Source organism: Lygodium microphyllum, chromosome 18 (assembly GCF_053477565.2).
Source record: "Lygodium microphyllum isolate KBCC chromosome 18, Lygodium_microphyllum_v1.1.10, whole genome shotgun sequence".
Classification (NCBI taxonomy): Eukaryota; Viridiplantae; Streptophyta; class Polypodiopsida; order Schizaeales; family Lygodiaceae; genus Lygodium; species Lygodium microphyllum.
Window position 1 is genome coordinate 65,702,455 of NC_141152.1, and position 288,358 is coordinate 65,990,812.

A 288,358-nucleotide genomic window follows, 5' to 3' on the forward strand; every position below is an offset into this window, starting at 1 on the left:
AAGGGCATATCGGCCTCCCATTTCTTCAGGAGAAATCTTCCCTAGCATCATGCGCTCCTTCCTAGCACCACAAACCTCCACATTGGCCATGTAGTAGGATGGCATTGTGGAAAAACGCAAATTCAGTGAAGTTTTTGACAATGACATGCTACGAGCTGAATCACGACCAGTATAGAAGGTGAAATCATGGGGGCCACCATAGGGCTTTCATAGTCCCCCCAGTGGACCATCACCCTCTAAAAGGGTTTGGAGAAATTCCTCCTTTGTTGGTTGCTATGAGCCAAACCCTAAATGTGGGTTTCTGGCAGCCATAGCCAGGAAGCTTCAAGCTCACTCATTTTCATCTTTTTTCAATCTGGGCATTATCAACAGTGATTTTAATTACTAAAAGACCCTTGTCAAGATTTTTTGCTGCCATGTGGAGCTTAAATGCAGAGTGCTTTTAATTCCATGGGCAATATTAAGCTCATAAAGATCAACCTACATTATGAGTACTAGAATGAAAGTTGGTAAGAGTGCTTCTTAGCACTACTAATGCATTCAGCTGATGCTCCTTACTGTTTGCTGTTGGTAAAGTTGCTGCTGGTGAATCAGAGAAATGAGTGTTATTGTACTCTCCTTTGACTCATCCTATAGCATAGAGTTTATTGATAAGCCGTGCTCCACCAAGAACTCCTCTAATAGGCCACATTATCGAGAGGAGCTTGAAGTCCAATCAAAGCTCACCTCATTGAAACCTAGGAAAATAGTAAAACTAAAATCAAGGGTTGTTCGAAGAATAGGACCTCCAAAATCCTAACTTGAGAGATTACATATGTATGATTTTCAACCTTTTTCATCTCTACATTTTTAAAGTTGGTTATTGTTTGTAGGGCTATCAGTTTTGCTCTTTGGTTCGTGCTTGGCCACTTGTAAAGGACTAGACACTACCATTGCTTAAGAAAATAGGTAAGACCTTCCTATAATGGCCATGGCCTATGCAGATGTAAGGCCTCAAATTCACAAGTTCAATGGAAAAGATTTCCATCCTTCGCAAGTCCTAGTAAAATATAAAATGATGGAACGAGGCTACTAGCCCTTCATAAAAAGGACTAAAGTTATTAACCCATCCAATCCCCTTGATGTAGAAGATGATGAAAGAGCTCAGGCCATCATCATACTTCATTTAGATGAATCTTTAATTCATCATATTGACCAACTCTCCACTGCCAAGGAGAAGTGGGATGAACTTGAAAGGCTCTACGACGCTACAAGGAAGAACTCCAAGATCTTTCTAAATATTGCATTTTTTAGCTTGGAGTATAAACAAGGAGATGATCTAAGTAAGTTTATTTCACATATGAAGGGCTTATGGCACAGCTGGCCTCTGTTCAAGCACCAATTCATGATGAAGATGCCATTTCCATCCTTCTGAAGTCTGTGAAGAAGGTCTTTCCAACCCTTATGACTACCCTAACTAACATCTCGAACCCAACCTTAGCAAGTACCATCTAGTCATGCCTGGATGAAGAGAAGAGGAACCATAATGAAGGGCCTTCAGCATTTACTTCCCGTGAGCAAGTGTTATTCCATATAGCTTCTACAAAGTGCTCCTTTTGTCATAAAAAAGGGCGCATTGTAAGCAATTGATATAAGAAATGTCTTGACAAAATGAAGTGTAATAAATGTAAAGAGATTGGGCATATCACTAGTAAGTGTCCTAGTGTTCCCAAAGTATCTAAGGAACTGGAGGGAAACTTTGTCTCCCAATCCACAGATGATCGACTCTTTTGAGTTTTGTAAGGGGGGGCGTCCTATCATGCTTTATCCAATGCCACCTGGCATTGAGGGGGGTTGTTGAGAAGTAAGCATTAGAACTCTCCTTATTCTAAAGAGGATAAGGGTAGCTAGGTGTAAATGAACTGGAGGATAGGGGAGCAAGGGGAAACCCTAACCCTAACTTCTCCAGAGGCTATATAAATTGCCTTAAGTACACACTCACATGTATGAGGAACTGAAAAAGACTCTGACCATAGCACCAATTCTACGAGCCCCAGATTGGACACTCACGTTTCACGTGCACATCGATGCTTCGAAATTTACCGTAGGAACTGTGAACACAACCTGGATTACCCATTGAGCTTTGCTAGCAGAAAACTCATTGAGAGTGAAATAAAATACTCAACAACTGAGAGAGCAGGCTTGGCCATGGTGTTTGCTGTAAAGAAATTTTGGCATTATCTTTTGGCTATGCCTTTTACTTTCTTTGTTGACCATCAAGACTTGTTGTATCTTGTTAACAAACCATGCGCTATAGGATGCATTGCTAGATGACTTCTTCTTCTTTTGGAGTTTGACTTGTCTGTGGTGGTGCGTAAAGGGAAGCAGCATTACATGAATGACCATCTGTCTGGTATCCCCATGGGAGAAGCTATTGGACAAGGCATTGTGGATGAACTTCCAGATGCGCATCTATTCCGCTTATCTAGTGAAAAGGATTTGTTTAGGGCTGACATGATGTTGTATTGGGTAGATGATATAGTTCAAGTGCTTGAGCACGGACTGTTGGAACGACTGATAGAAAAGGCTTGATTTAGGCAGTTCATCCTAAAGATCCAACCCTATCAGTTGATAGCAGGCCAACTTTACAAGGTGGGGCAAGACAGGTTACTATGTAGATGTGTCTGTGAGCATGAGATGCATGATGTACTGACAGAGGCACACGGAGGAATCGCAAGAGGACATTTCAGCGGAGACGTGACAACTCGCAAAGTGCTGTAGTCCCAACTATGGTGGCCTACCCTCTTCTAAGATGCGACACGATTTGTGAAACATTGTGATGAGTGCCAACGGACTAAAGTCCCTATTCGTAAGGATCACATGGAGCTAACCCCAATTATCACATGATAACCCTTCGAGAAATGGGGGATTGACTTCATCGGACCCATTAGTCTTGCGGTACAATATTCACAAGCCAAATACCTAATTGTGGCCACCAACTATATAACAAAATGGACAGAAGTACAAGCTATGAGAAAAACTGACGCTAGGACCATTGCCAAGTTTCTATGTGAGCACGTGATCTCATGGTTCATTGACTGACTCATCGAACAAGTTAGTGACCAAGGCACACATTTCATCAACGAAGTGATAGCTCACCTCTTGTCCTCCTTCTAAATCATCCTTCTTAATCATCCATTGGAAATCCTCGCCCTATTACCCTCAAGCAAACAGTCAAGCCAAATCCACAAATAAAAACTTAGTAAATGAACTAACCAAAGTCATCTCTGCTTTGCGCAATGATTGGGATAACAAATTGATGGTGGCCTTGTGGGTCTACCACACGGCTTACAAGATGGACCTCCTTTAGGCTGACCTATGGTATAGAGGCAATTCTACCCTTGGAGTTCTTTGTACCTAGCCTTAGGATAGCCCTTCAAGAGAGATGGGATGGGAAAGAGGCATGAACAGAGTGCTTAATTGAGCTCAAATGCTTATTAGAAACTTGGCTTCTAGCCACCCATGCGCTAATATACGAGAAGGCAAGACACAAATAATGGTTTGAGAAGCATGTCAAGCATCACAACTTTGAACAGGGTGACTTAGTATTGATGTACTCAGTCAAAGGACATAAGAAAAAGTTGAAGCTTCGGGGTCTAGGACCTTTTAGGGCTCAAACCAGTAGCCGAATTGGTAATCTAGAGAAGGTGAAGGCATAGGCTTCTTCAATGGTAGCTATATAAAGAAGTACTTCCCTCCCATGCACCCATTGCATGAGTCACCACTGCTAGCATCCCCTATCCAAGTACAAGTAGCCACTATCACTGAAATGGACGATGAGGATGAGGAAGCTATAAAACCAGCTTACCTAAGCATGACGGTCACTGCCAAGCACACATGCACCATCAATGCATTGATCGATGAGGGAGCTGATTTTAATGTCTTAACCCATGACCATTGGACAAATTAACAAACCACAGCTGCAGCCCACTAATGCTAAGCTCAACCCTTATATGGAGGCCGACCCTACACACTTTTGGGAAAGTGCAAGGTCACAATTTCTATCAAGTATGAAAGCATGGCGATGATTTTCTATGTGTTGCCCAACACTAAAGCTACAGGCACATAATCATTGTTAGGATGAACATTTAAGAAACGAGCTCGTTTCCATGTTGACTATCAATCACAGCGTATCCACCTAGCCGTAGGCAATGTTAGCATAGTTATAGCTTTCAATAAGGGTGGCATGACTCCTTTCGAGTCCACGAAGCCACTGGTAGAGAAACCCCCACTGTCAAGTCTAAGGAGGGGGTTCGTGACTCATCACAATCCACCAAGCCTCAATGCCAGCAAACCACAACACTAAATGCTGAGGCCCATGAACCCCAGCTCAAATGGGTGCCTAAACATCAAAGACTGCCACCTGGAACCACAAGCCCACGGTCGTGCAAGGATAATGGCCCACACTCAAAGCCTAGGAGACTAAGATGAAACGATAAAAAATGATGCACAGTCAAATGGGTCCCCAAGAACTTATTGCAAGTGCAAGGCTACTATGAGGGTAACACTTGGATTTGGCTACCTAAAGCCAACACAACCAAAGGTACTACTCAAACGCCACTCTCAAACTTGACCACATGAAACATCAAGCCAAAGACACTCGGGCCACAAGAGAAGAGGACTGCCATCTCCATAGAACCTCCAAAACCTGGATCAATAGGGCCCAAACCAATCCACTCATCTCTAGCACTGATGGTGCCTCTCAGATATCAGAAACACCTAGTGGTGTGTCAACCGTAGCTACACCCAAACCCATCGAAAGCTACATCCCCAAGAGCAAACCAAATAGCAACTAGTAGCTATTGAGCTGTCTATTACCATCAAACCTCAACCACTTTCTGGTCTTAAACCCTCTTACAAGTGGTGTTCAATTCTAACATTGGCTGCGGATCTAGCTGAAAATACAGGTGACAACTTGGTTGCTTGCCTAAGATGCTTGGACGCTACTTTCATGACACTAGCTAAAAAATATGATAGGCTAGACCTAGGTCTCTTGGAAGAGCCTATAGCAACAGAAGTGTGCACGCTCCCTTGCTCTTGGGAAGAGTCGCAATTTATATTCGTAAAGACTTCCAAAGCAGCTGAGGAGTTAATTGCAACTAAGATATCCAAAGAGCAGGCAACGACACAGTGACTCATTATGTCGTATCACAGAGCCGCAGTCATGGCCACAAACCAAGAAATCACACAGTTGCAATAGCTTGCTGATAGCAAATCCTCCTTCTTGTGACAAAGGGTACACTCTTTGATTGCAATGGGAACTAGAAGGATGCCAAATCATGATAAATGCTGAGTAGCGACGCACAATCAAGTCATCGGAATACGACCCCACCTATGTAGCTCCAACTTCCTATAGGATGTTGACTACCATTTGTAATCGATCCTTGGAAGAACACATTAAGGGACATGCCTATTTAGATCACATCCTCACTGAGGAAGAGTTGCATATCACTAACCATGTAGAATCTGGCAACTTCTTGCTTGATGTCCTCACTTATATTATGCATGTCAGTATACGCCCTTTGGACATGGACAACTACAGTACTTTAGAATATGACCCCAATTTCTATGTTTGGATCATGCGATAGTAAAACACTAAGATTATGTGCTAGAGACCCTTCAATCTCTAAACCTTTGATCCTAGGAAGGATTCTTCTAAATTCAAAAGGGGGGGAAGGTAAGGTAAATCAAACCAAACACATAAGGAGAACAATAAAGGAAAAGCATACATGGGGGACCTCCATGGTAGGATGAAGCAACTTGTGATTGAGGAATTGACAATAAAATTTGAAATTAATAGATTGCTTGGAGGAAAAAGTCTAATTATGTACTAAAAACAATTTAATTTGCCAAGCATGAAGTTTTTTCTTCCAACAAGGGATTGTTTGGAAAAGCATTAATGACAAACCATGGCTTATGACAGGAGCTGAAGATGTCACAACAAGACTGAGCCCATTGCCTCCCCTTCACGAAAGAGGAAAGAGCAAAGTATGGCCTCTCCCTTGAGAACTGGGCATACAGTCAACTCAGATTTAGGAGCATCCACAACATTGAAGGGGTAGTGACCAGTGAAGAGGCTGTCAAGAGGATCATGGACTAGTGCAACCTTGCCACTACATCTAAAAGTTCATCCTGACCACAGTAAGTGTGTGGAATTCCTGAGGACATATGACCCTGATGAGGAGAGTGGGACAATATCCTTGACAAGTAGAGAAGGAATCAAGCAAGTGTAGGTCCTGCTCAACAAGGCCTTAGTGGAAAAGGCATTGGGATTGGAACCAAAGGTGGAGAAGAGACATAAAAGAGATGTTTAGGATATGGAGGAGTCTTGACGCCGCCCTTATCCAAGAGGTGATAAAAGAGGTGCAAGACGGAGAAGAGGGATCAGATGAAATGCTTGATAGGTCACCTCCTCGTCAAGACAAAGAACAATCAAGTGAGAGGACGGTTAGTGAAGAAGAGGGAGAGCAAGAAGCTCAATCCAGCAAGAGGAAGGCAATGACACCTAAAAAGAAGATGGCATAGAAAAAATAGGAGGAAGAGAGGAAGAGAAAGGAGGAAGCAGACCTACAAAAGACCAAAATTGAGTCAAAAAGAACCATGGAAGAGAGAAGGAGAAAAATCGTCGAGCAGGAGGAGGAGTTGAGAAGAAAAGAAGAGGAGGACTTGGCACAAGCCATGCACATGTCCATTGAGCAACACTACAAGCATGAGGAACTAGCAACAATGAGCCCACCAAGGCAGGAACATAACTAGTGGCCAAGCATCAAAAGAATTACCTCCACTCGTCCCAGAAGGAAAGGGCAAGGCCACACTCCACCTAACCCCGCCTACCATCTTACCAAATACCTCGACCATTGCAGTAATGCCATGCACTCCAACCATAGTAGACACTAGTAACCTCATGGCATGGGTGGAGTTCTTGGTCGATAAGGCTCATAACCCAATGCCCACCTCCAGTGTAGGAACCCAAATGACACGAATGAAAAGACCGATAGCTGTGAACGTCGAATCTCAACAGGGGACCAAGTGACCAAGAACAGGTACCACTACCACGGAGCTGCACCCAGCCGGCTGACCAGGACACAGAGCTTTACGCTCAATTGGAAAGGGCAAAGGAGGAGAAGAGAGAAAAATGACAAAGTTTGAAACGAAAGGGAAATGTCAAATGCCTTCCAGCTAGAAAAGACCCAGCAAGTGGCCTTGCATCAAAAAGAAATCCATGCACTAAAAGCGGAGCTGAGGAGGACCAGGGAGTTGGTCGAAATGCAAAGGGAGTACAAACTCTTGGTTCTATAGTAGGTAGAGCTCAAAATGCAGATGAGAAAGCTCCAAGAGGGCATGGAAGAGTTCACCGTGCTGGAAGCAGAGAGAGTGTAGGAACAAGAGAATGGAAAAAAGAGAGGGAAGAAGCAGAGTGTGGAATGCAAAGACAAAGGGAAGAACAAGCAAGACTAGAAAATGAGATTGGGTGCTTGACTGAAGAAAAAGAGGAACTTGTACAAAAATGGAAAAGGCAGGAGATGGTGATAGTGGCCCTGTCACAAAGGCAAAGTGAGGGTTTGGAAGAGATGAAAAAGAAGGCAAGGGAATGGGAGACCAAGAGCGAGAAGAAAGTGAAGGACCTAGCGAGCCGCTTGGCCCTTGTAGAATGAAGCATAATACTAGCAGAAAGTAGGGCAGGCACTGCTCAAGCTAGTCTTGAAGCCTAACAACATGCCTTCATTGGCACGATCTTAGACATCACACTCTCTGAGGAGGAGGAGGAGGCAGTTGAGGTGCTTAAAAGAAAATTGGAGATAGCCCGCAAGGCGATTAAACAAGGGTTGTGCTCCGAGGTCCAAGACACAAGTCTCAACCCGATTGGGCAAGATTAGCAAGAGAATCTATTGAGAGCAGGCTTGATGCAATGGAACTCCAAGACAAACAACCACAGGAGGCACGAGCAGGGTCAAGCCATGAAGGAGCACAACAAGATGAGGAGTGGATTCCACCACCTTCCTCACCACAACCAGAGCCCCCTCACAAGAACAAGATACCATATCAGAAAGGAGGGTAGAAGCAAAAAAGAAGAGGGCTAGAATGTTGGATCAAGCACACAAAAGGGTGAAAGTGCAACTGCTTGCAATTCCATAGCCTCCCATCCCACCAAAAAGGAACTGCTCACCCATGAACTGGAATACAAGGCTATCAGTTTGGGAGCAGTGGGAAAATTGTCGCCAACCCTTCGATTTCACCTTTCGATACCTAATAGCCTTGAAAAAATTACTATCCACCAAAGTAGTAATGGAAGTAATCACCATGGAAAGAAGGCTTGGTGACCGATGGGTTGCTGAAAGATAGAAAAATCCAATGGCTTGGGGAACAGAATCCCCAAATTACTAGGAAAACAAGGTTGAGGAAAGGCTACAAACCCCAACCTAAGTGGAGAAGAAGAGTCTAGAATGGCAACATGGATGCATGGATGTCGTTTTGTGGTTCCCTTCCCTTTGAACGAAATGACCTGACCTATCTACCATATCCTTGGAGGATGGGACTAGATTTTGACCCTGACATCCATGGCCGATATGACTTCACGAAGATCTACAACATCAATGCCACAAAACCAGAGGAAGCACTTGCCTTCTCAGAACAAGATCTGTGGGACTCCATGGTCCATTTCTTGATGGAATTCTCCTCTTGCCCAAGCCCTGCCTTTGTAACAACATGTAATTATATTAGAATACTTAGGACTCTCCTCAAACAACCCCCCGCACCACAGTACCATCTTTCGTCGCTCTTTTTTGACATTAATACGGGAATAGATGGATGCGCCATGGCTAATGATGTGAACTACTTTACTCTTGTCATTTTGCATGGCCCTCCTTAAGGACATGAACGATAGCCATTTCACCAATTGTAGCCATCCATTTTTTTCCACCACCCCTCTCCTTGTTAGAATAGGCCAAAAAGGGTACATGCTAAGTAGGCACTTCCTTAGTAAATAATTAAAGCCCCCTACCTCCCCCATCCCATGCTCAAGAACTCGAAGAATAAATCCTCTATCTTGTACTACCCCACCAAAGTCAAGGCTCTATTTATTCAAAAAAAAAAAAGAGGGAAAAAAAAAGAGAAATGGGAAGAGATAACATGCAAGACACCGCAAGATGCACGTTGATCACAGTCACTGCACCTAGGGGTTTTCAAGTTAGGTGCATCCAGTGGCCTGAGCTGGCCGGCTTCGTGTCTAACCCCCTGGCCCTTTTGATTCCCCACGACACATGCTTAAGGCACATTAGGGGCATGACATACCTAAGAAGGTAATTTTTGTCTATGGTTAGACCTGTCACCCTGAGCTCCATGCACCGCACCTCCCTCTTCTGCACAAACTATGTCCTCAAGTGTGAAACACCATCGAGGGCTTGACCCATCTCCCAGTTCCACAAGCATGAGCACCATGCACTCCACGATAAGGCGGAAACACCCCTAATAGGTAGTGCATCTTCTTTTCTTTCTAGGTACAAATAAAGGCCCCAACCACCAGCTCCAGAGGCCCCATCATCCATGCAATGCACTCCCCATCTTATGCAACATGTCACCATGTAGGCCCAACAAAGCAAGGGTAGAGTCAATATCCCTAGTCGAAAAGTGAATGAAGAAGCTCATTTGGAATTATGCAAGAGAAGCCAATTGTGAAGGGCCAGTAGAGGGACAAATGCATAAATCCCTCCAACACACCTTCAACCAGGGCTCATTATACAAACTCAAAAATCCTTTCAAAGGCATAAATCCCTCCAGCACACCTTCAACCAGGGCTCATATACAAACTCAAAAATCCACCTAGCTACCCTAGCAACACTGTTTGACTCACCACCTAGCAATGCCATGGAACTGACACTCAACTAGGAGGGGGGTAATGTTTACTGCAAAGTAAAGGAAGCGAAAAACAAGGCATCAAGAGGAAAAGCGCAATGCAAAAAAAAGGAGAAGGCGCCCTACAAGAGAGTGGGCCCAAAAAAAATCTAAAAGCATGGGAACAACCACCAAGAGTTCAAGATGCAACCATGGAAGCTGCAAGAAGCCAAAAGCAAGAAGGGGTACCTTAAAATATAAAGGCACGGCCAAAACCTCTGTAAAAGAGCGCTAGGCTCCCTCATGTGCAATTTATAACCATGAACAGGTGGTAGGACTGAGCTAGGAAGTTAGGGCAAAGAGAAAAATGGCCTAGGCCACGGTTGGCCATGTAAAAAGAGGTTGGATGCCCATGGGATTTTAGGGCATGTATATAAAGTTCAAAAAGTGAATGAGAGCTCATTCTTTGGTGTGTGGCAAAGTGGACTCTTCTTCTTCTCTTCCCTTCTCTTGTCTTCCTTGCTTGCTTTAGTGTGTGCTTGAGAGAGGGAGTATGAGAATGAGAGGGAGTGAGTGTGTGAGGGTGAGGGATCAAGGACGTAAAGCTCTCACCATCTTCTCTCTTCTTCTTCTTCTTTTCTCTTCTCTTGTCTCGTGCGTGGCTATCGAGGATGGAGCATGGATGTGGAGGCTTGAGAATGCTTGAGCTTGCATCGAGAATTGTGGAGCTACCGTGTCCTTGAGGGAGGAGGCAACTCATTCGGGCATCAAGGTAAGCTTACTACACTCGTAGAGCGAGATAGTGTGTCAGCTATGTGAGAGGTAGCCATTAGTGCTCACTTGAAACACTTGACAAATAAGTGGTCCATGGGTCTTGGCGGTTGAGCTTGAGCTCGTCTCTACAGTGACTATTGGAGTTTTCATATTTTGATTTTCTCTCTCTTACTCTCTTGCTCCATCTGCCATAGCTCACATCTCTCTTGCTTCCACTTGCTCGTGCTTCCACTTGGGCTTCTCCCTTCATACTAGAGCATGAACCCTCAATCGAGCAAGAATATAAAATTAGAAAACTATAGCTAGAGGTAAAGGAAATAGCAAGAAGGCCCATAGTCACAAGATAGGGGCTCTAGACAAGCACCTAGTAGGAAAGCCATAATCGAAGTTCTTGTGACAAGCTCAACTAGAGAACCTAAGGTAACTCAATCAAAGACTACAATATCTTATATTCTGGCTCATTACCCAAGTGCCGAAGTGGCCGTAAGAGCTGAGGAGCAAGAGATTCCAAGATCCACAATGCATGATACTAGAATCCTAGCAGCAACAACAAGGCCACAACCAGCTACATTTAGAAAACACCATATTGGGGATATATGGGAATTTCCCATAAGTTTGGGACACATGGTCAAATATTTGGATTTGTCATAACTTGAACACTATAACTCCAAATTGAGCACTCTATAGCTCAATAGATTCCATTTTTCAAGCGCTTTCCAATGATAGGTCACATCATATGGTTTTGAGAAATTTATGGGCATGTTATCCGAAAGCCACATTTTTAGTATTCAAAAAATGGGAATTGGCAAATTCACTAATATTGTGTTAGAAGAGAAGAAGGGGAACATTTTATTATTAAAGCATCTATCAAATGAGGGAAGAGCATGGATGAAGAGAGAGAATTAGAAGGAACTAAAAAAGCATCCACGAAGGAAGAAGAGGAATGAAGATTGAAGCAACAAAGAGGAGGAGAAGCGCCTCAAGAAACAGGAAGAGGAAGACATAGCCCTAGCCATTAGAAGATCAATAGAGCAATCCTCAAGAGCAAAGCCCAAATGGCAAAATTCTTCCAAAGAAGGCACTAGTGTAGCAAGACCTATGACAAGGCCACCAATCATGGGGACAAGGCTAAGGCTTCAATAAAGATACCCCTCAAAGGAAAATCTTCAGTTTAAAGAGAGAATTGATCATGTTGAAGAAAAGTAATGACAAAGAGAAGGGATAGAAGATTTACAGGAATAGTGTAATGTAAAAAGAGAAAATCATGTGCAACTTGAAAGCTAGTACACCCAAGCTATGAAAGATAAAGCCAAGATAGAAGGGGAACTCGAAGAGATGAAGTACCTCCAAGGGAAATGAGTAAAAGAGATGGAAGAAGCAAAGCGAGCAAAAAATGAGGCCCAACAACAAACCAAAATTGTGGAGTTGGAGAATGAAATTGAAAAATCCATGCATAACTATGCCTAGCTTTAAAAGCAACTAGATTATGAATTGCAACAAAGAAACACCCTAATCAAGACCACACAAGATATCCTTGCAAAGTGGCAGAACCAAGTGTAGGATGAAATGCAAGAGGACAACAAAACAATGTTGAGAATAAAGGGCCATCGTGCACACACCCACATTGGGTGTGAATGTCCCTTACGAGACATTGTACTATATACCTATATGATGGAATAAGTGGTACCCAAAAGAAAATATTTGTGTCCATATATATATATATATATATATCTCAATCTACATCTTCATTGATATACTCTTGAAGCTTCACCAAGCATTGGTCTACATCAAACTAGTATCAAAGCCAAGCACTTTGGAGAAGAGGCTTCAAACATTTTTACTTGAGAACCAATCAATGGATAAAGCCTGTAATTTGACAACAATGGCAAGTCATCAATGCAGTATGAGTTGATTGATTCTGATCTCTACACTCAATGCCTTGCTTCACGGCAGCTTTAGGAGGCTCTTAGTGGTCGATCATAGCTCAACAAGCTATCATTTCAAGTAGTAACACCTTGTAGGCCATCAGGACAACATCACGTTATTTGCGCTTGTTTTCAAGCCTTTCTTCCTAGCTTCTCTAACATTCACAAAGGCTGTAGTTGTTCCTTGCTAGACTTGGAAACCCATTGGCATTGGTCTAGAAACTATTTGACATTGGCATCAAGACTTAGCACTGATTTTGAGTGGTCTACTCTCAATTAGTGGGCTAGAATACACAAGTGATAGTCTAAAATTTACAAGCAACCCTTGTCTTGAGTTGTTATTGCTCAATGGCTATGCCTATTGGATGTCTATACATGCTTATGTGATGCACTCACTTTGGGATATGATATGCCTTGGATCTTATGTGCTTTTGGCTTGATTTAAGCAATGATTCTGCTTACTTTAGACAATGTTTTGTCTATTGTTGTAATAACCGGGGCTGAATGCACTTGACAGAGGTTTATGCTATGCCTAATGCATTCGGGCTACCTCTCAGGTGCCAATGATTTTGTATTCATATAAACCATGAATACTAAACATGTAGAGATGACTTTGGGGATTTTTTCGGCTTGATTTGGAGCTTGGAAACATTGTCTTGGTTGTGGAAAATTGCAAGCAACAAGCACCATACATGTAAGAGATTTTGATTGGGTTGTATGCTTCTGATCAAGCTCTCTCGTACTGATTTGGTACTGATATAATAACATTTGCTAGAATAGTGATTGTACATGCTCTGTGCATCATATCTGGGCTGAAATAGATCAATGTATTCAGACTTTTTTAATGCTATACAATGTGAATAGCGGGTACCATTTGCAAACAATCTATGCCTTGCCTTGGCTATATTGGAATATGATCAATAAGTAGTACTAAACATAAGAATTTGGACACATCTTGCTGTTGGATTTTGCATCTCCCCTTGGTTAGTTGTTTGATAGTTTGGGCTTGTCTTTGGTGACATTTTCTGTCATTTTGGGTTGCAATCGTGGCTAGAAGCAGTGATAGCAACAAGCTACTGCATATTAAGAAGCTTGAGAGTGCACATAACTTTGCTATATGGTAGAAGCAATGCTACAATGCCTTGGTGTAGAAGAAATAGGTGAAGCCTATCAAGACACAAGGGGTATGGCCAATACACATTGAGAAAGAGGTTTGGGATGAGCTTGATGAGCTTGCATGCTCTACTACCGAACTGTTAGTTTTGCAGGCTCATTGTTATTCAACATAGAGAAGCTGGTGGACTCTGCCTATGCTATGTGGACTAGACTTGAGGAGTTGTATGCTCACAATAATGTTGCAAGTAAGGTTCATTGGCTGAAGAAATTGATGAACCTTCACATGAAGGAAGGTGTTGCCATGTATGTACATCTCAATGGAGTTCAACTTGATTTTCAGCCAGCTGGTTGCCTTGAAGTTTAATATTGATGATGAGTTTAAGGCCACTTTCTTGCTATTCACTTTGCCTAAAAGTTGGGATACATTCAGGACAGCTATGAGCAACTCAAATGCTATGCTTATGTACTTTGATGTGGAAAGCTCTTTGCTTATGGAAGAGCTGAATCAACAGAACATTGCATCAAACAATTCATCCAGTGCATTGCATACTAGAAGCAACTCTTAGCAAAAGGGAAAATCTGACAATAAAGGACGCAGTAAATCTCGAGGAAAAGATGTTGAGTGTCATCATTATGGCAAGAAAGGACACTTTAAGCAGAAATGCTACAAGTGGAAGAAAGAAAAAGGCAAGGATAAGAAAAGTGATAATAACAAGGATGAGAAGAAGAACATCCAGTCTGCAAAGAAGAGCAATGTTAAGATATAGGAAGTCAATGTAGTCAGCCATGAGAGTGATAGTGGTGGCAATAGTGATGTACTCTTTGTCTCTTCTTATTTTAGTGCACACTCATTGGTCGCAAATTCTGATAATGACATGTATACTTGGATCTTGGATTCAAGTGCTTCTTTTCATGTCACACCCCATAATGAGTGTTTTTGTGACTACAGTGGTGGTGGCAGACATGGTGTTGTCCACATGGGAGAAAACTATGCATGTGATATTGTAGGCATTGGCAATGTGTAGTTGAAATTTCAGCATGGTTCAATTTTTACCCTTCATCATGTAAGACATGTACCCCAGCTTAAGAAGAGCTTGATAAGCACATGGCATCCATTTCATGTATCTAGTGTGCATGCCCATGTTGTTGCCATTATCGAGCAGCCAAGTGTTTCCTTGTGGCATGGTCGATTGGGACACATGAGTAAAATTGGAATGAAAGTGCTTTCTCATTTGGGTTATTTGGCATGTTTGAGGTATGTTGATTTTGACCATTGTGATCATTGTGTCTATGGTAAACATGCTCAAACATCACATAAGAAGTCTCTTTTATTGAAATCTTTTCCTTTAGAATTCGTACATTTAGATGTTTGTCAGATGCCAGGGTTGTCTCTAGGGGGAAAGAAGTACTTTATTACTTGTGTTGATGATGCTACATGCAAAGTATGGGTGTATCCTATCCATCGTAAGGATGGGGCTTTGAATAAATTGAAGAAATTCTTGGCATTAGCTGAAAATATGACAAGGAAGACATTCAAGTATCTTCACTTTGACAATGGTGGGGAATACGTGTCTAAGATCTTTTAGGACTTTTGTGACATGTCAATGTAGGTACATTATGTACATCATGCATAACAAAATTGTTGCTAGAAGGAAACTGTAGCCTAACATCACCAATGCCAAGAATCTCAAGAGCTGTCATCACCTAAGCGCATAGAACCTGAAACAGAATGGTATGAATGAAATTACTCTCGACAAGGTGTCACATGAAAGGATGCACTTGAGTCCAAGATCCAACATTGTGCATACATAGAGTGTATCTATGTTATCTGCAAAGCACTAGATGAAGCTACTATAAGGATATAACCCCCATCGCTATCCTTGGGCTGCATTACATTGATCTCTTTAATTTTAACACTTGACTTGGCAAGTACTATGCTGTGATTGGAAGAACAAGACCAAAACTAATAAGATATATATAAATCAATATATATACAATGTCATGGGTATGTTGTCAAGAATCACGTGGTGGGGGGACTTGCTCAAGATGCTGCACCAAACATACACAGAATGCACAAGGAGAAGCTCACTCAAGAGATAAGAAGAGAGATGGAGGCCAAAAACATTTTCTTGCTGGTTTCTTCTTCTTCTTCCACACACTTTACAATGTTCACAAAGTATAGATAAGATACAACATAAAGGAAAGTGGCCTACTAAGTCAAACAATGCATAACCGACTACACTAGTCGACTGGCGCTATAACTATGCTAGCCGTAAATACGTGTAACAACCTGAATATAATAAGTAATGAGTCAGTGGCCATGTGAGAGCCATAATGTCCACCGATGTGCTAAGTGTAGATGTGTGGACCCATCTAACCAAGCGGTCCATCATTAATGTCTACATGTGTTGAGCTTGTCATCTCAACACTCCCCCTCAAGCTCAACTGCATCTCTGCAACTACAAGTAAGCTTCGAAACTTTTGAAGCTTTTTTGTACCCAATGCCTTCGTGAAGATGTCAGCTATCTGATCCTGTGTGCTAACATACACCAAGTCAATCTCACCTACTAATACCTTCTCTCTCACAAAGTTGTAGTGTACCTCAATATGTTTTGTCCTGGCATGGAACACAGGGTTCCTAGCCAACTGTATACTACTCATGTTGTCACAATAAATGACAACTGGACCTTCCACCTATATATCTAAATCACCCAATAAATTTTGTAGCCATACTATCTCACATGCTGCAACAACAACACCTCTATATTCAGCCTCTGTACTCAACAAAGCAACTGTAGATTGCTTTTTGCTACTCCAAGTAACTATTGCACTACCAAGAGAGAACATGTATCCGCTGGTAGATCTTCTATCAGACATACTACCAACCCAATCTGCATCTGTGTATCCAAACACCTATACATATGTACCTGCCTCATAGAAAAGTTCATAATGTAATGTGGACTTCACATATCTCAATATGCGTCTGACTGCATCCAAATGTGGCTTTCTAGGTACTTGCATAAACTAACTCACAAGACCAACAACATAGCTCAAGTCTGGCCTTGTAATGGTTAGGGAGATCAAACTTCCCACTATCCTCCTGAACATAGTAGGGTCTTCTATCTCATCCCCAACACCAGCACTCAACTTTACATTCTGCTCCAATGGGACTGAAAGTGGTTTACATGCTATCATACCATACTTGGACAACATATGCAAGTCATATTGTCTTTGGGATAGCCATATACCATCATCACATATGATCACCTCAATGCCAAGGAAGTACCTTAGCTCACCTAAATCCTTCATCTCAAACTTCTTCTTCAAAAAGTCCTTGACTTCAGCAATCTCACTATCACTATCACTTGTAATAATCAAGTCATCCACATAGATGACTATGATGACCAAACCGGCGTCTCCCTTTCTCACATAAAGTGAGTGATCAGAATCAGAAACATAAAAACCAATATTGACAAGATACTCTCCGATCTTGTCAGACCATGCTCTAGGTGCTTGATTGAGCCCATAGAGCGCCTTCTTCAACCTGCACACATACGTGGGATACTCTAAATCTTTATAACCTGCTGGCTGATCCATATACACTTCTTCCTACAAATCACCATGCAATAAGGCATTCTTCACATTCATTTCCTGCAACCTCCAACCTTTGGTTGCTGCCAAAGCAATCACACATTTGACAGTTGCCATCCTAGCAACTGGACTGAAGCTTTCTTCATAATCTATGCCATATGTCTGGGCATAACCTTTTGCAACCAGCTTAGCTTTGTACCTACTAACAGAACCATCTGCATTGTGCTTAATCTTATAAACCCACTTACATCTAATAGCTTTCTTACCCTTCGGCAATGATATTAGATCCCAAGTCTTATTGACCTCTAATGCAGCCATCTCCTCATCCATTACTACATCCCAATGAGTATGACCAACAACATCCTCAAAACAAGTGGGCTCAACATCCTCAACTAGTTTCACCATATAAGCATAATGGTGAGCTGCATAACCTTCAAAACCAAATCTTTTAATAGGGTATCTGACCCTGCTAGATCTGCGTACCACCAAATCACTCAATGGAGCCTTTACATTACTATGAGCTCTCTGTATACCTGGTGTCCTGATGACAGAAGGAATACCAAGCTCATCATCCAAGCTCTCTGAGCCACTGGAGTCTCCATCAATAACTGCATCAATGCCATCTGTCACTTTATTCTTCCCTTTGTCTTTACCTGTAGTGCTACTAGATGCACCTGAAGATGTAGAGCTACTCCTTAGTCTCCCAGACCAAGGACTACCAGATGATGTCTCTGGTCCACTAAGAGTCCGTGATTCTTGCTTTCCAGCCTGCACATGAGTGTCATGATCATCATCATCATCTAATGCATCACCACTAGATGCATACCAATTGCTCATTTCATCAAAGATGATATCCCTTCTCACTCTGAACTTACATGTGACATGGTTATAACAGCGATACCCTTTCTGCTCTAAAGAGTATCCAACTTCTTCTGTAGCTCGTCTGGCATATGAACGTATGCAACATAGCCAAATACCTTCAAGTGCGATACATCAGGCTTCTTTCTAGTAAAGCATTCTTCAGGAGTCATACCATGAACTACAACACTGTGGGAGTTTTGTTCATAATATAAACAGTAGTATGAATAGCTTCAGACAAAAAATGCTTAGGCATATTCTTTTCAGCAATCCAGGCACGTGCAACTTCTGCAATATGCATGTTTTTCCTTTCTACAATCCCATTTTGTTGTGGGGTATACCTGCATGTGAACTGTCTCTTTATCCCATGAGACCTCAGAAAATCACTGAACTCATTGGAGAGGTACTCTCCCCCTCCATCTGACCTCAAGCACTTTACTTTCAACCATGTTTCTCTTTCAAATGTAGCCTTGAAGGTTCTAAAGTGCTCAAATGCTTCACTCTTTTTCTTCATAAAATATACCCATAGCTTTCTAGAATAATCATCAATGAATGTGACAAAGTATGAACTGCCTCCAAGAGATACATTTTGTGTAGACCCCCAAATATCTGTATGCACAACATCAAGGATATTTCTGCTTACATCTCTGTCATGTAAAAATGGTTGTCTTGCATGCTTACCAAACTGACATGCTTCGCATACCTTATGAAATTCTGCAACTCTAAATGTAGAAAAACATGTAACCAACCCTTTGGACTGCATTAATTTCAGCCTTTATACATTTGCATGTCCAATGTATTTGTGCCAAATTTCAATATCTGCAACAACACCTTTTCCTTTAGAATACATAGTAGCATTCATAGTAGGAATTCCAGTATCCAGAGTAAACATACGTCCAACTCTACTTCCCTTTGCAACCAACCTGCACTTGTCATTGAAGTCTTCTACAAAGCAGCCCATTGCATTAAATCTGACTTGCAGCCCTTGCTCTACCATTTGACCAATTGACACCAAGTTCTTTGTAATAGATGGCACATGTAATACATCTGAAAGACTCTTTGTCTTACCATCATGTAAGGACAAGGGAACTTTTTCAATGTGTGAAATTGGGTGGCATGAATCATCACCCGTCTGCACATAACCTGTATTTTGCAAATCCTACATCTCTCCAAACCATTCTGCATGGCTGGTCATATGATTGGATGCATCTGAATCAATATACCAAACATCATCATGTGTTCCCTTTCCTGTAACAGCATTCAACATATGCTGCATAACAAACAAACGTTCATTTTTTTCTTCATTCTGTCGTGAAGACGATGCATAGTTTCCTTGCTGCAACTTACCACTGCGAATATCATCTTTCTTAGCATAACATTGGGCTGCAATATGACCTGTTTTGCCATAGTAGTGACATACAATACCAGAGTTGTTAGAACCTCTGTTTTGCCATCCACCTCTTCCTCTAAAGCTCCCCCTACCTCTAAAGTTAACACGACCTCCTGAAACCTACATATCGTTAAATTGCTGATTCAATATGTTTTGCTGGTTGTCACTACCACGTCCTGTACCACGGCCTCTTGAAGAGAACTTGCCACGTCCCCTTCCTGAACTAGAGTAGAAAGCTTTGACTTGTTCACCACTTCTTTCAGATGTCTCACTCTGCATGTTGATCTCTTCAGTGATAATAAGGGAGACCAACTCATCGAAATCTGGAAATGGCTTTCTGATATATACGAAAGTTACAAAATACTTCCAAGCCTTTTCATTGTTAAGTCCACCTAAGGTAGACGACACCAAATCATCATCATCGGTCATTGCATCAATTGCTGCCAAGGCATCTACAATGCTCCTTACCTTTAGTATATACTCATTAATAGACATCTTCTCTTTCTTCAATGTATTCAACTCTTGCTTGAGTTGAATCTTTCGTGCCTTTGTATTTACGGAAAACATACTTTCAAGTATGGTCCAAGCTGCATATGAATTCTCTGCATTTCTAATATGTCCCAGCATATTATTGTCAATTACTGCAGACAGCCAATACATGACCTTTTTGTCTTTTGCATTCAATTCCTTAAGTGCCTTTGTCTCTTCTGTAGTTGGAGGATCACTCACCTCCGGCTCCTTTTCTTCATCTGACACAAACTCGTAGAGGCCTTTTCCAATAAGGAAGTTTGTGACACGGAACGTCCATGAAGAGTAGTTGTTCTTGTCAAGCTTCTCAATGATGGGGTTTCCACTGTTCTTTGCCATTATCACAAAACTAATACCAAACAGCAAGCAAATCTTCTGCAACCCTCGACTTGTAGTGCACATCAATACACCAGACAGCCTTTTTCACTATCTGCTCAACAATACATGCAATCTGCAACCAGTTTGCAGATAAACCTTGTGTTTATTCACTGTAAACACCTTTGAACTTACAGATCTAAAATCTGTAACTTGTGCATCTGTATACGGCAGACACAACTGAAATTACAGGGTATCTCGAACTGCTGTCCGCAACCTTGCGGCTCTAAAACGGAGCCTGAAACGACCAAAATGGCCAAAATAGTAGTGAAGAGCCCTAAAGGGTAGATTTGCAGAATAGACAGCGCTCTTCGCACACACCAAATCTCACTGCAATCTGAGATTTTTTTGTTCGACCCTGCTTCCGATGCCTCCACAGGCACTATCCAAGAGAGAGTGGAAGGATGGGAGAGCTTCTTACCCGTGGCTTGCTTGCTCGAACCTTGCTTCTTCTCCTTCACTTCAGCCTTCGAAATTAGCCTTCGAAATCAGCCTCTCTCAGTGGCGCGGATTTGATACCATGTCAAGAATCGTGTGGTGGGGGGACTTACTTAAGATGCTGCGCCAAACATACACAGAATGCATAAGGAGAAGCTCACTCAAGAGACAAGAAGAGAGATGGAGGCCAAAAACATTTTCTTGCTGGTTTCTTCTTCTTCTTCCACACACTTTACAATGTTCACAAAGTATAGATAAGATACAACATACAGGAAAGTGGCCTACTAAGTCAAACAATGCATAACTGACTACACTAGTCGACTGACGCTATAACTACGCCAGCTGTAAATAGGTGTAACAACCTGAATATAATAAGTAATGAGTCAGTGGCCATGTGAGAGTCATAATGACCATCGACATGTTAAGTGTAGATGTGTGGACCCATCTAACTAGGTGGTCCATCATTAATGTCCGCATGTGTTGAGCTTGCCATCTCAACATATGTCATGAAATGTGTTACATGAGTCTGATCAAGTATGTGGGAAAGAGTGGGAGAGGGGAGCTAGTGAGATCGGATGTGCTATCCAATGTGCTCTCTACATCTCCATGGGGCCTCAGTGGCTCTGGAGTACTCGTGCCATAGCAACTTGGGTTCGCTCCTCATCTATCCTCTTGCCCTCCACCTCCTCTCAGGCAACAACATCCACATCTGTCTCACCATGAATCTCCTACATCAATAAAGTTCAAGTCTCAAGCGGTTTACCCCAGTCTTGGAGTACTGCGTGGCTTAGCATACTAACTCATGCTCCCATGTCAACAATTCCCTTTCTTGTGGTGTCTCCTAGAGCTAGGATTGGTAAGACTGCATGCATTCTGATGCCTTCCCAAAAAACATTAACGTGTGCAAGGACTTGGGCACTGAGTGTAGCGTTAGACTAGGTATTTGAGTTACCGCATCATGATTGTGTAGATCAGATGCCCCTTGCTTCATTGGTACTTCAACTCGGTGCTTCAGTTCTCGGGTAGTACCTAAGTAAATCTCCCAGGATTAGAGCCACCAGGGTGGTCACTAGCATGGTGAGGAGGTCATTAGCTACTTGTCTCTCTCCTAGCTTTCCATTTCTTGGCCAATGGCCTTGACTATTTTGCTGGCATGTAGCGTATAGGCTCTGTTTAAGTGGCACTGCTTGTGGTACTACCGCATCCCTCGACTTTGGTCATGGAGGCAAGACTGGCATACTTACGCTTGAGAGGTCATCAATCTCATCTTCCAATATGGGCTCAATATCCTTCACGTGCTCCTAGGCTTTTTTCACCCACTCCTTGACCTTTTCGATGGCCTTGAGTTGGCGCTTCGGGTTGGGGTAACCTTTGCACTCCCCTTCTCGGCCGTCTTTGGAGCTGACGTTTCTGCTTTTGCATCTGTCACCTTTTTTTTCCGGCAGGCAACATCGTGGCACTCTCGGTTTATAGTGTGACCTTTGCATTAGCCTTTTTTTTTCCTTTGCCTACATCTTTTTTTTTCGATTGAGGCTACATCTAAGTTGTTGGGTCTAGGCAATGATATGCCGGCGTGCTCTGTCTATGTGGGTCATGATATGCAACGGGATGGGTGTGTCCTCTTCGTTAAATGTCTCAACTCCAAACAGCCTCAATGGTACAAATGGCTCATTTGCCGCACTAGAGGGTGGCTTTCATCTAGGGCATTCGATAAACATGTGAGTGATTCCACACTCTAGGTATCTAAGATAGCCTTTTCCCGATTAGCCTGCTCTCATTTGGGGTAGATGAGGAGATGTGTCCTGGATGACCATAATTCCAACAAGAAACTAGTTCTTGGGTCTGCCCCCCTAAGCCTTTGCCTCTACCCCTACCTAACACCATCACTGGTATAGGTTAGTAATCCATAAGGATCACATTGCCCTCTTCATCATATGATACACAGGGGTGCACGCAAGGCTCTTCATCACTTGGCTCCTCAACATAGTTGACTGGAGTGTCACTCGATGGATGGGTTACGTAGAGTCCAGGTGGTCTAGGTATGCCTGTAGGGTTTATCTCCATCCTAGAAATGGCGGTTTGGTGTTATTAGGTGCCAGGAGAGCCAATGGGGCTCCCCTCCAAAAAAAGTTTTGCGGCCTATTTGCTAGGTAAGGCTGTCTGTATGGTTGTAAGTACGGGAGTCTCCTCAGTAGCCTACAATGCAGGGTATCATGGCCGAACCTACTGCAATTGGCTCAAAGTCGGGACCTCGGGCCTTGATACTTGGCTGGCAGGTGGTTTTCGCTACAATAAATGCATTGGACGCGAGGGCATGTTGATCGTCCTCATCATTTCTTGTAATTTAGCTAGCTCTGTCTTTAAATTTGCTAGCTCCTCTGTGCCCTTTCCTTTATCTTGAGTACTTGGGCCTGATTTTTCGCTTGGCATTGAAACTCTCTTATAGTTTCTAGCATTAGTCTCCTCTCGAGTTGAGCTCTTGGAGCTTCTCTCTTTGAGCTGGTCGTTCACTTTGATCGCCTTGTCAGAGACCCTAACTAGTGCATCTCAATGCAAGCTTGATTTTCCTACCAATGCCTTGTAGAGTTTCTCATTTCGTATCCCATTGATGAAGACTGTGGAGACCGCTCTTTCGATGGGTCACTCATCACCAGTTGGGATTCTCTTGAAGAGACTCTGCATGTGGGTGACATAGTCTCTAATGTCCTCCTTATCTTTCTGCTTGATGTTCATCAGCCGCACTAGAAGGTTATCGGAGTACCTAGGCTCAGAGAATATCTTAATGAAGAGACTCTTGAGGTTGTTGAAGTTAGTTCTCTCAATAGCATCTAGACTCGTGTACTAGGTCCAACCCTTATCTCCTAAGCATAGACCGAAAGCTTGTGAGTGATGAGTAAGATCAGTGAGGCCGTTGGCCTCACAGACTTGCTCAAATTTCTCTATGGAGCTGTATGGGTCATCGTTTTGCTGGTACTTTTCTAATTTCTTAGCCACGATAGGGATTCTTAATTGGCACTTAGCACCTTGGTTAACCCTTAATCATGTAAGCAACGAGGTTGCCATTTTAGTGGCGCTTTGCTCTGCTGACGAGTTATCTAGCAATCACTTCGTAAGAAGCTCGCTCAACGTAAGATCGCCTTCTAGCGCTCTTTCCCTCTCTACATCAAGTTGTCATGTCCTATTTCTGCTTGCTAGGACTAGCACTCACGCTGAATCTTGTGCATTTCTATGTTCTGTTGCAAGCTTCTGGCGTTGTTCCTAATTATAGGCCACTATGCCTTGCAAAGCTTCCTATGTTAGTCTCCTCTCATCTTCAAGGTCCGCTATGATATCCTTGGATGTCCTATTGTGGTGGTATGTCTAGATCTATATATAGTAATTGGTGACTAGTTGCTGGATTTTTGTCGCGAAATTGCCTAGATCAAGCTCTTCGCCACGTCCGTGGTTTGTGCTTGACTCTGCCATATTCATGGTCTCTTGCTCTACTAGGTTGTTGATGAGATTGATCATGTCAGGTAGATCCACTCCTCCAATGGTGTCGGTCCTTGCAGTGTCACTCCTGTATCGCGTCCCCGCTTGGTCCTATACTTGGGGTTCTTGATCACCCAACTACATTTTCGAGTCTTCTCCTATTGGTAGGTTCATTTTGATTGTTAGGTTTGAGTGAGTTTCTTATTATTTATAGATACTTCTAAACTTATACTCACTCGGGGTGTGTGTGTGTGCGTGCTCTCTTCTATGCACTGTGTGAAATCACGCTTTCAGCTTTTCTTAAGTGCACTTCAAGTGAGTTTCTTATTATTTATAGATAGTTCTAAACTTATACTCACTCAGGGTGTGTGTGTGTGTGTGTGTGTGTGTGTGTGTGTGTGTGCGCGTGCGTGCTCTCTTCTATGCACTGTGTGAAATCACACTTTCAGCTTTTCTTAAGTGCACTTCAAGTGATGGAAAATAATGTGGGTGCAAATATAAAGTGACGATTGCAGCTCTCACACTCTTGTTTATGTACTCAGCCTAATGGGGTTCTAGGCTCAATTCTTGGCTGCTTCCTCTGGTCTCTAGGGTTTGTGCTACGTCGTTCAGCTTGCTCAGGTCAAATGGGGTCTACTGGTTAGTCTATGGATCTAAGTGTATCAAATATACTGATATGAGTGTCAATATTGTTATTGTTCATTTTGTTGTGATTTCTAGGGCTAGATTTATCTATAAGGCTTTCAGTGAATTCTCTTGTTTCGGGTTGTACTCTATGTTGTCCTCCCAGACGCACTAGATTTGTCAGTTTTAGTGTGTTAAAATTTGGTCCGATTCTACAGAGTCTGATTTTGTAGTGTCCGATCTCATGAGTCAGATGTCTGATTTGATAGGTGTCCGATTCTGAATGGTCCGATTATAGAATGTTCGATTCTCGAAATCGGACAAGGTATGTCCCATCGGACAGGATGGGTTGGTCCGATTTATGTCCAATTGCCAAAATCAGACAAGGTGGTCTGAGAGTCCTATTTTCAAAATCGGATGAGGTCACACGTCCCTAAGTGTTGGCCGTTCGATTCTCACGATTGGACATGTGGCAGTGGTCCGATTGTTGGGGTGTCCGAGTATTCGAGTCTGATTTTATTGAGTCCAATGATTGAACATGTTAGCTTGGTTTGAGTGTTGGCCGTCCGTTTCTCAAAATTGGATGGGTGTAGGGTGTTTGAAATTGGACTGTGTTTGATTTCGTCAACATGCAAACAATGGCAAAAAAAATCGCTTCGTAGTAATGATTTTGGCCATGCCCACAAGCAAGATTCTCCAGAATCCAAGGGTAGATACATAGAAAGGTTTTACATACCTGATCCAAGCAAAAAACTCCTGTGGCCACCAATCGATTCACTGGAAGCTCCAAGTCTCTCACAAGCTCTTAATCTCTCTCTCTCTCTCTAGTGCAAAACTTGAAAATGAGGTATCCCTTTGCTTCCCATGGTCTTAAACCCTTGCTGGACTCAACCTCAATCTTTTCGATCACTCCCCGTGTGATTCTAACACCTCTAAGCACTCTTTTTTCCCATTTTTTTCCTATTTGTGCCATGTTTGGGCCTGTTTTACATCAAAAACCCTAAAGTTTTTTCCTTTGATTTCTTGGTCCTATCTTACTCTAAATGCAACAAAAATCGAAAGCAAAAAACACTGAAATGGTTTCTCCTACTTGCCTAATAATCAAAAAACCAAAAGACTTACTTGTTGCAAAGATTAAAAACCCAAAACCTTGTACCTATCTCAAGCTCCGGTTCGGGGATGAAACCCTTACTTCGTCGCTCTATTTGAGGTGCGCAAATGCTCAAGCTTGAATCCGTTGGTCCCAGCAAACAGAACCAAAATGTAGAGGCGGCAGTCAACCGCCAAGACCCATGGACCGCTTATTGTTCAAGCCTTTCAAGCAAAGATCTATGGCTATCTCTCACCTAGCCGATGCACCTTCGATCCTACCGGAGTGTAGTGAGCTTACCTTGATGCCCAAACAAATTGCCTCCTCTCTCAAGCACACCGATAGCTCCACGATTCGAGATACAAGCTCAAGCATCCTCAAGCCTCCACCTCCAAGCTCCATCTTCCATAGCCATGCACGAGACAAGAGAAAAGAAGAGAAGAGAAGAAGAGAGGAGAAGATAGAGAGCTTCGCCACCACGGTCCCTCACCCTCACACACTCACTTCCTCACACTCTCACGCCCTCCCTCATGCACATACAAGCAAGCAAGAAGAGAAGAAGATGAGTCCACTTTGCCACACACCAAAGAATGAGCTCCTCGTTCACTTTTTGACTTTATATACAAAACCCTAAATCTCTTTTGGGCAGTCATCCCCTTATCCCCTTTGTTGCATGGCCAATCATGGCCTAGGTCATTTTTCCCATTGTCCTCCTATATTCCTAGCTTCCTTTACTGTCCATCTACTTTTATAATTTGCACGGGAGAGAGTGTGGCACTCTTTTACAAGGAGTTTTAGGGACGCCTTGCATTTAAAAATGTGCTTTTGCCTTTGACTTAGCTTTTGAGGCTGTCCTTGCACTTTCGGTCGTTTCCCTTCCTGCTTCTTCCATTGTGTTTGATTTCCTTCTGGTCGCCTCTTTTGGCTCTCGACTTGCACTTTTCCACTTTTTCCACTTTTTCTTGTGCTGAGGTTGACAACCTATCATCATGATGACTAACAATCAACAATGCATCCCCAAGTGTAGAGAAATAAAGCACATCACTACCATTGCTACTTATGGTGTTGACCTCTTCAATCTTTGCCTTTTACTTCTACTCTTTTTTGCCATTTTCATCACCTTTCTGCTTTCCTTTATTCTTACTTTTCCACTTGAAATAGTCCTTCTTGATATGACCCTTTTTGTTGCAATAGTAGTATTTTGTATATTTTCTAGCGCAATAATTACTCATTGAGTTCCCCTTACCGCAAAACTTCCACCTTGTATTGGACCTTCATCTAGAGTTCTTAGAACCTATATTTTTCTTACTATTCACCTCTTCCACAAGCTACTTTTCACATTAGCACTTGTCAATCCACTAGTAGATGGTGAGTTATTGGATGGTAGTTCTAAAAGTATCCCAACTTCCAAGGAAGATGAGAAGCAAAAATATAACCTTCAAAAAGTCATAAAGTATAATCTTGTGTCCTGTCAATTAACTAAATATGGTATTAAAATCATTGAGATGATTAGACATAGAAATGCTTTCCTTTATTGTTAAGGTCAATGAGTTTCTTTAGCCAAATTATAAACTTATGATGCATCACTCTCCCTCTCATACAAGTCATGTAACTTTTTTCAAACTTCAAATGCACCATCTTTTGTATCTTTTACATTGAAATACATTAACCTAGAGAGAGCGAGCATGATTGTAGAGTGTGCAAGATGATCCATTTCATTCCATTTACTTGACTTAATCTACCTCTTTTGTAGCAATACAATGTAAATATAATATTTACAATAAAAGAAACATCCCATCCGATTTCTCAATGTTGAATAATGCATTTTCAGAAGTGGAAGAAGAAGACATGGTCATTGCAATGTATACCAAGCACCAAGAAAACAAGATATTGTCAATTGCAAGCCCAATAAGACAAATATGACTATAGCCTAAATGCCACCACAACAACTAAACAATAGCTAATACAATGCCTAAAACACTCCAAAATTGATACTAAAATGATGTTCATGAACTCCCTAATGCATATGGATTTTTTGCAATGTTTTTGGAAATTTTTTACTATGTTTCATACATAAAACAATCCTCCAAACAATTATATATAATCCTTTCTGTCTCCAATACAATCGGTTTAATCACTAGAGTGCGAGAAAAAGTAATTTTGCAAAATTACAAGTTCGAATCTTTGAACAATAAGAAAATAGTTTTAGTAACTAGTCCACAACATAACTAGTTTCAATTTTGTAGAGTGAATACCGCCTCCTAAATAAGTTGTTTGTAGGTTTCTAGTGTGAAACCAACACTCCAAAATATCTAGTTTCAACTCTTTACTAACACAAAAGGAGTTTTGATAAACTAGTACCACTTAAACCAATTCAAAATACACCATGTGAAAGGGGTTTATGAAGAAAGAGATTAAGCAAGGACTTTAAGACCTTACTAGTCTAAAGCTTATTAAGTCTCAAAGCAAGGGGATTAGTTTACCGCCTTTTTAATAGCTTGATTTGCACCAAACCTTGAGGATATCTATAGTGAAAGTGATGGTGAGTGAAAGAGGGAGAAACAATGAGATAATGATATGGAGAATGAATCACACACTTATTGAATTACACTTGCATTGCAATAGCTAAGAGCACACACATATATATGCAAGGAAAGTGTGGATATGGTAGGTTTTCTTACTTAAGTATCCTCCACATGTTCTAGATTCATTTTAACTAGTTATCCTAAATATCTAGGTATTGTCTTTCTATATATTCTCTAAGTACATGTTCATAATGAGTACATTCCATTATTCTAATATTCCCCCTCTCTAGAAAAAGATAATAATATCTTCTAACATTCTTCCTCCCTTCTCAAAAGAAAATAGGATTTTCTTTTGCCGTACAAAGACTTTATGCCAATCATCTTGGCTACAAGAGAAAATAGATTATAATGATAGATATAGCGTGAGACCTTATTCTTGTTGTTATAGAAGATATACTTTAACATTTGCTTGTGATGATTCAAGGCATGTAAGTTGATGATGAAGATCTTTGGACTTTGGTTGATGGATACCTTGATGAAGAGCTTATGACCATAGTTTGCTTCATGCTAGACTTGATAAGAGATGGGCTCATCCCGTAGATAGATGATGCATTGCAATTGTAGCTTGATAGTGCTGGAGTGAAACAACGATGAGAGAAACAAAAGAGATAGTATGTTTGTAGATAAAAATATGATCCCAATGTGAATAGATACCACAATAAGAGAGAGATTGATAATATGCTTGTCACTTGATCTTTCAGAAGGTTACTAAAGAGTACAAAATGAGAGAAACAAATGAGATAGTATGTTTGTAGATGGAAATATGATCCTAATGTGACTAGATACCATAATAAGAGAGAGAATGATAATATGCTTGTGACGTGATCTTTCAGAAGGTTACTAAAGAGTACAAAATTGTAAAATAGTAAGTGATTGATAAGGAACTTCAAGCATGTTAACTTTGAGAGGAGTCGAAGAGTTGGACATAACATCTTCACTAATAATATACTTAGTGCCAGTGTGCTCTTCTATCCATACAAAATAGTTTGTGCAAATGTGTTCATGTGTTGTTTTGTACTTTGTCCATTATTTCCCCTCCTTTGGAAGGTCAAGATAGTCAACCCCTTTGAGAGATATAATTTGTAGATAATGATTTGGATAAGGTAGGAGGTAGATTGTTTCATATTGAGATAGAGAAAAAAATATGAAGAGAGAATACTTGTGATTGTTGGTGAGGTTGTTGCCATGTAAGATAGAATGATGATTGAGATTTGGATACACAATTAGAACAATATGATTGTAGGAAGAAGGTAATTGTGTGGGTGGTTGGATAGGGTAGAAAAAAATGATGATTTGATAAATTGGAGGTTACAAGAGATAAATAGATGTAATGTGAATTAAATAAGATAGTAAGATAAGGTAATGTGTAAGGATTTAGGATTGCAGATTGAGAAGAAGTGATGTGATAATGAGAAACTCAAGGAGATAGGATTTTGATGTGAACTTGCAAACATAGTGAGAATCTCCAATGTGTAGGATGAAGCCAAGAGTATGTGTAATTGCATTTCGTTAAAAAGATTGCGATACACAATTAAAGTGGAGTGTGACCATAAGAAAATGAGGATATTGAGTACAAAGAGAGAGTGGAATCTAAGAGCCAAGATATGATCTTGAGATTAAAGTGGAGCTTAGATAATGAGTAGATGTGGAGTGACAAATATAAGGACATAGGATAGTACTTAGAGATGTAAGAGAAGTGGAAGTGATGTACTTGATGAGGGAGTGATCTTGAAGGTTGGTAGAAATATCGAATAAGAGTTGATGAGGAACTGGAGGAGTATCCACATTGTCAATTGAGAGAGTGACAAGGTTTTGCCATATTTTTTCCACTAAAATACCGTCCAAATGTGTGGAAGAACACAATCCAATAGAGAGGCCACAGACAATGTCTTCTTGGGTCTTAAGATGTAGAGTACGAATGGCATCCCCTTCTTCAATGGTTATTCCAATTATAGAGCCTTCTATTTTAGGGTTCAAGAGGACAAACTGACAAGGGTGACAACCATTGTAATATTGAAAGTGATTGAGAGAGCAAGAACATGCTTGGATGGATGAGTTGTGAGTATGAGAGCACAAAATGGAAGAGTCATGAGAGAGAGGTTGGTATGAGGGGTCTTCATTTGGTAGAGGATTGGGGTTGTCCATCAAAAAGTTTCTATGTAGTCCATTAGTTGATAGGAGAGAGTGAATAGTGGGCTTAATGAGGATACAATAATTAAATATATGTGTTGGATGATGTGATAGGAAAGTGTATGAGGTGAGGATAAGGCTTGTGGGATAGATTTAGAGATAATGTTAAAAAAAGGAGGTGGGGATAAATGAGGTTAATGTGGAGCCCTAGAGGTAGGTGAGGAATGATAAAATATGTGTGGCTAGGATAGAATTCTTTGAAGATAGGATAGGAGTTAGATGGCCCTTATATATATATATATATATTAGGGGGGCTTGAAAGAAATTAAGGTTTCAAGCCTTAATAGGAATATAAGCTAAAAGCTTATAAATTCGAAAAATAGCTCCAACCTGTCTATGGCGCTGCCCGTGATGCGCGCGTTGAATGATCGTGAGTATCCAACTGTGCTGGGTAGATGAGTTGGCAATAATGATGCCAGATGTGCACAAGTTGCTACTATCTTTCACGTTGTGGATGGCATGGACTGCTGTTAAGTTAAGCTAGTTCTCTGCTATGCCTACCACAGTGGATGATAAGCTAGAGCTGAGAGAGTACTGGTAGCCTTTTGCATTGCGTACTTCTAAGTACTGCATTAATTTTGCTGGTAATATAATGCTGCTATTACAGTCGCTCTAGATGTTGAGTGCCGACATAGTGCTACTGATGAGTAGATTAGTGCGACGATGGGCAAAAGGTGATAGGTTGATCAATAGGACGTCACTTCGTCAAGCAGAGCTGGACATGGAAGCATTAAATGATGAGGACTAAGTACTGAGTTCGTTGCCTGCGATTATGCCAATGATGGCACAATGTACTGACGGTATCTATCACTGTTTTGATAGGCGGGAATGAGTTGGATGATGAGGTGGACTGACGCTGCGTGGAGTGGAGTGGTTGACTGCCGATTGCCATCAGATGATGATGATGCATTAAACAGTGATGCCTACTCGATTTTACTAGTCACACTAGCAGATCGTTGAGTTGGACGGTTTTTGCATCAAGCAGTGGGATTTGAGCAGTTTGACTTGCCGTCAAATGCTGAGTTGCATAATCGTTGTTGATGCCGTTGTGGTTTCCTGGAGTAGAAAGCGCATACCGCCCTTCGATGCACGGTGGTTGAAATATATCAATGGTCTTAAAGATCATATTGGAATGGCGTTGATCTGTTGCACGTGCTAATTTACTGATGATGTCACTTGAATGGCTACACATAGAGTCCTTTTGATTGATCATGAGAATAGCAATCTAGGTGAAATAAAGTGTAAATTGCCAGCAACTGTTGCTAAGCTAGCAAGAAAGTACCAAGAATCATAGATCTTTGAGCAAGAAGGCAAAGCACTTCGGGCAATTGTTCCCTATTGTCACAATCATAGACTTTGTTGCACAATGAAACACCACTTTAAGAGCTCTCTTCCATACCCCCAAAGCTCTAGGGAGATCCCAAATACAATGTCTCTACGTCTCCTCTAGCTCCCCACATCTAACACAAGGGATAAAGTCTCTATTAAAACCAAGGTAAGTACAAACTTCTATGCTCTTGTGTGCTAATAGCCATATAAAGAGTGAAATCTTTTTGGGTTTAAGGTTATCCTCCAATCTCCTCCAAAAGTCAACAAGAAAAGGTGGCGAGATGCCCTATGCAATATAATATTAAGTCACCACTAATATCACTCTAATCTTATTCATCTAGATTCTCCTCCTAGTGGTGCACCTAAAGAAGGGGGCATCCCCAATTATCTCTACAAATGGATCTCTCCATATCCACTCCTATAGTCCACTATAGTCTTTGAAGAGGCATTCTCGTTTATGCCACATGCCTCCAACCATCCATTATGCATGTCTCAAGGTCTAGGTCTAACTAAATACCAAGTCATGTCACAATGGCCCACAACCCTGATCCTCTCATTAAGAGCATCTTGTGGAGTCAATTGATCCAAATCCTCTCTCCAACGTTTACCATCCTCATGTATTAATAATGTAAGCACTCTTTCTTAGTAGTCATCACTAAGACAAGAATGTCTCCTCTTGCTAGGGCACGGGGACAAGTTAATCTTTCTCTCATGTTAGGGGCTCCTAAGGAAGGGTTTCAATCACTTTGTCAGTTCTAAGTAAGGGAATCAACTCTCAAATTATTGGAATGTTATGTTGCAAGTAGGTGAGACACCTAGAGTGCCAATTTTAAATGTATAAATGTTCAAATGTGGTCTTATATTGACCATCACCTTAGTTGTAAAGGCAAAAGCAAGCATCTATAACATAGAAATCATGTTTGTCAAATGAATTTTAATTGCATATTATATATAGGTGATGGATAGCACAAGGTAGGTATGCACGTAGCCAAGCTCTTATTTCCATGATGGATTTTAGTTGTCCAACTTCAAATGATTGGTGAATAGTCACTAAGATGTTAATCATTAATATTGTCATGTATTATTTGAGATAGAGGCAAGGGCCAATAGTAGTTGCAATATCAATTATGATGGTGCTATATAACATTGTCATCCATTGTTGTAATAGCAGTAGATGACTATAGTATACTAAGGCAATTGTAGTACACAAACATTAAACTATAATTAAGAACTCTAGGGACTATGCCCTCAATTATGTTGAGGAATGTGAAACATGTGTTCCAAGATGAATTAATGTAGTCTCCTTTGCTCTCCACTTTGTCCATGACACAAATGTCAATTATGCAATTAAAGTTTGATATGTAAAGGTCAAGTATCAAATGATTGTGGCCCCCTTTTAATTGCAACCCCAATTACAAATATGCTAGATCCATGCAACATGGTTGTGAGTGTTGTAAAGGCTACAAGTTAACCATGACTTCTATTAACTATATATGGATTTGTGATTACAACACCAATGTGCATAAAAGGGCCATGTTTAACATGAGGAGAAAGAGCAAGATACCTTACCCAAAAGACCTAGTAAGAATACATGATCCTTCTCTTCAAAATTCAACCAATTAGAGTGAATTGTGATCAAAATTAAAACACATTCGCTTTTCAAAATGAAAAACATGGTGGGTTACATATTTGCATGAGATTGTGTAATACTTTTGGGCGTTGTGCCCCAGCAACATAATGTTTTCATTCTATAACCTTGATCGCTAGGACAAGTGGAAACTCTTCAAATTTGAGTAGTACAATAGTGCAAAATTATTTTAACATAGTAGCTTTTTTTAACCTTAGTATAAACAAGATAGACAATTTATGCTTTGTACCACATTGTCGATCACTATTAAGATTAATGATATGATATATTTTCTAGAGCACAATGCATGCACATGGTTGAAACAAATGAATCAACTCGGTTATTTGGCCATGCATTGTGATTGGATATGTTAAAAGGGTGCAAGAGCTTACTATCTAAAATCAGTTTCATAAACGTATATGAATCCTACTACTATATTATTTTAATTGCAAGTTCAGAAAGCCCTGAACCTCCAGAGGGTCGAACCTACAACCTTTTCCAAACCTCCCTTTTTTAATTAAAAACCCCTCCCCTCTTCTTTTTCTCATGTGTAATCTCTCATTTTTTATTCCCCTCCTCTTTTTAATTAAATGCCCCTCCTTCCCTCTCTCATTGTTAGGCTCTCTCTCTCTTATAAATTAAAACCCCCTCCCCTCTCACTTAGTTTATCTCATGTGTAGGCCTAAGTTCTCTCTCTCTCTCTCTCTCTCTCTCTCTCTCTCTCTCTCGATTAAACTTTTCTTTTAATTAAATATATTTTAACATAGTTTTTCACACACTTTGAGAGAGAAAAAGACGAAGAGGAAAAGAAAAAGAGAATAGTCTTTTTTATATTAAATATTTTTAATTTAATTTTTGACTTAGAGAGTAAGATAGAGAGAAGATATATAATTGAAAAAAGAGAAAATAAGGGAAGAGAAAGGAAAAGAGAAAAATAGAGAAAATAGAAAAATAGAAAGGAGGGGAGAGAATATAGAGAAAAAAGCAAGAGAAAAACTTGAAAGAGAAAGAGAAGAAAAGAAAAATGAGAGAGAGAGAGAGAGAGAGCAAAACAAAAAGAAGGAAAAAGAGGAGAAACAGAGAAGTAGGAAAAAAGAAAAAAATGAGAGAAAAAAAGGAAAAGAAAAAAAAGAGAGAGAATTTAAACACATAGAATTATTGAGAGAGGAAATATAAAATTTAAAAGAAAGAAGAAAAAAAACATTAAAGAGAAAAAAAGAGAAAAATAAAAAAAGAAAGGGAGAGAAGAAAAAGAGAGGGAAAAGAGAAAAAACAAAGAGAGAAAGAGAATAAAAATAATAAAGACAAAAATAGAAAGAGATGGAAAAAAAGAGGAAAAAGAAAAGTCCTTTAAAATTACATATTTTTTGAGAGAGGAAAAGGGAGAGAGGAGAGGGAGAGGAAGCCAGAGAGTATAAAATTTAAAAAAGGAAGAGAAGAAAAAAATGAAAATTAGGAGAAAAGAAATGTGAAGAAAAGGGGGCAAAAAGAGAGAATAAAAAGAGAGGAGACGAGACAGAATATGAATACAAAGAGAATTATATATAGAAAAAAGATAAAATTTACATACTTTAAGAGAGATTTTGGGGGGGGGAGAGAGAGAGAGAGGGAGAGAGAGAACTAGGAGAGGAGAAAAAATAAACTAAAATAGAAAGCACAGAGAAAATTAGACATAGGGAATGGAGAGAGAGGGTGAAAAAAAAAGTTAGAGACAAAAAAGAAAAAGAAAAGAGATAAAGATGAGAAATGAATTGTTGAACGAAGTCGCACGGCAACTCTGCTTTTCGCTTCGGGGTAGCAAAGCTGCTGCAAAGAACGCTAGTTATTTTGCTATTGAACTTGGATAGATTTGTTCGAGCACGGTTGAAGATAGAGAGGGCATAGGAATTTGAGCATGTAACTTTCCAAAGGGGGTATTGTGTGCTACTAAAGAACGAAAGGAAAGAATAAAGAACCGTAGGATGAAAATATATCATGTGCAATTGATGGATTCTGTCACCTCATTCAAAACTTCGACGTCATCTGATAACAAACTGTAGGGAGGGAGAGATACATTGGAGCACGCTTTTTCGTGATTCCCAAATGACATTCGTATCGTGTGTCATGCGTGGGCCCTTTTAGAAACCTCTAATTCTTTGGATACATATTATATATTATTTCAGAGGTAGAATTGATCATCCTACGAGACCCAAGTCTCGTACGTAGATGGGTCTTTCCAAGGTTCTGGATCTCACCTTTGGAATTGCTCCGTGCTAGATGTCGGATGCCCTGGCATGCTATCACGATTCACGAGAGCCTTGCAGGCGGACAAGCTGTGCGTAGAGACCATTGGGACGCTGCATGAGGAGGTGATGGGGACCAATCTCACAAATACAGCCTTGGTCCAGCACTGCAATCAAGTGGGCAGAATGAAAAGTGGAGAAACGGTGGGCTACCGTGATAACAGTGGCACGTGTGTGAGCGACCATTTTCTCAAGGGCCTCCTGAACCAGAGCCTCAGACCGAGTATCAAGTGCACTGGTGGCTTCATCCAGTAGCAGTATCTTGGGCTTTCTCAGAACAGCTCTGGCTATGGCAATTCTTTGCTTCTGCCCTCCAGACAGCTGTATTCCCCTGTTTCCCACATGAGTTCCGTAGCCTTCAGGCAGGGAGCTTATGAAACCATCAGCATTTGAAACCCGGGCAGCTTCCCTCACCTCTGCCTCTGTTGCCTCCTGTCCACCATATCTTATGTTCTCTTCAATGGTTCCTGTAAACAGGACAGGTTCCTGTTGCACTAATGCCATCTGCTCCCTCAGCCATTGCAGGTCAATTTCATGAATGTCCTTCTGATCTAGTCGGATGTGACCGGCCTGTGGCTCGTAAAATCTCTGTAGCAGTGCAATCACAGAACTCTTTCCTGAGCCACTTCGTCCCACCAATGCTACTGTCTTACCAGCAGGAACATTCAGGCTGAAGTCACTCAGCACCTGAAAGGCAGGCCTTGATGGATAGGCAAAGCATACCTTCACGAATTCAACATTGCCCTTCACTGAATCAGGGTAACCCTCCTTTTCCTCTTTACTTTCTGCTGCCTGCTCCCCTATGATGGAAAGAGCGGTATTGAAGGCTGCTTTAGCATTATTAAGGATGGGAGCAACAGAAATCGCCTCACCGAAGTTATCCGATGTGTGGTTGAGAACATTGAAAGCTTGCAGACAGCGTAAAAAGCTTGCAATTCCAGCTGCCACAAACAGCCCACTGGTATACATGATAAAACAAACTGAAAAATGAAGGGTAATCTGCCCGATCGCTATTGTCAGACCAATAAGAACACTTTTCCTGCAGTTGATCACAAAGGATTCATTCAGGCTGTCTAAGAATCTTCTGAGAATTTGCTCTTCTGCTGCAAATGATGCAACCGTCCTCATGTTATTGATAGCCTCTGCAGCAATATTGTTTGCATTGGCACTGGCTGCTTTCATCTCCGCTGAGTGTGCAGCTTTGGCATCTTTGCTCTGCACATTGAAGTAGAACATATTGGCATGATAATTCTACCACAGACTGGAATACCTGCTCATTTAAACAAAGGTAATTGTAGTACTAGTGACACGTTAATAGACTTCCCCTTGCTACACGCTTTTATATATGGAAGTCCCTCAGAGGGCTGCATTCTACTTTCTACTTTGCCTCGGAATTCTTTGTTCCAATGAGTCTTATTAATAGAATTCTCTCTTCTTTTTTGGTTGGGGTATTCGAATCAGCAGTGAATGTGAAAAAAATTCTTACCCTCTGAAATGTTCCAAATGTAAGGAGTGGTAAGACAGCCAGCATCACAAGTGCCATTGGCCACGTAGCTACAAATGCTAGTATCAGGCACACACATAGTGTAGCCATCAATTTTATAATAGTAGAGGCACACTCTGTCACAGCTGCTTTGATTGGAACCACACAACTTGAAAAGCAACTGATTACAGCCACGCTACTGTTTTTTTCTTGGTCAAACCAATTAATATCTTTGTGTATAAGAGCTGCAAAGGAGAAACGTTCTTCACACACACACACACACACACACACACTCTCTCTCTCTCTCTCTCTCTCTCTCTCTCTCTCTCTCTGTGCATGTGTCTGTTTTGTGTAGCTACCAATAACGGGGAACAAGGAATGGGGAACAACATAGGAACAGAAAAGGTCCTATTACAGGAGCAAGACTTTGAAAAATATTTAGAATTAGGAAATTTTAATAATTCTATGTTCACGTGTTTAAAGTTGTTCTCAAAGCATCACTTTAAATGTCATATTGCGCTAGTAAAAACAAAATGAATAGTGCATCACATATTAAGATCAGTTGATGCTACAAAAAGAGTACATAATACTACACAAAGAGCAGAATAAGTAAGGCTTAAGCCATACATGTAGGCAAAGCCTAAAGTAAACATGAAAATGGCGCCAAGGCCAATACAAGTGTCAATACTAAGACTCAAGGCTTGAGAGTCGCGTGTGTGTGTGTGTAAGAGAGAGAGAGAGAGAGAGAGAGAGATTCTCTTGTGGATACTATTAGTCAGGGTGCTATAGCCCGCATAGCACATAATGGAGGGATCACGGATGAAATTGCCTTGTCCCCATCTCTTCGACAAGGCTGTCCTCTCAGCACTTTGCTGTTCGCTTTAGTCACTCACCCAATGCTTTCACTGTTGGACAAGTTGGCCGATCAAGGGGAGATTGTTGGTTTGACTCTTCCTAGTGGGGCCCAAATTTTGGGGCAATCTTTGATAGATGTTCATGTTTCTTAAGGCTGATCGCTTGAATGTTAATCGAGCAATGATTGCATGGAATATTTTTGCTATCGCATCAAGACTTCATATTAACACTTAGAAATCTACACTGCTTTCTTGCACGGAGAATGATTTGCAGGCCTTGGGTTGGCATGGAATTGTGATTTCTAAGGGGAACATAACTAGACATTTGGGCTATCCTATTGGTGTGGATGTAGCTTTCCATACATTGCTGGATTGAATGTCGTCCCGTATTCATAATCGGTTCATGTACTGGAAGTCTCAAAGCTGGCCTCTTCATGTGCGACTTAAGATTGCTCAATGCATCATGATTAGCATGATTTCGTTTTTCTTGCCTCTTCTTCCTTGGACCAAGAAGTCTCTCTTGGAATTAGTTCAACCTATCCGATTCATGTTGTGGAAAAAGAAAGGGAATCGCTTGGGCCAGGTGTGGATTTCGTGGCAGTATATTACTACTCCTAAACGAATGGGGGGAGCAACTTTGCTGGATGCTAACTTGCATATGGCAGCCTTAAGGCTAGCACTTTTACAGGCATTATATATAGAGAATCATCCTTGGTCGGATATTGTAAAATTTTTCATAGAAAAGACTGGAATCTCTTATGGCAACACGGTTATTCATGCTTCTTGGTGGCATGTGCTCAATTCCACAAGACTTGTAAAGGTCTCTTAATCTTTTCTCCTTTCTCATTTGATTGCCTGTTGGTAAGCGATGTTATATTTTGCACTTTGGCGCCCTCCTGACTCTCGTAAGGAGGAGAATTCGTTGAGAGATGAAGTGCTGACTACTTCCAGGTTGTTGGATTGGCCTCATAAAGATTTGTAGAGAGATAAGTTTAATCGGATGGCTCCTTTGGGGTTGCAGACAGTTCTTGATGGTGTCATTCCTGTACAACCCCTTCTTTATTCTTTTCGGCATATCTGTTAGCACTTCTGCATACCTCGAGGTTATCATGACATTTGGTCGTCTATACAGGACAAGCTTTTGAGGTTCTTCCCTTTGCCAGTATTGCAATCGTGTTCTCTCTGGTGTGATTGGAAGTTCGTGATTCCTGATGATTTTGAGAAAAGGTCAGCCAACCAGATTTATCATCAAATGGTGGAGACCAAGAGATGGGTCACGGAAAAGGCTAATAAAGTATGGCATATTAAGGATAGCAAAAAGAAGTGGCAAGAAAGATTCATCCAGCTCTGGAAGTCTAAGGTTCCGTATCAGGGTAAAGTGTTCATGTGGAGGCTACTTATTGGGGGTCTTCCAACTGGTGATGTGTTGCGTGCTCATAAGATTTTTGCTAGTCATTGTGTGTTCTATACTGCATGCGATGAAACAATGCTTCATCTCTTTGTCTCTTGCCCTATTTCTAGACAAATTTGAAGTTTTGTTTCCCGTGTGTGGTCTACGGCAACTTAGCACTGGATATCAGTTTGTTCGTGGATTATGGGAAAGATGATTTCCTCGTCTTCTTTGCATTCGAATTACTCCTACCTTTTCCATTTCCTTAGATGGACAGCCCTATGGCATATTTGGCGCATCCAGAATGCCTTCGTTTTTTATTTGGTATCGGGTATCCATGGTTATGTGGCCTGTGTCCATGGTTTAGTGTTATGGCAGATCTTCTCTATGGTCTCAGCTGATTTGGTTCTTCCTGACATTGCTGGTGCCTGGCTAGATATTGTTCGATCTACTCTAGCTGTTCATTCTGAGTGACATTTCTGTGTTATGTGATAGCCAGAGTATTGTGTATCTGGCTAAGAATGCCATGTATCATTCACGCACAAAGCATATAGATGTGCGATATCACTTTATCAGATAGATTTTGGAAGATGGTCTAATCACATTGATTAAGATCAAAACACAGAACAACCTTGCAAATGTTCTCACTAAAAGTCTAAGCAAGGCTCAGCATAAGCATTGCATACGACTAGTAGGAGTTGGTTAGAGTTGTGGTAGACTTTTAGTTGTATCTGTGTTTTTTCTTTGCTGACTTGATGGTCTGATGTAAAAAAATGTGAGACTTGTATCCTTTCTATTTGGTTGGCCTGAAGGACGGATGTAAATATTCCAATATTAATATACACTTATTCACGAAAAAAGAAGAAGATTAGAGTTTCACGCACCTTGATGATTTGCTGCAGTTTTCAGCAAATGCAATGTACCATAAGATGATATGGGATAGAAGATAGGTGAACAGGATAATAAGGTGTGGTCATGTAGGGACGATCATACAAAATGGTGAAGCAATTCACATGCAAGGTATAAGACTTGATTACTTGGAAACAAAAACGAGAAACCTACTTTGACACTGGTTCATTAAGTAGTCCACTACGGATTTTCTTTTGACCAACTTTTAATTAAAATTCCAAAAAAATGATAAAAAAAGCAGCAATAAGAAGACAATTGTTACAGTTATAGAAGTCAAAGATATCATATTAGGGCAAGGTTTTTACCTAGAGAGTTCTTGAGGCCTCCTATTAGTGATATGGTATGGTTATGCAACATTGCTAGTGCCCATTGTGTAGTTTGCACTACATATGTGGAAACTCCATCTCATCTTTCATTTCCTGTCTGATTGCTAGACAAATTTGGGATTTTATTTCTAGGGTTTGAACTTCATTGACACCCCTACAAATTACTAATTGTGCATGGGTCTTGGGAAGACTGCCTCAAATTGATATGTCGCAACCTCAACTTCTCATATGTTTCATTGCTTGCGTTGGATTGATGTGCATGGTTTAAGGTCAACATGTAAGGCAGAGGAAGTATGTGTGAAGTATCCTTTGTGTTTGTGTGGTGATGCAACATTGCTAGTGGCCATTGTGTATTTTGCACGTGTGGACATTGCATCTCATCTTTTGTTTCCTGACCAATTGCTAGACAGATTTGGGATTTTATTTCTAGGGTTTGGACTTTAGTAACATACCTAGAATTACTAATCATGCATGGTCTTGGGAAGATTACCCCAGATTGACATGTTGCAGCTGCAACTTCCTATGTGTTTTATTTCTTGCATTGGATTGATTTGCATGGCTTAAGGTTAAGATGTGAGGTAAGGAAGCATGTGTGAAGTGTCCTTTTTAACTCGCTTTACTAATATAAGGAGGTGCTCTTGGAGACAAGAGACATGCTCCCTGGTCCAATCTGGCTCGTCACATTTTGGTGGAGAAGCGGGTAGTTACACCTTTCTTTCTTGCTTTCTCTTCCTGTTCATTCTTGCTAGCCATGGAGTTTTTGCTTAACACAGGGTAGAAGGTGCATGCACTCTCTATCATCTCTCTTCCACTCTTCACCAGGAAGCACTCTCAGTCTAGCAGCTCTGAGAATACAGCAGTTGCATTGAGAACCAAGAGTGTATTAGCTAACCTACCCTATACTCCCCCCTTCCTCTGTGTTATGCCCTCACTGTAGCCTGCTTGTATCTATTGTTGTGGCAAGTAGATTCTATAATATCTAGGGGGGTTGTCATTTGTGATGTGGCTGCTCCATGGTTAGAGATTATTCACACAACTTGGATCACTACTCGTGAGTGCTGGTGCAAGATATTGTTAGTAGTTACTAGTCAAGGGCCTCAACAAGTTTCTCTTTCCTAGTTTCACCCTAATGACTTTTTTAATTTTGTTTTTCCCAATGGTAAATATGGCTTTCGCAGGCTAGCTAGACAACCCCTTGTACATCTAATAATTCTTTAATTTCAGCAACCTCTACAAAAAAATAAAAAGAGAACTCAACCACTTTGTATGTAATGGCTGCTAAGAAGGTATTTTTCTTACTGATTGTTAGTTCCTCTCCATGTCTTCTCATTATTAGGTTGGAAAATATACAAGGGAACTCTTTTTAGTAGTCTGAAGTTGTGTTTTCATTCTTTTCTTCTGTAAGCAGTACAACTTGTAGTTTTGGGGGATCACAACTCCTGCCGGTCACGTCGCGCCTGCTACCGCGCCCCCGGCTACTCCCTCGTGTCCACTCTGCCTGATCCTTCGCACATGCCCTGCCTGTTCCCCCGGGGCTTGTGGCCCATCACCCCTGCCTGTGGCCCACCAGTGATGCGCCTGCCCTGCCCGCCCCCGCCAGGCAACCTTGCCATAGAAGGTGGACATAGAAGGCATCCTTGCCATAATCCATGAACGAGCTGATACCCACTGCTGAGTCGCCAAAGACCACACACGGGAGACAAAACTCCAAATCTATCAAGCAACAAGGCAAGAGACAAAGAGATGAAGCAATGTCTCAATGCATGTAGTGCAAAATACATAGCGACCACGGGAGATCTTGCAACAAGCACACAACACATCCCTAGTTGGAAGACCCCCAATAAGCAACCTCCACATGAACACTTTACCCTAATAAGGAACCTTAGACTTCTAGAGTTGGAGGAATCTTTCCTACCACTTCTTTTTGCTATCCCGAATATGCCATAATTTATTGGCCTTTCCGGTGACCCATCTCTTGTGGCCTTGACCATCTAATGATAGATCTGATTAGCTGATCTTTTCTCAAAATCATCACGAAGCACAAATATCCAATCCCACCAAGGAGCCGATGGCTATAAAGTAGGCGATGGAGAGAACCTCAGAAGCTTCTCTTGTAAGGATGACCAAATGTCATGTTAGTCCCGAAGCACCTGAAAGTGCTGACGAATGCGCCAAATAGAATAAAGACAGAGCTACCCAAGAATGACACCATCATGGACTGTCTGCAACCCCAAGTGAGCCATCCGATTAAACTTATCTCACTACAAGTCTTTATCAGGCCAATCCAACAACCTGGAGGTAGCCAACACTCCTCTTTGCAGCAAGTTTAAGAATGATGTTGTTTATGATGTAGAGCTATTGATTCCATGGTTGAGGTCATCTCTTCAGCCTATTCTACAGGTTTTGCCCTCTTCAGCTGCCCCTATTAATCCTTTTTCTAACTCAAGTAGGACAAACCTTTTCTGAAAGGCCACCTCCATTGGTATGAGTCGATTTTTTGAGATTTTGGCTTCCTTTATCTTTTTGTGCCTACACCTAGTCCTCATACTCCTCTTTGTGATAGTTCATTGGCTTCAATTTCATATGATGCATCTTTTGAGGGATGATTTTGTTTATGATATAGAGATATTGGTTCCTTGGTCAAGGCCAGTTGTATTAGTCACACGTTAGCAAATGATTTCATTTCATCATATGACATTATCAAGGAGCTTCTTCTGCACCTTCATGAGGATCTTATTCAGAATCTTCAAAGGATTCAGCCATTAGAGGTTCTTTGCTTTCAAAGGGGCCAACTACATGTTCAAATGATATCTTCCCTTCATAGGATTCTTTTCAGGACCTTGTTGACTTTCTTTACTTTGTGAAGGACATTTTAGAGGAGAACATTTCAGACCATCACAATCCAAGAGGGGGCCCTTCCACATCTCATCCAGGTTCAGAGCCACCTACTTTTGGGTCCTTGAGCAGGTCAGCCTAGCTCAACATGGAATTCACTTTTGTGGATAACATTTTCCTGCTATTTTTGTAGGTTCCCAATTTTGTGGCATTGTTGACTTTCCAGCCATTTTGGACAATCCTTCCTAATCCATCTTGTCCATGGCTTTATGAAATGTTCAAGCCATCAAGATCAGCATCAAAATCCTTCAGGCATACAAACACACACAAGACCATCTTACTGATATCTGCTCTGAAAGGTCAAGTGGTATTGCCCCAGCTCAGCCCTGGTCATTTTCAGTGGATGTTTTCACCAAAACATTACCTCTTAGCAGCCTTGGATCCCTTTTGTAGCACATGGGAGTTGGACCTGCATGATTGTATCATTCCTTGATTAGAGGGCTCCATGTTTTTCCCCTCATTTGATCGTGCATACATCAATTTCTATCCCCTCATCTCATTCGGATTCTTCTTTGCTGAGAGGGGGTGTTGAGAGTCAATGTCCAACTCCATATTGTGGGCACATGTGCCAACATTGGAGTTTTCCACATGTCATAGGTCAAACCATTTTATGGTCCTCTCATAGGTCATCCATCTTTTATCTCAGATCCAAGGCCTTCAACCCTCCTAGCAGTGCCTATTTATAGTTGATCTCATTTGTATATATTTCAGTTTCTCGCCATCACACTGGGCCCTGCGCCCCAGGCCCACCACACTCCGCGACGCCACTCTGACCCCCCAGGCACTCCCTGACCTTCACCCTGTGGATCCAGTTCCCCCCGCCCCCCCCCCCCCCCCCCCCCCCCCGGTTGCTCCCTCCACTTGCAGCAACACTCCCTCCTCCGGCAATACAGCAGTGTGTTTGGTAGGTTCTCAGAAGGGACGCGCAATGGAAACCTCTGGTTAGACGCTGGTGCATTCTACGAGTGCCCCACAGTCAAATACCTTGCGTATAGTCCTCTCTGAGGAACACCTCTTAAGAGTCCGTGCCACAAAGCTGGAGCTAAAAGAAACAACAATCTTCGATCAGGTCGTAAGACACTCCCTATCCAAGGCTCAGCTTCGGGATTGGATTCACTCCACACTGCGCATCAGCACAATGCAGATTGTGGAGGTGATCCTCATGGGGCAAGGGATCTTCATGGTACGACTCACCTCGGCAGACGCAGCCCATGAGTTAGTGGCCAATTCCCCCTATGCCTCCATGAAGGGGGTCATATACATGGTCCCTTGGTACAGTGGCTTCACGGTGGAGGCATTCGCGCTCCACAACAGTTTTCTTAGACATCCAATCACCCTACTTTTCCTTGGATTGGCGATAGAGTATCTCCGGCTTGTGGAAGACTTTGGACGGCTCTTCAACACTATCCTTCCCGCCTCTTTTGCGGACGCAATGATAGCCCCACGAGTCCCAAAGGTATGGGTGGCAGTGAAAGAGTCTAAAACATACCACAATTTCTAGAGATTGAGACAGGCGTACACTCCTTTAGGCAGTAGGTTATCGTGACTGGGCAGCCCAGGCAATGCTTGCGTTGCCATGACTTTGGGTATATGGCAGCAAAGTGCACACGCTTCGAAGCCAAGGAAGCTTCGCCGACAAGCCCACAGGTGGACGCGGACGGCTTTGCACGAGTCCAAAGATGACAAAGTGGGAGACGGCAGGGAGGCCACAACCAACCCCTCAGACACACCCATGGCAGTAGGGAGCAGGAGAAAAATGCCCTGGTGGTACCACCAAGTGCATCCATCACCCTCATGGTCCGCCAGAGGGCTACCATGGGGGAATGAAGTTCACCATCCAGACCGGTAGCAAAGCGTATCCGCATGCCTCATGGCTCCTCTTCTTTGTCAGCAGCTTCCACACCGAATAGATGTTTGTTTAGTCAGTCACAGGTCTCCCAATGAGTTTACATCTTGCATCCTGGAATGTGAATAGCCTCCACTACAGTGGAGCACGTGGTTTCAAGAAGTTCATTGTTCGGAAGGAGTTGTAGCCTACCCTTGCCGGAGAGATCGACATCTTACTTCTATAGGAGCATAAGCTCACTCCCTGCCTAGGCCCAATTGGTAGGAAAGGTACTCCCGGGTAGTTGTTGTTTGATGAGCTGGCATCGTGGTATGATAGTCCTATTGCAGTGGCTCCTGATGGGTCGGTGCCCACGGCAGGAGTGGAGGCATATGCACCTCTATTGGCCCGAGCCTCACCGCCTGTATACAAGACCACAGGACGATCGTGGCAAGGAGGGTTCTATGGATCAGACTGGATATTGGGGACTCGTCCCTTGGAGTCCTCAATATCTATGCCTGTGCCGAGGTTACAACACGCAGCATGTTCCGGGTGGAGATCACAACAAGACTCCCAAAGGTGGACTCCTCGATTTGCTGGAGGAGACTTCAACAACCTAGAGGCCTTAAGAGGACTAGCAAGGTAGAGACAGAAACTACCAGGGCATGGGTAGGGAGGAGCAGGAAGCATGGGAGGTCTTCCTACTAGCAATAGGAGCACGCAATGCTTGGAGAGACCTAGCTTTTCACAACAGGAAGAGGTCGCTCGACTTCTCTTGGGGATACAAGCGGCTAGGCAAACTACTGCTGGAGCGGCTGGACAGGTTCTATGTGGGAGAGTAGAGATGCTCTCGCAGAGGCCAGGTAGGGCACTTGGCGGGCACCACCTTGTCTGGCGGTTCTCCTGACACTTGATCCCCCAACATCTGTCCTAGACACACGATCCTGTCAGATCCCTAACTCGATCTATAAGAGGGAGGAGGTGAAGAGACAGATTGAGCAAATTTGGACTAGGGAGTGAGGCAGGAGGGACCGGATCACAAAGGAGGTTGCAGAGGTCCTAGCCGAGTGGAGCAGTATCTATGAGGAGGCAGCCTTACAGGCCAGGTAGCAGAGTTGGGAGGACGAGAGAGGACTCCCGCGGGACCTACCAGCCATGCAGAGACTACTACAGGGGGCACTAGGGGATTCCATCTTCCACGCACAGGAGGTGCACACACGAGCAACCATCGCCGGCCTAGAGGACAGGTACTTGAAGTTCTCATTCTGTACCTCAACAGCCTTCTGGGCACGGAAGGGAGACATGATGTGCAGGGAGTTTTTCCAAGTGCACCAGCCCTGCACCTTAGGAGAGCAGATACGCAGTCTTTGGGATCAATATGGAAGGACTTGTTCTAGCCCAAACGAGGTAATGGAGATTTCCACTAACTACTACAGACACCTTTTCCAATAGGAGACAGCCTCAGCTAGAGGACAGCTATATAGACAGTAGGTCTAGAATCACATCTTGTCCCTTGTCATAGAGAAAATGGGACGCTCCTTCCTAGCCCCCTTCACAGAGAAGGAACTAGATGAGGCTTTTCATACACAGGATGGGCAGAAATGCCTAAGAGAGGATGGCCTCTCTAAGACCTTCTTCACTACCTATTGGGAGGTGGTGAAGGACCCCTTACTGCTGGCCTTCCAGGATATTTTCACTTCTGGACAGACGCCAAGGAGTCTTTCAACAAGTCTTATCAATCTCCTCCCAAAAGAGGGAGACTGGTTGGAGCTATCCTAGTGGAGACCGATAACCTTGTTGTCAGTGGCCTATAAGAGGCACTAGCAAAGATGATTGGTAGGAGATTCCGCCTTGTTCTTCCAAGCATCATTCATGACACACAAACAGGATTTGTCGAGGATAGGAGCATCCTAGACAATGTCTTCACCTTCTTTGAGACAAAGTGGGCCCAGTGCAGTGGTCAAGGATTGGTTGTACTACTCCTAGGTTTTGAGAAAGCCTATGACAAGGTGGATTGGGACTTCTTAGAGGGCACTATGGTGAGGTTGGGCTTCCCCAAGGCATGTGAGATGGAAGGATCGAGGTGCAGCTGAGATTTAGTAGACAGTGTGAGAGTGAGAGATAGAGTGAAGCACGACACCCAAGAGAATAGACTGAAAGAGTGTAACCAGAAAGTACAAAGTACAACCCTTAAACCTTAGGGTTGTAGGGGGTGTTCACACCCGACACACACTAAGTGCCCATAAGTGTGTAACATAAGCACATAAGCACATATGACAATAAGACTATAAGTCTGGGGGAAAAAACCTCTCCTACAGAGAGTAAAAAGTGCCCCAGTGTCCTACTGATCACCGACACTCCCATATGAGCATAGACGTAAGTGAGGCATGAGTCAAATACCCAACAAACCCCCCTGGAGTGAAGAGTGATCAAGAGTACAAGGATCATCCGCCACCAAAGGATATCAAATTTAAAGCATCGCGAAATGCTTCAAATTTGTCAGGAGGAAGAGCTTTGGTGAAGATGTCTGCCACATTACTGGTGGTAGGACAATAGACAAGGCTGATATCACCTGCATGTAGCCTCTCTCTGACAAAGTGATAATGGATCTCAATGTGTTTCGTGTGGGCATGAAACACTGGGTTCCGTGCCACTGCAATGGCACTCTGACTGTCAGTGAACAAAGGAGTAGGCTCCGTAACAGATACATCCAAATCAACTAGCAAGCGTCTAAGCCATACGCATTCAACTGTGGTAGTGAAAGCTGCCTTGTATTCAGGTTCACATGACGATGTGGCAACAGTGGATTGTTTCTTGCTAAGCCAAGAAATGCAAGAAGAGCCAAGAAAGAAACAATTGCCACTAGTGGAGTGACGTGTATCATAATCACCAGCCCAATCAGAATCACTGTAAGCATGTAACTGCAGTGGTCCCCCCTTGGCATAAAGCAACCCAAGAGATCGAGTACCTTGCAAGTAACGAAAAACATGCTTGATAGCTTGCCAATGTGACATACGTGGCTGATGCATATACTTGCTCAAAGCTGAAACTGCAAACTGTATGTTCGGCCTAGTGTTGCATAGATAGATAAGACATCCAACTACAGGAGCATATGTATGTATATCAAACAAATCACTGTCATCATGTAATGACAGTTTCAGTCCAGGTTCCATGGGAGTACAAACTGGCTTGCAATCCTATAAGCCAAACTTCTCAAGAAGCTGCCCAATATACCTTGACTGTGATAGCCCGATACCTCGAGCATCATGTATGAACTGGATGCCCAAGTAGTAATGCAAAACTCCCAAATCAGACATGTCAAAAGTTTGCTGCAAATTTTGTTTGAATGCTGAAATCTGATCAGCATGTGTTCCAGTGAGCAAAAGGTCATCAACATAAAGATATATAATCAGCATAGATCCCCCTTCTTTACATACGTAAAGGGTAGACTCAGATGAGCTGTTTAGAAACCCCTGACCAAGCAAGAAAGCATCTATTTATGCATACCAAGCTCTAGGAGCTTGTTTCAAACCATATAGTGCCTTTTTGAGCTTGCATACCAAATGTTCTGAGCCTTCAACTGCAAAACCAATGGGTTGCTGTACATAAACTTCCTCCTGAAGTTCCCCATGTAAAAATGCAGTCTTGATATCTAGCTGATGCACTGTCCAACCATAATGTGCTGCCAAAGCAATCATAGACCTGATGGTCGTCATACGGGAAGTAGGAGCAAATGTCTCCTCATAATCAATGCCCTTTTTCTGTGCATAGCCTTTAGCTACAAGCCGTGCCTTGTATTTATCAATGGATCCATTTGCTTTCCTTTTCAGTTTGTAGACCCATTTCGTTCCAATGGCTTTCTTCCCAAATGGCAAGGACACCAGATCCCAAGTTTGATTCTTAGTAATAGAATCTAATTCAGCTTGCATTGCTGCCATCCAATGCACACTGTGTTGTGCATCCTCATAACATTTAGGCTCTTCATTATCAAAAGTACTTGTTGCCATAACAAACTCCATGGTATGTGCTGAATCATGCAAACAAGTTTGCCTTCTAGTATGACCAGCCATGGGTGCATCCAAAGGACTATCTTGCATAGTCTGCGAATACCATCTAGGTAACTGTCTAGCATCCTGACTGTGTGCAAGCTCTTGCTGAATTTCAGTTTCAGCATGATGCTGAATATTCCGATCAGCCAATGGCTGAATTTCTGCACTTTCCATAGGAGTAGATGGCTGAACATTAGGTTCATTTTCTGAAGCTCCATCTGAATCACCAAAAGTAATGGGCAGCAGCCCTTCAAAAGCATCACGGGCAGCCTGATATGTGTCCAAACCAGCTAAGGATAATTCTGATTTTTCATAAAAAACAACATCCCTGCTGACAAAAACCTTCTTTGTAACGGGATCATAGAGTCTATAGCCTTTGCTCTCATTGCTATATCCCATAAAAATGCACTTAACAGCCTTGTTGTCCAACTTTTTTCTAAGTACCTGTGGAATATGGGCATAGGCAAGACACCCAAAGGTACGAAAGTGACCAACAGAAGGTTTACGGTTGTTCCAAGCCTCAAAAGGTGTGATGGTTTTCAAGGCTTTGGTAGGGCATCTGTTAAAAATATGGCAAGCACATATGATTGCTTCCATCCAAAAACTATGAGGCAAGCTCTTTGCCTTCAGCATACATCTGGCCATCTCCATGAGTGATCGATTCTTCCTCTCTGCTACCCCATTCTGCTGTGGAGTATAGGCAGTAGTATACTGATGGACTATGCCTTTCTGCTGCAAAAAGGAATTCAGCATAGAGGACATGTATTCCCCCCCTCGGTCCGAATGGAGAGTCTTAAACTTGCATCCAGATTGATTTTCAACGAGTGCACTGAAAGCCAAAAATGCATCATACACTTCTGACTTCTTTTTCAAACAGTAGACCTAGCAAAAACATGTAAAGTCATCAATGAATGTCACAAAATAATAACAACCGCCCAATGACATTGTTTGCATAGGCCCACAAACATCTGAATGCACCAACTGCAATCTGGTTGTTGCTCTGAAAGCAACATCACGAGGAAATGAGAAACGATGCATTTTTCCCAAAATGCATCCCTCGCATAAGTGCTCAAGAGGTCTCTCCAAGAGAGGTAAGCCATTCAGCATCTGAGTACACTGCAAAAGCATCAAGCTGCCAAAGTTTACATGCCCCAAACGAGCATGCCATAACTCCGCCTGTATCATAGCAGGAGTAAGAGTGGATGTCAAGTATGCCGCCTGATCTACTGAAAGAGCATCCAACTCATATAAACCATGACACAAAGATCCTGTCAAGACCAAAGTCATGCGTTCTTTATCTCTAACTATGCAACGGTCATCATCAAATATGACCTGCAAACCACAACGTGCCAAAGAAGAAATAGAAAGCAAATTCTTCTTGATTCCAGGCACAAACAAAGCATCCAGCAGGCGGAGAATAGAGTCATCAATGGCTGTGAGCTGAATCTCCCCAATACCACGAACAGGGTATGATGTATTATTGGCACACAGTACCGATTTCCCAACGGGAGGTGCACTAACTGAAGCAAACAAATCTCTGTGAGATGTAATATGTCTAGAAGCACCATTGTCAAAGAACCAAGTGTCAGCATCCTCTGTAGAGCTAAGTGCTCTATCGGCCTAAGAGATGTCATAACTGCAAGTGTAAAAACAATAGTCCTTGTCCACAACAAAGGACGCGGACTCACTAGCAGTGGAAGGAGTAGTAGAAACAGACATTCCTGACTCCTTCTTCTTCTCTTTGGCAATGCGCTTCCTGCACTCAGTGATATAGTGGCCGGGCTTCTTACAATAATGACATTTTCCTTTTTTAGCTTGCGTCCCCCCTTGTGTTTAATTCTGCGATGTGCCCGAAGTGCCAGAACTCTGTGGAGCATTTTTCACCTTGCTGTTTTTGCCTTTCTGTCTTGCCACAAAAGCTTGCTCAGAGACTATAGCATCCACACCACTATTTTTCTGTGTTTGCTCTTCCTCTAGAAGCAAACTAACCAGCTGAATAAAAGTGAGTGGGTGCTCGACAATCCTCATGGTGAGGTTCAATGCAGCATGACAAGACAAGTACGAAGGAGGTAAGGAATTCAAGGTAGTGGATATCAACTGTGCATTCAAAAAATACTCATCTACATTCATGAGCTGTTCCCTCAAGTCCTGAATTTTATTTAAGTGATCCTGCATAGAATCACCCTCATTCATCTTCAAAGTCTCCAACTCTTTCTTCAAGAAAGAGATCCGAGTCTCATTCTTTCCTGCAAACATATGCTCCAAAGTCAACCATGCATCTCGTGAAGAAGATGCTGAACAAATGTGAGGGATGATGGACCGCTGAACTGCCAGAGCAATCAGCGACAAGGCCTGTGCATCACGTGTATCCCAAGCTCTTTGAGCTGCAGTTCTTGGAGGAAGTGGCTGAGGTGGAGCGGGCTGAGGTCCCCGTTGTCCATATGCGCCATGGGGAGGAGGAGTAACGGGAGCTACAACTCCCGGTCGAGTTTCCTCTCCACTGACATAATCCCATAAATTCTTGGCCACTAATACATTCTTCATCATGAATGACCATAGCGAGTAATTGTTTCCATCCAATCTGTCTTCCTTGGATACATATGTAAAGACATCACCTCCCTGATTTGCCATGATGACAAATTTCCAAAGACAAATGAGCAATGTCAAAGCAGTAAGGACTGGAAACCTGCAAATTTCCAGAAATTGCAGCAAACACACTTCTGCAATTAATGTGCAAGGGCGTACTCTGTCAAAAACTGTCTTTTAATGCATGCTTCCCAAGGTGTAAACAATGCTCAACAACACTGTTATATAAAAATCCCCAATATTTTTGCCAAAATTTCTGTCAAAACAGTCTTTCTGTGACTGTAACAGCAGTTCATATGCAACTGTCCTCAAAATACACAAAAGCCCCAAAATTTCTGATGAACCAGTCCAAAAATTTGCATCAAATTTATTGCACACCTGTATCCTGTGCTGTGCCTACCGCGTATGAACTTCCTCTTCCAGAACTTTGTTTTGGACTAAAAATAACAAATTTTGTTAAAAAATACCTGACGTGGACTGCAGGCTGGCGGGGCAGTGTGGCAGGTCGCTGTCAGAGCGGGCGAACGGGACGCAGGTTGCTGACGTGGACTACAGGCTGACGATCGAATGTCAGGTCACTGGTCGTTGGTCAGATTGTGGCGACTAGCACGAGACTGACGACGAGTAGGCCTGCTGGCGACTGACGAGCGCCCTGTGCACGGTGAGCAGACGCAGGGCTGAGGACACACTTGGCTGAGATGGCGGCTCCTATAGGTGCAATGGAAGCACGCAGGTACAGGGGGAAACTGACGGGGGCTGTAGACAGTGGAAGCTTCAGTCTGCAGAGTGCAGATTGCTCTGATACCAAATGTGAGATGGAAGGATCGAGGTGCAGCTGAGATTCAATAGACAGTGTGAGAGTGAGAGAGACAGAGTGAAGCACGACACCCAAGAGAATAGACTGAAAGAGTGTAACCAGAAAGTACAAAGTACAACCCTTAAACCTTAGGGTTGTAGGGGGTGTTCACACCCGACACACACTAAGTGCCCATAAGTGTGTAACATAAGCACATAAGCACATACGACAATAAGACTATAAGTCTAGGGGAAAAAACCTCTCCTACCGAGAGTAAAAAGTGCCCCAGTGTCCTACTGATCACCGACACTCCCATATGAGCGTAGACGTAAGTGAGACGTGAGTCAAATACCCAACAAAGGCATGGATACGTGGGGTCTCCGCACTTTACAGATCAACCACCACCAGGGTTCTCATAGGTGGTAGGCGAGGGGAGGAGTTTCGACTAGAGAGATCAGTCCAACGGGGCTGCCCCCTAGCCCCGTACCTGTTCTTACTCTTTGCAGAGGTGATGTCTCACTTCCTCAAGTCACGTGTGAGTGGGTTATACAACCTCCAACTTCCAGTGAGAGAGGAGACAAAGCTGCTAGACTCAGAGTATGCAGATGATACAACACTTTACATAAAGGACAATGAGTTCATGCTGGAGAGAGTGAGACTGGCTCTTGAGGTGTTTTGTACTGCAACGGGAGCGAAAATCAACTGGCGAGAGTCGGTTGGTTTCCTTACAAACCCGGACTCTAGCACTAGCTCATCTGAGTCACTAACTTATCTAGCGTTGTCTCCTCAAGTATCTTGGTCCATGACCTAAATCTGTGTGTGGGTCTCTTTTGCTTCCTTTGGGATTTGGATGGGACTTGGTTTGTGGTCACGGGAGGTGGCTTTGCAGGTGGTTTTGGTAACCAAATCCAACAATTTACCATAAAAAACCCTTGAGCACGGAGCAACGCTTTGAGCACCCATCGCAGCCTTGTGCTAGCTCTCCATCAATGCTCCTAATTACTTGCCCTAAATCTCTATCCCCTTCTAGATGCAGTTCTATTCCCAACAACTAGAGAAGCTATGGTCTTTCCTTTGGTTCTAGGAGAGTTCCTATTGAGCGGTTCTCTCTTGCTCTCATGTGCCTTGTGTAGTTCATTAAGAACTCTTTGGTTGTACTCTCTAGGCATCTGATCTCGCTTTGAGATAAGCTTCTTGCCCTTCTCTAGAGAAAAGACAAGGTCCCCTTTGTTGAAAGTAGTAACTATCTTTGCATCTCGTAAGCTTAGGTGTATACAATGTGCTTCATAGTCCAGAATGTAGATGGTTGCACGCTTGAAAGGTCTTCCAAGCAAGACACTTGGGATTTAGATGGGTGTGCAGAGAGCAAACCGTCCAATACCTAGGGTTCCAAGTGGGACTCAACATCACTTCCGCCCAGCAATTTCTTTCAATCCTTGACTCTATTCCGAGGAAGCCAACCTACTAGAGTATCACTCGCCTTTCCCTAGCAGGCCGAGCCCTGGTGGTTAACCAGGTCCTCCTAGCGACGGCTTGGTACATCGCCTCGTGTTGGTGCTTCTCCTCGTCCTGCGTAGTTTAGCTTCGCCACCTAGTACGGAACTTCCTCTAGGACGGGTCAGATTGTTCCAGAATTCCCAGGCCAAGGTGACGTGGGCAACCATCATCCGGCATCGGTCAAAGGGAGGGCTTGGGATCATAGACCCAGAGTATCAAAGTATGGCTCTCTTGGGCAAGCTAGTAGTTCGCGGTCTCACACCAGGAGGGCAGACCTGGAAGGTCCTATCGTAGGAGGGTCTCCAAGAGTGTAGAACGAGACTTGACAATGATTGGAGGCCATCCCTGAGATGGATCTTCACGACAGCCCAAATCACCCCCCTTCCCCAAATCCCCCTTCCTACGCAATCTACTTCGTGTGTGGCAGGGTCTCCGCAAGGCCCTAATTCAAAGGTCCCCCAGGCTGCCAAAAGGAGATAGACCGCCAGCTGGTGATCTAAAACCCCTAGGTTAGAGATCGGGATGGAATACAAATTGGCAAGCGCCCCCACATCTAATGGGCTGGTTGGGAGGTCGTCCCGGCTCGCACCATCAGGACATGGTGGAAGGTGTACAGGATGGTGAACGAGGAGGTGCTACAGCAAGCGTCAGGTTGCTAGAGAGGAGTTGAGTTGAGGAGAAGGGAGATAGACACAGCAATACCTTGGAAGTGGCTTGCCCCCCCTGAGACGAGAGCCGATAGTGCCCGAGGAGGTATGGGCCGCTAGGTTTTCACCAGTAGGTATCCCCCTACAAGTGGTAGGTAGAGTGGGAGGTGCCCCACATGGGACCTTCTTCACCGTGCAGGAGGGGGGGTGTCTAGCCTCTGGGACAAAGGGTAGCAAGATGAGGGGATAGTTGTCCTTTCAAGGAGGAGGATTCGGGTGATTGGCCTTCAAGGAAAGACATGGCAACTGGACCCTTTGTCTTCTAGGAGGAGCTCAAGGAGTGGCGCCTCTGGATTTGGGAGGGCAAGCCACTTGATGAGCTGGAGTGGGATCCGGGAGAGTGGCTATGGCCAACCAATGCAGTCGCCAAGAAGCCACCGAGGTTTCTAGAGTACACAGCCAAGATTAGCAGACACGTACTAATACAAGAGGACATGGATTGAGCGCCGTTGCGCAGCAGGCACTGGGTGGAGCACAGCATCACGGACGCTTTCCGACAGACCTTCTAGTGCCGCCTATGGGATAGCTGGAGGCCAAAGAGGGTATTGTATTTCTCATGGTGGGTGGCACATGGAGGCCTGGCAGTGGGGAGTGTGGTTAGCCGAGATACAGAAGGGAGGTTGTAAACGCTGCACACAACCTCTGGAGTCTCCAAAGCACTACCTTTGGTCGTGTGAGGCGACGCAGCTTGTGTGGAGAGGAGCATGCCGCATCCTCTGCCGTATAGCACCCAACCTTGGCTATATCTCATGGGGAGCTTTCTGCTGGCAAGCAATCAACCAAGGCCGTCACCTTCTGTATGAGGCTGGAATCCAAGACACGATATTCATTATTGAGGCAAGGTTGTGCACAGTGGTCGATTTGGAGACTCTACCCATCTGCCAGGTATTAGAGCCCATAGCAGACCGCTCTAAGGTATGGGAGATTATAGGGAGTCACACTGGATGGCATATTTGGAAGACGCGGTGTCAGGAGGTTTTTGGCAAGGAGAGACTTTCAGTACAGGCAGCTTTGGCAGAGCTTTGGACCTCCATCATCCACTCCCTCCACAGCCGATGGGACCAGGTGCAGGGCGAGTCTTGAGCTCGGCAAGAGCTCTATTTTCATTTCATGCGCACTTGGGGCAGCCAAGACCTATTTTTCATAATGCAAGCAAGCAACCCTAGATGGCAATATACCCTCCCCCCCTAGACCGCCTTGAGAGGCTTGTATACTTGATATATCTGTGACTCTGCATCAGCTCCAGCTAGTCTGTTGAGCATGATCACTTCCTCATATTTTGGAATTTTTTCTGAGGTAATATAATTAGCCACACTTTATTTGCAAAAAAAAATATTTCAGTTTAGTCTTCAGTATTTTGCACTTGGGATTCATTCTTGCCATTCTCTTGCATTCATTATCCTTTCACGATTCACCCTTTTTTGCTCCTCTATTTCCATTATGTATGTCCTACATATATATGGCATGACATCTTGCAGTCCAAATGAACCAAGAAATAACACAAGCAATCTTCTCCCCTCTTGGACAACGTCCGTTAGTCTACTCTATCTGTAAAAATCTAGGGTGTGAATCACCCTATTTGCTGACCAAAGATGAGAAAGGACTGGCAGCTGGCTACCTTGAAAGTGCTCAGCCTCTGTTCGTGACACAACCTACTATCCCAAGTCACTATCATTGTTTTAATTGTACCATGGAAGACCAAGTTGAGAGCTCCCCTCCATACCTCTTGGGACCCAGGGCAACCACACAAGCAGTGTATCTGGCAAAAGCTATATTGAATCAGGCATAACCAACACGTGCCAACTTCCAAGCTCCTATGTGCTACTAGCCATAGGAAGAGTGAAATATTTTAGATCTGAAGATATCATCCAATCTCATCCAGAAGTGAGCCAAAAAGAGGGGAGAAACGCCCTGCCTTCACTTGTGCTGGGTAGTAGCTGGAACTGCTCTGATTCTATGAATTTGAATCCTCCTCCGATGCTGGGTAGTATATCCAAAAAGGAGTGTCATAAGGTCTGTCCATTAAAAAACAGCAACATGAGATAAAGAAAACCCTATGAGCACAAAGATATGCTGAGCTTGTACCATGTGTCAGTCTCAGCCTCTCCGGGATTTTGTTTGTGCAGAATTTCGTATCGCTTGACATGACAATTTATCATTACTGACTTCTGATATTGACAACTGAAAGACCCAATCTTTTCTAAAGCCTTTATTTCCTGAAATTAAGTGCACATGATTGCATGCTATATGTTTGCATTTGGATGTGTGTGAGCATGTTTAAAACATCAACTGGCTTTAGAATGAGAAGCCTACAGTCAGTTCTTTCTTTTTCTCCTGTGAAAAACATTCTTCAATGAATTAGTGAAAAGCTGAGTAAAACAATAAAGGGTGCAGAAGCGTTTAGTCCAACTTGCATAAGAAACCTGATTTGAAAGCAGAACCATACCTTTGAACATGTTGTCAAGCATTTCTCGTGACAATAATTCCCCAATCTTTGCAAAATAAAGGTGCTGTATCAAATTTGACAAGAAGGATATGATAGCAAGTGAAACCATCAACAGCAAAACACGATTTACCCTTCTGTTTCTTTGAGACTGGTTTGGTTCAATATAAGCAATGCACACATCATATAAGAAGAAAACAAAAAGCGGCATTGCTGCTCCACTTAGGACTGAAAAAAATGTTGCCAATGCCACTTGTCTCTTCTTTGACAAGCACAATTGTTTTAAAGGTTGGAGAATCATGGAAATTTTCAAAGGTTTTTCCAACTCAATATTCTCCTCCTTGCCAATTTCATATTTAGACACACCAGCAAGTTCCGTATCTGTACCAACAAAAGGAGATAATGGAGCACCGAGAGCTATGGGAGAGAATGATGTGAAGGAGCTGCGTGCACTATGGCATCCTTCATACTCAGAAGATTTTCTGGATGCACTATGGTACCCATCATAATCACTAGATTTTCTGGATACAACATTATATCCATCATAGTCAGAAGATCTTCTGGGTGCTGGTGATTCCCAATGTCTAGATGGCCTCCGCTCATGCTGGCTTGACACATTTGAAGTTCTACAGAAAAGCGACCAAAATGAGAAGCAATGAATGGATCTGACTAAAATAATCTGTGCTGTTACATTTTGGAAAGTTCAGTTTTGCAGTTCCGTCCATACCTTTGATCTCTTTCCATGCTTTGTGATTGTACAAGTGACACATATGTGCCATGTGGCCACGATTTCATCAGTGAGTCATGAGTGCCTGTTTCAACCACCTGGCCCTTTTGAAGGACCACGATTGTATTTGCACTACAAATAGTTGATAACCTATGAGCAACTATAACTGTAGTACGACTTAGCATAAATCCATCAATGGCCTCCTGCACAAGCCTCTCAGATTCATTGTCAAGAGCACTTGTTGCTTCATCAAGAAGTAAAATGGCAGGATTCTTTAGAATAGCTCGAGCTATAGCCAGACGCTGTTTCTGTCCTCCTGATAGCTGCACCCCTCTTTCCCCAACCTGCCAGTTATTCATTTCTTGCACTTGAGCATATCCTCTGATATTGACAAGCTAAAAGTCTACATTTTAAGACTCAGCTTTGCTAGACACCATGCAAAGATGCTATAACTCAAGTCCCTAGGTCAATGTTTCAGACAAATCACTGCTATAGTCTTTTTTATGGACTTAAAATTTTCTTGACTTAAATCCTTTACCTACTTTATGTCCTGTAGGAAAATCTTTCTGTCATAATGAGCTTATAAGTTGGTCACGTTGTAAATCCTTTTTGACAAAACCTGAAGCCACTTATCTATATTCTCTGCACATTGATGGACAGGACTTGTTTGATCCTTGTCTGCTATGCCTTTCATGAATAATTTATGTAGTATTGTTGCTTGCTTTTTCCTTTCCCGGTACTGATAAACTAAGATGTGATGATATTGGGCATTTAATGTGCATTCCCAGGCACAAGCTTTAGTAGATCAAGTGATGATGCTAACATATTTTGGTGATAATAAGTGATGACATGTGATTGGTGAAAAAGCAAGATTTAGTAGATTAAGTGATGATGTTAACATACTTTGGTGTTAATAAGTGATGGCATAGGATTTGGTGACAAAGCAACCATTTTAATCAAAATAGCACGAGGTAGAGGTGTGGATTTTGTGTTGTCAGTGAAACAAACGAGGACACTCAAAGATTTGTAGGCTCGAGGAGACAAAGGTTAGCCATGAAGTGGTTGCTTTTTGTGAAAGGAGGTAGAGAGAATTGTGCATGAGGTTTGCATGGCTGCAAATCAAGTGTAGAATTAGTTTTGCATAAAGAGAGGCCTTCAAGTGAATTTGGACAGAAATATTTTTGCATTTTTCATCAAGGAGAGTTTGATGCAAGAAAAGGTTCATAGAAGCCTTGCTTTTTCTAACTGAAGGGCAGGTCCATCTCTTTGGATGCTGTCATTTTGATTCTATGCAATGTATGGATGCTTGCTGTTATATTTATAAGGTAAATTAAGGGAAACATGCACGAGGCATAACCGTCCGGGGTCTTGGGCGCCCGAACGGGGTTTAGGGAAGCCTAGCATTAAAGAGAGTCCAAGAATAGTAGGACTCACCAAGGTTTGACGGCTGGCACTCGGATCACGATGAGTCTGGCCAGCAATGAACTAGGCAAGGCTGGGAGGTGAAACGGATCTCGTGCTCATTTGGTATCGGACTGCTTTCCTTTGGTCTTCATTGTCTTCTTCAGATCCGCCTTACATATGTTCGTCATATGTTCGTCTTCTTCAGAGCCGCCTGACATTTTTTGGTATCGGACTGCTTTCCTCTGGTCTTCATTGTCTTCTTCAGAGCCGCTTGACATATGTTCGTCATATGTTCGTCTTCTTCAGAGCCGCCTGACATTGGTATCAGAGCCACACGGTTCGACGGACATGACACGTCATCTGTCGGTCGATTAAGGTCATCGCCCGTCATCCGTCAATCGTCGAAGATTTTTACACGAAGTTGTAACTCGTGGTTGTGCCACGTCACGTAAGTGTGACACGTAGCAGGCAGAGGAAAGGCGTAAGACGAAGCATGAGACGACGGTCGACTGCTGTAGCCGTGATGAAAAGCGTCAGAGGCGTGAGGCGAAATGTGAAACGACTGTTGTAGTCGTGACGAAAAGCGCCAGACAGTATTCAGGTCATACACGTCACAGCTGTCTTCAAGGAGCAGTTTGGTAGTAGCATCGTCTCCTTCCGATTGAAGCCAGCATTTAAATCGCCACCAGCTGACTGAAATCAGTCAGATTCGTCATACATATAAAAGACATATTCGTGGTTCACGTGATAGTCCCGTTCTCTGCCGAAGAACTTCATTTCCAGCATGACTAGTCTAGTCCGGGAAGACAAAAATTGTTCCTTACTCTTCAGACTTATTAATAAAACCAGCAACAGTAGCCCTGCCATTAAAACCAGGGAAGTACTTTACTTTGTATGCAAATTTCTTATCTTTGCTTTCCAATTCCAGTGTATTAATGGCAGAAAAAGGGAAAGAGGGAGTAATGGAAGGTTCTAGTTCTGGGGACCACCCTATGGTAGATCCCCATGAATCGGAGACGCAAAAAGAACAATGGGAAGAATTCTTTGCTACACGAGAACAATTTGATGATCTTACTGCTCGTGTGCAGGCTCAAGGGGTTCAAATGGAATTTTCAACTCAAGCACTCACTGAAATAAAATCTCAATTAACTTTATTGTTAGAAAGGGATAAAAATAAGATAGAAACCTCGGATGTCCCATCTTCATCGAAAGATTTAGATGTGACTATGCGAGATCCTAAGAAACCCCACTACAAGTTGAGGGATAATCCAGTTCTAAAAGATATGAAACCCCCTCAGTTTCATGGGGAGGAAAAATATAGAAATAAAGATACAATCTTTAATTTCCTCCAAAAATGGGAAGATTTACATAAACTTAAAAATACTCCACCACATCTCTAAGCACTAGAGGCTAGTTTAACTTTGGGGCCCAAAGCATATAAATGGTGGCGAACTTTAAAGGAGGCAAATAAAATACCTGAAACTTGGGCTCAATTTGAATCCGTCTTTTTGAAAGAATTCCTTCCTGAAAATGAAATGGAAAGAAATTGGGAAGATTGGGATTATGTCAGACAAAAGGGAAGACCCCTGCTGACATATCTGGAGGAATATCGTGAGATAATCCTCAAATTGGAAGGAATAGATGAATTTCAAAAGAGAAGAGGATTCATTAGGGGACTAGATAAAGCCTGTAAAAAGGAAGTGAAAAGGAGTTCACCTAAGACGCTGGAAGAGGCAATTAAATTTGCATTAATTAATGAAGATAGTATGCGTCCAGGTACACTCACTAGTCTCACTGATACGGAGCCCAAGTCTAAGGAATTGGAAACCTCAAAATTTGTGGGCAAATTTAAAAGGAAAATGCCATTTTTAAAGGGTAAAAAACAACCTTTTGAAAAGAAACAATATGTAAGGCCAAAGTTAAGTCCAGAAGACTTTGATAAGGCCAAAAAAGAGAAGCTGTGTTTTAACTGCCTATCCCCTAACCATGCTGCTTGGAATTGCCCTCAAAGGAAAAAGGGGGAAGACAAAGGAAAGGATAAGGACAAGGGCAAGGAAAAAGAAAAACAAATCCATGTAGTGCAGACCTTAGAATTAACGGGGCATGAAAAGTATAAATCTTTAAAGGTCTTGCACATGGATGTACAACACAAGTGTTGTATGTCAACTTCTATGTGGCAGCCTACCTTTGCCCACATGATTTAGTTAGAGTGCATGGATTGATAGCTGGAAAGAGGGTTAAGAGTCATGATTGATGACTCTGCTACACATAATTTTATAAATTATACACTTGTCAAAAAATTGCAACTTCCCCAACAAAAGAGTGGGCATCAATATGTTGTTCGTATGATGCAAGGTCAAGATAATAAAATATGGGATACAATGGTATCCCATTTGGAAATTGAGATTCAAGGATATAAAGATAAACTTGATTTCCAAATTATGAACATGGAAAGAGCTGATATTGCTCTAGGGAGGGAGTGGCTATGGGGATTGGAACCATCCTTAAAACGAAGTTACCATCATAATACACTGGAATTTGAAAGGGATGGTAAGACTTTTGTTATTCAAGGTGAACATGAAGTATCTGATCATCCTTTGCTGTGTTCTATTGAGGTTCAGAAGCTGATAAAGAAGGAAGTTTGTGAGGTATATATGTTATGGTCTCTTCCTGTACAAAACACTTTTACTTTCTGTAGTATAAAGCAACAATTTTCTTATGTTTGTGAGTTGAATGTAAATAATGAATTAAGTAGTTTGTTAGATGAATTTAAAGATGTGTTTCCTTCTGATTTACCAAGCGGCCTTCCACCAAATAGGGGTGATATAAATCACCCAATTGACACAAATAAGGATACTCACCCTATTTCTAAACCACCTTATAAGTTAAGTGAAACGCAGCACCAAGAAGTTGAAAGACAAATTAAGGATTACCTTGATAAAGGGTTTATTCAACCCAGTAATTCACCTTAGGCTTCGCCAATTTTATTAGTAAAGAAAAAAGATGGTTCTATGCGACTTTGTGTTGACTGTAGAGCACTTAATAAAATAACGGTGAAGAATAAATTTCCTATGCCCAGAATGGAAGATCTTTTTGATCAATTACAAGGGGCAAACTTCTTCACAAAGATAGATTTAAGATCAAGCTATCGCCAAGTAAGACTTAAAGCACAAGATGTTCCTAAGACAGCATTTCGTACTAGATACGGGCATTATGATTTTTTGGTGATGCCTTTTGGCCTCACTAATGCACCAGCTACCTTTATGAAGTTGATGAATAGTGTTTTACGGCCCTATGTAGGACATTTTGTAGTAGTCTTCTTGAATGATATCTTGATCTTTAGTAAATCAAGAGAAGAACATTTGGAGCACTTACAATTAGTATTCCAACTATTAAGAACACATTCCCTTTATGCAAAGAAAACTAAATGTGAATTCTTTGCACAAGAGGTCAAATATTTGGGGCATATTATCTCGAGAGAAGGAATCAAAATGGATCCAGAAAAAGTTAGGGAAATTATTGAATGACCATCTCCAAGGAACCTGGAAGAGCTGCAGATCTTCCTAGGTTTATCTGGATTTTATCGTAGATTCATTCGAGATTATGCCAAAATAGTTGTTCCAATGACAGACCAACTTAAAGGGAAAGGAAAGAGCTTTAATTGGGGAACAGACCAAAATGAAAGTTTTCAAAAACTTAAAGTAGCTATTGCTACAGCTCCAGTATTATTAGTAGTGGATCCCAATAAACCATTTGTAGTTGAAATTGATGCCAGTGATAAGGCGATAGGCGCGGTCTTATTACAAGAAGGTCGACCAGTTGCTTTTGAAAGCAAGAAATTAGACCGTGCAAAACAGAATTATTTTGTTTATGAGAGGGAGCTATATGCAATAGTACATGCAATGAAGAAATGGAGGCACTATCTGTACGGTGTCAAACTTTTGATTTTATCGGATCATGAAAGTATTAAGTGGCTTAATGATCAACCGGATTTACACGGGCGTAAAGCTAGATGGGCCAAACTCCTCCAAGAGTTCGACTATGAGATAAGATATAGAAAAGGAAAGTATAATATAGTAGCTGATGCACTCAGCAGAATGCCCATCATAAATGAATTAAGTTTTACTCAGTTCACTTCCAACTTGCTTGAATCTTTAAAAGGAAAATGCCAGGTTGATCCGGCATATTCCAATATATGGGGAGCAATAAAGAATGGGAATCCAAATGAAAGTGCTTCTACTGAAGAAGGAATATCTGAGGATGTTCAACAAGGAAATGGAGCATCAGGGGTTGCTCAAACCGGATTCAAGTGGAAGAATTTTACCATTGATAATGGTTATTTACTCTACAAGGGTAGGGTATGTGTCCCGAAAGATACAGAAATAAGGCGCCAGATACTCTTTGAGTGCCATGATACCCCTAGCGCGGGACATCCAGGAGTTAATAAGACTTATAGTCTTATTAAAAGACAGTTCTATTGGCCTGGAATGAATAAGGACGTCCTTGACTATATGGTCAAACGTAATAAATGCCAAGTTAATAAAGCTGAAAGATTGAAAATGGGAGGACTTCTCCATCCACTAGAGATTCCTTCGGGAAAATGGGAGAGTATCTCCATGGATTTTATTGTTGCTTTACCCAGAACACAGAGGGGACACGACTTTGTGTGGGTGATTGTGGATAGGTTAACCAAAATGGCTAGGTTCATTCCAACTTCAACTGATGTTAAAACACCAGAATTGGCTAGATTGTTCGTAGAGAACATATACCGATTGTATGGCCTTCCGGCAAATATAATTTCTGATCGGGATAGAAAATTTGATAGTCAATTTTGGCGTGCAGTATTTAGGAAGTTGGATACTAAACTTAGCATGAGTACGGCGGATCACCCGTAAATTGATGGGCAAACTGAAAGGGTTAACCAAATCCTTGAAGATATGCTTAGGGCATATGTAAGTAAAAGGCAAACTAATTGGGAAGAGTATCTACCGATAGCAGAGTTTGCATATAATAGTGCCAAGCACTCTTTCACTGGATATAGTCCATTTATGTTAATGTATGGGTTTCAGCCCAGAGCTCCTTATGCAGTTGCATAAGGAAAAGGTTCAGGCAGCTAAAGATTTTTTGGAGGATATGAATAGTATGTTAAAATTTGCTCAAGAAAATATTAAAAAAGCTCAAAATCGAGCCAGAGCATATGCAGATCCTCACCAAAGAGACATCTCCTTTAAAGTAGGAGAATTGGTTTATCTTAAGGTGCCTAAACAAACTAAAACTATGAAAAAGGGACAATGTCCAAAGCTTTCACCGAGGTATTGTGGTCCTTTCATAATACTTAAAAAGGTGGGAGAACTGGCTTACAAGCTCCAACTACCTGCTGGTAGTAAAATACATCCAGTTTTTCATGTAAGTAAGCTAAGGAAGAAGTTGGGTGATTTGGATAATCTAATCTTAAATGATAACATTGAGGAGCTATTAAATGACCAATCTAATCCACATGAACCAGAAAGAATATTAAATGTTCGTAATAGACGAACAAGGAATAAAGAATGTTTGGTTAAGTGGAAAGATTGTTCAGTAGAAAGCTCAACATGGGAACGAGTAAGTACTTTAAAGAAAAGGTTTCCCAATTTACAGTTAGACCTTCCAAGTATCGTTTTCGAGGACGAAACCGATTCTTAAGGGGAAGGAAATGTTATATTTATAAGGTAAATTAAGGGAAACATGCACGAGGCATGACCGTCCGGGGTCTTGGGCGCCCGAACGGGGTTTAGGGGAGCCTAGCATTAAAGAGAGTCCAAGAATAGTAGGACTCACCAAGGTTTGACGGCTGGCAATCGGATCACGATGAGTCTGGCCAGCAATGAACTAGGCAAGGCTGGGAGGTGAAACGGATCTTGTGCTCATTTGGTATCGGACTGCTTTCCTCTGGTCTTCATCATCTTCTTCAGAGCCGCCTCGTCATATGTTCATCTTCTTCAGAGCCGCCTGACAAGAGCCACCTTACACTTGCTGTTGAATTATTTTGAGGATTGAGTCTTATTGGAATTGAAGAAAGGAACGAGGATGATATCCTACTCAGTAACATAGCTGGGTACATGGGAAAGAAGAAGAAGAAGGGAAAGCATGTATAGAATGAGGAGGAAGCAAGTACATCATCTGGACAAAAAGAAGATGATGGCACATAAAGTTTCAAACTAGCAGATCTAATAGGTGAAGGATTGGGAAGTAACAATTTGGAGAAGGATCTATGATGGGAGTAGGCATCTGCATAATGGAATAGAGGATGAACATGAAGAGGGGAGGAAGAACAAACATTATGCACCCCACTCAGACTTGTTTTGTGCTTCTTCTCCATTCTGAGAAGGTTTATGACCAAGTAGATTGGCAGTTCTTGGTGAGCACTGTGCAGAAAGATGGGATTTTCAAAGCAGAGGGTGAAATGAGTCACAATCATATTCTTCAGCCCATAGCCAAGTCCTTGTCAATGGGGATAGAGGGAAGAGATTAAGCATTCAGAGATCAGTGAGATAGGGATGTCAAATAGCTGCCTTTCTGGTTTTTTTTGTAGCAGAATCCACGAGTTCCTTTTTAGCAGACAGATCTACTAGTATTAGAGGCATCAAGCTTGCCATCCCTGAGTTTGAGGAGCTCCTTGATGTGGAGTCCAGAAGGAACACAATAAGATCCTGGTTTTTGAAACAAGCAAGAGTGGTAGACTCCCAAAAGATAAAGATGTTGTCCAAGATGATGCGCTTTTGAACAAAACCTGTCTGGGTAGAGTGGCATCAATGGAGCTAGTCTGAGACTGATCCCCGTCACAAGGATCTTGTAGGCAGTTTCAAGAAAAGTGATCAGTCTCCACTATGTGATCTCCACTCTATCTCCACTAAACACCAGCATGTATCTTTGTGACTCCCACCACTGCTGCCCAATAAGTGTAGCTCTATACTGGCAATAACTTTCCACAACATGAACATATCTTCTTTGCTAAGAGGTGGTGCTCCTGGAATATGAGAAAATCTACCGATCCTCCCATTAATTCTCTGTGCAAGTCCTGTCTCACAAGGCTCCAGCTCTACCTGAAATGTGAACCTCCAAAGTCTCGTATATTCCATGAGAGGATCCTCATGAGGGGCATCTAAGTCGCTCCACAAGTCTCCTCTCTGCTAACTCTACTTTCTCGTGTAAGGGGGGGGAAGCCCTGAGAATATGCATCCTGGTTGTCCTACTGCTCACTCTCCTGAATCCCCTCCAACTCCCCCACATCCTATGTGTCAGGGACCTCTAATGGGATCAAATCTAGGGACTTTGCATGGTGACCAGAGAGTGTTGGAGATGGGGGCACATCTGGGGCCTATGGCATCTCCTGGGGGGACTGCTGGTGTCACTACCTCTAAATCAATGTGCTGTATCACCACAATTTGAGGAGCTACTGTTATCTAGACTCTGGAATCTCTAGCTCGTGGGTGTTTGCGCCTCTCCACTCCTGTCCACATCCCACACCTATGTGCTCTTGTTGCTACTAGCACTATCCCCTTTGTCTAGAATTATGTCCTCTCTAGCCCATATATCCAATATCACGCCCGAAGGCTATCCCAGCAATCTACAGGATTGCTGCTCCAAGTTCCGCCCATTGACGAGTACACGGGCGTGGAGATTCCATCTCGAGTCACGTCGGTCTCTTGTGCGGGACTCGGAGGCATGGGATTTATAGCCAGAGCCTCCCCTGGCACCCAAGCATCCTCCCGCTCCAAGTAGCATCCACGGAGAGACCTCTTGCGGCAGGTTAGGTCCATGTACCCGGCGTGGCTAACAACCCCCTTGGATGGGGCCAGGCAGATAGTCGGAGGTAACTGTTTTTGCCTCTTCCTCCAGGCCTTTAACCTGAAGCATTAAGTGTTTTCCTTGAATTAGTTCCTTGATCAAAGACGATCAAATAATGTACCTAAGTGTACAATCACAAGCATTTCGGAGGCCGTTTGCATGACCAACTGCTAAGGTGTGACTCTTTTTTTTCTAGATGCTCCCAGCATCCAATCCTGGGTCTTTTTCTCGGATGCTCCCAGCATCCGATCCTGGATCGTTTGCGACTTGGCGAGATCCCAATAATCTCAACAAGATTACGCAAGCAAATATTCTTGGTAAATTAACTTATTTTGACTTGTCCTTTTCCCTCGGGTTTTACCTTATTGTATCCTAACCTAACCCAAGCATTAACTGGACAATCAAGGCAACGGACATGTCTTCATTCGCAACCCAACCAAAGGTCTTTTATTCTTCCAGTTCTAACCAAGTTCAGTTAATACAATTGGCAACACAGGATTCTTTATTTAGGCCTTTAAGATACAATCTAGATGCATGCGTTCCTTCCATTTCTCTTAGTGCGGTTTTATGCGGAATTTTCCAATCAATCTTATCTATCGTGCACATGGTGCGCTTAGTATAGTTGTACATCCAAAATGACATTTATTTCTCTTCATTCCTGGCAACGAGTACTTATTTCTAATGCACCGGATCACATGTGACTTGCGCATATGAAAGTCTAGGTTTTTGTCCAATGGTGCAAGTGTATCTCATGAACAGAAACTAACATTTCATGTATTCCTTTTAATCATTATTGCGAAACATGAATTCTAAATGACTATTCATGCAGTGAATTGGTTAAAAAGCTATCAATTTATGTGAAGTAAGGCGATAACCTTATCATTTTATGTGTGTAAAAGCTATCATGCATATAAACTTATGCGAATTCCATACTCTACCATTTCATGCATGCAACCTAGCGCTTAGAGTAAACAAAAAACCCTAAGACTCGTTCTTGTGCCATGCACGTAGCTAACCCCTTCATTCCATCCATGAGAAATAATACATAATTAATTTTAAAGCTTGGAACTTGGGTTTGATTCGTGTTTGTTGCATTGGTTGCTTCGCTTGCCTCTCCAGCATTACCGGTAGCTTTGGCACCTACGCTTTCCGCGACTTTCTTCTTGGGAGCCATTCGCCTCGCGGAGATTGGACAGTCACGGTTTTCTGGACGACAGGTTCGGGTAGGAAAGATCGTTGGATGGGGTCCTTCGCCGAGGGGGTGGTTTGAGTGTGGCTCCTTGAAGTTACTCACCAACTCTCACTCCCTCTCTTTCTCTCTCTCTCTCTCTCTCTCTCCTCTTCTTCTTTTTCTCTTCTTCTCTCTCTCTCTCCTCTTCGTCTTCTTCTTTCTCTCTTCTTCTCCTTCTTCCCTTCTTCTCTCTCTCCTTCTCTCTCTCCTTCTCTTCTTCTCCTCTCCTTCTTTTTTTCTCTTCCTCTCCTCTTTCCCTTCTCTCTCTCCTTCCCTTTTTCTCTTCCTATTCTCTTCCCTATCTACTTATTTTTCTCCTCTTCTCCTTTTTCTCTTTCTCTTCTCTTCCTCTTCTTTTTGTTTTCTCTTATTCTCCTACTCTCTCTCTCTCTCTCCTTCTCTTATTCTTCTTTTCTCTTATTCTCCTACTCTCTCTCTCTCTCTCCCCTTCTCTTCTTCTCCTTCTCCCTCTCCCACTTCTTTTCTCCTTCTTCTCCTTCCCTCTCTTTCTCTTCTTCTTCTCTTTTTCTCTCCTTTTACCTCTTCTTCTTCTTCTTCTTCTATTTCTCTCCTTCTCGTTCTCGTTCTCCTCTCCTCTCTTCTACTCCTCTTTTTTTCTCCTTCTTCTATTTCTCTCTCTCCTTCTCTTCCCTCCTTCTCCTTCTCTCCCTCTTCTTCTCTTTTCTCTCCCACTCCTCTCCTCCTTCTCTCCCTTTTCTTCTCTTCTCTCCCTCTTCTTCCCTTCTCTCTCCTAGTCCTTCTTCTCACTCTCCCTCACAAGGGCCCGCGGCGACTAGTGATCAGGAGGGGAGGTGGCTACGGTCGAAAGCCCCCGGGGGGGGGGGGGGGGGGGTTCTTCAGATGACGGCCCAGGGGCCCGTGCAGTAGCTGCCTCAGAGGTGGCGACGTAGCGAAGGGGGGGGGGGAGGCGCAGTCTCCCTGTGTAGCCGAGGGAGGGGAGGGGCCTCCCCTTATATAGGAGGGGGAGGAGGTGGGTGGTATGGCCACCCCTCCCACCTTGGGGGGCTGCATACCCCCCATCACCACCACTCCCTCTCTCTCGCTCCTCGACGTGCTGTCGGTGGGGAGAGAGAGGGGGGTTAAAAAATTTTGAACTGTTGATAATTTAAAAAAAGAAAATTAAAAAGGGGGGGGTGTTCCTATGGGGGAGAAAACACGTGACTATTACGACTCCGGCTGACCAATTCAGTGGAGTTACGTCTCTCGCTGCTACACCATCTACTCCATCTACCCTAACGACTACGAGTTATGTGGAACTAGACAGCCTCAGCAGTCTATCTTCTTCACTACTCTTGAAGGATTGGCTAATTGGTTTGATAGTGACTCACCTATTGCACTTTTTATGCATCCATTCCTAGGACATCCACTACACCTTTTAGGACCCTTCCACACCTCATTGTACGCGATGGTGGCCACATACTTAGCCTTTCCCCTTTTAGACTTCCGATACTTAAATACTCATTGCATTGCACTTAGCTTTGCTTTCTTTTATTTATTTTTTAGTTTTGTTTTTTGGAGCATCTCACTACTCACATCTGTGCTTGTGGATTTTGTTCTCTTTTGCAAGGTTTTGTATTTCGATGTAGGGCTTACATGCAAGCTTGCACCAATCCTTTCTGAGTTGGAGATAGGAGATGCGTGCCGTTCCTTTCATGGTTCCATCTACTTCAAGTTTTGCTCTTCTAGCAGCATGGAGGCTTTCCCTCTTGATGGATCATGCAACATCTCTCTTGATGCTATCATGGCGGTGACTTCAATTCTTGCTCTTGTAGGAGGGATAATTCATCATTTTCATCCACATGGTTCTTGGCATCATATAACGACTGACATTTTCAAGCTTCTCTTTTTTCTTTGGTATCGACATCCAAGTTGTGAGGGGGTTTCCACCTTTTTGGGTATTGTATAGGTTTCGGCACTTGTCTTCAACATTGGTCTTTGCTCCCTTGTTGTACCTTTTCCTATGCATTGCATGATTTCATCATCTTTGTATTAGCGCTTGGGCAAGTTAATAGCTTTCCCACGAGTGACACTATCTAAGTGGCACTTGCTGTATGAGCATTCTTCAGCATGTAGCATACTATACATCCCATTGTGCAAAGCATTACTACACAAATTCTAATTTGCTTCCATTGATTGTTTATACCATCATTCTTTTTCACACAATTTTTATTCACATTTTCCTTGTCATCGACATTCTCGAGTGGTTGGGTAAGCTTGTACTATTTTGTGATGTGTAAGGTATACCATCCCTACTTCCGTCTTCTAGGTCACTGTTACTCAATCAACCATCACCCCTAAAATTAACTTTCCATTTTAAAAAAAAACAAAAAAACAAAAAAAGTTCAATGTGGTTCCATCCGCCTTTGTAGGGCTTGGTAGGCCAGTGGGCAGTTGACGAGTATTCTTTGTTTGATGCCGTGTCCTCTTTGGGATGACTACTTGGACTCCCTTGGTAAGATAACCATCACCTCTATAGTCTTGGTGGGCCACTAGCCAGATGATGTGCATCCTTTGTTCGATGCCCTGGCTGCTTTGGGGTGGGGCACCTTGGGGTAAACTTTGCAAGCCTTCCCTTTTAGGCTTAGTTTTGGGCGTGAGAGGGGATGTTGATCTAAAACACGCTTTATAGCCGATAAGCATTATTAAAACAGCCCCAAAACATGCTTAATTAATAAAAAACACAAATTTGGTACATGGTTTGAGAGAGTTTCTGTGGTCCCTCAAAACACTAAATTTTTTTGAACCCTTCAACATCTATAGATAGATGGGCTGCCTATCATTCAGCCTTATCCTTTTGTGCAGATTTCTCACTCTATCATGCAGATTTCAGCCATCAGCCACCTACCGTTTGGTGTCATTAACTATAGCGCATCACTAGCTCTAGGTGGCTTGTTTTCAGCCATTGCCTTGTTGTTTGGAGGTCTCTATCTACTGTGTCATCATAGCACCTGATCAGCCTGCATTTTTAGTATCTGGTGCTAGAGGCAATAGGCTGTTGCCATCTCTCCCACCGATGATTGTTGCAGTACCTACGTTTTTGCTATCCAGTAGGCCATCTACATTAGCAAACAGCTCTCCTGTTGTCGCATCAGTTCCTTGACACTCTAGTGATCAGCATTTGGTGTTTCCCACACTCCGACACTCTAATTGGTGATCACAACACTTGGGATCCGTCTCTGATGGATGTCACTCTCCGACACTGCATTGCTCTACCCTTGGGCATTCTGCACACTCTTACATTCATTTACATCATTCATTGACTTTGGAGTTTCTTCTCTTTGTGTTTAAGTTTTGAGTTTTTGCGTTTTGTATTTCATGTTTAGGGTTTGAGTTTTGCTTGTCTTTGTTGGAGTCTTTGTGATTTAGTCTTAGTCATCCATGTTGTGTTTCCTTAGTGCAAACCCTAGCATATCTTCACAAGAGCCCTCGAAGCATCCTCTCTGGCATGCAGATTTGTTGGAAATGTCCCCACCACACACCCCACCCACAGCAAAACCCCCCTTCCCGGTTTGCCTTTCCCATTCACTTCCTAAAGGACTCCATCCAAGCAGCTCTCCCTGGCAGGCCAGCCAGAATCACACGGGTGTTACTCTTGGGAGAGGAATGCTTTAGGCTTCAGCTCATAGGCTTGAGCTCACTCGCCCAAGTAGGTGGAGGCAATGCTTGCCACCAATCTGCTCAATGTCAGGTCTTGAGTGGTCTATTTTGGCAAATGGATCAAGGGCTGGGACTACCCATCACACTTGACGATGGCACTGCCATCATTATTTATTTTGTTGGCTTCGATGTGTTCTTCGCCCCATACCTGCTGGAGATTGGTAGTGCCTTCAGCCATGTCATATAGAGAGATAGGACGTTTATCATCATAGTCTTGGAGAACCCACATCAATACCCATCTATTAGAGTCATTCTGTTCATAGAGTCCTTACACGCCCTCCCCCAAAACATTAGGATCCCTCTGTCCACAAGGGCCTTTTCATCTAGCCGGCGGGCTCCTAAGTAGATGTAGAATCCAGGTTAATTCTGTTTAGGGGAAAGGAATGGGACTATGCCATATGGCAGAGAGGTTGAGCTTCGCACCCCTCTCGTTTCCCATTCTCCATGAACCAAGTGCAGCATAAATCCGCTTCAACTTTGTTGTTTCTACGTAAAGTGGTACATCTGGAGCTCGATGCTAGCTTCTCCCTAGAGACTTTGCTAATAGGAAACGAACCCTGACCTCAAGTCGATCCCAAGTGGGAACAGCCAGACCTTCCACTCGGGGCAGACTTGGGAAGACCTAGATCACAAACCCTTACTTATGGATGTTGGGTTGCAGAGTCACGAAGCATGGAGTAAGTTCTTGGTGTTCCAAGTCACGTTTATGACTGCAATGCGTGCTTCGGATTATCGTCAGAGTCTAGGCATGATGAATATTGTGGACCGCATCTATAATCCTTCACCCCTGTATGCGGAACGAAGATGGACGAGAGAATCAGGAATATACTACATAGCAGCCCACCGACTCGCATATCTTCAGACCAACTTGAAGAGAATCAAGTGGATGGAGGATTTAAAGATCGTGAAGCTGTTTATCTTTGTCGAAGCTCACGCAAACCCAACCTTGCATGTTGGCAGTCGGCAAGTCAAGCAGAACAAGTATGTTTATAAAGAAGTGGCTCGGGTGATCTGTGCAAACAGGATCAAAGTGTTAGGGCGCTATGAGAAGAATGGGTATCAAAGGAAGTAATACCCCAAGCTTCCTATAACTTATCGTTTCCTGAAAATCCACGACCCCACTCCTTATTATTACTCAGTCCCTATAGCCAATTGTAACACAATCCTATTTTTCCCAAACTGATGTATCGATCAGCTTGTCCTACGTTTCCAAAATAAAATGTACACAAAGGGTTATGCCCTCATGAATAAATAAGACTTTTTACTATTGTCTATCCTGATTGTAAATGTTGGCAAAGGTGTTAAGTGATTAAGTCACTTGGCTAAAAGCTGTGCAAGTCATAATAATGTGATATGGGGAACGATTGATAAGTTGTTAACATAAAGAATCTTATTGTCGGAGAGTTATCTTTGAGGCTATTGGGACTCAATTCTGTTTCAGTACGGCTTACCATCCCCAAACTGATGGTCAAACGGAACGAGTCAATCAAGTCATTGAAGATATGCTTAGGGCATACTGCTGTCGCGAACCCAAAAGGTGAATTGAATATTTGCCGCTAGTTGAGTTTGCCTACAATGCTTCTTACCAACAAAGTATTCAGATGATCCCTTTTCAAGTATTGTATGGGCACGATTGTCGTATCCCTTTGAGCTTCTCGGATCCAACTTTGAGGGTAGAAGCTTCAAGGCAGATGCTGGAAGACATGGATGATCAAATCAAGTCAATAAGGCAGGACATCCAAGCTGCCAAGGATAGACAGAAGGCTTACGCTGACTTGAGACGGCAAGACAGATCCTTCATTGAAGGTGATATGGTCTTCATCCACGTACGCCCTAAAAAGAGCTCACTATCCTTGGGAGAGTACAAGAAGCTAAGTCCGAGGTATTATGGATCTTATAAAATCACTAAGTACCTAGGACCTAATGCTTACAGACTACAACTGCCAGCAACCCTAAAGATTCATAATGTATTCCATGTTAGCCTATTGAAAAAGTATCTACCTAATCCGAATCATGTACTTGATGACCAGCAAATTGTAATGCCTAGCCAAGGAGTCCTTGAACTATGACCTGATAGAGTCCTACATGTCAGGAAGAGACATTTAAGGTCAAGGACCTTAAGAGAATACGTGATCCAGTGGAAAGATTATCCCAAAGAGGATACCACTTGGATGGATGAAGATACTCTCAACCAACAATACCCCTAGGTCCTCTCGAGATGAGGACATCTCGATTCCTCAAGGGGGAGAGGATGTAATAATCCCGTGTTTTTTCTCCCATAGGAACACCCCCTCCCCTTTTTAATTTCAAAAATATATATATATCAACAGTTCAAATTTTTTTAACCCCCCTCTCTCTCCCTGCTGACAGCACGTCGAGAAGAGAGAGAGAGGGAGTGGTGGTGATGGGGGGCATGCAGCCCCCCCAAGTGGGAGAGGCGGCCATGCCACCCACCTCCTCCCCCTCCTATATAAGGGGAGGCCCCTCTCCTTCCTCGGCTACACAAGGAGACTACGCCCCTCCCCTTCTCTACGTCGCCACATCTGCGGGAGCTACTGCCGGACCTCTGGGCCGTCGTCTGAAGAATACCCCCCCTCCGTTCACAGTAACAGCCCCCCCCCCCCCCCCCCCCCCCCCCCCCCCCCCCCGGGGCTTTCAACTGTAGCCACCCCCCTCCTGATCACCAATCGCCGCGGGCCCCCGTGAGGGAGAGTGAGAAGAAGGACTGGGAGAGAAAAGGGAAGAAGAGGGAGAGAAGAGAAGAAGAGGAAGAGAAGGAGAAGGAGAGAAGAAGGAGTGGGAGAGAGAAGAGAAGAAGAGGGAGAGGAGGAGGAGGGAAGAGAAGGAGAGAGAGAAGTAGAAAAAGGAGAAAAAAAGAGTAGAAGAGAGGAGAGGAGAAGAAGAAGAAGAAGGAGAGAAAAAGAGAAGAAGAAGAGAAAGAGAGGAAAGGAGAAGAAGGAGAAAAGAAGTGGGAGACGGAAAAGAAAAAGAAGAGAAGGAGAGAGAGAGAGAGTAGGAGAATAAGAGAAAAGAAAAATAAGAGGAGAGAGAGAGAGAGAGAGTAGGAGAATAAGAGAAAAGAAAAAGAAGAGGAAGAGAAGAGGAATAGAAGAAGGAGAAGAGGAGAAAAATAGGTAGACGGGGAAGAGAAGAGGGAGAGAAAAAGGGAAGGAGAGAGAGAACGGAAAGAGGAGAGGGAGAGAAGAAGAGAAGGAGAGAGAGAAGAAGGAAAGAAGGAGAAGAAGAGAGGAAGAAGGAGAAGAGGAAGAGCAGAGAGAGAGAGAGAAGTAGAGAAAAAGAGAAAGAACACAGAGAGAGAGAGAGAGAGAGAGAGAAAGAAGGAGAGGGAGTGAGAGTTGGTGAGTAACTTCAAGGAGGCACACTCAAACCACCCCCTCGGCGAAGGACCCCGTCCAGCGATCTTTCCTCCTCGAACCTGTCATCCTGAAAACCATTAAGGTCTGAACTGTCCAATCTCCGCGAGGCGAATGGCTCCCAAGAATAAATTCACGGACAGCGTAGGTGCCAAAGCTACTGGTAATGCTGGAGAGGCGAGCGGAGCGACCAACGCAACAAACACGAATCAAACCCAGGTTCTAAGCTTTAAAATTAATTATGTATTATTTCTCGTGGATGGAATGAAGGGGTTAGCTACGTGCATGGCATAAGAACGAGTCTTAGGATTTTTTGTTTACTCTAAGCACTAGGTTACATGCGTGAAATGGTAGAGTATGGAATTCACATAAGTTTATATGCATGATAGCTTTTACACACATAAAATGATAAGGTTATCACCTTACTTCACATAAATTGATAGCTTTTTAACCAATTCAATGCATGAATAGTCATTTAGAATTCATGTTTCGTAATCATGATTAAAAGGAACACATGAAATATTAGTTTCTGTTCATGAGATACACTTGCACCGTTGGACAAAAACCTAAACTTTCATATACGCAAGTCACATGTGATCCGGTACATTAGGAATAAGTACTCGTTGCCAGGAATGAAGAGAGATAAAGGTCATTTTGGATGTACAACTATACTAAATGCACCATGTGCACGATGAATAAGGTTGATTGGAAAATTCTGCATAGAACCGCACTAAGAGAAATGGAAGGAACGCATGCATCTAGATTGTATCTTAAAGGCCTAAATGAAGAGTCCTATGTTGCAAAGTGTATTAACCGAACTTGGTTAGAACTCGAAGAATAAAAGACCTTTGGTTGGGTTGTGAATGAAGACATGTCCGTTGCCTTGATTGTCCAGTTAATGCTTGGGTTAGGTTAGGATACCATAAGGTAAAACCCAAGGGAAAAGGGCAAGTCAAAATAAGTTAATTTACCAAGAACATTTCCTTGCGTAATCTTGTTGAGATTATTGGGATCTCGCCAAGTTGCGAACGATCCAGGATCGGATGCTGGGAGCATCCGGGAAAAAGACCCAAGATCGAATGTTGGGAGTATCCGGAAAAAAAAGAGTCGCACCTTAGCAGTTGGTTGTGCAAACGGCCTCCAAAATGCTTGTGATTGTACACTTAGGTACATTATTTGATCCTCTTTGCTCAAGGAACTAATTCAAGGAAAACACTTAATGCTTCAAGTTAAGGGCCTGGAGGGAGAGGCAGGAACAGTTACCTCCGATTGTCTGCCTGGCTCCATCCAAGGGGATTGTTAGCCGCACCGGGTACATGGATCTAACCCGCCCCGAGAAGTCTCTCCGTGGGTGCTGCTTGAAGCGGGAGGACGCTTGAGTGCCAGGGGAGGCTCTGGCTGTAAATCCCTTGCCTCCAGGTCCCGCACAAGAGGCCGACATGACTCGAGATGGGATCTCGAGGCCCGTCTACTAGTCAACGGGCGGAACTTGGAGCAACAATCCTGTAGATTGTTGGGATAGCCTGCGGGCGTGATATTGGATGTACTCCGGATTTTGATAAATAAAGAGCAGATATTGGAGAAAAAGGAACTTGCTTGACATTGTTTTTGTATCAGTGTCTAAGTTGCGTGAAGGATCCCGTCATTAATTTGATTAATTAAGGAAGCTGCTTTTGCATGTCAAAATGTAATGTGATAGGTAATTAGATAACTAAAGCAAACTAAGAAAAGTGCGGTGGACGTGACTTAGGTCCGTCCTACGGAAGGGTGATCCCGTTAGCTGGGAATTTTTCTCAAATGATGAGATAATAAGACTATGAAGACTTAATGTTAGTAGATGTAGAATCCTGGTTAATTCTGTTTAGGGGAAAGGAATGGGACTATGCCATATGGCAGAGAGGTTGAGCTTCGCATTGTTGGGTATTTGACTCACGCCTCACTTATGCCTACGCTCATATGGGAGTGTCGGTGATCAGTAGGACACTGGGGCACTTTTTACTCTCGGTAGGAGAGGTTTTTTCCCCAGACTTATAGTCTTATTGTCGTATGTGCTTTATGTGCTTATGTTACACACTTATGGGCACTTACCGTGTGTCAGGTATAAACACTCCCTACAACCCTAAGGTTTAAGGGTTGTACTTTGTACTTTCATGTTACACTCTTTCAGTCTATTCTCTTGGGTATTGTGCTTCACTCTATCTCTCTCACTCTCACACTATCTACTACACTCTCAGCTGCACCTCGATCCTCTCACCTCACATTTGGTATCAGAGCTTAGGTTCTGTTTAGCTGAGGCCCTATTCAGCTTAGCTCCATTCAGCACTCAGGAATCTCTGCTCAGGTCCAGCCTCAACCTTCAGAAGGAGACACCCTGCTCCTCTGCTTTGCACAGCAGCGCCTCATCCTCAGCAGCTCGACCTACTCTGTTGGAGTAACCATATCTCATCAACCAGACCATATCTCTTCGAGCTTTCTTCTCGAGAGTTGTTCTTTAGGTCAAGGCATAACTTCTTGGCACAAAAATCAAGGAGATTGATGCACACTATGCCCAGAATTTGCATTTTTCCAAATCTGGGTGCAGTTTTGACAACGACCACTTTGAAGGCTTAGATCTCTCAACTCGAGTAAAACGAGTACAAATCCTCTTAGGGGGAGTTAGACCCATCAGTGAGGGTCCTCCATCTCAAAGGGTTTGAGCAGACTTGACCTGTGGAGATCGTGGGAGCTCATTTACCAGTCGTTGGTCCTTGTTTTGACAGGATAGCCATAGCCACTTACCTTCAAGCTCATTTTTCCTTCACTTTCTCTCTCATGCCACTTAAACCAAGATCATCAAGTCAAACTCAGGCAACAAACATCAAATTTCAAACTAGTATCTTTTGATACTTCATTGCCATTGCTTGTGTCTTTTGATACATACAAAGATCAACTCATTGCCGGTTATTCTCAGTCATTTGAAGCTGATTTCCATCATGGAAATGACCAAAATCAAGTCTTTTATGAAGATGATTCTTATGAAGAGTAACATTACTCTTGTTGTTGAATTCAACTACATGGAAGACTTGTCTATTCCGCTTGCAGGGGTGGATGGATTTATTTGTTTTGAAGAGTAATCGATGAATTTATTTGAAGATTTTGAAGAACCTCTCTGAAAAACGAGGACTTATAAAAGAGACTTCTTGAGTGGTCCTTTGCCTACTGCGAGAGGTCCCTCACGATCAGAGGGTACAGCAGGGGGTTCTTCACCGCCAGGAACATGCCTGTGTTGCCAGTTCGTTGCGAGACAACCTGTAGAGCCCGTTTGTTCCAAGAGCTTCGTCTTCGCACAAGATGACAAGTGATGGGAAGCTCTTGATCTCAGCTCTGCTCTAATACCACTAGTGCGTAGACTGGATGTTGGACGCGTGCATAGTGAATGACGAAAGGTCCTCGAGAACAAAGAACTCTACAAACCTTCATAATTTCAAGTACAAAGAAAAAGTAAATTTGCCCGACATGAGACAAAAGAGACAAATTAGGTGCAATCTTCCCCCATGCCTTCCGTGAGCGCTTCACAAGGCATGTATTTATAGATTTATTTATCTTCAAGATAAAAAATAGCCCACTTTACAAATAGCATGCTTTTGCTTTTGCGTTTGCGTTTGCATTTTCCCAAATATAAAGTAAGACGTTTGGACGTCCAAAAGTCGAGCTATGTCCAAATACAAATATCAAATAATGAAATATTTAACCGAGCGCCTATGAGCATACAAGATAATAAATGTTTTGTCAAGCACTTTAATAAATAAGCACACTTAAATAAATATTGGTGCCACGTCTCTAGTGATAAGGCGCACATCCATAAAAAATAGTAATTTTTCTAGGCATTTGGATTCACGTCATCGCCCAGTACTACCCAACGTAAACATTGCCTGCTCTATACATCAACTAAAGCATTCACAATTGTTAGAAAATAATTAAATTAAAACTAACAAAAGTGAATACCTAGCAATCTTCAGCTACAAAATAGTTAAATAGGCTGGAACTTTGTCCTAACCTTAGTTTAATTTGAGTGCATACTCTAAACTCGTGAATGTCCATTAATTTAATATGTGTTTTACAGAATCACCCGCTGTGGAATCACTCACGTGCACATTAAATTAATCTGACGCACGAAAAGGACAACCGTCCCCGTCAACTTCTCACACAAGAAATCTTGTGTACGAGCCCCAACAAATAAATAGTTTTACGGAATCCACCGTGAAATATGCCTCTTGGCATCATATATCATGATCTTTCCTTGGTGACTTCTCAAAGAGATTGGAGAAAGGTTTTAGACCAAGAATGATCTCACTCTTTCTTTGGTTACCTCTACAAAGGAATCCAGCAGTTGGTACATGGTTGGCTATGCCAAAGACCTTGTTCCTTGTGTTAAATGAAAGAAGCCAAAGGAGGCACAAAGATAGCGCATTTGGAGTTTCCCTAGGGCTCAGGAGACTTAGAGGAGAGCCATTAGGATGGTGTTTCATGGCACACCAAAATCTATAATTTGCACTTAGGGAACAGGTTGTTGGGTCACAGAGACAGAGGCCCAACTTGTGGATGTGCAGATGTACAAGGGTATCCTATTTACCTTGTCTTGGGGCAGCTTGTGAGCAAGATCGCCATGCAAGATTCTCATAGATAATGTGAACCCAAGGACATTGCAAATGGGATCTTAGCGCTACCATTATTGCTTGGTACTGTTGGTGGGAGTAAAGACACCTCTGCCTAGCCGCCTGTGTATTACTATACTGACAGTCACCGCCACTGCATACTGCAGGTGGCGAGTACCCGTCACCATCACTTTATTCTTTATTCTTTTAGTGAAAGTTTGAATAAAGGAAGGCCCAGTCACACATTGTGACTGTTGGAGTTCCCATTTCTAGTCTCTCTCTTTCTTGCTCTTACTCTCCCGCCATAGCTCTCGAGTCTAACCTTCGATCCGTCGCTCCCTTTCAACTGGTATCAGAGCTTTTCTTTCCGACTCTTGAGCTTGGTTTGTGGCATTCTCAGCATCCCATCGACTCCCTACTTGCATTGGGTTTCCTTCTTGGCAGCCATATCCGACTCCTTCGAGCTCCCGTCACTCCCCGACTTCCCAAGCACCTTCCCGGCATTGTTGGGCACCTTCAGGGCATTACATCAGAGGTATTTGCTCATTTTCTTCAGGGTTTACTTCAATTCTCAAGTCTCACAGGCTGTAAACAAGTTGTGGGCAGCCATAGCTCATACCTCTTGGAGCTTCCTTCACCTGGATCTTACTTCCAGTCTATCAAGGCTTGCTGAGGCTTAGTGTAGGCCTTCTTTGGTCCTCATTTGTCCCCCCTTTGGGCCCCATTGTTGACACGTGGGACAGCAGACCCCCCCAGCTAGCTCACGTTTTTTTTGCGCCTATTTCAAAATCTGACCCAAAAATCACTCTTTTTATCATATCTCAGGCATTTGAAACCCGATACAAGCAAGGTAAGAGTCTAAGTTGGGATTTTAGCACGCTTCGGACACGATGGTGATGTCGGATTTGCCAAATTCTGATGACAGAATCTTCTGCAACAGATTTCAGGTCTGAGACAGCATTTATTTGTATGCCTATGCTTGTTTGGGCATGACTACCTAGCCGGTTTGATGCCTATTGCATCTCGATTGATTGGGGGATTGAAGCTACATGTAATGCTATGATTTTGGCCTGATTTTAGAACTGGAAATACACAATTTATAACAGTAAATGCACGCTGAATACTCTTGGACTGAAGCTATCTTTCATGCTTTGACATATGCCTATTGGTTCTGGATGTATGTCTTGGGTTATGCTATGATGTATTGATCATCAAGGGACGACTTTGAGCTTTTCATTGAATCCGGATGCTTTTGTAAGATTGAGCTTATTTTAGCATACGTTGAGCTTGAGTGCTCATTGAAGCTCCACCTTGGATGCATTTTGGATTATCTGGAGTAGTCTTGGATGTTACTTGGCTTGTCAGAGTTTGGATTGGGATGTATTTGATGTCTTACATGCTTACGGATGCTACATACGGATGCTCTACCGCCTACATGTTCGGGATGTACTATTGATGTATTGTCTTGGACTTATATCATTGGCACTATGTCTTGCCTTGGCTTGAGCTCTTGAGCTCGTACATACAACTTTTGTGCCAGTGGGAGCATTCTTGAATGCTTATCAGACATTGAGCAAGCGGTACTTTTATGCATTGAGCCATTACATGCCATTGAGCGGTTACAGACACTTGAGACTTTGGGACTTCTTACCTTTTGGGATGATACATCATATGTCTTGGTTCACTGTATGCTTATGAGCTAAGTCTCAGTTTTGGATCCGTATCTTTGTGAATTGGCACCTACTTGTGTCAAGTTTTGGTAGTGGCAAGAACACTTTGCCTTGTTGCCTGGGGGGTATGCCTACTCACTAGCAGATGTTTGTATGACATACTTGGGTGTTGGATTCATGCTTATCGACCGTCATATGCTTATGCTATGCCCGCATGATGCTGCCTTTGGTCTTGGTAGTATCTGATTGCCTTGGGATCCGATTTTGGCACTGTTAGCTCTCTTTTATTGAAATCTGAACATACGGATGCTCTACCGCCTACATGTTCGGGATGTACTATTGATGTATTGTCTTGGACTTATATCATTGGCACTATGTCTTGCCTTGGCTTGAGCTCTTGAGCTCGTACATACAACTTTTGTGCCAGTGGGAGCATTCTTGAATGCTTATCAGACATTGAGCAAGCGGTACTTTTATGCATTGAGCCATTACATGCCATTGAGCGGTTACAGACACTTGAGACTTTGGGACTTCTTACCTTTTGGGATGATACATCATATGTCTTGGTTCACTGTATGCTTATGAGCTAAGTCTCAGTTTTGGATCCGTATCTTTGTGAATTGGCACCTACTTGTGTCAAGTTTTGGTAGTGGCAAGAACACTTTGCCTTGTTGCCTGGGGGGTATGCCTACTCACTAGCAGATGTTTGTATGACATACTTGGGTGTTGGATTCATGCTTATCGACCGTCATATGCTTATGCTATGCCCGCATGATGCTGCCTTTGGTCTTGGTAGTATCTGATTGCCTTGGGATCCGATTTTGGCACTGTTAGCTCTCTTTTATTGAAATCTGAAATTTATTACAGCAAGCATATATGTATGGACTGACATGGATTTTTCATGCTGAAACACTCTGAAATGATGTACTTTCACTAGAACTTGGTAGGCAGCAGCTTTGGTTCCACTTTCCTCGCCATTTTCCCTCGATTTTGGTGATTTTTTTTGTTATTTTTTGCAATAAACAGCAAGCAGTTTTGAACTGTCTACAGTCTTCTAGCCTACATTATGGCGAGTTCGTCCACTGATCATGCTATTTTCAATATCACTAAGCTTGACGGTACGAATTACTTTTACTGGAAGAGCCAGATTTGGCAGGTGTTGGTGAGAAAACGCAGATCAAACCTTTGAGGTTAAGCGGGCATCTGCCTGCAACTATGCCAGATGAGGAATGGCTTGAGCTTGATGAGTTATGCAAGTCCACTATTGTATTGTCTCTCACAAAACAGGTTCACTACAATGTATTTGAGAAAGAACAGAGTGCATGGCAATTGTGGAATAAAATCAAGAATCTCTATGACAAGAAAAGTCCAGCGAGTCAAATGTATTGGCTGAAGTAGCTTATGGATCTACACATGAAGGAGAATGTGACTATGTCTGCTCACTTGAGCCAGTTCCATGCTATACTCAAGAACTTGACTTCGCAGGACATCACTTTTGCAGAGGATGTCACTCCTCTTTTCTTGCTTGGTACTCTTAATGAGTCATGGGATGTATTCCGCACTGCATTATGTGCCTCTACTGCTACCTTGAAATTATATGATGTTGAGAGTGCTCTTCTGCAGGAAGAGGTTAACCGTAAGAATTTGGATGCCTCTCGTGTGTCTCATGCTATGACAGTTAGAGGCAGGAATGATGGATATGGAAAGCATGGCAGTGGTAGTTGCCGTGGACGAGATTCTCAGAAATCTGGGTCCAAGTCTCGTGGGAAGTCACATAGCAAATCCCGTGGCAGGAATGCAAATGTTACTTGTCACCATTGTGGGAAAAAGGGCCATGTTAGGCCACAATGCCATGAATTGTGCAATGAAATGCGCAAAGATAAGGGAAAAGACAAAGTACAGGATAAGTCTTCTGATTGCAATATAGTACCCGTAAAGTCCAGTGGTAAAATTGAAGAGATCAATGTTATGTAGCCTGAGAATGTTGATGATGATGATTATATCCTAGCAGCTTCTTCTAGTGCTTTGCAGATGACAGAGATACACTCTATGTATGCACAGTGTTGGCTCTTGGACTCAGGTACATCCTTTCATGTGACACCTTGCTGAGAGTGGTTTCATTCATACCGTACTATTTCGGGTTCTGTGCGCTTGGGTGATGACAACTCTCTTGATATTGTGGGCATTGGTGATGTTAGGCTGCAGTTTCCTTCTGGCAGCAGTTTTATTATGCAGGATGTACGTCATGTACCTGCTTTGACACGTAGTCCCATGTCAGCTGGACAGCTTGATGACCCAGGATATCATGTATGTTTTGGAGACTCTACATGGAAGATCACTCGTGGCAGACTTGTGATTACGAGAGGTGCCAAGGCTGGCAGTCTCTATCCCTTGATTGTATCAGCTTCTTTCCTTGATTATGTTTTGTCTGTGGGTTCTATCCCACATGTATCAATTTGGCATGCCCGTTTGGGCCATATGTCTTTGAAGGAAATGAAAATGCTTTCTGGTTTGCAATACTTACCGCCCTTTGATTATGCATGTTTTGATTCATGTGAGTATTGTCTTTATGGCAGACAGACTAGGTCTACGCATAAGAAGTCTGATAGGCCACGCATGAGTGAGCCCTTGGCATTGGTACATTCGGATGTCTGTGGACCCATGCCTTGTCAGTCTATGGGTGGTGCAAAGTATTTTTTTACATTCATAGATGATTTTTCACGGAAAGTTTGGGCTTATCCCATTAAGCTGAAATCCGATGTCTTGGCTGTATTTCAGAGATGGCTTGCATTGGTTGAGAACCGGTCTGGGTATAGGCTAAAATGCCTCAGGATAGATAATGGGGGTGAGTATGTCTCACGTGCTTTTGAGCAGTTATGTGATGAGAGGGGTATTAAGCTTCAGTTGACCGCTCCCTACACCCCCCCCAGAATGGTTTGACTGAGCAGATGAATAGAACCATCCAGGAGCATGTACACAGTATGCTTAGTCATGCAGGCCTACCACAAAGCTTTTGGACTGAGACAGTTAGTACAGCTATGCATGTTATAAACAGATCACCTTCTAGTGGCTTGGATTTCCAGGTTGCAGACGAGGTATGGACTGGAAAACCCCCCTCTTATGCACATCTCCGTGTCTTTGAATGTGAGGCATTTTGCCATGTGCCCAGGGACAAGAGAAGTAAGCTGGATCCCAAGAGTGTCAAATGCATTTTCCTTAGTTATGGGGATGCAGGCGAGATGGGTTACCGTCTCTGGGATCCGCAGGCGCGGAAAGTCATCCGTAGTCATGATGTAGTCTTCCATGAATACAAGATGCATAGGCAGCCTGAGAGAGTTGTTGAGATCCGCAGGGTCATATTTCAGGAGGAGCCGAGAGCTCCCGCACAGCCAGTTGGACAACCTACAGCTGCAGTAGATGCTCATGGTTAGGGCGTTGGACAGGCAGCTGGATAGGCAGCAAAGCCTACCGTAAGACGGTCTACTAGAGACAAACGTCCACCAGATAGATTTCAGCCCTCAATGCATTATGTCTTGGTTACAGATGCAGGAGAGCCTTTCACTTATGATGAGGCTATGCGCAAGGGTGACAGTCACTCCTAGGAGAGGGCTATGCAATCTGAGATAGACTTCCTACATAAGAATGACACTTGGGATTTGGTTTCCTTGCCTACGGGCAAGAAGGCTTTACCATGCAAGTGGGTGTACAAGCTAAAAAATACCCCTAGACACCCCAAGCCGGCATACAAGGCTAGATTGATAGCAAAGGGTTTTAAGGAAGAGCATGGTGTGGACTTTGACGAGGTTTTTTCTCCTGTGGTTAAGATAACCACCCTGCGCGTAGTCTTGGCTTTGGTTGCTCAGCTTGACTTGGATTTATACCAGATGGATGTTAAGACAGCTTTCTTACATGGGGACTTGCATGATGAGATTTATATGGAGCAACCTAAGGGCTTTGCAGAACCTGGCAGGGAGCACCTAGTGTGCAAATTGAAGAAAAGTCTTTATGGCTTGAAACAGGCACCTAGGGAGTAGTATCATAAGTTTTATGCCTTTATGCAGTCACAGGGCTACAGCCGGAGTACTATGGATCCATGTCTTTACACGAAGAAAGCTCGTGATGGTTCTTTATTGATTTTGGTACTCTATGTGGATGATATGTTGATAGCAGGGAAAGCTCATGATGAGCTAGATGCTCTTAAGGCTCAGCTCAAGAAGAGCTTTGAGATGAAAGATCTAGCACAGGCCGCTCACATACTTGGTATGCGCATTAGACGCGACAGGCATCAGAGACTCCTCTACTTGTCACAGAGGGAGTACATTCATAAAGTCCTTGAGCACTTCCGCATGCAGGACGTAAAGCCTATTGGCTGTCCATTGCCTTCTTATGTGAAGGCATCACAGGATAATTGTCCGCAGACAAAAGAGCAAAAGGCCGAGATGGCCGAGATTCCCTGTGCATCTGCAGTGGGCAGTCTTATGTATGCCATGATAGCCACTCGTCCAGATATTGCCTTTGCAGTTGGTGTTGTGGCACGCTATATGGCTACACCTAGCAAGAAGCATTGGGATGCCGTGAAGGGTATCATGAGGTACCTGAAGGGCACTGTAGATATGTGCATATGCTATGGCAGCCAGGATACAGGAGTCGTGGGGTACACTGACTCTGATTATGCAAGACATGCAGATAGTAGGAAGTCCACTTTCGGCTATCTATTCACCTATGCTGGAGGTGTTGTTTCTTGAATGTCCAGGGTGCAAAAATGCACGGCCCTTTCTACTACAAAGACCGAGTATGTTGCAGCCATTGAGGCTTGCAAGGAGGCCATTTGGTTGGGTCGTTTAGTTGTTGACCTTGATATTGATGCTATCCCTACACTGCATTCGGATTCTATGAGTGCTATTCAGTTAGCCAAGAATCCGGTCTTCCATGCGAAGACGAAACACATTGAGGTGAGGTATCACTTCATACGTGGGGTCGTTGAGGACAAGTCTGTTGATCTTGTCAAGATCTTGACTGACCAGAATCCTGCAGATCTGCTCACGAAAAGCCTCTCTACAGAGCGCTTTGCCTTCCTCAGGAGGTTGATGAGCGTGGGATGAGATGACGTCTTTCCTCATCCTGTTGTACATGTGTACGTTGTACTGTCTTTTTTCTTTTTCTTTTCACTCCTCACTAGGGTAGATTCGCCTTTAAGTGGGAGGTTGTTGGGGGTAAAGGCGCCCCTGCCTAGCCGCCCGTGTATTACTACACTGTCAATCACTGCCACTGCACACTGCAAGTGGCGGGTGCCCGTCACCATCACTTTATTCTTTATTCTTTTAGTGAAAGTTTGAATAAAGGAAGGCCCGGTCACACATTGTGACTATTGGAGTTCCCATTTCTAGTCTCTCCCTTTCTTGCTCTTGCTCTCCCGCCATAGCTCTCGAGTCGAACCTTCGATCCGTCGCTCCCTTTCAGGTACATATGGACCACCAGGTGCAGCCATGCTATAGATTCATTAGGCATATCTACTACAAAGACTCTCTATGATTTGTATACAGATTGTCCACACACTGTTTGGGAGATGAGAGAGGATACACGGAAGTTTGGAGACTTGAGGAGGAGGAGAAAGGCTTTTCTCAAGACCTGGGTTTCTGGCACTTTCTTCCATTGTCAGTCCCATATAGTCTAGCATTACGGTCCTCCCAACTGGTTATCCATGGAGGCCTTGTAATACACTTCCCCCTTGTATACAGATTGTCCACACACTGTTTGGGAGAGGAGAGAGGATACATGGAAGTTTCAAGACTTGAGGAGGAGGAGAAAGGCTTTTCTCAAGACCTGGGTTTCTGGCACTTTTTTCCATTGTCAGTCCCATATAGTCTAGCATTATGGTCCTCCCAACTGGTTATCCATGGAGGCCTTGGAATACACTTCCCCCTTGTTGTATTTTTTCTGGTATTAGAGGGCTGCTTTGTGCTTTCTATTTTGCCTTGTGATGTTTTGTCTTGAGGCCATTTCTTAATAGAATTTTCCTCTTCATCAAGATCATGATTGCTGGCATTGGTGAGAAGGTGAAACGAAGCTAGGCTTGTCAAATGGTATACTACATAGATATTACATTTCAGTACATGTAATTTTTTTTGCCCCTTTTCTTGGTGGGGGTTGGTTGGTGTTAGCTGATAAGAATTCAAGAGGATGGCCAGAAAATAGAATTTTCTGCCACTTCTCAACACTCTACTTAACAAGAAATTGCAGGGAAAAAGTTTGAAGCACTAAAAGGTAAAACATGAAAGGCATATTGCACAACCACAGTTGATGTGTGATGACTATTCCAAGTGTGAAAAGTAAGAAGGGAAGTTGTAGAAAGCTTATATGACTTGTCTTATTTAGAAGACTGGCTGTATGAGTTTTAATTACAACAAAGAGTGCTTCAATAATCTTAATGTACAATGCACATAAGAATCACAGTATGTCACAGAAGTTGAATATCAATTGCATGGTTCAGCACTTGAAAGGAAAAGGGAAAAAATATCTAGTGAGCAATTGTTTTTGTTTGAAGACATTTACTTGAGTTTGATACCCTTCAGGAAGTCCAAGGATGAATGCATGAGCATTTGCGGCCTTTGCTGCAGCTTCAATCTCTTCGATTGTTGCAGTTTCTCTCCCAAACTTAAGGTTTTCTATGATGCTTGTTGCAAATAAAGCAGGTTCTTGTCCAACGAGACCAACTTGAGTCCTGAGCCATTTTAAGTTCAAATCTCTCAAATTGAACCCATCAAGCATTATTTCACCTGCAAAAGAACACACGTTATGGTGTTATCTGTGAAAATATTATGTAGGCATAGGTTCCATCATAGGCAATATTTGTTCCCTACATTTTAACAACTTAAAAGGGCATGGTTTTCTTCCATTATTAAATAATGAGTGATTTACCTGATTTTATGGTGAACATTGGACACTTTTGGTGTGGAATTTTTCTTGCTCTGAGTTAATGTAAGAATCAGCCATGCATCTTACTTTACATGGACATCAGACACTTTCTGTTTCCTTTTCAAAATAGGGTGTGCTGATTATATTACTCAAAATCAAGGAAGGATGTATATGGGCACAACAACATGGCTGGTGCATAGATAGTCTACACCACATATACAAAAAACCTCTCTTCAAGGTGGGTATGAAGAGAATAGGAAAAAGGGCCATGGTCAGTGGGTGTAGCCCCCTTTGAGGTTAGCCTCCTGTAATGTGAAGAAGACATCATGTGATCTTAGGTGTGAAGAAACATTTGTCAAGTGCTTGAGGATGCTAAAAGTTACCTTTAGTTGCTCCCGGCGCCCACGAGATTAGTGAATGATGGCGGATCAGCATAGAGCCTTCCGTATATGCCATCCTGCAAGGCTAATAATGAGCTCCAAGACCTATGATTGCAACGCCAAGGGATCTAACACTTGCCAGCCAGGAAAGGCCTTCAGATCTACCACTACACAGGCACCAATCTCAATTGTGAAGATCATGCCTTGCATTCAACCTCATAGAGCAAGTTCTAACCCTAGCCAATTGACTCAGAGCAAAAGGCTCCCAAGGTGATACACCAAGGCTTGGCCCCAATAGTGTAGAATCTTACAAGTCCCTCTCCATACCAGTATGGCCCATCACATGACCAAAGACAACGCTTCAAATTCTACAGGCATTGTCACAGATGACGCTGATAGACCCCATCTTATTGCATGTGTCAGCAAGCTACCAATTGTAAGACCTCCATGCACAACCAACCACAAGGAGGCCCAGTCAAAAATCCCATAGGCGCTTTTAGAAAGAGTATTCGTGACGCCCAAAAATGCCTTGTTGCATCCAATGCCAGCTATAGCAGTCATCAATCTTATATGAAAATGTGTCTGCCAACCTGCGGTCTGTAGGAGAAGAAAATCACATAGTTTTTGAAAGTGATAAAGCTGTTCTGGCACCACTCTCATGGTGAGGGGGTCTTAATCCAGATCATCCAAGGCACTATCCTCCCCCGGCTATGGCCAGATTTCCAAGCCATCCACTAAATATGATTGTGCTCACTGAGTTGCAACTTACAATCCATCCATGTCCTTCACCTAGTTCTTCCAATCCCCCCCAACAATTTAAGGTTCTCTACTCCAAACTAGGTGTAGGCACTCGTGCCAGACGCACAGAAGGCTGCAAAGGAAGGAGAAACATGAAAGAGTAGTATGGACTGTAGTGAATATCATTGCAAAGAATGCCTCCAATCTCCATCTAGTGTGGCCAACATTCGTCAAAGACCTCTTGGAGGAGAGACTCCCAGGTCTATCTGCCCTGAGTGAGGCCCTAACCCCCAACTTGCCTAGGAAGGCCTCACTTTGAAAATCCAGATTGAGGATCCCCAAGCCTCCTCTTCCAAATCCTTTATATCAAATTCAGTTTTCAGCATGGCCATAACATTCTGTATCCCAGCATCATCATCTTCTATAATGATCAGATCATGGACATAGATGACTAATGTCATCAGACCCATACAATGCATAACAGGCTCTTGGAGGGGCTTGCTTCAACCCATACAATGCTTTATTCAGCTTGCACACATAATTCAAATACTAAGGGTGCATGTATTCTTTTGGTTGATCCATAAACACCTCTACCGTTCATTCTCCATTCAAAAGATTTTCTCTATGACAAATGAATGTACATGCTGCTGAGAAGCTCCAGCAAGAAACAATATACAGGTTGTCACTAACAAGACCTAGTTGACCACCAAAGTTCTACCAGCTAGGAAAGGAGGACAGTACTCCACTACATCAGCTTCCATCAGATGGAGCCAATCATTCATACAAATTGTTGGGCAGTCATTATAACAAGCCCACCCTTGGTTTACATTGTCTGTCTATGGCTGACAATGCCTTCATGTTTCTCAACGCAGAGAAGACAAATGTGGATAGAGCTATCTATCTTTGGGGGGTGATTGTGTCATGTCTCTCAAGGCAAAGGAGTCAAATGTGGATAAAGAAATAGCAATGTGAGGATCCTTTGGGTTGCCTCAGGTCTCTATGTGAATACCCAAAGCATCCCTTGTACAAGCAACTTGCTCTATATGGCTACTTGTAAGAAACAAATCATCAACATACAAGATGATGAACACAACAAGGCCATTTCCCAACCGAAAAAAAAAGGTTGGAGTAATGATATGATATCTTGAAACCATATATGCGGTCAATCACTGATGCCAAGCCCGGGGTGCCTGCTTGAGGCCATAGAGAGCCATATGCAAGTGATAGACATGATCTTCTTTGTTGGATACACTGAAACCTAAAGGCTGATCAACATAAGTCTCCTGCTCTAAGGCACCATTCTTTTCCCTAGAAAATGCAATTCTATAAATAACACCCCCAAAGAGGTAAAAATACAAAGTATGAAAAACACCTGTCTTTCCAAACCCATTCCCTTGGATCCCACTGTAACCTCTATAGGGTTCTCCTCTGGTAGACCAAGTGTCTCCATCCTCAATGCAAACAACTAGGTTAGGCCTAATGTACTATCTCCTATCACAATGCACCACTACTCTGATCCTCAACTGAGAGCAGCTAAACTTCACCTAATCCAAGTCCTCTCTTTTAAGTTGGCCATTCTCAATTTTAAAAGTGAATACCCTCTTTTTCTGGTCACAATCACAACATGTTCAATGTCACCTTTTGAGAAGAGACCTATCCATATATAAGAGGTGTATGTAGCTGTCCACTTGGGAGGAACTCCCTCTATCATTGTCTCCACATAGCTTTGGCACCCCTAAGGCCCTGCAATCTGTCTTGAAGTCTCATTGGTAAATCTTGAAAAGCAAAGCACTCCTCCCACTGTTGAGACAACCTACACAGTGAATCTTCCCCAAGCAAGATGGGGAAGATTCACTGTTAAAAAGAAAACCACTCCTCCCACTGTTGAGACAACCTACACAGTGAAATCTTCCCCAAGCAAGATGGGGCCTCTGTCCAAGGGTGTGGCTGGACTCTTATCTCAAGTGATGGTTGAAGTGAACAGGTGGTCTCATGTTCTCTTCAAATGAACTCCTTGGATCTTTGGCCCTGAATATCCTAGAAGATCCATAGGATGCTAGGCTGTTATGGTCCTCCATGTGCAGGTGTAATGGATTGTCATATCCATGGAAGTAGCTTCTCTCAAGGTCCCTTGCCTAAAAGAACCCTAATAATGAGTATAATCATCAGGGCTCTACTCTCGCAGTCTAGGTCAATGATTCCCAAATCACCTCTGGATCTAGGCTATTTGATAACATCCCAAGCTACCTTTGCCTTGGCCAAGCTCCTCTCTCATCCTAACCAAATAAAGTCCTTGGTGAGACACTTCACCCAACCAATGCATGACTCAGAGAATGTCCAACAAGAGGTGATATGCTGCAAGGCCACTAGGTGAAGCTGATTAGTGACCGCCACTCTGCTTGCTAAAGAAAGTCTATCAAGGGACAATGGCAGGAGTGGAGAGGCCAACAGCCATAGAGACACGCGGAGGGACTGTGGAGAGAGGCCACAGACGTTAGTCTGTCAGCCAATGCGGCACCACCTCAGCCTCTTATGGCTTCCATAAACACTTCCTTGGTTATCCAAGAGCCAAAGATTTCACAGCCCCTAATTGCAATAGCCCCATAAATAGAGGTGACAGTCCACAAATGTAGTGACACCAATGTTCCCCCAGGAGATGTAACAAGTCACTAACGCACCATTGTCTCCTCAACTCTTTGCTTACTAGGCAAAGATCCCAAAGTTGATCCCGTCACAGGTCCCCAACACCCACTAGGTGGGAGAAGCTTAGGAGATCCACAAGAGTGAGTGGGAGATAGAAGACTCAAATGCATATTCTAACAATGTCCCCCCATTATAGATTACAATAGAGCTAGTTGAGAGGATACTTGAGTGAGTGCCTGCTAAGAGGCAGCACAAACAAGTGTGTGTTGAGCTAGCATAAGCATCACATGTTGAATTAGCCACTTAAACAGCCCCAAAATGCTTGATTAATGAAAACCCTAAAATGGTGTGCAGTTCGAGAGTGTTTTAAAATGGTGCACGGTACGAGGTCCCAAAACTTTCTATAAATACGTAGGCTTCCCTTCATTCAGCCCAATCTCGTTCTTACAGGTGTTTCAGGCCCTCTAGCTTCATTGCCCACACCCTGTTCACAGAGGACATCTCAACTGAAGATGCCCGTTGCTGTCTACATCCATTTGGCACCTATTTCCAACCTCCATCGCGCAATCTACATCAATTTCTAATGTGTTTGCTGATCAGCCACATCATCTACAACTGGTGAACTACTAAACTGCTACATTTGTGATCTCCGACTGCTGCCATGTCGTAATCATACCTGCTGTACAGACTACCACATCATACCTGCATCTTTGCTGCGGTCGGCTTGCCACATCATCATCAGCTTGCTGTGTTTGCAGTTTTCTCCCTCCTCTGCTTGTCCAACACTAATCGCTCGCACCATGCATTGCTGTGTTCGCTGTTGTCTGACAGCAAGAGGCTGCCTTGCTACATTTCGGGATCCATCAAGAGTATGACACACTCTCCCACTCAGCACCTCTGCCTCGATCCTCAAGACACGAGAGTTTGGGGTATAATTTTCATTCCTACACGGTTTGTTTGTTGCATGAGCATTGTATATTTGGCACTCAATCATTGATTCAAATTTCCACTAACTTCACTGTCTCTGAGTTACCCTAACCTTAACTATGTTCTTTTGAGTTCATGCTTTGTGGTACACTTTCATTTATGTTTCTACATTAGGATAGTTCTTCACATGGTATTAGAGCAAGGTTCTCTTGCATGAAACCTCCGCCTTCGATTTGAATGCCCTTCACAAGAAGCACGAACAAAAGAATGCAAGATGATTTCGAACACATCTTCACCACGTCATCGTGATGCTCCCGAGCCTAGCACATCAAGACACATGACAGAGTAAGATTCACAGGTTTCTTCTCCATCCCACATGGCCGGAGAATCTTTGAACTACCATGGATTCCACTAACCATACAAGATCTCATGAGCCGAATACAATCTCATCCTCATGTATCAAGCTCAACAACAAATTGAAAGTAAATTTGAGACCTTCCCTTTAGATTTGATGCACTGGTCTAATGATTTTGCACAAAGTACAAAATGATCAATTTGATTCTAGTGATTCATCTTTTTCATCATTTGCATTTAATGGGCAAAAGGAACCTAACATCTACACAAATGACAAATCCATTTAATCTCCCATCCATCCCACACGCTAGTTCCGCTGCACCCTTCTTTCAACCTCCATTAAGTGCACCTTTCATGCCTTCACACATCATGCCACGGGGGTCCTTTACCTTTAGACACACCTTTTAGAACCATGTACTTTCCTCATCCAAGTGGTGTCTCCGTGATGGGGGTTCATCCTCCCATCCCCACACTTTCGAGCTTTTCATAGCTTGGGAATGTCACTCAGCCACCACCAAGTGTGGACCAGTTGGTACCACAATTTGCCTCCATGGCATTACCTCGTGGGCCTTTTGGTCATTTTGTTCTGTCCCAACCAGCCACTAGATAGGGCTCACATATCATGATGCTTCCACCTCCACCAACACTTTATGGAATTTCATGGTCTAGTGCCTCCACATCAATCTGTACCCATTGGACATTATCAACCTATTTCTGCCCACTTGCCTTCCCCTCCTACTTAACCCCCTCCAGACCTCGTTATTCCACCTATCAGACACCTCATGGTTTTTCCTCTTCATCAGCCAAGCATACCTTTAATGATAAGACTCATTTTAATAGGTCGAACTTCACTACTTAGTCAAATCTGATGAGACATGTCCTTGACTCCCAAAACTTGTGGGATCGTTTGCAAGGGTTGGAACCCCAACCCAATCCCGCATTTATTCCCTACAAGTTTGTCTGCTCATAAAAGGCTAGAAATGCCTCTGTAATTGTCGAGCTGATGCAATGTCTATTACTTGAATTTCATTCATAACTTCAGCATTTTGATTTAGCATCCGAGCGTTGGGCACACTTTGAGTGACCGCTATGCAGCTTAAGATAGGATCTGTCACATCAATTTGGATCATGAGCTCCAAAACTTTAAAATCACTAATCGGGATGACTTGAAAGTCAAGTTGACTGAGTATCGGTGCCTTCTTGTGGAGTTCTCTACCACCAAGGCTCCCAAGTCCTCGGAAGATTAGGTCGCATTGTTTCTAAATAAGCTACCGAGGAAATACTTCCATTTTCTGCAACAAGTGATCTCACAGCCCACTATGCCCACTTTGTATGAGTTCAAGTGTCAACTTCTATGTTACGTTCAGCTATTTGATTAGTTTCACAATTTGACCTCTTCAAAAGGGTCTGACTACTAGTCTCCTGTCCATTACTTAATTGAATACCACCTCTACTTTTTGCTCCAAAACTTATCACGCAAAAAAATGAAAAATAAACACACATACACATACACACAAAGTTCACTATGGTTCCATCCACCTTTGTAGGACTTTGTAGGCCATTGGACAACCAACGTGAACCCTTTGTATGATGCCTTGGCCTCTCTAAGGTGACCACTTTGACTTCCTTGGTAAGATATTTGTCACCTCTATAGTCTTGGTAGGCCACCCAGTAGCCACCATGCACTCTTTGTCAGATGCCTTGGCTGCTTTGGGGTGGGAGGCCTTGGGGTAAAAATCCATAGAAATAGAAACTCTCAAAACCTTGGATTTGACCTTCCTTTCTAGCTCAGTTTTTTGGCTTGAGGGGGGTGTTGAGCTAGCATAAGCATTACATGCTGAATTAGCCACTTAAACAGTCCCAAAAATGCTTAATTAATGAAAACCCTAAAATGGTGCATGGTTCGAGAGAGTTTTAAAACAATGCATGGTACGAGATCCGGAAACTTTCTATAAATAGGTAGGCTGCCCTCCATTGAACCCAATCTTGTTTTTGCACGTTTCACGCTCTATAGCTTTCATTGCCCACACCCCATTCGTGGAGATCTCAGCCGAAGCTGCCCGTTGCTGTCTACATCCATTTGGCACCTATTTCCAGCCTGCACCATGCAGTCTACATCGATTTCTGCCACATTTGCTAACCAGCCACATCATCTACGGCTAGTGAACTGCTGAACTGCTATGTTTGTGATCTGCGAAAGCCATATGGATTGCCACATCATCATACATGTGTTTTTACTATTGTCATCCTGCCATCTCATCATACCTACATTTTTACTACAGTCAGCCTACCACACCTCAATAGCTTGCTGTGTTTGCAATTTTCTCTCTCCTCTGCTTGCCCAATAGTAATCTAGGACCACATACTGCTACGTTTGCTGCTTTTCAACATTTGGAGGCTGCCTTGCTGCATTTCAAGATTTGTCAAGAGTATGACAGACTCTCCCACTCAGCAGCTCTGCCTCAGTCCTTAGGACATGAGAGTTTGGGGTACAGTTTTCATTCTTCCACAGTTTGTTTGTTGCATGAGCATTGTATATTCAGCATTCAATCATTGATTCAGATTTCCATTATCTTCATTGTATTTGAGTTACCCTAACCTTAATTGTGTTCTTTTGAGTTTATGCTTTGTCATATGCTTTCATTTATGTTTCTGCATTAGGGTATTTCTTCACAGTTTGGACTATAGAGCCACACCAATCTAAAAGGCGCTCTCATGGAATGTACAAGGCAGGATTTGCATAGAGCATTAGTGGGATCATTGATTGATTTTTTCATGTTGCAAGAGAACCACCTCTCAGCAAAGAGGATATCTCAATGATGTACAAAGTTATTGCCACAATAGAATCACACTTATTGGGAAACAATTGTGGGAGTCACAAAGATATGGGCTAGAGTATGCATATATGTTAGGGAGTAGTGGACCCAGTCGGTGTAGGGATGGGGAAACGTAATTCTCAAGAGAGCCATGTTGGTCTTTATAAGAGTGAAGGATGCACTTATTGGTTCGTTGATCACGTATGCCCCCAATGGCCAACAAGACAAGAGATAGTTTGGACTATCCTTGGTGAGTATCTTACCTTAGGTCAATTGGTGTGGATAGTTGGGGGTAACTTTAATATGATGGAGGCTTTAAAGAATAGTAGAGGAAGATGCACAAAAACTATTAGAGGAGGAGAGCAAGCTACCAAGGAGGAGCTCTTATCTCAGATCAATGGTTAGAATCCATGGTTCATAGCAAAGTTTGGTAGATCCGTAGGCTCTCTCTAGTTCTCTAGAAGAGATAGGGTAGTAGGAGGTACTTTCTCTAGGATTGAAAATTTCTATGTGGATGACTACGCTTGCAACAAGGGTGGCCTAATAGGCATCTATGAGAGCGTACAACGGAAGAGAAACATGAACACAGAGAGAAACAAAGAAAGAAAGAAATATATATTAACATCTTCCGAGGCCCTAATTGGCCTACGAGACAAAATCGTGTGCAATGTCGATCATCACTAGGCATCAAAATGTGATGTGCTAGAACTGATATACTATAAAAGAAGCCAAGATGGTGTACAAGACCAAATAGTGCTCGTATAGGGGTACAATGGGAGGATGAGATAGTACATGTCTAGCTATGTAGGAGTACAATGGGACACACACACACACACACACACACACACACACACACACACACAGAGAGCAAAATATGAATGAAGAAAATTGCATCGACCAAAGAAGAATGCTGATGCAAAGGGTATGGATTTATCAGTCCTTGCATGCAACCCACAGCATCAATGAGGGCATCAAATCAAGCTGATGACGATGGTAGCATCAAGCATGGAGAGTCGGAGTGTTGGAGTGTGCACCGGCATATGAAGGAATGAAGACTCGAGAGAGCGTATATCTGCTAAGTGGGAAGGTTTGCTATAAATAGCCAAGAATGCCAAAAACTCGCCAACCTGCACCTGTAGGTGCCATAAATGCTTGCCAACCTTTTAATGCTGGTTGTACTCTAGAGAATGCCAAAAAAATAGCAAGTGGCCACAGAAAAATCCTTGATGGCAAGAACAATGGCCGGCAAATAGAGACAGACTGGAAAAAGAAAAAACTGACCTAGAAATACACACAGGAAGCCAACAACTGAAGGAAATGCGCCTAAAACTGCTAAAGCTCCTATGTCTCCATCAAACTCTGACAGGAGCTCACAACTAGAAGATGACAGATTGACATGACTATCATAGGCAAGCTAACACCCCCTCTCTGATCCTAGGAGTGTCTAAAGACCCAACAACCTCATGTGATGAAGCATAGAATCCTAGGGTAAAGGTTTCCTGAAGAGATTCACTGCATTGTTCGCCATGGGATAGTAGGTCACCGCTAACTCAAAATCCACGATCCGCTCTCACGCATAGTGATACTAAACCTCAATGTGTTTTGTGCAAGCATGAGACATAGGGTCTTTGCCAAAGCTAGAGCACTCTAGTTGTCCACACACAACCCCATAAGTCCAGGCTAGGCAAAGCCAATCTCTACCAACATGCAGCAAAGCCAAACTACCTCCTTAGCTATAGAATAGAATGCATGATACTCTACCTATGTAGAAGAAAGGGCCACAATAGATTGCTTCTTACTGCTCCATGAGATAGCTCCCGATCCAAGGGAGAAGGCATAACCTGTAGTGGACCATCTTGAATTCACATCACCTACCCAGTCAGAGTCACTCCAACCAAAGAGAGTAAACCCCCCTCTATACATAATCCCATAGGATCAAGCCCCATGTAAATAACAATGAACGCACAAGGCCACTCTCCAATGCTCTTGAGTGGGAATCTTCATGAAAGAACACAACAAAGCCACAACAAAAGAAATATCTAGCTGAGTGTGAATAACCCATATGGGAGAGCTAAGAAGACACCTATAATGGGTGGCATTTGTAAGGAGATCTACTACCGAAAGCTTTTGGACTCTTGGTCCATGGGGCATGAAATAGGCTGACAATCAGCCATATCAAACTCTAAAAGAAGCTCAGGTTGGAAAATAAAAATACCATGCGCCATCTGATATATCTCCAATCCAAGGAAGAAGTATAGGATCCCAACATCTATCATGTCAAACTCTTGTCAGTCCAATCAACCACCTGAGTATAGCTCCCTATGATGATAAGATTATCCACATACAATATGATCAAAACACACCTATCACCTTCAACCTGGTCGCATAGGTTGGGGTGATGAGCTAATCGATGGAAGCCATTTTGTGGAAAGAATCATTCAATTTGTTGGTACCAAGCTCTAGGAGCTTGCCTTAGGCCATAGAGGGCCTTTCACAATCTGTAGACATGGTCCTTCTTTCCCTCCACAAGAAAAGTTGGAGACTGGGAAACATAAATCTCCTCCTCAAGGACACCATTCAAGAAGACAAACTTTACGTCCATCTGATAAACAAGCTAGCAGTGGTAAGCTGCAAGAGCCAAGATAGCTCGAATAGTAAACATTCAAGCCCTAGATGCAAAAGTCTCAAAAATAGTCCAAACATGTTCTCTAAGCAAAACCCTAGGCAACAAGCCTAATTTTGTGCTTGTCCAAGGAAACCATTTGCAAGGTACTTGGTCTTATAGACCCACTTCACACCTATCACCTTCTACTGCCATGGACATGAAATCAACTCCCAAGTTTAATTTCGCTCGATAGAATCGAGCTCCTTCTGTATAGCATGACACCAAATATCTTGTGCAAGAACCTCCTCAACCATAGTAGGCTCCTGTCATGAAGAATCTATGACATAAAAACATAGTTCAAACATAGTGAACGATCCCACTAGGCCTATAAGCGAACCGATCTTCGTGGACCAATATAGAAGGAGCAAGAAAGTGAGAAACACCTGAATCTTACATGAGCCACCTATACCAAAGAGAAATCCAAATAGGTTCGTCCTACTACAAGGGAGACTAAGTAGCCTTTGCTATCTGTAATGCACTTGTCTATGGAAGGGAATCCCCCTCACTAAGGGAAGGTAAATTCTCCTCATTTGAAGAAGGCTCCCCCTCTAACGGTTGAGCACCCCTAGAAGACTCCAAAGGGGAGGCTGAAGGGGTAAAAGTACTCCACGAAGAAATAGTCGCATCCGTCAAAGGTGGTAAGGAAGCCGATGTAGAAGGTGAAGGAGGAGGAGGAGCCAAAGACAAAGAAGGGGTGCTAAGAGGCAACTAGGAAGGGACAAGAGGAACTGAGGGTGGGGGAGGGTCACTCGATGATGAAGAATCACCTGCAATAGAACCATCAATAGGATCCTCAGAGGCCACAGCCTCATCGAAGATCACATCTCTACTCACCTCAATCTTTTATATTGTTGAATCGTAGAGCCAATAGCCCTTCATGGTAATGTTGTAGCCCACAAAGATGAGCTTCCTAGACTTTGATTCAAGCTTTGTCTTCCCCTTCTTCTTGTCCACATGGACAAATGCATCAAACACAAAGATGCAAAAGTTAGACACAGAAAGCTTCCTCCCAAAGAAAACATCGTATGGAGTCATGTCTTGTAACGTAGAAGTCGAAGAGCAATTGCTAATGTGAACCACAGTAGCCACCACCTGATCCCAAAGGAAATGAGGAAGACCCCTATGCTCCAACATTGATTAGTGGGCCATCTTAAGTATGGTGTGACTCGCACGCTCCACCACACCATTCTCTGATGGTGTGGTTGGATGGGAATACTCCACCCAAATACCATGATCCTACAAAACTGAGAAAAGAGGTTAGACATAAACTCTCTCAACCATGATTGGCTCATATGCCATGAACTTTGGAAGTAGTTTGCTTCCCTACAAACACCTTCCACTTGCAAAATTAGGAGTACGCCTCGCTCTTGTCCTCCAGAAAATAAGGCCACACACAACGATTGAAATTATCTACAATTAGCATCAAATACTTGGATTTCTCAAGGGAAGTTATGTCCATCAGTCCACAAAGGTTGGTGTGTACCAACTTAAGAGATGTAGAAGCCCTCCTAGTGGCGACCTGTGGATGTAGCTACCTAGGCTGCTTACCCCTCAAACAACTAGGATATAAAGTTTGAATAGGATGGAAATCTAGAAGTCCCTCCACTATCTTCTTCCAAGAAGCTCATCATATAGCATCAATGTTCAGATGACCATAACAAGCATGCCAAGGCAGCCCAAGCTTGTGGGAAGACCTCATGGCTAAGGCTATGAGAGTATAAATCCCACCCTCCTGTGAACCAATCCAAAGAAATGGCACTTGCAGAAGCATCCTCCATGGTCACTACATCTTGTGTAAAGACAACATGGATACCTAGCCATATAAGACCATGAATAGACAATAGGTTAAAACCCAAATCCCATAGATAGAGGACTCTAGTTGAAGAAGAGTGCCATTCTAGCAATAAAGGAATATTCTCCAATCCTTGAATGGGAATGTGGAGTTGTCACCAATGGTGAGACTATGCCCCCTCTGGCACTCATGTCTTGAAGCCAATCTTGTCTATAGGTCTCTGTGAGAAGAGGTCCCCTTGTCCATGAGCCAAGGCTTCTCCTGTGCGGAAGAAGCAAGAGTTGTATCCTCCTTGGCAAAGATATGCACAAAGATACTCTATCGTAGTTGGGGTGGCCTTCGAATCCTTCAAATCCTTCTCTTTCGGCTTCAAATGGGGTTACTTCTACCAACACTTTTCCTCGAGATGAGTGCCCTTCCCATAGTGTGGGCACTTGGCTTCTTCTCCTTCTTCTCATCCCTCTTGCCCTCTTGCTTCTTTTCCTTGGCCTTCTTCTTCTTCTTCTTCTTCTTCCCTCCACCTATACCTACAGCAAATGCCTTGGTGGAGCCATAACCACTGGCCCCAACCTCTCTAAGACGCTCATTATACTCCAAGACAAGCGATGAAAGCTCCTCCTATAAGGGTGCCTCATGGATCCTCAAGGTAATAAGACTAGTGTAGAAGACATCAAACTGAGGAGATGGCACTTGAGTCAAAAGGATCACAGTCATTTCTTCAGAGGGTATCATTCGACCAAGAGAGGCAAGCTCACCTCTCATGTCCTCCATCTTAGTGATGTGCTTCTTCATGGAAGAGGAGTTATCAATACTGAGTATCCGCAACTTCTTCTCAAGGGAATCTTGTGGAAAAACATCATGTTGATACAAAGAAGTTTCTTCCACACTTCTGTCACAGTCTTCAACCTATGAACATGCACAAGGAAAAAATCCTGCAAATTCACAAAGAGAAAGAATCTAGCTCGAGAGTTGAGTCAATCCCATAGGGATGCATGGTCCATAGAAGTCCCATCTGCAAGATCCTCCTTAGGACGGGCATAGGATCAAAAACAAGCTCCCAAAGATCAAAGGTATTGAGTATGCACTCCACCTTACATGACCACAACAAATAGTTTGAATCATCTAGTTTGTCTTCTTTGAGTAAGGAAGGTAAAATAGGCACCTGCACTAAGGGTATCAAGGATGGCATTTTCACTTCTCATCATACAAACAAGATCCAGAGGAGAATTGGGGATCATAGACCTAGATAGCCAAAGCGAAGCCTTATTGGCTAAGCTCATTGTTAGGGCTCTACTTCCAGGTGCAAAGTCTCGAAAGAGACTTCTGATAGGGAGGCTTCAATTGATGAAACTTACACATGGAGGATCACGGCAATCCAGCATTGACTAGATTTTTGAGGAGATCAAGAGTAGAGACTTAGGGAGGATCTCTGAGGCCAAATTTGCAACTGCCATTATCAAAGCATGGAGATCTATATTGTTGGGCCTTCATTAACTTCCCTCGACTATAGCCAAAGAGAAGAGGAGGCAACCTCTCCTCTTCAATCACTATTTGGGAACAAAATCAAGCCACACTCTATCTATTAGATAGAGGACAAACTGATCTTGGGGAGATTCTCTTTACAACTCACTATGTCAATGAGACTAGTTTGCATTCTAGGAGCTACCGCAGGAGACTCAGAGATAGGGACTACAAGGTCTCAAGGGAGCCAAAGCTATGACTAAGGCTCTAATAGAGGGAGCTCCACCAAATTGGAGGACAAATCAAGCCTCAATCAATCTCTTCTCTAGAGGGAACGTTCTTTTAGTGGTCATTGCAACTAACAAAGACAAGATATTCACTTTTATGGTTGAGGAAAATGGCCACCTCCAATGAGAGGACTTTGACCAAAAGACATTCACTCGATGCTCCAAACAAAGGATCAAAGTAGTGGCACGCTACGAGAGAAAGTGGTACATCAACCCAAACCCGACCACCTGCCCAATATATGGATGGAGATGTTGGGCTTATCAGAGGAGGCCTCTACAGAGATTACAATGGGACCTAGGAGAGTGGATGTAGAGGGATCCGTTTCCTGATAGGCCATGTGACATGGCCTCCTTTAGCTACACTACCAAGTTAGGAAGGAGGATTTAAATAGCAAGACCAGAGCACAACCAGATGCTACCTTCTGATGCCACAAAGAGGATAACTTAGACCAATTTCTAGGTGACTTTTGGAGGAGGCTACATGACAACTTAGGACTAGGAAGATATCTCTCTTCATCTGGCTTCTAGTTCATAGGAGCTTAGTAGTTGACAATTGGCTTGGATATGGCAGGGACCTAGTAGCATGTGTGAGGTGCAGTGAGCCAGAGGAGACCCAATGACATGAGTACGATGCTAAAATCATCACACCTATGGAACTGTCCTAGAGCCCAGGATCCTGGACGTATGGAGGAGCACACTCAAAATAATGCATAACAGAGACCACAATGGTGACCTGGGGAGCTGCAGACTGGGTCATAAATAAAGCCCTAGCATGTGGCTATGAGGATTTTTAAGGGATCCTTTCTTTCCCCATCGTTAGATAATATCTAAGCAGGATCCCCGCTTTAGATTACTCACAGGTGCAATAGACCTAAGAATATTGCCATAGATGGGAGATGATTGTTAATACAATAGCTGGGTACATTTAGATAGCGAGGTGTAGTCATATTGTAGACCTTCAAGACATATTCACAGCGGAGACTCTATCAAGAGTTTGGATAGGCAAAAAAACTCCTAATCGCTCACTCCCATCACGTTGCAAGCTGACCCCCCCATCACGTCTGTTCGCGCCCGCCCAAATCAATTGCATCATTGTCAACGCCCACTACGTCAGCTCGCTCCCCCACGCTGAGTCCCCCCCCCCCCCCCCCCGCCCCGTCGGCTCACGACAACCCGCCCCGATGGCTCGCGACAGCCCACCCCACCTATCCGTCTTTCCCCCCCGCCCGCCATGCTATCCCCGCCATACCCACCCCCTGCCCTGCTCCCCCCCCCCCCCCCCCCCCCCGGCACGCTGCCTCCATCAGCGATCTCAGTTTCGTCCGCAGTGTCCAACACCCCCCCCTCGCCATTGTTCCCCCCCACCCTCCTATTGCTCCCTCTCCTGTAGCAACTTCCCCCCCTCGGGTAGCACCGCGACATGATTGGTATTTTTCTCAGAAGGGTCACGCAATGGAAACCTCTGGTTAGACGCCGGCGCACTCAACGAGTGCCCCCAGTCAAACACCTTGCGTGTCGTCCTCTCTGAGGAGCAGCTCTTAGCTGTCCAAGCTAAGGAGTTGGAGCTAAAGGAAACCGCGATTCATGCTCACATAGTAGAACATTCCCCAGCCAGGGGGCCCAGCTTCGGGACTGGCTTCACTCCACGCTGCGCATCGGCACAGCGCAGATCCTGGAGACGGTCCTAATGGGCCAAGGGATCTTCATGGTCAGGCTCAGTTCTGCAGACGCAGCTCGCGAGTTACTTACCGCTTCACACTATGTGTCCACGAAGGGGGTCATATACATGGTCCATTGGTATAGTAGCTTTACTTTGGAGGCATTTGCACTCCACAACAGGTTTCTTTGGCACACCCGGTCACCCTTCTTTTCCTCAGCCTGGCGATAGAGTATCGCCAGTTGGTAGAAGACTTTGGACGGCTCTTCGGCACTGTCCTTTCCGTGTCTTTCGCAGATGCAATGACAACAGCAGGAGTCCCAAAGGTACAAGTAGCAGTGAAAGAGATCAAGAATATCCAAGAGTTCCTAGAGATTGAGGCGGGCGGGCACTCCTTTAGGCAGTAGGTCATTGTGACGGGGCAGCCAGGGCTTGCGCTGCCACGACTTTGGGCATCAGGCAGTAGTTTGTACATGTTTAGGAGCCGAGGCGGCTCCGCCAACAGGCCCGTAGGTGGATGCTAATGGCTTAACATGGGTCCAGAGACTACAGAGAGAGAGACCGCAAGGGGGGGCACAGCCAGCTCCTCAGACCCAGCCTCAATAGCAGGGAGAAGGTAGGCGAGCATCGCCCCCTCGACAGAGCACTCCACAACCCCCCGTGCCCGCCCCACCTGGTAGGACCGCAGTCCCCCCACATCCACCACCCGCACCACAAACTACCCAACCCGAGTTCCCATAGCCCCCACACCCACATCCCATGTCCCCCCCTCCCACTGACCTTCGCCCACAACCCCCCCTTTCCATGCCTTTCCAGGGGCCACCACCGCCCCCCATACCCATCGTGCACCTCTGTCCATCCCACCATCCCTCAATCCTCATCCCCCCCACCACCTCCCCTATCGAGCACCCCCCCCTGATCCGCACCCGGTTCAGGTGATCCTCCCCAGACCCAACCCCCCTCCTCGCACAGGAGGTGATGAGCCGCATACGCCAACATCCTCCTCGCACCAGCAGTCTTCCCCCTTCCATATACCCACCAGCTCATTCGCGCCTACCACGCGTCACACTTTTCTGAGATAGGCACAAATATTGCCACAGGAGTTCTTCCGCAATGGCCCATGGTCCTACGTGAGAGTTGCCGAGCGCGGAGAGTTCCCACTATCTCTAGAGGTGGGGATCTTCGTGGTTTGTAAGTCAAGGAGGGGCAAGGTCCATCTCCTAGCACCATCGAATGGACCAAACTACGCCTTTTTTCTTCAGTCCTCTCACTTAGGGGAGTGGACAACTACACAAATAGAGGAAGAGTTGAAGAGTCAGGTGGTAGACCACATCTCCCAGTGGATGGGAGAAAAAGGACTAGCACTATTTGCACAGCAGTGGCCTGGTTGCATGATGGACATTAACTGGTGGGCTGGTGCCGAGGTCCCACACTTAAGCATTATCTTTCGAGCCCCTCCACAGTGGAGAGCTCTAAGGGATGTGATCGAGTGGCCCCTGGCACAAGTGGCCTATTTCTACCAGTGTACAAAGTCACAACTCTCAGCATGGCTGATAGATGCATTGATAGTACCACCTAGAGCATCTATCACCCCTATGGCCCGGCCAAGGGTCACCATGGGGGACTGGAGTTCGCCGTCCAGACCGGCAGCAAAGCATACTTACAGGCCTCATAGCTTCTCCTCCTCATCAGCAGCCTCCACACTGAACAGATGCCTGTTCGATCAGAGTCACAGGTTTTCCCATAAGCTTACACCTTGCATCCTGGAATGTGAATAGTCTCCACTACAATGGAGCACGTGGTTCCAAGAAGTTGATTGTTCGGCACAAGCTACAGCCTGCCCTTGCCGGACGGATCGACATCTTACTTCTACAGGAGCACAAGCTCACCCCCACCTAGGTCCAATGGGTAGGGAAGGTACTTCTGGGCAGCTCGCACACTTACTGGGAACATGCCATAGGTGCCCACGGCAGGAGTGGAGACGTATGCACCTCTATTGGCCCGAGTCTCACCGCCTGTGTACGAGATCACGGGACAATAGTGGCAAGGAGGGTTCTATGGATCAGATTGGATATTGGGGACTCGTGCCTTGGAGTCCTCAATGTCTATGCCCCTACGGAGGCTAGGACACGCAGCAGGTTCTGGGTGGAGATCCCGGATGGACTCCCAGAGGTGGCCTCCTGGATCATTGGAGGAGACTTCAACAACCTGGAGGCTTTAGAGGACTAGTAGGGCAAAGGGGAGACCGATCACCTTATTGTCAGTGGCTTATAAAAACTGGCAAAGATGATTGGTAGGCAACTACGCATCGTGCTTCCAGACATCATCCATGACACACAGACAGGCTTTGTCCAAGATAGGAGCATCCTAGACAATGTATTTACCTTCTTTGAGAGGCGACACAGTGGACTCAGCACAGTGGACAAAGACTGGCCGTACTACTCTTGTGAGGTTGGGATTCCCCCAGGTTTGGATTCGCAAGGTCTCCGCCCTTTACAGATCAGCGACCAGCAAGATTCTCGTAGGCAGAAGGCAAGGGGAGGAGTTTCAGCCGGAGAGATTGGTTCGACAGGGCTGTCCCCCTAGTCCCATACCTGTTTCTACTCTTTGTAGAGATGATGTCTCACTTCCTCACGTCACGTGTGAGTGGATTACGCGGCCTCCGACTTCCAGTGAGAGAGGAGACTGAGTTGTTAAACTCAAAGTATGCAGATGATACAGCACTCTACATAGAGGACGATGAGTTGATGTTGGAGAGAGTGAGGCTGGCCCTTAACGTATTCTGTTCTGCAGCGGAAGTGAAAATCAACTGGCGAAAGTCGGTTGGTTTCCTCACAGACCCAGACTCTAGCTTGGAGTGGGGCATCCACCTGGCATTTAGATGGGTGAGCAAAGGGCAGACTGTCCGGTACCTAGGGTGTTGGGGATTTCACTCACGCCTCACTTACGCCTACGCTCACATTGGAGTGTCAGTGATCAGTAGGACACTGGGGCACTTTTTACTCTCGGTAAGAGAGGTTTTTTCCCCCAGACTTATGGTATTATTTCCTACGTGATTATGACACACACTTATGGGCACTTACTGTGTTCGGGTGTGAACACCCCCCTACAACCCTAAGGTTTAAGGGTTGTACCTTGTACTTTCAGCTTTGCACTCTTTCAATCTATTGCATTGGGTGTTGTGCTTCAATCTCTACTGTCTACTGCTTTCTGTGCTGAGCTTCAATCTTGCCATCCTCTCTCACATTTGGTATCAGAGCATTGGTTCTGCTCTGCTCTACTCAGCTCAGATTCAGCTCAGCTTTGCTCAACCTCTGGGAGCTTCTGCTCAGGTCTCAAGTTCTTGCTCTGCGCCCAGCCAGCTTTGTCAGGCTGCATCACACAGCCCATAAGTTTCCTCGATGCTGCCTGTTCTTGAAAGGGCAACCCGCCAGTCTGCTGTATGTCAGCTGACTGCCAGCTCCGTCAGCAATAACCAGCGCCAGAAGCGCTGCCTGCAACACCTGTGTGCCACTCTGGGAGCCCACCAGCCTACCTGTACCTGCAGCTACGCCCCTGACCAGCGAACCCACCTGACACTTCCTGTTCGCCCGTCGACTGCGCCCCATGCTGTTCGTCACGATAGCCAACGTCCGTCTCAGTCGCCAGCTCTCCTCTGCGCCGCCCAACAACAGCTTTGTCAGCTACGATGCCCCAGACATCTGATCCCTGCACCGCCACGCCAGCTCGCCTGTGATGTCAGCAACGTTGACCACTCCCACACCCACCTGTCGTCAGCGACGATTCATTGTTTCCAAGGTAATTTTTAAATCTTTTTTATACCTTCTTTCTACCAGAATTAGTTTCTAGAAGAGAGGATTCCCACTACACAGGCACAGAATTCAAAATACGTGTCAAGGACACGGTCAATGCAAATTTCTGGGCATATTCATAAAAAATTTGGGGCTTTTATGTTTGCTGGGAACATTGGCATACGCACTGCAATTACAGTCACTGACAGACTGTTTTGTCAAACCTGAGGCAAGCAAATTTTGGGGATTTTTCTGGTACAATGTTGCTGAACATTGATTGCACGTTGGACTACGTGCATAGCAGACAATTTTGATAGAGTGCAACTCTATACACTAATTGCAGAAAGTTATTTCCTGCAATTTTTGGAAATTTTCAGATTTCCAGTGAAGTTCTGCTTCGACATTGCTCTTTGCATTTTTTTTGGTAATTGAAAAATCATGGAAAATCAAGGAGGAGATGTTTTCACCTATGTATCCAAGGAGGACAGATTGGATGGAAATAACTATTCACTTTGGTCCTTCATGATTAAGAATGTACTTGTGGCCAAAAATCTTTGGGATTATGTCAGTGGAGAAGAAGCTCGACCTGAAGTTGTGGCTCCAGCTACTCCTCCTCCAGGAGGACGTACACCACGGGCACCTCAGCCTGCTCCACTTCAGCCACTTGCCCAAAGAATAGCAGCTCAAAAAGCATGGGATACAAGGAATGCACAGGCTTTGTCACTGATTGTATTGGCAGTTCAGCGGTCAATCATCCCCCATTTTCAAACATCAACTTCTTCACGAGAAGCTCGGCTAACTTTGGAGCAAATGTTTGCAAGCAAGAATGAGACTCACATCTCTTTCTTAAAGAAAGAGCTGGTGACGTTGAAAATGGATGAAGGTGATTCTATTCAGGATCACTTGAACAATTCGAATACATAGATGATATCTACCACTTTGAACTCATTACCTCCTTCGTACTTGGATTTTCATACGTCCTTAAACCTCACCATGAGGATTGCCGCGTAGCCATCACTTTTCTTTAGTTAGTCAGTTTGCTTCTAAAGGAGGAGCAAACACGGAGGAATAGTGGTGTGGATGCTATAGCCTCTGAGCACGCTTTTATGGCTAGACAGAATGGCAAAGGCAGCCAAGTGAAAAATGCTCCGCAAAGTTCTGGGACTTCTAGCACATCACAAGCAAACAAAAAACAAGGGGGCACGCAAGCCAAAAAGGGAAAACGTCATTATTGCAAGAAGCCGGGCCACTATATCACTGAGTACAGAAAGCGCATTGCCAAAGAGAAGAAAAAGGAGTCAAAAATGTTTGTTTCTGATGCTCCTTCCACTGCTACTGAGTCCGCATCCTTTGTTGCAGACAAGGGACTATTGTTTTTAACATGCAGTTATGACACCTCTTGGGCAGATCGAGCATTCAACTCTACTGAGAATGCAGGCACTTGTTTTTTGACAGTGCTGCTTCTAGGCATATTACATCTCACAAAGATCTATTTGCATATGTTCATGCAGCTCCAGTTGGCAAGTCTGTACAGTGTGCCAACAATGCATCATACCCTGTTAGAGGTATTGGGGAGATTGTGCTCACAGCCCTTGATGGCTTTATTCTCCGCCTACAGGATGCTTTATTTGTGCAAGGCATAAAGAAGAATTAGCTTTCTATCTCTTCTTTGGCACATTGTGGATTACAGGTCACATTTAATGATGACCGATACATGGTGAGAGACAAAGAACACGTGACTTTGGTCTTGATAGACACTTTATGTCATGGGTTATACGAGTTGGATGCTCTTTCAGTTGATCAGTCAACGTATTTGACATCCACTCTTACTCCTGCTATGGTACAGGCAGAGTTATGGCATGCTAGGATGGGACATGTGCACTCTGGCAACTTGATGCTCTTACAACGTACGCAGATGCTAGATGGATTACCTCTACTAGAGAGACCTCCTAAGCACTTGTGCGAAGGATGTATTTTGGAAAAAATGCATCGTTTTTCATTTCTCCGTGATGTTGCTTTTAGAGCAAGAGCCAGGTTGCAGTTAGTGCATTCAGATGTATGTGGATCTATGCAAACAAAGTCATTGGGAGGATGTTACTATTTTGTGTCTTTTATTGATGACTTTACTCGATTTTGTTGGGTTTACTCTTTGGTCAAAAAATTGGAAGTGTATAATGCATTCTTGGCTTTTATTGCACTTGTTGAAAACCAGTCTGGTTGTAACATTAAGACTCTCCGTTCGGACCGAGGGGGGGAAAACATGTCCTCTATGCCGAATTCCTTTTTGAAGCAAAAGGGCATTGTCCATCAGTACACTACTGCTTATACTCCACAATAGAATGGGGTTGCAGAGAGAAAGAATTGGTCACTCATGGAGATTGGCTAGATATATGCTAAAGGCAAAGAGCTTACCTCACAGTTTTTGGATGGAAGCCGTCATGTGTGCTTGCCATGTTTTGAACAGATGCCCCACCAAAGCATTGAAGAAAATTACACCTTTTGAGTCTTGGAACAGCCGGAAACCTTCTGTTGGACACTTTCGTACTTTGGGTGCCTTGCATATGCACATATTCCAAAGGTACTCAAAAAAAAGTTGAATAACAAGGCTGTTAAATGCATTTTTATGGGATATAGCAGTGAGAGCAAAGGCTACAGACTTTATGATTCTGTTTCGAGAAAGGTGTTTGTCAGTAGGGATGTACTATTTGATGAAAAATCAGAATTGTCCTTGGCTGGTTTAGATACATATCAGGCTGCCCATGATGTATTTGAAGGGCTGCTGCCCATTACATTTGGTGATTCAGCTGGAGTTTCAGCAAGTGAACTCAATGTTCAGCCAGCTACTCCTTCGGGAAATGCAGAAAATCAACCATTGGCTGATCTGAATATTCAGCAAAGTGCTGAAACTGAAATTCAGTAAGAGCTTATGCACAGTCAGGAGGCAAGACAAATGCCTAGATGGTATTTACAGACTATGAAAGATAGTCATCTGGATGCACTCATGGCTAGTCGTACTAGAAGGCAAGCTCATATGCATGATACTGCACATACCATGGAGTTTGTTATGGCAGCAAGCACCCTTGATGAAGAAAAGCCTGAATGTTTTGAAGATGCACAACAGAGTGTGCATTGGATGGCAACAATGAAAGCTGAATTGGATTCTATCACTAAGAATCAAACATGGGATTTGGTGTCTTTGCCATTTGGGAAGAAAGCCATTGGAACAAAATGGGTCTACAAGCTGAAACGGAATGCAGATGGATCCATTGATAAATACAAGGCAAGGCTTGTAGCCAAAGGCTATGCACAGAAGAAAGGCATAAACTATGAGGAGACATTTGCTCCTACTTCCCATATGACGACCATCAGGTCTATGGTTGCTTTGGCTGCTCATTATGGATGGACTGTGCATCAGTTGGATATTAAAACTGCATTTTTACATGGGGAACTTCATGAGGAAGTATATGTACAGCAGCCCATTGGTTTTGCAGTTGAGGGCTTGGAACACTTGGTCTGCAAGCTAAAAAAAGTGTTGTATGGTTTGAAACAAGCTCCTAGAGCTTGGTATGCAAAGATAGATGCTTTCTTGCTTAGCCAAGGGTTCATAAACAGCTCATCTGAGTCTACCCTTTACATATGTAAAGAGGGGGGATCCATGCTGATCATTTGTCTTTATGTTAATGATCTCTTACTAACAGGGACACATGCTGATCAAATTTCAACATTTAAACAAAGTTTGCAGCAAACTTTTGACATGTCAAACTTGGGGCCTTTGCATTATTACTTAAGCATTCAGTTTTTATACATGATGCTAGAGGTATTGGGTTATCACAATCAAGATACATTGGTAAACTTCTTGAGAAGTTTGGCTTACAGGATTGCAAGCCAATTTGTACTCTAATGGAACCTGGACTTAAACTATCATTACATGATGACAGTGATTTGTTTGATATACACACATATGCTCCAGTAGTTGAATGTCTTATTTACTTATGCAACACTAGGCCAGACATACAGTTTGCAATTTCAACCCTGAGCAGATATATGCATCAGCCACGCATGTCACATTGGCAAGCTGTTAAGCATGTTTTCCGTTATTTGCAGGGTACTAGATCTCTTGGATTGCTTTATGCCAAGGGGGGACCACTGCACTTACATGCTTATAGTGATTCTGATTGGGCTGGTGATTATGATTCACGTCACTCCACTAGTGGCAATTGTCTCTTTCTTGGCTCGTCTTGCATATCTTGGCTTAGCAAGAAACAGTCCACTGTTGCCACATCGTCATGTGAAGCTCAATACAAGGCAGCTTTCACTACCACAATTGAATGCGTATGGATTAGACGATTGCTTGATGATTTGGATGTCTCTGTTACGGAGCCTACTCCTTTGTTCACTAAGAGTCAGAGTGCCATTGCAATGGCACGGAACCCAGTGTTTCATACACGCATGAAACACATTGAGATACATTATTACTTTGTCAAAGAGAGGCTACATGGAGGTGATATCAGCCTTGTCTATTGTCCTACCACCAGTAATGTGGCAGACATCTTCACCAAAGCTCTTCCTCGTGACAAATTTGAAGCATTTCACCATGCTTTAAATCTGATCTCCTTTGGTGGTGGATGATCCTTGTACTCTTAATCACTCTTCACTCCAGGGGGGTTTGTTGGGTATTTCACTCACGCCTCACTTACGCCTATGCTCACATCGGAGTGTCGGTGATCAGTAGGACACTGGGGCACTTTTTACTCTCGGTAGGAGAGGTTTTTTTCCCCAAACTTATGGTATTATTTCGTATGTACTTATGACACACACTTACGAGCACTTACCGTATTCGGGTGTGAATACCCCCCTACAACCCTAAGGTTCAAGGGTTGTATCTTATACTTTCAGCTTTGCACTCTTTCAATCTATTGCATTGGGTGTTGTGCTTTACTCTCTACTGTCTACTGCTTTCTGTGCTGAGCTTCAATCTTGCCGTCCTCTCTCACATAGGGTTCCAGGTGGAACTTGACATCACTCATGCCCAACAGTTTCTTCCTATCCTTGATTCTATTCGGAGGAAACTAACCTACTGGAGCACGGCTCGCCTCTCACTAGCCGGCCGAGCCCTTGTGGTTAACCAGGTCCTCCTAGCAACGGCCTGGTACATCGCCTCATGTTGGTGCTTCTCCTCATCATGCGTAGTGCAGCTTCGCTGCCTAGTGCGGAACTTCCTGTGGTCAGGGTTAGATGGTTCCAAGGATTCCAGGGCCAAGGTGGCGTGGGTGACCATCATACGGTATCGGTTAGAGGGAGAGCTTGGGATCATTGACCCAAAGTATTAAAGTATGGCCCTCTTAGGCAAGCTAATTGTCCGCGGCCTCACACCAAGCGGGCAGACCTGGAAAGTCTTATTGCAAGAGGGCCTTCAGGACTGTAGACCGAGGCTTGGCGGTGAGTGGAGGCCATCCCTGAGATGGATCTTCACGTCAGCCCAGATCACCCGCCCTAGATTGCCTTTCCTACGCAGCTTACTCTGCGTGTAGCATAAGGCCCTAATCTAGAACCCCCCAAGCTACCAGGAGGAGATAGACCGTCAATCGGTGATTTGGAACCCCCAAGTCAAAGATTGGGTAGGGGCACAGATCGGAGAGCGCCCCCACATCCAGTGGGCTGGTTGGGAAGCTGGCATGGCTCGTACCATCAGGACATGGTGGGAGGTGTACAGGTTGGCGGACGAGGAGGTGTTGCAGCGAGTATCAGGCTGCTAGAGAGGAGTGGAGTTGAGGAGAAGGGAGATTGACGCAACAATACCTCTGGAGTGGCTTTTCCGTTGTCACTTCATGCGCTCTTGGGGCGGCCAAGACCTGTTTTTCGTGATGCAGGCAGACAGCCCCAGTTGGCGATACACCCCCCGTGGCTTCTTGCCCCCATCCCCCCCAGACCGCCTTGAGAGGTTTGTATACATGATGTATTTATGACTTTGCATCAGCTCCACCTAGTCTGTTGAGCATGAGCACTCTATTGTAATCAGCTTTTTTGAGTAATATAATCAGCCACATTTTACTTGGAAATAAAAAGAGTTTGGATAGAGATCATCCGCACTCTTTATGGGAGATGGTAGAGGATGCAGGGCAGTTTTGAGAGGATGCGGATGAGAAGAGAGGCCTTCTTGTGGACCTGGAACTTGGGCATTTTTTTTCCATACTTCCCCTCAAGAGATTTGGCATTACAGCCCACCAAATTGGTGTTCACACAACCACCGTATTTTTATGTACTTAGCTACTCTTTACAATGTTCCTTGTACTTTGTATTTTGCCTCAATTTTTTTCTCCGAGGTGTTATTAACAGAATTTTCTGTTCTCCAAACAAACAAATCCAAAAAAAACAAAAAACAAAACAAAGGGCTTAATAGGCAAACTTTGTGATATGATAGTCAGTGTTTAGTTCAATGGTGACCATTTATCTCCTATCCCATTTTGCTCCTTGCCCTGCTTTCGGACTGCCATCCTCTATTTCCTCTGTCACCTTTTATTTTTTCCAAGAAAAGAAGATCCTATTAATAACACATTGGAAAAAACTTGATGTATAAATACAAAGTACAAAAGGTCTTGTTAAGGACTACTAAGTACATCTTGGCACTCCTTGGAACCACACACAAACCCCCTTCCTCCATCCACCATCTCCTCTCGGCTAGATTGCATCAGCCCTTTACACAAGCTCAAGTCTACCACACTCAATCTGATTGCATTGTACTGTCCATACTTGAATAGCTACTTGGACTTGTACTTGGAGGCAACTAATATTCTTTACATGAAGAGGCATAAGATGAAAGAAAATCCAAATCACTGTAGAATGAAACATCTAGTTTACTATGTTTCCTGCCATTGCTTTTCTTTTCTTTACACTGCATTTCATAACGAAGTAAAATGGTCCTAAACTTTCACTCTAGACAAAAAATCATTAATTGTTGAGTACAAGCACACCCATACATGCACAATCACAAGCACTAGTTTCCACACCAAAGTTTTCTGACCTTACCATTTTCAGGATCGTAATACCTCTCAATGAGAGAGATGATTGTACTTTTACCAGATCCACTGCCTCCCACTAATGCAAATGCTTTTCCTGCAGGAATCTCCAACGATATATTTTTCAGAACTGGCACATCAGGTCGAGATGGATAACTAAAACAGACATTTTTCAGGCTTATCGTTCCAATAATAGAGGATAATGTTTCTCCCTGCTCCCTGTTCTGAATTAGTGGTTTCCTGTTGATAATGGAAAAAATACTGAATACTGATAATCTAACTTCTTGTAAGCTCTGAAGGGACTGGATAGCAAATTGCAATGCTCTGCAAAAGATAAGTACACATTAAGGTAAGAGTTTCTTATTTTCTCCCCTTCCCTTTTTTCAGAGTTAAATTTATTCTATAAATTGAAATAAGCCCTGTTAAAGATAGATTTAAAAGCGAAAGAACGTTGCTGATGAGAAGTAGCTATGCACTTCAACAGGCTTCCTCATAGATAGACATGATATGGATAACCATTTCTCAGTTTTCTGTAAAGTCATACACTCTATCTAAACAGTCTACCCAGCTGGTAATTTCTTACGATAAGAAAGGATTGATTTCAACATGATTTTTGACATACATCTAGCAAAAGAAATCATTGACTAAGCAAGGCAAGTACTTTTGTTTCCAAGAAAATTAATTTCTATTAAAACGCATCAGTAATAAACCTAAAGCAAAAGAATCATGACTTTTGACTCACCTCTACCAAAATAATTGACTGACTGAGAAATGGAAGTACTTGTGTTCCAAGAAAAGTAATTTCTAATCAAACACATCAGCAACAAACCTTAAGACAAAAATACAATAAACTCCCGTATAAATTACAACATAGGGATGTAGACATGTACCTCGTAGGCTGGCCACTCTCAAGGCAGACTGTCTAATACAAGGGTTCAATTAGTTACCAAGAAGGTTGTTGATAATGCTATATCTTGTCAAATGCTCCAAGGCAGAAGAAAATGTCAAAATCTCAAGTAGCAATAAAGGCATCTCACTCCTTCTCATGTACTTAGAATCCTTGAGGATTCTCTTTCCATTGGTCATTCACAAAATAGCAACCTTTCTTGATTGGGAAACAAGGCCATGACATCATTGGAGGATCTAGGCTATTGTCTCTCACCACAGCTAGACAATCTTGAGGGGATGCATTTCATTGAACTCTATCACAGTGTCATTGATATCCCTTCAGCATAACCCCATGATGGATCCTTTTATACGGTAGAAGAGCTATAAGATCTCGTAAGCTGCCAAGGTATCATCATCTTGGTTTTGTGAGTGCACACTGTGGAAAACAATAAAGCACAGAGATAGAAGAACACAGATGATGAAGGAAACAAACAATGAACTGAAAGCAAAGAAGGCTGAATGTAAGTCCTGTGTAGTCATTGCCATGACAGTGATATGAAACTTGCAAGACTGCAAAGACAAGAGAGAGAAGATCTGACTGAGGAGAGAGAAGAGGGGAGAGAGGAGATGACAATGATGGCTGGAGAAGAAGTGTGACAGAAGAATGACCACAAATAGCTGAACCAGCAGAAGGGAAAGAAGGCTGACCAAAATGTGATAATGGAGCAGGAGGGTGAACCTATATATATAAGGATCAATGCTAAAATTGACTGACCAATCAAGGTACAGGTCAGACCTGCTCAAAAACCATCCCACTGCAACAAATGCACTGATCTGAATTCCCACATGATGTCCGTTCTGCTGGAAAGCACTGCCCAGCCTGCACTAGCCACGAAATGCAGACGAAGAGAAATGACTGCTGCTAGGGTGCCACGTGGCATCCTAATCACACAGTGGGAAGGCCTAAAAAGGCCATGAAGAAGCTAGAGAATGCAACACACAAAACTGAGATCTGTTTGGGGATGGATACCAAGTCACTGGCCCAAGCAGATGACAATAGCAAATAGCTATCGAAGGCCACAAATAGCACTCCTTCCAAGGATGGATATCAAGAACCCAAGGGCATGAGATGGGCATGCTAGAAGCAAGGAAGGGTGTTTCAGAAAACAAGAAAAGCAGCTACTGTGTGCCATCAAGGCCTTGTGAAAACAGAAAACCCCAAAAGAGCTCCTCGCAATCCTGAGAATCTCCCTTTGAAACTGAAAGAAGGGCCATGAAATCCACAACCAAATCACCCATGTGGGTATCTCCCTCTCACATAGGGAGTCTAGAGATTAAATTAATCCTACGAGCTCATCTAGTTGCAAAAAGGCCTTATAAGATGTCTATTCCCCAAGCCATTGAACTAAATGAACAACTCATGCAACTATTAGAACAAGGATTTATACGACCTAGCAACTCACCTTGGGGTGCTCCCATACTCTTCCAAAAGAAGAAAGGATGGGACCTTAAGGCTCTACATTGAATATTGCACATTGAATCAGATAACTATCTATGACAGGGTGAGAGGATTGAAGCTCAGTTGAGAGTGCAGTAGACAGTGTGGAAAGTTTAGCACGACACCCAATGCGAAATAGTTTGAAAAAGTGTAAACTGAAAGTATAAGGTACAACCCTCAAACCTTAGGGTTGTAGGGGGTGTTCACACCCGAACACAATAAGTGCCCATAAGTGTGTAACATAAGCACATATGAAAGAAGACAATAAGTTTGGGGGGAAAAACCTCTCATACCGAGAGTAAAAAGTGCCCGAGTGTCCTATTGATCACTGACACTCCTGTGTGAGCGTAGGCGTGAGTGAAACCCAACAAATCCCCTTGGAGTGAAGAGTGATCAAAAGTACAAGGATCATCCACCACCAAAGAAGATCAAATTTAAAGCATTGCCGAAATGCTTCAAATTTGTCATGAGGAAGAGCTTTGGTGAAGATGTTTGCCACATTATTGGTGGTAGGACAATAGACAAGGCTGATATCACCTACACGTAGCCTCTCTCTGACAAAGTGATAATGTATCTCAATGTGTTTTGTGCGTGCATGAAACACTCGGTTCCGTGCCACTGCAATAGCACTCTAACTGTTAGTGAACAAAGGAGTAGGCTCCATAACAGAGACATCCAGATCATCAAGCAATCGTCTAATCCATACGCATTCAACTATGGTAGTGAAAGCTGCCTTGTATTGAGCTTCACATGACGATGTGGCAACAGTGGACTGTTTCTTGCTAAGCCAAGATATGCAAGACGAGCCAAGAAAGAAACAATTGTCACTAGTGGAGTGACGTGAATCATAATCACCAGCCCAATAAGAATCACTATAAGTATGTAAGTGCAGCGGTCCCCCCTTGGCATTAAGCAATCCAAGAGATCTAGTACCCTGCAAGTAACGAAAGACATGCTTAACAACTTGTCAATGTGACATGTGTGTCTGATGCATATATCTGCTCAAGGCTGAAACTGCAAATTATATGTTGCATAGGTAAATAAGGCATCCAACTGCTGGAGCATATGTGTGTATATCAAACAAATCACTATCCTGTAATGATAGCTTTAGTCCAAGTTCCATTGGTGTACAGATTGGCTTGCAATCCTGTAAGCCAAACTTCTCAAGAAGTTTACCAATGTATCTTGCCTGTGATAAATCAGTACCTCTAGCATCATGTATGAACAGAATGCCCAAGTAATGATGCAAAGACCCCAAGTCTAACATCTCAAAAGTTTGCTACAATTTTTGTTTAAATGCTGAAATTTGACCAGCATGTGTCCCTGTAAGCAAAAGATCATCAACATATAGACAAATGATCAGCATGGATCCCCCCTCTTTACATGCGTAAAGGGTAGACTCAGATGAGTTGTTTATAAACCCTTGGGTGAGTAAAAAGGCATCAATCTTTGCATAGCCATATAAAGCCTTTTTCAGCTTGCAAACCAAGTGTTTGGATCCTTCAACTGCAAAACCAATGGGCTGCTGTACATATACTTCCTCATGAAGTTCCCCATGTAAAAATGCAGTTTTAATATCTAACCGATGCACAATCCATCCATAATGGGCAGCCAAAGTAACCATAGACCTGATGGTAGTCATTCAGGAGGTAGGAGCAAATGTCTTCTCATAGTCAATCCCTTTCTTTTGTGCATAGCCTATGGCTACAAGTCTTGCTTTATATTTGTCAATGGATCCATCTGCATTCCATTTCATCTTGTAGACCCATTTTGTTCCAATAGCTTTCTTCCCGAAGGGCAAAGACACTAAATCCCATGTTTGATTCTTAATGTGATAGAATCAAATTCAGCTTGCATTGTTGCCATCCAATGCACACTTTGTTGTACATCCTCAAAACATTCAGGCTCCTCATCATCAACTCTACTTGCTGCCATAACAAACTCCATGGTATGTGCAATATCATGCATACAAGATTGCCTTCCAATACAACCACCCATGGGTGCATCCAGATGACTATCTTTCATAGTTTGTAAATACCATCTAGGCATTTGTCTTGCCTCCTGACTGTGCACAAGCTCTTGCTGAATTTCAGTTTCAGCACTTTGCTGAATATTCAGATCAGCCAATGGCTGATTTTCTGCATTTTCCAATGGACCAGCTGGCTAAACACTAAGTTCACTTGCTGAAACTCGAGTTGAATCACCAAATGAAATGGGCAACAACCCTTCAAATACATCACGGGCACCCTGATATGTATCAAAACCAACAAGGGACAATTCTGATTTTTCATCAAATAGTACGTTCCTACTGACAAACACCTTTTTAGAGACACGATCATAGAGTCTATAGCCTTTGCTCTCACTACTATATCCCACAAAAATGCATTTGACAGCCTTGTTATCCAACTTTTTTCTCAGTACGTGGGGAATGTGTGCATATGCAAGACACCCAAAGGTACGAAAGTGCCCAACAGAAGGTTTCCAGGTGTTCCAAGCCTCAAAAGGTGTAATTTTCTTTAATGCTTTGGTGGGGCATATGTTTGAAATATGGCACGCACACACGACGGTTTCCATCCAAAAACTGTGTGGCAAGCTCTTTGCTTTTAGCATATATCTGGCCATCTCCATGAGTGACCAATTCTTCCTCTTTGCAACCCCATTCTGCCGTGGAGTATAAGCAGTAGTGAACTAATGAACAATGCCCTTCTACTTCAAAAAAGAATTCAGCATAGAGGACATATATTCCCTCCCTCGGTCCGAATGAAGAGTCTTTATTTTACAGCCAAATTGGTTCTCAACAAGTGCTACAAAAGCCAAGAATGCATCATACACTTCTGAATTTTTCACCAAAGAATAGACCCAGCAAAAGCGAGTAAAGTCATCAATAAAAGTCACAAAATAGTAACATCCACCCAATAACTTTGTCTGCATAGGCCCACATACATTTGAATGCACTTACTATAACCTGCCTGTGGCTCTAAAAGCAACATCACGGGGAAACAAAAACCGATGCATTTTTCCCAAAATACATCCTTTGCACAAATGCTCAAGAGGTCTCTCCAGAAGAGAGAATCCATCTAACATCTGTGTACGTTGTAAGAGCATCAAGCTTCCATAGTTCACATCCCCCATCCGAACATGCCATAACTCTGCCTCTATCATAGCAGGAGTAAGAGTGGATGCCAAGTACGCTAACTAATCAACTGAAAGAGCATCCAACTCATATAACCCATGACATAAAGTGTCAACCAAGACCAAAGTCATGTGTTCCTTGTCTCTAACCATGCATCTCTCATCATTAAAGGTAACCTGCAATCCACAACGTGCCAAAGAAGAAATAGAGAGCAGATTCTTCTATATACCTGGCACAAACAAACCATCCTGTATGTGGAGAGTAGAGCCATCAATGGCTGTGAGCACAATCTCCCCAATACCTCAAACAGGGTATGATGCATTGTTGGTACACTGTACAGACTTGCCAACTGGAGCTGCACCAAGAGAAGCAAATAAATCTCTACGAGATGTGATGTGTCTAGAAGCACCACTATCAAAAAACCAAGTGATGCTGACTATTTGTACTTGGCACACAAACCACTCACGCTCGTGGCAGGCGGCCTGAGCAGGTGGCAAACGGCCCGAGCACAAACTAGGGCTCCAACAGATGGTCTAGGCATTGAGGTTGCAAGGGTGGCACTGGACACAAGCGGGCAGCGCTGGACAAGCGGGTAGGAGTACAAATGAGGCTGCAAGGGCAGTGGCGGGCGACGTAGGGCACAAGGGAGCTGCGCACGTGAGATTTCAGGCACAGGCAGGGTGAGGGTCAAAGGGCACAGGCCGGTTGCGTTGGTCAGGGGTAGCAATCAGGCACAGCTAGCGGGGCAGCTGGCATTGGCATTGGTACAGGTTGCAGGTCGTTGGCTATTACACGTCGTTGGCTATTCCAACTGACAGATACACCTTGAGTGGGTGGGCACCTCTGAGACAAGTTGCTGGTTACTGAGCAAAGGAAGTGCAATCTAAGCTAAACACAGAGAGCAGACTGAGCTGTACTCTGCTTTGATACTAAATGTGAGAGGGTGCAACGATCAAAGCTCAGCTAAGAGTGTAGTAGACGGTGTGGAGAGTGTAGCACGACACCCAATGGTCTGAAAAAGTGTAATATGAAAGTACAAAGTACAACCCTTAAACCTTGGGGTTATAGGGGATGTTCACACCCGAACACAATAAGTGCCTATAAGTGTGTGACATAAGCACATACGAAAGAAGGCAATAAGTCTGGGGGGAAAAACCTCTTGTACCGAGAGTAAAAAGCATCCTAGTGTCCTACTTATCACTGACACTCCTCTGTGAGCATAGGCGTGAATGAAACCCAATACCATCCTATGAATTGACGAGTTACTTCATAGATTGCAAGGATAAAAAATCTTCTCAAAACTCAATTTAAGATTGGAATAAGAACAAATCTCAATAAAAGATGAGGATATTCCAAAGACTACTTGCAATATAAGTGAAGATACCAAGGAGGACCCTACTCAAGAAGGAGTAGACATAAGGAATGGAGCCAACGAAGTCCATACTCCTAAAAACATGTAAAGGATGATTCTTAAGGTGGCATCCTCCATAGAGATCACTTGCTTGATTAAGATAACCTAGGTACTAGGATTGATAAGGCCATAAAAGGAGAGGAGATGGAAGCCAAAGTCTAGAGCATGTAGGACTTCTACTACAAAGCTCTCACCACCAATAGGCATGAATGTAATGTCGCCTATGGTGACAAAACCCTCTTGATCATGAAGATCCTAGAGCCAATCACACTTAAAAGTCATATGACTAGATGCATCACTATCCACAAGCCAAGGCTTCTAGGAAAATGAGCAAGACATATGAGAATCCTCCACCTAATGAATGTAAAAGGAAAATAGGCTTGGTCATAACAACATGAGTAGATGTGGATGAAGAGGTAGACTCCTTTGCTCCATCCATCACAACAAGATGAGGATACATGCACTTCTTCTAGCACTTCTCCTTAGAATGTGAGGTTTTCTTCTCATTTTTCTTATTCTTTTGTCCTCTCCTAGGTGGATGAGTTGCAAAAATATCATTGACTATACTTGTTGACACGAACCTATCTCCTCGTGACATCCATCCTACTCAGGGAACAAAAGATATAACAAGTGTCGTAGCCAATCTCCTCCATTGTATTGGGAAAATCTATGACTCTTGAGGGTCATCATATGAGCAAATTGTTGGATTTTTGCAAAAATGCATGCACAGAGCTTGGAGAAGAAGTTTCTTAAGAAAGAAAGAAATCTATTTACGTCTCTAGAAGGCCAGGATGGCCTATGAGACCATAACTGATACAACCGGTATCATCATCTCTCATCAAAGAAGAAAAACAAAATCATGTCCAGATCTACATGATAAATTGAAATGAGAAATGAAAAATAAGAAAAGAGTATAGAGTATCTCCCTCTCAGTCTATGGAATCCACCAAAAATCTCCCAACTATCTCCGACTGAGTAAGCATGGTAGTCTTCGTTTGTAGCTAGCAATCGTGGCGTGAATGTGTCGCATACGAGCATGCCTACATTGCCGAGCAGGTACCCTAGGGCATCGTGCTCTGCATAATGTTGTAGCTCTATCTACTGTGATACCAACTAATGATGTCCCTCAATGGTGCCTGTCAGTAGGAGATGTAGTGACTAAGGTGGCAGTGGCCGGGCGGGTTAGCTATATTGAAAAGTCTGTAACTACTCTCTGGAGGGGTGGGCGTTGCTCAGATTAGCTGCGATCCTGTAACAATGCTACTTTGCACCACCATCGAAGCTCCAATAAGAAAAGACCTAGACATCTCTAGTCCTCATAGTCCATCACCTGTCTCAATGGTCCAAAGCCCTCCTTAAAGAGGCAATGATAGTGGCCTCAGATATCATAGTATAAGATACATCTACAAATGTAGTGTTCCTCCGTCTCTCACTCCCATCCACAAAGCTAGCATATCCTCTCATTTGCTACAACATGACTCCATCGACCTGTCTCAATCATTAGCTAATGTGATGAGGTGTGGATCTATCCAATATCAACTTGAAGCCCATGAGAGAGTTGAGCATCCATATATCTCGGCCTCACTATGAAACCATCATGGGAAAGCTGCAAGAAGTGACACTAGTATTGTGCCATCTTGGTGCCTAATGGAAAAGGGGCTTGGACAATAGATTATTTGCCTTTGTGATCGTCCCTCGTCAATCAAGGCCCTCTACGTGAATATATGGTCTAATGTATTGTATCCTTGGCGAAAGCTAGCTTGTCCTGCAAACCATATCCCCTTTATTTCAGCCCACCAACTCAACTCATGCTCCACAATAGAGGCATATATCTTCGCTAGCATTTGGCCAATCATAATAGTGCAATAATTGTTAGCGACCAATGGATCTTCGCTTTTAAAACTCGGCAGTATTGTGTGGTCACACCAACTTGCTGGAAACCTCTCACATACAACTCTATTGAAAATATTTGACAAGATACAAGCCAATCCATAACATGCATGTGCAAAATGTTCTGCCACAAGGCCATCTTGCTCATGTGCTCTCCCATTCTTTAACCCCGACAAAGTAACATTGATGTAGAACAAGATTAAGTACCTTGAGAGCAAACAAAGTAGTATCAATGAAGAAAGTGCTCCCCCGACACTTTCTTCACAATCCAAGTTAGTGATCGGCTAGTCATTCACAAAGGACAGCAAGATGAGGATTTTCCAGCCATCCCTTGTAGGAGAATCCATGTCATCAGACTCCAAGGGAAGACCTAGCCGCTAGACTAGTGTATACCCTAGGCTGAGTTCTAGGAGTAGTGCCTCTAGATCAGGGGAATCTGCCTTTGGATGACCTAAAGTGGGATCCTACAGAGTGGCTTTGGCTAACCACAACAATCCCAATTCCCAAGAAGCCATAGAGCTTCTTGGCCTACACAACTAGGATAGGCAAACATGTTCTAATGCAAGAGGAGATGGATTGGGCACCCACGCGCAAAAGGCACTAGGCAAAGCAAAACATCACAAATGCTTTTCATTGGATCTTCTTGTGATGCTTATGGGATAGTCGGAGGCCGCAAAGGGTGTCTTACTTCATTTGGCTTCTCACACATGGGGGCCTAGCAATAGGGAGTTGGTTGGCCCAAATGCAGCAAGATGGAGTTTGAAATCATTGCCCACAACAGTGCTTGGAAACTCCAACGCATTGCCTCTAATCATGTGAGGCAGCCCAACTGGTGTGTAGAGGAGTTCGCCACCTTCTTTAAGCCTCCTATTTCCAATCAATTAGACAAGGCCACCACCTATTGCACAAGGTTGAGATGCATGACAATCTTCATCATCAAGGCAAGTTCCTATGTTTGATCAACTTGGATGCACTATCCATACATCAAGTACTGGACCCCACAGTGTCACATTCAAAGTCGTGGAAGATTATTGGGAGCCTCACGTTTTGTTAGTTGATTTTTTGTGGTAAGCGACTCTCCATGTATGCGACCTTGGTAGAGCTCTGGATATCCATCATCCACTCACTCCACAACCGCCAAGACTAGAGATAGGGTGATTCTTGAGCAGATCAAGATCTCCAGCATCGTTTCCTGTCCACCTAGGTGGCTACAACCTATTTTTCATAATGCAAGCCTACAGCCCTAGGTGGTACTAAACTCCTCCATGGCTTCTATCCCCCATATGCCCTAGACCCCCTTGAGAGGCTTAAACATATGATTGTTTTGTGATTTTGAGTCAGCTCCAACTAGACTGTTGAGCACATGTACTTCTTTCTAAAATTCTTCTAAGTAATATAATTCACCACATTTTTTACCTCCAAAAGGAAAAAAAATTAGACATAGGGACACCATTGATGGGAGCTGATTGCTAGTATTATGGCATGGTACATTTGTCCCACAAGGTGCAATCATGCTATAGACCTCTAGGATGTATCCACAATACACTTTTTCAAGGATTTGGATAGAGATGATCCACACTCTGCACGAGATGGGAGAGAATTCAAGGTGGCTCGAGGAGGAGGAGGAGGAGGAGCCCTTCCTATGGACCTAGGACTCAAGCACCCTTTTCCATATTTCCCCTCAGATGGTCTAGCATTATAGCCCACCAGATTGGTTGTTCACACAACCATTATATTTGTGATGTACTTAGATACTTTTTACGAAGTGCCTTGTACTTCTTATTTTACCTTTGGAGGATTTCCGAGGTGTTATTGATAGAATTTTCTTTCCTCAGAAAAGAAAAAAAATGTGATAATAGATCAGGATGGTGACACTATATATAGGGATCAATGCCAAAATTGGCCAAACTGTCATGAAACAGTTGGGTCTGCTCAAAAATCAGCTTGACTGCAACAAAAGCACCAACCTGTCTGGCCACTGATGTCCACCTTGCTGGAAAGTGCTGTCCAGACTACACTGGCCATAGAATGCAGAGGAAGAAGGATAACTGCTGCTGCCTGCCACTTGACATGCTTATCACACAGTGGGAAGGCCAAAAAGGCTGTGGAAAAAAATCAGAGAATGCAGTGGACAAAACTGAGATCTCCACCGGACATGCCTAGAATGGAGATTGCTGTAATATGCAAAGGATTGACGGACAAAGAAGGTGTCAGAGCTCCAATTGTCCGTGCCAGACTCTGACAGAGGCCCACAACCAGGAGACGGACACAAAAGAAGACAGACAAAAACATGTCTGCAACATGCATTTACATTAGTTTTTATATTCCATTTGTTTATCCATGATGAGATATACCATGGATCAGTTATGCTCATCATTTTGGTCTCATAGGTAATTGGTTGTGCACATTGAAACTCCCCTTGTGAGGAGTGAGCCAAAGTTGCTGGATTCCAAATATGAAAATGACATAATTGCATTATAATGTTACAAAGGCTTTGGTTGGTCCTTGAAGCCTTCCAAAGGTCAACTAATTCATGTTAATTTGTTTCCTCATGGATCCTCTAACCAGCACAGATTACAGAATACATATGGCTTCATATGAGCGAGAAGAAGACATATAGTCCAAATTCCAATGCTTAGGTTTTAGGCGGTGTTTGGTAATTGCAACCAAGTAGCTCATTCTAGTGCTAGATGGGTGAGAAGAGAACACACAGTCTAGCATTGGAGTGTCAGGTAGAACTCAATATTATCGCATCTCAATAGTTTTTGCAGTCCTAGGCTCCATCAATAGAAGCTGACCTGTAAGAGCACTGCTCATTTTTCCTTGGTTGATAAAGTCCTAGTGGTCAGAACCCTTGCTACAGCCTGGTACACTGCTTCTCGCTGGTGCTCTTTGGTTAGGATAATCATCGCTCGTCACATGAGAGAGAGAGAAAATGAAATGAAATGATATATTAACGTCTACAAAAGGTCAAAATGACCTACGAGACCATGAGTTACAATCATGTGTATAATGGTACAACTGTCTTGGCAAAGTATATAGCACAAAGCAAAATAAGTAAGGAAACTAACTATGGCTATGTGTAAAACATAGAGCTCTATCTAGTAACAATCTCCAAATGGTACAATCTCATGTGGGTATGGAGGGCCTAGCTCTAGCCCGAGCAATAATCCCCAATATCCACCTATGAAGGTGTCGTCGGTGTCTATGTCGAGGCCTAGGACGTTTGGATCGGTTAAGCTGAACGGCTCAATCAATCAGTACTCCTTGTCTGTGTGTGGATTGTGGCGGTGAGAGAGGCTCTCGTGTGGACTGTGGCTATAACGATGTTGAAGTCTTGTGAGTCTCCTTTGCAAAGAAGTCCGTGAGCTGCCTCTGTGAAGGGCCTCAGTGTCCTAGAGCAACTGTACTCCTGAGGCGCATGTCACGAAGCCGTCGTATCTCAAGAAGAAAGAGGCCAAGGCATCGCTGATCGGTAAAATCCATGACCCTAGATAGTGGTCCAAATCCGTCTCTAAAGAGATAGTGGAAACGACCACAGACCTCATAATACGCTGGGCAGCAGCAGATATAACCACTAGAGGGTGCAGGGATCTCAGCCCCATCTTGGTAGGAAACTAGACATGCTTGTGGTGAACCTGCACAACTGCTCTGATGACCCTTCCCCAGTCCACCTTCTTTAGAAACTTCACAAGAGTTCAGCAGAGACTATGCAGGTGATTCACAAGGAGATCAACAGGCAACCTATCATCTGCAATTGATAGGTTGGACGGTCAAACATGCAGCAAAGCCGTGTGGGTGCTTCCACGTCCAACGACTAACCTAGGAGGTGGGCCTTGCCAGACCATCACAGTTTGGTGGGAGACTTACTGGCATGCAGAGGAGGTTGTCCTTACTTTGGCGCTTGGTTTGGCAGGCAGAATCTGCATGTATTTGACCAGAGTGGCTGAAGGCTACTCACAAAAGACTGAGTGATGCCTTCTAGGTACCATAATCCTCACTAGGCACATCACTTCAGGTTGCTGGATTTTTCTTTGATTTCCCCCAAGGTTTGCATCTTGCTCCTGCAAATGTAAAGTCTCGTGACATGTCCTGTTTGTCAGATCCTTAAGATCTGATATTGGCAAGAACTTCATAAATTGATCATTCAATTGAGCTGAAGTATCTCCTTCTTCATTAGTTTCTATGCATTTAATGTGATACAAACACCCATTCTTTACATCAGTAATTGCAAATGATGCCAAGAGTGATAAGAGTGATCATTTCATTTTATTAGCTACTGCTTGATTTGATGTTCTGTGCAGGGGTGTCAGTTTTACAATGGCACAGGCAATTATCCTTTATTGTTGGTGCTCTAGGTGAGTCAATGGGCTGCTTTCTTTGTTAGGCTTCTAGGATGGAGGATTAAAGCAGTTGATCCAAAGTCCAAAAAGGAAGACCAGGTTTCTTGTTTATCTACTGTTTGGCACAATCTCCATAAAGTAGTGATCATGGATTTTTGAGAACTGAGACCTGGATGAGCTTAGTTGGGATATGGGGAAGTGGTTGTGGCCAACATCCTTAATCACAAAATTATCAGCGGGTATTTTCTCATACACAGGAAGGACTGTAGACATAGCTTGATGCAGGGCGATCACCAGAGGCCCACCAGGCGCAAGCATAGGGCTGAGCACAATCTCCCAGAGCTCTTCCTGCACTCTTTCTAAAGATACCCACGGCTGGCCACCTAGGCAGGTGCCCTTGTAGTCAATTGCTCACAGAAGGCTAGCTCTGTAGCCAATTGGTTGGCACATATGTAGAAAGATGGGCATGTCAGAGATGCCCCTTGCAGTACTTAGAGACCTCGTAGCACTGTCTTTGAGCATGTGACCCTTTGATTGAAAAGCAGCAGCTCTTCGTGTTAATGATTTGAGATAATACATTGAAGATGTTACAAGAACATGACTGGTATTTGGTGCTATGGCTAGGGGAAGTTTTGTCTCCTAAGATATCATTGCCATTGTGGGTATCCTATTGGTTGGCATGCCTAATTGTCAAGAAGCAGATGCAAGGGTTTCAATTAATTACTTGTCCTTTGCATGTTTGACTCAGATTTGTTCAGTCCATTCTCCAGGTGTGCATTCAATCATTTCTGCCCCTTCTAGTCTAGACAGAAAAAGATTGGCAATTATTTTGTGTCTCCAACATTGGAGCCACTCACAAAGAAAACACTAAGATTGTTCAAGCTTGAGCAGTTATGCTATCCAAAAGTTATGTCTAGGATTTTAAAATCTTGAATATTCATTGTCATGTGTTGACAAAAGGGTAACAATAATCAGAACATGTTTCAGCAGTCACATTCATGGACTATCAGGTTTTTTGACGTATGCACCAACAGGAAGTCTCCTGCACATGGAGAGTAGATTACTATACACCAGGATGTGGGAACTAACCAAATAACCCCGGAAGTGATTTCTTCCTCCGTCCACTCTATCGGGTCAAAACCGTCTAACTCAGGGTGTTCTGCTAAGAACTCCCTAGTAGTGCGGTCTTCTTCTTCGGTCATCCTAAAAATTTCCTTGTCTTCTAGATTTCCCAATTCCTCCCTTCCCTCCTCCACCTCCTCCGAAACCAACCTAAGAGCATTAACCACATGATTAGTGGCATTCTGACTATCCCTAGATCCAAGGAAAAGATCGACAGAATCAACAGGATTGGCAGGATTCACATGATTGCCATCACCCGCTCCAACCAGATCATCAACCAGATTTTAAATCAGAGGCTCAGCGGGTAAGGATTCCTTCCTCTCCTTCTCCTCCTCTTGTTCAAATAGTCTCTTGTCATTGTAAAACCCCCTCCAAGGTTCTTCCTTGCTCAGTATCTGTACCAAATGAGACTTCACATTGCTTTTCATTGGCTCTCCTGATTGGTCCAGGCCAATCACTGCTCTCCCCCGCTCCTTCCTTTTTTGCACCACCCCCTACAGCCTTTAGATCGGATGGAGTCATCCAACACCTCTCCGAAAGAATAATAGCTGATTGGTTCAATTCCGTTAGCTTCTGCGTACCCTACATAAGATTCATACAGAGACCCGAGTGTGCGGGATTTTCCTCGCCCCTAAGAGGAGCTCGTTCCCAGGGCAGTAACGCACCTTTTCTGAGATCCAGTCTAACAGCCCTGTGTAGTCTACTCCCCCTCCGGTTAGCTCATTGAGGATCTCCACGTGTTGCCCAATGCGACAATGCTCAACGGGCAGGGAGAGTGCCCAGCTAATGAGTCCACTTGCCTTTTCTTTGAGCTTATCTAGCAGGCATGAGTGTCTCTTCACGGCTACCCTAGGAGTTAGTATGTACATGAATCGACGCCTAAACCCGCTTGTTCTGTCTTGAGCATCCCACATGGTGTTGCCGGTGACTATTAGGAGTGCTTTGGGATCTATTGCATAAATTGGACCATTCTTTACCTCATAGGTGACTCTATCCCCCAAAATGATCTTTTTGAGCACACAGCACTGCGCATTATTGACCTCGGAGGGAATATCGGGAAGTGTCAACAGAATCTTATCGTGGACTGCCCTCATTTCAAACCTGTTAGTCAGTCGAAGGATATCAAGGGCACAGCAAGATTCTCCCAGGATAGACTCAAGAAGTTGCACTAACATAGACTTTCCTGTAGCTCCAGGTCCCCAAAGGTACAAACACACTTGGCTCTTTGTTATTCCGGGTAAGCAAAAGCTTCAAGAAGGCCCTCAATAGATTGATTTTGAACGGGTTGCCATCCATGAGGTTAATAAGAAATCGTTTTTGTACCTCTGTCAGGGGGGTACCAGGGAGAAACTTTGTTCCCCCACGAGTCAAGACCCACTATAGGTTGGGGAGGTAACATGGTATAACTATCACTCTTGGGGTCTATTGTCAAAAAACTGTTCAAAAAGGGGCAGAGGATACAAAGCCTTGTACAAAGACTGATGCAAGTTCTCCTTCACCATTTCTTCAAAATAGCATTGGAGTTTCACAGAATGCGCAGCATCTATGTTGTTTCTCTGGTAATAGCAAGAACTCGACCCCTTTCTAGATCCCATGGTAGAATCTTTTTTCCATAGAATGTGAGGAGCTTTCGATCTCATCCGCAGGAGGGAAAGGTTTGGGGATGTGTATCTCATTTGAATAGAGAATCAAAAAACAATGTAGAATAGAGAATCAAAAAACAATGTAATTGGGTCATGAAAAAGATAGAAGAGTTTTCCTCTACCATGCGTGTCTCTAGTTCCGGTGACTGTCGCAGCTTCAACCTCACAATACGGGTGGGTCTGAAGACATCATTGGGTCCTATCTTATAGGAATGGATATCCTTTTTAAGTTACAGAATCTTTACCAGACAGCCTTGTTGGAGCGAAAGAAAGAAGAAAGTACAAAAACTAGATCAATCAAATTGAAGCTCTGATCCTTTTGAAATAGGTTCCTCCTCAAGTAGTAATTAGTGATACAAATAGGCTCATACCGACTCATCAATCTCCTTTCTATCCAATTCATGGAATACAACTTGAATAGGACAAAACCCCAAAAAAAAAATCATTGGCTAATTGTTCATTCAGTTAGACAATTTTTTATCTTTTGACTAAGCATCTTTTGATTTCCATTTCCTCTCTTAATCTATTCCATCTTATTGGAGTGAGCTTGGAGTGAGCATCACGAGCACTACACAAATCGATTGGGTTTTGGAAACGGAGCGATTCATGATGCGAATACCATGGATTCTATATCATATGGGAATGATTATGGGTCCGTATTAGTACTCTCGAACTGATCGGCAAACACAAAAGGGTGAGGTACCAATTTTGTAAAGTAAATTTCTATATGTAGGAATGAAGATTACTTCGTGTTTAAGACACTCAAAACAACAAAGAAATCTCTTTCTCCTCACTACTTCTTCAGAATGCTTACTAGAGGTTAGTAGACTGATTTCAACAGAAGGAGAAGTGAAAGAGGAAAGGGTGAAATGCAAAAAAGGAAGAATTGAAAAGGATTGAAAAAGAGAGGGCTTTTACACCCCCATTTCATAGATTCTTTCGTATGGAGAAAGAAAAACAACGAAAGAGAGTTCTACTTCTATAATCCTATTCTAAATTTTCTTTGAATCATGAGGAGCCGTATGAGGTGGGAACCTCATGTATAGTTCTGTATAGTGACCCTGGAACTAGCTATCTATCAACCATTCCACAACTACACCCAAAAAACCTAACTTATCCCTACGTAAAATCGCAAGAGTTTGGTTAACTGATCTGACCCTTTCTTGTTCTAATGAGACATTGAATAGTCTATCCTCCCTTCTTGCCCTACAAAGTTTCAAAATCTTCCGTCACGCTACGGCTGCCGCCATCACATCCCACGCTCTCCCGCCCTATCACCCCGTGACATGCTACGCCTCCCCCTCCCTACCGTCGGTCCCCCCTACCATTGACCCCCACGCTGCCCCCGCCTCCCTCGCTCTACCGCCCCCGTCTTGAAAGGGCACCCCACGCTACTCCCATCCTTCGCCTGCCACCCCACGGCGAGCTGCGCCTCCCTCCCCCGCTAGAAAACCGAAAGTCTGCCCCCTCCTCGCCACTGCCCCCCACCTACCACACAACCTCTCCTCGCCTCCAAACTGCCCCTCGATCTCCCTTGACCACCCCCTCCCCCCCCCCCCGCCCCCCCTAGTTTCTCCCTCCATCTGCAGTAACATTTCCCCCTCCGGTAGCACAATAGCTTGATCGATAGGTCCTCAGCAGGGACACGCAATGGAAACCTCTGGTCAGACGCCGGTGCATTTTGCGAGTGCCCCCAATCAAACACCTTGTGTATCGTCCTCTCTAAGGAACAGCTCTTAGCCGTCTATGCCACAAAGCTAGAACTAAAAGAAACAACAATCTTTTGTCAGGTCGTAGGACACTCCCCATCCAGGGCCAAACTTTGGGATTGGCTTCACTCTACGCCACGCATTGGCGCAACACAAATCGCGGAGGCAGTTCTCATGGGTCAAGGAAACTTCATGGTTCGACTCACCTCTGCGGACACAACCTGTGAGCTAGTGCATAGCTCACCTTATGCCTCCACGAAGGGGGTTATCTACATGGTTCCCTGGTACAGTGGCTTCGCAGTGGAGGAATTTGCGCTCCACAACAGGTTTCTTAGACACTCGGTCACCCTACTATTCCCCAAATTGGCAGTAGAGTATCATCAGTTAGTGGAGGACTTTGGACAACTCTCCGGCATAGTTCTTCCTGCCTCCTTCGCAAATGCAATGGCAGCCACAAGAGTCCCGAAGGTACGGGTGACTGTAAAAGATACAAAGAACATACCAAAGTTTCTGGAGATTAAGGCAGGCAGACACTCCTTCAAACAGTAGGTTATTGTGACTCAGCAGCCAGGGCAGTGCGTGCGATGCCATGAATTTGAGCATCAAGCAGCAAATTGCACGCGCTTCAAAGCCAAGGTGGCTCCACTGACAAGCCCGCAGGTGAATGCTGATGGCTTGACACGGGTCCAGTGACAACAAAGAGGGAGATGGCACAGGGGGGGCCTCAATCAAACCCTCAAACACAGCCACAGCAGCAAAGAGTAGGATGGCGAGCAACCGACCCCTAGTAGAGCACCCCCCAACTCATCCCACCCAGCAGAATCACAAACCTCCACCTCCACCACCTACGAAGGTATCACAAGCTACCCCACCCAAGATCCCACAACCCCCACACCCACCCCATCCCCATGGATCCCCCCCCCCCCCCCCGACCCTATCCCACAGCCTCCCCCTTCCAGGGCAACCCACCCCCCCCACACCCGCCTCCTACCTCCAATCACCCCACCATCCCTGGATCTTTCTCCTCCCCACCATCTCCCCCGCCAATCAGTCCCCTTAATCTTCACCTAGGACATGTGACCCCCCCCCCCCCGGCCCATCTCCCCCCCTTCCCACAGGAGATGACAAGCCTCATACACCTATATCTTCTCCTCACCAGCAGCCTAGCCCCCCCCCCCCCCCCCTCCCAACAGCCACTAGCTCATCTAACCCAATCGCCCGTCACACTTTCCCTAGACAAGCGCAATTGCTCCCACAAAACTCCTTCCACACTAGTCCGTGGTCCTATTGAGAGTTGCAAAGCGCGGAGAGTTTCCACTACCTCTGGGAGGTGGGGATCTTCGTGGTCCGCAAGTCAAGGAGCAGCAAGGTCCATTTACTAGCACCACCAAATGGACCAAACTATGCTTTCTTCCTTCAGACTTCTCATTCAGGAGACTGGACGATGACACAGATAGAGGAGGTGAAGGGCCAAGTTGCAAACCACATCTCCCAATGGATGGGAGGAGGACTAGCACTCTTTTCCCAGTAGTGGCCAAGGTGCATGATGGACATTAATTGGTGGGCTCGAGTCGAGGTCCCACATCTGAGCATTATTTTTTGAGCCCCTCCATAATAGAGAGCACGGATGGATGTGATTGAGTGGCCCCTCGCACAGGCTGCCCGCTTCTACCAGTGTATAGAGTCACACCTCTCAGCCTGGCTAATAGATGCCCTGGTGTTACCGCCTAGAGTATCTATTATCCCCATGGTCCATCTGAGAGCCACCATTGGAGAATGGAGTTCACCTTCCAAGCCTGCGGCAAAGTGCATTGGCATGACCCATAGCTCTTCTTCTTCATCAGCAACTTCAACACCAAACAGATGCCTCTTCGGTCAATCACAGGCTTCCCTATGAGTTTACATCTAGCATCCTCTAATGTGAATAGCCTCCACTACAGTGAGGCACATGGTTCCAAGAAGTTGATTGTTTGGCAAGAGTTGCAACCTGCCCTTGCCGGACGGATTGACATCTTACTTCTACAGGAGCACAAGCTCACCCCCGCCCAAGCCCATCGGGTAGGGAAGGTACTTCCAGGCAGCTCACACACCTACTAGGACTACTCCATTGGTGCCCACGGCAAGAGTGGAGGCGTATGCACCTCTATTGGCCCGAGGCTTACTGCCTATGTACATGAGCGCGGGACGATTGTGGAAGGGAGGGTCCTATGGATCAGACTGGACATAGGGGACCCATGCCTTCAAGTCCTCAATGTCTACTCTCCTATGAAGGTTAGGGCACGCAGCAGATTCCGGATGGAGATTGCAGCAGGACTTCCAGAGGTGGACTCTTGGATTGTTGGAGGAGACTTCAACAATATGGAAGCCTTAGAGGACCAAAAGGGCAGAGGCAGAGACTACCAGGGTATGCCAAGGGAGGAGCAGAAGGCATGGGAAGTCTTCCTCCTCGCAGCAGGAGCATTGATGCCTGGCAGGACCCAGCTTTTCACAGGAGGGAGAGGTCACTAGACTTCTCTTGGGGAATCAAGCAACTGGGCAGAGCTCTCTTGCAACGGCTGGGACCGGTTTTATGTGGGAGAGTAGGGGTGCTCTCAAGGAGGCCAGGTAGGGCACTTGACTGGCACCACCTTGTATGATCACTGCCCGGTCCTCCTCACACTTGATGCTCCAACTTCAGCCCTTGACACACAATCCTGTCGAATCCCTAACTCGATCTACAAGAGGGAGGAGGTAAGGAGGCAAATTGAGCAGCCTGGACTAGGGAAAGGGACAAGAGGGACCGGATTGCAGAGGAGGTTGCAGAGGTCTTAGCCGAGTCGAGCAAGATCTGCCAGGAGGCAGCCCTACAGGCCAGGCAGCAGAGCTGGGAGGGAAAGAGAGCACTCCCGTGTGACCTAGCAACCATGCAGAGACTACTCCAGGAGACACCAGGGGATCCCACTTTCCACACGCAGGAGGTGCACACACGTGCAGCCCTCGCAATTCCGAGGGTAGGCACTCAGAGTTTTCCTCCAGTACCTCAACAACCTCTTAGGCACAGAAGGGGGACACGATATGCAGGGAGTTTTTTCAGGTGCATCAGCCTCGCACCCCAGGAGATCAGATTCGCAGCCTCCATGATCAGTATGGGAGGATTCTCTCTAGCCCAAATGAGGTGATGGAGATACCCACTGACTACTACAGACACCTTTTTCAGTAACAAGAGACAGTCTCAACGAGAGGACGACGTTGTGGACAGCAAGTCTGGAACACCACTCCATCCCTCGTCATAGAGGAGATGGGACGCTTCCTGCTAAACCCCTTCAAAGAGAAGGAATTAGCGGAGGCTTTCCATGCATAGGACAGGCAGAAATTCCCGAGAGAGAATGGTCTTTCTAAGGCCTTCTTCACTACCTACTCGAAGGTGGTGAAGGACCCCCTACTGTTGGCCTTTCAGGAGATTTTGAGCTTAGGACGGATGCCAAGGAGTCTATTGGCAGGTCTTATCAATCTCCTTCCCAAAGGGTGAGACCGGTTGGAGCTATCCCAGTGTAGACCAATCACCTTGTTGTCAGTGGCCTATAGGGCACTGGCCAAGGTGATCGGTAGGCGACTCCGCCCCGTGCTTCGAGACATCATTCATGACACACAAACAGGTTTTGTCCAGGATAGGAGCATCCTAAACAATCTTTTCACCTTCTTCGAGGCAACCCAATGGGCCTAGCACAATGGCCAAGGATTGGCTATACTTCTCTTGGACTTCGAGAAGGCCTATGATAGGGTTGACTGGGACTTCTTAGAGAGCACCATGGTGAGGTTGGGCTTCCCCCAAGCATGGATCTACAAGGTTTGTGCAGTTTACAAATCAGCCACTAGCAAGGTTCTCATAGGTGGCAGGAGGGGGGAGGAGTTTCAGCTGGAGAGATCTGTCTGGCAGGGCTGTCCTCTTGCCCTGTATTTGTTCTTACTCTTTGCAGACGCAATGTCCTACTTCCTCCGGTCACGTATGAGCAGGGTATGTGGCCTTTGACTTTCGGCGAGGGAGGAGACGAAGCTGCTAGATTCGGAGTATGCTAATGATACCGCCCTTTATATAGAGGATGATGAGCTCATGTTGGAGAGAGTGAGACTAGCTCTAGAGGTGTTTTGCGCTGCAGCTCAACTGGAGAAAGTCGGTTGGTTTTCTTACAGACCCAGACTCTAGCACTGAGTGGGGCATCCACTTTGGGTTCAGATGGGTGTGCAAGGGATAGACCCTGTCTGATACATAAGATTCCAGGTGAGACTCGATATCACTCCTGCCTAGCAGTTTCTTCCAGTTCTCGACTTATCAGGCAGAAGCTGACCTATTGGAGTACTGTTTGCCTTTCCTTAGCAGGCCGAGCCCTGGTGGTCAACCAAGTCCTCCTAGCGACGGCTTGGTACATTGCCTCGTATTGGTGCTTCTCCTCATCTTGTGTTGTCCAGCTTCGTTGCCTAGTGTGGAATTTTCTCTAGGGCCGGCTCAGACAATTCCGGGGATTCTCGGGCCAAGGTGGCATGGACAACCATCATTCGGCATCGGACCCACAATTCCAAAGCATGGCCCTTTTGGGCAAGCTAGTAGTCCATGGGCTCACACCAGGAGGGCAGACCTGGAAGGTCCTTTTGCAGGAGGTTCTCCAGGAGTTCAAACCGAGACTTGGTGGTGGTTGGAAGCCATCCTTGAGATGGATCTTCATGACTTCCCAAATCATGCCACCCAGATCTTCCTTCCTCCATAGCCTACTTCGTGTGTGGCAATGCCTCCACAAGGCCCTAATACAAAGGCCCCTAGGATGCCAAGAGGAGATAGACCACCAGCAGATGGTCTCGAACCCCTAGGTTAGAGATCGAGACGGGATACAGATTGGAGAGCACCCCCACATCCAATGGGCTCGATGGGAGGCTGGCCCTGCTCGTACTATCAAGATGTGGTGGGAGGTGTACAGGATGCTGGATCAAGAGGTGTTATAACGGGCATCAAGTTGTCAGCAAGGGGCTGAGGTGAGGAGAAGGGAGATTGACTCAGCGATCCCTCAGGAGTGGCTTGACCCCCCGATTTGAGAGCCGGTGAAGCCTGGTGAGGTATGGGCCACTAGATTCTCACTGGCAGGTATCCCCCTACAGGTGATAGGTAGAGTGGGCTGCGCCCCCTACGGGATTTTCTTCACCCTGCACAATGGGGGGCGCCTGGTCCTTGACAGAGGGCAATAGGATGAGGAGATTGTTGTCCTTCCTTGGAGAAGGATTCGTGTGGTTGGTCTCCAGGGGAAGACCTAGCATCTGGATCCTTATGTACTTTGGGAGGAGTTCCGGGAGTGGCACCTCTAGATATGGGAGAGCAGGCCACTTGATGAGCCTAAATGGGAACCTAGAGAGTGGCTATGGCCGGCCACTATGGTTGCCAAGAAGCCACTGAGGTTCTTGGAGTACACAGCTAGGATTGGTAGACATGTACTGATGCAAGAGGACATGGATTGGGCGCCTTTGAGTAGCAGATACTGGGTGGAGCATAGCATCACGAATGCCTTCCGTCGAACTTTTTGGCGCCGCCTATGGGATAGCTGGAGGTCAAGGAGGGTATCGTATTTCCTCTAGCTTTTGGCACATGGAGGTCTGGCGGTTGGGAGTTGGCTAGCCGAGGTGCAGCAGGATGGAGGGTATAAGCACTGCCCACAGCAATACTTGAAAACCCCAAAGCACTACCTTTGGTCTTGCAAGGTGGCACAGTTCATGTGAAGAGAAGCCTACCGCATTCTCCGCCATGTAGCACCCAGCCTTGGATGTATCTCGTGAAGGGCTTTTTGCTCGCAGGCAGTCATCCAAGGCCGTCACCATTTGTATGAGGCTGGGATGCAAGACACGATTTTCATCATTGAGGCTGGGTCTTGCACAGTGGTTGGCTTGGCGGCTTTACCCAACCTACTGGAGCCCACAGCAGACTGCTCAAAGGTATGGGAGATCGTAGGGAGTCTTACAGGATGGCACATCTGGAAGGCACAATGTCGAGGTTTTTGGCAGGGAGTGCCTTTCAGTACGAGCGACTTTGGCAGAGCTTTGGAGCTCCATCTTCCACTCCCTCTGCAGCCAGTGGGACCGGGTGTAGGGCAAGTCTCAAGCTCGTCAAGAGCTCTATTTTCACTTTCTCGGCACTTGGGCGGCTAGGACCTGTTCTTCATGATGCAGGCAGGCAGCCCCAAAAGGCGATACACCCCCTTCCATGGTTTCTTGCCCCCATTCCCCCCAGGCTGCCTTGAGAGGCTTGTATACATGATGTATTTGTGATTTGCATCACTTCCAGCTAGTATGTTGAGCATGAGCACTCCGTTGTAATCAGCCTTCTGAGTAATATACTTAACCACATTTTACTTGCAAAAAAAAAAAAAAGAGTACGGTTAACCTCTTAGTTTGAGGCAATAGCTTATATACCAAGAATTGGCCATAATTTGTGGGAACATTTTGTGGTCCTTGTGAGGAGCGGAAGATTTAAGGACCTACCCAATGTAAGGTATCATATTGTTAGAGGAACTTTAGATGCTATAGGAGTAAAGGATCGTAAGAAAGGGCATCCTAGTGTGTTGCATAACACGGTCGTGACTTGTATCATCACGATGATTCCATATCAATTGCTTTGATATGTCAAATGCATGGCTGACATGAGAATGAAAGTATTGATAGGGGACTAAAGCCTGCTATGGCCAAAACGAATTATTATCCATCTATTTGTGTGAAACAATTTGGTGTCCAAGGTCTTACTCTTTAGTAGGTTGAGTCTCACCTAGACTTCCACCACGAAGATCTTCAAATGTATTTTCTCTTTTGGAACAGGTTCAAACCATTACAGAGATTCTCCAAAGATTTTGTCAACATTTGGTAATCAAATTGAGAAACCCACGGACACTTTGAGTCATATGATTGAAATGCAAGATTTTCTCTTTTCTAGTTCTAGACTTTGATCTCTCTCTATTCATAGAGAAATGATAAGTAGATAGTCCTAGGAGAAGGGAGAGGAAACAGATACTCGATGCCTAACAAGTCAATATGATTTTTTGAGGTATTTTCAAATTACTTTGATCTGTTCTATTCAATCATATGGAAAGCTACATACGACGAAAGCCGTACATGCACTTTGGAGGGAGATCTCCAACTAGCCTGAAGATCCACCCTACAATATGGAGTCAAAAAGCCAAAATAAAGTCTCAAGTAAAAGACAATTGGGATAGGAGATGAAAGACACATCTGCAGACTCATGTTACATTGGAGCATCGTAGCGAACAAAAAGAGAACCATTGAATCAGATCCGATTTATCGGAATCGATTGGCAAACATGCTAGTTGATCGAATCATGAAGGATGGAAAAACATCATTGGTTTATCAGATTCTTTATTAGCCTATGAGGCATATTAGGCGAGAGACAAATAGAAATCCATTGTTTGTTCTACAACAAGCCATATGTGAGGTGACTCCTAATGTTGTAATGGAGTCCAAACGTGTGGGTGGATTGACTTATTGGATTCCCGTTGAAGTTGTACCTACAAAAGGAAAATCTTTGGCTATTAGATGGTTATTGGTTGCGTGTTGAAAACGTTCAGTTCGAAGTATGGCTTTAAGATTGAGTGATGAATCAATGGATGCTGCCAGAAATTCTGGTAGTGTAGTACGAAAGAGGGAAGAATTTCATAGAATGGCAGAAGCTAATAAAGCTTTTGCTCATTTCCGTTAGTCTTAGATTTGTTTCAATCCACGAAGAAAGAGAAAGTCATGATTGAAACCTTCCGTTCATTGTGCAGTGGCGGATATTAGGAATCGGAATATGCCAGAAACTTCTAGTAAAGAATCGAACGATGAAGAAGAAATATATTGGAATCCCAAGAGAAGATTGATAATGATTGATTATACTCTGAAAGTCTCTTCCTCAAATGCCTTTTCCTTATCGAAGGTGAATAGACTAATGCAAAGTTGAGAAACTCGTCAAAGAAATATTGATACGAGATCAATCGTGGAACTAGAACAAATTGTGGCATACGTCGAGGGATCTCTGTGCTCCAACCAATTGTCACGATTTAGGAAACTTTTTCCAGTTGTGAACCAGGAACAAAACCTTCATGCTTCATCCAAATGTACTGAGCTTCAACTTCAACCCAAGCGGATTTGATCGAGAAGAAATTTCCTTTTTCCTCACTCATTTCTTTTGTGTCACTTGCAATCTTTTGATTCTCTTCAAGAAATTCTATTTCATGAAATGAATCCCATCATGGACAAAATATTATAGTCCCATTTGTCATATTAGGATATTGGTTTCTATAGGGGCTGGGAATCCATATTGATTTGGTTGTCAATGGATGATCTACATTTCTCTTCCCAATGAGATAGAGAAGAGAACTCTCCAATTCTTTCTTACCAAAGATTGAATACATAATGCATAACAAGGATGAGAAACGGAGGCGTTCAAAATATCAATAGGCTTCCCTTCTTTTCTATGTGTTGAAGAATCAAGATTAGTTGACATGAATAGAAATTCACGATATAGTATAAGTTAACAAGCGCACTCGCCTAGGGAATCACTCATTGTTTTGAAAACCAAAAATTACCATGACCGCAACTTATAGAAAGACACGAAAATACAAGCCTATGGGTTTACTTCTACACGACTGGATCACCAGCACCGAAAACCGTCTTTTTATTGGATGATTTGATGTCTTAATGATTCCTACCCTGCTAACTGCAACCCTTGTATTTATCATTACTTTCATCGCAACTCCTCCTATAGATATTGATGGTATTCGTGAGCCTATTTCCAGATCTTTGCTATACGAGAATAACATTATCTCCGGTGCTATCATCCCTACTTCTACAACTATAGGCTTACACTTCTACACCATTTGGGAAGCAACTTCTGTTGATGAATGGCTATAAAATGGTGGTCCTTACGAATTGATCATTCTTCACTTCGTACTTGGTGTAGCTTGCTACAGGGTTATGAGTGGGAATTAAGCTTCCGTTTAGGTATGCGTCCTTGGATTGTTGTCGCATACTCAGCTCCCGTCACAACTACTACTGACGTATTCTTGATCTATCCAATCAGTCAAGGAAGCTTCTCAGATGGTATGCCTCTAGGCATTTCTAGTACTTTCAATTTTATGATTGTTTTCCAAGCTGAGCACAACATCCTTATGCATCCTTTCCACATGTTGGGTGTAGCCTCTAGTTTGATCAGAGAAACAACTGAGAATGAGTTTGCTAATGCAGGTTACAAGTTTGGTCAAGAGGAAGAAACCTACAACATTGTAGCTGCTCATGGTTACTTCAGCCATTTGATCTTCCAATACGCTAGCTTCAACAATTCTCGTTCTATACACTTCTTCTTAGCTACTTGGCCCGTAGTAGGCATTTGGTTTGCCACTTTGGGTATTAGCACCATGGTTAAATTTGAACGGTTTTAACTTCAATCAGTCTGTGGTTGATAGTCAAGGCTGTGTAAGTAACACCTGGGCTGATATTATCAACCGTGCTAACTTAGGTATGGAAGTTATGCACGAACGTAATGCTCATAACTTCCCTCTAGACTTAGCTTCTGTTGAAGCTCCTTCTGTAAACGGATAATATTGTCCTCATCCTATAGTATAATGAAATATCAAGCTTTCTCTTTTTCAATGGCTTGGTATTTCACAAAACTGAGACGAAACAAATAGATAGACAGAATTATTATTGTCTCCCGTGACTCCATGCGACGGGCTCTCAATTCTAAATCCTGAAAAATATTTAGAATACTCTTCTACAAGTGTAAGAACCATCCACTTTTTTTTCATTCCAATTTATGAAATGTTTGCAATCCTGCGCTCATTGCAATGAATCGAAAACACATTTTTTATGAGATGGATCTACCATTCAAAAAATGGACAAATGAAACATTTCTCGATTGAGTAACCCTGTAGAATAGATTTTGTTCCCTTCTACGTTTCAAGAACAAGTAAGGCGAGGGGCAAACGTAGCCAAGTGGATCAAGGCAACAAATTGTGGATCCATCACACATTGATTCAATCCCCGTCGTTCGCCCATTCAATTGCATACCTCAAGATTCCTGCGTGAACATTAAAAAGTTGATAGAAAAAAGGAAAAAAAGAAATGGATAGGGTTTTCCCCAATTTGCGACGAGTCAAGATTCCAAGGAAAATGGAAGTTTTGGATCCAAAAATGTCTATAAATTACTACGTGTAGGGCAACATTCACTCCATTGGGTCTTGAAACTTCCCATTTTTTTCTTATAATAGAATAGTATAAGCAAATAGTATCTATTCCATGGAAATACAATGGAGAGGAGGAATGAGGTGGAAAAAGTGGAAGAAAAGAAAGTAAGAACTTCATATTCCCTATCTAACCTTTTGGGTCAATAGGAATCGATCGATTCCGCTACTTCTTTAAAGTATTCAAGAACCAAAATCAAGGAGAATCCTTAATGGATCCGTTCTCTAGCTATAAACCTTTTATTAAACTATTTGACTTATGAATGTTGGGTTCATGTTTCCTACGAGACCCATGCGGTTCCGTATGGGAGAGGGGTAATAGCACCACCCTGGAAATCCTCATGTTACTAGCAGTAGCAATCCTTGTGCATCGCTTGAACGAGAGAGATTCGATACAAAGAGATTCAATAGATTTAGCGAAACTTCTTCATAGGGGTGCCGCAATCAAAGAACAGAAATAGATTTTTCTCAATTCTCTTATTCTATTCCTATGCCAATGGGATTCTCGAAGGATGGAAAAAAAGGAGTATATCATAATAATGACTCAAAATTGAACAGAGATTTTTTTGCAGGTTTGGGGGGAGAAAAACAGAAATTTCCAACATATGAGGTAAGGAATCCCTTGGTTTCAATTGGATGCAAGGTCTGGGCAGTAAGGAATCCTAGCAGGAATACATCTAGAAAGATGATGAATAGGATTCATCTACAATCCATGGATAGCAATCCGAGAGATTTCCGCAAGTTTTTCAAATTCTATAGGTTTTTAGTACATCATAAAAATGACTGTGACCAAAAGGATTCTGATCGGCTACGAGTAATGAAAAAAAAAGAGCAATCTTTTACCTTTCAAAATATTAGACTTCATGCTACTCAAGTATAGGGATTCAATTCATCAGCAACAAGTTGAATCATCGTTCCCTTTCGCAGTGGGATTAGCAAGAAATAGTTTCAATAGGAGTCTCTATCTATCCCAAAATCCTAAGTGGTTCCTCCAATCATTAGGGTTTGATTCTCATCAAAATAGGGGAGAATCTTCTATTTTGCAAATCTATTCAAAAACAAAGAATGAGCCAATAGATCGATTGATTGGATTTCTTATACCATTCAATACAATAATTTTGAAAAATTTTAAACTTCAAAATAGCCAATATTACATCTCGAAAAGGTACTTCCGAGACTCAATAATGGGGATAAAAATACTGCTTGTCCAAGTCGATTCAAAGAAAAAAGGAGCATACATCTTCTATATCCCAGTATGAACAAAAGATGTTAATCTCTCTTTGCTCGATCTACATGCTACTTCTACATGATGATCTTCGTGCATTAGCCTATGAGTGTGTCTCACGAATCCATTATCAATTAGACGGCGGGGCCAAAAGCAAAGGATCCATTCCGAATTGATGAGGATATGAATGCCTAGTCCAAAGCGCACGGATGGCTTGACACAATAGGGAACCTGCCCCTTTCCACTTCATGGAAAGTATCGCTAGGAATCGAATCTGACTTGTATACATTCATTCACGAGATATCAATATGGAAAAACAGGTTTTTAATGAGTCCTATCGGTAATACGGATATGGCAATTGAAAGGAACATAAGGTATTCCCACACATTGACCAATATGTCATTTCTTTGCAAATCGATTTTTTCCAAGGTTTTTTGCCAAAACTTTCTAAGAGATACAATTGATTATTGGCTTGATAAATTGAATGATATGACGTGGCTCTATCCCTTTTTGGATTCACTCAATATTGAGAAAAAAGTTTATGTTGTTCTAAAAGGAATTCTCAAAGAAAAAGATTGCTTATCTATAGATTCTGGATTGTTAATGAACGAGGAACCCGCAAATTATTCGATCTTTCTTGAGCACACAGTAGATTTCTCTCTTGTTGAATTTTCCTACAACAAATCTATCCAAACCAATTTCTCTGATCATGCTCTTTCCATCACAGGAAGGCCAAATTGGAATCTATTCTTCCAAATTGGAGTTGCGGAAAAGGTTCAAACAAGAGTATTGAAAATATTTTGAGACATATTCTCAATAGGATGAATACACGAGATTTTCTAAATCAATTTCATCTATTTCTGTTGAACCATGCCAAGAAAGATTCTATTCCAGAGCTAAGGATCAAAAGGCATTTCCTCATTGGAAGATATAGCAATAGTTATTCCAATCTCTTAGATGATTTTCGTGTGGGTTCCGACCATGAAGTCATCTACCTATTGAGAATAGGATCCTTCGGTAGGGAGGAGATAATATCATCAATTCAGTCCCAAATGTCTAATTGGTTATTCCCCAACTTCTTGCAATAAGAAAAAAGGGAAATAAAGGATTCTATATGCGTGACAATTCAACCTACTCCATCTAATCCAAATAAATTGACAATATTCCCAATCCATTCAAATAGACATTTCAATTCAATTTTGGACCTAAAGAGATTCGTGCGAAGCTAAGCCCATCTGCTCGTGAAATGGGAGATTCCTCTCTCTTTTCATGTAGCAAAAGCGGGAATTCCTCATGCGAAACGTCTAAAAATTCCAAGTTATCGACAGATTGGCAACCTCAACCCCGTCCTAAGAATATGGGCTTGGATCAAGTCGATTCAAAGAAGACTATTGAAGAGAGATCAAGCTTGGTGAATGATTGCATTGGAAATCGGGTCCATCAAAGTGATTCATCTATAAAATCTTTCTAGGAATTAGAAGAACTGAAAAAACTTTACTGGTCAAAAAAATCCTCATTGTTCCACATTGGTGCAACAAGACCTTTCATGAATTGGATTGGAAGGGGGGTTTTGCACAAAGAGAAGCTAGCAAACCTAGATGTCTGGGAAGAACCTATCTGTTTGTTCCGTCCCATTAATTTCAAAGAATTCTTAAATGATTTCAACAAGTATATGATCTCTTGGATTTATTGGAGTGGCAAATATCGGAGAAATGGAGCTTGTTTTGGGAATATATACCCTGGTTTTTCACCATCACCTGGTGGAGATACTTCTACGATCTAATTCAAGAGATATATCTAGAAGTAAGACTAAAAGTAAATGATGATTTACGCTACAATATCCCCAAAATTGGAGAAAGAATGGCGAATTGTATAGGTAGTGCTCGCTCTTACTTGTTGTAAAAACTAGCATCAAGATTCAAAAAGAGATTCAGAAACTATTCAATCAATAACATATTCTCCAAGATAGATCTTTTTGTTGTCAAAGAAATAAATGAAATGAAGGTTTCATTCTTGGGATGGTCAACAGTTAAACTACCAAATCAATCTATCCTATATTATCTCATTCTTTGGATACTCTTTGTTCTAGCATCTTCCAAGCATTTTTGGCCCATTGTTTCAAGTTTTAGTTCCCTCTATTTATGGAAATGTTTCAATAAAATTGAATACTTGATGGACCCAAGGTGTAGATCCCATCTAGAAGCGCTAATGTATTCCCCTTCGATAAAAGAAATGACAACGAGGGATCTACTGATACATTCTATGAAGAGATTCCTAAAATATCTAAATAACATATTATTTCATTCTTTAGTGAAAAGTGAACTCAAGTCATGCATGCTTCATAATGAAAGCCCCGATACCCTTAGGACCAATAAGGAATTATTGACTTGGTACTTAGTTACAAATGAGACTGTTTCCGAGTACGAATGGAAATGGAATTCTAGCTTGAGTAGCGGGATGAATCATGAATCTTCTCCACAAGAAGGATTGCTTTTTTTGTCATCCTACTTCAAATACGTCAAAATAATCTATGGAACTACAAGATCCATAAGTCGGATCCCGCGGAGAAGTGGGTTTCTTCCGCTTTTGAAAGAAATCTTTTGACAATGAGACAGAGCAGTGTACCCCATAGGCCATGTCGCGAAACACATATTTCGCTTCAATCAAGATTCTTACCATCTAAGGGAATTCTATTAGTAGGGTTCAAGGAAACTCAAAGGTCTTATCTAATTAGGGATATAGCATCCAACTCCCACTTCCCGTTGGTGAAACTACCGATAAGAAAATTTCTATACAATTGATCCCACTTTAAGAAAAATGTACGTGGATTTTTTAATCTCAAAAGCAAGCGTACGTCAAGTCAATTCTATTTTTGGAATAGTAAAGGAGATGTCTCCCTATAAAATATTGATTCAAGATATTCATGAATTGAGTGTTCATGGTTCGTATCACAAATTAGAAGCTGATCCCAGATTTTTACTTTGCCTAGTATTGAGGAATATTCATAATGAGAACAGGGATTCTCGCATTTGTAACAATCTTGTCATAGCTTCAACTCACATACCTCCAAAGATAGATCCAGCTTTGATAGCCCCAAATTGATTAAACCAATTGATAAATCTTTGTAAACCTAGTAGTTTTCAGTGTCACAAAGAATTGTTGATTCTATCATGTGTCAAAGGGTTTAGCATAGTGACTAATCCATCTTTTCTTAAAGGAACCACGGGTAATTAGTACTTATAGAAGGGAAAAGATTGTATGTGTATGTAGTAATGCAATTCTATTTGCTTTACATAGACAACATGTGGTTGCAACTTATTTGGATAATGCAATTGAATCTAGTTCAGGGTGCAAAATATTTTTTCATAGGATAGGAAAAACTATTCTAAAAAAGAGTTTGGGAGATACTCCTACCATAGATTCTTTGTGGATTGGTACTTTCTTTCTTTGCAAGTAAAATGTGGCTAATTATATTACTCAAAAGGCTGATTACAACGAAGTGCTCATGCTAAACAAACTGGCAGGAGCTGATGCAAAGCCACGAATACATCATGTATACAAGCCTATCAAGGCGGTCTAGAGGGGGATGGGGGCAAGAAGCCATGGAGGGGGGGGTGTATCACCATCCGGGGCTGCCTGCCTACATCATGAAGAATAGGTCCTAGTCGCCCCAAGTGCGCAAAAAGTGAAAACAAAGCTCCTGACAAACTCGAGACTCGCCCTACACTTGGTCCCACCAGCCGCGCAGAGGGAGTGGATGATGGAAGTTCAAAGCTCTGCCAAAGTCGCCTGTACTAAAAGGCACTCGGCGCCAAAAACCTCCTAACAGCGTGCCTTCCAAATGTGCCATCCTGTAAGACTCCCTACAATCTCCCATACCTTAGACAGTCTAATGTGGGCTCCAGTACTTGGCGGTTGGGTAAAGCCTCCAAGCCGACCATTGCGCAAGACCCAACCTCAATGATGAAAATTGTGTCCTACATCCCAGCCTCATACAAAAGGTGACGGCCTTGGCTAACTGCCTGCTAGCAAAAAGCTCCCCACAAGATACATCCAAGGTTGGGTGCCAGATGTCGGAGAATGTGGCAGGCTCCTCTCCACACGAGTTGTGCCGCCTCGCAAGACCAAAGGCAGTGCTTTGGAGTTTCCAAAAGCTGCTGTGGGCAACGTTTACACCCTCCCCGCTGCATTTGGACCAGCCAACTCCCAACCACCAGACCTCCATGTGCCAAAAGCCATAGGAAATACGATACCCTCCTCGACCTCCAATTGTCCCATAGGCAGCACCAAAAAGTTCGATTGAAGGCATCCGTGATGCTATGCTCCGCCCAACATCTACTATACGAAGGCGCCCAGTCCATGTCCTCCTACATCACTACATGTCTGCCAATCCTGGCTATGTACTCCAAGAACCTCAGTGGCTTCTTGGCGACTGTAGTGGCCGGCCATAGCCACTCTCCAAGGTCCCACTCTAGCTCATCAAGTGGCCTGCTCTCCCATATCCAGAGGCGCCACTCCCGGAACTCCTCCCAAAACACATAAGGGTACAGACGCCAAGTCTTCCCTCGGAGACCAACCACACAAATCCTCCTCCAAGGAAGGACAACGATCTCATCCTGTTGCCCTCTGTCAAGGACCAAAAGTCTCCCATCTTGCATGGTGAAGAAAATCCAGTAGGGGGTGCCGCCCACTCTACCTGTCACCTGTAGGGGGATACGTGCTGGTGAGAATCTAGCGGCCCACACCTCGCCAGGCTCCACCGGCTCTCGGAATGGGGGGTCAAGCCACTACTAAGGGATCGCTACGCCAATCTCCCTTCTCCTCAACTCAGCTCCTCACTAACAACTTGATGCTTGCTGCAACACCTCCCGATCCACCATCCTATACACCTCCCGCCACATCCTGATAGTACGAGCAGGGCCAGCCTCCCATCCAGCCCACTGGATATGGGGGCGCTTGCCAATCTGTATCCCGTCCCAATCTCTAACCTGGGGGTTCTTGACCACCGGCCAGCGGTCTATCTCGTCCTGGCATCTTGGGGGGCTCTAAATTACGGCCTTGCAGACACCCTGCCACACACGAAATAGGTTGCAGAGGAAGGAGGATCTGGGTGGTGTGATCTGGGCCGTCGTGAAGATCCATCTCAAAGATGGCCTCCAATCACCACCAAGCCTTGGTCTGCACTCTCGGAGACCCTCTTATAGAAGGACCTTCCAGGTCTGCCCTCCTGTGTGAGCCCGCAGACTACTAGAGCTTGCCCAAAAGGGCCAGGCTCTGGAACTCTGGGTCTACCTCCCTCAAACCGATGTCGGATGATGGTCGCCCACGCCACCTTGGCGTGAGAATCCCTGGAACCATCTGATCCGGCCAAGAGAAAATTCTGCACTAGGTGGCGAAGCTGAACTACACAAGACGAGAAGAAGCACCAACACAAGGAAATGTATCAAGCCCTCGCTAGGAGCACCTAGTTGACCACCAGGGCTCGGCTTGCTAAGGAAAGGCGGGCAGTACTCCAATAAGTCAGCTTCCGCCTAATAGAGTCGAGAACTAGAAGAAACTACTAGGCAGGAGTGATATCGAGTCCCACCTGGAACCCTAGGCATCAGACGGTCGGCCCTCTGCACACCCGTTTAAATCCCAAGTGGACACACTACTCCGTGCTAGAGTCCAGATCCATAAGAAAACCAACCGACCTTCGCCAGTTGATTTTTGCTCCAGCTGCAATACAAAACACCTCTAGAGCTAGTGTCCCTCTCTCGAACATCAACTCATCATCCTCTATATAAAGGGCGATATCATTTGGATACTCTAAATCTAATAGCCCCATCTCCTCCCTCACCAAAAGTCGAAGGCTACGTAGCTTGCTCACACATGATCGGAGTGTCAGATGGGAGAGGATCGAGGTGCAGCTGAAGTGCAGTAGACAGTGTGAGAGTGAGAGACAGAGTTGAGCACGACACCCAATGCAATAGTACTGAATAGAGTGTAAGCTGAAAGTACAAATGATAACCCTTATACCTTAGAGTTATAAGGGGCTGTTCACACCCGAACATAGTAAGTGCCCGTAAGTGTGCAGTACAAGCACATACAAAATAGTACACATAATCTGGGGGAAAAAACCTCTCCTACCGAGAGTAAAAAGTGCCCCAGTGTCCTAGTGATCACCCGCACACTCCCATATGAGCGTAGGCGTAAGTAAGGCGTGTGAGATACCCAACAAACCCCCCTGGAGTGAAGAGTGATCAAGTGTACAAGGATCATCCGCCACCAAAGGGCGTCAAATTCAAAGCATCGCGAAATGCTTCAAATTTGTCTCGTGGAAGAGCTTTGGTGAAGATGTCTGCCACATTGCTGGTGGTAGGACAGTAGACAAGGCTGATATCACCTGCATGTAGCCTCTCTCTGACAAAGTGGTAGTGAATCTCTATGTGTTTCGTGCGATCATGAAACACAGGGTTCCGTGCCACTGCAATGGCACTCTGACTGTCAGTATATAAAGGAGTAGGCTCCGTAACAGATACATCCAAATCAGCAAGTAAGCGTCTAAGCCATACGCACTCAACTGCAGTAGTGAAGGCTGCCTTGTACTCAGCTTCACATGACGACGTGGCAACAGTGGATTGTTTCTTGCTAAGCCAAGAAATGCATGACGAGCCAAGAAAGAAACAATTGCCACTCGTGGAGTGACGAGTATCAAAATCACCAGCCCAATCAGAGTCACTGTAAGCATGTAACTGCAGTGGTCCCCCCTTGGCATAAAGCAATCCAAGAGCTCTAGTACCCTGCAAGTAACGAAACACACGCTTCACAGCTTGCCAATGCGACATACGAGGCTGATGCATGTACCTGCTCAAAACTGAAACGGCAAACTGTATGTCTGGCCGAGTGTGGCATAGATAGATGAGACATCCCACTGCTGGAGCATAAGTATGGATATCAAACAAATCACTGTCATCATGTAATGACAGTTTGAGCCCAGGTTCCATGGGTGTACAAACTGGCTTGCAATCCTGTAAGCCAAACTTCTCAAGAAGTTGCCCAATGTACCTTGACTGACATAATCCAATGCCTCTAGCATCATGTACAAACTGGATGCCCAAGTAATAGTGCAAAATACCCAAGTCAGACATGTCAAAAGTTTGCTGTAAATTATTTTTGAATGCTGAAATCTGATCAGCACGTGTTCCAGTGAGCAAAAGGTCGTCTACATATAGACACAAAATCAGCATGGATCCCCCCTCTTTATGTACATAAAGGGTAGACTCATATGGGCTGTTTACAAACCCCTGACTAAGCAAGAAAGCATCTATCTTTGCGTACCAAGCTCGTGGAGCTTGTTTCAAACCATATAGAGCTTTTTTCAGCTTGCATACTAAATTTTCTGAGCCTTCAACTGCAAAACCAATGGGCTGCTGTACATACACTTCTTCCTGAAGTTCCCCATGTAAGAATGCAGTCTTTATATCCAGCTGATGCACTTTCCAACCAAAATGTGCAGCCAAGGCAATCATAGACCGAATGGTCGTCATACGGGAGGTAGGAGCAAAGGTCTCCTCATAGTCAATGCCCTTTTTCTGTGCGTAGCCTTTAGCTACCAGCCGTGCCTTGTACTTATCTATGGATCCATCTGCATTCCTTTTCAATTTGTAGACCCATTTCGTACCAATGGCACGCTTGCCAACTGGCAAAGACACCAAATCCCAAGTATGATTCTTATGAATAGAATCCAATTCAGCTTGCATGGCTGCCATCCAATGCACACTATGTCGTGCATCCTCAAAACATTCAGGCTCCTCATTATCATGAGTACATGCTGCCATAACAAACTCCATGGAATGTGCTGAATCATGCAGTCGAGTTTGCCTTCGAGTACGACCAGCCAAGGGTGTTTCCAAATGACTATCTCTCATAGTCTGCGTGTACCATCTAGGCACCTGTCTTGCTTCCTGACTGTGTACAAGTTCCTGCTGAATTTCAGTTTCAGCAATGTGCTGATTTACTGCATGTTCCATAGGAGCAGCTGGCTGAAAATTAGGTTCATTTGCTGAAGTACCAGCTGAATCACCAAATGTGATGGGAAGCAGCCCTTCAAAGACATCACGGGCAGCCTGATATGTATCTGATTTTTCATCAAATACAACATCCCTGCTGACAAAAACCTTCTTGGTCACGGGATCATAGAGTCTGTAGCCTTTGCTTTCGCTGCTATATCCCATAAAGATGCATTTTACAGCCTTGTTGTCCAACTTCTTTCGAAGTACTTGTGGAATATGGGCATATGCAAGACACCCAAAAGTACGGAAGTGGCCAACAGAAGGTTTGCGGCTGTGCCAAGCCTCAAAAGGTGTGACGGTTTTCAAGGCCTTGGTAGGGCATCTGTTCAAAATGTGGCAAGCGCACATGACGGCTTCCATCCAAAAACTATGAGGCAAACTCTTTGCCTTCAGCATACATCTGGCCATCTCCATGAGTGACCGATTTTTCCTCTCTGCTACCCCATTCTGCTGTGGAGTATATGCAGTAGTGTACTGATGGATAATGCCCTTCTGCTGCAAATAAGAATTCAGCATAGAGGACATGTATTCCCCCCCTCGGTCCGAACGGAGAGTCTTAATCTTGCAACCAGACTGAGTTTCCACAAGTGCACTGAAAGCCAAAAATGCATCATACACTTCTGACTTCTTTTTCAAGCAGTAGACCCAGCACAAACGTGTAAAGTCATCAATAAATGTTACAAAATAGTAACAACCACCCAATGACTGTGTCTGCATGGGCCCACAAACATCCGAATGCACAAGCTGCAATCTGGCTGTTGCTCTAAAAGCAACATCACGGGGAAAAGAGAAACGATGCATTTTGCCCAAAATGCAACCCTCGCATAAATGCTCAGGAGGTCTCTCCAAGAGAGGTAATCCATCCAACATCTGAGTACGCTGTAATAGCATCAAGCTGCCATAGTTTACATGCCCCAAACGAGCATGCCATAACTCTGTCTCTAACATAGCAGGAGTAAGAGTGGATGTCAAATATGCAGACTGATCTACCGAAAGAGCATCCAACTCATATAACCCATGACACAAAGAACCTGTCAAGACCAATGTCATGTGTTCCTTGTCACGGACCATGCAACGGTCATCATCAAAGGTGACCTACAAACCACAACGTGCCATAGAAGAAATGGAAAGCAGATTCTTCTTAATGCCAGGCACATACAAAGCATCCTGTAGGCGGAGAATAGAGCCATCAATGGCTGTAAGCTGAATCTCCCCAATACCACAAACAGGGTATGATGCATTATTAGCACACTGAACAGACTTCCCAACGGGAGGTGCACCAAGAGAAGCAAACAAATCTCTACGAGATGTGACATGCCGTGAAGCACCACTGTCAAAGAACCAAGTGTCAGCATCTTCTGTAGAGCTAAATGCTCTATCAGCCCAAGAGACATCATAGCTGCAAGTGTAAAAACAATAGTCCCTGTCTGCAACAAAGGACGCGGACTCACTAGCAGTGGAAGGAGCTGCAGAAACAGACATCCCTGACTCCTTCTTCTTCTCTTTGGCGATGCGCTTCCTGCAGTCAGTGATGTAGTGGCCAGGCTTCTTGCAGTAATGGCATTTTCCTTTCTTGGCTTGCGTGCCCCCCTGTTTCTGACTTGTTTGTGAAGTGTTACTACTACCAGAACTCTGCGAAGCATTTTTCCCTTGGCTGTTTTTACCCTTCTGCCTTGACATAAAAGCCTGCTCAGAGGCTATACCATCCACACCACTGTTCCGTCTAGTTTGTTCCTCCTCTAGAAGCAAACTGACAAGCTGAATGAAAGTGATGGGCTCTTTCGAAATCCTCATAGTGAGGTTCAAGGCAGTATGAAAAGCCAAGTAAGAGGGAGGCAGTGAATTCAATGTCGTAGAAATCAGCTGCGCATCTGAGTAGTATTCATCCACATTCATGAGTTGCTCCCGCAAGTCCTGAATTTTGTTGAGATGATCCTGCATAGAATCACCCTCATTCATCTTTAGAGTCTCTAGCTCTTTCTTCAAGAAAGAGATGCGAGTCTCATTCTTTCCTGCAAACATCTGCTCCAATATCAACCAAGCTTCTTGTGAAGAAGCTGCTGAACGAATATGAGGAATGATAGAACGCTGAACTGCCAATGCAATTAGCGACATAGCCTGTGCATCCCGTGTATCCCAAGTTTTCTGAGCTGCAGTTCTTGGGGGAAGTGGCTGAGCGGGCTGAGGTGGAGGGGGCTGAGGTTGCCCTCTTGCACGTCCTCCTGGAGGAGGAGTAGCGGGAGCCACAACTCCCGGTCGTGCTTCCTCTCCACTGACATAATCCCACAAATTTTTTGCCACTAATACATTCTTCATCATGAAAGACCAAAGGGAATAATTGTTCCCATCCAATCGGTCTTCCTTGGACACATAGGTGAATACATCTCCTCCCTGATTTGCCATTATTTCCCAAAAGGCAATTGAGCAATGTCAATGCAGTACGGGCTGGAAATCTGCAAATTTCCAGAAATTGCAGCAAACACAAGTCTGCAATTAATGTGCAAAGGGTACTTTGTCACAAAAACTGTCACTGATGCACGCTTTCCAAGGTGCAATTAGTGCTCAGCAGCACTAAAACATCAAAAGCCCCAAAATTTTCTGCCCAAAATTTCTGTCACAAATGTCTGTTACAAAAGCCCCAAAATGTGCATTCAATGTGTCACAGACAGACACAGCACGTTTCCCAATGCTGAAAACTGAACCTGCTGTTCAGCACGTTTCCCAATGCTGAACCTGAACCTGTTGCACGAACTCCTGTGTAAAAGAAAAGTGCAGAATGCTACCTCTGCGTGTTGACGACGGGCACGATTCCCGAGATAATGACTGCTGGGTACAGTCGGACTGACGCACAGGTACAGGCGTGCAGGTCCAGTGACACGCGCAGGCAGGACTGGGCGCGCGCTGGGCAGAGGAGGCGGTACCCAGGACTGGGTGGTGGAAACAGGTGGCGTGCTGGCAGCTGGAGCTGACGGCACAGTCTAGCTCAGCGCAGGGAGGCTGCGCAGGCAGACTGACAGGCGAAGGGGCACGCTGGGCAGACACAGGGCAGAGGACACGCTGGGCAGAGGTGGCAGCACGCAGGTACAGGTGGCGCGCTGGGCAGGGCGCGCTGTGCAGGACAGATAGCACGCTGTGCAGGACACGCACAGGTACAGGCGGCTGGGGCAGAACTGGCGGGGGCTGGCTGAACTGGAGTGGGCTGCAGACTGCAGACTGAAGACTGCTCTGAGCTGAGCTCTGATACCAAATGTCAGATGGGAGAGGATCGAGGTGCAGCTGAAGTGCAGTAGACAGTGTGAGAGTGAGAGACAGAGTTGAGCACGACACCCAATGCAATAGTACTGAATAGAGTGTAAGCTGAAAGTACAAATGATAACCCTTATACCTTAGAGTTATAAGGGGCTGTTCACACCCGAACACAGTAAGTGCCCGTAAGTGTGCAGTACAAGCACATACAAAATAGTACACATAATCTGGGGGAAAAAACCTCTCCTACCGAGAGTAAAAAGTGCCCCAGTGTCCTAGTGATCACCCGCACACTCCCATATGAGCGTAGGCGTAAGTAAGGCGTGTGAGATACCCAACACGGAGGAAGTAGGACATTGTCTCTACAAAGAGTAGAAATAGATAGCCCTGCCGGAGCGATCTCTCTAGCCAAAACTCCTGCCCCCTCCTACCACCTATGAGAAACTTGCTGGTAGCCAATCTGTAAAGTGCAAAAACCTTGCAGATCCATGCCTGGGGGAAGCCCAACCTCACCATGGTGCCCTCTAAGAAGTCCGAGTCAACCCTATCATAGGCTTTCTTGAAGTCCAGGAGAAGTACAAACAATCCCTGACCACTATACTGGGCCCACTCAGTTGCCTCAAAGAAGGTGAAGACATTGTCTAGGATGCTCCTATCCTAGACAAAACATGTCTATGTGTCATGAATAACATCTAGAAGCACGGGGCGGAGTCACCTACTGATCATCTTGGCCAGTGCCTTATAGGCCACTAACAACAGGGTGATCGGTCTCCACTAGGATAGCTCCAACCATTCTTCCCCTTTGGGGAGGAGACTGATAAGACCTATCGATAGACTCCCTGGCATCCGTCCTCAACTGAAGATCTCCTGAAAGGCCAACAGTAGGGGGTCCTTCACCACCTCCCAGTAGGTAGTGAAGAAGGCCTTAGAAATACTATCCTCTCTGAGGCATTTCTGCCCGTCCTATGCATGGAAAGCCTCCTCGAATTCCTTCTCTATGAAGGGTTCTAGCAAAGAGCATCCCATCTCCTCTGTGACAAGGGACGAAACGCAGTCCCAAACCTACTATCTACGACGTTGTCCTCTAGTTGAGACTGCCTCCTGCTACTGAAAAAGTTGTCTGTAGTAGTCGATGGCAATCTCCATCACCTCATCTGGGCTAGAGCGAATCCTCCCGTACTGATCACGGATGCTGCAAATCTAATCTCCTAGGGTGCGAGGTTGATGCACCTAAAAAAACTCCCTGCACATCATGTCCCCCTTCCGCGCCCAAGAGGCTATTGAGGTACGGAAGGAAAACTCCGAGCACCTGTCCTCAAGACTGGCAAGGGCTGCCCGTGCGCGCACCTCCTGTGCGTGGAGAGTGGGATCCCCTAGTGCCTCCTAGAGTAGTCTCTGCGTGGTTGCTAGGTCACGCTGGAGTGCTCTCTTCCCCTCCCAGCTCTGCTGCTTAGCCTGTAGGGCTGCCTCTTGGCAGATCTTGCTCGACTCAGCTAAGACCTCTGCAACCTCCTCTGCGATCCGGTCCCTCCTATCCCACACCCTAGTCCATAGCTGCTCAATCTACCTCCTCCCTCATATAGATTGAGTCAGGGATCCGATTGGATCGCGTGTCCAGGGCTGAAACTTGAACATCAAGTGTAAGGAGTACTGAACAGTGATCAGACAAAGTGGCGCCAGCCAACTTCCCTACTTGGCCTCCGCAAGAGCACCCCCACTCTCCCACATATGTCCAGCCGCTCCAGAAGAGCTCCACCTAGCAGCCTGTATCCCCAAGAGAAGTCCAGCAACCTCTCCCTCCTGTGGAAAGTTGGGTCCTGCCAAGTATCACATGCTCCTACTGCGAGGAGGAAGACCTCCCATGCCTCCTACTCCTCCTCTACCATACCCTGGTAATCTTTGCATGTGCCCTGCTGGTCTTCTAAGGCCTCCAGGTTGTTGAAGTCTCCTCCAACAATCTAGGAGTCCACCTCTGGGAGTCCTACTGCGATCTCCACCCAAAACCTCATGCGTGCCCTAACCTTAGTAGGGGCATAAACATTGAGGACTCCAAAGGCATGAGTCCCCAATATCCAATCTGATCCATAGGACCCTCCCTACCACAATCATCTCATGGTCATGTACATAGGCGGTGCAGCTCGAACCAATAGAGGTACATACGCCTCCACTCCTGCCGTGGACACCGACGGAGCATTCCCAATAGGTGTGTGAACTGCCTAGGAGTACCTTCCCTACCTGATGGACCCGGGCGGGGGTGAGCTTGTGCTCCTATAGAAGTAAGATGTCGATCTGTCCGGCAAGGGTAAACTGCAACTCCTGCCAAACAATCAACTTCTTGGAATCACATGCCCCACGGTAGTGGAGGCTATTCACGTTCCAAGATGCTAGATGTAGACTCATGGGGAAGCCTGTGACTAACTGAAACAGGAATCTGTTCAATGTGGAAACTGCTAATGAAGAAAAAGAGCTACGGGGCATGCGAATATCCTTTGCCGCAGGTCTGGAAGGTGAACTCCATTCCCCCATGGTGGCCCTCGAGTGGACTATGGGGGTAATAGATTCTCCAAGCAATACCACCAAGGCATCTATCAGCCAGGCTGAGAGGAGCAACTCTGTACACTAGTAGAAACAGGCAGCCTGTGCCAGGGGCGACTCGATCACATCCATCAGTGATCTCCACTGTGGAGGGGCTTGAAAAATACTACTCAGATGTGGGACCTCGGCTCCAGCCCACCAGTTAATGTCCATCATGCAACCTCCCCACTGCTGGGAAAAGAGTGCTAGTCCTCCTTCTCCCATCAGCTAGGAGATGTGGTCTACCACCTGGCCCTTCACCTCCTCTATCTGTGTCATCATCCAGTCTCGTGAATGAGAGGTCTGAAGGAAGAAAGCATAGTTTGGTCTATCTGATGGTGCCAGTAAATGGACCTTGCTGCTCCTTGACTTGCGGACCACGAAGATCCCCACCTCCAGAGGTAGTGGAAACTCTCCACGCTCCGCAACTCTCAAGTAGGACCACGGACCACTGCGAAAGAACTGTGGTAGCAGCTGCGCCTGTCTCGGGAAAGTGTGACGGGCGGCAAGGACAAATGAGTTGGTGGCTATGTGGGGAGGCGGGGCCATGCTGCTGGTGAGGGGAGGATATAGGCATATGAGACTCGTCACCTCCTGGGAAAGGGGGAGGGATCACTTGTACTTGGTGAGGATCAAGGGGGGAGATGGTGGGGAGGAGAAAGATCAAGGGATGGTGGGATGATTGGAGGTATCAGGCGCGTGTTGGGGGGGGCGGGGGGGCAAGGCAGGGCGGCGGGGTGTGGGGGCTGTGAGATCTCGAGAGAGGTAGCTTGTGACACCTCCATGGTGGTGGATGTGGAGAACTGTGATCCTCCCAAGTGGAAAAAGCTAGGGGGGGCTGTAGGCTGCTATGCCGAGGGCCCGTCACTCGCCCTCTTGCTGTCTGCTGGCATGGTTGTGTCGGAGGGGCTGACTGAGGCCCCCCCTACCGTCTCCCTCTCTATCGTCGGTGGACCCATGTAAATCCATCAGCATCCACCTACGAGCCTGTTGACGGAACCGCCTTGGCTTTGAAGCGCATGCAATTTGCTGCCTGATGCCCAAGGTCATGGCATCCCAAGCACTACCCTGGCTGCCCAGTCACAATAACTTGCTGCCTGAAGTAGTATCCGTCTGCCTTAATCTCCAGAAACTTTGGTATGTTCTTTGTATCTTTCACAGCCACCTGTACCTTTGGGACTCCTATGGCTCTCAATGCATCTGTAAAGGAGGTAGGAAGAACTACGCCGAAGAGCAGTCCAAAGTCCTCCACTAACTAACGATACTCTACCGCCAGTCCGGGGAATAGTAAGGTGACCGGATGTCTAAGAAACCTATTGTGGAGCGCGAATTCCTCCACTGTGAAACCACTATACCAGGGAACCATGTAGATGACCCCCTTCGTGGAGGCATAAGATGAGCTATCCACTAGCTCACGGGCTGTGTCCACAGAGGTGAGTCGAACCATGAAGATCCCTTGACCCATGAGAACTGCCTCCACGATCTGCCTTATGCCAATGCGCAACGTGGAGTGAAGCCAATCCCGAAGCTGGGCCCTAGATGGGGAGTGTCCTACGACCTGACCAAAGATCGTTGTCTCTTTCAGCTCCAGCTCTGTTGCACAGACGGCTACGAGTTGTTCCTCAGAGAGGACAATACGCAAGGTGTTTGAAAGGGGGGCACTCGCAAAATGCACCGGTGTCTGACCAGAGGTTTTCATTGTGCGTCCCTGCATTGAACCTACCAATCACATTGTTGTGCTACTGGAGGGGGGGAGTGTTGCTGCAAATGGAGGGAGCAACTGGGGGGGGAGATGGGATGGCAAGGAGGGGCAGATGTTGTTTTCTGGCAGTGGGAGAGGCGCTGGACACCACGGATAGCCGGCTCACGATGGGAACAGTGCGGCTGGGTGGCCTGCTGGATGGGGCTGCAGGACGAAGGAGGCAGGGGCAGCACGCGAGGGCGGTAACAGGCGGGGGAGCAGTGCAAGGAAATTGCCTGGCAGGGGCAGCGGGGGGGTGTGGAAAAGGGGATTGCCTTGCGGGAGAGGGAGGCGCAGTGCACGATGGGGGGTAACAGGGCAGGGGAAGGGGGGGGTTTTGGGGAAAGCTGGGCGCAATGGCGGGGCAGCAGCACGACAAGCAGGAGCTTTGCCGAGTTTTCCAATTTGTGGATTGGTACTAATACACTAAAGAAGCAATTTTACCACTTACCTGACTGGTATTTAGAGTCTCCAAGAACCGAGTCAACAATTATGGAACTCACCCTTAGACTTAAAGAAAGAATTGCTGGCTACCATTATTCTGCTTGCATGCTGCACAAATTAAAAGTAATGGCTTAAGCAAACATTTCTGTTTCTCAGGCCTCCCCAAGGCATGAATTTTATGTTACTAGAAAACATACACTAGAATGATTTATTTGAGTATTAAAGGAGCCACGAAGAGCTTATGTTCAAAATTGACATTTGGGATCATACGGTTCATGATATGGCTTATAAGGATGGGGTTCCCAATCTCGTAGAAGACTAGGTTTAGGATTTCACTTTAGATCTCTTGGAGGAACATCAGCACATGGTACCTTAGCAAGAATCAAATCTTGCATCAAACTGAACATTAGGAATGTAGGGAAGGGAAGATCAAGCTATGTCGTCAGCAAAGAGTATAATACAGTGACCTGAATTGGGTGTTTTCCCAGTGGAGATACATTGACAAAGAGAAAGACCACGCCTGCCACATGCCTCTCTTGTTCAAATCACAGTAAAAGTTCACTGTTCCGCATATGCTTTGGCACACCCAATATCTTTAGCCTTTGAACCAAATATGAGTGACCTTACAAGCTAAATTTCTAAGCTTTTCTGGACTTTTGGCATACTTCCTGCTGCAATAATAGATTATGCACAACTTTGAAGGACGTTCTGGGTCCTATCAACATTAATTCACACTGCACTCAACCATGCAGTCTTTCACACACACTTTTGTGATTGTTTATGTTTTTAAGATTCACCAAAAGCAAACCTCTCCATGATTGTTAACAGCCAGAGGACATTGACGATCGACAACTGGATGCATTTTCCCAAATGTCTCTGACAAATTGTTCTGATTTTGTTGTGACTAATCAGCATTGGAAATAAATCTAATAAGGAAACGTTTCTGCCCAAAAGAAATAAAAAGAAAGGAGGTTTGTACGACTAGTCAGCAAACCAGCAACCTGAGAATGACTGCATTGACCCCTGCTGCTGTATAGCAAATCATCCTACAGGAGGGGTATCTTGTGTTCATGTACATCAGCAACCTAGCAACCTGATGAAAGAATGACTCCATTCAACCCGTGTTATGTAGCAAATCATTAGACAAAAGGTGTATCAATGTGTAACAAAAACCTTTGGTCAACCGATTTTTCAACCTTGCCCTTGTGTAGGAAATAATTACACAAAAGGGGTTTAGCAAATACGCTTCAAGTCTGGGGCAACTACATATAGCAATCTCACAGCAAGGTCAAGTTGTCTTTGCAGAAAATGTCTACATGTGGATATAGTCTGTTATATAGTTATGTAATCTTTCTTTTAAGCAGGGAAGTACGTACAGATGTATTGCATCAAAGGGCCAATAGTGGGTTAGGGACCCTTCTGTGAAATCCATTTCTTCAGTTCATGTTCTCTGCATCTGACTTACTTTAGTTAATAAGCTTTCCTAATCCAGTACTACTCTGTAATTGATAAAATTGAGGGGTCCTTAAAACTATGGATTGGTAATGAGTTGGATATCTCAGTGACATATGAGTTGTTGTGAACCTTACATCTCCTTGATCTTTTACGAGATCCCCATGAACTCTCAATTATATATGTGTTGAGCTTGTGAACCTTAAAATCGCTTGATCTTTTACTTGGATCTTCATAAACTCTCATTAGGCTAGAGTGAACCTTAGAACTCTTTGATCTCTTACTAGGCTCCCCATTTTATTAGTCATGTTAATGACAACAAAATTCCTTAATGCTTACCATGATTTTCCTTGTCAGCATTTCTTTTAATGGTCACTACCTGCCCCCCTCTGTTTAATCAAACAAAGTACCATGCATTAGGTGCGTTTTAGCTCTTCAACTTTAAAGGAAAACATGGTGGCTATGCATCATGATGCCAAATATGAAATTTAATATTTAAGGAGATTAATCTATTTCCAAGGAAAAAAACTTTGTACTTAGAAAAGGTGTTTTTTTTTGGGAGAATTGGTTCACCATGGACAAAAAATGATGTTGTTTGGGACAATTGATTCACCATATAAATTTTTGGAGAGACTACAAACGCTTGCAAAGACATGCATCAAGCACATTTGCAACTGACTCTATGGACGAGTTTGACTGTCAACATATTGCGTCCTATTGGTATCAAAAGTTGAAGTGACTAAAATGTGGCATAAAATTTATAACAAACAATGACAAGAGATTTGCAAAATATCTCAAAGGACTTACTGGCCAGCATATACTATACTAAAAATGGCTGTGATGATAAAGCCAGGTTGGTCATGAACTTTTGTTATTAGGATTCCTCCAAACCACAGTAGAAGAGCCCATGAAAGATGAACTGAAGCTATAAGAGCACCTACTCCAAGTCCCTTCACTAACCCTCCTTTTGCCCCAAGTTTAAGCTTTTCTGCCATTCCATCAGCAAACTTCAGAATTTGCTTGTTTTCACAAGTATAGGAATAGACAGTTCTGATTTGTGATGTGGTCTGAAAAGTCAGAAAAATATAATTTTAGTATAAGAGAAAGCATCCAGTAAATGAGTCATGTTGGTATTAGTGAAGCAATTATGTGTATGAATGAACAGTTATTAGCTGTCTCAAATAGCCCACAGCCTACAAGCTTATATGTCAGTACACCTTGGAATGATTTTCATATCTTTAAAATGATTTTACTTGTTCACTGAACCATCGATGGAAAAGAAATAGCAATAAGTCTATAGCATCTCAACAGTGATGACAAACAACAATGATTGATTTCCTGATACTGACATTTCTCTCTACAATAAATAATCATGTAGCTGCGATAAATTCTTTTAAGAATCATGTTATTTTGTGAACATGCACTGGTTTTTCCAAGGAATAATAACAATAAGGTATAGATGGAATTCGGGGCAGCCTTACAAGTCAAATGGAGTCGAAGAAGCTAGTCTTTTCCTTGATGTGATACTAAAGCAAGGTTTTTTTTTTGGCAAATAAAGTGTGGCTAATTATATTACCCAAAAAATTTGATTACAATGGAGTGCTCATGCTCAACAGACTAGCTGCAGCTGATGCAAAGTCACAAATACATCATGTATACAAGCCTCTCAAGGCGGTCTAGGGGGGATGGGAGCAAGAAGCCATGGAGCGGGGCTGTATCATCATCTGGGGATGCCTGCCTGCATCATGAAGAACAGGTCCTGGCCTCCCCAGGTCCACATGCAGTGTAAACGGAGCTCCTAACGAGCACAAGACTCGCCCTGCACCTATTCCCACCGTCCACGGAGGCAGTGGATGATGGAGGTCTAGAGCTCTGACAAAGTTGCCTGTACTGAGAGGCTATCTCCGCCAAAAACCTCCTTGCATTGTGCCTTCCGGATGTGCCATCCAGTAAGACTTCCTACGATCTCCCATGCCTCAGAGCGGCCTGCTGCGGGCTCCAGTACGTGGCGGCTAGGTAAAGCCTCCAAGCCAACCACTGTGCAAGAGCCAACCTCAATGATGAAAATCGTGTCTTGTATCCCGGCCTCATACAAAAGGTGACGGCCCTAGCTGACTGCCTGCCAACAGAAAGCTCCCCACGAGATGCATCCAAGGCTAGGAGCCAAACGGTGGAAAACGCGGCATGCTCCTCTCCACACGAGCTATGCTGCCTCGCACAACCAAAGGCAATGATTTGGAGTTTCCAAAAGCTGATGTATGCAGCGTTTGCACCCTCCATCCTGCTGCATCTGAGCTAGCCAACTCCCCACCGCCATGTGCCCAAAGCCATAAGAAATACGATACCCTCCTCGGCCTCCAATTGTCCCATAGGCGGCGCCAAAAAGTCTATGAGACAGAAGGCATCTGTGATGCTGTGCTCCGCCCAGTATTTGCTACGCGAAGGCGCCCAGTCCATGTCCTCCTTCATCAATATATATCTGCCTATCCTGGCTGTATACTCCAAGAACCTCGGTGACTTCTTGGCGACCGCAGTGGCCTGCTCTCCCATATCCATAGGCGCTACTTCCATAACTCCTCCCAGAACACATAAGGGTCCAGCCACCAAGTCTTCCCCTAAAGACCAACCACACGAATCCTCCTCCACGGAAGGACAAAGGTCTCCTCATCATGTGCCCTCTGTCAAGGACCAAACGCCCCCCCCCCCCCCCCCCCCTTGCACGATGAAGAAAGTCTTGTAGGGGGCACCACACACTCTACATGTCACCTGTGGGGGGATACCTGTTGGTGAACTACCGGCCCTCATATCGGCGGTTCAAGCCACTCCTGAGATATCGTTGCATCAATCTCCCTTCTCCTCAGCTCATCTCCTCTCTGACAACCTGATGTCTGCTACAACACCTCCCGATCCACCATCCTGTACACCTCCCCCACCATGTCCTGATGGTACGAGCAGGGCTGGCCTCCCAACCATCTCACTGGATGTGGGGACGCTCGCCAATCTGTGTCCCATCCCGATCTCTGATCTGGGGGTTCTAGACCACCACCTAGTGGTCTATCTCCTCCTGGCAACCTGGGGGGCTCTGAATTACGGCCTTGCGGAGGCCCTGCCACACACGAAGTAGGCTGCGGAGAAAGGGAGATCTAAGGGGTGTGATCTCGGCCATCATGAATATCCATCTCAAGGATGGCTTCAAGTCACCACCGAGCCTCGGCTTGCACTCCTGGAGACCCTCCTGCAATAGGACCTTCTAGGTCTGCCCTCCTGGTGTGAGCCCACGGACTACTAGCTTGCCCAAGAGGACCAGGCTCTGGAACTCTGGGTCTATGATCCCAAGTCCCCCCTCAAACCGATGCCAGATGATGGTCGTCACCCATGCCACCTTGGCCCAAGAATCCTTGGAACCATCTGACCCAGCCCAGAGAAAATTCCGCACTAGGCGGCGAAGTTGAACTACGCAAGGCAAGGAAAAGCACCAACTCAAGGTAATGTACCAAGCTATCACTAGAAGGACCTAGTTGACCACCAGGGTTCAGCCCACTAAGGAAAGGCGGGCATTACTCCAATAGGTCAACTTCCGCCTGATAGAGTCCAGGATTGGAAAAACTGCTGGGCAGGAGTGATGTCGAGTCCCACATGGAATCTTAGGTATTGGACGGTCTACCCTCTGCATACCCATCTGAATCCCAAGTGGACGCCCCACTCCGTGCTAGAGTCTGGGTCCATAAGGAAACCAACCAACTTTTGCCATTTGATTTTCGCTCCCGTTGCAATGCAAAACACCTCCAAAGCTAGTCACTATCTCTCCGGCATCAGCTCATCGTCCTCTATATAAAGTGTGGTATCATCTACATACTCTGAGTCTAACAACTCCGTCTCCTCTCTCACTGGAAGTCGAAGGCCACATAACCCGCTCACCCGTGACCTGAGGAAGTAAGACATCACATCTGCAAAGAGTAGGAACAAATACGGGGCCAGAGGACGGCCCTGGTGGACCGATCTCTCCAACCGGAACTCCTTCCCCCTCCTACCACCTATGAGAACCCTGCTAGTAGCCGATCTGTAAAGTAGAGACCCCACGGATCCATGCCTAGGGGAAGCCCAACCTCACCATGGTTCCCTCCAACAAGTGTCCCAATCCACCCTATCATATCCAAGTTCAGGAGAAGTATAGTCAATCCCTGACTACTGTGCTGGGCCCACTCAGTCGCCTCAAAGAAGGTGAAGACATTGTCTAGGATACTCCTATCCTAGACAAAACTTGTCTGTGTGTCGTAAAAGATGTCTGGAAGCATGGGGAAGAGTCGCCTACCAACCATCTTGGCCAGTGCCTTATTGGCCACTGACAACAAGGTGATCGGTCTCCAATGCAATAGCTCCAGCCGGTCTCCCCCTTTGGGAAGGAGATTGACAAGACCTGCCACCAATAGACTCCCTACCATCCGTCCTGAGCTGAAAATCTCTTGAAAGGCCAACAGTAGGGGGTCCTTCACTACCTCCCAGTAGGTAGTGAAGAAGGCCTTAGAAAGACCCCGTCCTCTCCTGGGCATTTCTGCTCGTCGTGTGCATGGAAATCCTCCTCTACTTCCTTCTTTGTGACAGGATCTAGGAGGGAGCGTACCATCTCCTCTATGATGAGGGACAAGATGTGGTCCTAGACCTGCTGTCCACAGCACTGTCCTCTAGCTAAGACTGTCTCCTACTAGAAAAGGTGTCTATAGTAGTCAGTGGCAATCTCTATCACCTCATTTGGGCTAGAGCGAATCCTCCCATACTAATCCCGGATGCTGTGTATCTACTCCCCTGAGGTGCGGGGCTGAAGCACCTAGAAAAACTTCCTACACATCATGTCCCCCTTCCGCACCGAAAAAACTACAGTACGGTGGCAAAGCATTTCTCACATGCTTGTTACACATTAGCACCCATATTGGCATGTATGTCTAATAAAGCAGTATAGGAGGAATTCCCTAAGAGTTGGTCAAACCATACTATAGTCCTACTCTTTAAAAGTGATGATCCTTTGGTCCCCAGTAACTATAGGACAATCATAACATCCTAGTGGAGGATGGGATATGTCAAGTCTAAGGCCGTGAGCCCAAGACGGAGGAGCGCTACATAGGCAAATGTACAATGTGGTATGACATACAAGGGAGTTATCGTTGTCTCTTCCACGAGGGCTTTGGACCTTTCCACCATGTTATGAAGTATGAGAACCAAAGATGTCTTGGGCTCTTCATTCTAGAGCCTTTTTTTTTGCAAATAAAGTGTGGCTTTTTATATTACTTCAGAAAAGCCTTGAATACAAAGAGGCTTCTCAAGGCGGTCTGGGGGGGGCGTGGGGGGGCGTGGGGGGGTTATGATAAACCTGCACTCGTTACGCACTCAACACGACACAGAAAGGTAACACGATATGAGCTCAAGGTATACTCTTGTATTATTCAATCCAAAAAGCGGGACAACATAGACACATCCTAGGACTACACCCTCGTGACGCCGCACATAAGAGGGTTCACCACTGGGCATAGGGAATCACACGTAGAGTAGAAATAAGGCAGAGCTTTGAGTCACTACTACTCCCTATATAGGTGCAATCGGTAGCAACGGCATGGTATAGCTACAAAGCCCTTACACTCACCCCCGCTTACTGGATTGCTGACCTCAGCAATCTAAGGGTAGCGTTTGTTATTTGACTCATCCGGGGTCTTAACGCAGCTTTTCCTATCAAGCTTGTCAGTGTTTGCCGGTCTAAGGGACCGTGGGGTCTTAACACAGTCTATGCTATCAAACTGGCCAGTGTCTACCACACTAGGACGTTGGGGCTTTTTATTTGCTGGAGTTATTTTTTATGATTGCTACCATGCGGGTCCACCCTCGACTCGATGACATTTGAGGAGTGGGGCACGTGTGGATCTATGCTTGAGAACCGCATTATTTGTTGAAGTACTGGAAAGGCTCAAGGGTCGTTGGAAGGAGCTGGGGGGTTCTCCTCGAGCCAAAGGGCGAAGGCATCCTTTCCACGTTCGCGGGCCTCTGCTTCTGAGATCCAAGTGGCCTCCTTGAGTGGACGCCCGCACCACTTGGTGAGGTATTCGGGGAAGCCTCTTTGTTCCCGGCGTCGGAGGAATGCTTCTATTTCGAAGGGACCGTTGGAATGGAGCATTGGTACGCGCCGTCCCCATTGGTTGTCGGGATAGAACCTACGCAGAAGACGAGCATGAAATGCGTTATGAACACAAACACTGTCTAGCAGGTCCAGCTTGTAGGTGACTTCGTTCAGCACTTGAGTGATTCGGTAGGGTCCATAGTAACGGTGATTGAACTTGGGGGTCATGTTTTTGGGAAGTGACATATTCTTAGAGCTCACTAGGACCATGTCTCCTTTGGCGAATAGTACAGCCTTTCTCTTTTTGTTTGCTTGCTCTGTCATGGTGATCTTGCTCTGCTCTAGGCTTTGCTTAGCTGCTGCATTGCGGTCTCTCCATTTCTTCAAGAATTCTTCCGCATCTTGATCTTCCGCTTTGGCCGCTCCGGATGCTCTATAAAATGGTGTAATGACTTCTTTTCCTGTTGCTAACTCGAAGGGGGTGTACCCGGTTGCCGAATGTATGGAGCTATTATAGTGGAATTCCAAAACATCAAGGTACAATGCCCAATCTTTCTGGTCCACTCGGGCATAGCTTCGGAAATAATCTTCGATGCCTTGATTGACTCGTTCTATCTGTCCATCTGTCTCTGGGTGGAAGAATGATGAGAATCTCAATTGTGTTTCCAGAGTCTTGAAAAGTTCCTTCCACATGTCGCTCATGAATCTTCCATCTCTATCTGATACAATAGCCAGCGGTAAGCCATGAAGTTTGAATACATGTGTGAAGAAGAGGCGTGCTACCTTCTTGGCATTCAGTGGTAGTTTGGCTGGGATGAAGTGAGCTTGTTTGGAAAAACAGTCCACCACTACAAAGATGATTGTGTACCGATGGGACTCAGGCAGTTCCACAATGAAGTCCATGCTGATGACGTCCCAAGGGCTGCTGGGTACTGGTAATGGCTGTAGTAGACCTGCTGGTCTTGATCGTGGTGCTTTGACCATTTGGCAAGTGGGGCAAGTTTTGATGTAGTCTATTACTTCTTCCTTCATGTTTGGCCAGAAGAACTGCTTCCTGAGGGCCTCCAAGGTCTTGCTTTGCCCTTTGTGGCCTCCAATCTTGCCATCATGTATCTCATGCAGTATGAGTTTCTTCAACTCCACATTGTTAGGGATATACAATCTCTTGCCTAGAAAGAGGATACCTTCCTCTAAGGTGTACATTCCATGTGGGGTCTTCTCTGCTTCCACATCTTTGATTATCTTGTGCATTTCTTGGTCTTGCTCTAGGGCCTCTTTGACGAGTTCTATGAAGTTGCTGCTGACCACACTGACAGCTTTTAGGTCAGCTTTCCGGCTCAAGGCATCTGCTATCTTGTTAGTGGAGCCGGGCTTGTGTTTAATCTCCAGGTCGAATTCGGCTAGGAAGTCTAGCCAGCGGGCTTGCTTTGCCGATAACTAGGGCTGAGATTGGAAGTATTTGAGGGAGATATTGTCGGTGAAGATGACTGTATGCTTGTCTTGAACATAATGCTTCCATTTTCTAAGGCAGTGTATGACTGCCAACATTTCCTTCTCATGCGTGCTCCACCTTGTTTCAGCACCGGTGAACTTCTTTGACTCATAAGCAATGGGGTGACCCTCCTGTACCAGGACACCTCCTATGCCGTAGTCGGATGCATCTGTGGAAATTTCAAAGGGTTTGGTAAAGTTTGGCACCTTTAGAACGGGAGTTTGGCTCATGCACTTCTTCATCTGCTCAAAGGCTTCCCGTTGCGCGTTCCCCCATGTAAAAGGGTGATCTTCCTTGGTGAGGTGGGAGAGAGGGGCAGTGATGAGGCTGTAATCTTTTATAAATCTTCGGCAAAACACTGTGAAGCCGAGGAACTCCCGCACTTCTCTTACATTCTTGAGTACAGGCCATCTTTGGACGGCTTCCACCTTCTTAGGATCCACTTTGATTCCATCTGCTCCTACAATAAAGCCTAAGAACTCCAACTCTTTCACTGCAAACTCACATTTTTCCGGCTTGGCATATAACTGATGCTGCCGCAGTTTCTCAAAAACTCCGCGTAGGTGCTGCTTATGTTCTTCTAATGTTTTGCTGTAGACTAGGAGGTCATCTATGTAGATAATGACAAAGATATCTATCTCCGGTCTAAAGACTCCATCCATGAGGCCACAAAATGTGCCTGGCTCATTGCTTAGGCCGAATCCTAGTACTAGCCACTCAAAACTACCATATCAGGTGCGGAATGCTGTTTTGGGGATATCTTCTTCGGCTATGCGGATTTGGTGGTATCCTGATCTAAGATCAATACGGCTGAAGTACTTGGCCCCGTGTAACCTATCTAAGAGATCTTCCACTAGGGGCATGGGATATTTGTTTTTTATGGTGATTTTGTTAAGGGCCCTATAATCTACACAGAGTCTAAGTCCCCCATCCTTCTTCTTTACAAATAACACTGGGGCACCAAAGGGGGATTTGCTAGGGCGGATGAATCCTTGTTCTTCTAGTTCATGCAGTTGCTTCTTCAGTTCCATTAGTTCAGTGTGATTCATGCGATAGGGAGCTCGGGCTAGTGGGGCAGACCCTGGGATTAGCTCAATTTTGTAATCTACATCTCGCTTGGGTGGTAGACCTTTGGGCAGCTCGGCTGGCATCACATCTTTGAACTCTTCCAGTATTTCTGCCACCTCTGTTTTCTTGTTCTGTTGTCTGGGTTTCTTGCCACTTTCTTCTTCTTCAATCGGTCGGATCATACATAGATAGACCATATCTCCTTGTTTGACTGATTTTTCGACTTGCTTGGCACTGCAAGTCATGATACGTGGCCTGATAACGATCCCCTGGACCGGTTCACTTTGGGTTTGGCCCTTTGGTTGGGTTGTAGTCTGTTTCATTGTTGGGCATGATACTCCTGGCTTATTCCCCTTCATTTGCACTTTGATTGGGGTCCTGCCAGGCAGTTGCATTCTTTCACATGGTACTCTGACGCCTTCTCCTTGCATATCTAACATCATTTCATTTACACCTTTACCAAACATTGCAATGACATACTTGTCATAGAATTCCAATCCCAGTATCACTTCAAAATCATCCATGGGGATTACTAAGAAGTTGAGTTTCGCCTTCCACTTGTCGGCTGCTACTTGGACTGCAAAGACTTGTTTCACCTCCTTGGCTTCTCCTTGTGCGAATGTCACTATTAATCCTTCTGGGGCCTTCGACAGTTTTAATCCATGTTTTGCTGCGCACCCTGGTGTCATGAAGTTGTGTGTTGCTCCTATGTCCACCATGATAGGTTGGTTCCCCTCGCCCACTCGGCCTTTGATGTATAGATGGTGGACTGCTGCTACTCTGGCTGCCATGCATTGAGGTCGGGCGCTAACTGACCCTACCCTTGGGTGGTCCTTGCTTTCTTCACTCCCATTAGGGATTTCCTGGATTCGTGGTGGTTGTAGTTCTTCTCCTCCATATGCACTAGTTGCATCCACCCTTGATCCACTTGACGAAGCTGTATCTTCTATTGGGCATCTGTTTTGGTAGTGTGGACCTGTGAAAAGCCTCCTCTAAATCCTTCTCTGTGAAGGGGGCTAGGAGGAAGCGTCCCATCTCTGTGACGAGGGACGGAATGTGATCCCAGACCTGTTGCCTGCAATGCTGTCCTCTAGCTGAGGCTGTCTCCTGTTGGAAAAGGCTTCAGTAGTAATCGGTGGCAATCTCCATCACCACGTCTGGGCTAGAGCGAATCCTCCCATACTGATCCTGAAGGCTGCGTATCTGCTCTCCTAAGGTGCGGGGCTGATGTGCCTGAAAGAACTCCCTACACATCGTGTCCCCCTTCCGTGCCCAGAGGGCTACTGAGGTGCGGAATGAGAACTTTGAGCGCATGTCCTCTAGGCCTGTGATGGCTGCTTGTGCGCGCACCTCCTATGCGTGGAGGATGGGGTCCCCTTGTGCCTCCTGTAATAATCTTTGCGTGGCTGCTAGGTCCCACCGGAGTGCTCTCTCCTCCTCCCAACACTGCTACCTGGCCTGTATGGCTGCCTCTTGGCAGATTCTACTCGACTCGGCTAGGACCTCTACAATCTCCTTTACTATCTGGTCCCTCCTATCCCACTCTTTGGTCCAAATCTGCTCTATCTGTCTCGCCACCTCCTCCCGGACAACGTGGTACCAGCCAACTGCCCTATCTGGCCTCTACGAGAGCATCCCCACTCTCCCACGTAAAACCTGTCCAACCGCTCCAGCAAGACTCCGCCTAGCCACCTATATCCCCAAGAGAAGTCCAACGACATTTCCCTCCTATGGAAAGCTGGGTCTCTCAAAGCATCGCGAGCTCCTACTGCCAGTAGAAAGACCTCCACGCCTCCTGCTCCTCCCCAGCCATGCCCTAGTAGTTTCTTCCTCTACCTTGTTGGTCCTCTAAGGCCTCCAGGTTGTTGAAGTCTCCTCCAACAATCCAGGAGTCCACCTCTGGGAGTCTTGCAACCTCCACCCAGAACCTGCTACGTGCCCTAACCTCAGCAGAGACGTAGACATTGAGGACTCCGAGGCACGAGTCCCCAATATCCAACCTAACCCATAGAACACTCCCTACCACAATCGCCCATGATCTCGTACACGGGTAGTAAGGCTCGGGCCAATAGAGGTGCATACGCCTCCACTCCTACCGTGGGCACCGATGGCATACTCCCAGTAGGTGTGTGACCTGCCTGGGAGAACCTTCCCTACCTAATGGGCCTGGGCGGGGATGAGCTTGTGCTCCTGCAGAAGTAGAATGTCGATTCGTCTAGCAAGGGCAGGCTGCAACTTTTGCCGAACAATCAACTTCCTGGAACCACATGCCCCACTGTAGTGGAGACTATTTACATTTCAACATGCAAGATATAAGCTCATAGGGAAACTTGTGACTAACCGAACAGGCATCTGTTCGGTGTGGAAGCTGCTGATGGAAAGGAAGCGCTATGGGGCATGCAAATACGCTTTGCCACAAGCCTGGACGGCGAGCTCCAGTCCCCCATGGTGGCCCTTGGACGGACCATAGGGGTGATAAATGCTCCAGGTGGTACTATCAATGTATCTGTCAGCCATGATGAGAGTCAAGACTCTGTACACTGGTAGAAACGAGCCGCCTGTGCCAAGGGCCACTCGATCACATCCACTAGAGCTCTCCACTGTGTGGAGGGGCTCGAAAAATAATGCTCAAGTGTGGGACCTCAGCACCAGCCCACCAGTTAATGTCTATCATGCAACCTGGCCACTTCTGTGAAAACAGTGCTAGTTCTTCTCCCATCCTCTAGGAGATGTGGTCCGCCACCTGACTCTTCACCTCCTCCTCTATCTCTGTCGTCGTTCGATCCCCTGAGTGAGAGGACTGAAAGAAAAAAACCTAGTTTGGTCCATCCGCTGGTGCTAGTAGATGGACCTTGCCTGTGACATTAAAAGTGATATTTAATGTCACATTAAGGTCATAAGTGTGGAATGTGACATTAAAAGGAATATTTAATGTTACATTAAGGTAAATTTAGGGGAACATGCACGAGAAAGACCGTCCGGGCTCTTGGGCGCCCGAACGGGGTTGAGGGGAGCCTAGAGGTTAAGGGAGTCCAGAAATAGTAGGACTCCAGCAAGTTGACGGCTGGCAAAGAGATAAGCTTGAGGGCCAGCACTTATCTAGGCGTGGCTGGGAGGTGAAGAACACTCGTGCTTCCGTCAGTATTAAGAAATCTGTCTCCGTCACCTAACATTGCTATGGGGATTGGAACCATCCTTAAAACGTAGCTATCACCATAATACACTGGAATTTGAAAGGGATGGTAAGACTTTTGTCATTCAAGGTGAACATGAAGTATCTGATAATCCTTTGCTGTGTTCTACTGAAGTTCAGAAGCTGATAAAGAAGGAAGTTTGTGAGGTATATATGCTATGGTCTCTTCCGGTACAAAATACTTTTACTTCCTGTAATATAAAGCAACAATTTTCTTATGTTTGCGAATTGAATGTAAATAATGAATTGAACAGTTTATTAGATGATTTTAAAGATGTGTTTCCTTCTGATTTACCAAGTGGCCTTCCACCAGATAGGGGTGAAATAAATCACCCAATTGATATAAATAAGGATACACACCCAATTTCAAAACCACCGTATAGGTTAAGTGAAACACAGCATCAAGAAGTTGAGAGACAAATTAAGGATTACCTGGATAAAGGGTTTATTCAACCTAGTAATTCACCTTGGGCTTCACCAATTTTATTGGTAAAGAAAAAAGATGGTTCTATGCGACTTTGTGTTGAGTATAGAGCACTTAATAAAATAACGGTGAAGAATAAATTTTCTATGCCCAGAATGGAAGATCTTTTTGATCAATTGCAAGGGGCAAAATTCTTCACAAAGATAGACTTAAGATCAGGTTATCACCAAATAAGAATTAAGGCACAAGATATTTCCAAAACGGCATTTCGTACTAGATACGGGCATTATGATTTTTTGGTGATGCCTTTTGGTCTCACTAATGCACCAGCTACCTTTATGAAGCTGATGAATAGTGTTTTACGGCCCTATCTAGGACATTTTGTAGTAGTCTTTTTGGATGATATCTTGATCTTTAGTAAATCAAGAGAAGAACATTTGGAACACTTATTATTAGTATTCCAACTGTTAAAAACACATTCCCTTTATGCGAAGAAAACTAAATGTGAATTCTTTGCACAGGAGGTCAAATATTTAGGGCACATAATCTCGAAAGAGGGAATCAACATGGATCCAGAAAAAGTAAGGGCAATTATTGAATGGCCACCTCCACGGAACCTGGAAGAGCTGCAGATCTTCCTAGGTTTATCTGGATTTTATCGTAGATTCATTCGAGATTATGCCAAAATAGTTGTTCCAATGACAGACCAACTTAAAGGGAAAGGGAAAAGTTTTAATTGGGGAACAGACCAAAATGAAAGTTTTCAAAAACTTAAGGTAGCTATTGCTACAGCTCCAGTATTATTAATAATGGATCCCAATAAACCATTTGTGGTTGAAGCTGATGCCAGTGATAAGGCAATAGGCGCGGTCTTATTACAAGAAGGTCGACCAGTTGCTTTTGAAAGCAAGAAATTAGATCGTGCAAAACAGAATTATTCTGTTTATGAGAGGGAGCTGTATGCAATAGTACATGCAATGAAGAAATTGAGGTACTATTTGTATGGTGCCAAGCTTTTGATTTTATCGGATCATGAAAGCATTAAGTGGCTTAATGATCAACCAGATTTACATGGGCGTAAAGCCAGATGGGCCGAACTCCTCCAAGAGTTCGACTATGAAATAAGATATAGAAAAGGAAAGTATAATATAGTAGCTGATGCACTCAGCAGAATGCCCATCATTAATGAATTGAGTTTTACTCAGTTCACTTCCAGCTTGCTTGAATCTTTAAAAGGGAAATGCCAGGTTGATCCGGCATATTCCAACATATGGGAAGCAATAAAAAATGGGGATCCAAATGAAAGTGCTTCTACTGAGGAAGGAATATCTGAGGATGTTCAATTAGCAAATGGAGCATCAGGGGTTGCTCAAACTGGATTCAAGTGGAAGAATTTTACCATTGATAATGGTTATTTACTCTACAAGGGTAGGGTATGTGTCCCGAAAGATATAGAAATAAGGCGCCAGATACTCTTTGAGTGTCACGATACCCCTAGTGCGGGACATCCAGGAGTTAATAAGACTTATAGTCTTATTAAAAGGCAGTTCTATTGGCCTGGAATGAATAAGGACGTCCTTGACTATGTGGTTAAATGTAATAAATGCCAGGTTAATAAAGCTGAAAAATTAAAAATGGGAGGACTTCTCCATCCATTAGAAATTCCTTCGGGAAAATGGGAGAGTATCTCCATGGATTTTATTGTTGCTCTACCTAGAACACAGAGGGGGCACGACTCTGTGTGGGTAATTGTGGATAGGTTAACCAAAATGGCTAGGTTTATTCCAACTTCAACTGATGTTAAAACACCAGAATTGGCTAGATTGTTCGTAGAGAACATATACCGATTGTATGGCCTTCCGGAAAATATAATTTCTGATCGGGATAGAAAATTTGATAGCCATTTTTGGCGTGCAGTATTTAGGAAATTGGATACTAAACTTAGCATGAGTACAGCGGATCATCCGCAAACAGATGGGCAAACTGAAAGGGTTAACCAAATTCTTGAAGATATGCTTAGGGCATATGTAAGTAAAAGGCAAACTAATTGGGAAGAGTATTTACCGATAGCAGAGTTTGCATATAACAGTGCCAAACACTCTTCCACTGGATATAGTCCATTTATGTTGATGTATGGGTTTCAGCCCAGAGCTCCTTTTGCAGTAGGACTACATAAGGAAAAGGTTCAGGCAACTAAAGACTTTTTGGAGGATATGAATAGTATGTTAAAATTTGCTCAAGAAAATATTAAAAAAAACTCAAAATCGAGCTAGAGCATATGCAGATCCTCACCGAAGAGACATCTCTTTTGAAGAAGGAGAATTGGTCTATCTTAAGGTGCCTGAACAAACTAAAACTATGAAAAAGGGACATTGTCCAAAGCTTTCACCAAGGTATTGTGGTCCTTTCATAATACTTAAAAGGGTGGGAGAATTGGCTTACAAGCTCCAACTACCTGCTGGTAGTAAAATACATCCAGTTTTTCATGTGAGCAAATTAAGGAATAAGCTGGGTGATTTGGATAATCTAATCTTAAATGATGACATTGAGGAGTTATTCTATGACCAATCTAATCCACATGAACCAGAAAAAATATTAAATGTTCGTAATAGACAAACGAGGAATACTATTTATCAAGAATGTTTGGTTAAGTGGAAAGATTGTTCAGAAGAAAGCTCAACATGGGAGCGAGTAAGTATTTTAAAGAAAAGGTTTCCCGATTTACAGTTAGACCTTCCAAGTATCGTTTTCGAGGACGAAACCGATTCTTAAGGGGAAGGAAATGTGACATTAAAAGTGATATTTAATGTCACATTAAGGTCATAAGTGTGGAATGTGACATTAAAAGGAATATTTAATGTTACATTAAGATAAATTTAGGGGAACATGCACGAGAAAGACCGTCCGGGCTCTTGGGCGCCCGAACGGGGTTAAGGGGAGCCTAGAGGTTAAGGGAGTCCAGAAATAGTAGGACTCCAGCAAGTTGACGGCTGGCAAAGAGATAAGCTTGAGGGCCAGCACTTATCTAGGCGTGGCTGGGAGGTGAAGAACACTCGTGCTTCCGTCAGTATTAAGAAATCTGTCTCCGTCACCTAACATTGCCCCTCCTTGACTTACGAACCATGAAGATCCCCACCTCTAGAGGTAGTGGAAACTCTCCGTGCTCCACAACTCTCAGGTAGGACCACAAGCCACTGCGGAAGAACTCCTGTGGTAACAGTGCTCCTGTCTCGGGAAAGTGTGATGGGTGGCAAAGGCAGATGAGCTAATGGTTGTGTGGGGAGGGCAAGACTACTGGTGCAAGATGGATGTAGGCATGTGTGGCTCATCACCTCCTATGGGAGGAGGGGGGGTGGGTCTAGGGGGGATCACCTGTACCGGGTGTGGATCAGGGGAGGTGGTGGGGGAAAAGAAGATTGAGGGATGGAGGACTGTGGAATACTCTGTCAGGTGGGTGCCGCTCGTCCTCCTGCTCCTTGCCGTCGAGGCTGTGTCTAAGGAGCTGGCTGCGGCTCCCCCCTGCCATCTCCCTCTCTATCGTCTCTGGACCCATGTGAAGCCATCAGCGTCCCACCTGCAGGCCTGTCGGCGATGCCGCCTTGGCTCTGAAACACGTGCAATCTACTACCTGATGTCCAAAGTCGTGAACAGTGCAAGCAGTGCCCTGGTTGCCCGATTACAATGACCTATTAGCTAAAGGAGAGACCTCCTGCCTCAATTTCCAGGAACTTTGGTATACACTTTGTGTCTTTCACAGCCACTCGTACCTTTGGGACTCCTACAACTGTCACTGCATCCGCGAAGGAGGCAGGAAGAACTGTGCCGAAGAGCCGTCCAAAGTCCTCCACTAACTGGTGGTACTCTACCGCCAATCCAGGGAAAAGTAAAGTGATTGGATGTTTGAGAAATCTCTTATGGAGCACAAACATCTCCACTGTGAAGCCGCTATACCAGGGAACCATGTGAATGACCCCCTTCGTGGAGGCATAGGCTGAGCTCTCCACTAACTCACGAGCTACATCCGCAAAGAAGTGGAACCATGAAGATCCCTTGGCCCATGAGGATTGCCTCCACGATATGCGTTGTGCCAATGCGCAGCGTGGAGTGGAGCCAATCCTGAAGCTGGGCCCTCGATGGGGAGTGTCCAACGACTTGACCAAAGATCGTTGTTTCTTTCAACTCCAACTTTGTGGCACGGACGGCTAAGTGTTGTTCCTCCGAGAGAATGATGCGCAAGGTGTTTGACTGGGGGGCACTCGCAGAATGCACCAGCATCTAACCAAAGGTTTCCATTGCGCGTCCCTACTAAGAAATGTGCCGATCACACTACTCAAACTGTCGAAGGAAGGAGGGGGGGGGGGGGGGGGGGGGGGGGGGGGGGGTGGTGGTGAGGAGGGGAGGGGAGGGGAGGATTTTCTGTTCGGTTTTCTGATGTTGATGGAAGCACTGGGTGCCATGAGAGATGTTTCCGAATTGGAGTGGCACGGGTGAGGGGCCTAGAGTTGCCAGTTGCATGGGACGGGGGATCACGCGAGAGTTGGGGGGGGGGGGGGGGGGGCAAAACGCCAGGTTGGGTCATCAGGAGACAGCGCAAGATTGGGGGAGGGCTGGGCATCAGAGCGGAGCCAGGGTGGGAGGGGTTGACGGGCGTGGGCAGCTCTGTGGGATGGCGCGATAGGCTGGTAGGGGGGGAGAGTACAGTGCGTTGCAGAAGGGGAACAAGCAGACAAAGCATTGGGTAGCAAGGGCGGCGCTGCAACAAGTCGCCGAGAGAGACAAGAGTAGCGGGAGATGTGGTGGCAATCAACGATGGCGGGCAACTGAGCTTTTTCCCGTATGCCATTCTAGAGCTTCATAGGTGTTGCACAACACTACTATGAGATAGAAGGCCAGCCCACCTAGAAGGACCCACATAGGGAGTAATGACTTACTTTTTCCAAAATCAGATCCCACAAGCACCACTAGTTCAGCAAAGACACAGCCACCCTATTAGACAGCACCTACCCCACACCAAGGAGTCACGCCGGACGGGGCAATCCTACTTTGTAAGGCACAACAACTTTGACCACCATGGCCACAATTTAAGGGACCACACCATAACCAGATCAGAGCCATCATTGCAAGGCACAAGAGATTTGCCTCTAGGCACATCGGCAAAGCAGCCCTAGACCACCTTATGACCCAAACCATGTGTTGACCTTGAGATCTAGAGAAACAACTGCAGTCTGTAGATATATTGTACATATAGTTCTTAGTTTTTTAGATACTAGTGTTGAACTAGGTTGCTGTTTTCTATTTTCCTAATGAGATGACATCAAACATGGATGTACTTTGGTTTTGTCTCATAGGCCACATTGGCCTTTTGTAGGCATTAATATATCTTTCTTTCTTCTTCTTCTTCTTCTTTTCCATAAAGATTGCTGAAATGATAAAATAATTAGATATACAAGAGGCCGTCTGGCCAGCATGCAAAAGCCATATTCACCACTACAAAAAACAAAACCCAAGAAATGTCAAAAGTGTGACAGCAGAAAAGAGAGAACTTGCTGAAGCCCTTGAACATTAAGAATATCCTGGACCATCAAGCGTGAACAATGATCAAAGTTGTGTGAATAATCTCTAACCATGGAGCAGCCACACCCCTCTTGAAGTGTAAATCAAGGTCAAAGAAAGAATTTGAAGGATAAAATGTTTTTCACTTTTCTTGCAGTCCTTGCAAGTTTCAGACACTAAGCTTCAGGCATTGAACAGGTTACTTTAGAGCCTTAGCTATGGCTTGGTGGGAATGATCAAGATTTCTCTAGATAAACAATGTGGCTGGCTATACCTCTCATTTGTTCTAGATATTGCCAACAATGTTTCGCTGTTGTTGAGAACTGATTTATGTCACTTACCATCAAATATTCCTGGGATTGGCACCCCTCTTCATGCTATCAAAATTTCAGCTCTATTCAGGAGTGATTTGTGCAACCTAACATGCTACTACAATTGTATAGTGCTGTGTCTAGGGATGCATATTTTGTTCTCTAAGTTGTCATTTTATGGCTCAGCTAAACAGTCAAAATCCTATGTATGAGAAAGTCTATATCAGTTTTGGCTCTAGAGGGGCTCTAGAGCTTGGATATGTGAGTGTGCAATGGAAGAAGGAATTCGAACACAGAGAAAGAAGATAATAGGAAGATGAAGGAAGAAAGAAATCTGCACTGGCTGAAATAAATGCTGAATACAAACAGATGGACTGGTCAGTCCCTGCACGCAGCCCAAGGCATCTGTGAGGGCACCAGACCCGGCCTGTAATGCTGACGACAGCAGCAGCACCAAAGACAGGGGAGTGTGCCCACAGCCACAAGAGCAGCCTGCAAAAGATGATAGCCAAAGTGTGGGAGGGGGTAGCTATAAATAGCTGGAAATCCCCAAAACTGGCTGACCAGCAAATAGGGGCCAAAATATGGCTGACCTGCTGCAAACAAAAATAGAACTGCATTTATTGTAGTCTGACTGCTGGAAAAAATGTCATAAATAGCGTCATGGCAGTCCGAACAGTGTGTGACTAATAGGAGATGAAATCCAATGGACAGGCATAAAACAAGAGAAATGCATACTAAAATGCTAGACGTCCCCATGTCTCCATCAAACTCTAACAAGAACTCACAACCGAGAGATGACAGACTGACAAGACTAAAAGTGACGGACTAACACCCCTCTCAAAACCTGGAAGTGTCTAGAGACCCAACAATTTCATGTCATGAGAAGCATAGAAGCCTTGGGTAAAGGCTTTGTGAAGAGATCCGCTACATTGTCCTCAGTAGGACAATAGGCCACCACTAACTCAAAATCCACAATCTACTCTTGAACATGGTAGTACTGAACCTCGATGTGCTTCGTGCAAGCATGAAACACAGGGTTCTTTGCCAAAGCGAGAGCACTTTGGTTGTCCACATGTAGCTCCATAGGTCTTGTCTGTGGAAAGCCAATCTCTACCAACAAATGATGGAGCCAAAGTGCCTCCATATCTATAGAAAAAAGGGCACGGTACTCAACCTCTGTAGATGAACACTAGGCTACTTCTTACTACTCCAAGAGATAGCTCCTGACCCAAGGGCATAACTAGTAGTGAACTGCCATGAGTCCACACCACCTGCCCAATCAAAGTCACTTCATCCTAAAAGAGTGGCACTCTTTCCATAGATGATCACGTAGGAGCGAGTCCCCTATAGGTAGTGCAAAATGCGCAAGGCGGCTCTCCAATGAGTCTAAGTAGAAGTCTTCATAAAAGAAGACACCAAAGCCACTACAAAAGAGATGTCTTGGATCGGCCAAATCGAAGAACCAACAAGGCAACTATAATGGATGGCATCACTAAGGGGATCTTCTATTGCCAAAAGCTTGGACTCTCGATCCATGGGGCATGAAATAGGCCGACAATCGACCATACCAAACTCTGAAAGAAGCTCGAAGATGTACCAATGTTGGGAGATAAAAATGCCTTGTGCCATCTAATAGATCTCCAACCCAAGGAAGAAGTGTAGAATCCCAAGATTTTTCATGTCAAACTACTAGCCCAATATTTGTCAAGTACAATCCACCTCCTATGTATTGCTTCCTACAATGATGAGGTCATCAACATACAAGATGACCAAGACGCACCTGTCCTCCACAACCTTGTAATAAAGGTTGGGGTCATGATCCAATTCATGAAAGAAACTGCCCAAGAAGAATCGATCAATCTGTTGATACCAAGCCCTAGGAGCTTGCTTCATGCCGTAAAGGGCCTTCCGCAACCTGTAAACAAGGTCCTCCTTTCCCTGCAAAAGAAAACCAAAAGGCTATGAGACATAAATCTCCTCCTCCAAGATGCCATTCAAAAAGGCTAACTTCCCATTCATCTAATATGGGCCAATGGCAATGGGTGGCCAAAGACAAAACAGCTCAAATAGTAGGCATCCGAGTTATCGGTGCAAAAGTTTCAAAATAATTCAAGCCTTTCCTCTAAGAAAATCCCTTGGCAACAAGCCATGCCTTATGCTTGTCCAAGGTCCCATCTACAAGATACTTGGTCTTGAAGACCCACTTCACACCAATCACCTTCTGCCTCTTCTGACGAGGAACCAACTCCCAGGTCTAGCTCCGCTCAATAGAATCAAGCTCAGCCTGCATAGCACTATGCCAAACTAACGAGCAAACAGTAGAAAACCAAGAAAAATCAATTCTTGCTTGCACCCAAATGCTATCATCTACACCCAAAAGCTGTCGCCTACAATCAGGGATGGTCGCCAAGGGCAAACAAACGTTAGAAAAGCAAAGGAAATCTGTGTTTTGCAGCCAGATGCTATAGCTTGGCCAAAAAGGCAGTCACCTTGGCAGCAAAGAAGACCAGAAGCAAGGGAGGGCAGTCGCCTAGTGCTTGGAAGACTGTGTTTGCAGCAAATGCAAATCTAGTGACAGTTGTTGGACAGTTTAGGGTGGTCTTTGCAATGAGAAGCTCCTCTATGATCTCTCATTAGGAGATGATACCATGTGAGAATACACAACAGAAGAAGGAACTCAAACACAAGGAAAGAAGACAGCAAGAAGATGAAGGAAGAAAGAAATCTGCACTAACTAAAATAAATATTGAATACAAACAGATGGACTAATCAGCCCTTGCACGGAGCCCTATGCATCTGTGAGGGCACCAAATCTGGCCTGTAATGATGGCTGCAGCAGCAGCAACACCGGAGACAAAGAAGTGTGCCCGCTGTCGGAGGAGCAGCTTGCAAAAGATGATAGCCAAAGTGTGGGAGGAGGCAGCTATAAATAGCTGGAAATCCCCAAAACTGGCCAACCAGTAAACAGGGGCCAAAATATGGCCGACCTGCTGCAAATGAAAATAGGACTGCATTCTGCTGGAAAAAATGCCATGAATAGTGTCACGGCAATCCAGACAGTGTGTGACTAAGAAGAGATAAAATCCGACGGACAGGCATAAGAATCAGGCCTAAAATAGGAGAAATGCATACTAAAATGCCAAAGCTGCCATGTCTCTGTCAGACTCTAACAGGAGCTCACAACCAAGAGATGACAAACTGACAACAATTTAAGTGATAGGCTAACAAGGTAGCCTACTTGAGTGTCACATGTTTTGAGAATATTAAGGGGATGAGCATGATTGACCTGCTAGTGATACACAAAATGTGACTTGGGGAAGACATACTGTGTTATATCAAGTAAACAGTAATTTTCAAACAGTACTGAACTCCTTGTAAGTTGTGGTCTCTCTGTGAACTCTCTTACTCAAGCACAAAATGCAGACTCTAAAACCGGGTTAAGTTCAAAAAACAACTCATCCATCATTGTATTAATTTGGGATTTATAGCAGTTTCCCACTCAATATTTTGTCTCGATGCAAGTTCTTTGGAGATTTCAGTAAGAACTGATAAACATTTAAGGTAAGCATTTGATGACAGTGTTTGCAATTTTGTCAAATAAATGGATGATGTATAGATAGGTGTCAATTTTCTGAGAAACCATGTAAGTGGAAAGCCGTGAAGCATGGATGACGGGATACCATATAAAGTGCACCTTTTTGTGTTAGCTCCTTGTCAACTGACCTCTTCAACAATATTGATAGACCTAGCCACAGCATCTTGCATTCCAGCTGCAATCTTTATAGCACTTTTATTATAAAACGAAGCTAACACCATGGTCATTGGTACTGTTGCCATAGTGAGCAAGGACAGTTGCCAGCTGTAATATAAACCCACACATATCCCAGCCACACATGTTGTCGTATACCTGAGAAACTTTCCAGTCTGTTACAAAGCACAAAATGACCATCAAAACATCTTCTATCATTTAAAGCTAGAGCAATACAGGTTTTTTAATGCTTACTAGTTCCAGACTGATGTCTTTGATATTATTGCAATTCAAAGTTTTTATATTGATGGATGATATAGATGTATGAATGCAATTTCAAGTTTTTATAGTCATGGCTAACTTTAAAATATATACCTTGAAACTGATTGCATCATAAATTGTAGTAATATCGCCAGAAATGTTTCTTAAAATTTCAGCTGTTTTTGATTGTGTGTCAAAGAAGCCAACATCTTGGTGTAGAACTGCATTTAAAAACCTGGATCTGAGTTGAAATGTTTGACGTTCCCCAGTAAGCATCCAACAGGTAGTCTCTGCCATGTTTAAACTTCAGTATCCCTCTGCCTCAACCACATTCAGAAATACTCTAACATAATGTGTCTATTTGCACAGAAAAGTGCAAGCAATATCAGTTTTGAAATAGTATTTTAGTTTGACTAGCTTATTGATTGTACTTGGATCTTTCAGATCATCATCCCAAAAGAAATAACAACAAAGAGATGTTCATAATGGATCAAGAATGCACCCCCCCCCCCCCCCCAAAAAAAAAGAAAAAAAAACTCCGCATTCAATAGTTCTACAGTGCTACACTGTGTAAATAGTTCAAGAAGTTTTTCCAAACGTGCATCATCAAACTCAAACTGCAAGAAAACTTTTCAAATTCTTTTAATGACAAGACTGGGTCATTTCCTATCCAAAAAGCCCTCATGAGCATAGTGAGATTCTGGCTTGGCATCAAACAGAGCAACACACTTCAAGTTGAGTTAATTGTGGTTAATAATGAAACTTCAGGATGTTAGAACAGGTCCATGCAGACATCATACCAGCCCACGAAGAAGCTAAAATTGTTGTTGAGATGGCAAACATTCCAAAGGCTAACTGCAACATGTTGAAAAAATAGCTTAGAATAGATTGACAAAAAACAATCCTATTTCTTTTTGTCTCCAAGAAGAGAAAACTATATTAAATGGCACCTCAGTGATAGTCAGCACCAAGTTAAATTTACAAATTACAAAATTGATCTACAAAAGAAATATATAAAATGATATTTGCTCATTGGCTTGCTCAAGGCAGAAATCTCCCATCACAATTGCAATTTTTAAAGATCAATTCACGTCATTATGGGACTCTTTCGTCGTACATAGAAAGTAAAGTAATAGTGGATTTTGTTCCTTTTTTACTTCAAAAAGACCATCCTAGACTAACAAATCACAACTCAATATAAATGTTAAGCCAAGAATTTCTCCTTTTTTTTCCAAGAGCAAGTATCTCTCATTTAAAGATATCGCTTTCTTATTTTGATGCTTACAATCCAAAGATCTGGCATCCCAAATAACAAAGCAATTTGAGTTCAATTTCCAGAAACTGACCACTTAAGCAATCTGATTTTCGAAAATTAGACCAATCATTATAAGCAAATTGGTGGAAGCCTATAATATCACTTGAAGATAAAAGAAAACGATTTCCAAGAACTTTAACAAACATTTGTCATCTCCAAAGTCTCTGATAGAGGATTTGCGTAGTAATAAAACAAGAATTTTGTCTTTGAACATCTGTGAGTGTGCATGCCAAAGTGACAATGCACTAAAAGAGAAAGAGACGACACAGAGAGAATGAATGCAAATGAACACAAAACCTGAGTGATGATGAGGAAATCAGGACTGCATACAGTGCTGAAGACGATGGACTGGGCCCCTGCATGAGTGCCAATGGAGGGCAGGATAAGTGAGGGTACCAGATGGAGAAGGAGAGAGGAGAGAGGAGAGAGAAGATCTAATGATAAGAAAGAGGAGACTGCAGAATATGCAGATGTGGCTAGACAGAAAACTGTGATGTAAGTGTCGTGACCACGAGCAACAGCAAAGGGAATACATGCAATGGACATGACAGTGGCAAGGAGCCTAAATAGGCAATAGCTGCCAGATAGCTGACGTGCTAATTGCAGGTCGGACCTTCTCTAATCCACCCAAACAGCCAACCTGCTAATTGCAGGTCACGGACCTTCTCTAATCCAGGCAAAGTGCCATCAAAAATGGCCTTCCTGCCTGCCATAATGGCTGAGTGCAGCACTAAATGCAAGAACTTGCTCATAAATGTGCTACCCTACCTGAACATGGCCAAAATGTATGAGAAAATGTAATATCTGCTGAGGGAGTGGCACATGGCATCCTGAACAGCAAGTGGGCAGGTCTAGGCAGTTAATGCACAGGTCTGAATGGCCTAAAGATGGCTGCAGGATGTCAAGATTGTGGGAGAGAAGGAAGGAGTCTCACTTGTAGCTTTCTTGCTTGCACAATGGGGGAATACACACAAGGGTGGAGGCTGAAAACAGTTTTCCTCTTCTTAGTTGTGTAAGCCAAAAGAACTCAAGTACAAAGAAATAGAGGAACCCTAGATATGGGTCTCAAAACCAAACTCAACTAACTAAGGTGGCATACTAATTGAGCCACGAACTAGAGTAGATAAGGATAGCTATCATGTAGCTATTATTCAGGGGTGGTGTACCAACCGCATCTGCAACTGACAAGTCGGTGACATAAATACACAACGGTCACCCTGGCGTATCACGAGTGGAGCTCGATATCTCAACACTCCCCCTCGAGCTCAATCCCAATTCCTGCACACCAAGCAGGTCTCTGAACTTGCGCAGCTTCTCTGCACCCAATGCCTTCGTGAATATGTCAGCTACCTGATCCTCTGTGCTGACATAAACTAGATCAATAAGACCTAGTAAAACCCTCTCTCGCACATAGTGATAATGCACCTCAATGTGCTTTGTTCTAGCATGATAGACTGGGTTATTTGCCAAGTGTATACTACTCATGTTGTCACAATAAATGACAACTGGCCCATCTGTAGACTGATGCATATCATAAAGTAGCTTATGCAACCAAGCTACCTCACATGCAGCCATTGCTGCACCCCTGTACTCAACCTCTGTGCTCGACAAGGCAACTGTAGGCTGTTTCTTGCTGCTCCAAGTAACTGCAGCACTCCCAAAAGAGAACACATATCCACTGGTAGATCGTCTATCAGAAATACTACCAGCCCAATCAGCATCAGTGTATCCATGCAACTTTATCTGAACCCCAGTCTCATAAAATAGTCCATACTGCAATGTGGACTTCACATACCTGAGTATGCGTCTAGCCGCATCCAAATGCGGTTTCCTTGGAGCCTGCATAAACTGACTTACCAATCCAACAGCATAGCTCAAATCTGGCCTGGTAATAGTTATATAAATCAAACTTCCTACTATGCGTTTGTACATAGTAGGGTCTTCTAGAAGCTCACCTGCATCTGTGCTCAACTTCACATTCTGCTCCAAAGGAACTGAAATAGGCTTACAGCCTGTCATCCCATATTTGGACAGCATGTCCAATCCATACTGCCTCTCCAAGAGCTGTATCCCACTTGGTGATCTAATCACCTCAATGCCCAAGAAATAACGCAACTCTCCCAAATCCTTCATCTCAAACTTCTGCTTCAATAGCATTTTCACATGAAGGATATCTTCATCACTGTCACCTGTCATAATCAAATCATCAACATAAATGACAAGTAGCATAATACCTTTCTCTGTTTTTCTCACATAAAGTGAGAAATCTGCCTTGGAAATCTGAAAGCCAATAGTGACAAGATACTATCCTATCTTGTCAGACCATGCTCTAGGTGCTTGCTTCAAGCCATACAAAGCTTTCTTCAACCTGCAAACAAACTCAGGATGAACAGCATGCACATAACCTGGTGGCTGCTCCATATAGACCTCTTCTTGCAAATCACCATGCAAGAAGGCATTCTTTATCTGATGTAAAGACCATCCCTTTGATGCAGCCATAGCAATGACTGCTCTTACGGTTGCCATCCTTGCAACCGGACTGAATGTTTCTTCATAGTCAATGCCATATGTTTGTGCATACCCCTTGACTACTAATCTTGCCTTGTATCTGTTCACAGAACCATCAGCATTGTGCTTCACCTTATAAACCCACTTACAACCAATTGCATTCTTACCTTTAGGCAAAGGTACCAATTCCCATGTAGCGTTTGCTTCCAAGGCATCCATTTCTTCATCCATGGCTTTCTCCCATTTTTCTTTTCCCATGGCTTGCTCAAAAGAAGTGGGTTCTGGTTCCTGTATCACCTTGACCATATATGCATAGTGAATGGCTGTAAATCCATCATATTTCAGCCTATCCACAGGATACCTAACTCTGGTAGACCTGCGCAAAGTGGGTTCACTCCCAGGTGCTCTCAAAACATCCCTGGTCTTCCTTACTCCAGGTGTAACAATAAAAGGAATACCCAACTCATCATCAATGCTCTGTTCTGAGCCACTGGATTCACCATCCACATAAGAGTGACCTGCATTCACATCAAACATGGGCTGATCAACCTTCTCTTTTCCTTTTCGTGATACCTGCATACCACTATCTGCATTACTTTGAGAAGATTCTCCTGATCTCAATCTGCCTGTCCATGGCGAAGAATGTGAACCACTGCTAGAGGACGCTCCAGGTCCACTAATATTTTGTGACTGCTGCTGTGAATTCTGTGCAGCATTACCATTTTGTGCATCTACATCATCAATCACATTTACTGGTTTATACCAGCTACTCATCTCATCAAAAACAACATCTCTGCTCACTGTAAACTTACGAGTAGAAGGGTTATAGCATCTATACCCTTTTTGCTGCAGAGAGTAACTAATAAAGATGCACTTCTCAGCTTTTGGATCCAACTTGGATCTCAACTCATCTGACACATGTACATAGGCAATGCAACCAAAAATTTTCAAATGAGAAATATCTGGTTTCCTACCAGTATACCTCTCCTCTGGAGTCATTCCATGTATTGCTGCAGTGGGAGTCCTGTTCATTATGTAGACTGCTGTAGCAATTGCTTCAGCCCAATAAAAATCTGGCAAGTCTTTTTCATTGAGCATGGCACGAGATACCTCTCCAATATGCCTGTTTTTCCTTTCTGCAATTCCATTTTGTTGTGGGGTATAACTGCATGAATATTGCTGCTTTATGCCATGCTCCTGCAAGAACTTTGCAAACTCATTTGAGAGGTACTCTCCCCCTCCATCTGACCTCAGGCATTTTATTTGCAAACCTGTTTCTTTTTCAATCATAGCTTTAAGGGTTTTGAAATGCCCAAAAACTTCACTTTTCTTTTTCATAAAATACACCCAAACTTTTCTGCTATAGTCATCAATAAAAGTGACAAAATAATGACAACCTCCAAGAGATGCAGCTTTAGTAGTCCACACATCAGAGTGGATTAATTCCAATGGCTTCTCACTCTCTTGAACATGTCTAGGAAATGGTTTCCTTGCCTGTTTTCCAAACTGACAGGCTTCACATACCTTATGCATTTCTGCAACCTTGAATTTCGGCAAACCTGCAACAATATTTTGGGCCTGCATTGATTTAAGTCGCTGTACATTAACATGACCAATGCGTTTATGCCAGATATCAATATCTGCAACTACACCGGTCCCATGTGCAAACATTGCTGCACTCAATTCAGACATGTCTGCATCCAATGTAAACATTCTGCCCTTCTTCTTTCCTTTTGCTATCAAGCGATCTTTATTTTTCATATCCTCAACAAAGCATCCATGAGAATTAAATCTGACCTGCAAGCCCTGCTCAACCATTTGACCAACAGAAACCAGATTCTTGGTGATATTCGGGACATGAAATACATCGGACAGGTATTTCTTTTTCCCATCCTGCATAGACAAGGGAATTTTTCCAATCTGCACAATAGGATGTGCAGTATCATCACCAGTCTCCACAAATCCTGGTTTTTCCATTTTTCTTGCATCCTCCATCCATTCTGCATGACCTGTCATGTGGTTTGATGCACCTGAGTCAACATACCATACATCATTACTTTATTCTGCACTTGTCACAGAATTGTTCATGTGCTGCACCATAAACAAGTGCTCATTTCTGTCATCACCCTGTCTACTAGAAGATGCATAATTTCCTTGTTGCAGTTTTCCATTCATGATGTCATTCTGCTTTTTATAGCAATCTTTAGCCATATGACCCATTTTACCACAATAGTAGCATTCAACATTACTGTTTGCATTTTGGCCTCTTTGCCATCCACCACGACCTCTTTGGCTCCCCCTGCCTCTAGAGTTACCACGTCCTCCTCCATAGGACTGGTTTTCTTGAGTTTGCTGCATATTCTGATTTCTACCACGGCCTCCATATCGGCCTCCTCTACCTCTGCCTCTACCTCTTCCAGCATTTGAGTAGAAGACAGCTTCTTTTGAAGTTCCTCCTGAAGAAGATGCACCACCATTTCTCTGCTCCTCAGAAATTATAAGAGCAATCAACTCCTCAAAATCAGGAAATCTTTCACGGACGAAAATGGATGTCCGAAACTGCGCATAATCCTTTCCTAGACCATTCAAGGTCACAGAAACTAAATCACCATCTTCCACTGGCGACCCAATGGAAGTAAGTGCATCTGCAATCTTCTTCACCTTCATGTGGTAGTCATTGATGCTCATATTTTCTCTTTGCACATTGTGCAACTCTTGCTTGAGCTGCATTTTCCTGGCTTGCGTATTTGTGCTATACATCTTTGACAGAGTATCCCATGCCTCCTTTGGCGTACTTGCATCCTGAATATGCACAATCATAGAGTCTGAAATACTGATAGATAGCCAGTACATAACTTTCCTGGCTCTCTCATGCTATGCTTTAAATGCCTGCATTTGCTGTTGATTGGGAACATAAGGAAGAACTGGTTCTTCTTCATTTCCTGCAACAAATTCCCAATATCCTTTTCTCATAAGGAAATTCGTCATTCTAAACTTCCATGCCTGGAAGTTGTTCTTGTCAAGCTTTTCAGTGACAATCTGTGAGAGAGAATCAGACGCCATTACAGAACACTGCAAAAAATTCTGTCACTGCAAACAACACAGCTTCAGCCTCACAAAGGCAAATCTGCAAGATTGACGAAAGTGGTATTTGACCACACAATCACTTCCTAGTGACGATTTTGCATCAACAGGCAATAGGGATGATTCTGTAACTCCCAATGTCTCTGCGCACAAGCATACGATGCAATTTCTACAGAAACTTTTCACCGACCTGTAGAACAGTGACTGCACAGCATAAAACTGGGCCTTTTCCTGAGTGCGTGCAGAAAACTTCCGCCTCCAAAACAGGCCCCGAAATAGCCTCAAATCAAAAAAACAAGGTCGCCGCATAAACTACTCTCTTGCTTCACCGCGAAGGGCGTCTCAACCTGAGACAATGCACTCCTGCAATTTCCGGCTGTGCTACCTGCAGAGATCTGCTCCCAAAACAGAAAATGAAAGCAACACTGCTCCTCTTACCAGAACACCGCGAGCTTGGCTTGCTTTCTTGAGCTCCTTACCACGAACAAGGCTCTGATACCATGTCAAGATTGTGGGAGAGAAGGAAGGAGTCTCACTTGTAGCTTTCTTGCTTGCACAATGGGGGAATACACACAAGGGTGGAGGCTGAAAACAGTTTTCCTCTTCTTAGTTGTGTAAGCCAAAAGAACTCAAGTACAAAGAAATAGAGGAACCCTAGATATGGGTCTCAAAACCAAACTCAACTAACTAAGGTGGCATACTAATTGAGCCACGAACTAGAGTAGATAAGGATAGCTATCATGTAGCTATTATTCAGGGGTGGTGTACCAACCGCATCTGCAACTGACAAGTCGGTGACATAAATACACAACAGTCACCCTGGCGTATCACGAGTGGAGCTCGATATCTCAACACAGGATTATGCCCACAGAAATGGCATGCCTCCAGATACTCCTAAGGCAAGCAAAAGATTGAGGCTCAAAACCAGGAGACGGACACAAACAGTGAGAGAAAATCACATGACCACTATCAACCTCTACTTTAGGCCTCATGCCATCTAACATATATACCTCCCAATGTAGTAGGTGGACTGGCAACTCACCACCGACCAGCATTACATCCATGGACCAGTCACCACCTCTAAGCCAAGCAGGTTCAAATAGCTCTTGAGCCACTCGTTTACATACTTGCATTCAGTATGACACACACATACCAATTACCATGTTATTCTTCAGCCAGCACACAAGGATTACCCATAAGGAGTATTATGTGATGTCCCTGTTTCTCCTATCACAGGTTGCCTAGTGCATTTTTCCTTCCTCCTTGCATGAGTGTATAGCACTTCATTATGTTATGCTTGACTACCAGTAAGATGTACCGTCCCTAACTTTTTGGCCTTTTTGTTCTACACCTGCTATTCAAAATCAGCAATGAATGAGGGCTGAACTAGTTATTTACCTTTATTATTGCCAGGCTTTGCAAGGGGAGCATTTGTGGGTAAGCCTACATGACGACCATTATCATGCATCCCAAAACTATCAACCAAATCAGGGTGCCAACATTATTGGAAGGGCATTCTGCCATAAAGTATCCCAATTGCCCACAAGAAAAACAATGGCCAGCAAACATACCCCTTCAACCTGAATCTCAAAGAATGCATACCCTTGGAATTAAGCTGCAGCCAGTTAGGATGCCTCTTGGTAGTATCCCAAAGCATGCAAAGTCAATTTGCATCCATGGAATGCACACTGGGAAACCCAAAACCTTTCCAATGGCAGTCATAGCATCTGGCAAAAATGGCCAATACACTGCTGAGCAGCCTTCAACCTCCACCCCAATAGGACATTCTTGTTTAAGAAGCTTCTAAACATCAGCCATAGGTCTCAATGGCACCATCTTAACCAATCGGCGGTTAAAGAACAATAGGGATTTAGTTAGAAGAAACATGCATTGTTCAGCTGTCTTCAACGGTACCTCATAGAAGCCACGAGGTCCTACAAATATTCTGTCAACATGTTCTTGTTGCTTGACATGAAATCATTGCTTAATCCACGAAAGCAAGGGAATACAGGCAGTGCAAAACAACATAACACCCTTTTATGAGAAGATACAAAGGATTTCAACACCTTCTTGTTCCTCCTTATCAAAACAATTGCACAGTATTATAGTTGTGCTCCATATACTCCACACGTAAGGTGTTAGCAGATGCACCCAATCTTGTTCCTAGGACACGTCAGACTGACTTGCAACTTGAGCATAAGACAAGATTTGAAGCATTTGTGACAGCAACGTGGCTGACATCTGTATCAAGGCATCATCCATATGTTTACTACATCTCATTATTGGATCAGGGGAACCATCTGCTTCACTCCACAAATTAGTAAATGAACTCTATATTGATGCCCAAAGCCATTCATCTTGCACAGTGTGTTGCGGATTGAAAAACGGCCTGCATCACAAGCTAAAACCCCAGGTCCAAATTGGCAAAAAGCATCCCTAAAAACAGCAGAATTATGGAGCCATCAATCTTGAACTGCAGCTGACAATGCCGGTACATGGAAAGTAGCAAAAACCTGTCAAGTAGTTGTCCTGTGTAATGCTTGAAGAGTACATGGATCGAATAGAAGGAATTGAAGCACAAAGGAAGCCTGCCCAAAAATTGTGCAAAGGAAGTAATGTGTTGTCTAAGCATATCAAACTGCAGAGGAAAGTGATCAGATAAAGCATATTGCGACAATAAGCCCACGGCTGATGGGCAAAGCCAAGACAAGAGATCCTATTTGAGAGCAATCAGTGCAAAATCATCCCAAGCATGGCTCTTTGGTGCATCAATCGCTAAGTGTTCAGAGGTAGACTGTGAAGGGTCAACACACATATTAAAGTCACCCATGAGAGCCAAGGGACATGCTTGCTTTCATGTGAGCCCGTAAGTCGCGTCGGTTCAAGGGATCATTCAGTGCATAGATCTTGACCAATCATAAAACCTCGCCTTCAAACATAATTTCAATTACCTAGAACCAGCCAAATATATCGTTTTGAACAAGAACTGGCTAAATCTTTCATGAATAACCATGAGGACGCCAAAGTAATGCATGGCAATACCCCAGCATAAAACAATTGGGACCCATGGCATTCAACAATTCTACCTACTTCCCTATGAATCTTATGCTCAACAACACATAATTCATCCCATTTATTCTCATGCAAAATATGCCACATATCATGCAATTTGCTACGACAACAAATCCTGCGCACATTCCAAGTGGCTATCTTCATGGGTTAGCAAAAGAACATCAATTTCAAGGCCAATCATGCCTCGACTTAAGTTTTTTTGCCAATGCCTCAAAAATCCCATCATCTAAGAAATTAGCCAAAGGCATTCTTCCAATAACGCTCAAGACCTAGATGAAGGGGGATTATCCTCATGTTTAGTAGCCAAGCACAGGTATGAGCGATCCTATGGTGTGATTACCTTACCTTACTTACCAAAAGCAAGACATGCAAGTGGGTCTCATGATCACTCCATATGAGCTCGCAAATGTACTAGAGACTTAGAACCAAAAGGAATCATAGCAAGTGCACTTAACACATGCAGAGATCTATCCTTTCGACGCACATATGTACAGAAGGAATCCTCAACACGTGCCAATGGACCAACCAGCTACTAAACATTGACCTTGCCTTTCTTATTTGAACTTCAATCTAGCCTGTCTCATTAGGAACTGAAGATAGCACTAGTTGCTCGCCCTTGTCAAAAACTATTTGTATAGGCCGTTCATCAATGATTGATGTATCAACCATCATACCAAATTCCAATGTCCACAATATGATCAGCACTTGCATCTTTCTTTTCTAGTCACTCTACCATGAAGTGGCCAAGCTTGCTACAAGAGAAGTAACCTGCAAAGGTAGTCTGAACCATAGAAAATTTATACCATTGCAATTAAGTCTAACCAATTAGGCCTCTTCCAAGCAATGCCCCACAACATGCACAAGCGATTCCTATTGGCCGCCCTCATACCTGGAGGAACCAAAACAGTGCCAATGGTTACCATTGCCTCCTTTAACAAAGATCAATAAACTGATGCACGCAATTTTCAACCTCAACCCATACTAGATGTTCCTATTTGAGCAAACATTGAAAATCAGTCATGGCTCTCCATGGCACCATATGCACCACTTGTCTAAAAAATAAGAGAGGCAACCAGCCTAAAAGATCATCCCTCTTCTTCCCCGATCTCAACATGACCCCATAGAAGCCCCAATAATCCACAAATATCTATTCTACACAATCCCCCTACAAGATGGATGTCATCCACTGGCAAATACAAGAAAGCACCAAAATTTTGCTAGTAAAAAAGAGAATGACTCCATGCTCGTAAAAAGTAGAAAAGGAGCAAAATGCCCTCTGCGTGTCCACATGGATATCCAAAGCATCCGCAGTGTGGGAGCTTTCACTCAACCGCCAAGACCCACGGACCGCTTATTGTTTCAAGCGTTCCAAGCCGAGCACTAATGGCTACCTCTCACATAACCGACACGCCACCGATACCTACGAGTGTAGTGAGCTTACCTTCGTGCCGCTCGAGTTACCTCCTCTCCCGCGCACTCCGGTAGCTCCATGATCCAAGTGCAAGCTTCAAGCAAGCTCGATCCTCCCACTCCAAGCTCCAAGCTCCATTGCCGCGAGCAAGAGAAGAGAAAAGAAGAGAAGAAGAGAGGAGAAGATGGAGAGCTTCTCCACCCCATGGTCCCTCACCCTCACACACTCACTCTCTTACACTCTCACAGTCCCTCTCTCAAGCACAAGCTCAAGCAAGCAAGAACAAGAAGAAGAAGAAGAAGAGGAGAGCTACTTTTGGCCACACACAAAAATGAGCTTCTCATTCACTTTTCAACTTTATATACAAAACCCTAAATCCCTTTTGGGCGGTCATCCCCTTTTCCCCTTTTTTACATGGCCGGCCGTAGCCTAGGCCATTTTTCCCATTGTCCTTCTATCTTCCTAGCTTCCTTTCCACCGCCCGTCTACATTTACAAATTGCACGGGTGAGAGCCCGGCACTACTTGAATTAAACCATAATGCGCTTGCACTCTTTTACAAAAGTTTTGACTTGCGTTTTTCCTTGTGCGCCTTTCTCCCTTATTTAGGACTCTTCTCCTTATGCATCTTTGTCTTCCCTTTCTCTTTGCCTTGGCCTTTGTCTTTGTCTTCTGCTTTAGCTTTTCCGGATTTTCCACCTTCGTTTGTTTGAGGGTTAACATTATCCCCCTCCTAGACGAGTGCCAGTCCCATGACACTCACCGTCGTAGGTAGCAGGCTATAGCATGCACCGAAGACGTGGGTGACAAGGACACCTGTGGTTTCCGTGGAGGAGTATTGGTAGTGGTGTGAAAGAAGGTCCTAGGGACCTGTTGGTGGCCGAGGTGGCAGGTGGAAGGTTGTTGGAGGTGGTGGTAGGGCTATTCTGTGTTGGGGATTGCATTGATGGCCAGCCCAAGTGTAGGTTTGTTGGAGATGCGGCACGTGACGATTCTTTGCGGGCTTGTCGGATGGTAAGGGATAAGCATTCAGAGGTGGGTGTCGCTAAAGAGCGATTGAAATATCATTGGAGGCTTCAATACCTGCAATTTGAAAACATCTTGTGTGGTCTCTCCCTAAGGGATAGTGCTAATCTTCTTATCGTGCACAAGACATTTTTTATTAGTTTGGGAGACAGGTCGAACTCTAAGCAAGCTGAGAGTATTGTCCTGCACTTGAGGACCCAAACTGTGTATATACTTTGGTGCAGATACTATGTAAGTGCTCGTGCATAACTAGATATTACGTAGTTAGAAGACCGCGGGCTAGTTTCTCGTAACAATGTGTTGATGTGGCAAAGTTGTCCATGTTGAGAATAAGTTCACGTGAAGGTATATGAGACATCCTTTGCATTGTGACTGCACAACGGAGCATAATTGAATACAGGGACACCGCACTTTCGGTCTGGAAGCTATTGGGCTTGCTTGATGAGGACGGTGTACATTTCATGGCCAATCGTGTGGTGCTTACCACAATTGATTGCAATGGTATTAAGGCAGAGTGCAAGAGGGAATTATGCAAGTGGGTCAGGGTGACAGGTCTAACCATAGGCGAGACAAGCTCCCTAGGTATGTCCTGCCCTTGATGTGCCCTAAACAATTGTGGATGATGCTATAGGGCTAGGGGACTAGGGACGGAGCCAGTCGATCAAGGTCACTGGACGTACCCAATTTGAGGACCCCTAGGTGCTGTGCTGTGATTGTGGGTGGTTCTTTTCTTTTCGTTCGTTTCTTTTCTTTTCTTTTCTTTTCTTTTCTTTTCTTTTTTCTTTTTTGTTTCTTTTTCTTGTGTTTTTTTCTTTCTTTCTTTCTTTCTTTCTTTTTTTTTTGGGACTTGCCTGAGTACAACCATTACAATATGTTAAGGCTATCAGCCTTTCAATGGGTTGGAAAATGTCAAGCTTCAAAGACTCAGGAAATTGATATTACAGTGATGATTATGCCCTAGCCTCGTTATTAGAGAAGCAGTTGTTGAGATGGGGAGATACACTTAAGATATTGCAAATCTCCTTGCGACACATGCGATGTTGATACGATTGAGATAACGACTATCGTGAGCCAACTATAGAGCTTGACCCAGAAAGAGAGCGTGGCCCATGAATGTGCGTTGGTCCATGCGATGTGGGTGGTCGGCAAGGGTGATTTTTGCTTTCGGCAGCGTGGCTTTGTCGCGGCTCTTTGTGGGTTCAATGGTCTTGCGGTGATCAGGCATTGAACACTTTCACACAAGAACCTGTATTATCCTACATCCACTTGTCACTTCGTGAGAATATATGCTCGCTTGTGTTAAATACATCAAACAAATGCAATCACGTTAAGACATAATTTTTCAGAATTCTATGATGTCTATTGGGATGCCTATTTCCTTGCTTGTTAAGGTTGCATACAGTAACGAGAGGTAACGGGAATGTGTACAAGTGGGGATCTTGCCCCTTTACTCATCAAAAAACAAAATGTCCTGGCATGCTAAATTGTCGAGCTACTTGTACATCAAAGGGGTTTAGTCGATAGGTACGAGGCGGGGTGAGTCCGGTTGGCTAGACGACCGGGGCGGTGCTAGTGCGGGGCTCCCATGAGGCTAGACAGGGAACATGTCAGCCGGGACATGAATGGTATAGTCCCGGGCCGCTACCGTTTCCAAAATGTCTTTAAACAATTTATTAAATTCTGCCCTATCCCTGGCCGCCTTGTCACTTCGTGAGCACCTGGTGCCCGAGCGTGCGTTGGGGGTCTATGCAACTGGCGTTGCCACATTTTGTGTGCCTCCTAGAGCGTCTGCTCCCTTGACCCGCGGATTCTTCGGCCTTCATCCGGGGCGGTGTCGCTTGGGGCCGCGTTTCTTGGCGTACCTTTTAAGAGTGGGCACGTAGCGCACTGGCGGAGAAGCGTGTGCTGCATGTTCCCGTCGACTGCGAAGAGCGTCCTTGCAAGCTAGTTGCCCTTGGTTCTCCATGCTTTCCTCGCAGGGGGACCTGTAAGATGCGAATCAAGGATTAGGATTTGTTACATGATAAGACCATTCATATGTAAGGGATTATAGTGCGGGTTATTAAGCACATAGGACGAGGAGGGAAGGGGTAGGGCATGCAGTGCTTGTTGTAGAGGGATGACCCCCGTGATGTATATTTAGCCTCCTGCCACCATTAGCACACCTTGGTTCACGCCGAGTTACATCGGCTGGCGGTCATGGGTTTAGGCAGGGCTCCTCCTCGGAAGGATAGACCAGAAAGGGGGAAAGGTGTATAGAAACAGACGGTACCCCATCTACACCATCAGAGTCGTTGGTCAAGGCTTCCTATGGTGGTAATGAGGGTTGCATGCCCTTCACTTGGAGGTGGGAATGGTCACACAACTTTTAAAAGTGTGATGAGAGGACCTGAGGAGCTTAGCCTGTCAAACCCAACTCTTCTCCCTGCGCTTGACTATCATTGCTTGTGTGTATTGATAGTATCTATACAGGGTGACACAAAAATCATTGTTTATATATACATCTATATATATACATATATGAATCCATGTCACCTCACGAGGATAGAAACCAATTGTAGAACTCGGGATTGTACTGGAGCGTGGCACATGCATCTAGTATTCGTGGCAGCTTACTCAATACCGATAGATATTTTGCCACATCGAGTAGCATGGAACCTTGTCGGAGTCTACTGGCAATATGTAACTCCTCCTCATTGAGAACCTTATTAAATAGAGCGTTCTCTTGGCTAGTTTCAACTAAGTCCGTACCCCGAATAGCAGTCAGCACTCGAAGGGAAGTTGGTGCTACATAGGTTGAGTCTCTTTGAGACCGCCATTTGGCCAATCGCTCCTCTGAGACTGTCATGATCTGGGCTCCTAGTTCGGCCATTGCAACGCGATTTTCACACCAATGTTGTTCACATTGACTCTGGCTTGCTGACAGTCGCTTTAGTTACTCTAGGTCTACGAGATTTGGTTGGCAGAGCACTTCATTGAACGTGACGGTTAAGCACAGTTCGTCGGCTTCCTCGTCAGAGATGAGTCGCATGCGTTCATGCAGGAGCCTGTCATAGTGCTCGTTAAGATGTTCCTGCTCTTCCCAAGATAAAGGGAAGGGCAAGTAATCTCCAAGCTGCTCCTTGGGGATTGTGCCCATGTCCGCAAGGACGTAAACACATGCAAACACCTTGAGCTTAGCATCCAACTCAGTTAAGCATTCTGCGACACTTCTATGTTTAACGAGGGCTTGCTCGGTTGCTATTTCATGCAAGGTTCTAGGAGTTTGCCTAGGCTTTAGCATAGCTGGGGGTTCAGGCCTGTATAAGCAAGATTGGTCAACGCTAGGATTGCTCATGCTCTTGGTGTTTCCTTGTTTCTCTTGAGGCTTCGTTATTGCGCCATAGTTCCCCTTGGGTGTGACTAGTATGACCTTGTCACCCTGTTGTAACAGTGTTGTATCCACTCTTGATTGATCAATGTGAGTTCTATTGTCAGTGAATAGAGTGTTGCAAGCAACTGTTGATGGCAACGGTTGCTTTGGTTTTTCAGAGCACACGATTGTGTCTGAGGGTTCACCGCTATTAGGAGAGGCATTAATGGGTTCATTGGTGGATGGACTCGATACTTTATTCATCAGCTCTCCAGCGCTTTTCGTCTCAATGTTCTTGGGGTCCACAACCACCTACAATTGCTGTTGTTTTCGTTGTTTTCTCCTTTGTTTCCTGGTCCGTGAGGGTGCATCTCTCGTCAACTCAGGATTCTGAACTAGGCCAACCGGTGATGTGCTTGGTTGGGCCTCAGCATTTCCCTTCTCTAGTGTGTCCTCATGGGACGCAGCTATGGCCTGCTGAATAGCCTTGTCCGGTTGTGAGGATACAACTGCCTCCCTTTTTGGAGAGTCTAGCTCTTTAGCCAACTCCCTTGTGTTTAACTCCTCCGGCCTAGGCTTTAGGCACTTTGAAAGTACTGGAGTTGTCGAGGAAGTTGGTTGCGACACCTCCTCCACAAGTAAACTACTAAGGACACGTTCCACACAGGGCATTGTCACGGCCAAGGGCTGTGACTATTGTGATCCCTAATTGGAAGTAGTAGCAGCTAGTTTAGTGGGCTGGCTACCCTTGGTGGATTGCGGTGTCAGGTCCCTAGGGCGATCGGAAGTGGTCGCATCCTCTATTGCCCTTTGGGCGTCGTCAGTGTAAATCGGGCATGAGTTGATCTGGTCACATTGGGTTGCACAGGCATATCCTTGGGCCGAGAGCTACGGCTAGTGTCATGTCCCCCCTCTTGGATATTTGGAAGCCTCGATGGAGATAGAGATTGGGAGTGAGCAGCCGCCATTGACGACCACTATTGTGCTTCCTGTGTCCGTTTGGAAAAAGAGGATGTAGGAGATCTAGGACTCTTGGATGGACTTGGCACTGGCTGAATGATTTGCTCGTGGCTGTTAGATAATTTTGCTATTTGCTCTGTTGAGCATTTACCCTTGCCATGAGCAATGTTGTGCCTAGGATGCCTGCTATCCTCTTGGGGAATCAAAGGCTCCTTGGGCACTAGTGACTTTTGCATATCCTCAACGATTACACCTGATGTCTGCTTGTCAAGCATGCTAGGCTAAGGATCTACCCTCCAATTGGTCCCATTGGGTTTCTTGATTTCGACCATGAGGGGCTCGATCACTCCACTGTTTTTGACTTGAGCCTTGGTTTTTCGTTTAGATCTCCTCCTACGCTTCTTTGCTCTTGATGCGATCTGGCCTTTAGCTGATGGAGGCGGTTTAGCAAGGGATTTTGGTACCCAAATCCATCGGTTACCTGCGTAGTACCCTTGAGCACGTAGCAACGCTTTGGATATCCATCGCGGCGTTGTGCTAACCCTCCATCGATCCTTGCGTCTATAAGGCTTGGACTTCTTTTGGGGTCTTCTACGATATTTGTAAGTCCAAAGCCTGCCCTCAGCATTGTCTCTTGACCTTCTTTTTTCAAGCTTGGCCTCACTCACTGGTTCTCATTGTTCGACCTGTGCTTGTATCAGTTTTTCCAACAAGTCCTTGCTCTCGTTAGTAGGCTTTACTATTACGTCAGCACATTCCTTGCCTTTCCCTTGAGGTTTGATGAAGTCACCCTTGCTAAAGGTTTGACTATCCTCACACCCGGTAGTGTCAGGTGTATCCTCTGAGCTACGTAGTCAGCCTCACACTTGGTCTCCCTTTTGAAGGGTCTTCCTAGGAGGGTTTCTTTCCCGCAGCTAGCACTATTTGGAGGAACATGAAATGGCTCACGTTAAATATCGGCCTGCTATGGGCTATTGCCCGTAGACAGGCCACGTGTCGGTGACCCTGTACTTTTTAGGGGTCACATTTCTTTTTTGAATATATATATCTAACAAATTTACTTATTTTCAACTAACGCGCATGGGTGAGATGGTAGGGTGCACGTCTGCTAGCCAGAGGACATAGATTCGATTCCTGACAGCAACGCATTAAATTTTTGACCCAAAAGGAGGGCTCTTCATTATCACCGGGTGCCACATCACCAGGCAGGCCGATATTTAACGTGAGCCACATGAAATAGAATAGGCAAGCTTTCCGTTTCAATTGTCGCAAGGATTTTGCACTTTCCTATGAGTGCTTGTGGGTGTTCCCCATAAGGGCTAAGAGTTGCACTAGTCGGTGTGAGCTCTGGTTGGCCTAGTAGGGTCCATGATTCATAGGTCAAGACGTTAAAATCTGCTCCTTCATCAATCAGAGCATCAATAGCATGCTCTCTTTTCGCGGTGAGTTTGACCCTAAGATAAGCAAGTGGTACTATGTCTTCATCGTCCGGGTCCTAGCTTGTAAATTTAAGCCTTCTGACAAATGCCCTTGAGTTCCCACTTGCATGACCAGACGTGGATTCTCCACCAATGTCTTGGGTTGTTTGTGCAGTGTTGCTCAAGGTACATCTCTCGTCAAGAGTGTCATGTCTAGTCATCTTGGCATTTGTAGCTTACTGATGTTGCATTTCGCTCTGACTAGACATGGTATAAACACAATGTCTTTGTGTTCTCGTGGTGTGGCCTTTTTGCCCTTGATGGCTAGATTGGCCCATTAACGTTCTAGGGTCTCTGTTTCTCTCTATTCGGGTATGGGCTTTTAGTTGCTCTTTTGCAAGCGAGAATCCATGCTCGTGTAGAGCCATTACTACACTAGGGTCCAATTTGGAGGACCTGTCATGGCGCGTGGTTTCCCTCCAACCTACTTGGGGGAGGTGTGGAGGGGACAGAACCCCCTCTGCGGGGTCCGGGGGGGGGGGGGGGTAGTCCCCTCCAGCCCGCAGGGCCGTTACGGTAAAAGCCATGCACAATTTGAAGGACCGTTTATAACCAATTTTTGAACTACGTACTCTAAATTTTAGCCCAGTGATGGATCTGTGATGTGCCTTTAGCTCTACGTAGCCCTTGGGGTCAATCTCGAGGTTTAGATGTGTCAAAATTTGTGTTCTAGATGCCTGTCCGATTTTGACAGTTTTTTGTCCGATTTTCAGATGTCCGATTTTCAGGAGTCCGATTATCAGAATCGGACGTCCAATTTTGGGTTGGTCCGATCGGCCCAGTGGTCCAATTTTGGTCACGTTCAATTCTGGGAGTCGGATCAAAAAGTGGTCCGATTCTGGGAATCGGATCGGACAGGGTGGTCCGATTATGGACAGGTCCGATTCTGGACAGGTCCGATTCTGGGACTCGGACGAGCTGGTCCGACTACACAGCACGGCCCGCGAGTTGCATGCGATACCTCTAGACTGACGTCTACTACACCGAATCGTCCACCCCTTCCAGATAGGTACAAGACACTACAAGGGAATGCCAGACATGCCTGGAACCACTGTGGTGCTCGAATCAAACGGCACTCCAAGGATCTGTACCCCTATTTCCCTGTTTTAGCCTGTTATATAGCAACAGAGAACCCTACTGTTTGTTTCTTTTTCTTTGTTTTTTCCTATCCTAAATGTATCCAAATCACAAAGTAAATACCTACACTACTCCATCTCACAACATAAATCTCAAAAAATCAAAGAATCTACTTGCCAAGGAGATCGAATACCATCTTCAACCCCCTCACTTTCTACCTATCTCAAACACCAGTTCGGGGGAAAACCCTACTCCAATGCTCGATTTGAAGCGCGCAAGTGCTCAAGGCTTGAATCCGTTGGTCCCGGCAACAGAATCAAAATGTGAGAGCTTTCACTCAACCGCCAAGACCCACGGACCGCTTATTGTTTCAAGCGTTCCTAGCCGAGCACTAATGGCTACCTCTCACATAACCGACGCGCCATCCATACCTACGGGTGTGGTGAGCTTACCTCCGTGCCGCTCGAGTTACCTCCTCTCCCGCTCACTCCGGTAGCTCCACGATCCAAGTACAAGCTTCAAGCAAGCTCGATCCTCCCGCTCCAAGCTCCAAGCTCCATTGCCGCGAGCAAGACAAGACAAGACAAGAGAAGAGAAGAGAAGAAGAGAGGAGAAGATGGAGAGCTTCTCCACCCCACGGTCCCTCATCCTCACACTCTCATACTCCCTCTCTCAAGCACAAGCTCAAGCAAGCAAGAACAAGAAGAAGAAGAAGAAGAGGAGAGCTACTTTTGGCCACACACAAGAATGAGCTTCTCATTCACTTTTCAACTTTATATACAAAACCCTAAATCCCTTTTGGACGGTCATCCCCTTTTCCCCTTTTTTACATGGCCGGCTGTAGCCTAGGCCATTTTTTCCATTGTCCTTCTATCTTCCTAGCTTCATTTCCACCGCTCATCTACATTTACAAATTGCACGAGTGAGAGCCCGGGGTGAGAGCCCGGCGCTCCTTGAATTAAACCATGATGCGCTTACGCTCTTTTACAAAAGTTTTGACTTGCGCTTTTCCTTGTGCGCCTTTCTCCCTTATTTAAGACTCTTCTCCTTGTGCATCTTTGTCTTCCGTTTCTCTTTGCCTTGGCCTTTGTCTTTGTCTTCTGCTTTAGCTTTTCCGGATTTTCCACCTTCGTTTGTTCAGCATCACATTATGGGACATCACGATGATTATATTCGACGTATTCACCCAATAGAGTGTTGGGAAATTCTAGCAACAAGTGAGACTATGTCTTGGGAATCACTAGATGGCTTGGTAACTTGTGCATAGGAGTGCACATTGGGCTCCAAATGGGTAGGACCTTAAAAACCCACCATGGGTTCATCTGAAGCAGGTTTGCTGCATTTAACAGCTGGCTGCACATTAGGACACACTACCATGTCCTCCATGCACGGTACCGTTTCCTCTTCCCCATCTAGAGTCCTAGGGCCTCAACAACCTGCTCAATGAAGTATTGAGTCCAGACATATTGTCAGCTGAGCATAGAAGATCCGCCTCTCATGCCAATTATGTCACACTGCAGGTTTGCTGCATTTTAGGTTTGCAAGTCTGCCCCTGTGTCTGCCTGCTTGTTTGCACTGTGCCTGTCTGTAGAACTGTGTGTCAATATGTTCACACGCTTGTTGGCCTTTATGTGGTCTGCAGGAGAGCATGCAGGTCCGCAGTCAGCTCAGGCTGCAGTTTACAACAGACTGCCTGCATACAGTCTGCGGCGACTGTTCAGTATGGCTGCATGTCTGTCCATTAGCACAGCAGATAGAAGGAGTCCTGGACTGCATGACTGCTTGTCTGACTAGTCACTTGCAGGTCACACCTGTATGCAGTTTACAACGGACTGCCTGCAGGGTCACAACTCCCTGCAGGGACTCAGCTGTCATCAAGGACAGAATGCGTTGTCCCTTTGTTGGTGCTGGTGGTCCCAATAGGACATCTGTAAGGTGACGCAAGGCTGTGCAAGGTACAGCATGCCATCTCTCTCTCTCTCTCTCTCTCTCTCTCTCTCTCTCTCTCAGGATGGGAGCAAATGGAGAGACCCCTAGTACTGATGATTTCACAGACGATCCGGGGTAAGCCCATTGTACCACGAGATCATTAGGGCAAAGATGGAAGCACCACCCATAGTGGCATAGGCCCTTTTCCAAACCGTGACTTTCCTGCATATGCTCTAGAGCTTGCCAAGATAGAGATACTCCCAGCTCACAATAGATTCATCTAGACAACTAGCATTACAAGGGGATATCGAGTGCTGGTATGCTTGGACAAAGGCACAATTATGGCTATGTGGATTACGCATAGATCACCTCCCACCCCTACAATACAGCTTGGATAGCTCTCACCTAGAGCAAAAAAGCTCCCAGCTAATTGGGACCACCCTACCATTGGACAGACCCCTCAGGGGTTACATCCACCCGCTTTCCTTTGATGACGGAATCATATTTAGTTTTTAAATTACCTACAACACATTTATAGGAACATATATAACGAGCTTCTTTAATTAGTCCGTTAAATCACAGGTTCCTTCACGTAATTTATCTCACGAACACGTATACAATTCAAACAATCCTTGAGTAAAATAAAATTTTTAATTATATTGAAAGTTTATTACAATTTCCATCTTTTTGACCCTGTAAAAGATATACAGAATTCCACGAGGGTATTTTGCCCACCAAGATTCCACCCTTGTAACTAGTATTTAGGGTTCCAAGATCCCATCGTGGATCGAGAGCAACTAAACAAATCATTAGGATGGACATTATTTAGCTACACACAGCCATGACATGGGTGACACCTATTGAGGATCTAGGGACAAAGATGGCTTTCTATCAAAACTTGTGCATATATCTCCAGATGGCTTTGTTACCCATTTGAGATACATGGATGCACACTTGTCTCGTGGTTTCTAATGCACCATTGGACAGCTCCATACATCCTCACACCAGCTACGAATTGAGACAAGTAGATACAACACAGACCCCTTTCCCCAAAGGACAAGATTTGCCAACTCTATCAACTCGAGCCAAATACAAAGGAGCACGACATATGTAGATGCCCAATGTATTATGAGATCAAAAGACACTTCTATTGACTATGTAGAGAGGGATTCATGCCATTATCCAGGGTGATGGATTTTCCGAACTAGAGATTGCTCAAGCTCTTCTTATTGGAGCTACACCAACATAGAGAGCATCTCTTACAGACTCCAGAGCAAGCACACAAAGACACACACTAGCGTACACTCATAGAGTTCTATAGAGCATCAATCACTCCCTCTACCACAAAGCCCCCATTGAATCAACTGGTGGCCCCACCCCGAAGAGTCACCCTAGACAGAGCCCATAGAGAGATGTAGAGTCTATCATCCACACCCAACTGGTCCACACTCCCCAAGAGGCATCATCTGTAGATGCAAAGGAATACTATACATCATCGTCGGGGAACCCTACCTTACCGCTTTAGTCTCTCTATGTTAGAAAGACCCATGAGAGATTCCTCGGGATAAGAGTACTCCCAGAGTAGTTCCACATTGTATCTAGTTTTGACATTATTTTGTATTCATCACCTATGTACAATTTATTCTCCATTTAGTTAGTCATAGCATTAGATGACAACTATTTTGGGACTTGGGAAAATTCCCTAACTTTTAGATGTATGATTTTAACAGAACCTCAAAAAACCCCCGGGAGCCAACAAAAATCTCTTCAACACATTCCCCTTGTAACAGACTGTGCAGCCACTGGCGAATACGGGAGAGCAGCGGGATTCGACCAGTGAAGAAGAGTATCACAGCGCGATCATAAAATACTGAAAAGGAGCGCAGGACAGTTTTTGGGTCAACGGTGGCGTCCAGAACATCGTCAGGCGCTGAGTCGGAAAAGGCTTCCTGATTATGTTGAACGTAGTCGCCAAGCAACGTGTTGGCAAATTCCAATAAATGCTCCCAGTCAACATCCTGGGAGTCCGCAGGATCCGAAGCAACCTGAGCATAGGAACGATCCTGAGGAACACCTATCTCTTCCGGAGTATGCTTGGGACGTTTACCCGCAGGCTGAATGTCGGGACCAGGAAGCATCTCTTCGTTGCACGGAACCATATCCTCAGGTTCCTCGGCATCAGAATCTGGGCCAAGTGCCGCCACTGTTTGGTCTATGAAATCCAGATCCAAACCAGCCATCGTATGACAATTTGATCGTGAAAGAGGACTGACCCTGTCTTTCTCCCGCTCTCTCTCTCACCCGCTGGTCTGTACAGATGCGCTGTCCAGGGGTGTACTCTGCAAAGACAGCTAATAAAAGCTGAGCTGTACGAGGAAGAAGGCTAGCAGGCAACGGCAGGGCTGAACCGTCAGCCACAGACTTGCTGCGAAGCAGGGGCGACAAGAGATCGGGCACGCAGCCGAGGGCAACGGAGCCTGCAGACGGGGCCTGCAGACTAGGACGACGGGGCTCAGGCGGCGGGGCCTGCTGACGAGGGCGGAGGGCCTGCAGACGAGGGCGGGGCCTGCCGACGCAGGCGGAGGGCCTGCAGACGAGGGCGGGGCCTGCTGACGAGGGCGGAGGGCCTGCTGACGAGGGCGGGGCCTGCAGACGCAGGCGGCGGACCTGCAGACGATAGCGGACGGGCGCAGAGCCTGCAGACGATAGCGGGACGGGCATGAACCAGGGTAGACAGTCTCTCTCTCTCTCTCTCTCTCTCTCTCTCTCTCTCTCTCTCTCTCTCTCTCTGCAAGTTTGAATGCACCATGGTTCAAAACCTAGAATGTAGAATATGCATTAAGGCCTCTTGGGATTGTCCTACCATATAGAAATTGTCCTCTTCTTTGAACTCTCTTTTCTGAATATCACATATTTTGCTAAAGAATCAAATTTGCATAAGGCTGTCTGGCCAACATGCAAGTCCGAACATAAGCAACGATGTTAAACCTTAAGCAGAGGCTACTGTCCTCTTATTTTAACTCACTTTTGTCCTAATATTGCAATATTGAAAAGGAATCAACTGTGCATAAGGCCATTCAGCCAACATGCAAGTCCCAAGATAAGCAATGATGTTAGACCTCAAGGAGAGGCTACCATGCAAATCTGGCATCCTTGACGACCCAAAAATTGTGTGTGTTAATCGCCCCAGCTGCTCCCAGATGAGAGAGCCATCAACGTAGTAATTCTTGTTGCTGCATGCAAAGAAATCCCCAATGCAAAATGAAAAAATAAGGAGTATCTCATTCTGAATCACCAAACATTTCTATTGCGTTCAATCAGGTGAGATTCAATTCAACGCAGCAATATGCAATCTGAGTCACCAGGGATTTCTAAATGCTCAAACAGCTGATCAGATTCATTTCAATAGAGCAATGTTCACTCTCTTTCTTACCAAAAATTTTAGTGTTCCTCCTCTTTTGTTCCTTTACTTACCCTGGAGAGCTGGTTGCCGAGGGCTACTGCGTCTGCATGGTAGGTCGCGGAGGCATTGATCATGCTCCCAAACAGGATGAAGAAAGCAGGCTGGATGAACCCAAAGGCGATGGCACCCAGGGTGCCACATGCCATGAGGAGGAAGTCCCATCCATCTGCATCAGAGAACATCCACCAGAAGGGAGCACTTCTTTCGATCTTATCTGTCTTGCCTGCCTTAAACTCGGACTGTTTTGAATTAGTCTCCTGCAGCTCCTCCAATTCCACTACTTCACCATCGCCTTCTTCTTCTTCTTTCTCTGGAGAGGGAGGTGCAATGGAGCTTGTGAAGGGGACACTCATGGACGTCGAGTCTGGGGAATGGTCTTCTGTGCTGGCCAGGTAACCTGTGGTGTCTTGACTGGTGCTGAAGCACTGGACCGCCATAGCTGGTGAGCTGTGGCAGGTCACACACACACACACACACACACACACACACACACACACGTACCACAGAGACGTACTTTGATTGTGTCGGCTCAGGTATCAACAAGCCAACAAGCGGCAGGACGTCTCTTGCATGGCTTTGTCTTCATTGGGCCGGACTTGGTATCCCATGCAGACTGACTTATTATTCGCTCTAATGTTCATATTATACATGCCAAACAAAAAGTGATCCCTCAAGATCCTAATTTTATTTTTAAAGTACATTATTAGAAAGTCTTTTTTCGAATGTGTAACCTTTTGGGCCGTTTATTTGGTGGAAATGGACTTTTTGCTTGTATATTTTTAAAAATAAATTGACGTTTTTTAGAACATAAAACTCGTCGAAGTAAATTTACATTATTTCTAAAAGATTTCAAAATGTGAAGCCTTTCGAGTTGTTTAGTGTCTTCATTGGCCCAACCTCAACCTTCCATGTAGACTTACTTGATATTATGCCGTCCTCCTGGTGAACAAAAACATTCCCTTCTTTTGTTTTTCTAACCCTAAGCCTTGAGCTCAAGACCTTAACCTTACAAGGACACATTATATAAAAACGTTCATTTTTTCAGATGCAAAGACTTGTTTGTCATTTGTTTGATGAAAACAAAGAAGAAGGTTTCCTACCAAAATCATTCTTGGTAAGAGGGCTTTTTTGTATTTATACTTTTTATAGAAATATGAATTTGTATATCTCAAATCTTCTTCTTTGTCTTCATTGAGGTGGCCTTAGCCTCCCATGCATACTTAATTTGCTTCAAATTCGTATCATGTTCCCAGCCATCTTGCTACCAACATCGTTCTTGGTGAAAAAGGCTTTTTCGTATCAACAATTTTGGATAGAGAAGAACCTCTATATTGTAAACCTTCTCTTCTTTTTTAGATTTTTAAGTTTATACTAAATCTTGGTAAGATTTTCTCCATTTTTTCTCTTTCTCTGTCCCTCTCTCTCTAAAATGTTTTATTCTCTCTCTAAATTTCCCCCTCTCTCCAATTCTCTCTCTCTCTCTCTCTCTCTCTCTCTCTCTCTCTCTCTCTCTCTCTCTCTCTCTCTCTCTCTCTACGTTGTGTGTGTGTATACATACTTCTTTCTCTCTCCCTCCTCAAATTTTCTACTTTCTTTCTCTCTCTACATTTTTCCTCTCTCCCCCTCTCTCATGCTCTCTCTCTCTTGACAATTTTTCTCTCTCCATCTCTCTCTTTTTAATTCTCTTCTCTCTCTTTAAATTTTCTCTCTCCCCCTCTCTTGTCATCTGATCTCTCTCCAAATTTTTCATTTCTCTGTCAAGTTTCTCTCTCCCTCTACAAATTATTTTATTCTCTCTCTCTCTCTTTATTTTGTCTTTATATGTATCTATATATATATATATATATATATATATATATATATATATATATTCTCTCTTTCTCTTTAATTTTTTCTCTCTCTTCATCTTTATTTCTCTAAAATTTTTACCTCTCTCTTTGTGCAAACATTTTCTCTCTTTCCAATTTTTTAAAAATTATCTTTAAATATCTACACACACACACACCCTCTCTCTAGCTCCATATTTTTTAATTATTTGTGTGTATATATATTAATTTATTTGTTTATCAACCATCAACACCTTTACTACTATTGGGCTACCTTCTCGCTTCTACTGCCACCACTAATCATCACCCACCACCACTGGTCTACTGCCAATGTCGACTTGTAGTAGGGGCAGCCACCAACCACACTGTCTACTAATCCATCTCACTAGTGTTGCCACCCAACTTCACACATTGTAGGCACTTTGTTTGCACATAATGTTGTCCCCCAACCTTCACAATACCATGTCCTTCTAGTACCCACCACCCCTTTGCGCTTTTCACTTCTTGCCTCCCACTACCTACTACTTGCCACCCCTTTGCCACTTGTCACTTGTCCCTTGCCACTTCCCACTTCCTGCCACTTGCCACTTCCCACCTCCTACCATTTTCCATTGGCCTACCTTCTATGCTCTCCCACTACCTTGCACCGCACACAATGTAGCCTCTGCTTGTTCACCCGCCACATAGCTAACAAAGTTTAGTCCTTTAAAGCTACCACCATGTCATGTTGTGCCCAAAGCACTCCAAGCTCCACCATTGTCAACGGCACAGTGAATCTAGCCTAGACCATTCGTTGGCTTAGACACACACACACACACACACACACACATATCTCTCCCTGAGAGCACAGCATGCCCCACTCACCTAACTTAGTTGACCTTCTATGGATATGAGAGAGAGAGAGAGAGAGAGAGATTTCTTTGCCTTTGTGTGAGAGATGACTTCCTTACCTAGCGTTGTTGCTCTACTTTGTGTGTGTGTGTGTGTGCATGCGTGCGTGCGTGCACGCGTGCGCGCTTTATTATGGCATTAACTACTCTAATTCAAATTCAAATTGGAAACTCTCAAAAGTAGCTTGGGATGCTTGGGAAGGCTAGCAAGTTTGGGAGAGCTCTGGTAATTCCCTGTCATTACCAAAGCCACAACTAAAATAATATATAATAGATTATTTGTGTTTTCCCCTCTCTTTATGTAATGGTGGTTTCACATGTCTCCTACAAAGACCATGCAAAAGCTTTAAAAATAAACTTGGAGTTCGGTAATAATCCAACACAATGCATGTGCCCTTTGCATTAAATGTTCTTATCATTGCAAAAGTAAATAAATATATGTTTCCCTTTACCGTGTGGTAATAGGGAAGTAGCATTGGGGCTCCAAATGTTTGGAAAGCTTAAGTTAGCTCATAAGGTTGAAGTAAGTGCACATGAGCATGCACACACACAAAAATAGAGTGTGAATTTTGCATGAAATTAGGCTTTTCACTATTACTAACTTATATGCTAGCCTCACCTATGTTACTGGGCAAAAAGGAGGGACTTAAATGGTTTGGAAAGGTGCACACAGAGAGAGAGAGAGAGAGAGAGAGAGAGAGAGAGAGAGAGAGAGAGAGAGAGAGAGAGGGAGAGAGGGAGAGAGGGAGAGAGGGAGAGAGGGAGAGAGAGAGAGAGAGAGAGAGAGAGAGAGAGAGAGAGAGAGAGAGAGAGAGAGAGAGAGAGAGAGAGAGAGAGAGAGAGAGAGAGAGAGAGAGAGAGAGAGTGTGTGTGTGTGTGTGTGTGTGTGTGTGTGGAGAAGGAGGCGGGGAGAAGAAGGTGAAGAAAGATATATAATAATAAGCTATAGCATTTGTAAAAGTAATGAGCTTAAAGCAAGAAGAAGATAGCATTGAGTTGAAATGCATGTTGTGTTTAGTATTTCCATTCTAAAATTGAACTAAAAGTAAGACTATTGATTTGAAAAGTAATGTTCATTAACTCCATCCCACTTGGATAAGTAAGACTATTGATTTGAAAAGTAATGTTCATTAACTCCATCCCACTTGGATTTTGACCTTGGGAGTTATCAACTCCATCTCACTTGGATTTTGACCTTGGGAGTTATCAACTCCATCTCACTTGGACTTTATTATTGGGACACCGAAGATGTCATTAGATTAGCAAATCACAAGGTTCTACCAAGGGTTAAAGGAACCTTTGAATGGCTATGTCAAATCCATGAGAGCAACTGACTTGGAAGATGCTCTTGTTCAAGCTAAGTATTTGATAAAATCTAAAGAGTCTTAGGTCATCCTCAATGACAGCATCTATGCTTCAGAAGGAGTCAAGTTAAATTATATTGATGACTTTAATGCTCAAATTGCTTAACAACAATGCTTTGAATGCAGTGAAGTTGGGCACATGTGCAAGGAATACCCCAATCACAATGGTTTCTAGTGTAATGAGCTAGGACACTTGCAAGCTGATTGCCTTGGATCTTCTCAAATTAATGAAGAAAAAGCTAGCAAGAGGAGCTATTGTATGCCTCAAAACTTTGGTCTTTTGGTGAGCCACATGAAGACACCACCCTTAATGGTGTGATAGACCCATGAGCTTGAAGGTGTGATCCTTTGTACATATTGTATATAATTTGAAGAATAAAATAGGCTTCAAAGTTGATCCCTTGGCTTTCTCGAGATGAGGACATCTTGTAAAATGACCAAAGTTTTCTAGTAAACATGTATGACCTTACCTTACTTTCACCTCCTCGCATGCAAACCACTAAAAATTTTACTCCTTTATATGTTTGTATAGTCACACACAAGCTAAACAAATTTATTATACTTAACTTTCTATTTATTTAACTTAGACTATTTTCATATGCCTTAATTTTTATCATTCCCTAGGTAATTTGAATCGACCTTAACTATCATATTTTTACTTATATTCATTTTAACTTATTTTGATTTTGTTCCACTTATGATGATTTATCTTAAATTTTCTCTTGAATTACTATCAATTTTCTTCATTTATCCTAATAACTCATTAATTTTCATGACTTATTTTAATTTGTTATGATTTTTAACCTATTTTAAATTATTTCAACATATTTTAATGACAGTATTGTCAAATATTTTTCCTTAAAAATCTCCCTCAATTATTTTGATTTCTTATTTGATTTTAGTAAAATTATTTTAATTCAAATAATTTATTACATGTTAAAGTGATTTCTTTTAATTAAATATCAAAAAGAATTTTGTTCAACCACCCTTAACCTTTAATTTAAAAAAAAACCTATACCCCCTCCAAAAAAAACTAACTAACTAACTAATCCTACTTTGATATTAATCGAGCATGAGTATTACTAGTTAAAACCAATCACACTTAAGATTTATCAATTAGAGAATAGTTACACAAATTATTAGCATAATTAATTAAGTTAAACAATTTACTAGCATAAACTAATTTACTTACTCTAATCATTCAAACCTAAATTTATAAAAGAGAGAAGAAAACAGAGACTCAATTGACTTATAGTTGTCATGTGTTTTTGAGGCCTATGCGTATGTAATTACCACTCCCTTTGCATATGCTTTCGAATGCATGCAATTAAGAATATTTTAAAAGTAATTAGTCATAATCAAGAACTAATCAAGCTTTATTAATAAAAATAAAGAATTAATATTACTAATCAAAACCTCACACACACACACACACACTCGCTCTCTCTCTCTCTCTCTCTCTCTCTCTCTCTCTCTCTCTCTCTCTCTCTCTCTCTCTCTCTCTCTCTCTCTCTCTCTCTCTCTCTCTCTCTCTCTCTCTCTCTCTCTCTCTCTCTCTCTCTCTCTCTCTCTCAAATCATTATGCATATAACAACAACAAAGAAACAATAGCCAAAACCTATCCTTCATAAGCCACATTACCATGGAAAATAGAAGGTAGTATACTTATGGAAGAAACAAGCAAGAAATATAACAAAAAATATTGCAAAGTGGAGAAGGATTAGTATGTTTACCTCAAAGATATGGCCTACAAAATGAATAGGGAAGGAAACTCTCTAATATATGTATTTTTTACTAGTGTCTTAAGTATGTGTGCTGATAATTTTAAAATGTGTAAGTATGAACGTCTGAAGGATCTGTGTTCTTACCTTGAATCTATGGAGTATTAAATGACAAGATAAGGGAATTCTCAATTGTAGGTATTTTTTATCACTGTTCTTGTATGTTCCTCAATAATTTTTAAATATGTTTGTATTACCATCCGAATGTTTGTCAGAATGACCATTGACATTCATGTTGATATATATGAATGAATATATTGATGGGCATTTCAACTTTCATATTGAGGGATATACGATTCTTTGAAAAATTTTAGCATTTGCACCAGAAATCTAGCATGGGGATACCCTTCAACTCTTGCAGTGTTGCTAGACTTTCCAAAGTAGAACACAACATCCCTTTAGAGGGTAAAGGTGCCATCAACATCATGAGGCCTTGTAATGCAATATTTTTGTGTTTCTCAATTATGGTACAAGAGACAATAAATTGTCCATTGAGTCTTTTAGGTAGAGGGGCCAATAATATGATAGAGAATTGTATTGATATTTTTCTTAAAAGTAGTAGGTAAGTTGGCATTTGTCATGTCATAATGGTTGCTTTGGATGGAATAAAGACATCCCATTCATTGGCATAAATCGGTACTTCTAATGTCACTCATCTATCCCTAATATTTTGGGTACCCACATGTCATGAATTAGTGTTCCATTTTTGGCTAATATATACTTTTCTCTTTTTCTTTGTGTGCTAGGGTTGAAGCCCCACAACTTGATTGTTTGGAGGACAATAAGTGCTACATTTGCAATTATACTATACAATCAAACTCTAATAAAAGTATTATCATGGTTTGGGGGAGATTGATGCAACTCCTATAGGTATATAGATTAACCACTCTACCCTAAATCTAACTTGTAAATAATACCTAATCGTTTGTTTCCCTTCAAACTACATGAAGACAAAAGTCCTCCCTTCTTATTTTGGGTAAAATATGTTGATTTTGCTATTAATTGGATCTTTACATGTGTTGAAACTTTGTATAATAAAGTTTGTAAAAGTTAGGTATCTGCTATGTAGTTTTTATGTTCACCAAAAATGAATTTCGAAAAAAGAGTAAGATAGTAAGAGAAGTCTAAATTATAAGAAGCTTGTTAATATCATAGAGATTGAGTTGAATCAAAGTTTTGATAGAATCATATCCAACAATTGGATACAAATGTAATTTAGCATATTGACTCGTTTTGAAGCATACAAATGGAACAAGACAAGAGCTAGATTATGTGCCTTATTTTGAGAAAACTATGTTCAAAACATCTTTCCTTTTACCTAAGAAGATTGCTTCATAAAAATTTATTTATTATGCTTCACAATTTTCCACATACATTTGTCCTTTCTACATGTAGAATGTTGTTTCACCCTTTCATAGTATCTATAGTTTAGTCCAAAACATACACTCAATGTATTATGTAAACTTTAACCAACCCTCCAAATTTGCATATGTTTGTTTAGTCCAAACATACACAACCTATATTGTAAACTTTAGCCAACCCTCCAACTTCACATACACTTTTACCCTTTGATTATATCTATTGTTTAGCCCAAAACATGCACTCAACCTATTATGTAAACTTTAAGCGACCCTCTAACTTTGCATGTACTTGTAGCTCTCTCCCTAGGTTCAAGTAGACTAGTATTACAAGGCTTACATGCCATCCATAAATTGTCTTTACATTGTGCATTTTTATGGTTCACCGTTCTTCACATAAGTTTTCCTAGAAATACTTGTGTCGGATTATAACGGGTACCTCCTGCATTGATATTGAAGAAATAGTCTTAATCTAAAGATTGTATACAGATTGTGTAGTTAGTACTCAAACTAGACTTTAAATGTTAACCAGACTAAATTTCAATTTTAAAAACACTTTTTTTAAATGTGAAACCTGTTTGGCAATTTATTTGATGAAGACAAAGCAAAAGATTTGAAGCATTCTTGATATCAAAAGCATTCTAGATAATGAGGGATTTTTCATATGTTCAATGTTTATTAAAAAATGAATTTGCATATTTTAAATCTTCTTATTTTCCTTAATTGAGTTGACATTTGCACTCCATTCAAACTTATTTGATTCTCCAAATATTCATATTATGTGTCCCCCATGTTAATTGAAAAATGTAAACCTTCTTTTTAGATTTTGAAGTTTGTGTTAAACCTTTTTTTTTTTTTGAATTTTAACTAAGATAGGAAATGTACTCGAGCTGGTTTTCAAATAGTCACAACATAGTATTGTGATTTTCAAAGGACAAGGGATCCTAAAACTATTTTTCATGCCTCAATTTCCTTCATTCATTAAATGGCATGCTATTCCAACTATTCAAGTGCTTCAATGGTTCATAGTTAAATTACTTCCAACAAACTGAAATTTTGAATAATTTATGCCATCAATTTTTTGTATTATCTTTTTCATTGTGTGCTGCCCCCCCCCCCCCCCCCCCCCCCCCCCCCCCCCCCTTTTCATAATGATGGTTTCAAAGATCTCTACAATAAACCTTCTATACATAGGAATAATCCAACACAACACATGTGCCCTTCTCATTAATCATTGCAAAAGTGATGGCATACTATTGTTTAATTATATTCTGCCTTTACCATGAGGCAATAGGGAAGTAGCCTTGTGGCTCCAATGGTTTGGAAAGCTAAAGCTAGCTTATAAGGTTAAATCAATTTGTGCACGTGCATGCACACACGTAAAGAGTGAGACTTCTGTAGTAAACCCAAGCTATGCACTGTAATGAACCACTATGCTAGCCTCACCTCTATAACTTTACAAAAATAAGGTGCTCAAATGGTTTGGAAAGGTGTATTCACACACACACACACACACGCGCGCACGCATGCACGCACGCACACGCACACACACACGCACATGCACACATAGAGGAGGAGGAGAAGAAGAAGAAGAAGAAGAAGAAGAAGAAGAAGAAGAAGAAGAAGAAGAAGAAGAAGAAAGATCTATCATACTAAGCCATAACACTTGTAAAATCAATTATCTTAAAGCAACATGAAGATAACATTGATTTGCAATGCATATTGTGTTTAAGCAACAAGAAGATAACATTGAGTTGAAATGCATATTGTGTTTAATATTTCCATTCTAAAATTGATTTGGAAGTACGAGTACTACCGCACACTCTGCATATCAGGTTTGGAAAGTATGGTCAACCTTTATGACAAAAGATTGCATCATGTGATGCAAGACTAACTTTTCACTTGCTAGACTTGCCTAAGTAGAATGCAACATGCCTTTAGGTAAGTAGAGGTACTATTAAATTACGGGGCCTAGTAATGGAACAATATTTTTGTTTCTCAACTATGGAAAATGTGATAGTAAATTATGCATGGAATCTATTAAAACATTATTTTAATAAAGACATCCCATCTATTGGCACAATTCGTACTTGTAATATCATTCATCCATCCTTATGCATTTGGACACCCACATGCCATGAATTAGTAGTCCATTTTTTGCTAACATGTTTTTTCTTACTTTTTCTTTGTGTGCTAGGGTTGGAGCCCCAAAACTTATTTTTTTGGAGGACAATAAGTGTTAAATTTGCAATCAAACTACATAATAACCCTCTAAAAAGTATTCGGATGGTTTGGGGGAGATTGATGCAATGCTTATAAGTCTATTAGATTGATACGCCTACCCTAAATCTAACATGTAAAAGGTACCTAAGTATTATTTTCCCTTCAAACTTGCATGAACATAAGAGTTTGGCCTTCTTGTTTTGGATAAAATATGTCAATGTTGTCATTAACTGCATATTTATCTCTATCCATGAAATCTTTCTCGGTACAGTTCGTAACATGATTTTTTAAAAAGAATGTGAAAAGTAGTGTAATCTTGTATTATATATGATTTTTGTGACAAGCTTAAAAGGCTTAGTCTTTCTTTTGTCTCTAAGCTTGTAAAAGCTATCTTTTATCTTTCTTTTCATAAATACAAAGCTATGTTGTCTTTACATAACCTAAATTTTTTATTTGTCAATTGAGACACCAAAAATAAATTTCAAAAAAGAATTAAGATAAATAAGCAAAGTTTAAATTGTTAGAAGTTTATAGCTTTCAAAGAGATAGTGTCGAATCGAATTTCTAATAGAATCATATCCAATGGTTGGATACAAATGTGTTTCATACACTCTGGAATAGCACAAGAGCTAGATCCTAGTCAATCATGTGTGTTGGCTAGAGAAAACTTTGCTCGAACCATATCCCCTTTTTCTTAAGAGCACTACGTCATAATAAATTGTTTCTCATTCCTCACAATTTTCCACATAAGTTTGTCCTTTCTACATGTAGAATATCATTTCATCCTTTCATGGTATCCACACTTTAGTCCAAAGCATACATTCAACCTATTATGTAAGATTTTAACCAACTCTCACATTCACATCTTGTGCTCCACATATACTTGTAGCTCTCTCCATAGGTGCAAGTAGATTAGTATTGTAAGGCTTGCATGTGATCATAATTTGACTATACATGATGCATTTTTGCTTCTCTATGGCTCACCATTTTCCACACACATTTCTCTTGGTATACTTGTGCAGGGTTTTAAATGGTACAACCTTCATTGATATTGAAGAAGTAACCTTAAGGTAAAGATTATTGTGCAATGAGTGTAATACTCAACCTACCTCTATTTTGACCTAGAATAAATTTCGAAGGCTTGTATTTGATGAGAATGCTTGTTTCATCATTCTCTTGAGATATCTTAAATATTATAAAAATTCATATATTATTCACCTTGATCTAAAGTACTATGTAACTAGTTTTCAAGATTTCACTAGGTTACCACCTTGCTTTGCCTTGGTAGTTATTCCTTAACATCCTATGTGATCCAATTGTGTGCTTTTACATACACTTCATCATTACCTATGTTGCTTCATGTTCCCTAATTTTCACAAGACTTGTATTTGATAATTGTATGTTTTGGGGTCCACATAGAAACAAAAAATTTCATCCATGGCTAGATATTTTTCCTCCATATTGATGACACTAAATTGCTACATATAAGAGCTTGGCTATGGTAGTCAATAATAACTTCAAAATATTATTTATATCGACTTTTGAGGGCCTACACAAAATATGTTTCTTGGTGATGGTGTGTACTTTTTTACATTAATTGATGATCATTCTAGAAAGCTATGGGAGAATTTTATGAAAGAAAAGAGTGATTTTTTGGAGCACTGCAAAATTTTCAGGGTGTTGTTGAAACATAAACACATATGAAAATTAAGTATTTGAGGTCTAATGGAGGGGGAGAATATCTCTTTGATAAGTTTTGTGAAATTTTGGAGTTTCATGGCGTAAAAGAAGAGTTTATTTGCATATATTTACCCCACAAAATGGGGTTGCATAAAGAAAAACTAGACACATTGTACAAATTGTATGAGCCTTGATGGCTAAAAATATTATGCTAAAGTAATTTAGGTATGAGGTTACTACTGTATATATCATGACCAAAACTCTTGTAGCTATAGTTCATGGTATAACACTCCAAGAATCCTTTACAGGTAAAATCTTGATATATCAAAATTTAGAGTCTTTGATATTATTGTTTATGTCAATGTATTTGATGGGTTGAGGAAGAAACTTGACCAAAAGGCTGAAAAATGAATCTCCATTCAATACTCTACTTTGAGTAGAAAGAATATCCTTGTTATAACCATGTCACTAGTGAGTTTAGAGTGAATAGGGATATCATTCTAAATGAGACTAGCAATTGGTATGCATTTAGTGGTGTTGCATTAGATGACGATGATAATCATAGTAGTCATATGCAAACAAAACAGAATGAACCACACACTCTTAGTGGACTAGAGATATCATCTAGCAAACTTGTCCTAAGAGACTAAGAAACAATCCCACATCTTCCTATATATCTAATAGTGTTGCAAATAATGTAAGAAAGCCAAATGTCGATGAAAAAGGGGTAAAAACTCTCAAAATGCTAAAGTAGTAATTCATTTCTTGATGGATATTCTAGTAGCTCAGAGACTTTAGATGATGACCTTGGTATTTGTTCTATCTTAACACTAGGTATACAAAGAGTACATGGAGATATAAAGACTCCATTGAGTGATTTAGTGATATGCATGTCTATTGGGGTTGGATACCTTGTTAAAGATTAGATTTTGAGTGTTATGCAACTCACCATTATTCTTACATGATGAAGGTGCTAAAGGATAGAGAGCATGAGGAAGTTGTTGGTCATGCACATTTGAATGCAACAATGGATGATGATATGAATGTTTTAGAGGCCAAAAAAACTTGGGATTTAGTGCCATTGCCTACAACAAAGAAAGCTATTAGCTATAACTAGTCGATAAGATTAAACATAATGCAAATGATTCAATTAACAAGTACAAGGCAAGGTTGTTTGCTAAAGGCTATGCTCAAACATATGGCATAGACTATGAAGAGATGTCATAATAGATGGTTGTAAAGAATGCCTTTTTACAAGTTGATTTGCAAAAAGGGGTATATATGGTACAACCAACAGGTTATGAAATTTAGAGTATCCCACATGTGTGCAAGTTAAAAAAGGTGCTTTAAGGGCTAAAATGAGCACCTAGAGCATGGTCTAATAAGATTAGAGAGTATCTTATTAACATTGGTTTCTATATTTCTAATGCAAATCACTCACATTATATAAGAAAGGAGGATGCAAGTTTGGTCATTATAGTCATGTATGTGAAATACTTGATTATTATAAGTGATAGTAATAATTAGATTATTAATATCAAGGGCCTTTTTTGAAGCAAAAATTTGATATGAAGAATCTTAGTGAGTTGAAGTGCTTTCTTTCTATAAAGGTGGTTAGAGTGTTGATGGTATTTGGCTATCCCAAAGATAGTATGACTTGGATATGTTTTCCAAGTATGGTAAGACAATGTGTAAGCCAATTCCAATGGCATTGGAGTAGAATCTAAAGTTGAATACTAATGTTGAAGATAAAATAGAAGACCTGACTATGTTTAGGTAGGTAATAGGGAGTTTGATTTACATGATTTTTATAAGGTTGAATTGGAGTTATGCTATTGGGCTTGTTAGTTAGTTTATGGAAGTACCTAGGAAGACTCATTTGGATGTAGTTAGATAGATATTGATGTATGTGAAGTCCTCTTTGCATTATGAACTTTTCTATGAGGCAAGTAAGATCGATATGTATTTGAATACATTGTAGATTGGACTAGCAGTAAACTTTAGTGACAAAAGTTGCAAGGTGGGGGAAGTTGTGCAAACCATTGTGTGAAATACATGCAATAGATGTGAGGAGAAGCCCAAACAAGAATCACAAGAAGAGAGAAGAAGGTCAAAATGCTTCCTTCACTTTTTTTCATTTCCTCTTACTCTCTCATATATAACATACACTAAAAAAGATAACATACAACATAAAGAAAAGTGACCTACTAAGTCAAATAGTGCACAATAATTATAACGATTAGCTAGTGCTATAACTATTTTAAATAGGATAAATGATGATTTGGTGACCATGATAACCATTAATGTGCTAAATATAGACATATTGACCCATCTAACCATGTCATCAATGTCCATATGTGTTGAGCTTGCGATCTCAAAACTTCCTCTCAAGCTCAACTACATCTCTACATCTCTCAATAAGCTTTAAAATATTTGAGGCTTCTTTGCACCCAAGGACTTTAGAAAAATATCAACTACATGAACCTATATACTTACATACATTGAGTCAATCTCATGTGCAAGTATTGTCTCTCATAAAATGCAAAATGTTAGTATACCTCTACAAGTTTTATCCTCCATATGGAACACAAGGCTCTTCGCCAATTATATGCTATTCTCATACTACTCATGTTGTCACAATGAATGACAATTGGACCATATACTTGCACAATCAAATTGGCCAATAACTTTTGCAACCATGCTACCTCATATGCCGCCATAGTAGTACCTTTATACTTGGCCTCTCTATTCGGAATAGTAATCAATTGTGTGGGCATTACCAGTTACCACAATCATCTATATGCTAATTAACATGCATTCATGTGAGGACTAATATACATTGTTTGCAAGCACATTGTCTACTAGTTAAGGATCTTATGTGCAAGTTAGTAGTTACAAGTCCCTAGTATGCTATCTAGCAATCACCATAATCAATTATATGCTAGATAGAATTCACCACAATCATTTGTATGCTAGTTAACATGCAATAATAAAAGTGTTCACTAGCATACATGTGTTTTTTTCCATAGCCTCTACTAGTTTGTAGTCCTGTATAAACTAGTAGAGACAATAAACTAGTTTATAGTCCTCCATACTATATAGCAATCACCATAATCAATTGCATATGCTAGTTAACAATCATGTGTATGCTAGTTATTAGTAGTCATCACAATCATGTGTATGCTAGTTAACATGCTTTCATGTAAGTGTTGACTATTAACAGATCTATATAGTGTGATGTTTAGTAGTATACAATACCATGTTAAGTAGCATACATGCATGATTAATTGGCTAGCACTAGTATGACTGTTAGTTAGCATACATGTATGACTAGTAGCTTTCATGTAGATGTGGCATGTTACCTTGCAATCAACATACTTGTTTGGTGTTTCATTTGTAGATTGAATTCTTTCGCATATTCAAAACACTCCATCCAAATGCAAAATTCAATTGCATGCTTTTGAGTCACTGAAGCCTTTCTTCCTTCATTAAATGAAGGATAGATATAGATGCTACTGTGAATATCACATTTAGATGGATTTCTTGAAGGATGCACTCAACCACATACACTCTCAAAGATTTGGTCTCCATGTATTTGGATGTCTATACAATTGCGAGGTATGTAGGGAACATGGTGCCCATAGAACATGCTTATCTCTAGGGCATTCTTTTAACAACATTATGTAATTGTGGGAGTCAATAGTCTATCCAAAGACACAAGACAAGTCCTTTCATGACAAAAAGTGCTTGATAGAAAAATGCAAAAATTATGGTGTAAATATATTGGTATGCTACCCTTTGGAGACAAGAGAAAATATACTAGAGAGTTTTCTTAATGACATATATCACCCACAATAGAAAACGTCCAAAAGTAATGCCACACTTAGCAAAAACAACAATTGCAACCAAGGGAAATGGAATCCTGAAGGATTACTTTTGTGCAATAAACTATAGAAGGACAACTAACCCAAAATATACCTTAGGAAAAGTATGCACTATGTAAAAGTCCAATCATGAGGCCATAAGTAGGGCAAGATGCTCAAGAGGGGTGGAGACCCTAAATTTTTTGGATACAAAGGATGAAAAATAATAGAGCAAGATATTCTTGTGTGTGCAAATATGGATCGTCACTCTTCTTGTTATCCATTTTATTGGCTTACTTAATACTGAAGTAGAGGGAGAATGTATTTGTGCATGATGGCTTAAAGAGGCAACCGACTTCATGTATTAACTCATTTTTTAAAAAAAAATAAACATCCCCCTTGTCCACGCCACCAACTGGCAAATGGAGAGGGAGCTGTAAAGAAGGGATGAGCATGACGACAAATCAGGGAGACAAGGGGGAGATGACGTGGTTGGTGACAGAGTTGTTGAAGCAGGTGATGATCGTGACGATGGAATCGATGGGGGGGAGGGGCACATGTGTGCCACCTCCAAACCCCCCCCCCCCCCCCCTTAACAAGGCTGCATGGCGATGGCCAAATCTGGCTGCCCAGATCAATTAGGGCTCCTTATCATAGTGCTTTCCCCCCAATTAATACCCATCTTCCCCTATAAAATCCCCACCCCCTTAAAAAAAGGAGGACACACCATTCTCCCCCCTATTGCCAATTTGAGAGAGAGAGAGAGAGAGAGAGAGAGAGAGAGAGAGAGAGAGAGAGAGAGAGAGAGAGAGAGAGAGAGAGAGAGAGAGAGAGAGAGAGAGAGAGAGAGAGAGAGAGAGAGAGAGAGAGAGAGAGAGAGGCCTCAAGGAAAATTCCTTTCCTCCCTTTCTTGAAAAGAGGATACAAGTACCCTTCCTCCCTTGCTATTCTTGTGATCTCTCTATCAACTACCCTTCTATTTGGAAAAAGGTTGCAGGAGTCAAAGCAGAGCATAAGAAATTCTAGCCAAAGGAGTGCACTGAGAGAAGAGAAGGCCCACATTCCAAGCTCCGAAATGGCCCTGAAGCGCAAACTCTCCCAAGTCACTGGAAAGGCCGCAACCACAAAAGGAGGATCGTGCAAAGATGCCACCATTAACATGAATGGGTTATCAAGCATAAATGCCAATTCGTCACTTCAAAACTAGGTACCACTACAATGAATTATCCTATGAACGGAGTGGTAGAGCATAATTATCATAGAAAGGAATCGTACGTTTGCATCATGTAATTAGTATAACTAGAAAGGTAGATGCATAGGTTTGAATCAAGTTCATGATGGTCATGGTATGCTATGAGTTGATTAAGCATTCATGGGTTGTTGGCAATACTAAACTAATTATTAGTACAAATTTTTGTAAGTTGCTCTTAGATTACCAATATATATAAATATACAAGACCGTGTCTAGCAATTGCATCCTATAAACCATTAAGGAGAATTATCTTGCATGTACATTAGGCACGATGAATTCATATACCTCACACTTAAAAACATAAGTCACAATTTACAATTTGCATAAATTCATTGTAATGAATTTTCACAAATAGAAGCTCCACATTGTATCATCAACTCAGGAAGGACCTGTATCTATATACAAAACCATAAATCCCTTTTGGGTGGTCATCCCCTTATCCCCTTTTCTACATGGCCGACTAGGCCATTTTTTCCATTCTCCTCCTATCTTCCTAGCTTCCTTCCTACCCCCCATCTACTTTTACAATTTGCACGGTAGGTGAGATCCTGCCGATGCTCTTAAAATAAATCATGGTGCTCCCTTGCGCTCTTTTACAAATGTATTGACTTGCACTTTTTTTTGTGTGCCTTTCTCATTGATTTAGGATTTTTTTGCACTTCTTGTGTTTCCATATTTTTCTTGGTGCACCTTAGTCTTTCGTTTCACTTTTGCCTTGGCCTTGTCTTCTGCTTTAGATTTTTTGGATGTTCCACCTTTTTCATTTGAGGGTTAACACCAAGATTCCCACATTCTCCCTTTATGATGTAGATATTTCTCTTTCCTCTCTCCTCTATCTCTTGTGTAGAAATTTCTCTTTTCCTTTTGCTCTTTCTTTTGTGCATAATGGTTGAAGCTATGGATGAAGATGATGAGCTTGTTCATTAATAAGAGAGAGAGAGTAATGGTTTCTTTTCAATTTTGAGATTAATTGTAGAGAAATACACATAGATTTTGTGTGCTTTGTCCCTATGTAATATTCCACGTGGAGAAAATAAATGGACTTACGGAATTTTTTTAAAAAAATTCCCCCCCTTATCCCTCCAGCCGATTGACGAGCTAGAGGAGGAGGGGAATAGAAGGAGCTCTAAGCTCCTTGGTGGAGCCTTAGGAGGGAGGGGGACCATGCGTGCTGACACGCCATGAGGAAAGATCCCCCTCCCTTCCACTATTTAAACGAGGCAGGGGGAGGGGCCGCTAGGGAGGGAAAAAAAGGCAGAGCCGTGACGGAAGGGGCCATGAGAGAAGACTCCGAGCCAAGGGAAGAAGACGGTAGGCCGCTGCCGTTCAGCCACCATTTTGCCATCGACTATTGCATTCCCTCCAGTTCGTCAACGCGCCGCCGTTCTGCCAAGCTTTCCCCCCCACGTGGAAGCTTTAGAAGCTTCCTGGGGGGAAGCTTTAGAAGCTTCCTGGGGGGAAGCTTCTAAAAGAACCTTCTTAGCCCCCTTTCACCTCCCCCCCCCCCCCCCCCCGCCCCCCCCTTATGTTTTTCTTTAAAACCCCCTTGTTCCCCCCCCCCCCCCCGCCCCCCCTCCCGGGTTTTAATTTCCCCTCTAAGGCCTTGTTTTTCTCCCTCCGGATTTTTTTTAAAATCCCCCCTAAGCCCTTGCCCTTTCCCCCCCCCCTCATAGCTCTTTAGACTATTCAAGTCACACCCATAGGCCTACTTTGTCATTAGGCTACCTTGCGAACCTCCATTCTCTTGCATTAATTCCTTCACTCACTTTTTAGATCTTTTTGTGCAAGTGCTCCCTTAGTTGAGCTTTGTGATCTTAGTTTTATCAAACAAGTCGGTGTCCATGCACTCCCATGTCCTAAAAAAATCCAATTCATCATCATGGTCTCGTATGGTATCCCGTAAGGAAGAAATAGCCGTGAGATAAAAGATAGGGAGGGAAATAGAGGGAGTGAAGGAGGAATAGTGGGAAAAAGGTAAAAGATAAGGAAGGAGAAGACGGTGGAATTCCAAGAAGAAAAAGGAAAAGGCGATCTCTCATTCGAACTACGATGCCGCCAAAGAAAGTCCAAGGTTTAGCTGCGGGAGGGTCATCTCCCGGTATCCATGTGGATATCTCACCTCAAAGCCAAGTTTTTCTTCTTGGTGTTAATTCGGTTTTAAGTCAATCATGCAAAGAAAAAGTGTTAAGGAAAGATATATTTGTTCGAGTTATTTTTTTTAACGAAGGAGTTAGCTTAAGAATGACAATGTATACAAATTAGATTTCTTCAAATTGCATCAAGCATTATAAAATTATAGGCAAGATTAACCATTTACTATAGTAATATATTCCTAAAGTGTAGAAATTATATCTTGCACCATTAGTCTTATTCCTTTCGCAAAGAATCATGGTAAAATGACTAAATTCATGAAAGGTTTCTTTCGATGCTCAAATTACTAGGGAGTTATCTTTGCTAGTTGCACATCTTAGCAAGGCAACTGTTGTTATTTGGCATGAGTTCATCTTTAAAGAAAACGGAAGTTAAATGTTAGGAATTAACAAGTATATAAATTAGATATACAAACTCATTTGGAAAGAAAATGTAATGGGGAATTGCTGGATGACACTCTATTAACATTTTTCCCCTGCTATTTGAGGACTTGGAACTAATAAAGTGTGTATACACCAATTTCTCAGCTAGGCCTTTGTCCCAAGGAGTATCATCGCTCTTTGTATCATCATGGCATTATGCTATATGCCAAATTAAACTGTATTGATTGGGAAAGTTAATTGTCACAAAGATAGTAAAACCGTGACAAGTCGAGTAAGATTACCTTCCAAAAGCTAACCGAACCAATCTTTCCAAAAGCTAACCGAACCAATCTAAACATAGAAAAATTCATACCCTAAACACTTGACTACTTTCCTTACCGTAAGGACAATAATTGCATAAAGATAAGAAACTAGGGTTTGTCCCTAAATGAAGAAACCCTAGGCCTGACATACGTCAGCTTAAGGAATCTAAACAGATTATTCCATCGCAGGACTTGCGCAACATGTATGAAATCATTTTGTGATTGATTCACAAGGAGAAAAGGGAAAAACCCTCATCAAGGATGGCAGATCCTTATGCAAGTTATCTTGCAAAAAGACGTATTTTTGGGTATCCTTCTAAATAAGGAAAGTTGTAAACGAGAAACTAGCATATCTAAGGTACCTTAGGGTTAACCAAGTTGGGTATGCCCTACACCGGAATGTAAGAGATCTTGCCAAGTTACAAGACACCTTGGGAACGAGTGCTGATACACTCAAAAAGGAAAGAACACTTCCTTAGCAGTTTGCCATACAACTGGGTTGATTAATGGAAATGTTTGTGCTTGCTAGAGATTTTAGGGCTCTGTTTGAATTATGAATTACAAATTAAATAAGTACCTATACTTTAGGTTAAAGGCCTGAAGGGAGAGGCAGCTTCAGTTACCCCGACTGCCTGCTTGACCCTAACCAAGGGGGTTGTTTGATCGCGCCGGGAACGTGGACCAAACTCGCCGCGAGAGGTCTTTCTGTTAAGCTCTACTTGGAGTAGGAGGACGCTTGGGTGCTAGGGGAGGCTCTGGCCATAAATCCCTCGCCATCCGGGTCTTGCACAAGAGGCTAACGTGACTCGGGATTGGATCTCGAGGCCCGCATACTAGTTGACGAGCGGAAGCTTGGAATAGTGGTCCCTGGAGATTACTGGTTAGTCTTCAGGCAGATTATGGAAAAGCCTACGGGCGGAACTCCTTGTATTTCAAAGATAAAATGATGAAATGTTAAAAGAACTTGCTTGATGTTGTTTTTCTATGTCTTGTGATAAGATTACGTGAAGGAACCAGTGCTTAACAAGGTTAATTAAAGCAGCTGACTGTTATATGTCAAATTAATGTGTTAGATAATTACATAACTAAAACAAACCGAGGAAAGTGCGGAGGATGGGCCATGGGTTCATCTTACGGTTGGGTGGTCCCGGTTAGCCGGGAACTTTTCTCAAAAATCTCGAAGAACAGCGGAATGATCATCATCATAAAAAAGGAATAACGAGAACGATGACCTAGAGTTACGTCTTACCCGATCTACGCTGTTTTAGGGGAACGGAATGGGACTATGCCTTATGGCAGAGAGGTTGAGCTTTGCATCCCTCTCGTTTCCCATTCTCCTTGAACCAAGTGCAGTGTGAATCCGCTTCGGACCTGGCGTTTCTGCGTAAAATAGTTTGCTCGGGTCTGACGCTAGTTGCTGTTAGCCAATGACTCCGGTCGATCCTAAGAGGGAACGGCCAGGATACTTCCGCTACGTGGTAGACGCGAGAAGAACTAGATCGCAAAACCCGTAACATTCCATGGGAGTGCCGGGCGGAGCTTTCTAGATATCCTTTCGGATGGACTGCTGAGACGTGTCCTGGATAATACTAGGGGACACGTTATAGTTGGTATCAGATCAACAATGGAATTGTTTTTATGAGATCTCAATAAAATGAAGTGAAGAAATTGTTGCTATCCAAACATTTCCTCATCTTCAATGTTGTCTTGCAGAACTATGAAGCGTGGAACAAGTTTTTGGTGTTTCGGGTCATGTTTATGACTGCAATGCATTCTCCACTTTATAGACAAAGAATTGGGATGATGAACATCCTAGAGTAGATTTATAATCCATCACCTTTATACATAGAACGAAGATGGACAGGGTTTTCAGGAATCTACTACATAGCTGCCCACCGGTTCGCTTATCTACAGACCAACCTAAAGAGGATCAAGTGGTTGGAAGACTTGAAAGTCGTGAAGCTGTTCATTTTTGTGGAAGCTCACGTAAATTCGACTTTACATATTCAGGGTCGGAGGGTTGAAATGAATTCATATGTATATGAGGAAGTAACCCGTGTAATCCTAGCTGACAGGATTAAAGTGTTGGGCTGCCATGAGAAGTATGGATTCCAACGAAAAGGGTATCCCGAACTTCCAATGAATTATCGATTCCTAAAGATCCATGACCCAAAACCCTACTATTACACAGTTCCTGTAGACAAATGCAATACAACGTTGTTCTCCCCAAACTGAATGTAATGATTGGATTATCATCACACGAGACATTGTATAAGGCTATGCCCATGTAAATATAAATAAGGACTTCTTTTATCAATATCTGGATGTGCATCAGAGTTGTCAAAAAGTTAAGTAGCTTCATGATTTACGAGATAACTGAACTAAAGATTATCATATAATAACGTTAAGAAAACTTTATCCAGGCACAACCCCAGGTACAGGTTCCAAATTCGCCCCCTACATCACATACTGCTGTGACCCAGGAGAAGAAGTTCCTCCTCAAGCAAATAAAGCCACCCGAGTTTGACGGGAGAGGCAGATTCGTCCAGTCTAATGTTGAAATTTGGATTGAATCTATGGAGGATTACTTTGAAGCAGCTGGTACTGCACCTACCAATCAGGCCATGCTCGTCAAGTTAAAAATCACCGGCGAAGCCAGACTTTGGTGGAAACAATGATGCAGGGATCAAGGGACTTCAGAGGGGTCCGTTACCTGGGAGAAGTTAAAGAAAGCCGTGCAGGGGAGATATTTGCCACCTGCATATCGTACACAGAAAATGAATGAGTTCTACGAGCTAAAACAGCTAGGACTCACTCTGGACGCATACTACTCTAAATTCGTCTCACTTTTAAAGTATGCGCCACAGATGGACATGACGCAGCAGGTGTCCAAATTTTGCGCGGGCTTAAATCCACCCGTAAATACCCGTCTCGAATCTATGCGTCCATCGGATCTTCAGGATGTACTCATTCGAGCGGCACCTATAGTTCAGGAGGTGCAAGCTAGACCAAGGGGTAATAAAACTTGGTCCTATAATGACCCGAACAGAGGAGCATTCAGACCTCAAGTGAAGAGAGTTCAAGGTCACAATTAGGGACAAAGGAAGAAAGCAAGGACAAATAACATCAACAACTTTGTTCCTACTCAAAGTAATGGCCGAAACCTCCGATGTTTCCACTGCAACGAACCCTGTCACTTCAAGAGGCAATGTCCCAAGCTCAGCGGGGGACATCATCAAACGCCTTTCCAAGGTACAGGCCGCGGTCAAGGAGCCGCCACCCGTGGAAGAGGAAGAACCGCCTGCATTGCCAATAGGCAAAGATGCGAAGAAGAAGAAGAGGAAGATCCGACTATGGAAGCAGAATTCGAAAGAGTGACAGTCCATGCCGCTTTACACAAGAAAGGGCCGAATCGCCAGTTCTCGATGATTCAAACACCGTCGGACTATCAAGGTAAAGGTTTCAAAACCTTGATTGATTGTGGCAGTACACATTGCTTTATCTCACCAGCATGTGCAAAAAGATTAGGAATAGCCACAGTAGAAGCACCTACCCTGCTTGTGGAATTGGCAAACGATCGTGAGGTAACTTGTACCATGCAAACTGCTAAGGAGGAATTCTTTCTGGGAGGAAAGAAAACCTCAGTCAAATTTAGAGTCATGAATTTAGGTATCCATGAGTGTCTACTCGGGATGGATTGGCTTAAGCCTAATGACGCCCACATCCACTGTAGAAAGGGTCAAGTTTCCTTTCGAAACTCTGAAAGGGAGTTTGTCACAACTCAAGGTGAGGCAGGAGTGCCAAGAATCCAATTAGCCAAAGTATCTCGTATCATAAAAGGAGTCAAAAAAGGATTACCCGTTTACCTGATCAAACTCAAAAAGTTAGATCAAAAGCAAGAGTTTCATGAAGGACCTTCTTGGCTAAAGGAATATGCTAACGTATTCCCTGAGGAATTGATTGAACTTTCGCCTCCAAGAGAAGTAGATCATGAAATTAGGCTAGTGCCTGGAGTTGTACCAATTGCAAAGAGACCTTATAGAATGTCCATACCGGAAGCTATTGAGTTGAAGGAACAGCTCAAGCAACTGTTGGATCAGGGTTACATCCGGCCTAGCAATTCACCATGGGGAGCTCCAGTACTATTCCAGAAAAAGAAAGATGGGACACTTCGACTATGTATTGATTATCGAGGGTTGAATCAATCAACAGTCAAGAACAAGTATCCTATTCCTAGAATAGATGAACTTCTTGATCGTCTTCAAGGTGCAAAGATCTTCTCCAAGATTGATCTCAGGTCAGGTTACTATCAGATAAGGATTAAGGAAGAAGATATTCCAAAGACGGCCTTCAATACAAGATATGGGCACTTTGAGTTCTTGGTTATGTCATTCGGGCTTACAAATGCACCTGTCACCTTCAATAGATTAATGCAGGATATTTTTAGACCATATCTTGATGATTTCGTGCTTGTCTTCTTCGATGGTACTTTAGTAAACAGGAAGAAGATCATGAACCTCAACTTCGGATTGTCCTTGAGACAATGAAGTCCCATAAGCTGTATGCAAAAATGAAGAAGTGTGCATTCTTCAAGCGTCAGATTGAATATCTGGGATTCATAGTATCATCAGAAGGAATATCAGTAGACCCAGCCAAAGTCAGAGATGTGCTTGAATGGCCAATACCAGTATCCGTCAGAGAAATACGTAGCTTTCTTGGCTTGACATGATGGTATAGGGTCTTTATCAAAAACTATGCTTTGATTGCAGCACCTCTTACAGACTTACTAAAGAAGCAGACTTCTATTACATGGTCAACTCCCGAACAAAATAGCTTCGACAAATTGAAGCAAAGTTTGGTATCAGCATCTATTCCAAAACTTCCTGACCTCAATAAATAGTTCGAGGTAGTAACTGATGCCAACATTCTTGCCTTGGGGTGTGTACTTATGCAGGAAGGTCATCCAGTAGCATACTCTTTAAGGAAATTGAAGAGTCATGAAAAGAATTATGCCACGCATAATCTGGAATTATTAGCTGTCATCCATGCTCTAAAGCTTTGGAGACACTACCTATTGGGTAACAAGTTTACTCTAGTAACCGATCATAAGAGTCTCAAATGGATTTTTACCCAGAATGAGCTCAACATGAGGCAACGTCGGTGGATTGAAGTATTGGAGGAATATGATTTTGAAATCAAGTACCGACCAGGGAAAGAGAATGTAGTTGCCGATGCACTCAGTCGCAAGGCATTCCTAAATTCCCTAATCTTGCAGAATCCATCAACGGCTAGATCTATGGCTACAAAGGTGTCTATGCCAAACAACCCTATACTTGAACTAGCTAGAGAGGAAGCATGCCATGATTTGACCTACCAAACAATGATAAAGGAAATATCTACCAAGGAGCAGAATCAGAAATTGCAAGCTAAGTATCAGGAATTTTCCATTGATAATGGACTTGTCTACTACAGAACAAGGCTGTGTATACCAGCAAGCCAGTCACTTAAGCAGAAGATATTATGGGAAGCTCATGATTCCCCTTTCGCCGAAAATCCTGGCTATGCAAAAACTCTTAATGCAGTTAGGAAGAGCTACCATTGGGAGAGGCTTAAAGGTAACGTTCTCAAATATGTCACTGAATGTTTGTCTTACCAACGTATCAAGGCCGAACATGTCATGATGCCAGGGAAACTGCAACCGCTTGACATTCCCCAAATGAAATGGGAATCCATCAGTATGGACTTTGTTGTGGGCCTACCCTAAGTCCAAGGAGGATACAATTCCATTATGGTTGTGGTTGACATGCTTACCAAGGTTGCACACCTGATTCCAGTAAAGACAAACTATAAAGCCTCCGACATTGCAAGATTGTTTATCAAGGAGATATTCAAGCTACATGGGTTACTTAAAAGAATCATTAGTGATCGAGATTCTCTCTTCACATCACACTTCTGGAGAGCTATCTTTGAAGCCATTGGGACTCAACTCTGTTGTAGCACCGCCTATCATCCCCAAGCGGATGGACAAACAGAGCGAGTGAATCAAATCATTGAGGATATGCTTAGGGCATACTGATGTCGAGAGCCGAAGAGGTGGATTCAATACTTGCCATTAGTTGAATTTGCCTACAATGCTTCTTACCAGTAGAGCATTCAAATGACCCCTTTTCAGGCATTGTATGGTCATGATTGTCGAAGTCCCCTAAACTTTTCTGACCCAACCCTAAGAGTTGAAGCTTCAAGACAAATGTTGGAGGACATGGATGATCAAATAAGGTCAATAAGACAAGACATACAAGCAGCCAAGGATAGACAAAAGGCATATGCAGATTTGAAACGTCAAGAAAGAGTCTTCGAAGAAGGAGACATGGTCTTCATTCAGGTACGCCCTAAAAAGAGTTCTCTATCCCTAGGAGAATGCAAGAAGCTAAGTCCAAGGTATTGTGGGCCGTATAAAATCCTCAAATGCCTAGGACCCAATGCTTATAGATTGCAACTCCCTGAGAACCTAAAGGTTCACAATGTATTCCATATTAGCCTATTGAAAAAATATGTACCCAATCCTAATCATGTACTTGATGACCAACAAATTGTAATGCCTAGTCAAGGAGTCCTTGAACTAAGGCCAGAAAGGATCTTAGATGTTAGGGAAAGACAGTTAAGATCTAGAACCTTGAAAGAATGCCTTGTCCAGTGGAAAGATTATCCCGAAGAGGATGCCACTTGGGTAGATGAAGGCACTCTCAACCATCAATATCCCCAGTTTATCTCGAGATGAGGACATCTCGATTCCTCCAAGGGGGAGAGAATGTAATATTCCGCGTGGAGAAAATAAATGGACTTACGGAATTTTTTTTAAAAAATTCTTCCCCTTATCCCTCCAGCCGACTGACGAGCTGGAGGGGGAGGGGAATAGAAGGAGCTCTAAGCTCCTTGGTGGAGCCTTAGGAGGGAGGGGGACCATGCGTGTTGACACGCCATGAGGAAAGATCCCCCTCCCTTCCACTATTTAAACGAGGCAGGGGGAGGGGCCGCTAGGGAGGGAAAAAAAGGCAGAGCCGTGAGGGAAGGGGCCATGAGAGAAGACTCCGAGCCGAGGGAAGAAGACGAGAGGCCGCTGCCGTTCAGCCACCATTTTGCCATCGACTATTGCATTCCCTCCAGTCCGTCAACGCGCCGCCGTTCTGCCAAGCTTTCCTCCCCACGTGGAAGCTTTAGAAGCTTCCTGGGGGGAAGCTTCTAAAAGAACCTTCTTAGCCCCCTTTCACCCCCCCCCCCCCCCCCCCCCGGGTATAATTCCCCCTAAGGCCTTGTTTTTCCCCCTCCGGATTTTTTTTAAATCCCCCCTAAGCCCTTGCCCTTTCCCCCCCCCCCCCCCCCCCCCCTCCCCCATAGCTCTTTAGACTATTCAAGTCACACCCATAGGCCTACTTTGTCATTAGGCTACCTTGCCAACCTCCATTCTCTTGCATTAATTCCTTCACTCACTTTTTAGATATTTTTGTGCAAGTGCTCCCTTAGTTGAGCTTTGTGATCTTAGTTTTATCAAACAAGTCGGTGTCCACACACTCCCATGTCCTAAAAAAATCCAATTCATCATCATGGTCTCGTATGGTATCCCGTAAGGAAGAAATAGCCGTGAGATAAAAGATAGGGAGGGAAGTAAAGGGAGTGAAAAGAGGGAGTGAAGGAGGAATAGTGGGAAAAAGGTAAAAGATAAGGAAGGAGAAGACGGTGGAATTCCAAGAAGAAAAAGGAAAAGGTGATCTCTCATTCGAACTACGATGCCGCCAAAGAAAGTCCAAGGTGTAGCTGCGGGAGGGTCATCTCCCGGTATCCATGTGGATATCTCACCTCAAAGCTAGGTTTTTCTTATTGGTGTTAATTCGGTTTTAAGTCAATCATGCAAAGAAAAATTGTTAAGGAAAGATATATTTGTTCGAGTTATTTTTTTTAACGAAGGAGTTAGCTTAGGAATGACAATGTATACAAATTAGCTTTCTTCAAATTGCATCAAGCATTATAAAATTATAGGCAAGATTAACCATTTACTATAGTAATATATTCCTAAAGTGTAGAAATTATATATTGCACCATTAGTCTTATTCCTTTCGCAAAGAATCATGGTAAAATGACTAAATTCATGAAAGGTTTCTTTCGATGCTCAAATTACTAGGGAGTTATCTTTGCTAGTTGCACATCTTAGCAAGGCAACTGTTGTTATTTGGCATGAGTTCATCTTTAAAGAAAACGGAAGTTAAATGTTAGGAATTAACAAGTATATAAATTAGATATACGAACTCATTTGGAAAGAAAATGTAATGGGAAATTGCTAGATGACACTCTATTAACATTTTTCCCCTGTTATTTGAGGACTTGGAACTAATAAAGTGTGTATACACCAATTTCTCAGCTAGGCCTTTGTCCCAAGGAGTATCGTTGCTCTTTGTATCATCATGGGATTATGCTATATGCCAAATTAAACTGTATTGATTGGGAAAGTTAATTGACCTTGGTCAGGATGCTTGTGGAGTCGTACTCCTACGTCCACTGACATGGATATGTCAGTGAGGGGGAGATTGGATAAGGGAAAAGAAAATATGCTTGAGGATGTGACAAGTCCACTTACAGCATGTTATGAGTCATCCATCAATGATAGTTTGGATAGTGAGTTGGGCATTTCATCTGTTATGATACCTGGAGCAAGGCACAGTTGTTATGTACTGCCTCATGAGAAGCAAGCTCAGAGTGAGCCACAATTACGGAGATTTGAGAGAGTCAAAATTTACATACACTAGTTATTCAGCCCACCATTATGCATATATGGCTAGTGTACAGGTTATAAAGAACCTACAAAGTTTGATGATGTAGTTACAGATGATAATTGGTGTGCTGCCATGGATGAGGAGTATGCAGCCCCCCTTGCTTAAAATGGACATGGGAATTGGTTGAGTTACCTGAAGGCAAAGTCCCCATTGGCTTCAAATGGGAGTACAAGGTTAAGTGCAAGTCATATGGTTCGTTAGAACACTATAAGGCCAGGCTGGTTGCAAAAGGGTATGCACAACAATATGGCCTTGACTATGAGGAGACTTTCAATCTGGTGGCTAAAATGGCAACATTTAGAACTGTCATTGCTTTGGCAGCATGCAAAGGCTGGAAATTATGGCAAATGGATGTCAAGAATGCTTTCTTGAACGGTGATTTGGTTGAGGACGTATATATGGAGCAGCCTGAAGGCTATGTTCACCCAGACTTTCCTACACATGTATGTAACCTGAAAAAGGCTTTATATGGACTAAAATAGGCACCTAGAGCATGGAATGCTCGAATCAGCAGTTATTTATAGCAACATGGATTTAGATTGGGTGATGTAGATCACAGTCTATTCACAAAGAAGACATATCATGGAAATGTGTTTCTAGTGATTTATGTAGATGATCTTATTATCATTGGAGATGATGAAGAGGGCATTGCTAAAAGTAAATCATGTTCACAAGCTAAATTTAGAGTCAAAGGCCTTGGTGAACTAAAGTATTTTCTTGGGATTGAGGTAGTCTCTACACCTCAAGGTATATGGCTGTACAGAAGCAGTATGCTCATGACATGTTGTAGAAGTATGGTATGGCTGAATGCAAGCCTATGGAGACACCTCTTGATCAGAATGTCAAGTTGCAGATTGATGTTGGGAATGACATAGAGAATGTGACCATGTATCGGTAGACAGTGGGCAGCTTGATATACTTGACTATTACCTATCTTGACTTATGTTATGCATTGGGACTGATTAATCAATTCATGCAGAAGCCTTGCAAACCACATTTAGATGCAGTGAGGAGGATCATGAGATATGTAAAGGGTACTACAGATTATGGGTTGTTTTATGCATATGGAAAATCCCTTGACTTGACAGGGTTTACTGATGCTGATTGGGCTCATTGTGCCTATGACAGGAGGTCAACCAGTGGTTATGCATTTGGATTGGGCAACAATATGATTAGTTGGTAGAGTAAGAAACAACCTACTATTGCATTATCCATAGTACTAAAGTTGAGTATAGAGGAGCTGCCTTAGCGGCTTGTGAAGCAGTTTGGTTGATGAAGCTGCTGAAAGACTTGGGAATACAGTTGGAAAGCAGAGCGAGATTGCATTGTGATAACCTCAGCAGTGTTATGTTGGCTAGCAATCCTGTCTACCATGCTAGGTCCAAACATATTGAGGTTCACCACCATTTCATCAGAGAAATGGTTCTTACAGGGCAGATTGACTTGATTCATGGAAAGACTGAAGACCAAGTAGCAGATATATTGACCAAGTCTCTTGGTAAAGAAAAGTTCGTATACTTCAAATAGCTACTTGGAGTTTATCAGATGGTATGAGCTTGAGGGGGAGTGTTAGAATATCAAGCTCCTGCTACTCTTCAGTCAATCTATCTTTATGTGTGTGACTGATATTAGTTGGATACAGTTGTACATGTGCGTGACATTCAATAAGTTGGTGTAATCAGTGACTTAACTATTGGGGTTAAAGGCGCCTCCGCCTAGCCGCTTGTGTATTACTACACTGACAATCACCGCCATTGCACACTGCAAGTGGCGGGCGCCCGTCACCGTCACTTTATTCTTTATTCTTTTTGTGACAGTTTGAATAAAGGAAGGCCAGGTCACACATTGTGACTATTGGAGTTCCCATTTCTTATCTCTCTCTCTCTCTTGCTCTTGCTCTCCCGCCATAGCTCTCGAGTGCAAGCTTCGATCCTTCTCACCTTTCAACTGGTATTAGAGTACGACTTCCTGACTCTTGAGCTTGGCTCGTGGCATTCTAAACTTCTCATCGACTCCCCACTCACATTGGGTCTCCTTCTCGGCAGCCATAGCTCATTCTCTTGAGCTCTCGTCACTCCTCGGCTTCTCTAGCTTCTTTCCGGCCTATTGTGGCACCATCAGGGCATTGACTTTGTGCTAAGAAATGGGTTTCTGATGATGCATGGACGACTGTGTGTCACAAAGTAGTTAAGGCCTATAGTTATCACTAAAAGTCATGCTCTTCCATATGTAGGACATAGAGGTATTGATGCCATGGTCAAGGCAGTGAAGCATTTCTTTTATTGGCCAGCTTTGAGACATGATGTATAACCGTTTGTTAAGACATGCACCATATGCCAGAAGGTGAAGCATGACAGGTAAAAGATGTCAGGTTTGTTGCAGCCCTTGCCTATTCCCAATAGGCCTTGGCAAAGCATTGCAATGGACTTTGTTTTTTAGCTTCCTAAGACACCTACAGGGAATGATGGGATTCGGACTATCATTTGCAAGTTTAGTAAACAAGCCCATTTGATTTCGGTGAGGAAAAAAAAAAAGGCTAATCATATGGCATGATTGTTTTGCAGCACGTCTTTAAGTATCATGGTATGTCAAAGTCGATCATTAGTGATCAAGACCCCTGGAAGGGCTTGTTTGAGAATATGGGTACCATGTTGAAATTCTCATCATCCTTCCATCCGCAGATAGATAGTGAGTTAGAGGAAGAAAATTCCATAGTGTTAGATATTTTGAGGTGCTATGTTTCAAACCACAAGATACAATGGGAGCAGTATTTTCCCTTGGTTGAGTTTGCTTACAACAACACAGTGCATAGTTCTACGAACAAAGCTCCATTTGAGGTGGTTGAGGGTGGCAAGAAGGTACTACCTATTTTGCAAACTAAGGATAAGATCTTTGAGGCTGATCGTTATGTGGAAAAATTGGATGTAGTCTATGCAAAGATAAAATATGCACTTTAGAGATCGCAAGAAAAGCAAAAGAGGGTAGTTGATCGCCACACAGATGTGCTTTGCAGAGTAGAGGGTGATTATGTATTGTTGCGTTTTGAAAAGGCAAGGATGAAAAAGATGAAAGGAAGAGAAAGATTGTATCCAAAGTTGAGTATAAGATACTATAGGCCCTTTTAGATGTTGGAGAAGATCAATGATGTGGCATATCGGCTAAAATTACCTCCATATTGGCGAATACACAATGGCTTTCATGTCAGTTCGTTTGGGCTCCGTCAAGTTTAGCAGAGCAAAGGTCCAGAGTATTACCTAATGGTCAAGGGGGAGATAGCACTTCCACTCCTCCAGTTATGGACGACTCTCTTATATAGTTGATCTCATATGTATTTAGTATGCATCCAAGGTATTGCGCTGACAGTATGTTTGCCACGAGGTCACTACTTAGTGTACCACTCACTGTGAGATGTATGCAAATATGTATGAGTTTTATCTGGGCACTGGAACTATACTTTTGCATCAACTTATGATCAATTTGGCATGAACTTTTCCTCAATTTTGAGACAAAAATTTTGATCAATTTTAGCTTAGTTTTTTATCAGCTTGAGAACCATTTATGGTCACTTTTTGAATCAATTTTTCCATTGATTGCTGTCACTTTTTGCAATGAGTTTGTGATTAGATTGGGGTCACATTTGCAACAGTTCGTGATCAATTCTCAAATCAGCAAAGTGATCAATTTATGATCAGATTATGCTCAAATTTCAATCGTTCACATCTAGTTCCATGGACAAAAGCATATGTTATGATGCCATTGATGTTTTAGCCATGGTTTATGCTTGGTTATGCTATACTATGGTTTGGTTTTTCCAAATGAGTTAAGCTCATGAGAAATAGACATGTCACATGATAATTTGGCAAATTTTTTTATAAGATTCTTTATGAGTCTTATGGTATGCTATGATTGTTTGGTAATTTTTAGCATGTGTTGGGCATATGGAATGGTTGAGCAACAGTGCACAATATTGTGTTAACTATGATGCCTTGTGAAAATTCCAATCCACTATTTTACTTTCGATACATTTGGTAGTGCAATCATAGACGATTGCAAGGATTTTAAGGAGGAGGGCTATCATGAGGACATGTATTTTTGAAACCTCACTTAACATGTGGAATATTTTTTTAATCACATGGTTAAGTAAATGCTGCACATGTGAGCTGTAACTAGGGTTAGAGTAAATTTACGAGCCCAAGACATGAGGAAATCACGGGATATCAAAGGAAAAAGTTGGTATAAGTTATCCCGCACATGTACTTGGTGGTATCTAGTGCCAGTTGTTGGCCTAACTTATTTATTTGGCCATAAGTGTCAGTTGGTGATACTAGAGAAGTGCTGTTTAATGGGATCTAATGTCAATCTAATGGTCAAAGATGGCGAAAAAACACTCGGGAATGAAAGTTGCCTAGCCAATTTAATTATTAGCTAGTCAGATTATTTTTCAGGGTACCAAAATAATTATTAAACTAATTTTTAATATTTAAAGATTAAAGATTAATATTTAACTATGAATAATGTTGAAAAAACCATTTGGAAAGGTTGCCACTTGTCGAAAATGTCCATGCAAGACTGGAAAATATCTTCAGAGGCTAGAGAGAGGCATTTTTAGTGTATTCAGTTTGCAAGAAAGATGGAGATATTGTTGGTCTGATTTGCAGCCATTGGAGGACCTTTTGAGGGAGCTAGGGGTAGGAGAAGACCAATCAAGAGTAGGTGACAACATCTACAAGTTGTTGAGACAAAGCAACAACAATAAATGACTTATTGTTTTCAGTTCTTTGCATCTACAAGCTGTTGAGACAAGGCATCAGCGGTAAATGATAGATTTTCTTCAGTACTTCATGAAGAAAGTTTGAATTTTCTCTCTCCTTAGCATTCTCTCTCATCTCCTAGCCTTTCTACATCCTTGCTCCAAAGATTGCAACATTGAGATCACCAGAGGTTGAGAAATTTCAGATTTCTCTACTGTGAACCCTAATCTGCAGTAGAAATTAGGGTTTAGCAGCAGCCTTGAGAAGAGTGCGAGAAATTGGAATCTCCAAGACTTGGATTCAACAAGGGCTGAAGTTGTTTTTAGCCTATTCAAGTGGAGGGACCAACAAATAAATTGAGTTTGGAGAATTTTCCATCTCCATCAAAGCGGGTGAAGGCCAATTGATTGCCCGAATCAAGGGGCAAATCAGATTAAAGACTTGGCCATTTTGAACAGCAAGGGAAGTTGGAATACTGAAAGGGATTGGGAGAATCCCATTGTATATCAACTTCTGCTTCAATTAAGTTAAATAAATACCAAAAGGGACGTCAGTTTTGGAGCCAATAGGGTGTCCAATGTCCAATATTATATGATAAAGTGTACATTTCAGTTTTGTGAATTTGTTAATTGCTGTAAATAGTGCTTAAGCATGTTATTTACCACCCTATCTAAGGAGGAAGGCTGGTTACACGTGTAGTGTTTTTTAAACTTGCTAATGGATCGAGTAGAAGTTGAGATTCCACAATCTCCTTTGTTGATCCAAAAGCCCCTTGCTCTACAAACAGTTAGTAAGCAATTTGGGCCATTTGCCCCTTGATTTTCACCAAGGACCTGCCCAAATGGAACCACCAACTAGCCAAATGCTACCCCAATTCACAATGGATGAGTAGGCATCTAAAATCCCTAACAGTTCCTTGAATTTTAGGTTTTGATTTTAGCGTACGATGCCCTTCATTGATGGCATGGGTCTCATGGTGGTTGCTAAACCCTAATTTTTGCAGAAATTTAGGATTTAACAACAGAATTCTCATTGTGTTCACCAAATCTGGCTGAGACTTGCTCCAAATTGCTGAGAAATACTGAGATCTTCATAAAATAAGTTGGAGAAGGTGAGAGAATATTGAGATGTGGGAGAAATTCGAGATTCTTCGTGAAAAATTACTCCAATCTGATTGGTGCTCTATCCAAACCATCCAAAATGTAGTTGCTTGCTATCTAGGTTGACCAAAATGGTTAATACCTCCAGATGTTGTCACCTACCTTTAAAAGGCCCCAGCTGGTTGTCGGCTACAACAAAATGTAGAAGTCTGCATAGGAAAATGGACCAACAACCTTCTCTCTCTCTCTCTCTCTCTCTCTCTCTCAAAGCTTACATACACTAAATGGTTCTCTCTCAGTCCCCAAACAGCTGTCTCCCCCATTGCGCGGATAATTTTGCCAAGTGGCAGCCTTCTAATCCCATTTTCTAATAAATTTCAACCACAAAAGTAATTTTATAATTAATTAATTTTGAAAATCAATTTCATCCCTTTTGACTCTACCCAAATTAAATGTGTCCATCCATAATCAAATTGCCCGAGCCATTTGCAACATGGAGTGGCCCACAACCTCAATCGACCCTATAACACCATATTGGGGAATATGGGAATTTCCCATAAGTTTGGGACACGTGGTCAAATCTTTGGATTTGTCATAACTTGAACACTATAACTCCAAATCAAGCGTTCTATAGCTCAATAGATTCCATTTTTCATGGCTTTCCAATGATAGGTCACATCATATGGTTTTGAGAAACTTATGGGCATGTTATCCGGGTGCCTCCTTTTTAGTATTCTAAAAATGGGAATTGGGAGATTCCCAAACTCACTAATATTGTGTTCTATTGGCATTAATTAAATTATTAATGCCTAGTCCCTATTGTATAACTAACTTAGGGTCAAAACTTACACCAATTGATAACCAAAGAAGCCCAGCTAGTATAACTTGTCACAACTTTTACCTTTGACATTGACTTCTTGGGGTTCCTAGTTTATCATTATGAAATTATTGCCATGTGTATCACATGTGCCTTACGACCTTGCACATGTCTTACAACCTTTCACATTTGATTATTAAGTCAATCAAATGTTACTAGCAAGATTAAAGCATTTCATAAATTTCACATCCCTATGAAACATTTGCTCTTCGTTGTCCTAACCCTAACTGTGTTGTTAATTAGTTAGTGCATTTATCATATGATTGTTGTGTTTTCTATGATAGAGCATTTCCTCACATGGTATTAGAGCCAGGTACTCACTAAAGAAGCCTAGGACATTGATTAAGAAGCTCACCTGAGAAGCACAAACTACAGAATGGAAGATAGACATTGAATACTTCCACTCCCTCTCAGTTCCCAAAAGCAATCTATGCTGAGAACTAAGCAAGAGTGGCATCCATTGCCAACTCCACAAGGTTTCGAAACGGTCTACATGGGAGACACACATTATTCTTCCATCACAAATGAGGAGTTGTAGTTAATCTTGGTTCATAGAGCTAGGAAGCTTTGAGTCAACAGACCTTTAAATAAAAGCTGTGTGAAGAAGGCATACTTGATTATTTCTTGTCAGATGTTGTATGTAAATGTGATGATATTGTAGGGCCGTCGAGACCTCCATTAGGGATGGGACCCCCCTCTTGGGAAAAGAGATATGGAGTATGTTTTCTACTTTCAGCGTATCTCTTCTTCTTTGGTGCAAGGTACACAAGTCTCTACTTTTGTCTCTTCTTCTATTTCTATTTCTTTATCGCCTATGTAGCATTTTGGTAAAGGTCAAGATAAAGCTAGAGTGCCATATGTTGATCATGGAAAATCTCCCATTGAAACTCTTTGTCTTCCTTTCCTTCTTTCAATTTTGCTTCTCAAAGTTAGGATGAGTACAATCTTTCTTCTTCCACGCATTACGCTCCTTCTTTATCATTTCAATTTCCATCCATTAATCAAAATTGGCTTAATGTATCTTCATTCCAAAATCCACCCATCTTACCAACTTCTTTTGTTGCATCACTTTTACCTTTTACACCATTCACATTGCATATCAGACACCACATGGCCTTATACACACCACATCGGGGGGTTATTCAAATATAGGCACAACTTTTAGGACCTTTGCACCTTCAGTTTTGAGTTGTGCTCATGCACCTTTGGGGGAGTCTTAGCTCCATTCTATACACCTATGTGTTACCCCTAGCATGGGGTCCTTATTCTTGCTTACCCAGGTGTTGACTAGTTAATACCATAGTTTGCCTCCATGGCAATTTCTAGTCGGCCTTGTGATTATGCTACTATGTCTTAATGGATAATGACATAGAGTTTTAGAGTCCAGATTCCTACACTATAGGTACTTGTGGGTTCCTCTTTTGATTTTTTTGTCGATCCATACTATCTCCCTCCCTATCCTTACTACCTTCCTTATTCTTAGATACCTCACTTTTTCATTCTCATCCACCAAGCTTTCTTTTATTGACAAGACTCATTTTAATGGGTCTAACTATACCACTTGGTCGAATTTAACGAGGGATGTTCTTGACTCATAGAACTTACAAGATCTTGTATAGGGGTTCGAACCCCAACTAGTCCTGTGACTTGTTCCACACTTGAGGTCTCATGGAAGGCTAGAAATGCATGCACTATTATTGAGCTGATGCAAGGTCTTTTACTTGAATTCTACTCACAGCTACAACACTTTGACCTAGCATCAGAGTGGTGGGAACACCTAACTAACCACTATGTGGCTCAAGATAGGATGTGTTCTGTAAATCTCAACCATGAGCTTCAAAATTTCAAAATCATTGATCGAGATTACCTAAGGTCAAATTAGCTGAGTATTAGTGACTTCTTGCTAAATTCTCCATTGCAAGGGATCCTAAGTCCCTTGATGAGTAGGCCACATTATTTCTAAACAAGCTACCTCGAAAATACTTCCACTTTGTGCACCATGTGATCTCATAGCCCTCCATGCCTATGTTCTATGACTTTGAGTATTGGCTACTGCATTATGGTGCAAATAGGGTTGTGTTTATACAAGTTCAAAAAATCTAGATTCCCATAAAATCAGCAACAAAGACGTCTCGACTGTTTGATTAGTTTCCTCATTCATTCTCCATAGAGGTTGTTGTTTCCTTAGAGGGGGTAGCAAGGACAAGGCAAGAAAAATCAAACTTAAAATCAAAGACCAAATCAAAATCAAAACTCAAATCCATTATACAAATATGAAGTCTCCTCCACAAAGTGATGTTTGGGGTGTTTGGGGGGCTATGGTACCATGTCCCTCATGTGCCTGCAAGAGACTACAAAGGTCAAGATGGCATGATATGTTGCTATCCAATCAGCCCGAGATCTCTAAGTTTTTGATGTTTGGTATTAGTGATGGTGATTCTATTAGGTAGTACATTGTACTTGCCCCTCGCTTATGGTTCCAACACGTGAGGACATATGGTCTTGGCCAACATGAGAGACCATTGAAATGACAAATCTATGTGTACTTCTTGAAGCTAGCTAGTGTGTCCCATAGTTGCTTACTTCTTTGTTTTGGGCCATCCTGTGTAGATCCAGCTCATTTGCATCAATCTCTTTGAACATGGTGTCTTTCTATATATAAAAGTCAGTGTGTTTGGCCCCAATTTGGGCACTGAAATCCCTTGCCAAAAGTAGGTCTCCCAAGCTAGCATATCTCATGATATCCTCATGCAATGCATTACATGGTGATCCATCTTGTGAAGCATAGCTCGAGTTTCTAGATAGAATGTAGCATATGGCAACGAACATGTCATGCAGTCTCCCTATGTGTATACTGATTCACAATTATTGTGCATCTTCATCTTTGTGTGTCACTTGCGCAACATCTCTGAGACCCTCTCGAAAAAATATGGCCAAACCCCCAGATCCTCGAGTGCTACTAAATTTTCTAGCTTGTGGAGGGAATGCACATCTGTATCCTTGAACATTTAGTAGTTGGCTCCCTTTGCATTGGTATGTTTCTGTATACATGGCTATGTCCATATTTCGATATCTTGCATCCAAATGTAGTGCTCCATTGTAGTTTCAGACTAACATCCTAAGTGTCTCAGAGGCTATGCATTGTCATTGTGATTGACCTTCTACAATAATTATCCTACCATCTTTGTACATTGTATACTTTTCCTCTTTATGTGCCTCCAATATCTTGGGCATGGTGGCTTTTTGATATTCTAGTTGAGCAATTATCAAATCCTCATCAAGCTATATTTTTTCTCCCTTGAGGGCCCCTCATTTGGTGAGAAAGGCTTTCTTCTTGTCCATGTTTTCAAGTTTTGGCATAAGGATACACCCTCTCTTATCCATTGGGTCTCTGACTCTCCATGCATCTAGAATGATATCTCTTTTGCCTCCATTTTCTCACTTAGAGATATTGCATCTTTTTGTGGAGTGCCTTTTTCAGCCCATTCTACTACACAAATTTGGGGTGCTCAGATTTTCCAACTTGCTTCTCCTATGGTCGCATTCATCACTTCAACTGTGCTCACATGCCCTCCTTTGTTCTTTTTTCCAACCTCAATTCGTTGAGTGTTTTCTTTAGTGACATTCTCCATTGTTTCCATCTTCTTTCTTGCCCCTTCAACTACACCAGCCCTTAGTTTCCAAAGAGGGCGTTTTGGGGCTACTGAAATGGGATGACTGTTTCTAGCTATTTCTATTTTTTGGAAGCATCGTTTCTAGTAGGTGTGGGGAAGGGTAGGGTAAACCTTTTCAGGCTGCATTTTCATTTCCGCATGCACATTTCACCTCCTCCCTAATCGTTTTTGCTTATTGCACCTACACGAACTACTATAAATCTACCCCAGCCCCCCAACTGTTGCGCACCAGCCCGTGGTCACCTCAGCAACACTGAAGGCTCTCTTCTCGAAAGGTAAGCTTCAATTGTGAACATTTAGCCCATTTTCCTGCAGTTTTCAAAGCTGAATTCCTCAAAATTTAGCCCAAGTTATATGAATTTTTTTGTCTTGCTAGTCATGTGCACACTATTTCAGCCTTGTATACCATTTGTTTGTGATCATTCAGTCTGTTTTGTTACAAAATTTAGACATGAATTTTTGCAATTTTTGGCTAAGAGATAATATATTTCAAATCTTCCTAGCCATTTGCACACTATTGTAGCCTTAAGTATTGTTTCTTTGATGTTTGGGTAGCTTATAGCTAACAAATTACAATGGCTCTTGATCCTAATTGTTGCCATGTTACTCTTTTAAATTCCTATGAGGGGTTCTAAAAAATGAAAATGCATTTATTGTGGCATGGTGAAAACATGGAGTGTCACTAAGATCAAAGACCATCAAGCTCATCTGTCGAGAAGGGATATAGCTCCATGTGCAAATGTGGCTAGAGATGTGAAGCTCTCTCTTAATCTATGGAGGAGGCAACGGCTTGGTCTTTCAATGGTTGATGCAGAACAAGACCAAGACTTAGCCACAACTCAATAAGAGGGTACCATCTGTAGTTGGCCCATCAAAGAGAAGTAGGGTTGCATCAACTTCTACTACAAGTGTCTTAGTTTCAGTTTCAGTCTCTCTGACTCACATATAACGAGGACTCCTTTGCCTCAACTTGATGTTTCAGGTGTTTCTAAAGGTCCATTATAGAGGGCTAGCATACAAGCTGTTGTGCAAAAGCAAGCCATAGTTGAGGCAACTCAAGAGTTAATGAGATTATTCATTAGGTGTGTCATTCCCTTCCATGTGGCTAAAAGAAAGCAATGGAAAAGAACCATAACAATCATTAGTCACATTGGATGTGAATGGGAGGAGCCATCCTCAGAGGCATTATGCACACGAGAGCTCAAGAAGAAGAAGGCATACATTAGGGTTTAGTTGGAGCCATTAAGAGATGCATGGAAGAAGTATGGATACACCATATTGTGTGATGGATGGTTTGATGTCCGTATAAGAAATGCATATAATTTCATGGTCTCATATTGTAAGGGCACTATGTTTGTAAAGGTCATTGATGCCTCTTTGCTAGGCCTTACTATGACATGTGCATTTATATGGCAACACTTGCAGGATATCATCTTGCAAATTGGGACTGAATATGTTGTGTAGGTTGTGACTAATAATGGAAGCATTTATGTCTCCATGGGCAGCATATTAGATGAGGAGTTTCTAGCCATTGTATGGATGCTATGTGCTTCTCATTCTATTGATCTTTTGATTGAGAATACAAGTAAATTTCAGTGGATTGAGACCATTTTCAGGATGGCTATAAGTATAGTCAATGTTGTGAGGAGGAGGTTCAAAGTCCTTATCATCTTTCACTCGTTTTGCCACCTTAAGCTCTTAAAACCCTCTACCACGAGATTTGCCTAATTGTCATTGTGCTTGAGAGATTGATGTGTACCCACAAGGAGTTGGTACGCACTATATGATTTGATGAGTTTATGCAGTGGGATGAGTACGATTATCCAAAGACTATGGCATTTCAACGCAGTGCCATGAATGATACTTAGTGGACAAAGGTGCAGGCAATGGTGAGAACTCTTAATCCTATCTACACAATGCTACACATCAGTGACATGGAGGGTAGCACCATGGAACTTCTTTATGAGTATATGTATAAGATATGAGAGGTTCTCAAAAGGAACAACCTTTTGCCCTTGGATAAGTAACTCTTTATTTTGCAAATTGATATTATATTCGAACCGTTCCTAAAATGACATTTCACATGTTTGTTTAATCTTGATATCTTAATTCTTTAGGATTACTTAAATTATAGTTGTATGGAAGAGGAGATGGAATTGGTTTTATACACTAATTCATGTAGTGGCCCATGACTTGTATCCTCTTTGGTGAGATGATAGGTAATGTGCGAGTGAGGAGCTAGAGGAGGGATTCATGGAGTATATGACAAAGGTGATAGATAGCGATGTGTCCATATTTCAAAGGATTGAGGATAATCTCTTAACATTCTGTAATAAGAGCTTGCATTTTGGTAGAGACTACAAAGTTAAGAGGGACTTAACTTCAATCTATCTCATGGTGAAAAAAATATGAAAATTGTACACCAACATTGGTTTGCAATCCCAAGCATCCTTTATTATACATGATATCATCTATATAATTTATTGTCATTGCAAATTTTTTTCTTATGGTTTCATTTGTGTTTCTATTTGAATGATGATTTATAGAATCACATTGTTATACTAGTGCTCTTACAAGACTGTAGCTTAGGTCCTTGTGAGAGAAATTAGAGTACTTGGGTCATTTTGCATACAAAGAAAAGGAATAAGCTCATCATTACTCAATTAAAAAGATTAATCTTTTGTCATTGCAATCTTCAATTGCTTGAGAGAAATGTTATTAATCTTGACCTAGCGTAGGTGATGATATTTGTAATTTTCTAATAGCTTATAGTCTTTGACACTTGAATGCCAATTCTAAAGATTATATATTTTTCTATTTCTGTGTCAAATAAAACACAAGTAAATATTAACAATATTGATATAAAAAAAGTGAAGTTTATTTCAAACATCTCACCAAAGGAGCACGACATATATGCCATGCTTTGTGAGTAGATGATAACACCAAGTTGTACCATGTACAATAAGATTGCTTCATAATGTTTGAGAGCCATCAATGAAGCTAACACTTTAGTTATTCCAAGAGAGCACTTTTAATACTTCTAACTCATCAACTATTGTGGATAATGATAAGCAAGAGAAGGATCATGATGACATCTCTATTAGTATAGATGATACTTTCATGGATGCTTGATTTCACTTTACTAATGTATTTTTTCATGATTGACAAGTGACCCCTTGTCATTTTAACATTTAGTCTTAACTGTTGAGTCTTTAGATTGTCTTTTTTTAAATGTATCTACTATTATCATGTATCTACTGTGATTTACCACTGCTCAAATTGTTATAAGACTCATAAACTTGACTTTTGAGTTTTGAGTCATGATTCGTGAATACCAAATGTTATGAAATTATACTTTTGATTCAAGTTTTATGTTATATGATCATATGCCACATATGGAATTGTTTCGTTTCAAAATAATGTAAGTTATACTAAGTTATAGCTTGTAAAATTGATAATGATATGAAATTGTGCAATGCAAATTATGGATCTTGAATTCATGTAATAAAAGTCAAGATTGTCCAATGACTCTAGCCTCTAACATGCTTAGTATATATATGTATATGTTTATTTATATGCATAAATACATATTAATATTTATATTATAGTTTACAAGTATTTTTCGAAACTCTCGCTTCTAAAATGCATGGAAACTATGATCAGCCCATGGATGTATGTCCTTCTTAAGGCATTCCATCTCTTCTTCCAATTCAAGTGCCACCGGTGATGACTTATGTATATCATGTTTTTCCTTATATGTTGTTGTCTATATTGCAAGCATCTAACTGAGATTTCAACCCATCTATTTCTCTATCGTTGGCAATTATGCATGTATCAGTGTGTTTCTCAACATTTCCATTTCATTCTTCCAAGCACTTTTCAATTTCACCATTTTATTTGTCATTACAGCCTGTAATTCTACTTTTATTTCAATATATTTCCCATTTTCCGATCCACTAATGATTGCTTTCATGTCCTGCAATACTTTATCATGTATTGATGCATAGATTTCTTTGATCTTAGCTCCTATGAAAAACCTCATGTTGTCTATACCCCGCACTTTGTTTTCAATAATTTTTGTGACCTTAGGGCACCATTTAATGCTTGTTGGTTGTGAATGCATTGCGTCCACGTCTTCAATAGAGCTTTGCTGGGGTTTGGAAGGATTGTTCTTCCACCGGGGGGTCGCCTTGTTTTCCTGGTGATACCGGTTCATCCATATTTGTATATGCATGTCCTCCCTACAACAAATGCATTCACAATATTGCTATGTGCAATGCTCGCTGCTGTATCCTAGTAATCCAATTTCAGCCAAGCTTAAACTTGCAGTAATTGTTGCACTATTGCAGAGTATTACACAGCATGTGATCTTCCTCTTGCATATGGTCACTATTGCATCAGAGCAGCAGGTCACCACAGCCTCAAAGACAATAAGCAGGCCACCGTCGCAAAAAACACTCTCATTTTCAAGACAGTCAATCACTGTTTTAGTGCCAGCATCACATCACCGAGAGAATGTCCTATCATTATCACTGCATCAGGTCAGTCATCACATTCCAATCACTGCATCACTGTCATAAGTGTCACTGTATGGGGAGACTGTCTCAGCCTGCACGCACATGACTTAGTCCTGCACCCGTCTAAAGGTACACTTGGCTGAATCCCACAGACATGACAGCCCTGCATTCTCAGACATGTTAGTCATGCATTCTCAGTCCTGTTCATGTCCTGCATTCTCAGTCCTGCCCATGTTTTCCTGTGCTTCAGTCCTGCCCATGTCAGAGCTGGAAACATTGTCAGGTACAGGCCCTCCATTCTCAGACATGTTAGTCATGCATTCTCAGTCCTGTCCATGTCCTGCATTCTCAGTCCTGCCCATGTTTTTCCCGGGCTTCAGTCCTGCCCATGTCAGAGCTGGGAACATTGTCAGCTACAGGACCATCGCATCAGCATCAACGAATGTCAGAGCTGGAAATGTCAGCATCAGGTCAGAGTGTAAGGGCATCACGTCAACATGAGAGAGAGAGAGAGAGAGAGAGAGAGAGAGAGAGAGATAGAGAGAGAGAGATGAAAATGCAGGAACTTGTGCAGTGCTGATTGAACAGGAGAGAATACAAGGCTGTTGCTAGGAAAAAGGCCCAGCAGACAAGACCAGAGCCAAAAACCCTAAGGGAGAAAAGAGGAGCCGCTGCCCGAGAGGAAAGACGCGCCAGCGAAGGAGAAAAGCTGGCTGCAGACGGGAGGTCAAAACTGCCACAAAAAGTAAAAGTGGGCAGTATATATGCTGGGCAGGCAGATCTACGGGAGATGGACATACTGGTGCTAGAGCTCCAAATGTCCTATCTTACTCGGACTGAGGCTCACATGCAAGAGACCGGCGACACTTGAAAAGACAGGAAATGACATGACTGCTGACTGCTAAAGCCTGACACTATGCTCTTGCCTAGACTTTAGTGCTATTTGCACTAAGTGGTCTAGTGGCCACTGCTTCGGGTAGCAGCCCTATCTAGATGTTCAAGGACGTAGGATTATGAGCTTTCCATGGGATCATATTTCAATCCATAAGCCATACACAAACTGGGATCTCATTCTTGCATGTATATGTTAAAGAGGGGATTTGTTGGAATGAGCAAAATATTCTTCACAAACTATCCTTTTGAGCCCGCTTTTCAAAAGAATGTGACCAGTTCAGTCTCTCCTCTTAGGATTGCATCTATACTACTTTATTATTTGAGCTACACGTTCGAGAAAGTGTCGAACCACCACAGTGCTCCCGAACCTAACTTCCAAACCAAACCAAAGTGACAATTTATGTCACATGATTGGGAGCAGAAAAAAAGGTAAGTGACCATTTATGTCACATGATTGGGGGTAGAAGGAAACGTGGTCTCCTTCCACCACCTTCTCTTCTCTTCTCTTCTCATTCTCACTCTCACTCTCACTTTACTCTCACGGGACAGGAGGAGGCAGGCCAACAGGCACCAAGAGCAAGCAGCAGACAGGCCAACGAGCATTAGGCAGCAGGTCAGTCCTCTCTTTCTCTCTCTCTCTCTCTTGCCATTTTTGCCTTCTCTCTATCTCTCTCTCACGACCAGTCCAGTTGCCCATTCTGGCAGGAGGCTCATTCTGTGGTACTGTTGTAGTACTGTGCAGGAGGGCCATTCTGTGTGGTACTGTTGTAGCCATTGTCATTCGTCTGAAAGCTTTCACACTCCAGTTGTAGTGCAGAGTGTGTGGGACTTGTACCTACTCTCTCTCTCTCTCTCTCTCTCTCTCTCTCTCTCTCTCTGTGCGTGTGGGACTTCTGCATGTCTGGCTGGATCATGCTCTGGATGCGGGCTGGATCATGCGGGCTCCCTATCCATTGTCTCTCTAGCCATTCTCTCTCTCTCTCTCTCTCTCTCTCTCTCTCTCTCTCTCTCTCTCTCTCTCTCTCTCTCTCTCTCACACGACTGGCCGTGAGAGAGACAACAGAGCTCTCTCTCTCCAGTGGTGTCGATATTGGCAGGGCACGGCCAGTGGTGTCGATATTGGCAGGGCAGCGGTATTGAACATTACCTGTGAGTCCAGCGCGCTTGAGCGCCTGCCGAGGAGACTGCAGGGGGGAGACATAGGTGTGAGAGAGCATGGTGGCAGCGACCAAGATCACAGACATAGGTGTGTGAGAGAGAGAGATAGAACGCGCCCATCTGCCCATCTGACTTCTGCGCGTCTGACTTCTGCACAGAGAGAGAGAGAGAGAGAGAGAGAGAGAGAGAGACCCTCAGCCATTCTCTCTCTCTCTCTCTCTCTCTCTCTCTCTCTCTCTCTCTCTCTCTCGCTGCCCCTCAACCATCCCATCAGTTCAATGGCTTCCGTTCACTTGTCCAACGACCGTGAGAGAGAGAGAAAGAGAGAGAGAGAGAGAGAGAGAGAGAGAAAGAGAGAGAAAAGTTGCCTTTCACCGGCCTGCTAATGGCTCTCAAAACGGCACTCAAAACTAATCACCCAGAACATTACTTGTGAGTACTGAAGGGCCGCACCATGAATACCGCCATCACCTACGTGCCTCAATCCGCCATCTCTGTTCGTTTTGAACCAACAATCCTGTTTAGTTAGTTGTCGAATTTAGTTAGTTTAGTTAGTTGTGTTGGTTTAGGGTTAGTTTATTTAGTTAGTTAAATATAGTAAGTTAGTTAGTTAAATAGGTTGTTAGTTAGTTTGATTAGATTTGTGGTTAGTTGATTTAGTTAGTTTTGATTGTTTACTTAGTTTAGTTAGTTAAATATAGTAAGTTAGTTAGTTTGGTTAGATTTGTGGTTAGTTAGTTAGTTATTTAGTTTAGTTAGTTTATTTAGTTAGTTGATTAGATAAGTTAGTTTGAATTATTTTTGTGTGTTAGTTACTTTACATTTAGTTTAGGGTTAGTTTATTTTATTTAGTTTACTTGGTTAGTTTAGTTAGTTCTGTTAGTTTAGGGTTAGTTTATTTAGTTAAATATATAGTAAGTTAGTTAGTGAAATAGGTTGTTAGTTAGTTTGGTTAGATTTGTGGTTAGTTAGTTTGGTTAGTTTTGGTTGTTTATTTAGTTTAGTTGTTTTATTTAGTTAGTTATTTAGTTTATTTAGTTAATAGTTTAGGGTTGGTTTGTTTAGTTAGTTATTTAGTTAGTTTTGGTTGTTTGTGGTTATTTGGTTTAGTTAGTTTAGATTTGTGGTTAGTTAGTTTAGTTAGTTTTGGTTGTTTATTTAGTTTTGTTAGTTTGTTTAGTTAGTTATTTAGTTAGTTTAGTTAGTTGTGTTGGTTTAGGGTTAGTTTATTTAGTTAGTTAAATATAGTAAGTTAGTTAGTTAAATAGGTTGTTAGTTAGTTTGATTAGATTTGTGGTTAGTTGGTTTAGTTAGTTTTGATTGTTTATTTAGTTTAGTTAGTTTATTTAGTTAGTTGATTAGATAAGTTAGTTTGAATTATTTTTGTGTGTTAGTTACTTTACATTTAGTTTAGGGTTAGCTTGTTTTATTTAGTTTACTTAGTTAGTTTAGTTAGTTGTGTTAGTTTAGGGTTAGTTTATTTAGTTAAATATATAGTAAGTTAGTTAGTGAAATAGGTTGTTAGTTAGTTTGGTTAGATTTGTGGTTAGTTAGTTTGGTTAGTTTTGGTTGTTTATTTAGTTAGTTATTTAGTTAATTTAGTTAATAGTTTAGGGTTAGTTTGTTCTTTTGTTTTAGTTTATATTTAGTTTATTTAGTTAATAGTTTAGGTTTAGTTTGTTTGTTTTAGTTTTAGGAGAGAGAGAGAGAGAGAGAGAGAGAGAGAGAGAGGTTGCTTTGCTTGGTATTGTCTAATTTATTGGTATTTTGGTTTATATTTTGTGCAGTTTGTTTGTGAGGATTGGTATTTCAAGTCGGTGATCTCTCTCTCTCTCTCTCAGAGGTTGTAAATGTGTTTTGATGTATTTATTGGTTTAAATAGTAAGTTGGTTAGTTAATTAGGTTGTTGGTTAGATAATTAGGTTATTGGTTTAAATAGTTAGTTTAGTTAGTTTTGGTTGTTTATTTAGTTTTGTTAGTTTGTTTAATTAGTTAGTTAGTTAGTTTGTTTTGTTAGTTAGTTTAGTTAGTTGTTTAGTTAGTTTTGGTTGTTTGTGGTTATTTGGTTTAGTTAGTTTAGTTAGTTTATTTAGTTTAGTTAGTTAGTTTGGTTAGATTTGTGGTTAGTTAGTTTATTTAGTTAGTTGATTAGATAAGTTAGTTTGAATTATTTTTGTGTGTTAGTTACTTTGCATTTAGTTTAGGGTTAGTTTATTTTATTTAGTTTACTTGGTTAGTTTAGTTATTTGTGTTAGTTTAGGGTTAATTTATTTAGTTAGTTAAATATAGTAAGTTAGTTAGTGAAATAGGTTGTTAGTTAGTTTGGTTAGATTTGTGGTTAGTTAGTTTAGTTAGTTTTGGTTGTTTATTTAGTTTAGTTGTTTTATTTAGTTAGTTATTTAGTTTATTTAGTTCATCTCTGTTCGTCATCTTTGATTGAACCAACAATCCTGTTTAGTTAGTTATCGAATTTAGTTAGTTTAATTAGTTGTCGAATTTAGTTAGTTTAGTTAGTTAAATATAGTAAGTTAGTTAGTTAAATAGGTTTGCTTGGTATGGTTTAATTTATTGGTATTTTGGTTTATTTTGTTCAGTTTGTTTGTCAGGATTGCTAATTGAGGTCGGTGATCTCTCTCTCTCTCTCTCTCTCTCTCTCTCTCTCTCTCTCTCTCTCTCTCTCTCTCTCTCTCTCTCTCTCTCTCTTTCAGGTTGTAAATTTGTTTTGATATATTTATTGGTTGTTAGTTAGTTTGGTTAGATTTATGGTTAGTTAGGTTAGTTAGTTTTGGTTGTTTATTTAGTTTTGTTAGTTTGTTTAGTTAGTTATTTAGTTTAGTTAGTTATTTAGTTAGTTTTGGTTGTTTGTGGTTATTTGGTTTAGTTAGTTTATTTAGTTAGTTGATTAGACTATAACTTAGTTTATTTATTTAGTTAGTTAGTTTATTTAGTCCATTGTGTGGTTATAATAATATCCATGTTATTGTGTTTGTGTATATATTTGGATATAGTATATGTGTATGTAAGTAGTTAGGTAGACAATCATGGATGAATAGTTACATGCATACCCATGTAAACTTTTAGTCCTATGTTACATGAACTTAGTTTATTTATTTAGTTAGTTAGTTTATTTAGTCCATTGTGTGGTTATAATAATATCCATGTTATTGTGTTTGTGTGTATATTTGGATATAGTATATGTGTATGTAAGTAGTTAGGTAGACAATCATGGATGAATAGTTACATGCATACCCATGTAAACTTTTAGTCCTATGTTACATGAACTTAGTTTATTTATTTAGTCAGTTTATGTAGTTATTTTATTTAGTTATTTTTGGTTGTTTAGTTGGTTTAGTTAGTGTATTTAGTTATTTAGTTATATTTGGTAATTTACTAAATAGGAAGTTACTTTAGATATAGTTTAGAGTTAATTTACTTTTTTGTTTGTTTATATGTGTTAGTTACTTGAGAGAGAGAGAGAGAGAGAGAGAGAGAGAGAGAGAGAGAGAGAGAGAGAGAGAGAGAGAGAGGGAGGTTTGCTTGCTATGGTTTAATTTATTAGTATTTTGATTTATTTTGTGCAGTTTGTTTGTCAGGATTGCTATTTGAGGTCGGTGATCTCTCTCTCTCTCTCTCTCTCTCTTTCAGGTTGTAAATTTGTTTTGATATATTTATTGGTTGTTAGTTAAATAGGTTGTTAGTTAGTTTGGTTAGATTTGTGGTTAGTTAGTTTAGTTAGTTTTGGTTGTTTATTTAGTTTTGTTAGTTTGTTTAGTTAGTTATTTAGATTAGTTAGTTTTAGACTATAACTTAGTTACTTTATTTAGTTAATAGTTACTTTAGATTGAGTGTTAGTTACTTTAGATATAGTTTAGGGTTAGTAAGGTAGTAGTTACTTTAGATATAGTTTAGAGTTAATTTGCTTTTTTGTTTTAGTTTATGTATGTGTTAGTTACGAGAGAGAGAGAGAGAGAGAGAGAGAGAGAGAGAGAGAGAGAGAGAGAGTGAGTGAGTGTTAGTTACTTGAGAGTGAGTGAGAGAGAGAGAGAGAGTGAGTGAGAGAGTAAGTTAGTTAGTTAAATAGGTTGTTAGTTACTTTGGTTAGATTTGTGATTAGTTAGTTTAGTTAGTTTTGGTTGTTTATTTAGTTTTTTTAAATTTTTTAGTTAGTTATTTAGTTTATTTAGTTATTTAGTTAGTTTTGGTTGTTTGTGGTTATTTGGTTTAGTTAGTTTATTTAGTTAGTTGATTAGACTATAACTTACTTTATTTATTTAGTTAGTTAGTTAGTTTAGGGTTAGTTAGCTTTTGCATATAGTTTAGGGTTAGTTTGTTTTTTAATTTTAGTTTATATATGTGTTATGGGTTAGTTACTTAGTAGGTTTTACCTTAGATTAGTTGCTTAGTTACTTTAGAACATTGTGTCTTAGTTTAGGGTTAGTTTGTTTTTTTGTTTTAGTTTATATATGTGTTATGGGTTAGTTACTTTAACTAGAAACTTAGTTAGTTAAATAGGTTGTTAGTTTTGTTGGTTTACTTTAGTTACTTTAGTTTGGCTGATTAGTTGCTTACCTTACTTGGTTTAGTTTGTTTAGTTCGTAGGTTACTTTAGTTTAGAGGTTGGTTACTTAGTGCATTGGTTGGTTGGTTAGGTGTATAGAGAGGGAGAGGGACAAGCAGAGAGAGAGGGTTAGTTAAACTTTGGTAGTATAAGACATGGTAGTTTTTGTTGTTTTAAAATTTCGTGAATATTTTATATATCCCTCAAGGCTAACGCATCTTTTTGTCCAGTATGGAGGCTTCTACAGCAAACAAGAATATGTCTGTAGAAGATATTATACAGTGCACTTCTAACGTGCGAATGAATGCACACAAAATAAAGGAGGCCACAGGGAAAAGGCTGTTCGTCGTGCACTTAAGCATGTTGCAGGGCATGATAGTTCCGTTGGTTCCTTAAGGTTTATTCATCGCCTGGATGGGATTGAAAAGCAAGTGAAGACACTATTTCGACGTCAAAAAGCTTCGATTTCAATTTCTGAGAACATTGGTGACCGACTGCAGAGGATTGAGAGACTGTTGGATGAGAAATATGAAGGGCACCTTGCTGATGCAGTAACTATACAGGGCGAGTTAGAAGAGATCAAGGGTTGTATAGGTGACATTTATGAGCATATTCAGAAAAATTGGTGCCCGTGTGCTGGATCTTCGAACGATCAAGAAGAGAAGCTAAAAGATATTCTTGATAGTACAGGTCGTATAGAGGATGGAGTATGTGAGCTGATTGCACACAAGAACGAGAGCTTAGTTGCACCGGAGAACATTGCTCTTGATGTGCAACTTACTTCTTTGAAAGTTTATTTGAATAGATTTTCAGCAATGTTAACGCAGATGAATCGCTGTGTAGGCTCATCTTCTGGCACTGGAGATCATTGCCCTTGATATGCACTAGAGAACGTTGCTTCTTTGAATAGTGGTTCACAATAGGTTTTTGGCAATGTTAACCAGTGCTTCTTTGTCGTGGTTTGCTTGTATATGTAATTCTTGCAAGACTTCTTAAATGAATTGTTTGATGAAAATCTTCATTTTGAAACACATCGTATGTGTCTTCCAAATTATAAAACTACTTTTAATCCATTTTAATAGTTCCTCTTTCTCTCTGTTTCTCTATGTTTCTCTCTTGATTACTGAGCAATTTTGCTAATGTACTTTTGTAACTTAGATTGGACTAGATACATAGAATGATTGTATCTTTGATATGTTGCGACGTTTTGTATAGTTTGCCTTCCTCGCTCCTCTCTCTCTGTGTCTCATACTTAGATGGCTTATGTGTTCTTTCATGCATTTAGGGTTTGTGGTTGCGAATGTGAGTTGGTAAGGTATTGTGTGTCCTATGGGATTGACACCAATAAGTATTTCAAGATTGGGGACACCTTTCTATATAGGAGATGTTCTTTTATCTCAAGATTGTGCTGATGTACGTGAATGAAGATCGACATGGCATGGCCTTTAGACAATGTATGGTTGGTACTTGGTGAGCGTCATGTGTGCATGATAGCACTCATGTGTAACGTACATATATTCTTTCGTGCATTTAGGGTTTGTGGTTGCGAATGTGAGTTGGTAAGTTAGTGTGTCTTATGGGATTTACACCAATAAGTATTTCGAGACTGGGGATATCTTTCTGTATAGGACATGTTCTTTTCTCTCAAGATAGTGAAGATGTACATGATTGAAGATCCATTGGCAGGGCCTTTAGGCAATGCGTGGTTGGAAGTTGGTGAGTGCCATGCGTGCATGATAATACTCATGTGTAGCGTACATATATTCTTTCGCGCGTTTAGGGTTTGTGGTTGCGAATGTGAGTTGGTAAGTTATTGTGTGTCGTGTGGGATTGGCACCAATCAGTATTTCGAGACTGGGGATACCTTTATGTATAGGAACATGTTCTTCACTCTCAAGAAGGTTGTGAATATGTCTATCACTTATGTCTTGACGTTTGGTGTAGCCATGGAACAAAGCGAAGCCATAGGAGATATTCTCGATGTAGTGCTTTCGACTCCATTGAATGTAGTGGATTCAGTTGAATTAAACAAAATGGCAACAACATCATCTCTTCGGCGCTTGCCAGCTTGGGTTCATTCGCATGGGTATGGAAGATAGTTTTGTTAATTGTGATTACGTCAAAGTGCTACTATTTATATTTTTGGAGATGATTGTTTATATGTTTCATTGCAGCCAACATATGAGCTCTAATAGAATGAATGTGCGAAAAATGAAAGAGGTGGCAAGGGGACAAGAGATACATGTTGCTAAATGTACAAGAGCTGCAAAGATTCGAAGAAACACAAGGGCTACTTCGGGTGCTTCGGACTTTAAAAAACTTGAGGCCAAGATGAATGAGTTGATGGAAATGCAGACGAGTTTATGTACGCGTGTTGATAGTGCGCTTGCCATGTACTCAACGGAGTTACATGAACAGGCTAAAGGTCTGTATGGTGTTGTCAGCAAGACCAAACACACGCAGGGTGTTCTCCAGCAAGTGTCGACTGATCTGGGTGGTGAAGTAAGGGCACTTTCAGCAATTATTTCTGAGACAAGCAGATTAATGAATCTGCTGGTGAACGATATGTGGGCTTCCGTTTGGGGGCTTGGAGATGACAATGAACCTGTGATCTGCCAGAGGGGTTGTCGGTTGCCGTTCTTGCAGTTTCAAATGAATGTTAGTAGGTTTAATACTTTGTTGCAACAATTGAGCCGTCAGATGAACGGTCGCATGTAAGGAGACTATGTATATGCAAAAATTGCTTAGGGTGGAACTTATAGGTTCAGATTGTGTTGCGTATTTTAAAGTGCATGGGCTAGCACTTTTTATGATAATATTTGCTTCTTTTTTGTAAAGCCTACATGAAAAGTGCTAAGATGTGTAACACTTTTGATATAACAAAGCGTATTTGAGTAAAATGTATCAAGTTATGTATGACGTGATGTCTCTTTCTTGATATTTATATGGAGCAGATTTGATACTCCAAGGATGGTTGGTATATTTAGATTTGATATATTGTGTACATCGAATGTACGCAATACATTTAGTTTAGAAATCAAACCATGCCTTTGATAAAGTGTATTGATAGTCGTTTCTGCAGTTGCATGTTTACTTTCTTTTGTTAATTACCAAGGTTACTTCTATCTTAGCCACCAGGCTCTCTCTCTCTCTCTCTCTCTCTCTCTCTCTCTCTCTCTCTCTCTAATGGACTGGTGTAGTGTCTTTTTAGACAGATACATTGACTAGGTTGTAGTGGTTTTGTGTCTTGATATTTAATCTTAAATTTACATATTTATATATTAAATGTGTGTATACGTTGATAATAGGTTTTGTGGCTAAGTGATCAATATGGGGTGTTCGCATCGAGCAACTGGGAGAGACTATGTGTTGCGTGTTCGTAGGGACATGCTTACTTCCACGAGGTATGAGCGACGACAGGTTGCTAGACTCAGGGCTCGGAAAGGATTTTTAGATCATGGTAGATCCATTCAAAGAGACATTGAAAACCATTCGTTCCATGAGGAGATTCTAAATGGTCATTGTGAACTAGGCCAACCACAGTTTGGTATAGATGTGGCTAATGCTTTGCCATCATCGGATAGAGCCATTAGGGGATTTCAAGCCCAGCGACAGTTTGGTGTGGATTTGACGAATGCTTTGCCATTAGTGGGTGGTTGCAATGGTCTTAATCATGTGAGTCACATGTTAATAATGCTTCAATGTCTATGTGCCAACATGGGGGAAATCTTAGTGAAGTCGTTTGTGAGAGTGTGTCTCACCGTGTTGAATTTGTAAATGGGGATAATGAGCCAGTTGAACAGCATGTTGGTTTAGATTTTGGAAATCACCACAATGTGGAAAATTCTGGGGCTAATGAGTCACGTGTTCATAATATTGCTGTTTTTGATCCCCAAAGTGGTGGATTGTGCTCCATTTTAAATGCTTTGCCTGCAACGGATGTTCACCTGGCAATGTCAATACTACTATTTCAAGAGCCGGATGTGCATTCCATGGGGAGTCTTTGTTTGATGTGTGAAAGGTGTTCAGCTAAGTTGTGGAGATGCGAGACTCGGGTTCAAGGGTCGATTTTGTTTGGAAGACACTGTTGTCGAAATGGAAAAGTAATGTTGCCGCCATTGCAACATCCACCGCAGCCATTGCATGATTTGTTGCATGGTATGCACCCTCAGAGTAGGATATTTAAAAACAACATACGAGCATACAACAACGCTCTTGCATTTGTATCACTCGGAGCTAATGTTGATGAGCTACCCGTTATCGGGAATGGTTACACCTTTAGAGTGCATGGCTCTGTTTATCACTGTATAGGTACTTTGCTTCCTGATGTGCAACGTCAAGAAAGGCCAAGATTTGCACAATTGTATGTTTATGATACCGAGCATGAGTTGCTTAATAGACTGGGGGTTATGCATGATTTATTACCAAACTTGCTAGGGGAGCTTCAATGTATGATGCATCGACACAACATATATGCATGTGCTTTTAGGTCAGTGGATTTGCAATTGCAAAATAATCCCGTGCAGGAACTAAGAATGAGTATTTTTGGTATTCAAAGAACCAGTAAACAATACTCTGCTCCTGCAGCAACTGAGGTTGCAACTATCATGCCAGGGCAGGGTGACGAGGGTACTCTTGATCGTCGGGATATTCATGTTTACACTCGGGGTGGTCGATGTGTTGCTATTTCAAACTTGCATAGGGCATATATGCCAATGCTATATGTTCTCCTTTTTCCTATGGGGGATGATGGTTGGCATGTAAAGGTTCCCTACAGTAATGTTAGTGTTCCTGTTAATATATATGAATTGTCCAATAAAAATTGTGTTACCCAGATGCAGTTTTATGCATTTCGTCTTCAAGTGCGTGAAGATACTGAGGTGTGCATATTGTGTGCTGGTCGACTATTGCAGCAATTTATTGTTGATGCTTATTGTAGTATAGAGCAATGCAGGTTAACTTGGTGTCGCCAGAATCAATCAGTGTTACGATCGGAGGCCTATAAAGGCTTGGCAGACATGGTGGGGGCAAACGATGATGGGACAATGCCGATTGTTGGTGCCTCTGTTGGCAAGAGGATAGTTTTACCGTCGTCATTCATAGGTGGACCAAGGCACATGTATCAATTATATCAGGATGCCATGGTTATAGTGCAATGTAAGGGAAAACCTGACCTTTTTATAACAATGACATGCAATCCAAAGTGGTTGGAGATTACTAATGCTTTATTGCCTAGGCAAAGTGCTTATGATCGTCCGGATTTGACTGCTCGCGTGTTTCATAAAAAGCATGCTAATTTGATGTGTACGTTGTTGCGGAAGGATCTCTTTGGAAAGGTTACTGGCTATGTTACTGTGATTGAATTCCAAAAGAGGGGGCTACCACATTCTCATACTTTGCTAATTTTAGAGTCGTCTTTCAAACCTTCTGAAGCATGTCACTACGATAGACTGGTTTGTGCTGAGTTACCCAATAGAGTTAAGTTTCCAGCCTTATTTGAGACAATTTCAAAGTGTAACATTCATGGCCCTTGCGGAGGATTGAACCCCAAGAGTCCCTGTATGGACAAGGGTAGATGTACTAAAGATTACCCGCGAAAATTAGTGGGCATGACGACAGTTGATAGTTCTGGCTATCCCGTTTATCGAAGACGAGATGATGGAAACTCTGTGATCATAAATGGTAATGTTATTGATAATCGATGGATTGTTCCATATAATCCATTCTTGAGTAAAAAATACAATGCACACATAAATGTAGAGGTTTGCTCGACAATTGCAGCTGTGAAGTATTTGTATAAGTATGTGTACAAGGGGCATGATCGTGCAACCGTCAAATTTTCTGTTGGGGTTGATTCAATCCGGAATGGTGGCGATGCTCACGAGGTGGACGAGATACAAAGTTATTTGGATGCACGATATGTTTCTGCCTCTGAGGCATGTTGGCGGATCTATGATTATGCATTGCACGATGAAAAGCCTGATATACGTCTGCAGGTACACTTACCTGGTGAGAACTATGTGGTGTTTCGGGATACAGATAGTATACTAGATGTTGTGCAGAATGAAGACCTCCAGAAAACTACTCTTACTGAATGGTTTGTGTGCAACCACATTCATCCAGAGGCTAGGACTATTCATTATCAAGACTTTCCAGTGTATTGGGTGTGGAATGCACGACATAAGATGTGGACTAGAAGGAAGCGTGGGAATACATGTGGTCGGATGTATTTTGTGGCGTCTACCTGTGGTGAGCTCTACTATTTGCGGATGCTTGTAACAGAGTGTCGGGGATGTACTTCTTTTGAAGATTTGCGTACTGTTGATGGCGTGATCTGTGATACTTTTAGGAATGCTTGCATTGCAAGGGGCATGTTGGAGAGCGATGATGAATATGTTGTGTGCTTAGAGGAAGCTGCCTCTGTGCAAACTGGTGCTCAACTCCAAACTTTATTTGTTGCAATTTTGGTCTTTTGTGAGCCAGCTCGGCCTGGCCATCTATGGGAAAGATTTATGGTGCCAATGGTAGAGGATATCATGTATAGATTGCAGTTACAGCACCTGCACGCCTCTCTTGGTGTTCTGCAGCATGAGGCATCTAACATGGCTTTGTTGCATCTACAAGACCTTTTACGTCATGTAGGACGAAGACTTTGTGATTTTGATGGGTTGCCTGAACCTCATCAACCAAAATCACAACTGCATGCTAACCCTCTTTTGCAAGATGAATATGCATACAACATATCAGAACAACATAGGGTTTCTGAATCCATGGAGAGAATGTTGAATGAAGGACAAAGAATTGCCTTCGGTGCAGTCATGGAAGCTGTTGATATAGATACTGGGGATGTATTCTTTTTGGATGGTCCTGGTGGATCTGGGAAGACTTTCCTATACAAATGTTTGCTTGCGAAGGTACGTAGTGGTGGTCGCATAGCATTGGCAACAGCATCATGTGGCATTGCTGCCTTGCTTTTGCCAGGTGGTCTTACAGCTCACTTGCGGTTTAAAATCCCAGTAGAATTAAATAATCGATCCACTTGCAATATTCCTGTTCAAAGTGACCTTGCTCGGTTATTGAGACAAACAAGCCTTATTTTGTGGGATGAGGCTCCTATGACCCATCGACATGCCTTCGAAGCGGTTGATAGAACTCTAAGAGATGTTATGAGCTATGATAAGCCATTTGGTGGAAAAGTTGTTTTGTTTGGGGGGGATTTTAGACAAGTCTTGCCTGTTGTGATAAAGGGAACACGTGAGGATATTGTTAATGCTGCATTGTGTTACTCTGATTTGTGGCGTTACATAAGGGTGCTAAGGCTATCTGGCAATATGCGAGTGTCGACAGCTGGTAGTGTGGTGGACAATGGGTTCATCTATTGGATTCAAGGAATAGGGGATGGAGTGGGTGTTACCGAAAGTTGTGATAAGTTGTGTCCCACCTGGCATGATATTAAAAGGGCACTCTATCAAAACACTGATTGATAGTGTCTACAGTGACGTGTCCAATGTGGGTGACTACACGTCGTATTTTAGTGAGCGATCTATACTTGCCTCGCGGAATACAGAGGTGGCTACTTTGAATGATCGTGCATTGCAACTAATGCCAGGGGAGGTCAGGCAGTACTATAGTGCAGATAAAATTGCAGAGACCGAAGACTCATTTTTGTACTCTGTTGAGTATTTAAATACATTAGAGCTTGGAGGTGGATTTCCTCCTAATTTATTGCTGCTGAAGATAAATGCACCTATTATTCTTCTTAGAAACCTAAATCCAGGAAGGGTATGTGTAATGGTACGCGATTGATATGTAGAGCTTTCAATAGGAAAGTGATAGATACTCAGATAATAACAGGGGCAAATGTGGGCGAACGAGTTTTTATTCCCCATATTACTTTTGTTTCGAATGCTACACATTTGCCAGTTTGCTTTTTTGTTTTAGTTTATGTATGTGTTAGTTACGAGAGAGAGAGAGAGTGAGTGAGTGAGTGTTAGTTACTTGAGAGTGAGTGAGAGAGAGAGAGAGAGTGAGTGAGAGAGTAAGTTAGTTAGTTAAATAGGTTGTTAGTTACTTTGGTTAGATTTGTGATTAGTTAGTTTAGTTAGTTTTGGTTGTTTATTTAGTTTTTTTAAATTTTTTAGTTAGTTATTTAGTTTATTTAGTTATTTAGTTAGTTTTGGTTGTTTGTGGTTATTTGGTTTAGTTAGTTTATTTAGTTAGTTGATTAGACTATAACTTACTTTATTTATTTAGTTAGTTAGTTAGTTTAGGGTTAGTTAGCTTTTGCATATAGTTTAGGGTTAGTTTGTTTTTTAATTTTAGTTTATATATGTGTTATGGGTTAGTTACTTAGTAGGTTTTACCTTAGATTAGTTGCTTAGTTACTTTAGAACATTGTGTCTTAGTTTAGGGTTAGTTTGTTTTTTTGTTTTAGTTTATATATGTGTTATGGGTTAGTTACTTTAACTAGAAACTTAGTTAGTTAAATAGGTTGTTAGTTTTGTTGGTTTACTTTAGTTACTTTAGTTTGGCTGATTAGTTGCTTACCTTACTTGGTTTAGTTTGTTTAGTTCGTAGGTTACTTTAGTTTAGAGGTTGGTTACTTAGTGCATTGGTTGGTTGGTTAGGTGTATAGAGAGGGAGAGGGACAAGCAGAGAGAGAGGGTTAGTTAAACTTTGGTAGTATAAGACATGGTAGTTTTTGCTGTTTTAAAATTTCGTGAATATTTTATATATCCCTCAAGGCTAACGCGTCTTTTTGTCCAGTATGGAGGCTTCTACAGCAAACAAGAATATGTCTGTAGAAGATATTATACAGTGCACTTCTAACGTGCAAATGAATGCACACAAAATAAAGGAGGCCACAGGGAAAAGGCTGTTCGTCGTGCACTTAAGCATGTTGCAGGGCATGATAGTTCCGTTGGTTCCTTAAGGTTTATTCATCGCCTGGATGGGATTGAAAAGCAAGTGAAGACACTATTTCGACGTCAAAAAGCTTCGATTTCAATTTCTGAGAACATTGGTGACCGACTGCAGAGGATTGAGAGACTGTTGGATGAGAAATATGAAGGGCACCTTGCTGATGCAGTAACTATACAGGGCGAGTTAGAAGAGATCAAGGGTTGTATAGGTGACATTTATGAGCATATTCAGAAAAATTGGTGCCCGCGTGCTGGATCTTCGAACGATCAAGAAGAGAAGCTAAAAGATATTCTTGATAGTACAGGTCGTATAGAGGATGGAGTATGTGAGCTGATTGCACACAAGAACGAGAGCTTAGTTGCACCGGAGAACATTGCTCTTGATGTGCAACTTACTTCTTTGAAAGTTTATTTGAATAGATTTTCAGCAATGTTAACGCAGATGAATCGCTGTGTAGGCTCATCTTCTGGCACTGGAGATCATTGCCCTTGATATGCACTAGAGAACGTTGCATCTTTGAATAGTGGTTCACAATAGGTTTTTGGCAATGTTAACCAGTGCTTCTTTGTCGTGGTTTGCTTGTATATGTAATTCTTGCAAGACTTCTTAAATAAATTGTTTGATGAAAATCTTCATTTTGAAACACATCGTATGTGTCTTCCAAATTATAAAACTACTTTTAATCCATTTTAATAGTTCCTCTTTCTCTCTGTTTCTCTATGTTTCTCTCTTGATTACTGAGCAATTTTGCTAATGTACTTTTGTAACTTAGATTGGACTAGATACATAGAATGATTGTATCTTTGATATGTTGCGACGTTTTGTATAGTTTGCCTTCCTCGCTCCTCTCTCTCTGTGTCTCATACTTAGATGGCTTATGTGTTCTTTCATGCATTTAGGGTTTGTGGTTGCGAATGTGAGTTGGTAAGGTATTGTGTGTCCTATGGGATTGACACCAATAAGTATTTCAAGATTGGGGACACCTTTCTATATAGGAGATGTTCTTTTATCTCAAGATTGTGCTGATGTACGTGAATGAAGATCGACATGGCATGGCCTTTAGACAATGTATGGTTGGTACTTGGTGAGCGTCATGTGTGCATGATAGCACTCATGTGTAACGTACATATATTCTTTCGTGCATTTAGGGTTTGTGGTTGCGAATGTGAGTTGGTAAGTTAGTGTGTCTTATGGGATTTACACCAATAAGTATTTCGAGACTGGGGATATCTTTCTGTATAGGACATGTTCTTTTCTCTCAAGATAGTGAAGATGTACATGATTGAAGATCCATTGGCAGGGCCTTTAGGCAATGCGTGGTTGGAAGTTGGTGAGTGCCATGCGTGCATGATAATACTCATGTGTAGCGTACATATATTCTTTCGCGCGTTTAGGGTTTGTGGTTGCGAATGTGAGTTGGTAAGTTATTGTGTGTCGTGTGGGATTGGCACCAATCAGTATTTCGAGACTGGGGATACCTTTATGTATAGGAACATGTTCTTCACTCTCAAGAAGGTTGTGAATATGTCTATCACTTATGTCTTGACGTTTGGTGTAGCCATGGAACAAAGCGAAGCCATAGGAGATATTCTCGATGTAGTGCTTTCGACTCCATTGAATGTAGTGGATTCAGTTGAATTAAACAAAATGGCAACAACATCATCTCTTCGGCGCTTGCCAGCTTGGGTTCATTCGCATGGGTATGGAAGATAGTTTTGTTAATTGTGATTACGTCAAAGTGCTACTATTTATATTTTTGGAGATGATTGTTTATATGTTTCATTGCAGCCAACATATGAGCTCTAATAGAATGAATGTGCGAAAAATGAAAGAGGTGGCAAGGGGACAAGAGATACATGTTGCTAAATGTACAAGAGCTGCAAAGATTCGAAGAAACACAAGGGCTACTTCGGGTGCTTCGGACTTTAAAAAACTTGAGGCCAAGATGAATGAGTTGATGGAAATGCAGACGAGTTTATGTACGCGTGTTGATAGTGCGCTTGCCATGTACTCAACGGAGTTACATGAACAGGCTAAAGGTCTGTATGGTGTTGTCAGCAAGACCAAACACACGCAGGGTGTTCTCCAGCAAGTGTCGACTGATCTGGGTGGTGAAGTAAGGGCACTTTCAGCAATTATTTCTGAGACAAGCAGATTAATGAATCTGCTGGTGAACGATATGTGGGCTTCCGTTTGGGGGCTTGGAGATGACAATGAACCTGTGATCTGCCAGAGGGGTTGTCGGTTGCCGTTCTTGCAGTTTCAAATGAATGTTAGTAGGTTTAATACTTTGTTGCAACAATTGAGCCGTCAGATGAACGGTCGCATGTAAGGAGACTATGTATATGCAAAAATTGCTTAGGGTGGAACTTATAGGTTCAGATTGTGTTGCGTATTTTAAAGTGCATGGGCTAGCACTTTTTATGATAATATTTGCTTCTTTTTTGTAAAGCCTACATGAAAAGTGCTAAGATGTGTAACACTTTTGATATAACAAAGCGTATTTGAGTAAAATGTATCAAGTTATGTATGACGTGATGTCTCTTTCTTGATATTTATATGGAGCAGATTTGATACTCCAAGGATGGTTGGTATATTTAGATTTGATATATTGTGTACATCGAATGTACGCAATACATTTAGTTTAGAAATCAAACCATGCCTTTGATAAAGTGTATTGATAGTCGTTTCTGCAGTTGCATGTTTACTTTCTTTTGTTAATTACCAAGGTTACTTCTATCTTAGCCACCAGGCTCTCTCTCTCTCTCTCTCTCTCTCTAATGGACTGGTGTAGTGTCTTTTTAGACAGATACATTGACTAGGTTGTAGTGGTTTTGTGTCTTGATATTTAATCTTAAATTTACATATTTATATATTAAATGTGTGTATACGTTGATAATAGGTTTTGTGGCTAAGTGATCAATATGGGGTGTTCGCATCGAGCAACTGGGAGAGACTATGTGTTGCGTGTTCGTAGGGACATGCTTACTTCCACGAGGTATGAGCGACGACAGGTTGCTAGACTCAGGGCTCGGAAAGGATTTTTAGATCATGGTAGATCCATTCAAAGAGACATTGAAAACCATTCGTTCCATGAGGAGATTCTAAATGGTCATTGTGAACTAGGCCAACCACAGTTTGGTATAGATGTGGCTAATGCTTTGCCATCATCGGATAGAGCCATTAGGGGATTTCAAGCCCAGCGACAGTTTGGTGTGGATTTGACGAATGCTTTGCCATTAGTGGGTGGTTGCAATGGTCTTAATCATGTGAGTCACATGTTAATAATGCTTCAATGTCTATGTGCCAACATGGGGGAAATCTTAGTGAAGTCGTTTGTGAGAGTGTGTCTCACCGTGTTGAATTTGTAAATGGGGATAATGAGCCAGTTGAACAGCATGTTGGTTTAGATTTTGGAAATCACCACAATGTGGAAAATTCTGGGGCTAATGAGTCACGTGTTCATAATATTGCTGTTTTTGATCCCCAAAGTGGTGGATTGTGCTCCATTTTAAATGCTTTGCCTGCAACGGATGTTCACCTGGCAATGTCAATACTACTATTTCAAGAGCCGGATGTGCATTCCATGGGGAGTCTTTGTTTGATGTGTGAAAGGTGTTCAGCTAAGTTGTGGAGATGCGAGACTCGGGTTCAAGGGTCGATTTTGTTTGGAAGACACTATTGTCGAAATGGAAAAGTAATGTTGCCGCCATTGCAACATCCACCGCAGCCATTGCATGATTTGTTGCATGGTATGCACCCTCAGAGTAGGATATTTAAAAACAACATACGAGCATACAACAGCGCTCTTGCATTTGTATCACTCGGAGCTAATGTTGATGAGCTACCCGTTATCGGGAATGGTTACACCTTTAGAGTGCATGGCTCTGTTTATCACTGTATAGGTACTTTGCTTCCTGATGTGCAACGTCAAGAAAGGCCAAGATTTGCACAATTGTATGTTTATGATACCGAGCATGAGTTGCTTAATAGACTGGGGGTTATGCATGATTTATTACCAAACTTGCTAGGGGAGCTTCAATGTATGATGCATCGACACAACATATATGCATGTGCTTTTAGGTCAGTGGGTTTGCAATTGCAAAATAATCCCGTGCATGAACTAAGAATGAGTATTTTTGGTATTCAAAGAACCAGTAAACAATACTCTGCTCCTGCAGCAACTGAGGTTGCAACTATCATGCCAGGGCAGGGTGACGAGGGTACTCTTGATCGTCGGGATATTCATGTTTACACTCGGGGTGGTCGATGTGTTGCTATTTCAAACTTGCATAGGGCATATATGCCAATGCTATATGTTCTCCTTTTTCCTATGGGGGATGATGGTTGGCATGTAAAGGTTCCCTACAGTAATGTTAGTGTTCCTGTTAATATATATGAATTGTCCAATAAAAATTGTGTTACCCAGATGCAGTTTTATGCATTTCGTCTTCAAGTGCGTGAAGATACTGAGGTGTGCATATTGTGTGCTGGTCGACTATTGCAGCAATTTATTGTTGATGCTTATTGTAGTATAGAGCAATGCAGGTTAACTTGGTGTCGCCAGAATCAATCAGTGTTACGATCGGAGGCCTATAAAGGCTTGGCAGACATGGTGGGGGCAAACGATGATGGAACAATACCGATTGTTGGTGCCTCTGTTGGCAAGAGGATAGTTTTACCGTCGTCATTCATAGGTGGACCAAGGCACATGTATCAATTATATCAGGATGCCATGGTTATAGTGCAATGTAAGGGAAAACCTGACCTTTTTATAACAATGACATGCAATCCAAAGTGGTTGGAGATTACTAATGCTTTATTGCCTAGGCAAAGTGCTTATGATCGTCCGGATTTGACTGCTCGCGTGTTTCATAAAAAGCATGCTAATTTGATGTGTACGTTGTTGCGGAAGGATCTCTTTGGAAAGGTTACTGGCTATGTTACTGTGATTGAATTCCAAAAGAGGGGGCTACCACATTCTCATACTTTGCTAATTTTAGAGTCGTCTTTCAAACCTTCTGAAGCATGTCACTACGATAGACTGGTTTGTGCTGAGTTACCCAATAGAGTTAAGTTTCCAGCCTTATTTGAGACAATTTCAAAGTGTAACATTCATGGCCCTTGCGGAGGATTGAACCCCAAGAGTCCCTGTATGGACAAGGGTAGATGTACTAAAGATTACCCGCGAAAATTAGTGGGCATGACGACAGTTGATAGTTCTGGCTATCCCGTTTATCGAAGACGAGATGATGGAAACTCTGTGATCATAAATGGTAATGTTATTGATAATCGATGGATTGTTCCATATAATCCATTCTTGAGTAAAAAATACAATGCACACATAAATGTAGAGGTTTGCTCGACAATTGCAGCTGTGAAGTATTTGTATAAGTATGTGTACAAGGGGCATGATCGTGCAACCGTCAAATTTTCTGTTGGGGTTGATTCAATCCGGAATGGTGGCGATGCTCACGAGGTGGACGAGATACAAAGTTATTTGGATGCACGATATGTTTCTGCCTCTGAGGCATGTTGGCGGATCTATGATTATGCATTGCACGATGAAAAGCCTGATATACGTCTGTAGGTACACTTACCTGGTGAGAACTATGTGGTGTTTCGGGATACAGATAGTATACTAGATGTTGTGCAGAATGAAGACCTCCAGAAAACTACTCTTACTGAATGGTTTGTGTGCAACCACATTCATCCAGAGGCTAGGACTATTCATTATCAAGACTTTCCAGTGTATTGGGTGTGGAATGCACGACATAAGATGTGGACTAGAAGGAAGCGTGGGAATACATGTGGTCGGATGTATTTTGTGGCGCCTACCTGTGGTGAGCTCTACTATTTGCGGATGCTTGTAACAGAGTGTCGGGGATGTACTTCTTTTGAAGATTTGCATACTGTTGATGGCGTGATCTGTGATACTTTTAGGAATGCTTGCATTGCAAGGGGCATGTTGGAGAGCGATGATGAATATGTTGTGTGCTTAGAGGAAGCTGCCTCTGTGCAAACTGGTGCTCAACTCCAAACTTTATTTGTTGCAATTTTGGTCTTTTGTGAGCCAGCTCGGCCTGGCCATCTATGGGAAAGATTTATGGTGCCAATGGTAGAGGATATCATGTATAGATTGCAGTTACAGCACCTGCACGCCTCTCTTGGTGTTCTGCAGCATGAGGCATCTAACATGGCTTTGTTGCATCTACAAGACCTTTTACGTCATGTAGGACGAAGACTTTGTGATTTTGATGGGTTGCCTGAACCTCATCAACCAAAATCACAACTGCATGCTAACCCTCTTTTGCAAGATGAATATGCATACAACATATCAGAACAACATAGGGTTTCTGAATCCATGGAGAGAATGTTGAATGAAGGACAAAGAATTGCCTTCGGTGCAGTCATGGAAGCTGTTGATATAGATACTGGGGATGTATTCTTTTTGGATGGTCCTGGTGGATCTGGGAAGACTTTCCTATACAAATGTTTGCTTGCGAAGGTACGTAGTGGTGGTCGCATAGCATTGGCAACAGCATCATGTGGCATTGCTGCCTTGCTTTTGCCAGGTGGTCTTACAGCTCACTCGCGGTTTAAAATCCCAGTAGAATTAAATAATCGATCCACTTGCAATATTCCTGTTCAAAGTGACCTTGCTCGGTTATTGAGAAAAACAAGCCTTATTTTGTGGGATGAGGCTCCTATGACCCATCGACATGCCTTCGAAGCGGTTGATAGAACTCTAAGAGATGTTATGAGCTATGATAAGCCATTTGGTGGAAAAGTTGTTTTGTTTGGGGGGGATTTTAGACAAGTCTTGCCTGTTGTGATAAAGGGAACACGTGAGGATATTGTTAATGCTGCATTGTGTTACTCTGATTTGTGGCGTTACATAAGGGTGCTAAGGCTATCTGGCAATATGCGAGTGTCGACAGCTGGTAGTGTGGTGGACAATGGGTTCATCTATTGGATTCAAGGAATAGGGGATGGAGTGGGTGTTACCGAAAGTTGTGATAAGTTGTGTCCCACCTGGCATGATATTAAAAGGGCACTCTATCGAAAAACACTGATTGATAGTGTCTACAGTGACGTGTCCAATGTGGGTGACTACACGTCGTATTTTAGTGAGCGATCTATACTTGCCTCGCGGAATACAGAGGTGGCTACTTTGAATGATCGTGCATTGCAACTAATGCCAGGGGAGGTCAGGCAGTACTATAGTGCAGATTCAATTGCAGAGACCGAAGACTCATTTTTGTACTCTGTTGAGTATTTAAATACATTAGAGCTTGGAGGTGGATTTCCTCCTAATTTATTGCTGCTGAAGATAAATGCACCTATTATTCTTCTTAGAAACCTAAATCCAAGAAGGGTATGTGTAATGGTACGCGATTGATATGTAGAGCTTTCAATAGGAAAGTGATAGATGCTCAGATAATAACAGGGGCAAATGTGGACGAACGAGTTTTTATTCCCCATATTACTTTTGTTTCGAATGCTACACATTTGCCAGTTTGCTTTTTTGTTTTAGTTTATGTATGTGTTAGTTACGAGAGAGAGAGAGAGAGAGAGAGAGTGAGTGTTAGTTACTTGAGAGTGAGTGAGAGAGAGAGAGTGTGAGTGAGAGAGTAAGTTAGTTAGTTAAATAGGTTGTTAGTTACTTTGGTTAGATTTGTGATTAGTTAGTTTAGTTAGTTTTGGTTGTTTATTTAGTTTTTTTAAATTTTTTAGTTAGTTATTTAGTTTATTTAGTTATTTAGTTAGTTTTGGTTGTTTGTGGTTATTTGGTTTAGTTAGTTTATTTAGTTAGTTGATTAGACTATAACTTACTTTATTTATTTAGTTAGTTAGTTAGTTTAGGGTTAGTTAGCTTTTGCATATAGTTTAGGGTTAGTTTGTTTTTTAATTTTAGTTTATATATGTGTTATGGGTTAGTTACTTAGTAGGTTTTACCTTAGATTAGTTGCTTAGTTACTTTAGAACATTGTGTCTTAGTTTAGGGTTAGTTTGTTTTTTTGTTTTAGTTTATATATGTGTTATGGGTTAGTTACTTTAACTAGAAACTTAGTTAGTTAAATAGGTTGTTAGTTTTGTTGGTTTACTTTAGTTACTTTAGTTTGGCTGATTAGTTGCTTACCTTACTTGGTTTAGTTTGTTTAGTTCGTAGGTTACTTTAGTTTAGAGGTTGGTTACTTAGTGCATTGGTTGGTTGGTTAGGTGTATAGAGAGGGAGAGGGACAAGCAGAGAGAGAGGGTTAGTTAAACTTTGGTAGTATAAGACATGGTAGTTTTTGCTGTTTTAAAATTTCGTGAATATTTTATATATCCCTCAAGGCTAACGCGTCTTTTTGTCCAGTATGGAGGCCTCTACAGCAAACAAGAATATGTCTGTAGAAGATATTATACAGTGCACTTCTAACGTGCAAATGAATGCACACAAAATAAAGGAGGCCACAGGGAAAAGGCTGTTCGTCGTGCACTTAAGCATGTTGCAGGGCATGATAGTTCCGTTGGTTCCTTAAGGTTTATTCATCGCCTGGATGGGATTGAAAAGCAAGTGAAGACACTATTTCGACGTCAAAAAGCTTCGATTTCAATTTCTGAGAACATTGGTGACCGACTGCAGAGGATTGAGAGACTGTTGGATGAGAAATATGAAGGGCACCTTGCTGATGCAGTAACTATACAGGGCGAGTTAGAAGAGATCAAGGGTTGTATAGGTGACATTTATGAGCATATTCAGAAAAATTGGTGCCCGCGTGCTGGATCTTCGAACGATCAAGAAGAGAAGCTAAAAGATATTCTTGATAGTACAGGTCGTATAGAGGATGGAGTATGTGAGCTGATTGCACACAAGAACGAGAGCTTAGTTGCACCGGAGAACATTGCTCTTGATGTGCAACTTACTTCTTTGAAAGTTTATTTGAATAGATTTTCAGCAATGTTAACGCAGATGAATCGCTGTGTAGGCTCATCTTCTGGCACTGGAGATCATTGCCCTTGATATGCACTAGAGAACGTTGCATCTTTGAATAGTGGTTCACAATAGGTTTTTGGCAATGTTAACCAGTGCTTCTTTGTCGTGGTTTGCTTGTATATGTAATTCTTGCAAGACTTCTTAAATAAATTGTTTGATGAAAATCTTCATTTTGAAACACATCGTATGTGTCTTCCAAATTATAAAACTACTTTTAATCCATTTTAATAGTTCCTCTTTCTCTCTGTTTCTCTATGTTTCTCTCTTGATTACTGAGCAATTTTGCTAATGTACTTTTGTAACTTAGATTGGACTAGATACATAGAATGATTGTATCTTTGATATGTTGCGACGTTTTGTATAGTTTGCCTTCCTCGCTCCTCTCTCTCTGTGTCTCATACTTAGATGGCTTATGTGTTCTTTCATGCATTTAGGGTTTGTGGTTGCGAATGTGAGTTGGTAAGGTATTGTGTGTCCTATGGGATTGACACCAATAAGTATTTCAAGATTGGGGACACCTTTCTATATAGGAGATGTTCTTTTATCTCAAGATTGTGCTGATGTACGTGAATGAAGATCGACATGGCATGGCCTTTAGACAATGTATGGTTGGTACTTGGTGAGCGTCATGTGTGCATGATAGCACTCATGTGTAACGTACATATATTCTTTCGTGCATTTAGGGTTTGTGGTTGCGAATGTGAGTTGGTAAGTTAGTGTGTCTTATGGGATTTACACCAATAAGTATTTCGAGACTGGGGATATCTTTCTGTATAGGACATGTTCTTTTCTCTCAAGATAGTGAAGATGTACATGATTGAAGATCCATTGGCAGGGCCTTTAGGCAATGCGTGGTTGGAAGTTGGTGAGTGCCATGCGTGCATGATAATACTCATGTGTAGCGTACATATATTCTTTCGCGCGTTTAGGGTTTGTGGTTGCGAATGTGAGTTGGTAAGTTATTGTGTGTCGTGTGGGATTGGCACCAATCAGTATTTCGAGACTGGGGATACCTTTATGTATAGGAACATGTTCTTCACTCTCAAGAAGGTTGTGAATATGTCTATCACTTATGTCTTGACGTTTGGTGTAGCCATGGAACAAAGCGAAGCCATAGGAGATATTCTCGATGTAGTGCTTTCGACTCCATTGAATGTAGTGGATTCAGTTGAATTAAACAAAATGGCAACAACATCATCTCTTCGGCGCTTGCCAGCTTGGGTTCATTCGCATGGGTATGGAAGATAGTTTTGTTAATTGTGATTACGTCAAAGTGCTACTATTTATATTTTTGGAGATGATTGTTTATATGTTTCATTGCAGCCAACATATGAGCTCTAATAGAATGAATGTGCGAAAAATGAAAGAGGTGGCAAGGGGACAAGAGATACATGTTGCTAAATGTACAAGAGCTGCAAAGATTCGAAGAAACACAAGGGCTACTTCGGGTGCTTCGGACTTTAAAAAACTTGAGGCCAAGATGAATGAGTTGATGGAAATGCAGACGAGTTTATGTACGCGTGTTGATAGTGCGCTTGCCATGTACTCAACGGAGTTACATGAACAGGCTAAAGGTCTGTATGGTGTTGTCAGCAAGACCAAACACACGCAGGGTGTTCTCCAGCAAGTGTCGACTGATCTGGGTGGTGAAGTAAGGGCACTTTCAGCAATTATTTCTGAGACAAGCAGATTAATGAATCTGCTGGTGAACGATATGTGGGCTTCCGTTTGGGGGCTTGGAGATGACAATGAACCTGTGATCTGCCAGAGGGGTTGTCGGTTGCCGTTCTTGCAGTTTCAAATGAATGTTAGTAGGTTTAATACTTTGTTGCAACAATTGAGCCGTCAGATGAACGGTCGCATGTAAGGAGACTATGTATATGCAAAAATTGCTTAGGGTGGAACTTATAGGTTCAGATTGTGTTGCGTATTTTAAAGTGCATGGGCTAGCACTTTTTATGATAATATTTGCTTCTTTTTTGTAAAGCCTACATGAAAAGTGCTAAGATGTGTAACACTTTTGATATAACAAAGCGTATTTGAGTAAAATGTATCAAGTTATGTATGACGTGATGTCTCTTTCTTGATATTTATATGGAGCAGATTTGATACTCCAAGGATGGTTGGTATATTTAGATTTGATATATTGTGTACATCGAATGTACGCAATACATTTAGTTTAGAAATCAAACCATGCCTTTGATAAAGTGTATTGATAGTCGTTTCTGCAGTTGCATGTTTACTTTCTTTTGTTAATTACCAAGGTTACTTCTATCTTAGCCACCAGGCTCTCTCTCTCTCTCTCTCTCTCTCTCTCTCTCTCTCTCTCTAATGGACTGGTGTAGTGTCTTTTTAGACAGATACATTGACTAGGTTGTAGTGGTTTTGTGTCTTGATATTTAATCTTAAATTTACATATTTATATATTAAATGTGTGTATACGTTGATAATAGGTTTTGTGGCTAAGTGATCAATATGGGGTGTTCGCATCGAGCAACTGGGAGAGACTATGTGTTGCGTGTTCGTAGGGACATGCTTACTTCCACGAGGTATGAGCGACGACAGGTTGCTAGACTCAGGGCTCGGAAAGGATTTTTAGATCATGGTAGATCCATTCAAAGAGACATTGAAAACCATTCGTTCCATGAGGAGATTCTAAATGGTCATTGTGAACTAGGCCAACCACAGTTTGGTATAGATGTGGCTAATGCTTTGCCATCATCGGATAGAGCCATTAGGGGATTTCAAGCCCAGCGACAGTTTGGTGTGGATTTGACGAATGCTTTGCCATTAGTGGGTGGTTGCAATGGTCTTAATCATGTGAGTCACATGTTAATAATGCTTCAATGTCTATGTGCCAACATGGGGGAAATCTTAGTGAAGTCGTTTGTGAGAGTGTGTCTCACCGTGTTGAATTTGTAAATGGGGATAATGAGCCAGTTGAACAGCATGTTGGTTTAGATTTTGGAAATCACCACAATGTGGAAAATTCTGGGGCTAATGAGTCACGTGTTCATAATATTGCTGTTTTTGATCCCCAAAGTGGTGGATTGTGCTCCATTTTAAATGCTTTGCCTGCAACGGATGTTCACCTGGCAATGTCAATACTACTATTTCAAGAGCCGGATGTGCATTCCATGGGGAGTCTTTGTTTGATGTGTGAAAGGTGTTCAGCTAAGTTGTGGAGATGCGAGACTCGGGTTCAAGGGTCGATTTTGTTTGGAAGACACTATTGTCGAAATGGAAAAGTAATGTTGCCGCCATTGCAACATCCACCGCAGCCATTGCATGATTTGTTGCATGGTATGCACCCTCAGAGTAGGATATTTAAAAACAACATACGAGCATACAACAGCGCTCTTGCATTTGTATCACTCGGAGCTAATGTTGATGAGCTACCCGTTATCGGGAATGGTTACACCTTTAGAGTGCATGGCTCTGTTTATCACTGTATAGGTACTTTGCTTCCTGATGTGCAACGTCAAGAAAGGCCAAGATTTGCACAATTGTATGTTTATGATACCGAGCATGAGTTGCTTAATAGACTGGGGGTTATGCATGATTTATTACCAAACTTGCTAGGGGAGCTTCAATGTATGATGCATCGACACAACATATATGCATGTGCTTTTAGGTCAGTGGGTTTGCAATTGCAAAATAATCCCGTGCATGAACTAAGAATGAGTATTTTTGGTATTCAAAGAACCAGTAAACAATACTCTGCTCCTGCAGCAACTGAGGTTGCAACTATCATGCCAGGGCAGGGTGACGAGGGTACTCTTGATCGTCGGGATATTCATGTTTACACTCGGGGTGGTCGATGTGTTGCTATTTCAAACTTGCATAGGGCATATATGCCAATGCTATATGTTCTCCTTTTTCCTATGGGGGATGATGGTTGGCATGTAAAGGTTCCCTACAGTAATGTTAGTGTTCCTGTTAATATATATGAATTGTCCAATAAAAATTGTGTTACCCAGATGCAGTTTTATGCATTTCGTCTTCAAGTGCGTGAAGATACTGAGGTGTGCATATTGTGTGCTGGTCGACTATTGCAGCAATTTATTGTTGATGCTTATTGTAGTATAGAGCAATGCAGGTTAACTTGGTGTCGCCAGAATCAATCAGTGTTACGATCGGAGGCCTATAAAGGCTTGGCAGACATGGTGGGGGCAAACGATGATGGAACAATACCGATTGTTGGTGCCTCTGTTGGCAAGAGGATAGTTTTACCGTCGTCATTCATAGGTGGACCAAGGCACATGTATCAATTATATCAGGATGCCATGGTTATAGTGCAATGTAAGGGAAAACCTGACCTTTTTATAACAATGACATGCAATCCAAAGTGGTTGGAGATTACTAATGCTTTATTGCCTAGGCAAAGTGCTTATGATCGTCCGGATTTGACTGCTCGCGTGTTTCATAAAAAGCATGCTAATTTGATGTGTACGTTGTTGCGGAAGGATCTCTTTGGAAAGGTTACTGGCTATGTTACTGTGATTGAATTCCAAAAGAGGGGGCTACCACATTCTCATACTTTGCTAATTTTAGAGTCGTCTTTCAAACCTTCTGAAGCATGTCACTACGATAGACTGGTTTGTGCTGAGTTACCCAATAGAGTTAAGTTTCCAGCCTTATTTGAGACAATTTCAAAGTGTAACATTCATGGCCCTTGCGGAGGATTGAACCCCAAGAGTCCCTGTATGGACAAGGGTAGATGTACTAAAGATTACCCGCGAAAATTAGTGGGCATGACGACAGTTGATAGTTCTGGCTATCCCGTTTATCGAAGACGAGATGATGGAAACTCTGTGATCATAAATGGTAATGTTATTGATAATCGATGGATTGTTCCATATAATCCATTCTTGAGTAAAAAATACAATGCACACATAAATGTAGAGGTTTGCTCGACAATTACAGCTGTGAAGTATTTGTATAAGTATGTGTACAAGGGGCATGATCGTGCAACCGTCAAATTTTCTGTTGGGGTTGATTCAATCCGGAATGGTGGCGATGCTCACGAGGTGGACGAGATACAAAGTTATTTGGATGCACGATATGTTTCTGCCTCTGAGGCATGTTGGCGGATCTATGATTATGCATTGCACGATGAAAAGCCTGATATACGTCTGCAGGTACACTTACCTGGTGAGAACTATGTGGTGTTTCGGGATACAGATAGTATACTAGATGTTGTGCAGAATGAAGACCTCCAGAAAACTACTCTTACTGAATGGTTTGTGTGCAACCACATTCATCCAGAGGCTAGGACTATTCATTATCAAGACTTTCCAGTGTATTGGGTGTGGAATGCACGACATAAGATGTGGACTAGAAGGAAGCGTGGGAATACATGTGGTCGGATGTATTTTGTGGCGTCTACCTGTGGTGAGCTCTACTATTTGCGGATGCTTGTAACAGAGTGTCGGGGATGTACTTCTTTTGAAGATTTGCGTACTGTTGATAGCGTGATCTGTGATACTTTTAGGAATGCTTGCATTGCAAGGGGCATGTTGGAGAGCGATGATGAATATGTTGTGTGCTTAGAGGAAGCTGCCTCTGTGCAAACTGGTGCTCAACTCCAAACTTTATTTGTTGCAATTTTGGTCTTTTGTGAGCCAGCTCGGCCTGGCCATCTATGGGAAAGATTTATGGTGCCAATGGTAGAGGATATCATGTATAGATTGCAGTTACAGCACCTGCACGCCTCTCTTGGTGTTCTGCAGCATGAGGCATCTAACATGGCTTTGTTGCATCTACAAGACCTTTTACGTCATGTAGGACGAAGACTTTGTGATTTTGATGGGTTGCCTGAACCTCATCAACCAAAATCACAACTGCATGCTAACCCTCTTTTGCAAGATGAATATGCATACAACATATCAGAACAACATAGGGTTTCTGAATCCATGGAGAGAATGTTGAATGAAGGACAAAGAATTGCCTTCGGTGCAGTCATGGAAGCTGTTGATATAGATACTGGGGATGTATTCTTTTTGGATGGTCCTGGTGGATCTAGGAAGACTTTCCTATACAAATGTTTGCTTGCGAAGGTACGTAGTGGTGGTCGCATAGCATTGGCAACAGCATCATGTGGCATTGCTGCCTTGCTTTTGCCAGGTGGTCTTACAGCTCACTCGCGGTTTAAAATCCCAGTAGAATTAAATAATCGATCCACTTGCAATATTCCTGTTCAAAGTGACCTTGCTCGGTTATTGAGACAAACAAGCCTTATTTTGTGGGATGAGGCTCCTATGACCCATCGACATGCCTTCGAAGCGGTTGATAGAACTCTAAGAGATGTTATGAGCTATGATAAGCCATTTGGTGGAAAAGTTGTTTTGTTTGGGGGGGATTTTAGACAAGTCTTGCCTGTTTTGATAAAGGGAACACGTGAGGATATTGTTAATGCTGCATTGTGTTACTCTGATTTGTGGCGTTACATAAGGGTGCTAAGGCTATCTGGCAATATGCGAGTGTCGACAGCTGGTAGTGTGGTGGACAATGGGTTCATCTATTGGATTCAAGGAATAGGGGATGTAGTGGGTGTTACCGAAAGTTGTGATAAGTTGTGTCCCACCTGGCATGATATTAAAAGGACACTCTATCAAAACACTGATTGATAGTGTCTACAGTGACGTGTCCAATGTGGGTGACTACACGTCGTATTTTAGTGAGCGATCTATACTTGCCTCGCGGAATACAGAGGTGGCTACTTTGAATGATTATGCATTGCAACTAATGCCAGGGGAGGTCAGGCAGTACTATAGTGCAGATTCAATTGCAGAGACCGAAGACTCATTTTTGTACTCTGTTGAGTATTTAAATACATTAGACCTTGGAGGTGGATTTCCTCCTAATTTATTGCTGCTGAAGATAAATGCACCTATTATTCTTCTTAGAAACCTAAATCCAGGAAGGGTATGTGTAATGGTACGCGATTGATATGTAGAGCTTTCAATAGGAAAGTGATAGATGCTCAGATAATAACAAGGGCAAATGTGGGCGAACGAGTTTTTATTCCCCGTATTACTTTTGTTTCGAATGCTACACATTTGCCATTTACTATGAAGCGGAGACAGTTTCCCATCCGGTTGGCATTCGCTATGACAATCAACAAGTCACAGAGGCAGACTTTGTTCATTGTTGGGCTTTATCTAAAGGCACCAGTATTTACACATGGTCAACTGTATGTTGCATTTTCAAGGGCAAAATCTTCGCATGGTGTGAAAGTGCTATTGGGTGAAGAGCATGGGGGTATGACCACAAACATTGTATACAAGGATGCTCTCCGAAAGGTGCAGTAATGTGCATTACTTTCTTTGCGGAGATGTAGTTATTGACGACCATGTAGGGACATTGGTTTTGCATAAATATGACCATGCAAGGACGTTGGTTTTACATATGTGTGAATTGCTCTCTATGCCCTGTTTGGTTGGCATATACTCTTGGAAGTATAATTTTTTCATATTTCACTATTCATTTAACTTTTGCAAATGCCTATCCTAGAGTGGCACTATTACCCAGCTTCTGACTATCAAAAGGAGCTGCAATGCACATTACTCACTATAGCTCCTGATAATATCATAAGGACACTTGCAAGGGTCATCGAGCATTTATATGATGATGTTAATATCGACATCAAGCTCCCAGTTTTTATTGAAGTTGTACATTGTGGATACACACAATGTTTTCGGGTGCATATGTACGAGGTTGACCATAAGAAGAGATTTCAACACTCCCATACAGATAAGATACCGAGGCATTGGTTTAAGTATGGGTTCAAAGATTTGGGTTGTTTTGTGACACTGCATCAACGTTTGTCAGTACCTACGGAGTGGTTCACAAATGTTCGACCAGGTATTATTATTGTTGGGATGGAATGATCTTTGTTAGTTGTTCCATGCACTTATATTGTAATTTTTGTTCTAATGCAGGTGGTGAAGAGAGAGATAGGACCGTTGCATCGCCCATGCGATTACCAATGGAAACTGTGGAATCGTTCCATGCTTCACCTTCACATATTTTGCTCAAGGAGGAAGATTTTGTTAATGATTCCTCGAAGAAAATGAAGATTTCTTTCCATTAGGCGTCTTTAAGACATTGTCTTTTTTTGTAGGCATCGGCCATTTGCCTATGGTACTTGGAAACACGTCGGTGCCTTATGCTTGGCCTTTGTGGCTTCGTTTTGACTAGGTCTCTTATAGAAATTATTTTTGTGGTGCTTGGTCTCTACCTCAATTATGACCCGCTTTAGTGTAACATTGTTATTCCACGTACTTACTTATACGGTTGCATTGCTGATGTGATTACCAATGGAAACTATGGAAGCATTCCCGGCTTCGCCTTCTCATGTTTTTGTCAACGAGGAAGATTTTGTTAATGATTAGTAAAAAAGCTTTGTTTCTATTAGGCATCTTCCAGACATTGAACAGATTTTGAAAGAGGAACAAATTTTGTTCAATGTGACGTCCCTTTGTGGACAATTGCATTTGTTGTAAGACCAGTCGCTCGAAATGCGTACAGCATACTCGTAGAGCATTTTCTCATGGCGATTCAAGCTCTTATGGAGGTAGACCGAGTTTCAGTGGGATCTTACCTTTCTATTTATAATCTAACTACTCTATCCTTTATGGTGGTAGTACTTTACTTGCAGGTGGAAGTTTGTGACGTGAATCATTTAAGTTCTGATATTTGAGTTTCGTTCACGTTGCCACATTGACTTGCTCTTTGTGTCTCCTGGGGTACTTTATCTTAGTCACAGGGTTCCTGGGAACCATTCTCCGTTGTTCATTCCGCTTGCGAGCTATCCTATCTATGCATAGAAAAAATGCTGGCATGGCTCTTGCTCAATCTCTCGTAATAATTGAAGGGGAGTCGCGCCCTTGATGCATTTTTGGGGGGGGGGGGGGGGGGGGAGAGCAAGGTGGAAGAGTTTAGGGAGCCGTAGGAAAGTATGGACTCCAAAAGGGCCTTTTAGCTTAGGAGTTAATCACTTTTCTAAGCAAGAGGATTGTGACATGGATCGATGAGAGAGGGGGTGGTGTGCACATTTTATCCACTTCCTTTTCTACCTTTGCTCCATAAAATGTGGTTTTCTTCCAAAGATAGCGGTTTTAGGATTTAAGAAAATCAAATATACTGGTCATTATTCTCCAATTCTTGGCGAGAGATTCAAATTTTAAATTTGAAAGGATCATTTTCAATTTAAAAAATGTGGGTGCCATTGTGAGAATCATGGTCTAGCTCCACATGTATATGGCCCCACATAGGGGGAGGCAACTTATGCCTTTTCGCAAGATGGGTGATGCAAATCCTATTGTCTTGACGGTAGTCAACTTTTTAAAGAAATTCTCAATAGATGCCTCCCATGTAGGGCTAGAACCCTTGGGCTACTAGTTAGAGGCCTATAGACCTACCACTAGGCTATAAACCAATTTTGTGATGACATGGAAAATATAAGTAAATAACAAATATTTTACACTTTTTTAATCATTTCTTTGAACCAAACCACCATAAATTTGTTCAAAATCTCTTTATCGCTCATCATGACATTCGAACCCCTCAAAATTTTGAGATCAAGAGAAGTAAAATTTTCTTAATCCATTTCTCACAAGGCCCTTTTTTAGTCCATCTTCCCCTAATGGTGTAAGTAGTGTTTGCATGTTGAAAGAACGTGATGTGAGAGACTTTATTGGGTGTATTTCTTGTTGAAATCATTGAAAGGAACAAACCTTGCTAATGATCTCCAAGGAGGGAGACGCCAATAAGCCATTGAAACTATTAGTGACAATCAACACTTTTAAGATGAGTACTTTAACACTTCGTTACATTGAAAACATTAGCATGTGTCTTCTTTCTTGCTTAGTTTGTTGGAACAAAAGAGTTTCCAAACTTTCGCATTAGAAAGCCATGCGGCTCTCTCTGTCTTTCTCTCTCTCATGCTAATTTTCAAGGGTGCTTGAAGGGATGTATTCTAACTTTGAACTCATGTATAGAAAGTACACATGCACATGCTCAAACCACTTAAAAAGCAAACCTATTGGGGTTATCTTGGCATTGAAGCTCAAATCTTAGAATCGTAGTATCAATACAATCAACTAATGCATACAAGCTAAATTAATGTACAAGTACACAAAACGGGCGGATAGTTGATGCTCAAATTTAGGCATCACCTTGGATGATGAAGCTTAAGCCTTCACAATGAACAATAAAACCCCAAGTACAAGAAGATCAAAATCCACAAAGGAGCTATAGCAATGCCAATACTAATGGTTGATTTGCAAGTAACAAGGGAATAAAGGATTACCAATAATGTCAATAGCCTTTGAGGATAATTGGCATAGGGTATTTATGTTATGGGCATGATTAACTCATCTCTTGGATAATATTAGCATACAAGTAAAAGTATATGCAAATATAACTTTTCTAGAAGGGAATGACACATGGGCTATCAAAGTGTCCTTGACTAAACAAATAACATTAGTAAAAAAGAAGATAATAGTGCCCCTCAATATTCTTCAAAAGGATATACATTCAAACGTATGCGACTAAAATGTTAGGTCTAGTAGATTTCACCTTAGCAAGGTTTTTTAATCATCACTTTAATAAATCTACAAATACAGGAGCTTACAAGTCCCAAGGTCTTGTATGTGCATTTTTAGCTTGCAAGATAAACTTTAACATGTTTGTTTATTATTTTAATGGCAAGTAATTTGGAAACATGGTTTGCTATTTCAGATTTCTAGTTGGTATAAATACACGTAGATAATTTTTTTGCTAGTCCCGTTCATGAAAAACATAGGTTTAATGTAGGCTGAATTGCAAATTTTTCAAAACCGAGTATAACATTCAAATATAAGGTTTTTAACCTTATTACCTATAAAATCATAAGATCCAAGATTGACAAACTTAACTAAAAAATCATTGCACTTTTGTTAGTCATCAAAGTTCTTGTATCTACTACAAGAAATCCCAACAATATGACAAATATTTGGCTCGTGCCTTAACCATAGCCTCCTTATCACATGTCTAACAACTATATGCCAATCCCCTTTCTTTTATAGCCTCCTCCTCCTCCCCCCACCCCCCACCACACACACACATGCACGCACGCATGCACGCACACGCACACACACACACACACACACACACACACACACACACACTCTCTCTCTCTCTCTCTCTCTCTCTCTCTCTCTCTCTCTCTCTCTCTCTCTCTCTCTCTCTCTCTCTCTCTCTCTCTCTCTAATACATGCAACACACCTATTGGCATTGGGGAGTGCACATAATTTGGCCATCCCACTCCTCTATGGGGTAGCCATTTAGGGCCCAAGCCTTTACAATACGAGAAGACAACCACTAATAGGCCGTGATGGGCTAGAGAGGGGTATTTATGATGAATGGGAACATGTGGTGTGATTGTTGGTCACGATGGTATCACATATAATGTAAATGAAGAGAACAACCCTGCACGATATCATCAAAGACTGTGGAGATGGGGTCAACACCTATGGTGGTTGAGGCCCTACTCCATGCAGTGACTTTCATACATAGATTATGGGATCTTCCTTAGGATAGTTACCCATGCCTAGCATTGGGCTCATCTAGATAATTAACAGCAAAGGGTGATAGACATCGTTGGTGTGGCTCAAATGGGTTCGTGGATGAGCTTGCATGGTTTGCAAATCCCCTATGATTACAACTTGGATTACCCTACACAAGCTCAACCACTCAAAGTTGAACCACACGTGATCAAAGCAA

General features: G+C 42.8%; 2 protein-coding genes across 3 annotated transcripts; one reads left to right on the forward strand and one right to left on the reverse strand.

The window, feature by feature from the left end:
- Positions 1 to 35,746: 35,746 nt before the first annotated feature.
- LOC148020972 (ABC transporter B family member 19-like) lies at positions 35,747 to 209,845 on the reverse strand. Of its 2 annotated transcripts, XM_087698809.1 has the most exons (11): positions 209,269 to 209,845; positions 185,384 to 185,438; positions 184,698 to 184,873; positions 184,298 to 184,498; positions 163,235 to 163,494; positions 115,821 to 116,134; positions 88,921 to 89,144; positions 58,551 to 58,894; positions 57,827 to 58,449; positions 37,550 to 37,791; positions 35,747 to 37,278 (listed from the first exon to the last, which is right to left on the reverse strand). In XM_087698809.1, exons 1-11 carry the CDS (start codon positions 209,692 to 209,694, stop codon positions 36,061 to 36,063), a joined length of 4,083 nt encoding a protein of 1,360 aa, XP_087554935.1. In that variant the 5' UTR covers positions 209,695 to 209,845; the 3' UTR covers positions 35,747 to 36,060. The 2 variants fall into 2 exon arrangements, with proteins under 2 accessions (XP_087554935.1, XP_087554936.1); XM_087698810.1 differs by lacking the exons at positions 184,698 to 184,873; positions 185,384 to 185,438; positions 209,269 to 209,845 and having other exon boundaries at positions 184,255 to 184,472.
- Positions 209,846 to 277,684: 67,839 nt separating this feature from the next.
- Positions 277,685 to 283,902, forward strand: LOC148020973 (uncharacterized). Its single transcript, XM_087698194.1, has 8 exons — positions 277,685 to 277,824; positions 277,913 to 278,396; positions 280,501 to 281,088; positions 281,548 to 282,103; positions 282,377 to 283,084; positions 283,194 to 283,413; positions 283,548 to 283,688; positions 283,803 to 283,902. The coding sequence occupies exons 1-8, from the start codon at positions 277,685 to 277,687 to the stop codon at positions 283,900 to 283,902; spliced, it is 2,937 nt and encodes a 978-aa protein (XP_087554320.1).
- The last annotated feature ends 4,456 nt before the right edge of the window (positions 283,903 to 288,358 follow it).

Bases quoted from the DNA above. Each gene is read 5' to 3' on its own strand.
- LOC148020972 (XM_087698809.1), bottom strand. From the start codon at position 209,694: ATGGCGGTCCAGTGCTTCAGCACCAGTCAAGACACCACAGGTTACCTG. The intron at 184,499-184,697 runs GTATATATTTTA...GCTTTGTAACAG, and splicing joins ATGATGCAATCAGTTTCAAG to ACTGGAAAGTTTCTCAGGTA. The intron at 163,495-184,297 runs GTCAGTTGACAA...CTGACTTTTCAG, and splicing joins CTATCAATATTGTTGAAGAG to ACCACATCACAAATCAGAAC.
- LOC148020973 (XM_087698194.1), top strand. From the start codon at position 277,685: ATGGAACAAAGCGAAGCCATAGGAGATATTCTCGATGTAGTGCTTTCG. The intron at 281,089-281,547 runs GTGATTGAATTC...TATGTGTACAAG, and splicing joins AGGTTACTGGCTATGTTACT to GGGCATGATCGTGCAACCGT. The intron at 283,085-283,193 runs GTAGTGTGGTGG...TGATATTAAAAG, and splicing joins TATGCGAGTGTCGACAGCTG to GACACTCTATCAAAACACTG.